Source organism: Spermophilus citellus (genome assembly GCF_964194105.1).
Source record: "Spermophilus citellus genome assembly, chromosome: 7".
In the NCBI taxonomy this organism is placed as follows: domain Eukaryota; kingdom Metazoa; phylum Chordata; class Mammalia; order Rodentia; family Sciuridae; genus Spermophilus; species Spermophilus citellus.
In genome coordinates, this window is record NC_138188.1 from 162,746,002 (window position 1) to 162,961,947 (window position 215,946).

At 54.9% G+C, this 215,946-nt stretch overlaps 4 protein-coding genes across 15 annotated transcripts; 2 read left to right on the forward strand and 2 right to left on the reverse strand.

The window, feature by feature from the left end:
* Positions 1-7,988: 7,988 nt before the first annotated feature.
* Positions 7,989-31,302, reverse strand: TMPRSS3 (transmembrane serine protease 3). Of its 4 annotated transcripts, XM_081302016.1 has the most exons (13): positions 30,932-31,298; positions 29,627-29,771; positions 24,364-24,474; positions 23,439-23,555; positions 22,948-23,071; positions 19,629-19,754; positions 18,234-18,277; positions 17,584-17,749; positions 16,652-16,821; positions 15,056-15,151; positions 11,940-12,082; positions 11,143-11,295; positions 7,989-9,052 (listed from the first exon to the last, which is right to left on the reverse strand). In XM_081302016.1, the coding sequence occupies exons 1-13, from the start codon at positions 30,950-30,952 to the stop codon at positions 9,035-9,037; spliced, it is 1,434 nt and encodes a 477-aa protein (XP_081158142.1). In that variant the 5' UTR covers positions 30,953-31,298; the 3' UTR covers positions 7,989-9,034. The 4 variants fall into 4 exon arrangements, with proteins under 4 accessions (XP_081158142.1, XP_081158143.1, XP_081158145.1 ...); XM_081302017.1 differs by lacking the exon at positions 29,627-29,771 and having other exon boundaries at positions 30,932-31,297; XM_081302018.1 differs by lacking the exon at positions 7,989-9,052 and having other exon boundaries at positions 11,172-11,295; positions 11,940-12,015; positions 30,932-31,302.
* A 5,833-nt stretch (positions 31,303-37,135) lies between these two features.
* On the forward strand, positions 37,136-67,605 carry UBASH3A (ubiquitin associated and SH3 domain containing A). Its single transcript, XM_081301352.1, has 14 exons — positions 37,136-37,249; positions 38,967-39,020; positions 41,485-41,671; positions 42,814-43,012; positions 45,039-45,208; positions 46,738-46,946; positions 53,923-54,049; positions 58,017-58,116; positions 58,969-59,091; positions 60,312-60,404; positions 64,115-64,259; positions 64,768-64,874; positions 65,567-65,676; positions 67,179-67,605. Exons 1-14 carry the CDS (start codon positions 37,137-37,139, stop codon positions 67,323-67,325), a joined length of 1,884 nt encoding a protein of 627 aa, XP_081157478.1. The 5' UTR covers position 37,136; the 3' UTR covers positions 67,326-67,605.
* Positions 67,606-81,206: 13,601 nt separating this feature from the next.
* On the reverse strand, positions 81,207-103,521 carry RSPH1 (radial spoke head component 1). Its single transcript, XM_081300687.1, has 9 exons — positions 103,386-103,521; positions 100,769-100,882; positions 100,566-100,671; positions 95,232-95,322; positions 94,844-94,979; positions 92,171-92,242; positions 86,456-86,615; positions 85,498-85,635; positions 81,207-81,446 (listed from the first exon to the last, which is right to left on the reverse strand). Exons 1-9 carry the CDS (start codon positions 103,437-103,439, stop codon positions 81,394-81,396), a joined length of 924 nt encoding a protein of 307 aa, XP_081156813.1. The 5' UTR covers positions 103,440-103,521; the 3' UTR covers positions 81,207-81,393.
* On the forward strand, positions 103,347-170,227 carry SLC37A1 (solute carrier family 37 member 1; the record flags this gene model as incomplete). 9 transcript variants are annotated; one of them, XM_081300678.1, is made up of 21 exons in its annotated part: positions 118,076-118,480; positions 119,109-119,224; positions 122,615-122,819; positions 128,480-128,561; positions 134,184-134,313; positions 134,920-134,998; positions 138,086-138,221; positions 139,904-139,980; positions 140,791-140,957; positions 144,222-144,259; positions 150,371-150,450; positions 154,133-154,277; positions 156,223-156,313; positions 157,769-157,831; positions 158,282-158,367; positions 159,154-159,202; positions 162,977-163,050; positions 164,185-164,263; positions 167,779-167,876; positions 169,557-169,621; positions 170,041-170,227. In XM_081300678.1, exons 3-21 carry the CDS (start codon positions 122,764-122,766, stop codon positions 170,054-170,056), a joined length of 1,611 nt encoding a protein of 536 aa, XP_081156804.1. In that variant the 5' UTR covers positions 118,076-118,480; positions 119,109-119,224; positions 122,615-122,763. The 9 variants fall into 9 exon arrangements, 8 of the variants coding, with proteins under 8 accessions (XP_081156805.1, XP_081156809.1, XP_081156804.1 ...); XM_081300679.1 differs by lacking the exons at positions 118,076-118,480; positions 119,109-119,224 and adding an exon at positions 103,347-103,486; XM_081300683.1 differs by lacking the exons at positions 118,076-118,480; positions 119,109-119,224 and adding an exon at positions 117,818-118,036.
* Between the last annotated feature and the right edge of the window lie 45,719 nt (positions 170,228-215,946).

A 215,946-nucleotide genomic window follows, 5' to 3' on the forward strand; every position in this document is an offset into this window, starting at 1 on the left:
ACACAGTGTCAATGTGCAGATGAGGCCCGGAGGGAAAGGATACGTGTGACCTGCAGAGGTGACAGGGCCTCACCCCGTCTACCCGTGCCCTCTTATCCTGGCCCCTCCTCCCACTCCTGCCCCTCACCAGCACCAGCCCGCCAGGCCCCTAACCTTGTCCTGACGACCCTGACATCTGGCTAAGGCAGGTTATAAGGCAGCCCCTGGGGCCAGGCACATGGCGGAGAAAGGCACCTGAGCTGCCCAAGGGCCTGGGGTAAGGTGAGGACTAGACCTCAGGTTCCTGATCCCACCCGCATCCAGAGAGTGTGCCCCTCTTCTCAGGCCACCTCGCCACCACAAGACCACCCAGGCCCCTCAGGAAGGCGTGTGTCCTACTGTTGCGGGGCTGCCGTGGCCAGCAGTGGTGCCTCCTGGTACCAGCAGTGTTCAAATGAGCGACCTCATCTGAAAGATGACTTAGGAGGAGGTGAGGTCCTCCGGCAGCATGGTGCCCTCTCCCTTGCATCCTGACACCTTCAGTGTGAGAGGAAGGGGCAGCTTTGAAGTCACCATGGTGGCACCACCCAGCCTAGGCTCCCTGTGTGAAGTCTGACCCCGGCACACAGCAGGCAGCTGAGCCCACCCCCTCACTCTGTGCTGTGATTTGCAGGTGGCCTGCCTCCTGAAGGTCCATGTGCTGGAAGCTTGGCCCCAGTGTGGAACATGGAGGAGGGGGTGCCTCTAAGAGGTGAGGCCTAGCGGGAGAGGATGGGGTGTGCCCTTGGAGGGGTTGGGGTAGTTCTGGTGACAGTGGGGTGTTGTGTGGTAGATTCCTCCCCTCATTGGGCCCTTCTTCACAGGGCCAGTTCCCCTTCCACTTCTCCGCCATGTTGAGACACAGCCAGGGGGTCCTCACCAGCAACAGCACAGGCTGCTGGGACCACAACCGTGAGACAAATGAACCTCTTCCCTTGATGAGCCTCAGGTATCTTTTTAGAGCAACAGAAATGCACCAGGTCAGTGTAAAATATTATATTTTGAGATTCCCACTTTACCCAGGGGATGCCGTAGTCCTTTCCAAGGGCGTCCCTGGTCTTTTTGGTTTTCCCGTGGGCAGAGATGATGAATTGGAGTGAGTTTCTGAGAGCAGACCTCGGGGCACCTGGGCTTCCCTTCCAGTCTGCACTGAGGATGGGGTGACGAGGAGGTACATGGGGCCCAGAGAAAAATGGAGCATTTAGCCTCAAAATTTTTATGACAGGTGCATGGCATTCAAGAAGTTATTCTGTATTTAAAATCCTCAGAAGTATTAGGCCTTATCAAACAACAGAGCCTCACAGTACAAGAAATAGAATGGAAAGGAGAAGGAGCTCAGGACACAGGGACATCCAGGCCCCTCACAGCATCTGGTAGAACTACGGAGCAGGAGGTTGACAAGGGCACCAGAGATCTGAACTACACCACCCATTAAGAGGGCCTGATACATAGGATATGTCACCAGAAATAGCAGAAAGCACATTTTCTAAGTGTCCATGTAAACCCATAAAGATCCAGCATGAGCCAGGTGTGATGGTATGTCAGGAGCAGTGGGTGAATTACGGGTTTGTTTGAACCATCTCAAGACAGAGGTGATGCCCTTCTGAGAACTCCAGGTGGTATCTCGATGATTCAAGACAGCCCACCTGGTGATGCGGCTCAAAAAGGATTCTGAGTCTCGTTTATTGGCTCATTTATTGAATTTATTGGCTCAAATAGCCCTAAAATCAAATGCCAGCTGCCCAGGGGTAGAAGAGATATCTGTGTGCCCAGGGGTGGAAGAGATGGCTGTGTGCCCAAGTAGCCTGAGGCGCCAGCTACCTGGAGAAGGTAGAAATGCCAGGCAAATTTAAGGCCTCATTTAGGCTATTTTCCCACAGCCCTGCTTTTGTTTATCTTGAAGAAGCTTTTCTCACAATAAATCCTTTTGATGTGTTTGCCTATAAAATGAAGCACACGGAGTCTCACTCTTTGTTAGAGATCAGATCACCATCAGGGCTGATCTGCCCACTGGGCTGCTTTTCACCTATATCCGAGTCTTTGTATTTATTTCTTATCTAAGTTAGATAGCCCACCACCTGCATTCCGAGGACTGTTCAATCACTGAGCAGGTTGTGGCGAGATGGTGCACAACTTAATCCCAGCAGTTTGGGAGGCTGAGGCAGGAGAATCACAAGTTCAAAGCCAGACTCAGCAACTTAGCAAGGCCCTAAAGGAACTCAATAAGACCCTGTCTCAAAATAAAACATAAAAAGGGCTGGGGATGTGGTTCAGTGGTAAAGCACCCCTGGGTTCAGTCCCCAGTTAAAAAAAAAAAAAAAAAAAAACAAGATGCACCATACACATGCATCTAAAATAACTGAAATTATAGAGTGGATTTTATGACTACAACAGAATCAGACAGACTCTCTAAACATGTAGAAATTGAGTAATATTCTTCTAAGTAATGCAAGTTTCAATGAAATTTAAAAACACACAGAACTGAGTGAAAATAAAAACATATCAGAATTTGTAGGGCCCAGCTGACGCAGTGTGGAGGTAGAGATTTACAGCATTAGCCTACGTTAGAAATGAGGACAGAGTCAGGCCAGTGGCAGATGCCTGCCATCCCAGAGACTGGGAGGCCCCACAGGAGGATCACTTGATCCCAGGAGTGTGAGGCCAAGAGCGAGAGCCTATCTTAAAGAGAAAACACACACACACACACACACACACACACACACACGAGAGAGAAGAGAGCGAGAGAGAAAGAGAGAGGTCTCAAATCAATAACCTAAGTTCCTACCTTGAAAGGCAAGAAAAAGAAGAACTAAATAAACCCAAAGCAAGGAGAAGGAAATAAATGATAGAGGTAAGAGCAGAAATAGATGAAAATATAGGGGGAACAAGAACAAAAAAATAACTTGTGCTTTGGGAAAATCAGTAACACTGACAAACCTATAGCAAAATTAACAAAGATTTAAAAAGAGAGAACACAGTAACTCATATCAGAATTAAACAGGGTTCTTGGAAAAGAACGTCTACAAACCTAACATCCTGCTTAGGACTGGCCACGTCTGCCCTAGGGCTGGGAGTACGGCCAGGAAGCCAGGTCTCATTCAACATGGGCCTGAAACCAGGCAAAGGGAAGAGAGGAAATGCAGAGATGAGCAGGGAAGAAATGGAGCCCCCCGTGTGCAGATGGGTGATCTGCAGGACAGGTAAGTCCCGGGGAGGACAGGCTGCAGCCTGAGGTAGGGCAGGATTAGTCTGCACCAGGCGCTGGCCTCCACCCAGCCTCTAAAATGAAATAACCCCAGTGAATCTGCAAACACAACAAAAGAATCCCAGAGACTCCTGAGAGAACCAGTAAGGAGCCCAGATACAAGGCCCCACACCAAAGCACCCACACTTCTGTGCACTATCACCGAATACGCAGAATTTAACATCAGAAACACAACTGCCATTTACAGTCACTCAAAAAATGCGCGACACTTAACATGGGCAAGATCCTATGCTGGAAACGCCGAGGTTCTGAGGGAAGAAGCCAGACTTCCTGGAAAATGCAGAGACGCGCCATGTCTGTGCCTGGGAAGGCAGGCCCAGAGTCCGTCCCCTGGCTTGGCCGCAGGGGAGAGCAGCTCCTGGAGAAGCCCAGCCAGGTTTCCTAGAGACACACACAAGCTCACTTCAGAGCGGATATGGAAGACACAGGCCCCAGAATAACCGAGACAGGCTTGAACAAGAAGATCAGTGGGAAGAACCCCACCCAGGACATGCAGGCTCACTGTTTTAGGGACAGTGATTGACAGTGTGGTAGTGGCAGATGGATAGACACACAGATCAACAAACAAAAGAGAGAACTAGGAAACAGACTCACACAAACACACCCGGCTGATTTGGGCAAAGGAGCAAAACCAATTCAGTGGAAGAAGGAAAGCCTTTCACCAAATGGCGCTGAAACACCTGACAAGAAACTCAAATACATCATAGAATCAAAACTGAGATATAATAAAATATAGAACCTTGAGAAAAATAGGCGAAAATCTTTACAGAACATGTAACAACAAACCCCATCGTTATGCACGACTACAAGGCACCAATGTAAAAAATGTGGAAACAAAAACAAACTTTTGAGAACCTAGAACTAAGCAAAGGGTTCTTCAAGTTGGCACTCTGAACACTAGATGTACAAGGAAAACGCCAAGGGAACCACACCAAAGTTCATCCTCCGGCTCTAGGAAAGCCCAGTGGACAGGGACAGAAAGACAGCCTGCAGACTGGGAGAAAATATTCGCAAGCTACACATCTGGCAAAGGATTTGTATCCAGAATATAAAAAGATGCAACAAAATGCAACAGTAGAAAGCAATCCGCTTAAAAAATGGGCAAAGAGCACAGAGATGTTTCACTAAAGAGGATGGCAGCAATCTCATGAAAAGATGTTCGCCACCAGGAAATCCAAATCAGAACCACAAATACATGTCTCTGCACACCTATCGGAGTTGACAGGTCAGGTCCTAACACGCCAAAGCGAGCCTAGTTCAGAGGTTTGTTCTGCAAGAGGTGCATGGCAGCACACCTGCTGGTCCACACGACTGGAATGCACCTACATTTTAACATCATCGACATTAAAATGTTCCAACATCAGCAGCTCCTGCCCCACCCTGCCTGCTGGGCCACTCCAGGCCAGGGGAGCCAGAAGAGGGGCAATTGCAGGTACAGGGACTGCATCCTCTCACCCTTGACCCCCAGCAGAACGAGGGGTCAGCAAGTGGCCGAGGCAGGTGAGGAGGGGACAGGAGGCCCAGCTTGCCTGCACAGCTGGGCCCTATCAGCCAGCTCCTTGTCAAGGCAGGAGGAGGGTGGGGCCTCTGCGTGGCACCCAGATGAAAGGAGAAAATGCCACTGGGAGCCCAGCACGCACCTGACCCCGACCCCAGTGTGAGAGCGGCTCCCAACACCACCCCTGCTTTCCCCTTGTTCCTAGGAAGGAAGCCTCCTGTTGCAGCTTCCCGCCAGCTGGGATAGTATTTTGACCATTCTTTGAACTGGACCTTGGATCACTGTGTTTCTGATTGATCACCCTAATGCAGACCAGAGCCCAGGGGGACCCAGAGATGTGGCAGGGCTCCACCTCCTCACCTCCAGTGTGTTCTGCACTTGTAAGTGGAGAAACCAATTATGTTACTAATTTATGTTGCCTTCGGCCGAGTCTCGCCTGTTTCCAAGAGAGAAGTGTGCCGGCGTGCGAAGCAGCAGCACTTGGACAATCCATGGAGTGGTGGCTTGTTTTGTGGTGGCTATTCATTCATGTCTCCAAGCTCCTGGGCTTCCTATGGGTCCTGGACTCTGGCCTGGTGCCAGGAGCATGGGAGAATGGAACAGCTTCGCTCTCAGTTGAGTCTCAGTGTGGAGTGAGTGACTCATGAGCTAGTGGCCATGCTGCCATGGGAGTGCCAACACATGCACACACACCAACAGGTCTGTGCACACACACACAGGTATCATGAGGAAAGAGAGGGGCCACAAAGTTCAGGGGGAACCCGACCACTCCCCGAAGACCATTCCCCCAAGGAGACAAATGAGGCAGCAAGCTGAAGAATCTGCCTCTGCGTGGTCAGTCGGCTCTGCAGGCCCAGCTCCCCTGAGACCCTGTCACACAGGGAACATTCCAGCCTAGCAGCCGGCCAAGTGAGGCTTTCTGTCACAGGCTGACGGGGACAGTGGCCCATAGGGGACTCTGTCGACTCCATCTAAACGGGCTGATCAGAGTGGATGTTGGAGATCTGCACAACAGAAGCTTTATTCTTTTGGCCCTGGCTGGGCTTCCCATCCCCTGGGCTCAGTCCCTTCCGCCTCCCCGTGGCTGAGGCTGGTCCTCAGAAGTTGCGCCTGCCCATCTGAAGGCCACTGTGCCTGAGGCCGGGATTCTCCATTCTTTGGGGCTTTGGGGCTTTGCCCTGCATCTGTGACTGACACTCCTGCTTCAGTTGAGAACTGGAAGTCACAGTCATCGGGGTGTCCCCAAATCAGACAGGCACCTTCTGTACCAGGAGGAAGGCAAGCATTCAGGTTTTTATGGCCAACTATGATATTTAAATTGTTGACCAAACAAATAAAATTAAATTAAATAAAAAAGCAAATAAACTATTGGCCAATTTTTAACACTCTTTTCCCCAGACTTTTTCCCCCACTCTTTTCTAGAATGTTGTTAGTTCTTCTCCTTCTCCTTTTTTGTGGTTCTGAGCATTTGACCAGATAGTTCTACCACTGAGCTACATTCCCAGCCCTTTTTATTTTATTTTTTTATTATTTATTTATTTATTTATTTATTGAGACAGGGTCTCACTAAGTTGCCCAGGTTGGCCTTGAACTTGCATCCTCCGGCCTCAATCTCCAGAGTCACTGGGACTTCAGGTGAATGCCACCTCGCCTGGCTGTTGTTGGGTCTTCTATAATTCTTGTTAAACGTTAAAGTCATAGGAAATACTATTGAGATTGCTGTTTCTGGTGGCTCTGACCTGGATGGCTATGGGGACATTCACCATCTCAGGACAGGAATGTCCACAGCTGGCCCTCAGGTCCCAGGCAGCCACGGGCAGCCCTCTTGGTCTCTGGTGTATCCTCCAGCCATTTCTCTGGAGATGGCTGCAGGCAAGAGGGCTGTTGCCATGACTGTCCCTCCTGGCCTGGCTCTCAGGCCCCAGAATGGCCTAAGCTGCAGCAGTGGAAGCAAATACCTCCTTGGAGGAGGAGAGTTGGTCAGGACTTGGATTCACTAACATGTCTCAATGGTTCCCAACAGCTGGCACAAGAAACTTCTGCCTCAAAGGCCAAAGTGTCTGACTCCGTCTTGCTTTCTTTCCTGTAGTATGATGAGCTACTCCAAATCCCAGATACACCACTGGCCCTCCATGGGACCCTGGGAGAGTGCTGCACTTCTCACATCATCTCATCCACGGAAGAGAATCATACAGTCCCTCTCTCACTGAACCTTTGTGAAAATAAGGCAGGCAAACATGCAATGTGCACAGAACGGGCTCAGGCCCCAGCACCCGCGGGTTCATTTCCTGTCTGCATTACCCAGTGTCTTTCGTCAGATGCCAGACATCGCCTAACAAAATTAGGCAGCAGTTAGAGAAGACAGAAGCCACAACAGAGTAGAAACTTGTTTCTCCAGCAAGATGGTGCACAGGAAGTCTTTCCCCTTCTCTCTGTGGATATTTGCTGTTTCCAAAGACAGATGGGCAAAAAGACTTAATGTAAAACTGGGCTGGACATTTTCTATTACGGAGTTCCCCTCTTACCCAAGGTTCCTCTTTACAAAGTTTCAATTACACAAACTCAATCATAGTCTGATACTACAAAGTGGCAAATTCCAGAAATAAACAATTAGTAAGTTTTAAATGACAGCCATTCTGAGCAGTGTGATGAAATATCATGCCATTCTGCTTCATCCTGCCCAGGATGTGAGTCATTTCTTTGTGCAGTGTATCCACACTGTATATACCACCCACCTGTTAGTCACTTAGAATCATCTCAACTATAAGATTAGCTGTCATGATAGAGCAGTGTTATGCCCAAGTGACCCTTATTTTACTTAGTCATGGTCCCCAGGTTCAAGAGAAGTGATGCTGGCAGTTTGGGTATGCCAAAGAGAAGCCATGAGGAGCTTCCTTCAAGCAAAGGTAAAATATCAAAAGATATTTTGAAAGAGAGAGGCCACATCCACACCAATTTTTATTAAAGTCTCAGAATTGCTCTATTTTATCATTAGTTATTACTTTTAATCTTTTCCTATGACTAATTTAAACTTTACCATAGATGTGTGTGTATATATAGGGAAAACATGATATGGAGAGAGTTCAGAACTACCCCCGCCTCAGGCATCCGTGAGGGTCTCGCAGTGTTCCCCGAGCACAAGGGCTGTACTGTGTGGGAATCTGTCCATGGCTCTGGTGTGGGTGGGGAGATCCAAATTCAGCCACTGCCAGCCAGTTTGCCCTAGCTCTTGTACTTCATCTGTCCTCAACACACACATGCACACACACACACACACACACACACACACGCACGCACGCACGCTTCCTGGAGCAGCTCCTCCCCAGGCACCTGATCACATCCTGCTCTCTTTTAAACTCACTGGCCTTGTTCACCACTGCCACATGCAAAGCCACTGATTCAGATTCTGACTTAATCTGTGACAAGCACCAGAGGCCAGTGAGACGTACCAAGTGACCCTCCTCTGTTACTATGTGACATGGGACTCAGGGCAGGGGGGCCAGCTGGGAGGGGCAGGTGTGCGGAAGATGAACAGACTCCATGGAGTTGACCTGCGGCCATCTACTCTTCTTGTTTTTAGTGCCCCTGGGTTGGAGCTGGTGGCCCCTTTCTACCCAGGACTTCACCTCTTCTGACTTTGCTTGTGAGTCTTGTACTGTAATATGAGGCCACATGAACCTGCTAAGAAACCTGCTCCAACAGAAAACGCAAACTGCACAACAGGCACAGAAGAGATCAAAGAAGAGGCTCCGGTCTCAGGACTTCCAGCTACACGGGTAGTCGGCACTCAGCCAAGAGTGAGATGCAGGGTTCTCAGGAAGCCAGAGGCCAATGAGGAGCCAAGCACCGGGCTATGAAGACACGGTTCTGGTATCTAGAGGGTCACATGGGAAGAGCTGCATCTACAGGGATGGCTTTCAGGGCCCTGGGTCCCCGTGTGTGGCCAAGTGGCCATGGTGCTCTGCACCACCCTGCACAGAAGAGCCCTGGGCTGGTGGGAAAGGCTGTGCCTGGGGACAGCCTGCTTCTGTGCCTAGTGGGAGGCAATAAGGAGCTTCAAGTTCACTTCAGCCCAAAGCCCCGGGCCGCGGCATTGGAAGAGTGCCAGGAGGACGCCTCCCTTGGGCTCTGCTATTCATGCCTTGAGCAGAACCCTGGAGGCACCTGCTCAGTCCAATGTACCCACACAGGAGTCCAGGGAAGGATGGAGCCGTCTCCCTTGAGAGCGCTGGTGGCAGCATGTCCCCCAGTCTTCAAGTCTGCAGGTCCCTCTAGGAGTGAAAAACAGAGGGTCAGCATCGTCATTGACGAGTGAGGACAAGCTTGGCCTCAAGGGAGCAGGCTGCGGCTGTGTGTGAAACCCGATGCCCAGCCAGGCTGCCCTGCTTCTCCTCACCGCCCAGAGAAGCCCATGCCCTCCCCCTGGAACCTAGGACTTAGCATGGTGTTCCAAAGTTCAGGCTGGAGTCAGAACAGTTGGCTTTGTGACCCAGCAGGCTACAGAAGATGGTGTGACAGCGACCCTGTGACTGACAGGACAGTTTGCCAAACCAGGCCAGTGCTGGAAGGGCCCGTGACAGAACTCAAGCAGGACAGCGAACACCTCCAAGACCACGCAGTGGAGAGGAAGCCACTTCTAAGTCCCTCCTGGATGTCAGAGGAGTGATCCCAAATCAGGTCCACAACCAGGGACATCTCCTGCAGACTCCGTGGTCAGAGGTGGCAGATGACTAAGATGCCCTGCAGAGAGCGTCAAAGGCACCTGCCAGCCACTCCTCAGAGAGCAGGCTGCTTCCTGAGAGTGGTGAGAACTTATTCTAAAGCCTTTCAGGGAGCCAAAGCACATGGACTGGCATTTCTCAGAGGGCCCCGAACACCCTGTGCATACAAATCACCAGGTCCTCACGCCCAGACCCCCAGGCAGACTGCCTGGAGGAGGTCCTGTGGCAACAGCAGCCAGGGAGGGTCTTATGCATCCCAAGTTGGAGATCTGGGGGTTCCACTGTGCAGAGCCGCACTGGGTGACAGTCTGGGATCTGCTTAGACTCATTCTCGCCCCCTTTATAATTCGGAAGCCCGAAGCAGGTTTCCTCCACGTCATGCAAGGAGGGCCATAGTATCTGCCACCCGGGACAAGGCTCCGAAGGCCTCGCCTGCCCTGCGGGGAGACGGCAAGCTGCTCACAGGCCCTTGCCACAGAGCAGAGGTGCTGGGACCAGAACCAGTCGTGGGCCTCCCCTTGAGCCCTGGGAACCAGGCATCTTCTCATTCGAAGCGGAAAAAAAAAATCAAGAGGAAAAACCAGGGGTCCACGCCTGAGGCACACTAGGCGTTTGGCGTCCTCTCTTCCTCGATTATTTCAAATGCGAAAAGCATTTTGAAATGGTCTTTGACCCACAGGGATGGGAAGCAGAGTGGTGGGTACTTGGCTGGAGAAGTGGGGAGGGCTGTTAAAAGGGGACCAGGTTCACTTGGGGATGATGACAATGCTGTGTGACACAGAGGACACACGACATGGTCAATGTAAGGGACACATGGTACTGTTCACTTTCAAATGGCTCATTCTGTGCTGTGGACATTTAACCTGAATTAGGAGTCAGGGAGAGGTCTTCAAAACTGATCCAAAGAGTAATATGAGACTCAGTCTGAGGCCAAGTCAGCAAATATTTGCCAAGTGCCCTGGAGGCCACGGCTTGGCCTCGCCTCCCTGCCTCCCGGCCTGCTCTGGAGGAATGGGGTCACCCCCACCTTCTACCATCACAGCGGGGCCTGTGTTCACTGGAAATTCCCATCCCCTGGTGCCCAGCAAGTCTCAGCGGCCTGGAGACTCAGGGCTCCGCCTGCCTGCCCAGGGCCTGATGAGCCACTTACTGACCAGGGCTCCCCTGCAGGCCCTTCCCACTTCTCTCCCAGGCAGACCCCCCAAGAAGCACAGCCTGGGCCCTGCACACTGGAGATCTCCATTCCATCCTAGCTCCCAGCAAGGGGCAGTCCTGGAGGGAGCGTCCAAGGCCCTCTGTGGCCAATTCCATGGTGTCCATGGTCACTCCACCACCCACCCTCTGTGGGTGCACACGGCACACTTGACTTGGCCCCGCCCCAGAGAGGCTCCTTTGGGACTGCCCTTTGCCCTACTGGGTAAAGCAGTTCCATTCTTCTCGTCCCCGTTGGGGTCCCTCCTCAGTGTGCCAGGACCACACCTACAAATGGCGTCACCCAAGGATTAGCCATGCTAGAGGACTGATGCCCTGAAGCCACCAAATCACCGCTTGCTGAGTCAGTAGCCACTGGCTCATCTGGCTCTCTACAGCACAGCTGGGCCACAGGGGAACCCGTGCGAGCTGCCGGAGCCGGCACCCACCTCCATCTGCTCGTGAATCCAGTCCAGGAAGGAGGTGATGCGGGTGTAAACCCCGGGCTTGTTCACTTCGGCACAGCCAATGCCGAAGCTCGTGGCACCCACCAGCTTCCACAGCCTGCGCTCTTGGCACACCAGGGGCCCCCCACTGTCTCCCTGGATGGCAGGAAGGAGGCAAAAGTCAAGGGGACAGCACAGTCACGGTGCCCTGGCCATGGCACAGGATTCCCCCCTTACAGCCTCACAGGCTCCACAGGAGGATGGCTCTGTGTTCCCCACCAGCCCTTCTAGAACGCACGCTGGCATTCCAAGGGCGTGGGCCCAAGGCCCCACTGGGGCAGGTTCCCTCCAGCTGTGTCTCCCACCAGGTCTCAGATACTGAGCCCATGAGGGTCAAGGGTGGCCAAGGGAGCTCTGGAGGGAAGTCTGCCTGGGCCAGACCCTCAGCGTCCTGTGGTCCACCAGGCAGGATCAGAGTCCTGCCCACTGTGTCTTTTGGGGGCCCGGGTTCACTGGCTCCCACCTGCCTCCCTCTCTATTAGCCCCTCACACACTCAGAACTGGGCTGGGGGAAGGAGGGAGAGGCCCTCCCCAGTCCAGCGGCCTTGCAGACCCAGAGCACTGGGTAAACACCAGCCCCTGCCGCCAGGAAAGGCAAATATCTTAAGCAAATTTCTTCCCCACGCTGTGTAAATTTGCTTTTCGTTCAATCACAGGGCTGGTGGTGGCCCGTTTCACGTGCTGGGTCACTCCTGGACCCTTTCCCGCGCCACGACCCCAGGGCCGTCAGGAGCCCTTACCTGGCAGCTGTCGACACCACCTTTCAGGTAGCCAGCACAGAGCATGGAAGGGGAGATGATGCCTCCGTAGACATCCCTGTGGTTACAGAGCTTGTTGGAAATCAAGGGGACAGCTGCATGGTTCAGGACAGGGGACGCGTCACCTGCTCCAAAGCAAGAAGGGAATGTCCAGGGAGGAGGAGGCCCAGATCAGATGCAGAGGGTGTGTGCTGGGGACTTGGGTGGTGAGGCACGAGGGGCAGGCTGCCCAGCTGCAACGGTGGTCATGGCCAGGGCCTGTGGGTGGCCAGCAGACTCACCTGCTGTGGACATCCCAGGCCTAGAGCCTCACCCCCTCCTGAGTGGGCGGCAAGTCAAGGTCACTAATTTCCCTAAGGAGCCTGGAGTGAAGGAGGACACGGGGCAACTGAGCCAGGGTCCCCCCACCCCAGGGCCTGTCGTGGGCCAGGCTCCCGACACACCAGCCAGTCCAGGTTCCAGGAAGGAAACTGAGATTCATGAAGGACACCTACAGCATCTGGGCAGAGCCCTGCAGTGGTCAGCAGAAAAATGCCCTCCAAGAACATGCCCATCTTAATCCCTGGAGCCTGTGACCAGTCACCACACCTGACAAAAGGGACCTGCAGGTGTGACCCAGGTATGCACCATGCCACCATCTGGATTAGGTGGGTGAACTCAGTGGAGTCACAGGGCTTAACAGACTCAGAGGAGGTGTGGTGACGGAAGCAGAGGTCAGGACCAGGGAGAGGCTGGAGAGCACCGAGCTCCTGGCCCTGCAGCAAGGGCAGAGCCCAGGAGAAGGAGGAGCAGATTGTCCCCGAGCCTCCAGAGGGCGCCAGGCTACCAACACTCTTCAGCCCACTGAGACCAACTCTGGGCTCCTGACCTCCATAATTGTAAGGTGATAAGTTTCTCATTTTAAGCCACTAAGTTGGGGATCGTTTTTTGCAGCAGCCACGGAAGACCAATACCCTGAGGTGCGTCTGCCTGACCACTGAGAGGGGTGGACCCCTCCACGAGAACTTGCCTTTTCACTGTGGAGTCCTTCCTCTCCACCCCTAGCAGACAAGCAGGGGTGTGTGGGTCTGTGCTCCTCAAAACCCACATCTTAATTGACCAAATTACATGGCTATCTTATGTCCATGTACAAATATGAAACAAGAAATCCCACCAGATGTGTAATTATCTACACCAATAAAAGTCCACATCGTAAGTGCACAAGTGAGTGTCACCTGCGTTTTCTGTCGGCCCAGGTCCTCCCCACATCTCACCCTCAGTGGGACTGCCTAGTGCTGCTGTCCGGCTGAGGAGCCATCTCCACCCACCCCACAGAGATTCCATGGGGTCAAGTACTCTTCTCCGGGTACTCCTAATTCTTGAAGATGGCCCTGGCGAAGGGCAGGGTGGGAGGCTGAAGGTGGACCCCACGCCTGGGGCCAGCTGGTTGTGAGAACCTGGGCAAGGGGTGCCCTCCCTTCTGCCTGTGTCCTCACCCACACATGAGCACAGTGATAGCACCCCCTTGGGGCTGCTTGAAGGAGCAGGCAGACACACAGAGCTCTGTGCACACCACTCTGGGTGCAGGAGGAGCTCCCTGCACAGAGCTCTGGTTGGGAGGAGCTTCCTGCACACAGGCGGTGGGGGCAAGCCCCTGGGACAGGGCCTGGCAGGGAGAGGGAGATGCGGGCTTGGTGGGAAACTGAGCAGATGCACCAGGGAGAAGGGGGATCTCCTGCAGCCCCTGCTCTTCCCAGTCCCCTGTGATTCAGTCCTTCTGGTGGGCTGGGTGGTCTTGAGTGAGCGCTCCCAGGAGAGAGTGGGCATGGTTTGCTTTCCCTGCTTGGCTCCACAAAGCAGAGGCTGGTCCTGATGGAGCTGGGAGCCCCTGTGCGGACCATGTTGACAGACGGTTTGACTGAGTGGGTGGGTGGGCTTGAAACCAGTGAGCACTGTAAGGACCTGGAGCCAGGATGGACACCACTGGGGGGTGCTGCTGGGAATGCTGGGTAAGCAAGGCCCAGGGACACCATGGACCTCGTAGGCTCCCGCGTGCCTTCCAGAGGGCGACTCAGCTCACAGCTGTCCAACGGAGAACAGGGAGCTTGCTGCCCTTGGTTGAATTGGGCCACCCCCACATACTACATGCAACCATGAAATCCAACGCTATTTGGAACTCAGTGTTTGCAAATGTAATGAAGGGAAGAATCTCAAGGCGAGATCATCCTGCACTCAGGCAGGCCCTAGACCTAGTGACTGGAGTCCTTACAGGACAAAGGAGAAGGAGATCTGAGGCACAGCAACACGGGAGCACCTCGTGGAGATGGAGACTGAACCTGGAGTGACACATCCATAAGCCAAGGAGCACAGAGGGCGGTGGGTGCCACCAGACCCTCAGGAGACGCCTGGAGCAAATTTCCCTGCAGAGCCTGGGGAGGAAGCAGGCCTGCCCACACCTGACCTCCGACTTCTGGCCTCCAGAAATGTGGGATGTCCCGTTTCTGCAGTTTTAAGCCAGTGGATTGCAGCCATTTGCCACGGCAACCACGGGAAACCAACACCACTCCTCCTAACAAGGAGCAGTTGGTGGAGACCCTGCCGTGACCACACGGGCACCCCACTCTTCTGAAGACAGAGGCTGGGTTTATTCATCTGCTGCTTGCATTGTCTGCATGGCTACTTTTGCTGTTATCAGAGCAATAAGATCCCATCAGGTGGCTCTTTCTACTTGACCTTTGTAAGATGAAATATCACACCTTTCCAAAGTCCCACAGGCACAACTTCTCCACCTGATACCCATCTCTGACTGCTCGGAGTCTCTTCCAGGCCGGCTCCACATGTTAGTTAATGGGTGGGAGGCGGAGGGGCAGCCGGGGGCCCTGATGATGTTCTCCCTGGAGTCTCATTTCTCCCCTGAGAACATCAGCACCTCGTGTAGTCCTCAGACAGGTGGGACCATGTCTCGTGACCCACAGCCACGCAGCAGGGGGAGTGCATGTACCCGTGACTGGGAGCTCTCTGCACCCCACAGGGACATCACGTGGGGACCCTGGAGGAGCCCCTTCCCAGTCCCAAAGTTCTGAGCTCTTCAGCTCAGAATCTGATTCCAGACCACTGACCTCCGTCCTCCGTGGCCCCCCATCCGGACGTCCAGCACACTTTTCCATCAGGAAAGTTCTCCTCAGAGTTGGGCAGACAAACTGGTTGGATCATCTCTGTTTGAAGAGGGGGAAATGGCTCAGGTCAGTGAAGCACCGGTCAGAGGAAACAACTGATCTCTGGGGGGCAACTAGCCCAGAGTAGGGGGCCCACCCCACCCACCACCCAGAGCTCCCAAACTGGACAGCATATGGGCCTAGAGGGGCAGCAGGGCTTTGCTGTGAACAGTAAGTAGTTCAGGCTCCGAGGGCTGAGCAGTGTCTGTTGTTACCACTCCGCTCTGCCTCTGGAGCATGGAAGTAGCCACTGGTGCTGGTCAGCAATGGGGTCATGCTCCAGGACGGTTTTATTTCCCCAAACAGGCAACAGGTGGAGTTGGGCCCCCCTGGTCAAGAGCTCGAGTAGGTACTTTGCTTAGGGAGCACCACATCGTGGGCATTCCTGCCACTCCTGATGTGTCTAGTGGCAGCAAGCTTGCCTGCATGTGAGGCTGTGCCACCCAAGTCCTCCCACAGAGACAGTGCCCAAGTGCCCAGGGCTTGCAAGTGTATCCCAAGATGTGCTTCTCTGGGTGGGACAATAATGGAAAGGCTAAAAAGGAATGAGGAGATGTGTCTCGGTGTGTAGCAAACAATTCCCTTTGACTCTAGGAACATTCCTTTCCCCATGTCCCATAGGCTCAAGAGGGGCACACAGATGCCACTGTGGGCAGACTCGGCTGCTCTGTGCAACTCCTGTTTCAGAGAGGGGAGTCCACCCGCCCTCTGAGCACCCATGGCCTTGGCAAGGGGATTTACTGGGGAGGCTCTAACCCAACACCCTTGAGAGTTCTATCAGGTGTGTCCTTTCCATCATTTTCAAAATGTCCCAGAGGCTGGACTTGACTCAGAGCAATAGGGCCTTTTGGAGCCTGCGGAACTCAGTAACTGGTAGGATGAGAACTCTTTTGAGAATTTCCAGGGAGCTGAGGATGCCTAGTACCTCGCCGCTGGTAAGGAGGTGGCAGGTCCTGCCACACCCACCGGGCAGCTCTGCATCTTAAAGACTGGGATCCTGTTCCTCTCCCTAGAGGCTCCAGGCAGAGGACCTCACACAGCAAGCTCCTGGACAGGCAAGTATGCTCTGTCCCTGCAGAAGGTGACTCTCTTCCACCACCTAGAAGCATCAGTTGCCCTGACCTGAAGAAGCTTTCTGCCACCAGATGGCACCAAACAGTCCACAGAGATTAGAGTAGCACCAGGAAGTCCCTGAAACTAAATCAGCATTGGAAACATGGCCAGGCTACAGATGAAATCTAAAAAAAGCGACAGTCTGCTAAAATTGAAAATTTGTGTAGTCTCCTAACATAATGGCCATATTGTCCAGGACATAAGTGAACATTATTTATGCCAAGAACTGTGAAAAGACAACCAAGTCATGCAGACACACACATAAATCAGACACTGGAATTGTCTGATAATGATTAGGCAGCTTTCATAAAAGTGATTCAACAAGCAATCACAAATTCTCTTGAAACAAATGAAGAGCAATGGAATGACAGAGAAACCCAGACGCACCACTGAAGGTGAGAGGCCCCGCCAGCTTCATCAGAGCAATGTCGTGGCCCAGCCTCTTTGGCTTGTACTTGCTGTGGTAGATGATCTTTTCCACCAAATGGGAGGGCTCTGGACTGTCCAGCAGAGAAACTAGACCCACTTGGATGGTCCATGACTTGGGGAGGTATAGGCTGAAATGAACAGACCCAGAGGAGAAGCACAGGAAAAACCCAATCATGCCACCCATTGATCTCAGTGTCCTGAGGGCCCAGGAGATATGGGAGATGTCGTCAAGCAAGAGATGGCCTAGCACCCTGCTCATTTGTGCCTGGCATCTGACCACGCTCTTATGCCCTGCAGAAATCAGGCCCGCAGCCTGGGTATATCCTAGATAGGCCTCACTCTGCACCACTGAGGATTCTCTGCATTTGAGAACTAGTTTCGGCTTTGCTTACTGCAAGGGACCTATCATCCCACAGCAACCGAAGCAGGAGGTAAAAATAGCAGGAGATTAGTCATTGCGTTGGGAAATCTTTTCTGTGGTTTTCTTGCCCTCTAGACTCCTGAGAGAAACTGCTCTGGGGTACTCGGTGTCCTGCACCCTGTCCCCACCCCGTGCTGCACTGTCTCACGTGGCAGTTAGAACACAGTCTGTGGATGGAATCAGCTATGCGAAGCTCTAGGGTCTTTGTTCAGGGGCTCTCCTCCTGCTGGGCTTCCTCCTCTTTCTACCTTTCCTGCATGAGCTGCAGGTCTGCAACTCTTCAAATGAGCCTGAGTCCCCAGTCCCTCCCAGTCAGTGATGGTGGCTCCTCGGTGGGGAGGACAGGAACCCTCCACCTGGACAAGGCTTCGTGGTGACTGGTCTGTCTGCTCACCACCCAGCTCAGCCCACCCCACCTGACCCAGGACAGGACAGAGGTCAGGGAAGACCAGGAGGCCAGGCCACTCACTCGTAGACACAGTGTGCAGCAGTGACGATCCACAGGGGGGTGATGACGGAGCCCCCACACAAGTGGTACCCCTGGAACTGAAGGCTGACCTGCCAGGGCCACTGTGCCAGCGAGGACACGTTTCCACCCACGATGCGTGGGCTGTATCCTGTTCTCAGACCACAGACTGTGGAGGGAGAGAGCGGGCTGCGGAGATCCACAGGCTTTTCTGGGGCAAACGGAGTCACCACCCAGACTTGCTCCTCCCAACATTGTTGCCACCACCTAGAGCTCACAGAGGTCCTCAGATGAGCACTGCGAGGAGGACCATATCAGACCCCAGCCAGGGGAACTCTGCCTTCTGCCGGGAGCCAGCGGCAGCTCCCCTGGGCCCAGGCAGCCTGTGTGTGCTCAAGGGGGGAGCGGCAGTGAGCCAGGCTCTCAGGATGTACACAGGGACCTAGGCCTGTCCACTGCTAAGAAGTCACCTGGGACTTCTCCACACTTGACAGGTGAGCCTGGCCCTGGCCCCTCCTCCAGGATGGAGGGACAGAGTTCCCACCTGGCACCTGGGAAGGAGGGCTTCAGAGCAGTCGTGGGAGGGGAAGGAGGAGGATGGGACATTGCAAGCCCTGACTCCTGTTTGGTCCTCTGCCATCTGAAGCTCTTACCTGTGCATTTCAAGGTAACTGCGTGACCCGAGGCACAGCCCTCCCTGAAATGGAAAAAAATGGCAGGCTTTGAGATATATGTCTGAGGCATATGAAATGGACATCTTTTTTTTTTATTTTTTTAACTTAGTCTTGATGTAAAAGAAAACCAGGCCATGTGCGGTGGCCCACACTGTAATTCCAGCAACTTAAGAGGCTGAGGCAGGAGGATCACAAGTTCAAGGCCAGCCTCAGCAACTTAGCAAGGCCCAAAGCAATTTAGTGAAATTCTGTCTCAAAATAAAAAATAAACAGGCCTGGGAATATGGCTCAGTGTTTAAGTGCCCCTGGGTTCAGTCTCCAAAATGAAAGAAAGAAACTCTAATTTGCCTTACTCTTGAATTACAATTTTGGTGTATGTTTTAAAGAAAAAGCAAACCAGGGAGCAAGACTGCACACCTCCTCTAACCCTGGAGCATCGTGAAGTGGTCCTCGCGCTACTGTGTCCGAGCCTCGCGTGGCTCTGAGGACACACAGACCATCGGCACATGCCTGGTGTCATTGTGGGTCAATACCCCGTGTTTTCCACACCCTGGCCCTTGGGACACAGAGGGCCCCCAGGGACAGAACTCCTGGCCATCCAGGACTCTTTCAGCCTGGGTCACACACCTTAGACAGGGCTCTGGAGCAGTGAGATGCTCTGGAAGAAATCAGGCCCCACAGGCCCCACACTGGTGGGGACCAGAAATCTGCTTTCTCAATAATGAGGGGAAAGAGGAGCCCAAGACCTTGGCAACTTTTCTGCCTTTAGAGCCCCAGCCTCACCATACAAGAGAAGCTAGCATCACAAGGCTGAGGACACGGGACATGAGGGAGGCCCTAGGTGCTGCTCATTCCAGGGTGGACAGGCCAAAAGCCTGTTTTCAGACAGAGGACACGCAGCCCAGGGGGTGGTCCCAGGTGTCAGGAGGAGAGGGTGGATCAGAACACCCGGCTGCGGCTTCCCCTCACCATCCAACCTGGGACAGCAGGCAACCCCCTCACCTGCAGGTGACCACTTGTTGCCAAGGACACCTGGTTTTCCTTCCCCGTGGGGAAGCATGCAAAGTAGGTGAGGGTGTTGAGGGACTTTGTAAGCAAGTTGCTTTTTTATTTCTTATTTCCTACCATTCTTCCTGTTTCCATTTCCCAAACAGCTGGAGTCCCTGCTGGTGACAGGCACAGCACTGCCTCGGTCACACAGGTCACTCCCTGACTGCATTTCCTTCCTTTCTCTGTTGGGCCATACTCGCTCCTACACTCCGCTGCCGCACCTGCCCAGCCTGACCACCGTGGCCACCCTGCAGACTCACTCCTGGAGCTGAGCCCAGCTTCACAAAGCCAGACGAGGACTCAGCACCAGCGTGGGCCACCTACCTCACGTACACCGAGTGGTGTAGCATGGTCACCTTGTCATCTGGCAAGAGGTGATTGATGGACACAAAGTGCCCCCGGAACTGCTCCTCCAGAGTGTCCACCCGGAGGCTGTCTGAGCTCACGTAGCTGCGAGCACATCAGAGGCACAGACTCAGCAGGTTACAGGGGCTGAATCCTTCCATCCACCAGCTCAGGGTTACAGGGTGGGGCTTCGTTGTGTCCACCCCACACTGTCGGAAACTTCCTTTTGCTGGTAAAATAAACTGCACACACCTTAGAAGGCCCCGCAGACCCGGCCCAGGCCCTGCCCTCCTACCCTGGTCCAGCCACCAGAGGAAGGATGGCTTCCTGACACACCGTGTGGTCCCACCTCTGTCTGAAATGGCCTGTGCTTGGCCAGTCCGGGGGGGGGGGGGGGAGGGACGGGGGCAGAGCCAGGTGTGGCCTTGCCAGGGGACCAACATGGAGCTAGCTGTCTGCTTAGAGCTGGGCTGGGTTCCCTGCAGAGAGGGAGAGCAGGGACTCAGGGGCCCCAGGACCAGGAAAATGGGAGAGACATCAGGAAGCAGGTGTCCAGGCAGGGACAGGAAAGGGGTGAGACAGAGAAGTCAGGCTGAGGGGCTCAGGGCAGAGCAGCTGCCTAGCCCACAAGGCCCAGCACTGCAGGAGGGAGGGAGGGAGGGAGGGGGGAGAGGGAGGGGATGGAGGGAAGAAGTGAAGGAGGGAGGGGGAAGAAAGAAAGGAAGAGGAGAGAGTTCAAGCATCTGAAGAGTCCCAGAGGAAAGTTGGTCTAGGGAATGAGCCAGGTATGGGGCAGGGGCTGCTCGCTCTGCACTCTGCGCACAGCAGCTCAGCCGGCAGGATGTCACACAGAGCAGGGAGTGACATGTCAGGAGGGCACACAGTTCAGTCAAGCCTGATCTGAGGAACACGTCCTGGAGCCTGCGTCCGTGACCTTGGCAGCCCTCCCAGGAGTGCTCAGACCACAGCAAGGGCAGAAGACCCTGGCACCAAGGAGCATGCTGTGGCTGGTCCCAAGAGAACCTGAGTGCACAGGCAGCTTGATGGGCGGGGACCTGTGACCTGCAGAGGGCCTCCAGGTGCCACAACTGGGGCCCACAATGGCTCAAAGCAGCAGCCACAGCATGAGTGTCACAGCAGGCTGCCTGGTGCCAGCCCCCTCCAGGCCTGAAGGCCACTCCAAGAGCCCCCTGGAGCAGGACCATGCTGCCCCTGCTCTCAGGGAGGAAACCAGGCATGGGCGATGGAACCTGAGCTCTCTGTTTGACGGGTCTGTTTATGTCTTTTGTTTATCACAAACATCTGCCATAGGATGTGGTAGAGACGAGGCTCAAAGAAAGGTTTTCAAAGAGAAATAGGAGGAAGCGAGAATGCAAAGTGGGTCTGAGCAATGGAGGTGACAGATGGGCAGGACAGAGAGCAGGGAGCATGGCGTGGGAGACAGGGCTGCAGGGGAGGGAGGGGGCCGGGCTTCTTGGGGGTGGGGGACAGTCCAGGGGGAGGAAGCAGAGGGGGGCTAAAGCAGGAAGAGGCAGGAGCAGGAGCAGAAACCGCCCCAGGAAGCTCTCCAGTGCTGCACGTGGGAGCATGTGTGCGTGCGTGTGTGTGCGTGTGTGCGTGTGTGTGTGTGCATGTGTGTGTGCGTGTGTGTGCGTGTGTGTGTGCATGTGTGTGCATGTGTGTGGGCGTGTGTGTGCGTGCGTGTGTGTGCGTGTGTGTGTGCATGTGTGTGTGCATGTGTCTGTGCCTGTGTGTGCGTGTGTGTGCATGCATGTGTGCGTGTGCGTGTGCGTGCATGTGTGTGTGCGTGCATGTGTGTGCGTGCGTGTGTGTGTGCGTGCGTGTGCGTGCGCGTGTGCGTGTGTGTGTGCGTGTGTGTGCGTGTGTGTGTGTGCGTGTGCGTGTGCGTGCGCGTGTGCGTGTGTGTGTGTGTGCGTGTCTGTGTGTGCGTGCGTGTGCATGTGTGCGTGCATGTGTGTGTGCGTGTGTGCGTGTGCGTGCGTGTCTGTGTGTGCGTGTGCGTGTGCGTGTGTGCGTGTGTGCGTGCATGTGTGCGTGTGTGCGGGTGTATGTGCGTGTGTCTGTGTGTGTGTGCGTGTGTGCGTGTGTGCGTGCGTGTGTGCGTGTGTGCGGGTGTATGTGCATGTGTCTGTGTGTGCGTGTGTGCGTGCGTGCGTGTCTGTGTGTGCGTGTGTGCGTGTGTGCGTGCATGTCTGTGTGTGCGTGTGCGTGTGTGCGTGTGTGCGTGCATGTGTGCGTGTGTGCGGGTGTATGTGCGTGTGTCTGTGTGTGTGTGCGTGTGTGCGTGTGTGCGTGCGTGTGTGCGTGTGTGCGTGTGTGTGCATGTGTGCGTGCGTGTGCGTGCGTGCGTGTGTGTGTGCGTGTGTGTGCCTGTGTGTGCGTGTGCATGTGTGCGTGTCTGTGCGTGTCTGTGTGTGCGTGTGCGTGTGCGTGTGTGCGTGTGCGTGTGTGCACACGCGCGTGCGTGTGGGGTGTGAACTTGTCCCCGCCGGTCTCTGCGCGTAGAGCCCACGTAACTCTCCAAGGCAGCTGTGGGAGCGACTGTAGCAGTGCTCGGGACACACGGGGTGTGAAACCAGGACTCTGTGGAAGGTCAGAGTTGCGAGGCTTGGAGGCCCCGGTTTCCTGAGGTGCAAACAGGGCTGCAGCCCACGCTGACCAGAACTGACCCTGCCCAGTCCCTAAGAGGAGCGGGAACCCAGGAGCTGCCCCTGCACACGGGGAACCCGAGTGAAGGGCAGTGAGGCGAGGCCAGGGCACCACGGAGGGGCAGCAGCCGTGAGGAGTCACAAGGAGGGCGGCCGTGTCGGGCCGAGGTGTGCCCCAGCGCCCCAGCCCCAGACGCAAGCTGACCACGAAGCAGAGGATCCCCTGCCCGTCTTTCTTCTGCCTGTGGCTAAACAGTGTCTCAACCCCTGTAGTTCACACCTCTGGCTTTTTAAGAGATGATGCTGCAGGGCTCTTGGGAAGAACACACAGACATTGAGGTGGCCACCAGGAGCAAGGAGGCCGTGTCCACCTCTGCCCCCCGGCTGTGGAGTGGGAAGCCAGAGCCATCATTTTTCAACTCCAAAGCACTCGTTGCAAGCATCCGGGGTCCTGGCCTGACCCTGAGGACCCCCCACACGGCTTCCTGGGCGACTTCAGCGAGTCACCTGGGCTGTCTGGGCTGCTCTTCTAGAGATGCTGGCTCACAGCTAAGCAGAAGGTGCTCAGCTACCTGCGGTGACCTGCACTCTCGCTGCCTGGCCTGGGGTGGACACGCTCCTGAACTTACCTGGGGAACCCCAGCTGGGCACAGGCGACGTTCGCATAGTGACCTTTCCAGTCGTCGGAGCACATGGTCCTCCACGAAGCAGCTGTGAACACCTGCAGCACCGCGTTCTGACCGCTCACCCGGACTGGCCGTGGGGGAGGAAGGTCTGTGAGCGGCCATGCAGGCTGAGGCCTGGGCAGAGACTGCTCCAAGGCCAGCTCCAGCCCTCCCCCTCCACATCTGGCCTGAGGCTCACCACAGCTGCCGCCCCACAGAGCAGGGGCAGCCTTACTGTCTGCACCGAGGCCTCCTGGAGGCCTGGTCTCTCTGCTCCTGTAGCCTCCCCAGCTCCTCAGCCCTCCCTGGTCTCCCTTCATCTCCAGGGCCTAGTGATAGCTAAATCCCGGCTGAGGACAGGCATGACCGTGACCGAGGGAAGGCCTCAGGTGGGAGGGTCCGAGCTGGTCCTGCCGGCCCCCTCCTGTTCCTGCAGTGAGCAGGCAGCACCTTACCACACCGAAATTCATCCTCCCCATCCCTGCAGTCAGAGACCCCGTCACATCGAGCTGTCAGTTCAATACACTTAAAGGAAGAACGGCATCTGTACTTCCCAGAGCAGTCGAAGTGGACTGAGGAAAGGGAAGAGGGTAGGAATGTTAGCAAGCAGCTCTGTCAGTGCGCCGCACTATCAACTGTCCACCTGCCACGTGGCGCTGACTAGCCCATCAATAATGAAACCTGTCTTGAAATTGCATCCTCCTCTGTGGCCTATTTCTTCCAGACCAGCTTTTGTGCTGAATTCCAGAGGGAGGGGCTGCATCCCACTTGGTCTTATTATGTGGCCTGGCCTTGGAAGCACAACTAAACATGAATTTAGACTCTGGAGGGTTCAAGGTCAAAGAAAACTACATGGCAGTAGGCCAGCTAAGCCGGTAGCCTGACAGAACTGCTGGGCCTCCGGGTTTCCTCTTAACTCTGGGCCGGGAGTGGATGGACTGTGGACCCCACGACCGAGCAGGTGGCATTGTAAACTGGTCTGTGATTCAGTCATTTGAAGGAGAACTGAGAAATTGTTCCCTCCTACATACCCTTTCTCCAACGACCCACTTTCTCAAAAGCCACACGCACCTCTCTGTGAAAGTATCTGGAGAACCTGGTGCGACCTGAATGCCCCCTTTGTCCCTCCCGCCCCCAGGGACACTCCTCCCTGGCCGGCTCCTTGGTGACAAAGCTCTAAGTGTGGCCAACAGCTCCTGCGAGCCCCACAAGGCTTTGCATTCATGCAGATAAACAGAGCCCCCAGTCAGCAAACCAAAGGGACAGCGGCCCCCAGTAGCTAAGGCTGAGGGCAGCAAGACCCTGGAGTGAGGAAGCACATGAAAGTGTAAGTGCTAGAAGGAGCATCCGAGAGCCTGCTGGATAATGGACGGTACTCACTGCCCAGACCAATGGCCAGCGCCAGGATCAACGCAATGATCCCCACGACGATGATCGGAACAAACTTCAAGGGCAGCAGAGACAGGATCTGGGCTGCCACCGCGTCTGTATCTGAAAACCAAGGGGGGCACAGAGCACCCGAGCAACAAATCTCAGAGTTTAGCCACTCATCCCCCCAGTGCAAACGCACCCCCAAGAAGGTGGCTTAATTAGAGAAAGGGCCACATTCTCTAGAAGTTCAGTGCTCCCCGGTCCCAGTCCAGCTAGTCTGTCCATCCTGGACTGAAAGATGGAGTGAGGGTTAAATGGTGGACCAAGAAGGACAGGTTGACCTCTGCACCCCCAGGCCTCTGAATGCCCCCTTATTTGGGTTTTTATGTAGCAGTCAACTCAAGATGCTGCCCAGGGGGTGGGCCTGACCCAATGTGACTGAAGTCCTACGAATGGGCAAGTCAGACACTGAGACAGACACACACAGAGGAGGATGGCAGGGAGGGACACAGGGAGCAGCTAGGGCAGAGGACAGCATGATGTGCCTGGAAGTCAAGGAATGCAGGAGGTTGCCGGAAGTGGCCAGAAGCTGGGAGCGGCAAGGGAGGGCCCCACAGGTTCCCAAGGAGGCACCCTGCTGCTGTCCTGGGTTGGCCCCCAGAAGGGAGACAATGAATTCAGGCTATTTTAAGTCACCCTTGGGTTCCATAGCCCCAGGACACTAGTTCAGAGGGAGAAGGAGCCCCAGGTCCCAAGGATGTGTCTCTGTAGAAGAGGACAATGTGTAAATCCTAGACAGGGTCCTTGAGGCAGACTCCCAGGGAGTCCCCAAGGCAGGACAGGGACACACTTCTCCATGTTCTTGCACAGACACCGACAGCCTCTGTTCTTGATCTCTCTCCAAGGATGTGTGTGGAGCAGGTGGCCTTGGGAAACAGAGGCAGCAGTCCCTCAGGGCAAGGACCCGTTTGCTCACTGCCCAGTTTGATAAATTAAATGTCTTTCCAGAGCAAAGTTCACACAGTTCAGCTTGCAGCCCGTTACAAATATTAGGGTGCCCTTAACTATAGGTCCTCCGGCTGTGACGCAAACCTCCCGCATGCACAGTATACACCTGGCTGCTCCCCAACTCTGGAGCTGAGGGTGGTGACCGGAGCAGCAGGCACAGACTGGATGCTCAAGTCACCCGCTGTGCTGAGTCATGTGTCCCTGTCTCCAACACAGGACTCTCTTGTCTCTGTGGCAGGCCAACCTGTTAGCTCGTGAGAGGGTGAAACTTCAGGCCCTTCACAGGTCTTGCCCACGGAACCAGCAGATTTGGTGGAAAAGTAAATGTAAAGAGCACTGAGATACCCAGAAGTGCCCGCCTCTCGGGGCACCAAGAGTAGTTCCACTGTTGCTCCTCCTACCAGGAAGAGCAGGTCATTTCACACAAATTACCTCATAGCTCTGCTGATGTCATGTTCATTAACAACGCGGAAGGAAGGAACCCCAAAGGGAAGAGAGCCTGTGGAAGATCACGCCCTGCCCGGCGGGGTGGGGGGAGTCTCACACCTCCCCTCTTCTAGTCTTGGAGACGTGGAGTGGGAACTTGCCCAGGGGGGACCTGGACAGACCTCCCTGCCTGCATCGGGAACCACAGCTTCACCCCCAGCAATAGAGTGTGATTAAAAATGGTCAGTATTGTCTCAGGCAGCTGAAGACAGAATTCAAAGACAAAAATGATAAAAAAATAAATAAAATGGGAGGGAAAAGAGGAAGCAGAAGGAAAGGGTCAGAGGGCACAGAGAAGTAGAAGGCAGATAATCATCACCCACTCAGAGACTAGAAATGAACAGCAAGTGCTTTGTCTTTGGCCTGAATGGGCTGAGCAGCTTGTTCGTGGCTGTATCCCCAGTACCTTGAACAGCAGCATTTGATAAATACTCATTAGATGTGTGGATGGATGGATGGATGGATGGATGGATGGGTGGACCATTCACAATAGCCTCAAAAATATATATATACTTGGGAATCAATCTAACAAAGAAGGTGAAAGACCTCTACAATGAAAACTACAGAGGGCTGGGGATGTGGCTCAAGCGGTAGCGCGCTCGCCTGGCATGCGTGCAGCCCGGGTTCGATCCTCAGCACCACATACCAACAAAGATGTTGTGTCCGCCGCCGAGAACTAAAAAATAAATATTAAAAAACTTTTAGAAAAAAGAAAACTACAGAACACTAAAGAAAGAAATTAAAGAAGATCTCCCATGCTCTTGGGTAGGCAGAATTAATATAGTTAAAATGGCCATCCTACCAAAACTGTGTATAGATTTCATGCAATCCCTATTAAAATCCCAATGACATTCTTCATACATCTAGAAAATGCAATCATGAAATTCATTTGGAAAAATAAGAGGCCCAGAATAGGCAAAGCAATTCTCAGCAAGAAAAATAAAGCAGGAGGTATCACAATCCCACAACCTGAACTATACTACAGAGCAATAGTAACAAAAACAGCATGGTATTGACACCAAAACATACACGCAGACCAATGGTACAGAATAAAAGACAGAGACAAACCCACATAAAAATGGTTATCTCATAGTAGACCAAGGCACCAAAAACATACATTGGAAATAAGATAGCTTCTTAAAAACTAGTGCTGGGAAAACTGGAAATCCATAAGTAGCAAAATGAAATTAAACCCTATCTCTCACCCTGAACAAAATCAACTCAAAGTGGATCAAAGACTTAGGCACTAGAACAGAGACCCTGTGCCTAACAGAAGAAAAAGTAGGCCCAAATCTTCACCATGTCGGCTTAAGACCTGACTTCTTTAACAAGACTCCTAAGGTACAAGAAGTAAAATCAAGAATCAATAAATAGAATGGATTCAAGCTAAAAAGCTTCTTCTTAGCAAAGGAAACCATAAGATAGTGAGAGAACCTACAGATTGGGAGAAAATCTTTACCACATACACCTCAGATAGAGCACTAAGCTCCAGAATATATAAAGAACAAAAAAACTTAACACCAAAAAACAGATAATCCAATCAATAAATAGGCCAAGGAACTGAACTTCTTCTCAGAAGATTATATATAATCAATCAACAAATATATGAAAAATGCTCAACATCTCTAGCAATTAGAGAAATGCAAATCAAAACTACTCTTAAGATTCCATCTCACTCCAGTCAGAATGGCAATTATCAAGAATACATGCAATAATAAGTGTTGGTGAGGATGTGGGGAAAAGGCACACCCATACACTGCTGGTGGGACTGAAAATTGATGCAACCACTCTGGAAAGCAGTATGGAGAGTCCTCAAAGAACTTGGAATGGAACCACCATTTGACCCAACTATCTCACTCCTTGGTTCATACCCAAAGGACTTAAAATGAGCACACTACAGTGACTCAGCCACATCGATGTTTATAACAGCTCAGTTCACAATAGCTAAACTATGGAACCAACCCAGGCGACCTACAACAGATGAATGGATAAAGAAAATGTGCTATATACAAAATTAAATATTACTCAGCCTTAAAGAAGAATGAAATTATGGCGTTTGCAGATAAGTGGATGGAACTAGAGAACATCAGGCTAAGTGAAATAAGCTAATCCCCAAAACCAAAAGCTGAATGTTTTCTCTGATAAGCAGATGCTGATCCATAGTGGGGCAGGGGGAGAGGGCAGGGAAGAGTGAAGGAACTTTGGCTTGTGCAGAGGCGAGGGAGGGGAGGGGTGTCAGTGGGGATGGGAAGGACCGTAGAATGAGACAGACATTGCTACCCTACATACCTGTGTCACTACTGGAGTGACTCTGACCATGCACAGCCAGAGGACGGAGAAGATGTGCTCCTTTGTGTACAGTGTGTCAAAATGCATTCTGCTGTCATGTATAACTAATTAGAACAAATTTTTTAAAATTCTAAAAAAAAAGAATGAGTGGGTGGATGGATGGATGGATGAGTGGGTGGGTGGGTGGGTGGGATGAGAGGATGAGTGGATGGATGGATGAGTGGGTGGGTGAGTAGGTGGGTGAAAGGATGAGTGGGTGGTTGGGTGGATGGGTGGGTAGATGGGTAGGTGAATGACATGTTGATAATGGAAACAGTTTTAACATAACATGGGAGGCCAATTCCTTTCATGGTGACACATCTAAGGCTTTGAGCCAGCAGGGGTTTCTCTTTACCCTCATCCCACCCCCAGAAGGAGTCTGCTCCAAATCCACTAATATCTACTGAGACATCCACCATTAAAAGAGTCTGCAGGAACCCCAAGTGTGACCTGCTGTGGTGTGTGTTTAGGTTTAGGAATTGACTCCCAGTGTGGGATCAAGACGGACACCAAGGGGGAGACTGCATCAGCCCCCCTTTGCCGGCAGTTCCTCTGCCTCCAAGGTGCTGTGGGAACTGCGGCAGCCCCACCCCACCCTGTATGTCCTGGGGACAGGACCAGAGTGAAAAGCCAAAAGACTCTCTGTAAGAGGGGTGCAAATGGTCAGTGGGAGAAAACTCCAGCCTCTCTGAGAAGGAGCCCCTGGCTGCTAGCAGCGCCACAGCCTCCACACTGCGCTCAGCAGGGGGCACGGCATGCTGGCCTCCCCGTGCTGAAAGGAGAGAGGTGCCAGAAAGCTGGGGAACTGGTGCCCCAGCACTGCTCCTCCTAGGAATCCATCCAACTGTCATCCTAGACCCACGCAAAGTCTGCCTTAAGACCCTGAGAAGAGCACCATGTACCATATTGGCACCTGGGGACAGCCTGGGCCTCCGACGGGGGGAAACCGGAATGAGAAATGGTAAAAGCCCATGGGAGAACACACAGAGAAACTTCAGTGACACAGAAAAGGGTCGGCCGACTTCCGTCAGGACCAAATGGAGACACTCAAACTTGATGGGCATTTGCCCTGACCTACACTCAGCTCCCTGTCCTGGCTGGAAGGCAGTCAGAGGCAGAAGTTCTCTGCAGGACTGGGGCCACTGCTACTCAGGACTTCCTGGAGGCCCAAGAGGTTTTCTGACCAGGATCTGACCCCTCCAGGATTGACCAGGACAGCTGTGGAGCCCCCGTCTCCAAAAGCCTCCCACCAGAGAGGTAGCACCCGCCTCCAGCAAGTCAGAAAGCAGCTGAAGGAGACAGTCCCTCCTTGTCCCCCTTCCCTCTGGGATCCGGCAGCCCTGGGAAAGGCGGGCAGCCAGCTGTCGGGCATGCGGACGTAAGGAGGGACTCTCGGCCATGGTCGTCATCTTTCTGTGGACACCGCAGGGTCTCACCTGGTTCCACCTACCTGGCACAACAGGACTTATTTTCAGATCATCAAGGCCAAAGAGTGACCGGAAGGAGAAGGGGACCTCGGTGGCCGGTGGGTCGTTTTCCCCCATGGTGACTATCTCAGGGCCTCTGAGGCTTGGCTCCACCTCCACCTCCACCTCCTTTAGCCGAGGAGAACAGAGACATTCATTCCCCACCCGTAGCTCCACTGTCAGAAGTATCTTTGTCACATTTCAAATCTGATCCTGATCAATTCCACATCTGGGTTTTTGTTGTTGTTGTTTATTCTGAACCACAGAGAAGCTATTTTTGCCACCGAGTTGAAAAAAAGAGCAAAAAAACTTGATTCCCGTATGACAGTGGCTTTCCCGTTGCCCGTTTAACCTGCTTGGCATCAATCGAAAGGCTCTTGCGGGGAGATGCCCCTTGGTCATTAGCAGTCCTGTGTTGTGCCTCAGCTGAGAAACTACTTTCAAAGTTGTTCTGACTGTCTTCACCCACCCCCATGAGCAGACCCCTGGGCCCTGTGACACTCCTGCCACAAACAACAGGTTTCCACACTCACATGAGGTCCCGTCCCCAAAGGTACCCAGCACCAGGGATGGGCGCCCGCCACCGTGTTAGCAGCAGCGCGGTGTCCCCAAACACGCCCTTTCCTGGCTCCCACAGAGGTGACCTAGTTAAGGATGACAGAGCCAGGCAGCCAGGAGCTCTGGCCTCGGTCACACCTGGGCAGCCACACCTGCTCTTCTCCAAGAGAACCCTGTGGCAAGGACAGGAGGACTGAGGCCATCTCAGTCACTCCCCAACTCCCGGAGGGACCCCAGGAGCCAGGAAACGGCAGAGCCCTGCAGGTAGATAAATGGCAGGCCCCTCTTCCGGTGTCAGGTGTGGGCTGGCGGGGAACCTGCCCCAGAGCTGAGACCCGGAGGACCCACAGGCTTGCAGACGGGAGCCTTTGGTCTGCCCTCCCTTCCTTCCTCGCTGCCCGTTCTGATGTTGAAATTCCAAAGGGAGCCACCGGCCACGCACAGCGAGCCTGGCTCCACAGGCCTGACACACGCTCAGAGTTGCGGGCCAAACACGGTCATTTCCCTGCATCGCGGGAGCGACTTGGAGGAATATCTTAGAAAATCAACCAGCTCGCGCTCGGCCGAGCCCGGCTTTGCTTCTTGCTGATGCCTCTGCCCATTATCAGCCTGTGGCAGATGAGGCAGTTTATCTTCCTAAAGGGTAAGAATTCATGGAAAAACTCCCTCCGAGGGCAGCGCCTGCAGCAGCCTCCGCCGGGCAGCACCGCCCCTCCCCGGCCCTCACTCACCATTTCTGGAGCCGCCATCATTCAAAGCAGAAATAATTTCCTTTTTCATTATAAAAAGAGGCACAGTGGTGAACAGCCGGCCAAGGGGGAGTCCAGCCAGAGGAGGCTTTCACCAGGTCACTCAGCCTTGTCGCCTTGGTCATCGTGGCCAATGGCACTTCTGCCGTGCCTGTGTAACCCAACCTGGACGTGGCTATCAGGTAGCCCTGGCTGGTGTGGTCAGAGAGGGGAGGGGCGCTGTGAGGGAGCCGCTCCAGGGGCTTTGCACAAGAGGACTCTGCAGGGCACCACTTGCTGGAAAGGCCTCAGGAGCCCTGCCCAGAGCTGCTTGGGCAGCCAGGAGAGGGTCAGGAAGCCCCTGGAGGGGATTCTATCCCTCCGGGCTACTGAGCCTGGTTGGGTCCTGCCGCCCCCCCCCCCCCCATGGACAAAAGACAGGCTGAGCGTGCTCACTGCAGCAAGCTCTGTGTGGCCATGCTGGGCTCTGATCCATAGGGACACTGCGTCCCCAGAGGCTTCTGCATGCAGATGCTCCAGAGGAGAGGACACCCTGTATGGGAGGAGGGGCAAGAGGAGGGCCGTCCAGGTGGAGCGGCAGGGTGGGAGTCCTGCCTTCCCACATTCATTCACACAGACTGGCCATGTCCACCAGGAGCCAGGCGTCTGGAGCAGAGCAGACAGCAGGACACTGAGCCCTCGCTGGTGGCCTTAGATGATGAGAAGAGGAGGGGGAGAGGGTGGCTCAGGACCGGCTCTAGAAAGGAGGTGACAGGACAATGTGAGTCCTGAGGAGCAAGAGGAGAGCTGCTCCTCATGGGGTGACCATCAACTCAGAGCCCAGGGAGAGGACACACTGGAGAGTCCCAGGCCCCCAGAGAGGGCCCCAGGCTGGGAGACAGAGGAGTTGGAGGCCTTGGGCAGCAAAGTTAGCCAGGCCAGCACACAGGCATGGAGGCCGGGACCTCAGAAAGGATTTCAGTTCACTTTCTGTGTGATGGAAGCCACAGGGGACGTGAGCCAGTAGCCAGGTGGACAGGAGGAAAGCACAATGAGGGTGGGCACTCAGGTGGCTGCGGGAGGCTGCTGCAGAATGACTCAAGGCTGTGACTTGGACCAGGGCTGATGGCAAACATGGTGGGAACCGTCAGGGTTGGGCTGGACAGGGAGGTAGAGGTGGCCGGGTTTGCCAAGGGCAATAGCCAAGAGCCATTCTCAGCCAATCAGGGTTTAGCTCAGCCAGTTTTCCGCCTCCCCGTCCCTGCCCACCCCCTGTCAAGGTCTTGGATTCACCGAGGTCCCCCGAGGTCAGGTTCCCTCCTTACCTCTTTCTAACCACTACAGTCCTGGGCAATCATTTGCCCCCGAGACTGGGACAGGAGAGTCTCTAGCTTTGACCTGTGTGCTGCAGGTGAAGTATCTTAGAGGACAGTCTGGAACATTCTCCATTCACAGCCCCATACTTCTGGCACCATGGTGACTGCGACGGGGGCCCCGTAGACACCAATGGAATCAAAAAACAAAGTGGGCAAAGGACACTGAAGAGACACACAGATGACCAACAGCCACCATGAGCGCACCTTAACAGCAGAGCCAGAGCAGGCCAACACTCCCCCCGCTGCCCAGCGTGGGCATGAGGGTGGCTGCCCAGTACCTCCCCAAAAGGTCAGCCATAAACCAGTTCCATCAAGCTCAAAACAGCCCACCAGGAATAGAAGCGGCAGCCGCGGCTGGCCCCCGGCCTCGTGAATCAATGCTCCAGGGGCCTGGGGTGGAGCCCTGAGAGCAGGTGTCCCGGGGAGTCTCCTGGGCACTCGAGGGAAGCGTTGGAACCATTGTGTTCAGCTTGTCACCTCTTCAGTGAGTCAGAGGAGACGCTGTCCAGTGGGTCTTCTCCTTTCTCTGTTGGAGACAGATTTCCTAGTTAAGAAGAAGGGACCGAGCGGGACAGGGCATTTCCCGGCTGGCACAAGTCAGTTATTCTTCTAAGAGTCGACTAGAGGGGCTGGGGGTGTGGCTCAAGTGGTAGTGCCCTCGCCTGGCATGCGTGGGGCACTGGGCTTGATCCTCAGCACCATATAAAAATAAAATAAAGAGGGCTGGGGATGTGGCTCAAGCGGTAGCGCGCTCGCCTGGCATGCGTGCGGCCCCCGTTCGATCCTCAGCACCACATACCAACAAAGATGTTGTGTCCGCCGAGAACTAAAAAATAAATATTAAAAATTCTCTCTCTCTCTCTCTCTCTCTCAAAAAAAATAAATAAAATAAAATAACGATATTGTGTACAACTACAACTAAAAAAATATTTTTTAAAAAAAGAGAAGAGTAGAAACATTTTAACGTTTCTAACATTTCAGGAAGGGTTTATGGTTTTGAAGAGAAAAGCATAGTTGGATAGAGGGTACTTATCAGCCCACGCATCTTTTTCCTCCTCTGAGTAACAAGCTTTGTCTATTTCAACACTTTCAAGATCAAATCATTTGGTTATAGAATTATTCATCTCTCAGGCCCCTCAAAGAGACAGGACAACAGACCTGGAGGACGTTATGCTGGTAACACACCAGACTCACGGTCTCACTTGTGTGGGATCTACAAAAAAAGAAAAGCAAAAGTTTGAATGCATAGAGAAAGGCTGTGATTCCCAGGGCAGCGTGGGGTGAGGGGAGGGAGCTGTGGACCGACAGACCCAGAGCCGCCCTTATGGGAAGGAGGAGCTGGCCAGGAGGAGGGTCCAGCACAGCACCACAGCTACTACCGTCCGACTGCCTGGTCCCACCTTGTGTTGGATGCAGGAAGCTATCCAAAGATTTAGGTGCCGTTGCCACACACACAACAGGAAGGCGACCATATGAGATGCTCATCCGATTCAGTAGAGTAACCATTTCACCGTGTATTTCAAAGCATCGATGCAGCAAGCATCGATGCAGCCAGGGACCTGGCTCCTGGGTGTAGCATGGACTTAGAATGCACCTGGCCCTGGGCTTGATCGCCAGCATCAAAAATAAAACAGAAAAAGAAAAAAAAAAGAATGTTAAAAAGCATATTATAAAAATATAATAAACTCACATTTAAAGGTGAAATGCCAAACCCTTTTCCTCTAAGCTGTGCACTATAATCACCTCTTTTCAGCATCTATGAGGGTCCAAGCCTGTGCAATAAAGCCAAAAATTTTTTTTTAAATGTAAAAAAGAGAAGAAAGGAAGGGAAAGAGGGAGGGAGGAGGGTGCTGGGGAAGGAGGGAAGAAGGAAGAGAGAAGTGTAAGATAAAAAGTCATAAGCACTGATAAGAAAGAAAACTAGACTTACTCTCAGTCTCATTTTGTACATAAAATACATTTAAAATGCTAAAAATAAATTATTAGAAAGAACAAATCCAGAAGGACTTTTGGATATACAGTCCATGTAAAAATAATATAAAGTCAATGGAAACATTGATTTATCAGCCACAAAGAGTATGAGTATGAACATTCTAAAGCGATGAGTGGCATCAAAAGTTCCCAAATACTAAGAATGATCTAGCAAACACCACAAGATCTCCATACAGAAAACTCTGTAACAAAGCTTAAAAAAAAAATTAAAGCCTGGCAACTCTAGGCCAAGAAATTTGACAATTCCATAAAATATTTCTTGAAAAGTAATTTAATAAAATAGAACCACAAAGGAGACTTCTATACGCTTGAAGTAAATTAAAATTTAAAACTTCCCAACAAAGAAAATTTTGGGCCCGATGCCTTCACTGGTAAATCTTTTCAGCACTTCAGAAAGCAATGACACCAAGTTCAGGAGAACTGAGAGGGAGGCGCGTCCCTTGGCCTGACTGTCCCCTGGCCTCACCTTCTTCCCGCTCACCGTGGGGCAGCTGGGTCTGCTGAGCAGAGCCCCCTGTGGACGTGCCCACCTGGTCTGCCTGTCTGGTCGCCAGCTGGGTTTGTCTGGCGCTGTCTGGATTGCTCCCCGTGCACACGAGGTCTTTATGTGGACACACGTTTTTATTCTCCCTGGTAGGACGATCCAGGCAGCATCGGTCAGGTGGTGGACGCACCTTCACCTTTGTAAGAAACAGCCCAAATGCGCTCCCGAGTCGTGGGCACCTCGGGTGTCTCGTCCTCTGGTTTCCACTCTTAATCTATATGTCGCTCTCATCCTCTGACGGCTGACGATGCCCGTTCACGCATCTTCTCTGTCAAATGTGTATTTTGATATTTAGCTATTTTTAAACTGGCTTGTTCTCATTGATATAATGCAACACGTTCCTATGGGTAATATTCAGTGTTTTCTGAACACAAGTCCTACGTCAGGTATGTGTGTGCTGACATTTCCCCCAGTCTGCAGCTTGTCTTTATGGTGTCTTTCAATAAAGCCAAAAATTTTAAAAAATGTAAAAAAGAGAAGAAAGGAAGGGAGGGAGGGAGGGAGAAGGGTGATATAGAAGACAAGAGTAGAAGTTTGCAATTTTGATAAAGTCCCAATCATCACACTTTTTGTTTTAAAGTTTATTTTTTATGTCCTAAGAAAGCTTGGCAAACTCTAGCACACCAAAGTCCTTCTTTTAGAATGTTATGGTGTTAGATTTTACCTCTAAGTCCATCATAAATATGAATGAACTTTGTGTGTGATGCAAAGCCAGGGGCAGGCTCAGCCCATGCCCACGGGCCCTTTCCCAGCACCATTTCCTGAAGGGCTACCCTTTCCCTAATAGGTGACCTTTGATTTTTGTTGAAAATCAGTGGGCCACACAGGTGGGTCTTTCTGCACCCCTCACCGACTAAATTTAGGTGAGACAGCAAGGACCTAAGACAGCCACGACAATATTGAAGGAAAAAAAAAAGTCAGAGAACTTAACCCTGTAGTAATAAAGCAGCATAGAATGAGTTCACATATGGGCCAATGGAAAAAGAGGACCAAAAGAACCATAAACACTCTAATACGTGGCCAGTCACGTGACTCACAGAAATATGTGCTGAGATTCACTGGGCATGTGATGGTCTCACTAATGGGAAAATAACTAAACTTTATCCCAACCTCGTACCGTATAAGTTGCTTCAGACAGATCATAGAGCTAACTACGAATGGTGAAAGTAATGAAGTTCCTGGCACAAAGCCCAGGAGACTACCTTCCTCAATGTGCACAGAAAGAAATTTTGTGAACGGGATGCAGAAGACACTAACTAGAGTTCCCACCAGTGGATAAGCAAAAGCAAACCTCACAATGAGCTAAATGAGCAGAAGATCTGGATAGGAGCTTCCCCAAAGAGAATATTCTAACAGCCAGTAAGACGATGACACGGTGGCCCACACGGGTGTCCTCCAGGGAAACACCGGGACAAGCACGGTGAGAGGCCCACAGCGTTCCGCCAGGATGTGGAAGGTGAAATGGCTAGCGGTGGCAAGGGTGATCTAAGGTGCAGAGCTAGAGGGCAAATCGTCATCAACAGAGACGAGTGACATCATGCTTATCTAACTAGATAGTGCACAGCAATGATGGCAAATTAGGCACATCTGCAAGATTGATGTGGGTCAATCTCTTAAAAACCTGGCAAAGGAAATGTCCATAAAAGAGCATATACTATAGGGTTCCATACACATGAGGCTCAAAAACAGGCCAGTGCTGTGCTAGAGAGCACAGTGGTTCCCTCTGCAGGGGAGGAGGAGATAGACGCCAGGTGGCTAGGCGGGTCAAGGGGGCTTCTGAGGTTCTGGAAAGTTCAGGAACAATTTTTAAAATTAAAGCACAAATTGGTGAATACTAAAAGAACCAGAAAATTTTAGAGCCCGTAGGAACAATAGGTTCAGCATAGTTAAAGGTCTTGTTTGCACCCGTGAAGATTGAGACACAGGTGGCCAAGACCGGTGGGACCCAGGAGAGAACCTGGCCCCTGACTGGCGCTTCCCCGTCCTTCCTCCAGGCTCTCACAAATCCCAGCTCCCAAAAGCTTCCCAGGCACAGATGCACATCCCATGCAGGGCCCTGGAGGGCCTTCCAGACCAAACCCACCGTGGAAGCAGGTAGGGTGTCACGCCTGCAGCCAACACCCGCAGAGAGAAGGCTGAAGACCAACGATCGTGCAAACAGGATATTGGGTTGTGTCAGAAGACCAGAAAGGCTTGAGGTTTTTCTTCACAAGAAAAAGAGAGGCCTCCCCCTCTCCTCTCACTTTATCTGCTCGCAGCAGTGAGCAGGCGCCTCTTGCACCACAGGCAGGAAGAGATGGCAGCGGGAGAGACTCAACTCTATGCTAAGGTCTCCAACAAGCTCAAGGGCCGCAGCATCCCCTCGCTCCTGGACCCCCTCCTGGCCACAGGCGTCCCAGCACACACCGCGTGAGTACTGTGGCTGCGGAACCCCGGAGCCCTGCTCTGGGCTGAGCCCACCCTCTTGCAGCCCCTGACACAGCTCTGGAGGGGCTTGTGGCACTGGCTTCCTGCTGAAGTGGCTGCCCTGCAGCGCAGGTGGTGTCTCAAGACAAGTCATTCTCTGCTTTCTCTACACGAGATGATCTTGACCTTGAAAGACCAACGCTGCTGGCGGGCTCCTGAGGGACCCTGAAGTGTGTGCACATTAGAAGCCATGTGTTGCTATGGCTGCCTCCATTTATGGGGGTTGGGAGGATCTTGGGTCCTCTGTGAGCCTCTAATGCCAGGTTCTGCTGAGAACCATCAGAGAGTTTCCAAACTGCACAGGGAGACCATCCGTCCTCCAGGGAACGTCTCCTGGATGTCAGTAATGAAACGGAATGGCTAAGAAATCACAGAAACAGCATCAGTACTGCCCTGCTACCCAGGGAAGGGTCCACATGTGGACACTTGAACCCTGGAGTCACCCTACTCGGAGGAAAGAAGTGATGCTGATAGTGGCTGCAGCTCTCATAGCGGACCCGTGTCTCCCCTCTGGTCCTCTCCAGATTCTTATTCACAGGGAGAAACTGATCAGAAATATTCTGAGGTAACCTGGGGCTTGGGGAGGGGACAAGCTCTCTTCCATGACAGAGCAACACCCAACACACTGGGGCAATATCTTTGAAGTTAGGCCCCTTTGTCTCCCCCCACATTAGGGCTTTGTAGTCACCATGATGCCTGCGACAAACCAGGGGTCTGTGAAATGGGGGTGGAGCAGGAGGCACCTGCTTGGCCAACATCAGGTAGCTCACACACAGCACCTGCTGCCAGTACTCCCTGTCCAGCTGCGGCTGTCGAGGACACCAACACCCAGAGGGGTAGCTGGCGGCAAGGCCAGGGCTTGAGCCAGCCCTTGATGCCCCTGGTGCCCACACTGTATTTACTGCCCAAGTGTGAACTCACTCTCAAAATCCCTCCTCATTTTAACAATAAACACGTGTCGGAGCTCTTAAGCCAGCTCACCCCAGAGGGGGCTCTGCATCTCTGCATCCCCATCATAGGCTCTGCAGGTGGCCAGGTCCCCGCGGTGTGTACCGGAACAGCAGCAGCCCTGGGCAGCAGTGACCCAGGGTCCTCAGGGAGCCCAGCTGGACCTGAACCACATGCTGAATTACTGCAGTGGCCACATCCATTCTGTTCTGTTCTGTTTGGTCCAGTTCAGCTAAATTCAACTGAACTCATCTCCCTCTGGGGTCGCTGGCTGAACAAGGCACAGGAGGGCAGGGGGAGCTGCGATGGCCTCTGTGCTGCAGGGAGGGGACGGGGGCTGTGGCCAGCCCGCCCAGGCAGCTCAGCAGGAGGTGCCGCCCCAGAAGGAGGGATGTTGGGGTGCGCGGCGTCTGCCAGGGAAGCACGCATCCAAGCCGAGGGCCCAGGCCAGCAACTCCAGCATCCACAGTGTGCGTCAGGAGGGGCAGAGGTCAGGCCCGAGGGCATGGGCCGTGTCGCCCAGGGCTAGAGGTAGGGAGCCCGGAAGGAGAGTCGTGGAGGATCCGAGAAGGTTGGACTGTCAAAAGCCACAGAGACCGGGACCTCAGGAAGACAGGCGCAGGGATGCTGGGGCCGACCACACCTGCTCCTCTGACCCTTTTCCAAAGTGGACAGCGTGGCTCTGAGCGCACCTGTGTTTACTCCTCTATAGGCTAAAAGCCTTGGCGGCCACTGGGAGGAGGACAGCAGAGGAGGCGGCCGAGTGGTGAGTGGGGCCGCATGTACAGAGGGTTTGGCTCAAAATGCCCTGTGGCCAGGGCCCCCTGGGCGGGAAGGGGCTGCTGGGGAAATGCTAAGTGGCCTCCAGTTCACACCCCCAGCATAAGGGCACCGGAGGAGAGCCTCCTTTAAAATAGAGGAAGACCTTCCAACAGAGAGGGTTTCACCTAAAAATGTGGCTTTGGGCAGGGGTCTGCCTCTGGGGCAGAGTGCATGCTGGGCCTGTGTGAGTCCTAGATTCCATCCCCAGCACAAAACCACTTTTTACCTCATCCAAACTTGACCGTCACAGAAAAAAGATCATGAGATTTGTTGAATAAATAGGGAGGAGCCATTTCTGCTGATATAAAAGAGAGATCCCACACTTCGGGCTACCTGGAGGTGGGGGCCATTGACTGGTGTCCGGGAATCCCCCTAAGGTGTGCCACCGTACACCTGGAGGGGAGCCCTGGGCTCCATCAGCTGCTCCACACTCCGAGTGGGCCCCTCGGTGAGCCACCCACAGCCGTGGCCACGGGCCTGTTTTCTGCTCTGGAAACATGGAGGGGGCTCCTTGGTCTCCCCCAGTCTGAATGGGCCCTGATGCCGTGCTCCACCCGAGGTGGGAAACCCCCCCCCCCCGTTCTTGATCTGCAGTCGCCCCAGTGAAAAGCAACAATAAAAGCCAGGTCCCCTCAGCCACAGCACCCACCGCAGCACAGGATGGAGAGACTGACAGTGGGGCCAGCGTTCTCTGGGGAGCGCCCTCCTCCTCCTCCAAAACCCCAGAAGGGGAAAACAGGCAGCACCCCCACAGACAGGGAAACCCCAGAGCCCTCTGGACTGGTCCAACCATAAAGCCAGGGACCAGAGTGGCACTAAACACCCAGCCCACGGCTGGGAGGGGCCGGGTCCATACCTGCCAGTTAGCCCAGGCAATAGATGGGGAGACCCCAGGGAGGAACAGTGGATTCCTGGGGCTCAGCCAGGAATGCACCCGGCCTCTCCCTAGGAATCGGGAAAGAAGAAAGCAAGATTCCATGAAAACAAAGGGTGTCAGGGTGTCAGATGCTGTTGAGGGTCAGGGAAGGGGTCTTGTTCCTGGCTCTGTAGTCAGTAGCTTGGGTGTCTGTCAACACTGGAAATGTGCACAGCTCTCACCAAATTTCACACTAAGCATGGCCCTAGAGACACACCAGGGCCTAGCGAGACAAGCACAGAGGACTTTTTAAAAAGAAAACAACTCAGATGTCCATTTGTATGGAAACGGACGAGTGCAATCTCACACAGTACACAGGGACCATAACACGCTGGCCGTTGGAGCCAGACCGACAGACAGCCAGGGGTGCAGACAGTGAGGGGTGCACTCACTGACATGGCCACCCTGCAAAACCAGGCCTCTGAGGAAAGCCCCAGTTGCACAGTGATTTAAACAATAGCTTAGGATTTATGTAAACACAGCTGTGCTGTCTCTTGGCTTAAATCCCCAGGAGGAAACAAAGCAGAGCCACCATCAGGGTTCACTCCAGAGAGGGAGGGAGGGGAGGGCGAGGCCAGGGGTCGGGGCCCCTCATTCATATATTCACATGAAGGAGAAACTATCTGCAAATAACTGAGGTCTTCCCCAGGATCTGTACACTGCTTTCTACACTAAGACTACGTCACATCACTGCCCTGAGTCACCAGAAATTCTTCAAAGCCATAATTTCCAGGGAATTCACCATAAGCAGATTCCCCATCATTTAGCCACTCTCCCCTGCTTTCCTGTTATAAATCCGTATTTCATGTGGGAATTTTGCCCCATACTTTTTGCTTCTTTCCTGGCACAAATTTAAAGAAGTACAGCTCAAGAGGCAGGCAATCCGAGGCTCTGCTCTCATGGAGAACCGCCGCACAGAGGTCGCGCAGATTCGCCTTGCTGCGTGATTGGCAGGGCTGAGCACTGACTTTCACTCTCCGACAACACTCAGAGAAACGATTCTGTGTTGTTTGCATTTCCATTTTTATGATTCATGACAATGAACTCCTATTTGGGGGTTGTGTGTCATATTTCTTTGTATTTAAAGTAACTCTCAGAACCAGAAGACAGAACAGCCATCTAAATGTGTCTAGTCTTACTTTTTGAGTGTGTGTGTGTGTGTGGCTTTGATTTTCACATTTAATCTGGAGTTTCTGAGAAAATGAAAATGTGTTTTTCCACAAAATTTTAATACCACAGAGATAGATGCTCTGAGGTCATGTGAATGGCAGGCTCTATCTAGTCTTCCTATCAGCTTCACCTTCCCCCTCTGGTGACACGGAGGAGAGCCTGTGACCAGCCAGGCCTGAGCCCACAGGTCCCCTCTGCGTGAGGCCCCTGCTGTGAGCTCCGGCTGCCCCTTACGGGGCACTGTCCCTGCTGTTGCCTGTCCTTGGTGGGGACGGCTCCCCCGTCCCGAAGCTGGGTAAATGTGGCCTGTTCTCTCCTGTAGGCTTCGCTGTCACAGCAATGACCCTTCCCTCGACGACCCCATCCCCCAGGAGTACGCCCTCTTCCTCTGTCCTACGGGGCCCCTGCTGGAGAGGCTACAGGAGTTCTGGAGGGAGAGCAGGCGTCAGTGTGCCAAGAACCGAGCCCACGAGGTCTTCCCCCACGTGACGCTCTGCGACTTCTTCACGGTGAGTTGGCCGGTGCCTTGAACCCCGTGACCGTGGCCGCAATGGCAGCACTCTGGGGACAGGGGACAGGGGCTGGGACACGGCTGCTCTGTTTTAGCGGGTGGTCCTGAACGCAGTGTCCGTGGTTCCGTGTGTGGGGCGCCTGCTCTCCACCCGTCAGGGCCCCGTGCATGTTTCCTGGCTCTTTTCCAATCCTTCTTCCTCTCCCCAGGCAGAAGGAGGTACTGCCCCCACGCCACCCCATCTTTCTATCTGTAAATCTAGTGGCATTTTCGTGTCCTGTTAGGTATGGGCTGCACCTTCCCAGGCTGAGCCCCCCAGGGAAGGCCATGTACCCGGAGACCAGCACAGTGCCCAGGCCATAGTCAGGGCTTCCTAAATATGTGGCAAATGGGCTGAGGACTGGGTGGTTGTCAACAAGCCACCAACGTCAAGCTTTCCCTGGCTCACAGCTCAGCCCTCTGATTTAGAAAAAGATCAAGAGTCATCATCACAGGGTACCAGGGAGGTGAGAGGGACCTGGGGGCTGCTAGAGAGAGAAGGAAGGCTGGGAGGAACAGGGAGGGACAGGCAGCCCCCTCCCCTGGTCACCACTTCCCCAGAGGAAGGGGAGATGGGCCCCTTGTTCCCTGCATGGGTACCTCCTGAAGCGTGCCTCCAAAGCGTCTGCCAGGCATTCTGGTTTGCCGGAGCCGCTGGGGAGTCTGAGGACCCAGAACTAAACTCCAGGGCCAGCCAGCCCCATCCCCTCTGGGTGGGCTGAGCAGTGCCCTCCAACAGACTGCCTCGAAGTTGGCTGGAACCCTCCAGAAACCGACTCACACAACCTGAGAAAACCTGGGGCCGTGGAAAGGTGTTGGCAGGGGGTACAGCAGGGGAAGGGCAGAAGTGACCAGAAACTTCCCGCCTGGCCACCTGAAGGAGATTTCATTCCAAGAAAAGATTTTACCTGAAACACCTTTTTTAAAAACCCATGAGCACGAGGCATGGGCAAACCCACAGGCCAGATGCACAGGGATGCAGGCGGCCTCCCTCACGGCTTTGGACAGAACAGGGTCCCCTGCTGGTTGCAGCAGGATTCTCATTAGGTCGATGCTCCCTGGCAGGAGCTAGGACACGGGTTCCCTGTCTGTCTCCCCCAGTGTGAAGACCAGAAGGTGGAGTGTCTGTACGAAGCTCTGAAGAGAGCCGGGGACAGGACCCTGAGGTCCTTCCCCACCTCGGTCCCACTGGCTCTCCACTCGTCCATCAGCTACCTGGGCTTCTTCATCAACGACGGCCCCGCAGACGTCATCCGGGAATTTGCCATGGCGTTTGCCACGGAAGCATCCGTCTTGGCAGGTAGGAGGCCCGGCCTTGTGCACCGGGACCTGGCTGGTGAGACTCCCGTCAGTGCTGGCCCTTCAGTGCCCTCTCCTGCAGAGGACAGCTGGTCCTTCCTGCCCCCAGGCAGCCTGTCAGCCACTGTTCTCAGACAGGCCCAGGGGCTCCCCTGCTCTCCCTACCCCTAGGTGGGCCTCATCAGCTGCATTGTTACGGGGAGACTAAGGCCACTAAGGGTGAAATGCCTGCCCAACATCACTGACCTGGGTTGAGTAGTGTCCCCTGAAAAGCCATGTCCACCAGAAACCTCAGAATGTGACCTTATCCGTCAAGATGTAATTAATTCAGACACGGTCACCCTGGATCAGGGTGGACTCTCAGCGCCACAACCAAAAGAAGAAGACACCAAGAGATGTACAGAGCAGCCCTGTGACAACAGAGGCAGAGAAGGGCACGATGTGACCAGAGGCCGCAGGAGGCGGGCAGGACCTCCCTGGACCCTTCAGAGGGAGTACAGCCCTGGCAGCTTCTGGACTCCAGAGCTGCCAGAGGATGCATTTCTGTTGCCTTAAGCTGCCAGGGCTGTGGCGACCCCTAACAGCCGCCACAGGAAGCTCACAGAGCTGACCAGTGCTAGTGGCTCTGCCTTGCTCCACACCACCAGGGGACCATGCGGACAGAGCCGGCTGGAGCCTCACGTCCATCTCCTGACCCTGACCAAGCCCTGCCCTGCTCTCCACAGCCACGCTCTCAGCCTAACCCTGAGAGGGCGAGGAGGGGCCTCCCTTGCTGACGAGTGGCCAATTACGGTTCAGGAGTGTCCCTAGTCCTTCTCAGGGCAGTGTGGGAGGCCCACACTGGCCATCCCAGCAAGACACAGCCCCAGACCTGGGCCTCGGAGAGGAAAGACAAGGGCCCATTCATAAACCTCGTGACTCACTCTCGTGTCCTGGTGACAGCAGACTGGGTCTTTCCCAGGCCAGGCTGACTCATGTGGCAAGCCACCCTCCCTGCTGCTGAAAACGGGTCAGAAGAGGAATTTCCCTCCACCCACACTCGCCCGCTCGGCCACTCAGCTCAGCAGCTCGGGCTTAGAGGCCTCGTGCGCTGCTCAGGGAGCACCTGTGGCATGCAGGGCATGTCTGGGCCAGGCCAGGGTTCCCTGGAAGGCTCTGTGTCCTCTTAGGGGAACAACCAACCCTGTCTGATTGTAAGTGACCTTTGTGACAGGTGGCCACCATGTACTCTGGGCCCACAGGAGACTGAGCTGGTGGGCTGGTTTCCCAGCACCGCCCCAGGAGCCAGCTCTGCCCTCCCGTCACTGCTGTCTGTCACTGCTGGAAACTGAGTCAGGACACCACACCTGACCACGGTCATCCTGCCGAAAGGGCAGAGGGGCCTCATCTTGGGCCCACCCAATAGCAAAGTCGGTGCCATCCCCACAGGACACCAACAGCTGCCCCAGAATGTATGACACTTTGTGGCCAAGCTGCCATAGGATACAGGCTGCTCCGGAAGGCGGCCTTGAGGGCAGAGGCCGCCCGGAAAGGCCTGCGGCTCGACCACTCCCTGGGCTTCCTGTGTGGCTAAAGCAAGGAGAATGTGGAGACCCTGATGCTTCCCAGTTCTGCTTATCAAGTTTCTTCCTGAAACTCTTCCATGGAACAAAAAGCCCTTGAACTGCAGCTGTGGCCCCAGAGTCCGCTGAGTCACCTGCACAACAGGAGCCCAGAGCCAGTCCTGAGAGTTGAAACCCTTTGTTTGGTCAATCCGCTTGCCAACCGATGGCCTTGACCCCTTAACCACCTCTCTATACCTCCTCCTCTCCTTCCTTCTTGAAAATCCTACAGGTTTCCAACCCCCTTCCCTACAACGTCACTCAGATGCCAATGAGGGCCTGTCCCCGCCTTGCTGCAGGGGCACCAGCACAGAGATGGAGGGTGGGCAGAGGCGGGAGGTGCTCTGTGTAGAGGCGCTTCCTGGTCTTGGGCACGTGGCGCTGGCTGCTTAGGTAACCGCCTGCCCCGTGTTCCTGATTTCCCAGACTGCTCCGTGAAGGCTTGTACCAAGCAGCTGCATCTGACCCTGGCCCACAAGTTCTACCCCCACCACCAGAGGACGCTGGAGGAGCTGGCTAGAGCCATCCACCCTGGCCACAGCTGCCAGTGGACGGCGGCCCTGTACTCCCGGGACATGCGCTTTGTGCACTACCAGGTGAGACAACTGTGACCCAGGAGTGTGGCTGGACATGACCCTCTCCACAGGAGACAAATGGACCAATGATCTCCTTCCCCACAGCACTCCCCCATGGGGAGCCCTTTCTAGAGTGGGAGAGGACTGCTGATCCTCCTCTGAAACTCTTGCCATTCAGAACCAACCTGTTAAGATGTGAGCTACAAGTGTGCAAAAACATCAAGACAAAATCCTGCTTGCTGACAGTATCTGGAAAGGGCTGTTGTGAAAACGTACGAACGCAGGTTTTGCTTATCAGATCAGTTCATGTAGTGATGGAGTGGAGCCTCATTCCAAGGCTTTCCCCTCTGTGAATTGATTGGTTTGGGAAGAAAGAGTGTGTCATTCCTTCCAGAGCCAGGGAATGAGCGTGATGTTGCTTCCCAGTCCAAACCCTTGTGGGAGTCCACCATGGTCCTGTCCCAGGAGAAGCTGTGAATGACAAGCAAGTGGATGATGAATAGATGGATGATGGATAGATGGATGATGGATGGATGGATAATGGATGAATGGATAATGGATGAGTGGATGGATGATGGATGGATGGATAATGGATGAATGGATGGATGATGGATAGATGGATGATGGATAGATGGATAATGGATGAGTGGATGGATGATGGATGGATGGATAATGGATGAATGGATAATGGATGAGTGGATGGATGATGGATGGATGATAATGGATGAATGGATGGATGATGGATAGATGGATGATGGATAGATGGATGATGGATTGATGGATAATGGATGAGTGTATGGATGATGGATGGATGGATAATGGATGAATGGATGGATGATGGATAGATGGATAATGGATAGATGGATGATGGATGGATGGATAATGGATGAATGGATAATGGATGAATGGATAATGGATGAGTGGATGGATGATGGATGGATGGATGATTGATGGATGATGGATAGATGATGGATGATGGATAGATGGATCATGGATGAGTGGATGGAAGATTGATGGATGGATGATGGATGATGGATGATGGACAGATGGTGATGAATGAGTGGATGGATAATAGATGGATGGATGGTGGATAAATGGATGGATGGATAGATGATAGATGAATGAGTGAATGGATAGATGATGCATGATGGATACATGAATGATGAGTGAGTGGATGGATGATGGGTGATGATAAATGGATGGATGGATAGATGATGGATGATGGATAGATGGATGATGGATGAATGGATGGATGATGGATGGATAGATGGAAGGATAGATGGGTGGATGGAAGGAAGAAGGCAACAAGCAATCAAGCAAGCAAGGCAGAAAAGAAAAATTTTATTTCTAAATCTACCCAAAGAATTCTGTGCTGCTGTATTTTGCGATATTCTATGCTGGATGTCATTAGAGGCCTGGTGGCATCTTGGAGACACAGAACACATCAGGGACCCAGAAAGCAAGATGTGGAATATACCACTCCTCCTAGTGCTGTTGCTTCCCAGTGCAAACCCTGGCGGGAAACACGAAACCACTTCCCTCCTTTCTAGACCCTGAAGGTCCTGTTCCAGTACAAGCCCCAGAACGTGGACGAGCTAATGCTCAGTCCTGGCGACTACATCTTTGTGGACCCCACTCAGCAGGAGGAAGCCAGCGAGGGTTGGGCCATCGGGACCTCCCAGCGGACGGGCTGCCGGGGCTTCCTGCCAGAGAACTACACGGAAAGAGCCTGCGAGTCTGACACTTGGGTCAAACATAGGTGAGTGCTGCCCCTAGCCAGGGCCCAAAGCTCTCTCTGACCAGTCACTACCTGAAACAGGGGACTCAGCAGCAATGTGCTTCCAGAACATTCCATCACTGGAAAAACTGCATTCCTGGTGCTGCACAATTATCCCTGCAGATACAGTGCTATCCTCACAGATTCAGTTTCTGCTGATAGCATTCAGGAAATGTGGGTTACTCCATATTACTTTCCCAAGATAATGATGTCCAAATTGTTGCAAAATACTTCTTGCTTCTTATGAGTGTCAAAATTATACTTAGAGGACTTAAGCTTTGGCTTATTTATTCTTTGCTCAGTGTATAAAACCTGTGATATCATAAGGTGCGTTAGTTGTTTTCTATTTCTCTGCAACAAACTGTCACAAATTTAATGGCTAAAATGAAAGACTTTCATTTCTCAGAGTTTTCACGGGTCTGGATCAGAGTACAGTTTAACTGGGTCCTCTGCTTGGTATCTCATGTGGCTGAAACTGAGGTGTGGCCAGGACCAGGGTCCCATCCAAGTCAGGTGCCCTCCTAAGCTCAATAACTTGTTGGCAGAAGTCACTCCACGAAGCTGGAGGGCTGCTGCAGGCTTGTCCTCCTGCTCAGCTGGACATCTCTTAAGTGCAGTGTCCTTAGCCTCGCCTGTCAAGGCTAAGGATTTTAGAAACAGCAGGTACTGACTTCTTTTTGTTTCTTGGTTCTTCAATTTGTCCCCCTCCTCCCTGTTTTACAACAAAAAAACAAGAAGAAGCCAGGTGATCACTTTAACTCACAAACACCCTCATCTACAGAACCAACCTCATCCCTCATAAGTTCTGAGCCCTGTGGATGATCCCATTGAACTTCTTGCCCTGCCTCATGGGACCCCTCCTCAGGTTCCTGCCCACAGTCCCACTCCTCATAGAGTTCTCCGCCGGGCACCTTTCACAGCCTGCCTCTGCGGGCCCTCCACTCACAGGGACACAGCAGCGGGCAACTCAGATCCTCCCAGCCTCTGCCCTGCTGCCCAGCCCCAAGTTGCCCCCATATTCTAGGTACTTGTTAGGATAGCCCCCCACCCCAGTTCCTGATACCAAACTTAGAAAAAGTTTAATTGGAATAGAAGGACCGTGATTCTATATCATACATAGATTTGCTACAAATACACATGTACACATGTAGGTATACTGCAAATGCATGTATGAGATGCACACTACACCCAGGAGAAAAGATCACAGAGCTGGGAGGGCAAGGCCCATGTGTGACAGCCAGCAGCACCCAGGGTGGGCCAGCAGTGGCAGTCACAGCTGCTCTGTGGAGTGTCTGTGTTTGAGGAAGGATTAAGCCTTTTTAAAATGCCTTCCAACTGAGTAAGTGGGGCACAGGTGGGATAATGGCCCCTCCACCCACTTAAATCCAGCTGGTGAGGGTGCTCACCGCATCTCCTCCCAACAGCTTGAGGGTGAGCATTTGATTGGACAATCGGGAAAGCTGAGTGTGATGCTCAAAATGACTGCCACTGCCCAACTCTCACGAGAGTGTCCCCGGGGACCTACTGCAGCCAGACACATGCTAGACAGGGAATTCTGGGACTTGGCTCAGTGTAGCCATAGTGACACACTGCGAAGCCATGACAAGGTGCTGAGGCCTGAAACCACCCTCCCAGGGGCTTTTCCCTGTCTTCCCCCAGGTGTCAGCTAGGAGAGTGGAGGAACATGCAGAAGAAGAGAGGAGGGGGGAGAAAGGGGGGAGGCCGCCCGCCCTCAAGGCAGGCGCATGTGGGGGCGGAGTCAGGCGGTTTCGAGGAGACTGGTAGAAGACCTAGAGGGGGTGGGCAGGGGAAAGGTCTAGAAAAGCCTTCTGTGTGGTCTGGGGCTTCCTGGCACTTTCAGAACTGAGAGGCTGGGGAAGGGCCTAGGAAAGCACCCAGGTGCCCATCCCCTGCCTCCAGGAGGTCTCCCCGAAGGATTGCACTACTTCATTCTCTTCCTTAATCCGCTCCTAAAACTCCCCACAGCCTCGCCTGGGTTTCCATACCAATGAGGAAACCACGGATTGAGCACAGCTGTGTTCACAGTCGACTCAGTCCACAGCTTTTCAGATCCATGGGAGGCACTTTCCATGGACAAATTTTATCTAGCCTCCACACGCCCAGGGAACTTCTTCTGTACCTCTTCCCACGGAGGTTCATTCCAAGTCAGAGCTATGAAGACTGCCATTCTGCTCGAGAAGCTGTGGGAAGTACTTTAAAGAGAACCTATGCATAACTAATAGGACTCTAAGAAACCTGGGGCTGAGGAGGCCGGGCTCAGCAGGAGAGTACTCACCCTGCACGCGGGAGACCTGCCCTCCAGCCCTAGAGCTAGAAAGAAAGAACAGGGGAGGGAGGCACCCTGAGAGAGCTGGGCTTCGAGTTTTCCGGCCTCCAAGTGGAGGGGACACTCCTTCAACAACCATCACAGCAAACAGTCACAGACACACGCGGACGGGTGGGTGCAGAGAGCACCCTCTGCTAGTGTAGACATCCATGGGTCTGGGGGCCACCTCGAAGCTACAAGATGCTGGTCCATGGGGACCTTAGCGATGACGCAGTACAAACCCCTGCCCCGCATGACAGCCAAGATGACAGACAAGTCAGCAGGCCAGAAATGCCGCAGCATTAAGAAAGTGCTCATCTCCACTCCAACCGACTGGTCCAGTGGGCCACTGACGGAATAGCAGGAGCAGAGATGCTCTCCCCCTCGCAGGCCATCTAGACTCAGGAGCCTTGCCTGCCCTGAGGCCCACAGCCTTCACCACCTGCCCAGGAGAGCTCACTGCCACCCAGGAGCCACCAGGCAATCAGCAATGACCCAGCAAGACTGCAGAAGGTGAGCTCGTGGGTGTCACATTTTTCACATCACAATTGATATATCAGGGACCTGTCACCAATGTAACCAGTCTAGCTTTTATACCTGAGTTTCTCTTAGGAAAAATTACAATGTCAAAAATTGCAATGAAAGGAAAGAGAAGCCAGCTCTGGGCTGGGTGCTCTGGGGTGTCTGACGGGCCTGTCATTCAAGCTCCCCACCCCCACTCAGGGAGCCATGAGACACCTGGCAAATGTAACATGTGACGTGGGCCCTGGTGCCAGAGAACTAGCCGGCTGAATCTTTCTAGAAGGCTGAAAGTCCTTATTAGACTCGTAAGGCTTCTTCAATCAAATACAGGCCTTGGGTGTCTGCACATGTCACAGATGTCTTAAGCTGTGTCTGAAGGCTGTGTCTCGCCTGTGGACAGGTGGACGGTGGTAACTATGTGTGTCAGCCTCAGGACCTATACTGGGCACGCGTGATACAAGCAGCAAGAACTGCAGCTCTCCAGATCCTCCAAGTTTGCGGCCGTGATGCTCACACTTGGCAGCTAATACAGCAGTCATCCTGCACCCGTATGGCCACCCAGCCTTTACACAGGGCCGTCCTGGGGCTCCTTGACTGGCAACCACAAAGTCACACTCTGATGTCCACCCACTGCTTTGGAGAAGGTGAGAAGCTGTGTGCAAGGCCATCATGATGGGGACCACTCCTGACCACAGCGGTTGCCAGCCATCTGGGCAGGAGGATGGGGAGCAGAGAGGCCTGCGTGAGGGTCCAGCTCAGGGGGATCCGTGGAGACCTGCAGCCAAGATGAGAGCATTTCCAACATCCAAGACAGAGGCATCCAAGTGACTTTCCAAAAACCACAGAATGAATTGAGGGCAGGTAGTTCAGACTGAAAAATGCAGTTGTCCTGGGGTGAGTGTTGTCCCCCTAAATTCATCTGTTGGAGTCCTGACCCCCCGGGACCTCAGCTATGACCTCATTTGGAGACAGGGACTTTCCGGAGGTGATAAGTTAAAACAAGGCTGTTCAGGTGGCCCTAATCCAACAGGACTGTGTCCTTAGAAGCAGAAGAGATCAGGACACAGACACAGAAGGACGGCCCCATAAGGACACGGGAAGACTGGAGCTATGGAGTGTAGACACAGCTATTTCCATGTGTAAGTTAACCACTGAGTGACTCGTGAGTTAGAGAAAAACGGAAATGTCACAAAGCTGGGCCCTTCTGTCCCCTCCCATCACCATCACCCACCATCATCTTGAGTGCATTTCATCTGAAAGATGGCAGAGAAGTTCGATTTTGTCTCCAACTGTAAACTTCGCAGATGTCACTTGTAGATAACGAGGCTTCATTGTTGGCATAGTGAGCCGCAAGGGAGTGTGGGTGCCCCGGCCTTGCCCTCAGGAAGAGAACCCTGCCCACATTTCCTGTCTGATATGAGACCTTTTGCAGAGGGAGCTGTCCATGGCTCCAACACAAGGCCTACTCTTGGTCACTGGCCATCAGCTGATGTCTGCTGGTATCTGACAGTATGAGTGCATGGGAACCAGGTCCATCCGTTTGGCCTGGCCTCCTCCCATAGAATGTGTAGATCCAGACAGTGCAAGCCATGGCGACGTGGGCAGGGGAGCAGAACTTGAAGCAAACAAGAAACGTGTGAACTGACTCAAAACACTATGTGGGCAGGGAGCGTTGCAGGGCTGGGTCCTGGGGCCCCACCTGAGTCGTGGTTGAGACGTAGGGCACGTGACGCCTGCCAACTTCAGCCCCAGACAGGTCTCAGCACGGAAGCCTGGTGAGCCATTGCTGGGTTTATGGGGTCTGGGGACCTGAGTGAGTGTGGGGGAAAGTGGACATTTACCCCCAGGCTGAACAAGTCAAGCACATACATTCGTGGCTGAGCAAAGTGGAGGCAGGAACGTGCCAGCTCCTCCCGTCATTTCCAGGTTTAATGAAGTTCAGGCAAAATCGCCATGGGTCACTTTGTGGAACCTCTCTGAGGGAATGGAAAGATTCTGCTAGGAGAATGAACAGGGCAGTTGAGAAGACTTTGAGAACCAGCATCCTGGCTTAGGGGAGGTAAAACACAGAGGAGCAGGACCGACCGAGAGAAGAGCAGAGGAGCACTCCCACTCCCTGGGAGGTTCGCGTCTGAGGAAGGACACCCCAGAAACCAGGAAGCAGTGGGTGCTTCACACTCTCACCCCATCTCACAGTCCACCCCTGGTAGAGTCTGGGATTGTGGAAGGCAGTCGAAGCTCATGTACTTCTGATTCTTGGGCTGGGAGAACTTGGGAAGCCCAGAGGCAGCAGGAGAGGTCCCAACAGACATGTCTCTCACCAGAGTCCACAGCAAACTGGGTTCCGATGCCTGAACCTGGGCTCTCTCCTGTCCCCACGCACTCTGCTCAGTCACTCTGGCCTCTGCTGTGCCCCACGCCCTCCGGGGGAGCAGGGTGCCCCCGCAGGCTCTCTCTCCTCTCCCTGGACCCTGGCCCACACCTGCATGCCCTGCAGTCTCCTCCCTCATCCATTTCCCATGTCACCTGCAGCACCCAGGGGCTCTGTGGGACAGCTACCCCCACCTCCCGCACCTGGCCACCCCTGGTTTATCTTACCCCATGATGCTCATCACCTTCTAATCAACCATGAGCTTTCCTTTTCCCAAAAAAGTGGATCTGATCATGAAAGATCAAAATTGGCTGGATGAGGAAAATGGGGTGAGATTCCGTGATCAACTGACCCAGCAAATTATATTTTATCTTCTTTTTCAATTTATTATATTTTCTAATAATAACGAGGAACAAAACATCCTGAGTCCTTCTGCTGGAATAGGAAGCCAGCGGAGCTGGGGTTGGTGGAAAGCGAGGACACACGTGGGTGGAGGTACTGGTGGAGAAGGGCTTTTCACACCCAGCGCAGCCCTGAGAAGGGCACAGAGGCTCTGTTGGAGAAACGCTCAGCAGCCCCCACACACACAGAGGCTGTGGATTCCTTTTAGAGATCTTTGCATTTGTAAGATGACCTCCCTGGGGAGAGGACTCCTGGGACGTGGGCGCTCTCTCCTGCTCTCTTCTTCCAGCCACTGCCGGTTCCCTGCAGACGCACCTGCTTTGCATTCCACCCTGGCCTGAATGCCAAAGCCAGAGTTCTCACCTCCCCTGGCAGCTGGGGTCCATCCCCAGCCTCTCCAGAGCTCCCCAACGCCTGTCCACCCTAGGGCACTTTTCTTGATTCAATGGACGTGAGTCAACTTCCTCTTCACCTGCGACTTCTCTCTCTATTGAAATGCACCCCCTCTTTCCCATGTTTCCATAGCTCTCAAGGCACCTGCCCACCGTGCATCTGTCCCTGCACCCCAGCCATGCCCATCTGCATACCTGACTGTTTCAGAAGGTGAACCAAAGAGGATGGTGTATCAACCAGAGAAATAGTCTGTGTTCCCCAAAGAAGCAGAAGCAATCAGATGTGAGAGAGAAGGGGAGAGATTTTAAGGAACTGGCTCAAAACTGTGGTCTGGCCAGTCTGAAGTCTGCAGGGCGAGAGGCTCAGGGAGGAGCTGGTGCTGCAGCTCCAGTCCAAAGATGGTCTGTGGGCGGCACTCCCTCTTCCTCAGGGACCCACCCCAGTCTGATTCCTTCCAAGACCTGGCTGGGTGGGGTCCCCCTGCATTACAGAGCTTGTAATTACTTTTCTCAGAGTCTAGTGATTTCGGTTTTAATTTCATTTAGAGAGCACCTTCACAGCAACACTTGAACTGACATTAGAGCCAAGCATGTTGGCATGAGCCTGTCATGCCCACTACCTGGGAGGCTGAGCAGGAAGAGCTCTTGAACCCCAGAGTTCAAAACCAGCCTGGACCACTCAGTAAGACCCCATCTCAAAAATATAAAATAACCTTTGGCCAACATCTGGGCGCCATGTCCTGGCCATGAAATGAACCCGCATGGTGGGGCCAGCAGCCGCAGAACACCCCACCATCAGGTTTGCCCCGTTCTGAGCACTTGGCACGTGCTGCTTCAGTTTGTCCTCACAGTGACCTTGTCTGCCAAGGTGGTCACACTCGAGCACATCCACAGCCAAGCAAGGCCAGGGTGGTGCTTCTGAGGCAACCCGTCTTCTTCCTGCAGGACGTACACCTTTAGTCTGGCCATGGACAGGAACTCCAGGAAGGACGGGGACATCAACGGCAGACTAAGTGGGGACTTCCACCCCTCTCCAGCGCCGAGGGGTGTCAGCAGCGCGCTGGCTCTGCAGGTAAGAGCCCCCCCGCAAAGTCAACTAAGCACAGAACTTTCTATTAACTCATGGCGGATGCGGCTGCTTAGTGATAACTGTGGATCTGTAGGCAGCCTCTTCTGTGGCCCACAGCAGACTGGCAGGTGGACCAGCAAGGTGCCCTCCCACCAGGGCTGAGCTGCTGGGCCACCCGGGTCTGTCCTCCCTGGGGAGGATGGTGTGACCTCTGTGGCTGAGCAGCCTGCCTGCATGTTTCTGTAGGCAGCATCAGCCATGGCCCGAGGACACCAGGCTGGGAGGAGACAGGGACAGAGCATGGCCAGGACACTCAATTCTTGCTCCAATTTTCTCATTCACAAGCCAAGTACCCCCAGAGAAGTCTCCAGCCCTGGAGCCTCGGCTTCCCTTCTTTCCAGGCAGGATTGGGCAAGACAGGAGCCCACGCTATAACGTGGGGGACAGAGTCCGGGGCACATGTGGCCCACCAGGAGTCAGGCTGCACATGTGGGCTCAGGAACAGGCAGCCCCCTCCCAAAGGCAAGTGAGTTTCCCTGTAAGCCCCTGGACGCTGCCTGGGCTCAGGCCATCCGGCTTCCACCTGAAGCTGGTCTTCCTCACCAGGAACCCCCTGGGGAAGCACCTGCAGGGGTCCTGGGGCAGTTACTACATCAGTGGGACGGTCTCTCTGGTCCTACCCGGTGCCACACACAGAATTAGGACCCTTTTCCTGCATCCCCAGCATTTCTGCCCTCATTTTACAAATCTAAAACCAGGGGCTTACAGGAGGAAGGCAGCTTGGTGGGGGCCACAGAGTGTTGACTCACACTGGATGTTGGGGGCCTCACAGAAGTGGGGCGTCGAGGGCCTGCCGTGGCCAGGCCCCAGCAGCCCTAGCAGGCAGCCCAACATCCTTCCTCTAGACCCGCTCAGCACCCCAGAGGCTGCCACTGAGCCAGGGGAGCTCAGCCCAAACAGGAATTGAGCCTAGGACACTGGACACCCGAAGGTGACACAGAGCTGCTTTAGTCAGAGAGAAGGATGGCCCAAGCTGGGCAGCCACTGCCCGGAAGTCAGAGACCTGCTGGTCACTAGTGGACCCCAGCTGCCCAGGCGCCAGGAAACACAGTGCAGGCCAGACATGCCACCCACCCACTGTGGGAGTGGAAGAGCAGGCATGGACGGCCCTCCCAGACCAGGCCCCTCCCAGAGCACAGGAGGGGACCAGAGCACGGCCTGCGTTCCAGTTCACTGGGGCTTTAAATGGAAGGAAGGAGCCCGCGTCTCCCTGCCAGCGGCCCCTCCTCTGCTCTGATTCCACCTCTTCTGTACAGTGAGGAGAGCTGTGGCCTCCGGTGGAACAGGGCACCTGGGGCGGGCTGAATAAGGCCCGCGGGTGAGAGGCCCTGAGCCCGGAACCTGCAGATGCAACCTGAAAGGACACAGGGATCCAGTGAAGGACCTTGGCTTGTCCAGTGGCCCTAATACAGCCACAACTGTCCTCAAGAGGGAAAGCAGACGGAGAGCAGAAAGGCCCACAGAGGGAGAGGCCACGGGAAGAGAGGCAGAGACTGTGCTGCCACAAGCCAGGGGACACTGGAGCCACGGGAGCTGGAGGAGGTGAGGAAGGGCCGGCCCCGGAGTCCTTGAGCTGGACTTCTGGCCTCCAGGATGGTGGGAGCTCACCTGCACTGCTCTGTGCTGCCTGGTTTGTGACGGCTGTGTCTAGAGACAGGGTGCAGCCCTCTCCATCCTCAGACCCAGGGGCTGCTCTGTCCCCTCCCAGGACCTCGCTTGGCTCTGTCATCATGTCCCTAGACAAGGCTCCACGTTTCCAGAGGAGAGCAGCACAGAGGACAGGACCCCGGGCTACCCTTCACGTGGCGCTCCCCACCTGTCATCCTGCTGGCCTTGGCTTCAGGAGTCACCAAGTCCTGTTATGCCCAGAAGCCCCCAGCCCACTGCAGAGGCAGGCACTGTCCCCTCTGCCCTCAGTGGCTCTGTGATGCATCTTCCTGGGTTTGTCCCTCAGCCCCACAGAGACCTGCAGCTCCTGGAGAAGGGGTGCACTGCAGCACTGCCCCAGCATCTGACATGCACCTCCCCAAGACACCAGGTTGTGACAGTGGCACTGACAGCCTGAGTCCTGGGAGCCAGCAGGCAGCACTATGGGTCCTGGGTTGAGGTGGGACATCCCTATCCAGCTTTAGAGCAGAGGCCCCCAGAAGCCTGGGCCTGGCACTGGGTGGCAGTTCTCCAGGGTGACGGCTGACCCTCCGTGCCTCCTCAGAGTCCTGGCTTATATATAATAAGGGCTTTGGCTGCCCACAGCTGTCCTGGAGGCCTCTTGCTGGCCTCCTGCTGGCTCGGTCCTCAGAACTCTGCCCTCTGCCCCACCCCCTGCACCGTCTCCCTTAGAGCAGGTGCTCCTCAAGCTGCGCCCCCACCCCTTCAGTTGTTCACAGCACGGGTAGGAGAAGGGTCATCCCAGCGCCCCTGGTGATAGACCCCCACATGTAGGAGCCCCCTCCAGGGGATAGTGCATCATCACTTGAAGGGCCTCCGGTGACTTCAAGAACAGGTGGGACATATCCCTGCAACTGCAAGGCTTAAGGCCACTCAGAGGGCAGTCTGAGTCAGGGAGGAATGTGCCAGAGAGCAGCTGACCCCAGTACCTGAGACTGCTGGCCACGGCCAAATCCTCTGTCATGCCAAAAAGAAGCAGAATAAAATACAGTCAGCCCTTCATAGCCACAGGTTCTGTACCCACTGATTCAACAAACACGGATTGAGAATATACAGACGAGTTGCATCTTCAGTCAGTCAGTGTTTCATCATTGTGACAAAATCCCCCAAAATAAGCAAGTTAAAAACATGAAAGGTTTATTTGAGCTCCTAGTTTCAGGGCATAGTCACCTGGCCCTGTTGCTTTGGGCCTTTGGCAGCAGAGTGCAACAAGGCATGAGCCCAGGGTGGAGGAGCTGCTCCCCTCATGGCAGCCAGAGAGCAGGGGGAGAGAAAGGGGCTGGCCCACTACCCCTACAAGAATGCCTCGGTGACCTGACTTCCTCCACTAAGCCCCCAAAGTTCCCACCAACTGCCAATAGTGCCACCAGCTGGGGACCAAGCTTTTGAACACAGGGGCCTTTGGGGATCATTCAAGATCCAAACTACAGCACACCTGCACTGGGCAGTACAGACTGTTTTCTGGTCATCATTCCCTAAGTAAAACAGTAAAGCCATTATTCACATAGCACTTCTGTTGCCTCGGGGTCATTATGCAACAGAAAGATGATTGCAGGTACACGGGAGGTGTGTGCAGATACTGTGCCATTTTGTATTGGGGACTGAGTGTCCGTGGATTCTGGTATCCGAAGGGGTCCTGCACTCTCCTCCATGGACCGCAAGGGACAGCCGTGCTGATTTCCCGTAGCACTTTCCCGGAGCAGAGAACACAGCTGCAGGAAGGCAGCGAGGAGGATGGATGGAGGGCTTCTCCCTGGGTGCTCAGGGGCAGAGGACACACCTGAGTCCAGAGGAGTTGTCCGGCTGCCTTTCAATGTGCCAACACAGGGGCAGTCCTGGAGGGCTCCCGGAAGAGGAGGAGTGTCAGCAGAACAGGAGGTGGCAGCCAATAGATGGATGAGAGATAGAAATACGGTAACGATAGATCACAAAATAGTGATAGGGAGAGAGAGATCACCATCTAAGCAGTCTCTGTGGAGGACTGAGGACTTGGAAGAGGCAGGGACGCAGACTTGTTGGGTTATGGGGGGACCAGACCTGTCTCTTCGTCTCCTTCACGAGGCTCTGTGCTCAAGAAGTGAAAAGGTGGGAGGAACTGGGATGTTCCCGGTCCTTGTTCACTGGGAGGGCTCTGGCAAGTGGACAGAACTGGCGACCAGTTCAGGCCAGCCGCCAGGACCTGGAGGGACACTGTCCGACAAGGCTGATTGGTCCCTTGGGTTCCGTTTCCTCCCACCGCCAGGCCGTGATCTCCAGGAGGAGCGTGCTGGTGGTGCGGCACGGGGAGAGAGTGGACCAGATCTTCGGGAAGTCGTGGCTGCAGCAGTGCACCACTGCAGACGGTAGGTCCAGTCCAGGGGGCCTGCAGGCAGGATGACCAATGAGGGCCCCGTCTCACTTCCTTTAGTTGTGCCCTTTAGAGTGGCCATGCCACTGTGGCTGCAGGAATGTGCCAGCACCAGAGAGCTCCGGGGTCACTTGGAGCACACTCATCAATGGTGACACCATCTGCACGGATGATGGAGCATATGGATAGGAGACGGCCCTGGCACTTGTTGGACACGAGTCTGAGCCGGGCGCTGGGCTCCGGCACTAGCTCAGTGGCACTAGCTCAAATCTCACTTCCCCTCTTTACTGAGGAGGAGGTAAGCTGTATGCTTCTCCTCTCGTAGCTGTTACCAGTGGTGCCAGGATTCGCACCCTGACTGACAGATCTTAGAGCTCAAGGTCGAACTCAGAATGTACTACGCAGCCCTGAGTGGGGAGGGTGTCTGGACACACTGACTTTCTAGTCCTGCCCTCAAGTCACTGAGTGGCACCCAGTGCAGATCACCAGAGCCGGGTGCACACTGTCCTGCAAGCTGTAAGATACACTTAACGCTGTGGAGCGGGTCACATGGCACCTAATCAATTAATGCCACATCAGTCGTGGAGACTCTGCTTCTCTCAGGATCTTCACCGGGTGACTCTTCTTGGGGCTTCGGGGAGGGCAGAGAGGGTCACGGTTCCTGGGGCTGCAACCTCAGGGATCTGCAAAGCACGGCAAAGCTGCCTTTGCTCCTCAAGTGGAGTCCGCATCTCAGAGCGAGCGGGAAAAGCCACGGCTGAGGGGGATTTAAATAAGAGCCTTACGGGCAATGCGGCCTCTCGGACACGTCTACTCCGACGTCCCACGTTCTTTCGTTTTGCCTTAGGAAAATACTACAGGCCTGACCTGAACTTCCCCCGCAGTCTGCCTCGACGGAGCAGTGGCATCAAAGACTTTGAAAACGACCCTCCGTTGTCATCCTGTGGAATTTTCCAATCCAGACTAGCAGGTGTGTGTGAGGCCACTGGGAAGGAGCAGCTGATAGTCACACGGTGGCCATCGTAGCTACAGGGACGTGGCCCTTCAGTGTGCAGTGTAATGTCAGTATCAGCTTTTCCCCACTCTGCTGCAGGGAGGCTGGGCACAGAGAGGTGAGGCAACTCACCCAGGGTCACCCCCTAAGGTGCCAAATCCTGGCATGCTCAAGTCCCTTATGTGAAATGGTGTGGTGTTTGCATAGAATCTGTGCACACCTTCCCGTATACTCCAATCCTCTCCAGGTGACACGATGCCTGATACAATGTAAATGCTATGTAAACAGACTCTGTTGTTTAAGGAATAACAAGAAAAACATCTGTACATGTTCTACACGGATGCAATCTTTTTTCCAATATTTTTGATCCACACTTGGTTGGGCCTTTGAATGCAGATGCGACAGGTAAGGGAGGCCAATGCTCTCTATAAACACCCTGTATCTGAGGTACCTGGGGTTCACACTCCACCCGGCACATCTCTTTGGGGCACACAATTCATTCCATAGCAGGCTCCCTGGTGCCACCAGCCTTGGCCCTGTGCAGGGCTTGCCCAGTAGGGACCCCTGCTTTCCCAAGAGTGGGACTTCCCACAGCGCAGGATAGGTGGCTGGTCTAGAGGCTTGTCCCACAGTGAGCCCCGGGGCCTCCAATTTGCTGTTACTACAGAACAGCTTGAAGCACAGCCCACATGTTTGCACCCAGGTGGGCGGGGATGGTTCCTGCCAAGTCTCAAAGCCAGAAATCAGAGGGTGCGCAGGACGGAGCACCCACCGGAGCTCAGGCCCCCATCCAGACTCTGGCTGAAGGCTGATCCTCTCGGTTGTGGGACTGAGGTCCTCTCCTCACGGGCTGTTGACCAGGGACTGCTCTGCTCACACTCCTGGCCGTGGGGCCCCTCTTGCAAGACAGAAATGGAGAATTTCTCACATGCCAAACCCCTCTCACTTCGAACCTCTGACTTCTGTGACTGGCTGGGGGAATCTCTGCTTGTGACGTGCTCACCTGGCTCCGCCAGGTCCCCTGGGTCATCTCCTGGCCACAGGAGCAGGGATTGGTGGTCACAGTCACACCCAGGAAGATCATGCAAGGTGTCCCAGAACCTCCTAGGACCCTGCCTGCCTCAGGCGGAGCCGCCACCTAAGCTGCCTTCCTGGGCTAGAATCCTGAAGGGCGTTTTCCAACGGCTGTCTTCCAGGAGGCGCGCTGATGGACAGTGGCGTCAGACTCACCGCCGTCTTCACCTCCCCAGCCCTCCGCTGTGTGCAGACGGCCAGACACATCCTGGAAGGTCGGTGAGAATCTCAGCAGGCTGTGAATGTGGCTTGACTGTGCTCCAGGGGAGGGGAGGGAGCAGAGGTACCATGGGATGGCAGGCCTGAGCGGCCAGACAAAGCAAAGGCCGAGATGGACCAGCTGCCCCAGGCCAGCCGCTGAGGCACTGCTGCTTCTGCAACCCAGGACGGTGGGCAGCAGGAGCTGGGTGACGAGCACCGGGCCCATCCTGCTGCTCACCCAGGCCCCTTTCTGCCAGGTCGAAGGAAACACCTGGAAAGGGGCCTTCAAAAACCCAGGGATCTGGGAACTGCTGTGGTCCCTTCTAAGCTGCCCACGGGGGCTGTCCTGCGTGCTTCTGGGCAGAGTGTGCCAGGAAGCCTTTGGTGGGCCCTTGTGCAGCTTCTACACAGGAAGAATTTCCTGCCCAGAGATGGCAGCCCATTAGGAGGTTCTGCTCCCCAGTCTGCACCCCGCCTGTTCCTCCTGGGTGGGAGGAGGGATGTGACCTGTTTCCTCAGTCAGGGACTGGTGCGCCAGGACACAGGGGCAGGAGGGAGGCAAGGCACAGACACGGCAGGCGGGCCCCCGTGGGGGAAGGGCTTGCTCCATGTCTCAGAAACACAGGAAGTCAGGTCACCAGGGACAGCAAGCCGGGGGGGGGGGGGGGGGGGGGGAGCGTCAGAAGCTTGCAGAGCTGTCAGGGAGTGGGGCCACACATGGGCTGGGACAGCAGAATGACCGGGGCAGCATAGTTGCGGGCATGAGTTTCCATGGAGCATTGGGTGGGCCCGGGGTCCCCTCCAGCTGGAGCTAACAAAGGCTGGAGTGACAGTGAGGGCAAGGCAGTGAGAGAGTGTGGATCGGGGACAGTGTGTGCAGGGTGATGAGGCTGCGGGGTCCGGGCGGGCTCCAGCAGGGAGACGGGGCTGGGCAGGTGGGTGGAAGGAGAAGGGCAGGGAGCTCACAGGAACCAAGTCCTGGAGGAGCGAGGGAGCAGCAGGAGACTGCGCCTACAGAGTGTCCGAGGCAGGAGCGGTGACTGCGTGTGGATGGTCAGGAGGAGCTGTCGGAAGGATGATGGGTGGACTGGACAGGTGCACCAGCCCCACTCCTGTGCCTTCTCCCCCTCCCGTCCTGTGTGGGCAGCTCTGCAGGGACCATCCCGGTCAAGATGCATGGTCAGAAGTCCCAGCCAGTGGTGCCTGACCACCTTCAGGACCAGCTTGGGCCCCTGGCACCATCCACCCCTTCCCAGACTCTCATGGACTATTTTGTGACCCCGAGAAGCCTCCATCTGCCTCCCACCTGGGAACCCTCCCTGCTCCCTTGTCATCCCACCCCCTAGTGACATTGGACCTTGAGCCCCCACTCGGCGTTTCAGGTGTCTGAGATAGAAATGCGGGTACCTCAGCTGGTACGGGGGTTCCAATGTGACTGCAGGGCGCCTCTCCCTCGGGTTCTCAGCTAATGGTGCTGAGTAGGATAAAAGGACCAAGTCAGCCTTTTACGGCAAACCTGGGCAGCGCCCGGTAGTCCCCAGTGCCTGACTGCCTGGGTGGCCTGATGCACAGCATGGCTGCACCCAGGGTGGGACAGGCCTGCCAAGGCCGCTCGTCCCTCCCCACCAACACATGTGCAGACTCTTGCACACACAGAGCACGCGTGTACACACCACACACGGACACACAGCACACACACACACACAACCCCACACACATGAGCCTCGGCGTCTCCTTCAGCAGCTGAGCATGGACTATAGTACTGGGGGACAGGAAGAAGAGACCAGCTGCTTTTTCAGAGAAATGACCCAACCAGGTGATAAGGGCCCACGGTGGTGGACTCTCCTTGTTTCTCTCACCACCCACCCAGAAGGGAAGGAGAAATGAGCAGTGGCCACTCAGTGCCGCCCTCTGCTGGAGGGACCGGGCAGCAGAAGTACCACCAACGCCAGTTCTTTCAATGCCCGCACAATCGCTTCTAGGCCACATTTGTTGCAGCTTTCAGGTTGGGGTGACTCTTAATGACTATGACGGAATAAAGCAAAACACATAGGAAATAACACATCCCGGGTTGCCTAGGACCAATGTGCTTATTATTGACCCAAAGATGACAGTAAGAGGGAACAAAGCAAGGAACGGGCAGGGTGTGATACAAGGTGACAGCTTGGCCTCAGTTTCCCTCTCTGTCCCTGCTCCAAGCCTCTCACTTCCTCCCATTTATAGAGCCTCATTTGTGGTTGCCTAAGATGCAATTTTCCACCGTCTTTCAAAACTGGTTTAACTTCCACTCTGCAGGCGCACCCGGGAGAGCTGGTGTGAGATGCCCAGGGCCTGTGTCCCGCCAGACGCCCCCGGCCTGGCGCCTGGGCTTTTGTGGCCCACCCTCTCCAGTGGTGACCTGGCCCTCCTCTTCTCTCCCAACCTCTCATCACAGCAACTGCGTATGAACAGAAGCATAAAAACATTCTTTTGTGCAGTCTTCATGGCAAAAAAACGCTGAGCACTTCAAAAATCTTTTCGTAATTTTGTCCATTTTGTCACTTATGTTTCCATATTAGGAGCATATTTATTCCATATTTTGTGGATATTCTTTTGGCTTCTGTTACTTGGGTCTCTGTCATGAACAACAAAAAGTTCTCAAAACTGTCATTGGACAATGGCAATGTCTGTATCTCTAACGTGATCTTTGGCTTCTACTCTAGTCACAGAAGATCCCCATTGTTACGGCTGTTAAAGGACACAGGCTTATAAATCCTGTGTTAGCTCAGAAAACCAGCAAACCCGATCCTCCCCATAAATCCCAAACACGATCCACCTGTTTTCCAGGCAGATCCAAACATGCTCAGCTTTACGTCAGTTCCTCGTCCATGAGTGTCCAGATGGGCCATTAGCCAAAGGTGTCCCACAGCACAGTGGCCCAGGAGGCGTCCTCCACAGGGAGCTGCTGGCCAGGCCCTGGAAGCTCCCAGAGCCTCCTCCTGTGATGTCCTTAACAATGACCAGGGAGGACGCAGGAGCCTTGGTCCAACCCCTTCCTAAAAGTGCCTGGCATGGGAACCCGTCCCGTGAATCTGGACACATTTTGGGACTAGTTTAATCTCCAACACTTGCACTTAATGACACTTTCCCCATTTCAAATAAAAGCAGTAAGTCTTCTATCCCCCCTGCAAAAAGGGACGGCCTTCCTTGACAGATCTTTTAGTCAAGACATAAAGTGTATGGGAAGGTGAGTTGCAAGGAGTCAGAACCTTCCAGAGACAGTTCCTTTCTGTCCTTCACCACTTGCCCAGTCGGGGCCACGTGTCCATCAGGACAGGACCTCATCACTGGCTTTCTCCAGAGGGGCCACATCCTCCTACTGACGGCTGGACCGGCAGAGTCCTCGCTGCACCCTCCTGGCCTCCACCAGAGGGTGAGGCCTGCCATGGTGGCTTAGCTGTAAGTCCTCCTGGGGTCGAGTCGAGCCTGCAGCCTTTGAGGTAGGCTGTCCCTTCCAGACAGAAAGTCCTCACCCCTCTGGTCCCTCTATCGCCTGGCAGCGTGGGTTTCAGAAACAGCACAGCTGAGTTTAATCACAGAACAATGTTTACCAAGAAAAAGAATCACAGCTTTGAAAGGTATTTGTAGATTGGCCTGAAAGCCAGCTCCAGGCGGGGAGAGACCTATCTACTCAGGCCACACTGGACGCTGCCCAAGACAAACACTTGTTCTCTGTTGAATCCAGAACTCAAATTGGAGAAAAAAATGAAGATAAGAGTGGAGCCCGGGATCTTCGAGTGGATGAAATGGGAGGCCAGCAAGGGCTCCCCGGTCTTCATGACCCAGGAAGAGCTGAAGGAGGCGAGCTTCCACGTCGACCCCGACTACAGGTGGGCCTCGCCCAGGCTCTCTGCTCCTCTTTCCCCAGCTCTGAGCACAGCCAGGGCCGGCGGGGATCTGTGGCCCAGGAGCAGGTGGGCACTGGTGGAAAGCAGCTGAGCCTGCCTGCCAAGACTCCTGGTGAGGGCAAGCCAGGGTGATCAGATGGCACCTGAGGGGCCAGGGTAGAGGAATCTGGTCAGACATGGACGGTGGTCTTACCCATGCAGATGCCCAAAGGTCAGGGCCTCGCAGGGGAGGCGTCGGGAGGCGCCTGACCTGAGTCTGATGGAGGGGAACATACCGGTCCTTCCCTCCCAAGCCCAAGAGCTGAGCAGGACCCTGCCGGGCTCAGTAAGAACGCAGCCCTGCCAGTGCCATCTTCTGTTGACTGTAGGCCCCTGAGCCCTGCCAGGCAGGGCCACCAGGAGAGCGTTCTCCTCCCCAGCCGGCCCAGCGCACACCCCCAGTCCCTGCGAAGGAGCCCGCAGGGTAGCCAGACCCTCCTCCTCCTTCCAGGCCTGCCTTTCCCCTCTGCTCCCTCCTGCCTGCTGAGAGCTACGAGGAGTACGTCAACAGGTGTGCCGTGAGCATGCACCAGATCCTCGGCGCCTGCCCTCAGGACGGTGAGTCCTCCGCCTTCCCTGGGAGCAGCCTCGGGGGGCTCCCTCTGCGGTGGAAATGGGCGACTCCCTGATTACTAGCACCCCCACTCCCCCGCTCCCGTCCTCCAGCCCGCAGAGCACCCACCCCCACCGCCACAGTAACGGGGACCTAGACGGGGACCCTGATGCTGGGCCCGGGAGCTGACGGACCCAGGCCAGCACCCATGTCCAAAGAACTCAGGTCAGCTTCTAGGGACCAGGAAGCCAGGGAACTGCCGGGCAGGTGGGTGTGTGGGCCACAGCCCACTCCTCACAGCTGGCTGGGGCACTCACGTCACTGAGGGAGACCCACTCAGCCCGGGAACTCTGGCTGCTCTCCAGACACTTGAGTCCTTACAGTGATAAACTGGCTGATCACTTAAAGCACCCACCTGGTCAGTCCTGGACAGCAGCCACCACCATATCTCACCTGTGGTTGGCTGTCCCAGGCAGCCAACCCCCGGAGGGTGGTGGCTCAGATCACCCCACTCCATCCTGCAGCTGGTGCACAGGTGCTGTGCCTCCAGACCCTCTGCAGAGGGGTGATGCCCACTGTAAAGACGGCACCCAGGGGAGGCGGAAGAGTGAGTGCGGCTGAGCTACGGTCAGCCACGCAGCTACTGGGAGAAGGTGCTCTGCTCCTGCTCTGACGGCGAGATGTCTTTTTTCCACAGCGGGCATCATTCTAATTGTGAGCCATGGCTCTGCGCTGGACTCCTGCACCCGGCCCCTCCTGGGGCTGCCACCCCGAGACTGTGGGGACTTCGCCCAGCTGGTGAGAAAGGTAAGTGCCTGTTCTCAACTGTGTGGGCCACTAAGTCCAGCAGCCAGAAGGCACAGGCTGTCACACTCCCTTCTCTGGGCAACAGGACCCACGTGCCTCTGAGAAGGTGCCACCTCTCCTGAGCAGAGAGCAACCTTGGCTGGGGTGACGGACAGGCCTGTTGTCCTTATCACTGTCACTGTGACTTGAGATCATTGCTGCCAAGAGTGTGAAGAAAAAGAAGCAGGATTTAAAAATTTGGGTTCCTGTTCTAATTCCTCGCCACTCGTAGAAGACACAGCCCCGTAAGGGCTGAGCCGTCTGGAGCGGGAGAGACGACTGTGGGCCCACTGCAGACCCGGGAGGGAGCACTAGGGGACCAGAAGGACCTTCCCCCACCTGTCTCCAGACTCACCAGCTGCAGAACGTCCCTAGAGGTTTTCCTGGGGCATCCTCCAGGGCAGCCCCAGCGCCCCCCCCCCAATGTTGCTCTTGCTCCTGCAGATGTCAGTGTGCCTCCTGCCACCTGCTCTCAGGCCCCCCTCCTCTCCCTGCCCCCTTCCTTCAGCCACACGCTCACACAAGCTCACACAAGCCCCGGCCTGGGCTCCTCTTTGTCCATGTAGCCAACAAGGGTGACAGCACTGCACACCAGACAGTCTCAGAACTGCAAGTTGACACCGTTCCAAAACCCACTTGTCCTTGTGGCCAAAGGTCTTGCCCACTCACAGGACCCTTGGCCAGTCCTGAACTCCCGGGGCTTTCCTATGCTGGCCATCTGGCATCCACCCCAGCACCCCCCAAGATAAGCCAGACTTGCCCAGACTCCTCAGAACTTCATCAAGGGGCTTTGCCAAAGGACGGGCCTTCAAATAAGGGGCAGCTGCAAACGGAACACCCAAGACCTTCCTGTTGTCCACTCAGGACCTTCCTGTGGCCCACCCCACCCCCACCCCTTAAGCCAAAGGAGAGGCTCACTCCTGAGTCCACACCAGCCTCCACTTAGATCCCCCTGCCTCAGGGGATTTTTGCAAAATTTTGTCTGATCCAAGAAGTTCTATATATTAGAAAGAAAGGAAATAAAGAAAAACAAAACATGCCACAACCGTAAAGCCTGTCACAGGGGCCTGTCCACCCAGCACGTTCGTTCCACAAGGAACTGTGCTGGAGCTCCTCTGGCGCTTTTCCCTGAGCCTGAAAACCCCACATGCCCCTTTCTGTGCTGCTGCGGGAAACATCAGCCACTCCCTGGGGGGCCAACCAGGGCTCCCATGGCACTGCGGACATTGGGACCCCACACTTCTCAGGTCCACTGCGTTCCAGGGTGCTCAGCAGCACCTTGACCCCAGGCGTCCCTAGGGGGTCAGTCGGCCCCAGGTGAGGACTGCCCTGGCAGACGCCACACTGGTCTAAGGCAGCGGGGACCTTGGTGGCCCTCCACAGCCCAGGAGTGCCTGTCAAGACCAGCCCAGAACTGGCAGGCTGGTATCAAATGTCAACACGGAGCCCAACCTCTGTTCCAGATCCCCTCCCTGGGAATGTGCTTCTGTGAAGAGAACAAAGCCGAGGGGAAGTGGGAGCTGGCCACGCCGCCCGTGAAGACGCTGACACACGGGGCCAACTCGGCCTTCGACTGGAGGAACTGGATCCCGGGCCACGGAGCCCAGTGAGGCTGTCCACCAGGAAGGGCCTGTGGGCTGCAGACCGTGTGATCCTGCCACCACAGAGGTGCCTGAGCCTCGCCGGAGGTGACTCGCGAAGCACAACATGCACTTATATATTCCAGAATTCTCGCCGCTTGCTTTCACCCTGCCACGGCCATCCGCCATCAGGGCACAGAGCAGCCAGCCAGGTTAGGATGTCACACTACAGCCCACACACCAAGACCTGCCACAGGGCTGTCAGAGCTGCTGGGGTGGAGGGAGGGGGACCAGGCATCCCATGTCCAGGAATTGCAGGCCACACACACACGCACACGCACATGCACACACATGCACGCACATGCACACGCACACGCACACACACGCACACACACGCATACACACATGCACTCACACATGCACACACACACGCACATGCGCACACGCACACGCATGCACACACACACGCACACACGCACATGCACGCACATGCGCACACGCACGCACACGCACACGCACATGCACACGCACATGCACACGCACATGCACACGCACACACACATGCACACGCACATGCACGCGCACACACACGCACACACACGCATACACACATGCACACGCACATGCACACACACACACACACGCACACGCACGCACACACACGCACACACACACACTTTATCTTAGGTGCGCTTCGAGGTCGAGCTCCCACCATTTCCCTTCATCTACTCCCACCACTGTCCATGTGCACGCCAGCTAAAGAGGTCTAAGTGTCAATCAAGCAGGGAACTGTCCGCCTGGTCAAGGTGGGGACTGCCCCTGGGTGCCAGCACCTGCCCTGTCAGTTTTCTGTTGCCGCTGCAACAAATGACCCCGACACAGCGGTGGCTGGAAGCAACACCCACTTTTACCACACACTGATTCTCTTACAGTTCTGGAGGTCAGAACTTCTAGAACGGGTTGGTACCTGGGCTCCCTCGGGGGACTCAGGCGGGTCACATCTCCTGCCTCCTCCAGCGACTGGAGGTGCCTGCACATCCTGGCAAGGGGCCTCCTCCATCTCCAAGGCCAGCAGCACAGCACCCCCCAGTCTCTGCCACCTGGCCTCTGCCTCTGCACCTCCTCCTCCCTCTCACAGGGACCCTGTGATGGCCCTGAGCCTTCCTAACAACCCTGGGCCCCCTCGCATCTCAAGGTCTTTAACCACACGTTTGACCATGGAGGCCACCTGCTCACAGTCCCAGGAATTAGGATGTACGCATCTCCAGGCCCTGTCCTTCCAAGCACATCAGGCTGCTATACGAGGGCCTCAAGTGAGGAGTCGAGGCCCCTCTTCCTGCAGGTCTCTCTTAGTTTCCCGTTTCTCTCGCTCTGATCAAGTGCAGAGAGCGTGGGGCTTTGCAGAGCGGCAGAGCGGGTTCTTTCTCTTGGGGAATCAAGAGGAGGGCCCCAGAAGAGGGCAGCCTTCTCCGTAGTGGCATAAGCCCTATGGTGGCTTTGCCTTTGAAGAAGATGCTCATCAGAGGATGGGGTGTCCCCATCAGTGTCCTCCCACTCCCACACCTGTCCCCCAGCCCATGCACAGGGTCCCTAAACTGCAGGCAACACTCCCACCATGATGACGTCAAAATCAAATCTGTTCTTCTCCAGAGGCCCTTTCATGACTGCTGGGTGATCCGCTCCGGCCCTTTACAGAATGAACAGCCGCGTGGGAAGTGCCGGTGTGCTCCTTCCCCTTCCCCTGCATCACCCAGGCAAGCCAGGAGCAGTAATACAGGGCACTTGGTAAATAAAGATGGCAAATGTCCCCGCAGTCGGAGCACCACACCCTGCACACGGCCTCACTGTCTGGTCAGGCGCTCTCCTGAGGGAACCCTACGCCTGTTGGCCCCGTTTTGTTTTGCTAATGACTTATTTTTTCTGCATCCAAACATAAGGACGTCTGGGGCTGTCACGGCAGCAGAGAGCAAGGCCCAAGTGCAGCCCTCTGTGGTGCACCCAGGTCTACTCTGCAACCCCGCAGGTGCCGGCAGGTCCTGGCAGGAAACAGTGGGCTCCCTGTGAGGGCAGGCAGGGGACCCTCCTGCTAGGAAGCCATCCTGCCCCAGCTCTGGGACAGCTCTCCTCCCTCCAGCAGGGTGTGGAGGACAGCCGCCGTCCCCGGGGGGCTTTCCTGGACCTGCTGCCACACCCACCAGTGGTGACACAGGCACAGAGCACATCAAGTGGGCACAGTAAGCCACAGTCCCAGCACAGGCTGGCCTCTACTGTGTCCCTGAGGCTTAGGGTTCCCGGTCCCTGTCTGGTTCCAGGGATGATCCAGGCGTGGGTGCTGCTGGCCTGGTTTGCCAGGGGAAGGGGACGGCTGGGGTTCCAGCTCTCGGGGTGCAGCGTGCAGGAAACACTTTTCCTTTATCTTCCACATGGTCTAGCCAGACCAAGTTCGGTCATTTTGGCCTTCCAGAAGGAGTGACTTGTGACAAAGCTGAGTCCTGAGCCAGCCTGCGCTGGAGAGGGGCAGAGGTGGCACCTGTGCCGGCTTCACCCTGCAAGTTTCCACCCAAGACCTAATGAGGGGCATGGCAGGGAGGCTCCTTGGCAGGTTTCACTCTATCCTCTTCTTGGGTCAGCCCTCCGTGTTTCTGAGCCTCGTGTGACCCCTGCTGGCACCATCTGGGAATGGACGAGTCACCATGGACACACCAGCCTGTCACCACCCACATTCTCCTTTTGACTCCTGCACCTCCTGCATGGAGGACACCAGCCTGGGCGGGATGGGCACCCCGAGGCTAGGCGGCTGGGACCGGTTCTTAGACACTTGTGGCATCATATGCCCACCCCTTGCCTGGCTCTGGAAAGACGGAAAGTGGGGGAGAAACTGGAGGAGGAGGAGGCAGAGGTGGATGGAGATGGAGGTGGAGGTGGAGCCGGCCTTGGCTGGACAGCAGAGCCAGTGCCTGCTCTCCAGGATGCACTCTGTGACAACAAAGAGCTCAAGGCCAGGCCTGAGGCCACCAATCCAGGCCTGGACCCCCAGCAATTGTTGTCCTGAGAAGAAAAGGCCATTATGCTTTTGCACCAAAGCGAGTCTGATTTTAGAACCAAATTCAAGATGTTTAGGTAGGATTCACGTTGGCCCATGCTATGGCTGTGTCCCCTCCCCAAATTAAAGGACAGACAATTCTGCCAGGATCAGAGGTCAAAGGAAAGGAAAGTGACCGTATGAGCATACAGCTGGAAAGCTGGAGACACCCCAGGGTCCCCACAGTGGCTGGGAGGACCCGGGTCGCCCCCGGGAGCTGCTGAGACCAGTTCAGTTAGGGGCACGTTGTGTCCCCTCAAGACCCCTGAAGGCCAAACCTAGCACTGTGCTTGGCCACAGGGGGTCTAAAGAAGTGATTAAGTTCAAAAGGGTCATCAGGGTGGGCCCACCCCACTGCTGCACTCCTTCTAAGAAGAGTAAATAGGACACAGCACACAGAGAGGGCCCACCCTATGGGGACACTGGAGACAGAGTCTGCAAGGAAGGAGAGAGGGATCAGAAGAAACCAGCCCTGAGGCACCTTGACCTGGCTTTCGGCCTCTAGGACCTGAGACAATACATTCCCTGCCTATGTCCTTGTGTGCAGCCACAGGGAGCTAGCACAGTACATAGAGGACAGGGTTATAAACCCGTGCCCCTGGGGGGCTGAGCTCTACACAGGCAGGTCAGCACAAGGTCAGTGTGAGGTCAGCGCAGGTGTCTAAGGAGCTGTGCCATCCCCTCAGCGTCACACTTGGGAAGGTCCTGTGAGTCCCCTGGGTGATCTGGAGCAGACAGAGGAAAAGTGGGTTCTGTGCAAATACTACGCTGTTGTACACCAGGGTTTGGGGCACCCCAGGACTTCAGTGTCCACAGGGCCTGGACCATCCCCAGAGAATGCTGAGGGTGACTGCCAGGGCCTGGACCAGGATGTGAGCTGGGGCACCTCTGTGGGGCTGTGGGCACCAGGACCAGGGGAGAGGTCACTTGCAGGCTCAGGAAGGGGTCAGATCTGGCCTCGTGGCTGGGTACTGCCATTCAGCTAGAAAACACTGAGGCAAGCCCAGTCTGGCAGCTACTCTGCGACCCAGATGAGTTTCTGAACTCTCCAAATCTGTTTTCTCATCTATGAAATGGACCACTGTTCACACCCTCCCTTAGGACAGCTATTAGGTCAAGGTCAGCCTCCGCAGGCTGGAGCAGCCACCTGTGTGCACTGGAGACTCCTCCACCCTTCATTGGACAGCTGGGACCACCCAGAAGAGCACTCAAGCGAGTCTGGGTTCTCTCCTCCACTGGCCTTAGGAGAGGGATGCAGCTGTCCAGGGGATTCCGACAGAACAACGTACAGTGTTCCGTGAAGAAAGCAAGTGGTGGGACCTGGACTTAAGAAAAATGATCAAGATGGATTTCTTTATGTTCTTGGATGCAAACAATCATATGAAGAGATAAAGGAAGGGCTGGGATATGGCTCCAGGGTCTAGCATGCACAAGGCCCTGGGCTCTATCCCAGCAACATAAATTTTTTAAAAAATGGTAAAACAATAATTTTGTAGTAATCAGAAATTCAGGATATTTTTTAAAAGAAAGAAATTCAAAATATGGCTCCTGAAAAGAGCCGGAGGCCAAATAACAGCTTCTACAGAATGCTTTGCTCTCTTCTCAAATCCTGTCTTTGTTTTTGACGCCCTGAGAGGTAAGAGGAGCCAGTGCCGCCGTCGTGTTGGAGGTGGGATTAGTGCAAGGGGGCAGCGGGGTCCAGCAGCGTCAGGGTGGAGGCCAGGTGGGGAGGGCAGCGGCCGCTATAGAGAAGGAAACTGGAGCTCCCCTGCCTGCCGCGGAGCTGTCTGAACTGGACGAACCGGATGGAAGAAGCATTTCCTGGTGCTGGACAGGCAGGAGGGGAGCAGGTGTCCTGAGCTTACCGCAGTCTCTGAGAAAAGCAGTTTCCAAACCACAGTTAGAGGCCTGGACAGAGCCCCGAGGTCTCATGAATTCAAAGGGACAAAGAGGTCCCAGGGAGCAGGCAGCAGCTAGAAATTGCAGGACAGGGTGCCCAAGAGAAGGGCACTCCCAAGACAGAGGCCAGGAAGGGGCACAGCAGTCCCTGAGCCTCTGGCTGAGACAGACCAGAGAGGTGACCTGCAACAGGCCAGGTGGAGAGTGACACAGGCCTGTGAGGCCCAGAGAGCAGCGGTCCCCAGACCCACGCAGCGAGGGTGGCACCCTCCTCCTGTCTTCGCAGCACGGGAATGACCTGCTCCTCTTTGAGCTACTGGAGCATCGGTGGAGAAGGACACTTACCAGGCCCCACCTTACAGGAGCCAGACGCTCCCGTGGCAGCAGAAGCCAGGTTTCAATCTGTGAGCTCCAGGGGGACATTCCCTGGGCCCCCCAGCCCCTTCCTCTCCAATCGGCCACACCCCTTCACTGTGTGCCTGTCCTACGAACACACACAGACCCTGCCGCAATGTGAGTGACCATGCGGGCTTCTGAATGACCCCCGCCCCTGCCAGAGTCCACTCCAAGCAGAGTGTTGGTTCGTAGCCCCCACTCCGTAATGTGGTCCCAGACAACAACAAAATCACCCCTGAGTGTCATTGCCTTAATATTATTTCAGTAGTCGTTTTATTGTGGTGATAAAACTAATAAAGCCCAGTTATAACACACATCGTGGTGTTGATATATCAAGTAATTTGTCAAAGTTCATAACTTGGTGGCATTTATGTAAAACATTTATATCACATTGTTAAAAGACCATAAAATTCAATAGCTTCAGGGACTCTGTTTTACATGCTCTTAAAATCCAAATCGTAAAGAAATTGTTTTAAAATAAATCTATCTTTTCAGCAGCTGTGTTCCGGGTCACCTGTATGTAAAGTGAATTTGAGTAGGTTTCATCACCTGGGGTCAGTAACCGTCTGTGGGCCTCCTCTGTGGAGATGCACGATCTCAAGCAGTCCCCAGGTCGCTCCCGAGATTCACAGTGATGGCACCATGTCACATGCAGAGAGCACCTGTGGCCAGCTGACCTGCAGAGTTGGTGCCTGGGCCTGGCACCTTGACCCTCCCAGGTCTTGACCTCACGGATCAGTGGAAACACTTGGTCTCTACCAGAATCAGCAACACCCAGAACCTGTGCAAACTCATGCCAGGCCTCACCCCATACCTGCCAATCAGGCCAGCCAGTCCGCTCAGCCCTCAGGGAACCGGCCTGTGGAGGGAGTCATTCCAGATGCAGTGCCCAGAACAGACCTGTGACGGCAACCATCAGGAGTTCATATCAGAATTGCTTGAAGTGACAGGAAGACGATCCTGTGCCTCATAGCTGTACAGTCACCCCTCAGACTCCAAAATCTACACCTGCTCGAATGCCTTATATAAAATAGTATAGTACTATTGTACTATAAGACCCTGTTACTTAGAATGCCAATACCATGTGACGCTATGAAATCAGTAGTTACCGTAGGATCAATAGAGGACCTCAGCAACGTTTCATACAGATACCACCCCCATCCCTAGACAGGCACCACCATGTGCAAACCCTCCTTGGTGAAGGCACAGGGTCATGTGCAGGTGGAGGGCAAGGCCTGGTCGCCATGGCGGGCTCTGGTTATGCAGAGTGCGCGTGGGTGGGTAAGGCTGTGAACATCCATTAAGAGCCAGCGCGGGGATCTTGTGCTGCCGCCACCCCAGGGCTGAGCTGTGAGTGAGGATGAAGGGCTCAGGTGTGCTGGGGGGGCTCCTCATGCCCTTTGGGTCCAGTAACAGCCTTGCTGACTTGGCGGCCACCTGTTCTGCATCCCGGCTACAGCATGACTTGTCTGCGATCCTTCCTCTTCTAACTTCCTGTGGCATCAGGGTTCATGAATACCCACCAGAGATTCTCAGACGAGGTGATCATAGTCATGAATGCAGAAGGCCAGTGGGACAGAAATGGTCATTGTCCCGTGTGGTTGAACCCTTTGAAATCCATCCAAGAGCATTATCTAGGGACAGTTTTCCCTTGTTAGATCATCAGAACCTCCCTCCCTCCCGTGAATGCAGGAGTTATGCTGTAATTTCTGGACCGTGAGGTAGCCTAACCCTGGACTTGGGCTGCCTGAGGGTCTCACTGCCTCTAACGAGTTGGGTGAATGCCTGTGGTATCATCGTTTACCATTTACAATTTGGTCCTTTTAAATGACACACTTACTACACTGTCCATGTGTATAAAATCTTTAGGTGGTAAAAATGGCCTGCCCAGATTTTAAATTTGCGACAAATACAATTTTAAAGAAATGAACTTTTTCAATTCTTAAAAAAAAAGTAGAACCTGTGTGACTAGTTGGCTATCTTCTGAACATCCAGCAGCCGTGAGGGTGGCCCTCCTCTCCTTTGGCCGGGGCAGATGGGTGGATGGCCAACAGTGGGTCTGAGTGTAGGGGGCAGTCTGACCCAGTGCTGGACCCCGCTAGATCTCTCACAAGGGAAGGGGGCCCCTGGGGGAAAAGAGGTGCCAAGAAGATTTGGCGGAAAGGGATGGCAAGCTGAAGACCGGGAGCCAGGGAGCCCCTGCATGCCCCTGTCCCAGGAGGAGACCTCACTTCCTGCTGCCTGTTCTCCTCAGGACCCCACACACTTCTCATGGCCTTCTGTACAGAAGAGAGTTGGCCAGACGTCCTGGGAGGAGAGCCCACACAGGCACAGAGCTGTGGGCTCAGAGGACTGGCAACAGGTGGGGCCACTTGGAACAGGGCGCAGTGGCTGAGGCTGACCTTCTGACTTGGATGTCCTCCCTGGGATCTGGGAGTGGTGGTGTGGGTTAGTAATCTTCCAGGTGGGCTATCTGAAGCCTGAAGAAGAATGGCTCAGAGTTACTGAGGTCGGAACGTCTGAAATCTCTCATGCTGCAGAGGACAGAGCTCAAGGCTCCAGGAAATAGAGATGAATCTGTTCTCTGCACCCAGCTCAGCCACTCTGACACCCACTCCCTGGGAGGCCGAGAGGATGACAAGGAACGTGCTGGTGTTCCTTAAGCAGCTCTGGGAGGCTGACCTGAGCAAGCAGGAGAGGGGACACACACAGAGCATGGGGACGGAGTTCCTCACCCTCACCTGGAACTATGGGTGCCGCAGTCCAGCTGGGCAAAGTAACCGAGAGGTGACAAGCAACTGTGAAGGTTGAAGCAGGAACTGCTTTATTGCGGAACAGCAGAGGTGTATGTATCTCACTGATTTACATAAAGCGTGACTCAATCAGCATCATCCAATCATAGCATTGCTCCCCTACAGATAGATACAGCAATCAGCCAATAAGGAGTCCCCACCATCTTTTTTTTTTTTTTTGAGAGAGAGAGAGAGAGAGAGACAGAGAGAATTTTTTTAATATTTATTTTTTAGTTCTCGGCGGACACAACATCTTTGTTGGTATGTGGTGCTGAGGATCGAACCTGGGCCGCACGCATGCCAGGTGAGCGCGCTACCGCTTGAGCCACATCCCCAGCCCTCCCCACCATCTTGGTGGCTCGGTGGCATTGCCTCACAAGCCACTCCTCCTGGCAAACTGCCAGGCGCCATCTTGACTTAGTCACAGCCTCCAACAATGGGGTCTAGGGGTGGCCTCAAGAATCAGGGACAGAAGATACTGGAATATTCTGACCCATTGTTGCTGGTGGTCACAGGGCCCCTGACATGCCACAGATGCCTACTAAGTGCCGTTTGACCAATTTGGAAGGGAAAAGCCCAAACTGCCAAGAAGAATTTGAAGTCCTGGCTGCCCCGTCCTGAGCCCGAGGTGGCCAGCTCACACAGGACACAGGTCCACACAGGCCGTCCCTGCGGCCCGTGGCTCTGCTGCTCTGAGAGGCCATCCTTTCCCTGCTGGAGCTGGACTGCCAGGAAAGCCTTCACAGCCCTTCCACCTCAGAGTGGGGACGGTGGCCAGGGGACAGTTACAAAAACCAATATGTCAGGAATTCCGCCTCAACCGAAGACGGTAGTCCAGAGCACCCCAAGTAAATGAAGCTCAAACAAAAACCATAATTCAAGGTCTGGTGAGAGGTGGGCCTTGGTCTGTCGTGGTAAATCAACAATCATAAACGTGGGGTAGTTTAGCCACAGGCCGTTTAACAAAAGGTAAGCCGTGCACACTCCACCGCTCAGGCCCCAGGTGAGTGGAGAGCAGACCCAAGCTGGCAGTGGGCTGCGCTGTCCTGTGTTCCTGGCCAGCGTAATTAACCAGTTGCACAGACCGTGATGCGCCATCTTTGGTTTCACGCCTGGCTTACCTGACCTTCACGGCGGTCCATCAAGGGCGTCATTGCTACAGAACGTTTATTTTACTTTTACTTTTCCAAGAGCTCTTCCTCACCCTTTGAACCGAATTGTTCTGCTCTGAAGGCACCGTCGGGCTCCTTTGTTGACTATCATGTACCTTATTATTTACCCTGATTTTGACTTGAGCTGTTCTCCAACATAACACTGACCATTTCCATCAACTCCTGCAGCTTTTCCAAGACTCAACGCTTCCCCTCCTCATCTACTGTACCACAATGTGGGAAATCTGGCGATCGGGAAGAGGGCTTGTCAAGAGCATGGACGTGAGGGGCTGAACACAGCTCGCCTGGCATGTACAGAGAACTGAAAAAAAACCAAAAATGTGCGTTCACCTGACACCCAGGGACAGCAAGATGCTAGTGTTAAACAGGAATAGTCTTTAAAAGGTCGGTTCATTGGCAAATATGGCCAACGCTGCCTGACTGCCACAATCTCACTCCCAACTCTATAAAACAGGATTCACGTCATAAATACTCAGAGGGCTTCCAACCCCAGCCCCAAACCCAGTGCCTGATTCACAGTTGGCCTCCAGGAAATACCCGCTGAATAAATGAACTGCAAATCATGGTAAAGGGCATACAAGAATAAACAAATCATTGCCATGGTTACCAGCACCCTGTAGAGCAGATTCCTGCTCAGAGATGTGAGCCACCTGGAAAATAAGAAGTCTGAAAATAATCAGTAAGGAATAGAGGGCAAAGACAGAAGTTAGATTGAAAGGGAGACACCAGGTGGGTCTCCTAGCCCTGAGAGGAGCTGGAACTGGACACCTGAACAAGACCCCAGTCCTTTATCTAAGGAAGTACATCAAGCTTCCAGTGTGGCCGGGACCTTGTGGTGGCAGGTGACGCCCCTCTCGGCGGCGGCGGTGTTTGATCCTGGGGCTTTGAGCTGAGGCAGGGCCAGCGTGACCTGGGCTTTCTCCAACCAGGAATCTCACCCTGGAGTGCTCAGGGCATGTAGGTAGATGTCACAGCTCGTTGATGTTTACAACTCATACATGTCAATAATCACAACAGAAAAGAAAACTAAAGAGCACTAGGAGATGGTATGCAGAGGAGGCAGGACACGAGGAGGGACTGCCAGCAGCCAGAGGGGAGGGCCCTTGCGGAGGGGAGGGGTGTGAGGCAGGGCGTCAGGGTCAGGGGTCAGGCAGAGCACTCACGGTGGGCAAGGCCCACATAGCCAGGGGAGGAGAAAGGTCAGGTGCCAGTCTGGGGGTCCCCAAGGGCACTGGTCCCCAGGCTGGCAGCAGAGCCCAGCATGCGCTCCTGGAGACCCCACAGCGGGAAGGTGAGCCGAGTGCCAGGGACAGACACAGCCAGAGCCGGAGAGTCTCCAGTCCATGATGGGACTCACCCAAATTAGAGTCCTCAAAATGTCAAAGCTCTGAGTCTCCTCAAGCCACGGTCAAAAACAAACAGGCCACAGGCCAGAGAGACCACCTGCTGACGAAGGGCAGAATGGGCAAAGAACTCTCCATTCAAAAATAAAAGAGAGCCCCAGAAAAACTGGGAAAAGACGTGACCAGACATTTCACAAGGGAAGCTATGCAAATACCAGAGAAGCACAGAATAGAGGCCCACTGCCACTAGTTAAAACGGACGCTTGGGGACAGTTAATGTGAACATGCCTGTGGGTTATGTGGATTAGGAAGATTCTATGAAATCACACTGACATGGAATCTCTTAGTTTGTTAACTCTAGTATGATGGTATTCTTGTTGTCATAAGACACGCACTGAAATACTTAGGCAATGATTGCAAAAAATAGTCTATCTGTAACACACACACAGTACATTCTCTCTGCACACTCCTCTCTCTTCCAGAGAAAATAAAACAAATGGAAATTGACCAAATTACATTACATGCATGTACAAATATGTCACAATGAATCCCACTATTCTGTCTTATTATAATGCACCAATAAAAATTATTAAATAAAAATGAAAATAAACTTACAAAATAAAGCAAACAGGGCCTGATGCAGATAATTTCTATCTGGGTAAGGAGTATATATAGGAGTTTCTCTTACTATTTTTGTAACTTATAAATTTAAAATTACATAAACTACCAAATATTGAAAAAAAAAACACTGAAAAACTGTAATGATGTTTTCTAGGATTAATCTGGCAAAAGGACCAGAAGCCAAGATGAAGAAGCCACCTCTGGCCAAGAGGTGTCCTTCTGGGCACAGCTAGTCCTGGCCTGATACCTTGAGGCCAAGTCCACACTGACATCTCAGAGGAGACCCCAGGGCAATCTGGTCACCATCTGAAGCCCCGCTACTTAGCACCTATCTAAGACGCTGGTGCTTCACGGGAGAGAAGTGCTCTTCTGTGCTGCACAGCCTAATAAATCCAGAAGCAATGGCAGGTTAGGAAAATCTTATTTCTCCAACATGACTGCAGGGCCTGCACTCGGGCCCCAGTCATCACCAGGATCACCTGCTCACCACAGGTCGACCACACAGGCACACCTTCATGACGCCGTGGGTTTAGTTCCAGACCAAAACAAAGAGATCACAGTCAAGCACGTCACCTTGATATCCTTGGTTTTCCAGTGCATATAAAAGTTGTGGTTTTCCTTCCATCAAATAAGCAAGTGTACAATAGCATGGTCCAAAAAAACTATAGACTCTTATTAAAGATTCTTTATTGCTAAAGCACGCTAATAGTCACCTGAGCCTTTCGGGAGTCACATCGTCCTGCTGGTAGAGGGTCTTGCCTCAGTGTTGATGGTGCCCGACTGACGCGGGGGGCAGCTGCAGAAAGCTGGACGGCCTGGAAGTTTCTCAGAACAAGAAGCGGTGAGGTCCACTGCATGCATGGGCTCTTCCTTTCAGGACAGTTTTCCTGTAGCGTGGGAGGCTGGGGACAGCACCGTGCCCACACTAGGACATTGGGAATCCGCTCTTCCAACCCCGCGGGTGCACTATTCTAAATCCTCAACCACATCACCTTGATCACAGCATCCCCCAGAAGTCGGTTCCATCTCAAGACCACACTCTTTGCCCATTCACAAGAAGTGACTTCTCACCTGTGGAAGTGTCACTGTGAGGTGCAGCCATCCAGCCACGACCTCAGGCTCCACTTCTCAGTCTGGGCCTCTTGCCGCGTGCACCGCCTGCACAGTTCCTTCTCCACCGCCGTCCTGAGCCCCCCAAAGTCCCCGTGAGGGTCGGGATGAACTTCTTCCCGTTAGTGTAGGGATCTTGCCCCCCTCCCCTGACCATGAATGTTCTTACCGGCATCCGGAACGGGAACCCTTCCAGGTTTTCAACTGCCCGGATCAGAGGAGGCACCATCAAGGGCACTCACAGCCCTACAGAACACGCTTCTTAAACAAGAAGACAAGGGCTGGGGATGTGGCTCAAGTGGTAGCGCGCTCGCCTGGCATGCGCACGGTGCTGGGTTCGATCCTTAGCACCACATACAAATAAAGATGTTGTGTCCGCCGAAAACAAAAATAAATATTAAAATTCTCTCTCTCTCTCTCTCTCTCTCTCTCTCTCTTTCTCTCTCTCTCTCTCTCTCTCTCTCTCTCTCCCCCCCCCTTTAAAAAAAAAAAAACAAGAAGACGTGAAGTCAGAATGACTCCCAGTCCCCGGTGCAGAGGGGTGCTGGGCCAGCAGGCCTGGACACAACACGGACCCGTGTCCCTCTCCACCAGAGCTCTTGGGGACGAGGTGTTTGGCCAATGAGCAGTGATATTTGAAAGAATCTTTTTTTCTGAGCAGCAGGTCTCAATGGTGGACTTAAAATGTTGACCGTGTTGGAAAAGAGAGGCCTGGCCTGTTGCTCCATTCGCAGAGCATGAGCTGGTGGATCCAGTGCTGTCCCAAGGGCCCTCCATTACAGGTGGTCAGTAAGCACTGGCCTCTACCTACATACACCTGCTACAGTAGCCCCTGAGGAGAGTCAGCCTGTCCTTGGAAGCTTGGAAACCAGGCCCAGACCCCTCTCAGCAGCCTCTTCCAACGCCGGCCTGTCCACACTGAGAGGCATCATTCAGTGCGGCAGATGGACACATCTGTGCCATGTCACCATGCACCCACTATTTCCTAACCCTCTAGGCTGCCTCCAGGGGCGACCTGCTCCCAGCTTCTTCTGCCGAGTCTTCTCAGAACCGGAGAGAGCTGGGCCTGGCTCTGGATCAGCTTTAGGTACTGTCGTCCATCCAGACAGCTGGCCTCCAGGAGGGCAAGTGGCCTGTTTGGCTTCCGCTCCACCTGCATGTGCCCTGGGCTGGCACTGTCATCTCCTGCATTCACACCTGGCTCACTGCTGCAGCAAGCTGCCTTGGGACCTGCTGGCTTGGGACAGGCCTCCCTCACCAGGCTCCATCACCTCCAGCTTTGATGTAAGCTGCTAGTCTTCCTTTCACTTGAATACCCGGACAAGGACATTGCAAGGTCACTTGCTGGCCTTGTTTCAATACTGTTGTGTCTCAGGGACTAGGGAGGCCTGAGGAGGGGAGGGGGTAAGCAGGGCGGTAGGTGGGGTCAGAGCCCACACCACACTTCTCTATGGCTGACCTTCCTTCGACCTTCCTTCCCATATGGGGGCAGTTGGTGGAACCATGGGGCCAAGCCGGAGGAAACAGTTCAAGGAATTGCAGCAGAGACTGCTTCAGAAACAAAAGATGACGGGAAGATTTATTTCAATTGCAAACCAACTTAACAAATGACTAAATAAGAAAGATTGGCCCTAACTGCCCACCCGGCCACCTGCTGCAATCTGGACCTTCCCCCGCTGGATCTCAGTCCTGCAGATCCGATTGTCTGCCTTCTTCTTCTTCAGAGCTCACATTTCCTGAGAAGAAAAGGGAAATCTGAGTATATGGAACAACCACCTGAACAATAAAAGCCACGTCCAAGTCTCCAAGGGGCCCGAGCCAGGGCAGCCCTGCTGGGAGAGCAGGAGTGAGCGCTGCATCCAGGACGGCAGCCCGGCTGGGATCAGAGGCAGCGGGAGCAGCCTTCTGTGGGAGGGCCCCCTGAGCTCACAGTGGGCCTTCTGCAGGCCCCTCCAGGCCCCTGGGCTTGGCCCAAGGACCCCATGGTGGGAGGAGGGTGAGCCCCACGCTCCGCCTGCGTGTGGCTCTGGCTTCATGCTCAGGCTGCTCACCCTGGTGCTCCTCACCCTCCTGCTCCTCACCCTGGTGCTCCTCACCCTCCTGCTCCTCTCCCTGGTGCTCCTCACCCTGGTGCTCCTCACCCTCGTGCTCCCCACCCTCGTGCTCCTCACCCTGATGCTCCTCACCCTGGCGCTCCTCACCCTCGTGCTCCTCACCCTCCTGCTCCTCACCCTCCTGCTCCTCACCCTGGTGCTCCTCACCCTCGTGCTCCTCACCCTGGTGCTCCTCACCCTCGTGCTCCTCACCCTGGTGCTCCTCACCCTCCTGCTCCTCTCCCTGATGCTCCTCACCCTGGTGCTCCTCACCCTCGTGCTCCCCACCCTTGTGCTCCTCACCCTGGTGCTCCTCACCCTGGCGCTCCTCACCCTCCTGCTCCTCACCCTGGTGCTCCTCACCCTCGTGCTCCTCACCCTCATGCTCCTCACCCTCCTGCTCCTCACCCTGGTGCTCCTCACCCTCGTGCTCCTCACCCTGGTGCTCCTCACCCTCGTGCTCCTCACCCTGGTGCTCCTCACCCTCGTGCTCCTCTCCCTGGTGCTCCTCACCCTCGTGCTCCTCACCCTGGTGCTCCTCACCCTCGTGCTCCCCACTCTGGTGCTCCTCACCCTCGTGCTCCTCACCCTCGTGCTCCCCACCCTTGTGCTCCTCACCCTGGTGCTCCTCACCCTGGCGCTCCTCACCCTCCTGCTCCTCACCCTGGTGCTCCCCGCCCTCGAGCTCCTCACCCTCCTGCTCCTCACCCTGGTGCTCCTCACCCTCGTGCTCCTCACCCTGGTGCTCCTCACCCTCGTGCTCCTCACCCTGGTGCTCCTCACCCTCCTGCTCCTCACCCTGGTGCTCCTCACCCTCGTGCTCCTCACCCTGGTGCTCCTCACCCTCGTGCTCCTCACCCTCATGCTCCTCACCCTCCTGCTCCTCACCCTGGTGCTCCTCACCCTCGTGCTCCCCACTCTGGTGCTCCTCACCCTCGTGCTCCTCACCCTCCTGCTCCTCACCCTGGTGCTCCTCACCCTCCTGCTCCTCTCCCTGGTGCTCCTCACCCTGGCGCTCCTCACCCTCGTGCTCCTCACCCTCCTGCTCCTCACCCTCCTGCTCCTCACCCTGGTGCTCCTCACCCTCGTGCTCCTCACCCTGGTGCTCCTCACCCTCGTGCTCCTCACCCTGGTGCTCCTCACCCTCGTGCTCCTCACCCTGGTGCTCCTCACCCTCCTGCTCCTCTCCCTGATGCTCCTCACCCTGGTGCTCCTCACCCTCGTGCTCCCCACCCTTGTGCTCCTCACCCTGGTGCTCCTCACCCTGGCGCTCCTCACCCTCCTGCTCCTCACCCTGGTGCTCCCCGCCCTCGAGCTCCTCACCCTCCTGCTCCTCACCCTGGTGCTCCTCACCCTCGTGCTCCTCACCCTCATGCTCCTCACCCTCCTGCTCCTCACCCTGGTGCTCCTCACCCTCGTGCTCCTCACCCTGGTGCTCCTCACCCTCGTGCTCCTCACCCTGGTGCTCCTCACCCTCGTGCTCCTCTCCCTGGTGCTCCTCACCCTCGTGCTCCTCACCCTGGTGCTCCTCACCCTCGTGCTCCCCACTCTGGTGCTCCTCACCCTCGTGCTCCTCACCCTCGTGCTCCCCACCCTTGTGCTCCTCACCCTGGTGCTCCTCACCCTGGCGCTCCTCACCCTCCTGCTCCTCACCCTGGTGCTCCCCGCCCTCGAGCTCCTCACCCTCCTGCTCCTCACCCTGGTGCTCCTCACCCTCGTGCTCCTCACCCTCATGCTCCTCACCCTCCTGCTCCTCACCCTGGTGCTCCTCACCCTCGTGCTCCTCACCCTCGTGCTCCTCACCCTGGTGCTCCCCACCCTCCTGCTCCTCACCCTCGTGCTCCTCACCCTCGTGCTCCTCACCCTGGTGCTCCTCACCCTCCTGCTCCTCACCCTCCTGCTCCTCACCCTGGTGCTCCCCGCCCTTGAGCTCCTCACCCTCCTGCTCCTCACCCTGGTGCTCCTCACCCTCGTGCTCCTCACCCTCGTGCTCCTCACCCTCCTGCTCCTCACCCTGGTGCTCCTCACCCTCGTGCTCCCCACCCTCGTGCTCCCCACCCTCCTGCTCCCCACCCTCCTGCTCCCCACCCTCCTGCTCCTCACCCTCGTGCTCCCCACCCTCGTGCTCCTCACCCTCATGCTCCTCACCCTGGTGCTCCTCACCCTCGTGCTCCTCTCCCTGGTGCTCCTCACCCTCGTGCTCCTCTCCCTGGTGCTCCTCACCCTCGTGCTCCTCACCCTGGTTATCCTCACCCTGGTGCTCCTCACCCTCGTGCACCTCACCCTCGTGCTCCTCACCCTCGTGCTCCTCACCCAGGTGCTCCTCACCCTCGTGCTCCTCACCCTCGTGCTCCTCACCCTGGTGCTCCTCACCCTCGTACTCCTCACCCTCGTGCTCCTCACCCTCGTGCTCCTCTCCCTGATGCTCCTCACCCTCGTGCTCCTCTCCCTGTTGCTCCTCACCCTCGTGCTCCTCTCCCTGGTGCTCCTCACCCTCGTGCTCCTCACCCTCGTGCTCCTCTCCCTGGTGCTCCTCACCCTCGTGCTCCTCACCCTGGTGCTCCTCACCCTGGTTATCCTCACCCTGGTGCTCCTCACCCTGGTTATCCTCACCCTCGTGCTCCCCACCCTGGTGCTCCCGACCCTGATGCTCCCCACTCTGGTGCTCCTCACCCTGGTGCTCCCCACCCTGGTGCTCCTCACCCTCGTGCTCCTCACCCTGGTCTCCTCTCCCTGGTGCTCCCCACACTCGTGCTCCTCTCCCTGGTGCTCCTCACCCTCGTGCTCCTCACCCTCATGCTCCTCACCCTCCTGCTCCTCACCCTGGTGCTCCTCACCCTCGTGCTCCTCACCCTGGTGCTCCTCACCCTCGTGCTCCTCACCCTGGTGCTCCTCACCCTCGTGCTCCTCTCCCTGGTGCTCCTCTCCCTGGTGCTCCTCACCCTCGTGCTCCTCACCCTGGTGCTCCTCACCCTGGTTATCCTCACCCTGGTGCTCCTCACCCTGGTTATCCTCACCCTCATGCTCCCCACCCTGGTGCTCCCGACCCTGGTGCTCCCCACTCTGGTGCTCCTCACCCTGGTGCTCCCCACCCTGGTGCTCCTCACCCTTGTGCGCCTCACCCTCCTGCTCCTCACCCTGGTGCTCCTCACCCTCCTGCTCCTCACCCTCGTGCTCCTCACCCTCGTGCTCCTCACCCTCGTGCTCCTCACCCAGGTGCTCCTCACCCTCGTGCTCCTCACCCTCGTGCTCCTCACCCTGGTGCTCCTCACCCTCGTGCTCCTCACCCTCGTGCTCCTCTCCCTGGTGCTCCTCACCCTCGTGCTCCTCTCCCTGTTGCTCCTCACCCTCGTGCTCCTCTCCCTGGTGCTCCTCACCCTCATGCTCCTCACCCTCGTGCTCCTCTCCCTGGTGCTCCTCTCCCTGGTGCTCCTCTCCCTGGTGCTCCTCACCCTCCTGCTCCTCACCCTGGTGCTCCTCACCCTCGTGCTCCTCACCCTCAAGCTCCCCACCCTGGTGCTCCTCTCCCTGGTGCTCCCCACAGTCGTGCTCCTCTCCCTCGTGCTCCTCTCCCTGGTGCTCCTCACCCTCGTGCTCCTCACCCAGGTGCTCCTCACCCTCGTGCTCCTCTCCCTGGTGCTCCCCGCCCTAACGTCCCTCTCCCTCGCACCCCCTCACCCATGGCGCCCCTCACCCTGGTCCAGGTCGTAGCCGTACTCCCGGGCCTCCTCCGGGTAGATGTCTTGGTCTTCGCCCAACGGCCTCAACATGTCCATCTCACCCTCATAACCCTCGGGCATATCCTGGGCTTCCTCCTCTGATTCTCCCCGGCCTGTCACAAAGCCAGCACCAGAAGGTGAGGACAGCGGGTAAAGAAGGTGACCAGTGCCCGGGAAGCTCCCTGGCGTGGGCCTCCCTCCTCCTGAGAGCAGCCCTGGCTCTCTTCCAGGGCCCCCCACCCAGCTGCAGCCTGAGCCCGGCCCACACAGCACTCCCAGCCCCACTGCAGCAAATGGCTGGCGATGGCCGCCTCCTTCTGAGGATCTGGATATGAATACTGAGAAAGAGAGACCTCTGTGCCTGGGGGCTCCTGAGCTGGTTGTGCAACCATTCAGTAGAGTCCAGGCGTTAATCCCAGAGGGAAGAGAGTGCTGGCGTGACCCGGCTGCGCCTGAGCGTGTCCCGTAAACTCACTTTCCAGTTATCGGAACCAGTACTTAGCCAGTGCTGATCCAACTGTTCTCTACTGAGCTGGCTCTCGACCCTAGCAAGGGGGGAGTTACCCGATTAGAGCCCCCCTCACTTTCTGTGGCATGTGGACGACACCCTGGGTGACACTGTGGTGGGGGGTGCTGCCTGGATCTTCCTCCAGGAAGGAACTGTCACCAGCACTGTCACCCGGCCAACATGCACACGCCATGCTGCCCCTGACGCCTGGGTCACAGGAACCCGGGCAGCTGAGGCCTGCCCGTTCGTGGGATGCTCCTCCGTCCCCTGGATCCTGTCTTGTCCGCCTCCTCTCCCTGAGGGTGGCTGATCCCAAACGATCACCCTGACAAGGTCCTCACACCACACTGGCCCACGGGCCACCCCCGGGAGCCCACCACACAGGTGAGCAGGGCGCGCGGCTCCCACAGACTGGGGCTCCGCACCTTCAATTCCGACCACCTCTTCCTGGCCCGGCCCCTCAGTGGGGGGCTGCTCCTCAGCGAGGGTCGGTGTCCACAGGGCCAAGTCTGTGATTTTGGTAGCTTTCCACTTGGGGACCATAGTTATTAATGTCTCCTCTTCTTCCTCCTCTTCTCCTCTTTCCTGTTTTAAGTACAAAAATGTAAAATTCACCCACACTTATATAACCTTGGTTTGAAACATTAAAAGCAAAGACCCTCCTCCATGGTCAGACCAATCTCCCGCCACCCCGGCATGAGATGAGAAGGAAGACCAAGCAGTGCTGCTGGCCTCCAGGCCCCGTGAGCTCCCAGGCCCGGCGTCCCAGCTGTTGGCAGGAGCTAGGGGACAGCCCAGGCTGCAAGTCCCCTCCAACCTCAACGCCGGCTCTGATGTGTTTATATAAACAACAGAAAGAACATCAGCATCAGACAAGCCCCAAGAGTGACAAGAGGGGTAAACATGGAAGTCCTAACGTCAACAATTCTGGGCAACAGCATCCCAGGAAAGCGAAACGAGAGATCAGCATCTCTAAACATGGAGCCTTTTGTAACAACATGTAATTCCAACAATTGTTGGCAGCCCACATATGTCAATTTTGACAAGCATATTTGTCTACTTCTCAGTTCTGTAATTATCACAAAATTTCAAAAGGCTGAGCATCTACCCTATAAATGTGGCAGTCTCACTGTCGCACAGATGGTAATACCTGTGGAAAGAGCAACACTCGTCTTCCTCTGAGTTGCTCAGAAATAAATTACTCTACTTGGATTCAAAGTGTCTGAGTTCCCTCACCAGGAAGGGGACACCAGTGCTCCAGGACCGCAGGGCTCAACCTGACCTGCAGCAGAGCCACCCGGAAAGCTCCTTGAAACCCAGACTGCAGATCCACCTGCAGAGTCCATGCATACATTCAGTAGTCTGGGTGGTGGCCTCTAGGCGCATTGACACTGACACTCCTGGTCCAGGGTCCCCACTCTGGGAACCTCCCCAGGGGCAGCGGCCCTCCACGCACCAGCACATCCTCCACCAGGATCCCAAGCTCCTGCCTCCCGCTGCTGGGAGGTCACAGTGGCAACTGCTGCTCATAACTGAGTCCCTCCCAAGGGACAGCCTCCACCAGAAATGCTGCAGAGCCGGGGGCCCCACACCACCGTCCACGGTAGCAGACACCTGCTGCCTGGTCCCTGCTGCCCTTCAGCAAATATTGAAGAACCATCCCAGCTTCAGAGTTCCCCAGGTCACCTGAGAGTTCCTTTCCGCTTCTGCCCAACCTGCTTCCCTCACTCCCTCTCAAAGTACCGACCCCGGAGCACCGATAAAACTTGCACGCACAACCCAGACTCCTGGATTCTGTCTCCTTGGTGTGATGGACTAAATTATTGCCTCCATCCCAAAACAGAAATTTCTGTTGTTTAAGTCAGCCGGCTTGTGGTGTTTTGTTAAAGCAGCAAACTAATACACTCAGGAACCTGGTGCAAGGCATATCGTTTCAGAGGAAGGAATGGAGGGAGGAGGAAGGGAGGGAAGATCACTTAGAAAGAAGCACTAAACACAGGACTTTTGTTAGAAGGGGGGTGGTTATCTAAAGTAGCTAATAACAAAGAAGATCAAAACTTAAAAGCATGTCACTTTCTCCCCACGAAGGCCATAGAGGAGCCATGGACAAGTCTGCACCACAGGCACCAGGGGATGGAGAGAAGTGTGGGGCAGCTCTTGCAGTACTGCAGTCCACCGGAGACCTCCAGCAGTGTGGCCCACAGGCACAAGCCCAGTGCACTGGTCTCTACCACCAAGATCCCCTGGAGGTTTTCTATTCTATGAATTTGTTTTTCAAACTGTGATTCACAGTCTGCTAAACTAATTTAATGACCCAGAGGGGTTTCAACAAAGGTTTTAGATTTGGGGGGCCATTACAGTGTGTAATGGTCAATTTGACTGAATTAAGCGATGCCAAGGATGAATAAGATTATGGATGTGTCCGTGAGGGTGAGTCTAGGAGTGATTGGCATGTGGGACAGCCAACTGAAATGGAGACCCTCCCTAAGCATGGGCAGCACCGCCCAATAGGATGGAGGCTTGAATGGAGTAAAAGGTGGAAGAACAAGGGAGGGCAGCAGATGCAAGCTCCATTCTTCTTGAACGGGTCCTTGATTGCTTCTGTGATCCTCTGAGGATGTAGGACTTTCCCTTCTTCTCTTCCAAAGGGGACTCTTCAGTGATTCTCCAGGAGGCTTAGGTCGCAGACAAGTGGCACCATTGATCCCTCCTGTTCTGGGGCTTCAGCCTCTTGGACTGCGCAGCTACTGGTTCCTCCAGCTCTCCAGCCTGCAGACGGCCACTGTGGACTGTCCAGCTTCTGGTCACGTGAGCCAGCCTAATAAGTCCCCCTGCTATAATCATCCTTCCTGTTGATCTCTCCCGCTAGAGAGCCCTGACCCATACATGGCGACTGCAGCAGGTGCCCGTTCTGCCTTGGCAGCGTGAAGGCAGCGTAGGCAGTGTCCGTGGGCCAGCGGCTGGGTTCTAGGACTAATAAATCTATTTGCAAAAACAAGAGGTAGGCCCCTCTCCTAGGACTGGGCAGAGGGAAATGGCGCAGCTGCTGTAGGAAGCATCCAGCAGCCCCTCAGAAAGCTAAGCAGCAGGACACCATGCTGCCCAGCAGTGCCCCCCAGGTAACACCCCAAGACTAGAAAAGGCACTCGGACGGGGCCTGGTACACCCGTTCACAGCAGCATCTTCACGATCACCACAAGCAGAAGCCGATGACGACCATCGACAGAGCATGGATGAGCCCGTCCTACAAGACAACGAATGTCACTCTGTCACAAAACGGAAGGAGAGTCTGACATTGGCCACAACGCGACTGACCCTGGAGGACAACACTACGTTCTTTGTCAAGTGAATAAGCTGGTCACAGAAGGACAAAGACTGTGTGAGTCCATTTGTATACACTATCTAGAAAGAGCACATTCATGGCACAGAAAGCAGGTTCAGTGCCACTGGGGAAGCGGGAGGGGTGACAGGGTACCATTGCCAGGCGGGCATTTTCCACTGGGGGGGTGGACAAGACTCAGAGTGTGTCCTTAGTGCCACCGAACTGTGCGCTTTGACATGGCCAAATGCAGGCTGAGGCAGAAGGGTCACTGGAGCAGAAGTCGGAGCCAGCCAGGACAACACGGTGACATCCTGTCTCAAAAAACATGGTGAGCTGGGGTGTCACCCAGTGGTAGAGCATTTGCCTACAACATCCAAGGCCTTGGGTTCAAACCCCAGCACCGCAAAAAAATAAAATATAAGCAAGTTTTGTTTTACAGATCTATACAAACACATTACACCCACAATTTTATTTTATTTTATTTCGGTACCAGGAATTGACACCAGGGGAGCTACACCACTGAACTATATCCCCTGGCCTTTTCAAAATTTTTTATTTTAAGACAGGGTCTCACTAAGTTACTTAGGGCCTAACTTGCAGAGGTTGGCCTCAAACTCACAATCCTCCTGCCTCATCCTCCCTGGTCATTGGGATTACCAGTGTCCCAACGCACCTGGCTAAATCCAGGATTTCATTAAAAGGACAGGAGGTGGGCCAGGCTTGTCCCGTGGACTGTGAGCACTTCAGTTGATTTACCAGCTCCTATGCAGGGGACATGGCCCCCTCACTGGGGGAAGAGGACAGCTAGGCTTTCTGTGTCACGGTCCTTGGCACCCAGGGGTGAGCACTGCTTCCTGGTGGTGCTCCCCGAAGAGCAATGGAATGAGGAGCTTGTGTCAATCCCCCTTAGACGTTCTTGACCTTGTTTTTCTCATCACTCTGAAATACGGGCTTCTGACAACTGGTGCCAGGAGGGCCCCCACTTGGCTGTTTCTCCGCACTGCCCCTGGTGGCATACCTGTGGAATCACAGTAGGACTACAGGCTGATTCTTACCAGTGGGGGCAACATGCTAGATTCACAACCAGGTTCTTTTGGGGGACAGGTGGGAGGTGTCCAACCCCGGGCAGCCTAGCAAATGTACCAAATGTGTCACCATCATGTTGAACAATGAGGCTGATGGCTTTTCCGACTGTGTGTCGTGGCCATATTCAAACATAATTGCAGCTTGCTAGAGAAGCACACGGTGGGACAACACGTCCCACTCCCCTCCACTTCTCCCAGATGCAGATGGCTTGTGGAAGCCACCTTGAATTGAGTGGGGCACCTGGGGTCCCTGAAGAGACCGTGCTCAGGGCGGTGAGGCCTCCGTTTTAGCTAACGTCAAGCATCAAGGCCTGTCGATTTCTGGTTAGCCAGGACCTGACCCTGGTTGGTGGCTCCTCTTAGCTGCATCAGAGGGGATCCAAAGCAAAACAGCAGACACACAGCTAAGAGGTCAGGTTTGTGTGAGACCACAGAAGATTCTGGTCACTGAAAGGAGGTGGACAACTACTCTGTAGACCACAGAGGACAGTGGGTTGTTTGGGGGAACTGAGCAGCCATAGCCAGAGACAGGTACAGGAAGGGCAGCATCCCAGGAGAGGAGTCAGGCCAACAGCAGGTGCTCTGGAGACCACACAGTCCCTGGCCACTCAGGGGACAGCTGGGAGGGCCTGAGCATCCACTAGCCATGGCAGGTCAAGGGGCAAAGATGCCTTCAATTTTAGCATCTGAGAGAGTTTAAGGAGAAAAATGAGAAAGTCAGGTTTGAAAATTATCTGAACACTGAACACAAAAACTGGTTCTGAATTCAGTCAGGATTTAAGCTGGGGCCTGCAGAAGGTAAAGGAAGGACATTCCCTACAGATGATGTCAGGCAGGAGCCCTGAGCAGTGCCAAGCAGAGCCCCTCAGTGAGCAAGGGTGACCTGCCTTCATCTCATGAGCACCTTAAAGTGGTGGAGAAGAGTCAGGGCCACACAGTCCCCATGGGTGATGCAAGCCAATCTGAAATGGCTCGGCCACAGCTGAGAGAGACGGCAGCCCACCTGACCCATAGTTTCACTTTCCACGGTTTCAGTTGCCCACAGTCCACCTGGTCTGAAAACATCACATGGAGCATTCAAGAAGTAAACAACTAGTAAGTTTTAAAGTGAACATCGTCCTGAGGAGTGTGATGGAATCTCATGCAGTCCCACCCTGCTGCACCTGGGACCAAATTGTCCCTTTGTCCACGGTGTCCAGCCTGTCTATGCTACCTACCCATCACTCACTCAGTAGCTGTCTAGATGACCCAATTGTCCATCATGGTCTCACAGTGTTCAAGTGACTCTTATTTTTACTTAAAAATGGCCCCAAATCACAGAAATATCCAAATGCTGGCAATTTGGATAGGTTTAAGAAAAACTGCAAAGTGCTTTGTTTAAGGGGAAAAGTTCTCAATAAGAAAAGAAAAAAATAATATGTTAAGGTCACTGAGATCTGTAGTACAACAGGGTATGCATGTGGAGACTGAGGCAACATCCACATGACTGTACACAGACTCATGTCATGCTTGCTGTATGTCATTTCTGGCCTTGCTAACCTCTTGCTTCATAAATAAAACTTCATGGTGACTGTGTACCTCCAGGGAAGAGTTCAGTGCTGAGTCCCACCTGAGCTCACGCAGACCAAGGAGAGCTGGCACAGCGCCCCTCACAAATCACCCTGACCAGCAGGATCCATGTCACTGCCCAGCCCTTCCTCTGAGCGCGCCGACGACAGCCACTCTTCACTCACCGTGTCTGTCAGACGATACTCGCCATGCTGCTCACAGCCGATGTCAAACACGTACTTTCCGGGGCCGACAGGCTACGAGCAAAGAGAACCCCAAAGCACATCACTATCGAGGCATGACACCCAGCACAGAGCCCACCCCACACCACGTCCCCGGGCCAGTCCAGCAGGATTGCCACGTATGTGTCCTGTCTAGTTATTGTGTAAAACTTCAGCCACGTTTTACTAGTTTATAAAAGTTGACCTATTCATACCTACAGTTTGATGAGTCTGACCCACAGGCAAACTCCCGAGAGGGCCGCTGCCCACGTGCTGACACCTCCTCTGTGACCCCATTGCTAGTAGACAGGGTCATTTAAAACACTGTGACACTGCAATGTGACTCCATCCGTGCCCTAGAAAGACCTCCCGCCACAGGGCCAGCCATCAGCCTGGCTGTCCTCCACCTGAGGGAGGGGAACCCCCTGTGCTCGGTGACCACTGCTGACACCTGCTGTGGGGGGACAGGAAGCCGGCTCTGAGATACGTCCTCAGGCACATCTCCAGAAGTGAATTCCCGGACTAAAACATTCATGTATTCTAACCAGAATGAGGCTTGAATAATTTTCATTTCTACAGAGTGAGTCTCCAAGTCCTCAAACCCTTATTCTTCCTAAACATTAACATTTTGTTCTATCTTTATGGTTTTTATGTAATAATTGGAAATCTCATAATTCTAAGTTATACCTTTTAGGTTATTAGCAAAGGTATTTAAGATTTTCATAATTTTTGATTGTATAAATGGGATACCATAATTTCACATAGGTATGTTTTGGGTTATGATCAAATGAGAGTAGTTAACATTTCTATCTCCTCAAACAATCTTTTAAATCTTCGATTAACATGTAATGATCATATGTGTTTATGGGGACTGTTTAAATCATATGGAGGAACGTGCTTTATATATTAAAAGTTGCGCCTATCCTAACCCCCTTTGTCATTCATCCCCTAAATTTTCTTTATACTGTTTTCTATTTATAAAGGATGATTCTTATGAATTTAAGTCTACTAAGCTTTTTTAAATGGATCTGATTACTAAAGCCTCTTCCTCGTTCCTGGGAAGCACCCACCTCTGAAGGCTGAGGGAACCCTGAAACCTTCTTTCCCACATGGCCACCCAGTTGTCCCAGGCCACTTCCTGACGCCACCCCGTCAATCCCTCATCAATTTGAAATGAAGCCACACCCAGCACTTGAGTGCAGTGTCCCCTGGGACCTGCCTTAGACTCTCTGTGCTTCTTTGTATCTCCACCAGCAAGGACATGAATGGGCCATTTTCTGAGAAGCACAAACCAGCACTAATGCTGTGAAAAGTGCTTCAGCTCACCAGTGCCCAGGGAGACGCTCGGGCAGCAGGGGGACCTCTGCCCCGACCATGGCCAGTGCTGGTGAGAAGGTGCGTGCTCCTGCTGCTGGAACTACCGCCTGTGGCCAGTCAGCAGAACCACTGTGGTGTGAAAGCTCAGCACTCCCTCGCCCAGCCTCTGTGCTCTATGGTCCGACCTAGCTAAACCCTCCCAGCAAGGCAGGGCTATCATCCGTCAGTTAAATAGCTCCCTTGCAGTTCTAGGGTCCTGCGACACCTCTATCTACAGAACAGGTGTGTGCAGGTGAGCCCAGGGAGGAGGAGGCCTTTACAGACAAAATTGCTAATAAAAGTAGAAGCAGAGACAACAGCAGATTGGTCATTCCAGCGTCACCTCCCTGGTCAAGGTGAGAGCAGAGGGGCCTTCCTCGCCCGTCAGCCAGAAACGGCTGGGGTTTGACTCCACCCTCCCTTCCCAGGTCCCCGAGTGCCACTTGTGACCTTAAGATCTCCTAACTGGAGGACAAAGCCTGCATTTTTACTCCAGTTTCTCGGCTCAGCCTCATCTAGCTCACTGATTCTTCCAAATCAATGCTTCGGGCACAAATGACGTGCAAAGGACAAGTGGTGGGCTTTCAGAGCCTGAGGGGAACCCACTCCGTCAGCCAAACTCAGTTGACGCCCCGGTGTCAACTCCAGCCCATCCACTTGCTCAGCAAACGCTCTCGTCAGGGAGTTTCTACTCTGGATCTGGTCGAAGCCACCACAATGCCCAGGTGGCAGGTTCTGAGCTCCTCAGGGTTCCTTCACACCCTGTGAGAGCCAGCTCTCTGCGAGCAGAAACGGCCAAACAGGAGGCCTCCAGAGCCAGGCAGGCACTCTGGCCAGCCTGCAACCCCCCGCCCCCCGCCCCCGGCCCTGGGTGGTGGGCTGGCCTGCAGCAGCAGAAAGCAGCTCAGGGTCTTCCTCCCCAGGGCTGCAGCACCACCCCTCCCAGGGGAGACAGAGCCAAAGCATCCACAGACTGAATCCAGGAAATAAAGACCTGATGCCTGACCTACCAGGAAGCAGGGACACATAGAACCAGAGGGTAGGACGTCATGTCATAAAGACACACAGGGCTCTGCCGGAGGATGAGGCGACAGCTACTGAGGCAGAGAAGCAGGCCAGTGCCCCCCCCGCCCCGCCCACCCCTGCCCTCTAGGCGTCAGTGGGCTGGAGACACAGCGGTCCACCCTGTGATTTCAGTATTTTCCATTCAATCCCACTTGCAGGGCTAGGGAAGGGGCGGCTGCCCAGCTCATCATCAGATCTCCCTTCCCACAGACTTACATTTTTGTTCATGAACTTGCCCTGGTACCTGTGGTTCAGGTGAACCAGCTCGGCAGCGCCCTCCTGCTGTCCATTCACCCAGGTGCCGACGTACTTACTGCCCGTGTCTGCATAGAAGTAGGTGCCTTGCCCGTGCCTGGTTAAGACAAGGGCCCAGTGCATCACCTCACCTCCTGAAAGGACTTCCGGGTTCATGGCTGACCGTGAAATCACAAGCCATTTGGGTCCAAACAGAGGAAGCTTGGGTTCCACACCTCCCACAGGCCATTAAGATACACACTTGGAAGTGGACTTTGGTCACGACTTTGCTGACAAACCCTAGCAACTGAACACCTCTGTCACCGTGTTCCTGTTCCAGAATAAGCCCTAAGGCCGAGGGCAGACCAACCTTTGGTGAGCGAACCAGTCCCCGGTGTAGGTGTCATTATTAACGTAGTAGTACACGCCATGGCCGTGCCTCTGGTCGTCTGCCCACTCCCCTGCAAGGAACAACACAAAAGCAGGCCCAGGTGAGAAGCAGGGAATGATGCCCTGAGCCACGGGCTCAGGAAATTCCACAGAAGAGAGTTTGAAACCCAGGGGTGAAGGCCGCAGCCTCCTCTGACTTCCTCTGAGCCCCTCTCCCTGCGCCGCTGGCCTGTGGTGGCCGAGCATTTTGGAGAGCAGCTAAGAGAGAGCTGGGTTGGGTTCCCTAGGCAGGTCTGCTGCAGTGTGTGCCCGTGGGCCACAGTCATCCCCGGCACCTACAGGCAGGGGCCTGGCGAGATCCAGCCAAGCTTGTCTGGCCTGCTGCCGGAGATCCTGATGCCAGGCTCCGTTCTTTGCCCTCGGCATCCAGCGGCAAGTCGGTCAAGCTCAGGGGTCTAGCCTCGGCACTCACCAGCTTCCCTCCTCCACCCACCGAGCCTCCAGGCTCAGAGAGTCCTCTGTGTCCCCTTCCCTGGCCTGCTGGCCTTGCCCACTCACCTCCACACTGGCCTTCCTAATTACCTGAAGACTAGATGGGAAATAAGGAAATTGGCAACGACATCACAGGCTCACGACCCAGCCCTGCAGTGAGGACTAGAGCAAAGAGTGTCGATTAAAGCCTGTGCTGGAAAAGTGAGAAGGCCTACAGCTCCCACGGTCACCTCCCCAGGGCTGGGGGGGTGGCTGGGGGGCTTAGTGTCAGCGTGTGCCTAGCACGCACCAGGCCCTGGGTTCAGTCCCCAGCACTGTGAGAACAGAAAAAGAAAAAACGGACCTATCACCAATAACAAATCATTAAGCTGAACAGAGCTTTCCTAGACTATGAGAACTCAACAGCTAAGTCTGATAAATGTGTTCATCAATGAGAAAAGACGAAATCAGCCTTCTATTATCTCTATAAAAATATTACAAAATTGTTTTCTTATGGAGAGGTATTCAGAAAGTATTAGATAACCATGGTGGGAAAGCTGGTCTTGAAGTGTGTCAGATATTAATTTATAAAAATTACTGGCAGGAAGCCCTGGGTTCGATTCCCAGTACCATAAAAATAATTAAAAACCTCAGTTACCCTTGGACTGTGTTGTGGTGGTATTTTTAAATGTTTGACGTATCCTTATTTCTCATTAGCAGTAGAAATTCACTTCTGTACCAACTTTACATCCTTTTTCTTAAGGTAATGAGGGCCCCCAAACTTGGATAAGCTCCTGGCTGGCAGGAACGGTGGACACACACCCACGTGGAGGTAAGAGCCCAGGGTGTGCCCAGAAGATGCCAGTCACCCACAAGGTGTGTTTCCAGGAAAGACCCGAAGTCTGTCCACAGAAGGCACTGCTACACGTTCTTCAATCCCTTTAGAATTTGTCCAGCAACAACAGTGTCCTGAGCACTTTCTGAAGAACATGTTCTGATGACACTGTCTTGGAGGAGTGTGCACCAACTTGGGGACAGAGGCTGGCCTGTGTGCCATCCATAGAAGGCGGACAGCAGCAGAGCCCACTGCCTGAAAAACAGCTCAGAAAAGGGTGGGCTTACCAAGGCCAGGTTCCCAGATGAGCAACGGGGGGCAGAGTCAAACATTCAAGAAATCCGCGAAACAACACATTAGGTACCTGAGGTAGCCATGAGGACATACAGCATGTGCAGATGTCCCAGAGGAGTGGCCTGCATCATATAGAAGTGCAGAATTGGCTTCTGTGAGCCATTGGGGGCCGGCTCCACGCACCCCTGGGGAAGACACCTCAGCTGGAACAGTTACATCATTTGGTTTCTTCCCAGCAAAAGACTGGGACAAAATGACTACATCTCCCTTCTCTTGAGCACGTGAGCTGGGATCCAGGGTAGCGCCATAAGAAAAATGTACTACATATTTTGCACACATTTTTAAGAAGTTAAAGAGGCCAATTAAATTACAAAAGACACTAAATTTTATGCCAATGGGGTCTGGTGAATACATTTTTTTTAAGTCCTACTCAAAGTCAGAGACTCTGCCCAGGGCAATAAGCCCTGTACAACTGAGCAGGCAGTTTGGAGAAAGGTCACCTGCTGGGGCGTCTCGAGTGGCCATGAGCCAAGGGAACGACATTCAGAAGCTTCATTAATACTACTTTAATTATGCATTTCACTCTTTTCAAAGCCCTCCTTTCACTGACCCTCTACTTCCTCATCATTCTGGATCTGGCAACAGAAGTTTTATAATTTATATTTCTCTTCAGGAGTAGCCCCTACAGTTGGTTGGCTGGTTGGGGTTGGGCCTTCCTCTGGGAGAGCAGGGGGTCAGATGCCAACTCCGCCATTGTCACCAGGGCTCCCAGTCTGGCATTCTGGGGATTAGAGACTATTTAAAAAGAAAGGCTCCCACACGAAGCTCTCCTGTCCTCTGAGATGCTGGTAAGCCAGATCCCAACACTGCAGGCCCAGCCAGACAGAGAAGGAACTAGCATTTACGCAACATCAGCATGCCAGACACAGGCTGGCCTCGTGCACTTGGTATATGCAGAAACCGACATGGCCTGCCGGACACAGAGACTACGTGCATTGCCCAAGTCGCAGTGGAGCCCCAGAGAGAATGGAACTCCGGCACGTCCAGTTCCAATGCCATGACTCTCCTCTGCAAGTCCCCTCTCCTGGAGTCCAGGCTCACTGCTCCTCAGAGCTCCCAGCCAGGCCACCATGAAGCCATCGCAGCGCGTGTCTCTCCAGTTTCACTGTGAAACTGCACTTTCTTTAGTTCTGTGTGACAGGCAACAAGACAGCATGCAGTAGTGACGCCCCTTCCCCTTTCAAGCCTCACAGGTTGAACCGGCCTCATCCCCAAACTCCAAAATGGACAGAGGTGGTCCAAGGGCCTCTCTGACATGTGGTATCCGTCCACCCCCTTCAATCTCATCTCCCACCACCCCCGGGCACCTGCAGCCCAGGAACACCTCCCAGCTCATCTCCTGCAGCTCTGGATCCGTACACCCTCCTCAGCGCCCTCCTCAGACCCGTCTGAGCCGCAGGGAGGCCAGTCCTGGGCCCTTACGCTGCATGGTCCTGAGGCTGAGCACACTGCCCTGTAGGTAGCCATCCTGCTATGGCAGTTAGCCCAAGTACACTTCATGGATCAATCAGTCACAGTTAGACTTGGTGATTAGAAGATCTTTGACTTACTGAGCCCACAATATCATAGCTTCTGACTTGAGATTCCATTACTGTCTTCGTGAAATGAGACACTTATTTAAGCTTTAGTCAGAGAAGAAATCTCTGGACAGTGACTACACCTCATGCCCCTAGGTTATGAGACCATCTGGACCCTTCCATTCTCACCCTGTGTACCTCTTCATCTGACGATTTATCTGTCTCCTTTGGAATAACCTTCACAATAACCCAGTAACAGTAAAGTTTTTCCCTGAATTCTGTGAGCCATTAAATCAAATCACCAAATATGAGGAAGGGGTCACAGGAAGCCATGATTAGCCATTAAAGTGGACAGAAGAGTGGGTCGCCTGGCATCTGAATAGAAAGCAGTCTTGTGGGGCTGCGGGTGACACTAACTCACTCTGGGCAGTCAGTGAAGCATTGGGCGGAACCCCGGGAGCCCAGCTGTCAGCAGAGCTGGAGACGGCTTGGGCTTGGTGTGGAGACCCATGCACTTGGTGTCCTGAGTCATATGCATTTTCCTTTAGTTAGCTAATCTCCATATTAAGAGTTCCTGCAAAGGCTTATTCTGAGTATTTTTTTATTTACTGTTTATGTTGTCTGAATTGTATCAGCATTCACACTAAAATTAAGATTGAGATTGGGCTCATAAGGAATTGGAAAGAATTAAATTAAGCCCTAAAGTGTTTAAAGTTCATTTAAAAAGCAGATGGTGCTCATGCTGGCGCGGGCTTCTAAGATTTAGGAAACAATCCAACACAAACTCCACCTCTAGTGGGGCAGGCACATACCCTCTCCAGCTTGGCTCAGAACCGACAGCATCCCCTTTCTATAATCACCACTTTTCCTTGCTTTATCTAGGACAGGACAGGTATGGTTTGGATAAGTGTCCCCAAAGGCCATGTGTTGAAGGCGTGGCCCCTGGCCTGTGGCACTATTGGGAGGTGGTGGGACCTTTAAGAGTGGGGCCTAGTGGAAGGAAGTTAGGTCACAGCAGCGTGCCCTTGAAGGGGACATTGGCACCCAGTCCCTGCCTGTCTCCCTTCACCTCCTGGCTTCCATGAGGTAAGAGATTTGCTTCACTGATCACTCCACCATGATTCACAGCGTCAGCTGACACTCAAAAGCAATGTGTCCAAATGACCATGGACTAAAACCACGAGCCTGAAGAAAGCCCTCCTCCTTTTCCATGATGGTCTCAGGATTGTGTCGGGGGGACAGAGAGCTACCCACACAGGAGCATGGCTGCACGCGAAGGACACAGCGCCTCAATAAGAAGTGATGCTGTCACCTCGTCATGTCATGGTCTTTGCCAACGGTCACTGGGCAGGGCTCCGTGTGCTCCCATGTGCTAATGTCGTCCTCAGGCTGCAGGCCAGGAGGCCAAGGGAGGAAAGACAAAGACAAATGCAACACCACCTGTCATCGCCACACTCCAAGGTTGGGATCTTTTGGAAATCTGATGGCAATCAGATAACCTTTTCCAGGGGAAGGGACAGAACACAGAATTTTGCATTCAGTTCCCAAAGGTGCACAGCCTACTCCCCACCTGCTCTCTGCCAGCTCTGTGATATGACTATTGCAATCACACTAGAGGATGTGGTGCAGAAGGGCAGCAATGAGGTCCCTAGAAATAAGGTGGCACAGTCATCTGTGACATAATGTCAGCATGTGAGGAATGTTGGCAGACAGGAGCTCCACTTAGCAGTGAGCCCCCTCGCTGAAGGGAACCATGGGGTCTGAAGAAGCCATGTGTCCATCAGAAGAGGGGCTGTAGGGGAGGAAAAACAGCAAGGACTTCAGGGGGCGAATGCTACAGAGCACCTGGAGCCATGGAGCCCTGTGACACCTGTGGCCTGTGCTCCCAGTCCCCAGGTCTCAGAAGGGCATGGGCTGGCAACAGGGAGAGTCAAATTTCCCACTGTAGTTACAAGGTTTCTTGACTGCTGGGCCAACCCTGTGAAAACAGGAACACTATTTGTGTTTACTGACTGATAACATGAAGAACAGTAGGCTTTCTGTATACTACAGTACCCACAGATGAGTTCAAAGATAGAAATAAAAAGGCAAAACTAAGAACCTCTGCAAACCAGAATGTGATTGTGATAACATTTACCTTCATATCTGGACCCATCAGGATATATAAACGTGCCTTGACCATGCTTTTTATTTTTAATATATTCTCCCATGTATCGGGCACCATTTTTAAATTTGTAGATCCCCTGAAATACATCGATTGTATAATTGATATCATTCCTGAATTTCATATTCATTAATAATCAGTAGGGAAAACCACCCGCCTAAGTCACTGATTCTGACCTGGCCATGTCTTTTACCAAATTCATAGTTCCCCTCATAGGTGTCACCATTGGGCAGTCTCGCCTTCCCGTGTCCATGCCGTTCACCTGCCTCATTCCGATCCCCTTCATATTCCTGGGTAAAAGAAATTAAGAGAATTACAGGTAACATTCATTACAGTATGCTAACTACATGCCAAGCATTTTGTACATATTGTGCCCATGAATCCTCCCAAAACTCGGCATACATTCAGTTACTCCATCATGCAGGTGATGCGGGTGACCAAGCCTGCTGTGAAGCAGCACTGGTCCAGGGTCACACAGCTAGGGTATCGGTGCATGTGGGAGCCTCACTTCCCCCAACACGGGGGCTTGCAGTGTGCTGTGCTGATTGACCAGTGTGTGCAGAGTGCTAATGTGCTCTGCTGTTTGTGGGAATATGCTTCTGCAGTAGCACAGGCAGCTGGGGCAGGTCTGCAGCTGCAGACACCTCCCTCTTCACATCACCCAATAATCCAGCACTAAAAAAGCAAATGTCCCAAGAGAAGTCAATCTTCCTTCAAATGGCACCTAGAGTATCTGTAACCTGAAGAGAACTTTGCCCTGCAAGGAAATTCTGACAGCAGGGAGAAGGGTGGGAGGGTGCTGGGAGTACAGGGGGCTTTACCTACTGTGTTCTAACTCAGCAAAGTTTATCTGCTTTTCAAACTCCTTATCACAAGACTAAGAGTCAAACACTCATAGCCTAAGTTGAAATAATTGAGTAGCTGTCTAAAAGTAAATTGGGCTGGAGGCGTAGTGTAGTGGCAGAGTGATTGCCTAGTGTGCATGAGGCTGTGGGTTTGATCTCCAGCACCAAAAGCAAAAGGTGTTGTGTGCCTGTAATCCCAGCAGCTACAGGTGCATAGGTAGGAAGATGCTGGACCCTGTCTCAACAAAAATAAATAAATAAACACAAGCTTGTAATCCCCCTATTTTTCCTATCCTTCATAAAATAAACATTCCATAACACTTACTACATGAGTGGGGAGTGCATATAATGACATGGTGGAAGCAGTATAACTTAGCCTGGGAAGCTGACAGCATCATTTGCAGAACTTAAATATAAACTGTAATATTTATTTAAAAATTAAAAAACAAAAAATCTTTGAAATCATGGAATTGGCTTTTGTCTCGATGTGCTACAAGTACAGACATAGTACAATGAAGACTTCAGAAACAAGCCACCCCCTAATTCTTGACCTTTTCTAGTAGTGCTTAGCCCAGAAATTCTTGCCAAAAATAAAAATTTGTAACCTTATATATTTGTTTCAGGATTAGTCTCAATCAAGACATACAAAGGCCCATCTCCCATCCAAGGCCTCCTACTACACCCAGTACTGAGTTGCTAAGTGGCTCATCAAGAGAAATTCTCTAAGGTGACCCCAAATACAATCTGAACTTCAAAATTATGGACACGGAATGGTTACAAATACAAATCAATAGAGCCATTTGAGGATACAAACTAGAGAGCTTTCTAGACAGGTATTGTAGGTTGGATCTTCCCAGAAGCACACCTTGAATAAGTTACTTTTTTTAAGTGCTTACACCAGAAACCTAAGGCAGAGTAGGGAGAATAGACAGGAGAGAGGAAGCAGCTAAGCAAGAAAGGAATTTCAGGTAAAGTATCAGCCTCAAACTCATTGCACAGAGGACTCTGGAGCCGGGATTTCACTGCAGCTTGTTCTGCCTGTTGCACTAGCTAGTGGGGGTGTGAATCCCAGGCATTGGTTCTTCAAACTGGCCAGGTGGCTCCAGGCATAGAAGTGCTAGCTTTGAGCAGCAAGTCAGGCAGAAGCTGGGACATTGGTGCCCAGAGCTGGCAAAAAAAAAAAAAAAAAAAAAAAAAAAGTGTGAGCAGGCACCAGTAGCATTACAGAAGAGGTGCTAGATTTCTTCGTTGATTCTGGAACTCTTAACTCTGTATTGCACAGACATAGAAGCCAAGGTTCCCAACCTGGCAGCAGAGAGGGGTCTTTACCTGGCTTAGGGAAGAACAATGTGCCCACACAAGCCCAAGCCCAAGTCACTTCAGTGGACCTGTATATCTTACCTCCTCTCTGCCTGCCTAAATGAGAGAATAATCCCAACGACCCTGTTCAGGTCAGAGGAAACAGGAAAGTAAGGGCCTGCGTGGTGATGTCTCTGGCCCCTCCTGAGCGCAGGGCCTCTCAGCACCTCTTGGAGGCTGCCAGGAAGCAGCGTTCCTCCACTCACGTCACCCCTGCGGGGTCAAAGCTCAGTTAAGAGAAATGGCTTATTCAAGGGCGACACCGCAGCTTGGGATGATCGGGTCATCTAAGGACATGCCTCCACTGTGGTTAACACAAGGAGAAGGAAATTCCAAAGCCCCGGGCTGGAAATCTTCGCCTTTAATGGGAGGCGGGATGGGAGTGGGGAGCGCGAGGGGAGGTGGAAACCAGACGTCACGGCGCTTCACCTCTCGCCGTCCGGGACGCAACGCCGCCCGGGAGGCCCGCGAGGTCCTGCCGCCGCCTGGGGCTGCGGCTCGGCGCTGCTGTCGCCCGCCTGGGCTGCGGCGCCCGACCCCGGAGGCCCCCCCACTGCGCACTCGGAAGCCCTTCCTGCCGGAGGCTCACCCCGATGTCGTTCTCTCCCTCCTCCTCCAGCTCCTCGGAGCCCAGGTCCGACATGGCCTCGACTCAGCCCGGATCCCCGCCGCCGCGTCGCTAGCCAGCAGGTACCCGCCACCCTCACTGGCGCGTCCGGCGTCGCCATGGAGACGCGCCCCCCACCCTCCCCAGGCCGGGGAGGGGCGGGGCGAGAGTTGCGGGGAGGAGCCGGGGCAGCCTGCGGGCCACCCTAGCAACGGGAGGGCGCCTCGGCCAATCGCCGCCCACGAGGGGTGGGGCGGTGCCCAGTGGGCCGAGGGGCAGGGCGGGCGCGCCGCAGCCGGGAAACCGCCCTGGCAACGGGAGGGCGCCTCGGCCAATTGCCCCCGCGAAGAGGAAGGGGCGCGGCGGGGGCGTGGCGGAAGGCGCGGGGTGGAGCCTCGAGCGACCCTGGCGTTGTCCTAGCAACGCGGAGGCGCCGGCACCAATCGCTTCGCGGGAAGAGGAAGGGGGCGGATCCTGGGCGAGCCCGGTACCCGGGAGTCTCACCTGGTCTCAGCGTACCTGGCCCGGAATTTAGGCTGCTGTCCTTGACGCCGCAAGGATTCACTTTGGAGCTGGGCCCGCAGGGGGAAGGGCTCCCGGGCACTTTCCAGCTCTCGAGCTACCCCACCTCGAGGCCTCTGTGTCTTCCCGGGATGCCGCCTCCTTCTTCCCTGTCCAAGCTCTTCTGCCCCTTCGGTGTTAGTGGTCCCCAAAGATGTGTGCGCCACGTCTTTTTCTCTGGTTTGTAAACGCCTCCTCCCTTCTAGAGGCCTGTTCTGGCCTCAGCAGCTGCGCCTCCACACTGACATCCACCGGTTGAACACCCCCTCCCCGACCCCGCGATCAGCCCACTCGTGGCCACTCTCAGGTGTCCTGCACCCAGCTCCATTCCCGTCCTCTGGCTGCCGGCACCTCCACTCACACAGCCACCTGATACACTCAGCCGCCAAGGTCCCTGGATCTCCTTCCTCTGCCGTCACCCAGACTCAGGCCTCCCTACTCTCCCACCAAGCCAGTCTCTCTGCCTCCTGTCTCTGGTCTCTTACCAACTTCACACGCCTCCTGTGCCCCAAACCCAAGTACAGACAGTCTCACTCTCAAGCACTCCATCTCTCCAAGTCCCCAACCTCCCCTCCCTGCGCTTGCTGCAGATAAACCAAACAGCATGTTCCCAAAGTACCTCCAACCTCCGGCCTCCAGGCCTGTTTGCCTGTGCCGCACCCTCTCCCTGGAATGCCGCCTGCTCCCCACTCGACCTGGCAGAACTCACATCCATTCTTCACAGGCTAAGGAGCTACTTCCCCAAAGAAGCTCCAGACTCATTATGAGAGGACCCTGAAGGAGGGAGAGGGGAATGGGGCTTGGAGGAGGAATGATCTTCAACCCCATCCATCCATTGTAAAGGTCTGAGAGTGACAAGATTTAAAATTTAAGTGGCAATTTTTAAATAATACTTAATCGGAAGTAAAAATGCTATGTATGCAAGGTATACACAGAATGATTTGATATACGTAACATACACGTGTACTGAATACCACAGATTAGCACATCCATTACCACCCACAGTAACCGTTTGTGTTTAAGTGTGTATAGGGAGCGATGAGGGCATTTAAAATCTGCTCTGTTCTCAAATTTCAAGTAAACAAATGCATCATCATTAAACACAGTCACTATTCTGGACATTAGATACCCGAGCATATTCATTTTATAGCTGAAAGTTTATGCCTTTTGACATCTCCACATTTTCCCCATGCCCCAGCTCCTGGCAACAACCATTCTGTAAGTTTGACTCTTTCTACATTCTAAAATGCTATGGTTTGAATGTCTTCAAAATTCAGGTTTGCCAATGTGACAGTGTGTTGGTCAGATTTCTGTCTCTGTGACACAGTGCCTGAGATAGTCAACTTAATTGACTCAGTTTCAGAGGTTTCAGTACATGGTCAGTTGGCTTGTTGCTTTTGGGCCTGTGGTGGCATAGTACATCATGGCAGGAGTGCATGACAGAGGAAAATGCTCACCTCAGGGCAGCGGGAGAGGAGGGAGAGAGGAAAGGGCCAGGGACTCAATATTTTTTTCAAGGACATTGCAGGCCCTACATCTTAAAGGTTATACAACCTCCCAAAAGCATCAGGCTGGTGACAGATCCTTTAACACAGGGAGGTTGGGAGCAGTCTAAATAGCAGCAGATAGTACTAGGTGGTGATTAGGCCCCAGTGGCCTTTCCTCAGGAGCAGGATTCAGGCCCATACCCAGGAGGCTTCTCACAGAGTCCCGCTGGCTTGCCCCCCTGCCCTTCTGCATCTGTCCCCTTTGTCCCTGTCCATTCATCATGTGAGGACCCAGGAAGAAGGCCCTCACTGGAGGGCGTGGCTTTGAGCTTGGACTTCCTACCTTCAGGACTGGGAAAATACATTTCAGTTCTTTACATGTTTCCCAGCATTTTGTTACAGCAGCACAAAGGCACTAGCACACATAAAAGCGAAATCATTGTCTTTCTGTTTCTGGATTATTTCACTTAACATCATGTCCAACAGCTGAATTCAGGGATTTTTTTTTTTTTTTGTACCAGGGATTGAACTCAGGGGCACTCAACCACTGGGCCACATCCCCAGCCCTATTTTGTATTTTATTTAGAGACAGGGTCTCACTGAGTTGCTTATCACCTTGTTTTTGCTGAGGCTGGCTTTGATCTAGCAATCCTCCTCCCTCAGCCTCCCAAGCAGCTGGGATGACAGGTGTGCACCACCACTCCTGGCAGGATTTTCTTTTTTATGGCTAAATAGTATGCATATAGTCATCTATTGCTGGACCCTTTGGTTGTTTATCTCAGCTATTGTAAACAGGGTTGCAGCTGACATGAAAGCAGACTCACTTTGGCATACTGACTTCAGTTCCTTTGGATATATGCCTGGAAGCGAGATGCTATGTTGCATGAAAGTTCTGGTTCTAATCTTTGGAGGAGCGTCTACATGGCTTTCCATGGTGAATTCGTTGTGGCAGTATGTATCAACGCTGCAATCTATTTTAATTTTTATTCTAAGTGTTTGCTCCCTTCTCACTGCAGCTCCTATTGGTCCTTCAGATGGGATGTGCTGGCCGTGCCTCATGTACTTTAGCCCACATTTATCACAGGCACCCCGCTCTGGCTTCAGTGATAGACGTCCATGTGGTTGTCTGGTTTCCAGAACCTAAGGAGCCAAGCTGCCGTCCTCATCTCCCCCATGGCACTCAGAAGTGCAGAGCAAGTGCTCAGCCACGGCCACAATACCTGTCCACAGGGCCTTTAGATCTCTGCTCAGATAGAAATAAGGAAAGGATCCCAGGTTTGCTTTCTGACTGAGCTACATTCCCAGCTCTTTTTATTAATTAATTTATTTATTTTTATTTTGAGACAGAGTCTCACCAATTTGCTTAGGGCCTCAATAAGTTGCTGAGGCTGGCCTTGAACTTGCCATCCTCCTACCTCAGCCTTCTGAGTTGCAGGGATGACCAGTGTGTGCCACTGTGCCCAGCTGTGTTAATTTTTATGCCAATGTTCATTAGCACTAATGTACTTAAGGGTAAGCAGACACTGAAGTTTCTAGAAATATATGGACATGTGGATTCTTAGATGCAAGTAGGTATATTAGTTGTCTGGAGATCATAGCTCCAATAAAATTGGCAACCAACAAGGAAGAAGTAACCAGGTACCCACACACACACCTCCCTGAGGTATGCAGGTCAACAATAGGATTTTTTTTATTTGCTTTACTTTTTCATGTTGCTGGGATAGAACCCAGGGCTTCTTGCAGACTAGGCGAGTGCTCCCTGCTGAGCTGCTCCCTCAGACCTGACGGAAGGGTATTGAAGCAAATGTCAAGAGAGAGAGATAAATCATTTTTCACACAGGAAGTGGGATTATTCAGTAATGCCACAGCCAGTAGGGCAAACAGTGGTGGAAGTCAGCCAGCATGGAGACAAGATGGCAGAAACTTGGCACATATGGCACACTGGGGGACAACCCAAGCACATACCCATGACACAGTGTCTGGCACAGAAAAAGTGCCCAGCCAACATGTGTTCCAGAATAAATGTTAGACATTATTTTGCAACAGAGCTGCGCTTTATGCAGCCCTTAGAAAAGGCAAAGAAAGGAAAGTATAAAATATTTTTATTCTTCTTGTTTATGATCTTGTTTACTCTCATTCTTCTTCAATCATACTTCGTTTTCCAGGTGCTCTCTTTGGATATCAGTTACTTAACTACATTTGAATATTTATGTGGCTCACACACCAAGGGGTTATATCAGGAAATCCAAAAGAAAATACAAAGCCGTTTGGGGCAAATTCCACATTAATCCCCAAAGTTAAAAAGCAATGACCAAGACTGTGGTGCCTCGTGGCTGAGCTAGTCCTTCATTTTAAAGTGGACATGGAGGCTGAGGTGTGGCTAAGTGGTAGAGTGCTTGCCTAGCATGTCCAGGGCCCTGATCCCAGCACCACAGAACAAACAAATAGAATGGGCATAATGAATAAAGTTGGTTCTCTCTTGATGTTATGGGGCAGACCGCTCTGAAAACACCAAGCCCATTTTGTCCGAATTGGAGAGTCTTTATTTAGCCAGCCTTTATTTAGCTGCTCCCTGCAGGACCCATAACTGTCTCTGCAAGGAACAGCCCAAGCCTGAGCATTTCAGGGTATTTAAAAGCAAAAACTGCGTCCAGGTAGGCATAGCAGCAAGCAGGCAAGCAGGGGTACAGAAGCTGAGCTGAGCCATTAGTGAAACACTGCAGGGGGCACATTGGTATTGCCCACGGGACTTCCACAGTCATAACAGAAGGGAAGTGGGTCAAATGACCCTAGCTGAGTGCAAATTAAAGGATGTTACTAATGTCTAGATAATCAATTTCTGACAGGGTACATTGCCAAGAAAAATGGGAACCAAAAAGAGAACAACTTTACATTGTGTAAGGATTGCCATTTTGTGTTGCCAAACATGTTATGCTAATCAACTATTGGTAGGTTCAGAGGTCGGGTGTTCCCACGGGAGAAGTGTTTCTTATAAGACAGGGTAAAATGGAGTCTGGTCCATATACCTGGCCTACAGCACTACATACAGCACCTACTACATACTGCACCCCCACTTGGTTCTGCAGTGATGGTGCACCTTCCCGGCCTCAGGATGAGTCGGGTCCCCTGAGAAAAGGGCAGGGAGGAGCCGGCAAACTGAGCCACTGTGCACTGTTTTCCCAGAATAAGGCTCACCCTGCCCACTTTACAGGAGGGCCCTGAGGATCGGATAAGACTACTGAGGATCAAAGTGTCCTGGAATTCCTCTAGAGAGTTAGTGTGTTTCTGTAGAAAAGTAATGTGCATGCTTAAGTCTTCTGTCACACGTGATGCATACAAAAGGATACCTGTTCACACACGCTGGTGACGTGGCAAAGTGTACTGTGAACACAGAGACCACTGCCCAGGTGCCTGGGTGGTCAGAGGGATGAAGTCACTTGAGCCCCTACATGCCTGCATCTTTGTCCACATCCCCATGCACCTGTAAAGAAGCCAGCTGAACAGAGCTGGGGTGGGTGACTCGGCCAGTGGGGAGGAACAGCAAGACTGAGTGCAGAGGACCACAGGCTTCCTGGCGTGGCCGGGCACCAGCACCCAGTGCTCAGCTCCCTGCTCCCAGGCCCCCTGTGAGGTATATTTCTTCTTTGAAAATTAGACGGGTAAAGCAGCCTCTCCTATGAGTTAGTTTGTCTTTCCTTGATCATTTTGAGAACGATGCTTATTCTCCATCTGTGGTTAACTGCTGCTAATTATTTATGTCACTTTCTCCAGCTCTCCTCATAGATTCTGCCTCTTTCTGAAATGCAGTTCCCTGTCTCTCTACCTGGTGAGCACGTCCTCACCTTAATACCTGGCCACCTGGAAGCTTCCTGGGCACGCCTTTCCTGGCTGTGTCCAGCTCTGCTGGCCCTGCTTCCGGCTGGGCTCTGTTGTGCTCCCTAAGTTGCCGTGGTCTGTTTCCGGGTCAGCCTCTTTTTACACCTCCAGGTTTAAGGGCTGCACTCCACAGTTAGCCTAAAGCCTGGCCCATAGCAGATGCTCACATCATTCAGAATTACTGAACGCACTCAGGGAAGTGGGAATGCCCGCTTATCCCTCACCATCGTCATGGGCCTTTACTTAGAACATGTCAAAAGTCACCAAAGTTTCTTAGAAGACTAGTGTTTCACTCTAAGGATATACCAGAATCATTTTGACTCAGCATTGCACATAAGAATGAATGAAAAAGTTCAATAGAAATTTGAAGAATGTTACTTAAGGAAATTATATTCCATATTACTTTTAAGAAAACATTATCTCAAGAGTCTTTTCTCTTTATTTCATTCATTCATGTCTCAGGCGACGACCAAAAGCACTTCCGCAGCTGTGTACTGCTGCTCCCCTCCTCCTGGGGCTGCAGCCTACCTGCTTGTTTGAATCATCTTTCTTTCTCCAGGTTTCTTTCTTAGAGACCTAATTGCTAGGACAAGCCTCTAAGCAGTTGTAGACCAAACAGTCGTCGAGAATGCTAAACCAGTCATTTCTCTCTCCCTGTACCAAGAAGAGAGCCGGGATGGTTCTAAACTGGGCTGGTAGTTTTAGGTTTCCTGAGAGCTCACCATCTGAGCTCTGAGCTCCTGTGCTAAAAAGAGAACCTGACTGATATCTTCTCGGGCCACACTGAGCCCCTGGCAACCACATCCGGTAATACAGTAACAAGTTAGTGCTATTTATGACACAAAGGACAAGCTTTCAGTTCAGAGAACATAGAAGAGTTTCCCAAGCAAACACAAATTCAAGTGTAAAAACATGCATTTGTTAAACAAGGTAAGATGATCTCATTTAGAATAATTGTGATTCACCAGGATAATTGTATTCCTTTGATTAGTTCCCTTAATATGTGCAAAATATATATTCCTGAAAATAACAGTTCAAAAAGACATGTTCTTTTTAATCTTAAAGTGCTTAAGTTTTTGTTGGTTTTTTTTTTTATTTAAAACTTGAAAAATTTTCACATTATAGACTTGGGGGGATCTCTACATTATGGGATTTGGGGCCCACTGTAGACTTGTTATCAACACGATTGTGAGTCCCTAGAGAACGGGGACCTATCATATTTGTCTTTGTGACAGGAACAGGGTCTCACAGATGAAGCCCCGAGTGACCCTGCCTTAGAGAAGCTGGGGCACAGAGTTAAGGATTGTTCTCAGTGACGGTCAGGGCTGGAGCTGGGCAGCCGTGGCTGCGAGCAGGAGGGGACCTCTGCCTTGGGTGTGCTGGTGAGAGTGGGTGCTGTGTCCAGGCCTGGTTCAGCATCAGTACCTCTCAACCTAAGGTGGTCTTGCTGTGTGTTCCCATAAGCGCTCCTTCACTCGCCATCGGAAGGATAGCTGTGAAGGAATCGTGGCACATGGCAGGCAGACTTGACTCTACGCCAGCTGACCCAGCCTTACAGGATTAATGCTACAGACTGTGGTGGGGTGTCTCTGACTCTATTTTCAAGGAGAAATGGCAAATCAATAAAAGAAGCTGATAAAAGGGACTTTGTAGTTCCCTCCCTCCCCCAGCTCCAAATTGTGCATTAGATCACATTTTTCTATTAATTTGCTGCACTTTGCAGTTACTAGAGTGTCACAAGCGTTTATAAGTGATTCACAGTTCCCATAGCACCCTTGTGACTGTTGGTTCAATAACAAGTATTTATGGAGAGTCCCTGGTGAGTTGGGCAGGCTCAGGTGGTAAGGACTCGCTGAAGAATGAAACAGGTAAAGACACTGTGAAGCTCACTTCTCCTCCCAGCAAGCCCAGGAGGCCACAGCAGGAAAACTGGTGCTTAGGAGAGTAGGTGACTTTCCCAGGGTCCCAGAATACTAAGTCTGGAGTCTGAATTTGAACCTGCAACTTTAAATTCTAAATCCTGTGCTTTTTTTTTTTTTTTTTTTTTGCTAGATCACTATACACTGGATCATAACTGATATTCAAAAAGATCATCTTTTGTGTGTGTGTGTGTTGCTGAGGCTCAAACCTAAGGCTTTATGTATGCTAGGCTCAAAAAGGTAATCTTAAGTGATATTAAAGAAAATACATTCTATTCAATAAGTTTATCTATTATTGAATTGTAACAGTCTATTTTTAGAAAGGATTTCAGTTGTAAGGATGAAAACTAATGGTTACAGTCATAGGAATTAAAAGTAAGTGGCCCCAAACTTCCCATGACTCATGAGTGCCAAGGTCATCGGCGTAGCCTCACACTAGTGAGTAGGGCAGGGTCAACTGGCTAAGCTCAGAGTCTGGCTTCACCGTCAAAGTCACCCTCTCCCAGACTCCAGGTTGACAGGGAAAAGATGGGCAATCCTGATAGGCTCTCAGGTTTGGGGAGAAGGTCATGAGATGGCGTTCTCCCACCAGGCTGTGTGCCTGCTGTATCAAGTGGAAGTGCCCTCTCCAGAAGTCATCAAATAGGCCCACGTGGCTCCCCAGTTGAACTGAAGAATATGGGCCTTTTTCAAAAACCTCATAAAAGCTGTGTGCAGTGGCACCTGCCTGTAACCCCAGGAACTCGGGAAGCTGAGGCAAGAGGATAGAGTCCAAAGCCAGCCTCAGGAGATTAGCAAGGCACTTAGCAACTCAGCGAGAGCTTGTCTCTAAATAAAATATTTTTAAAAGGGCTGGGGATGTGGCTCAGTGGCTAAGCACCCCTGGGTTCAAACCCCAGTATAAAAATTGTTCAACTCATAAAACTCATAAAAATTGTTCAACTTGGCTAGGCATCCTGGTGCATGCCTGTAATCCCAGCAACTCAGGAGGCTGAGGCAGGAGGATCTCAAGTTCAAAGCCAACCTCAGCAACTTAGTGAAGCCCTGACTTGAAATACAAAATCAAAAGGACTAGGGATCTGGCTCAGTGATTAAAAAAACTGTTCGACATTCTTATTGTGTTCACATGCACTAGTTCAGCTGCAATAATGGCTTCTTAATTGACCAGTCATTTTCTATTTCCATGTCCCTAATCTCATACTACCTATAGGCTAAAACTGAAGAGCATTACAGCAGATAGGTTCAGGCAACAAGTCGTCCTGGCATGGAGTTTGAGCTCAGAGGGATTCTTCACCAAAGGAAGCATTAAGCCCCTGAATGGGATCAATCCTTTGTACACACCCTGCCGGGGGCCTGCCCCGGCGGGGTCCAGGGAGTCCGGAAGGAGGAGTGGCGTCGGCGAAATGATGAGACAGGAGTCGTTCCCTTTGAGCAATCTTCAGAGAGAGAGCTAAAGCAGCTTTTCTCTGGGTCCCCTTTTTATTACAATTTTTCTCATCATTATAGATTCACAATACGTCATTGATTATATAACTTAAAACTTTGCCAAGACATGACATTTCCTTAACCATGATTGAGAGCACACCGATCTACATTCTTCCAGGATATGACCCCCAGCCATACAATCATCAAAGTACAGATTCATCAATAAAACATGTCACCAATTTACATCCTTCAGATTTTCCCAAGATTTACTATTTTTCCCAAGATGTTATTTCCTTATTAACTAATGTCAAACTACGTAACCAGACTCTAAGTCATACTCATGCCTCCTGTGAGAAACATAAGCATGAAAATGCAAAGTCCCAATTACATAAAAAAGGGTCTCATGGTTTCGGTTACCCACCAACCAGTGTGGCTTTGCCAGCATTCATCCTCACTGTGACCCTGTCAAGACAGTGGGAGAGCGGCTTTGCCAACACTTTTTCTCACTGTGACCCTGTCAAGACAGTGAGTGGGGGATCGCCTTCACCAACACCCCACTTCAGTGAGGAGCCAGGTACTTCCAGAAGCCCTGGGGTGCTCTTGTGACACGACTTCACCACACTGCAGAGGAAACACAAGGTAGTCTTCTGGAAGACATTGCCAAAGGGTCTTAGAAACTAGAAAATCTGCCCTACCTATCTTATAAGTAGCTTAGCAAAGCCACCGCTGCAATGTGACTGACTCCTCATTATTTCAGGACACTTGCAACTCTCCTGTCTCTAAAATATGTCCCTAACTTAGGTATTAGTGCTAAAATTCTCCATCTAAACACCCATCAGTTATTTTACATTCGTGTTTATTTTTATTTTTTTTTTAAATACATATGGTTCTAAAACCAAAATCTCAAATATCACAGCAAATATTTGACTTCACCCTTTAACGCCCCTGTCTCATTCTCCAACCACTTTCCACTCTTTTGCCCTTGCTTCTCTTCCCTACACGCTTCTAGATGGCACAGGTACGCTACAGTTTTATGTGTGCTTGTACATGTGCACATCTTGTTTTGGAGGTGAGAGCTGGCTCTCTCACGTCCCCTGACACTTTCCCTGACCCAGTGGGACCATAGATCTATCCCACTTGGGTTGACTGTGTGAATGTTGTTCATGCCATCACCTATCTATGTCCTTCTTATCAACGAGGACAATCCTTTGGAGGGAAATAGCACTTTCACCTGTGAATCAGCTGGGGTGTGAATCAAGAGTACTACCAGGGGTGGTATGGCATGAGGCTAGGGGTGTGGACACTCTCCTGTCTGGGCCATCTGGGACTGGGCAGGCCTGCTTCTCCATACCCAGTCATGTTGCTGGATTGGGAGATAGCTCCTCTGCATATAGCCTCTTGCCAGCTCTGTACCCATGGCCTAGTATGACGCCTGCAATATAGAGCATGCTTCATCACGGGAGGCCTTTCATTCTGTTCACTACCAATAACATCAGTGACTGAATGTGCATCATCTTTATTCAACAATTAGTGTACCACACTGCTAGAACTCTTGCTTCTTGATCTGGGAAGATAAAATGGGTCCCTCTTCTGCACATTAAGTAACCAGGTTCTGATTTTCCTTTCCTTCTCTCCCTAATGGTCTTTAATGCTTCAATGCTCTCTTAGCACAAGGCATTTTTCTCAAGTTCTGAAACCCAGTGTTCTCGGGCTGCCTGCAGGGCGGCTGCTGTTCCCCGTCAGACCCGGCTTGCCATTGGCCTTGTCTTGGCCCTTCTGAGGAGTGTGCTCCTCACCTGCATGGCATGTGCACCATGTTTGGGGGTTAAAATACTGAAGAAAAACTATGGGACTGAAGTCATTATCCAGCCAACCAAGATAGGTGTGATGTGACCCCCCAGGAAGAACAGAGATAGATAAGGGGCATAGCGCTTATTTAAGAAAATTATGACAGAAAACTAACAAAATCTAGAGATGGAAATGTACATTCAGATCCATAAGTACTATAGAACCCCAAATAGACAAAATATCAAGTAACTTCCACCAAGACACATAATCAAATTCTTAAAAGTCAGAGGCAGAGACATTTTTGAAAGCAGCAAAAGAAAAGCAATTTGTTACACACAGGAAAGATTACATACATAAGATTATCAACATATTTCCTAGAAAAAACCTTACAGGCCAGGCCGGGGTAGGACGATATATAATTAAAATTCTGAAGGAGAAAGATCCTGCTGGTCAAGACCATTATCCTCAGCAAGAATGTTCTAGAGAAATGAAGATTTTCCAAGACAAAAGCTGTGGCAGTTTATCACCATGGGACCTATATTTTGTCTCTTTTTTTGTTGTTGTTTGTTCTTCAATATAAAACATTCAATGTTTAAAAAAAAAAACTGTCAGGGCTGAGGTTGTAGCTCAGTGGTAGAGCACTCACCCAGCACAGAGACAAAGAAGGTCATTATAAAATGATAAAGGGATTATTGAATCAAGAGGATATAATTGTAAATATCAAAACACCCAAATTATAAAGCAAATATTAACAGAATTCAAGAGAGAGATAAATAGCAACAAAATAATGGCAAGAGTCTTTCAACACCGGATAGACATCCAGACAGAAGCCAAGGACACAGCACTAGGCCAAGAGAACCTAGCAGACATACAGAACATTCCATCCACCAGCGGCAGAATACATATTCTTTTCCAGTATACAGAGAACATTTTCTACAATAGATCATGTTAGGTTACAAAACAAGTCTTAGCAAATTTAAGATGGAAATCTTACCAAAATATCTTTTCCAACCACGATGGAAATCAATAGTAGAGTAAAAATTGGAAAATAAATACTACACCCTCCATCAACCAATGGGTCAGAGAAGAAATCAAAGGGAAGTTAAAAAAAAAAACCTCTTGAAACAAGTGAACATGAAAACAGCACACCACAACTTCTGGGATACAGCAAAAAGAGTACTCAGAGGGCAATTCATAAAGGAAATCTGGATGGATTACTATCCAGCCTTATGGGGGAGAAAGGGAAATCTTGTCATTGTCTACAAGGTAGATGAATGTGAAGGACATTATGTTAGACACAATAAGTCACCACAGAAAAAACATAAAGACTACAAATCTCACTTCTACAGGAAATCTAAAAACATCAAACTCCTGGGAGCAGAGAGCAGAGTGAGGGTCACCAGGGTCAAGACATGGGGACAATGGAGAGGGAGCAGTCAAGCAGCACAGATTTAATTCAGTGGTTTAACAAACAGCCCAGGGACTGGGTGGTACCCTACTGTACACTTGAAATGTGAGACCTTCAGCATTCTCACCGCAAAAAAAAAAAAAAAAAAAAAAAAAAAAAAAAAAGAAAGAAAGAAAAGAAAAGAAAAGAAAAAGAAAGAAAGAAAAAGAAAAGAACTGTGAAGCCATGGATATATCACATCAGCTGGTTTATGGGATTGTTTCTTAGCTTATGGTGATTGTTTCTTAACAGCAACCTCATGTACACCGTAAATGTATACGGTTTTTATTTGTTAGTTTTACCTCGGAAAAACTTTTAAAAAGCAAAAACTGACGCAATGATGAGGACCTCCCAAGTGGTCTTGAGCTTGTGTAAACCTTTCAAGCATAAAACCCAACATGGTCATGGGGACACTCCCACGTCTTCATTACCAAATATAAAATGTGTTATTTGGAAGTTTTGCACACGCCATCTCCTTTAAATATATTTTATATGCTGCTTACAATCACATAAAAGATTAATATAAAATTTGATGTTTATTAACATTTAATCTTTATTGGATCATAAGGTTAATATTTTCAGCCAATATTCTGCATGGGCCTTCAGTTCCCCTCTGGTTCCAGTGCGCCATGCAACTAGGGTCATTTTTTTCTGAAGGAAGATGTGACAACCTCAGGACAACCTGTCCTGGGTCACATTGCATTCATGTGGTTAGCAATCATGGATGAGTGCCTTCTGACCCAGGAGGGGACGCCAGGCATCTCCCCAGGCCCTTCTAGGGGCAGGAGATAGATTTATGAGAAACTAATGCCAATCCATGAGGTTTGCTCAGTGTTTCGACTGGGTGGAGGAGAAGCTGGCATCAGGAGGGCCAGAGCAGAGACAAGAAAGTGTGAAAAGCACATGCTTTGGGATCTGAAGAGCTTTGAGCAAGACAAGAGTCAGCTGCAGAAGTGGTTTCAGGCCGTCCTGGGTGTGGAATAGCTGGAGGGTTATTAATTAGGTAGACAAGATCACATTTGGCTTTCAGGGGTCTTGCTTTTCGGTGCCTCCCAGTCCTGTGGCCAGCCTCAGGGCTAGCACGGGCCTGCAAGGGAGGCGGGTTTTATACACAGTGACAGAGAAGCCCTGATCAGAGCCAGTGACCTGTGCCAGGAGTGGGGAGATGACTTGAAAGAGACATGAGAGTCAGGTTGTGCTGGTTTGGTGCCCACTAGGAATGGAGTAAGGAAGGAGAACTGGGAGAGAGAGAAAGAGACCTAGCCAAAGGGAAAGAGAAAACTGGAGCCCTGGGCTGCCTTCCTTGTGGGATATTGGCCAAGAGGCCTTCTGAAGCTGGCTCAAGAGCAGCTATAAGCTGGGCACATTTTCTTCCTGAGTGCAGAAGTCTTCTTAAAAGCCTAAATACGCTACCCAACTCTGCAAACAGCAGGGGATAGCACAGCATTCCTCAGACAGAGCAAGTCCTGAGGGTATACTGTGCAGCCTCCTCCAGACAGGCCTCAGGAAACAGCCTCAGGGTGCCTGGGCAGGGCTGGTGCGTCTGGATTTTACAGCCAGGCCTGGGATCAGGTGGCCGGCATCTTCCTGGAAAGTTTGCTTCCCGCCCCAGTTTGCTTTCCCAGGGAGTCTCTGGGCTGGGCTTGGATGCCATCCGTGTTGTACAGGGTTTCCCTAGGACATAATCAGACCCCGTACTCAGCTGTCCAGGGCCCGTTTTGGCCAGAGGCAAGCGCAGTTTGGAGAACAGTCGTTCCGGGATGAAATGGAAGCTTCTGCCAGGGCACCCCACCCATTGCTCTACACGTAGGCTTCTCCGCTGGCTGCAAGTGTCACACTCCCAGGTGTGATCCATGTTAGTTCCACGTAGCCATTTCCGTGTGCCCGCTTTTACTCTGTGGGATGCTAATCTTCATGATCCGATGTGACTTACTGTGTCGCGATAAGACAATAGGAACAAAAGCTAGAAGGCCAAGAAAGACCCTCTTTAGTGCCGGGGCTCTGTGGGAGTCCGGTCCTACCTCGCCGCCGCCGTTGCCTAGAAGCCTAAAAGCGGCCCTAAGGACAAAGGGCCGGCGGTGCTGAGGCCCGCGGAAGCTCGGGTCGGCGGGGGGTAGCCAACCCCAACCCGTAAGTGCCGGTGCGCCCGGCGGCCAGGAGGGCGCGCGGCAGGTGTGGGGACGCGGGACGGCCGCCGGGCAGCGCCACTCCGCGCGGGGCGCCCCCGCCTGCGTCCCCAGGGCGGTCTGGGACCCTGCGCTCTGGGCCGGGGTCCCGGAGGGCGGGAGAGGGAGGAGCCGCGCGAACCCGCCGCGGCCCGGGCCGGCGCCCCGCGGCCGGGGAAAGCGAAAGGGCGCGGGGCCTCTGCGCGCCGCAGGAAGTCGCGAGCAGGAAGCGCCCGCGGCGGGCGGTGCGGGGCGCGGGCCTCCCCGGCGCAGGTGGGAAGCGGCCGCGCGGGAGGCGCTGCGGCCCGACCCTCCCCGGCCGCACCTGCCGGCCGCCGCGCACCTGCGCCCGGGGCCGCGCTTCAGGCCGCGCGCTGCGGGCTCAGCTCTCGCCGCCTTCTTCCTGGAGGTTTGCTTTATTTGGAGGGCGGGGGGCGGGCGGCCTCCAGCTCTTTTCGTTGCGGAAAGTCTTTGAAGTAAGGGATCTAGAAGAGTGTCCCTAGGCGACCATGCCAGGCGTCTGGTGCTGGGTGACGCTGCTATTCCGGGAAAGTGGAGGCAGAGGGCGCGGTCTTGGCCCGGCAGCCAGTCGCTGAAGCCCCTGGCAGGGGTACGCCAAGCTATCCTGCCGGGTCCTTCCCCATCCCCGCCGGGCCGCCGTGACAGCTGGGGGTCTAGGGAGCCGACTGGAGGGGACCCGCGCATTGTCTGACGCGCGATGGGGACGTGGGCGTGCCGGCTGCCTTCACCTCCTCCCGGACCCGGCGATTGTATTGTGTGGGGAGGAGCCGGCCGAAAAGCCCTCGGGTAAGCTTGGAATCAGCACCTGGGCCTTCGGCTTGCTGGTGTGCTGAGCGGCTGTTCCCGGAGCCTCCTGGCCAACCCGAGTGACAGCGACCTTCTGCTTATTATAGAGGGCCGCTGGCCACCAACCTTCAGCCCTGGCGGCCCGCGCCCTGAGCCCAGTTCGGAGGAGGTGCTGTCTGCGGATCTGCATTAGAATTTAGGATCCTGGAAGCCCCTTCCCCCACCCCCAGGTTTCAATGCTAGAGGAGGGATTCCGAAGCCTGCCTTTCCCGGGTCTCCTGAGCTCACTGCCGGGAAGCTGCTGTCTGCGTGTCCTGGAACTTAAATTGTGTCAAGTTGTGAGTTGGTAAATAGACTCGATTTCCCCCACTCTTTCTTTATTCATGGCCTGGTGTTCTCTATGCTACAAAACCTAGGCTCTAAATGTCCTGTCCCAGCACCTGGTCTTGGGGCTGCACTTACAGCCCAAGTGAGGGATGTCTGTAGGCTGCCCACTGGGGTAGAGGCGTCTTGTCGAGTTGACAGAATTCAAATTCCTAGTTGTACTGGAGCCCAGGAAGAGTGATGGTGATCATTTCCTTAAAGCTTGGAGAGTGCTTGCCCTGGAGAGGGAGTTTTGTATTCTGTCTCTTGATTTTTAAAAAAAGAAAATTGCATTAAACTTTTTTTGGGGGATGCCTTGTTCCCCATTCATGTTTGCTCTTGCAATGAGACCCAGTCTTAAAATTTTTCAACTACGTAAATGATCTGAAATATCTGAGACTGTGGAGACTAAGTGTGACCATGTGACCGTGCCCTGGAAAGACCCTTTCAACATTATTCTTGCTATTACTCACTTTCAGCCTCCTCATCTGTCTCAGCAAGAGACCCAGAGGGCAGCCTCTGAGGGGAGGGACTGTGGGGGGCTCTCAGGTGTGTTTTCCCCTCTGCTCATCTATTTTGAGGAGCCTTTGACTAGGCTCTTTTGGAATAAGTCTAAGCCGTGCTCCTTCTGGGTTTTAGTGGAAACAGTGTTGGGACGTTTGCTAAAGTTGCTGTCTTGGACGGTGCAATGAAACTGCAATCAGATCCTTTTCTGGTAAATTCCAGGAAGAGTGATTTTTTAAAACTTTTGATGTATTTAGGCTGTGTGCCAAGACCAGAGTGCCACTCGCAATGTGCTCCCCTGCGGGGGCCCTCTGCAGGGCATGGGCAGGAGGAAGCACAGTGGAGGGAGGAGGCACCTAAGGCAAACAGGGCGACCTGGAATTTGTCCCACAATGTTGAGCCACCCAGGCGTGGTGCCTCCTTTCCTCGTTTTTTTCTCCCTGTGAAGTGAATGCCCTGACTCTTCTTCCAGGTGGCCTTGGGCTCTGTGAGGGCATGTCACCTTCATGACCTCCTTGGTCCTGGAGCCACCCATCCGGGAAACTGGGTTTCAGTGGGTGCTGCACAGCCAGGGCCCTCCAGGTGTCAAATCTCCCCTTGTCTACACCTCTAAGTGAGCTCACTGTGAGAATGTGTAGCATTTTGCTTCCACCCATCTCACAAGGGGAAGAACCCATAACAAGAAATCAAGGAGCTTCATTTTCCTGCCTATTTTTCAGTGCCTTCTGGTTCTCTGTTGTTAAAGACCCTACAGGCAGGGTTGAGGTATATTGCTGAATTGATGCAGTTGACAGTAGCATATTTTCAGACATACATGCATATAGAAGCATTTGGTGGAGGAAGAATTTGACTCTGGCCATCCATTTCCAGGCACTGTACAATTGAAACCAAATCTTTTACTATAAAGTCATCATTATAAAATAGTTTCTCCCAGTCCCAAACAGGGGCGCACTCATTTTGAGCAAAATTTTAGCAAAATATCATTTCAATCTAAAGATTTGAACAAAAGCAGTTTTAAAGATTTGCAGTCATTCATTCAATGTGAAGTGTTTGTTTTGTTTTGAGATGTAGTCTTTCCATGGATGGTTGCTTAGGCTGGCACCGACTCCAGAGTAATGAGGATTACAGGTACGCAACACCCTGCCTGGCTTCAGCATGAATCTGAGTGCTTATTTTGAGGTGGGAAATGGGAGCAGGGCCTTCACCTGCAACCCCCATCTTCTCTTGGGTTCAGCCCAAATCGCCCTGGCTGGTGATAATTGAGCAGGAACTGCATACCACAGGCTCTGTGTCAAAGGCTTCTGGGGATTATCTTTTTGTTTTTATAATGTTGTAGGAGTCATCAGGCCATCAGCCCCATTTTGGGGTGGAGAAGGTAAGAGAGCAGAAAGTTAAAAGACTGGCTGGGTTCGTGCAGCCCCAGGGCAGTGGTGGCAACAGGGAAGGTTTCCTGGTGTGATGAATGATTCATACCTGCTAAGGTCCTTGGCAGCCCTGGGGAAAGGTGCAGCTCTCCTAGGCAGAGCGGAGAGGCCTCACCAATGTCAGGAGGGGAGACAGGGGAGTGGAACTTCTGGATGAATGGTCTGCAAAGAATTTGAATTGCTTTGTAAACTGTGATAAAGAAATCGAAGAATGTGTGATTCTTTGGTTGTCTGCTGTGCTGGGGACTGAGCTATCACTGAGTCATGTCCCCAGCCTAGAATGTGCATTTTTAAAGAATGTTTTTAGTTTTAAATGGACACAATACCTTTATTTTGTTTATCTACTTTTATGTGGTGCTGGGGATTGAACCCAGGGCCTCACACATGCTAAGCAAGTGCTCTACCACTGAGCCCCAGCCCCAGCCCTAGGATGAGCATTTTTTGAAAGCTTGCTCTGGAAAAGGAGAGAGTGAATGTGGGGAACTATCCTGTTTTGAAAGACAGTGTGACAGCCCTATAAGCCTGGAGCTTGGCTTTGCCACAGGAGACCAGGCTTGGTGGCCGGGCCTCTTATCCACTCACGGGCCTCCCCCCATCCCTTCCTGTATTGTTTTCCTTCAGCTCCACCTTCAGAGGGGGACAACTTTCCAGCCTCACTTAATGCAGAGGTAGATATGGGGTGGAGTTCACAACCACCACACTCGTGCGTTTTGATTGAAATTACAAAGCCACAGCTAAGTGATTGATTAGCTCTGCCATTTTGTCCAGCCCACAGTCTTCTCTGTCTCCATGGCTCAAAGGTGGCCTTGTCCACAGTGGATGGAACTGAGAAAGTCTTGTGCCCTGCCATACTCTGAAAATGGGGCACATGATGGAACCTGTGGGTACACACTGGGTTTCTTGTGAACATCGTGGTTGGCCTGCATGGTGTGCTGGCTGAGAGTGCAGGGTTGACCTCCAGCAGAGTTGCAGATGGAGTGAGCACTACAGTTCCTTTTTGTACACCATGAGAGCATCTTGTGAAATTCATTTCCATGGGCTTTGCACAGACTGCCTCCTCGGGTGCTCTATTTCCAGCCAGTAGCCCTCAGCGTGGGGCTTCCTCTTTTTTTTTTTTTTTTTTCCTTTTTTGGTACCGGGGACTGAACTCAGGGGCACCCGACCACTGAGCCACATCCCCAGCCCTGTTTTGTATTTATTTAGAGACAGGGTCTCACTGAGTTGCTTAGGGCCTCATTAAATTGCTAAGGCTGGTTTTGAACTCACGATCCTCCTGTCTCAGCCTCCCAAACCGCTGGGATTACTGGCGTGCCCAGCTTGGGACTTCCTCTTGAACCAAAAGTCCAATTGTAATCCAGACTGGGTAGCACTGCCCTATATCTGTGTGGTCACCCAGGTGCCATTGTCAGAACCCCAGACTTGAATACCTCTTGCTCTCTCCTCAGAGTGCCACCCCCCTTTGGAGAGAAGCAGGGAGGAGACCCAGGACCCCGGGCACCCTGCACCTCTGCTTCCAGGCTGGGTGGGTGAAGACAGGGTCTGCAGCCACGATCTACAGCCTGTTGATGAAGCATCTTCTTCAGGGACACTGTAAATGGCTCGACTCCCTGCCGGCATCCGCTTCATCGTCTCCTTCTCCAGGGATCAGTGGTGAGTCCTGCTGGGTGCATGTGACACGGTGCGTGTGTGGGTGGGAGCCTCCGGTGCTGGGTGACTTTGTCCCATGTTAGAGCATGGGTGACTGGTTTCCTCTTTAGCGGTTAAGTTGCTGCTGGCCATGGAAGCAGTGGCCCAGAGCCCTGAGAGGCATCCTTCGCCTTTGGTACTGGTGTCAACAGATGGCACTGGGCTCTTTGGCAGTCTTCAATGTTTCTTTAACATCTCGGTCCCTATAGAAAATAGCCACTGACAACCAGCAAGACTGTGAAATGGCTATGGGTGGACTGAGCACAGCGACCCTGAGCCCAGAAGGGTGGGCTGGCTGGGGCCGAGCTTTCAGAGAACACAAATCCACACAGCTCCTGGCAGACCGAGTGCCACTCTGTGTTCCAAGAGCATCCCCCTTGCCAGCTCTGAGGCCGCTCCTCACAGTGGCTCCCAGGAAGCAGGTGGCAGGGCGGAGTCGGCTGTTGTCTGTCCTCCAGCCTCCCCTGCCAGCTTCCCCTGCAGATCCATGTCCAGAGGAAGAACCATCAGTCTCCTACCTTTTTACCATGAGTGCTGGGGGCTAACAAGGACAGATGAATGAGAGAGGGGACAGAACCAGTGGAGGAGAGGTTATAGGAAAGTGTGCTCAGAGGGGCATTTAAAATCGGGGGCTTATTATCATCTTACATAAGGGAAGGGGGAGGGGAGGCACAGATGAGAAAACAAATGGTTTTATGGAAAGATAAGTGGGCCACTGAGAGAGCCAGGGCAGGTGGGTGGGCAGGCCTGCTTCCGGTGGGGGAGGCTGCTCTTCTGTGGTGAGTACTGACCTTCCCCGCCGCTCCCTGGGGAGGGCTTGCTACAGTGGAGTTCTTCTGCGTTGGTTTGGGGGACTCTGCTTTTAGCAAAAAAGAGGTTTCAGGAGCTCAACTATCTTCTGCTCAAAATGATGCTCCTCACCACGGCCTGTTCTGGACCTGTTCTCCCGCACCCTCTGCAGTGTCCCAGGCCCTGCTGGCCGGTGGAGCAGCCGCAGACTCTCTCAGGTATGATTTGAAAATACCTGGGGGTCACTTCCCTGGCTGACTTATTTTATATCTACTGGGACTTGAGCCACCATCTTCAAATACTTAGTGTTTAGCTTCTTTGTTTTGTAACTTTGCATTGATGTAATTTCAAACCCCCAGAACTTACATTCTTTGAATTCTAAGTTGCATTCTTACAACATTCTAAGAATGTTACAAAGAACTATAGGACTCATATGGATCCCAGATGTTGCCATTTGGCTTCTTCCCTGTGTGTGCCGGCAGAGGTAGATAGGGTGTCACACACACTGCGTGTTCTAGCCCTCTTAAGAGTTGCAGAGATCAGACCCTTGTTTCTAAATATTTCCATGTCTACTTCCAATGAGCAACATGTTTTCTTGGGCTGGGGTGCAGCTCAAGGCGGGCACTTGCCTAGCTTGTGCAAGGGCGCAAGGCCCTGGGTTCTGTCCCCAGGACTGAAAAAGAAAATAAAAGAAAAAGAAATTCTCTTATATAACCTCAGCATGAAGAGCAAAATTGGGAATTGTAGCAGCTATAAAATAACATTATCTAATTCAGAGTCCACATGAAACACAATATCAAATGTCCAATAATGCCTTTGCTACTTCTCCCCTCGGGCTCCCACCAGGATCACGCCGGTGTTTAGTTGTCCCGTGGGTTTCATCTCCTTTTCTCTGGAACCATCCCTTGGCCTTTTCTCTCTTTGCGACCCAGATGCTCTTGAAGGACTCAGACCATTTATTTTATGGCTCATTCCTCGTTTTGGACGTGTCTGGTGTTTCCTCAGGGTCACACTCAGATGAGGCGTTTGGGGCAGAAATCCCACAGAGGGGAGCAGCTTTCTTGCTGGTGGAGAAGGAGCCCTAAGATGGGGTCAGGAGCTGGAGTGGATGAGGTGATATGGATTGGCACCCGGGCCCAGGGCGGACTCCTGGAGGTGGATGGGTACAGAAGTAGATGGATGTATTCTATGGGGCATGTGGTCTCAAGGACACTCCTGGGGTCCCTGGAGGTGCACCTCTGTCCTGGGTTGGCATGGTTGGGACTTGCTTGCTTGCTAGAAACTTGGGGTTAGCCCAGACATCGCTGTGGTTCTGTTGAAATGCTGTCATCAGGATGGCCGAGAGGGGTGCTGGGTGTGAGGAGCACGGGGTGCATTCACTCTTGGTCATGTTTGCCTCAGTCGAAACATGATCCAAAACAAAGTAAAAAGATTGCCTTTACCTAAAGCCACAGAAGGTCCTCTCTAGAGTCCTGGAGGCCACTGCAAAGTCAGGGTGTCAAGAGGCCCTCCCTGCCCCCTCCAGCTCCCAGCATTCCTGACATGCAGCCAGGTGGGCCACTGCCCCCGTGTGTGGTCACATGGCCCCCTCCCCATCTCCTTTCTTTTGAGGACACCCGCCATCAGATGAGGAGCCCACCCTCATCTGTATGACCTCACCTAAGCTAAGTACATCCTCAGAGACCCTAGCTCTGAATAAGGTGGCATTCCAAGTTGTGAGATGACCTGAGTTTTTGAAGGACACTATTTAGTTCCACAAAGAATGGATAAAAGGAAATAAATAGCATTTCAAACTCTTCATACATTATTTTAAAAACTGAAGATGAAATACTAAATGCAGAAGGGCTTCGGGAGGTCACTGGGACTTCAGTCACATTGTCCTGGTCAGTCTCGTGTGTGCTCCTGAGACTGGCCATGACCAGATGGCATCGGAAGAGCCAGCCTGAGCCTCTGCTGCAGTCACACCTTCTTGAAGGAGAAACCAAACCTCTGGCACTGGTTCCTCCCACTCCCCAAATCCTGCCGAGGACAGGGAGGAGGGACGAATCTGGAAACGGAGGAAGTAGGGCAGCCTGACCAGCCGTGAAGCCAGGGTTTCCTCCCCAGTCTCTAGGGAGTTCCACCTGCCCTGCAGTTGACCCTCCACGGACCCCCGGGGCCGTTCATCATCCAGTGCTTCATTTCTACACCACAGAACCTGGTTTCTGAGGTGGGGTTGCTTCCCCGTGTGGAGAGCTCTGTGTTTAGGGGGCAGGCAGACCCCTCCTGGGGAGCACCTCAGCCTGCATACCACCTGCCTGGTGCCACCTGCAGAAGGATTAGAGAAGCAGGGCAGGAACAGAGCTGGCCCCAGGTCTCATCCCGGACAGCCCTAGAGGCCAAGAACTCAGTGCGTGCTGGGGCTGGGCACTCTCCAGCCATCACCCCATTGAGGGGTAAGGGTGTTATTTCCAGGGTGCAGGGTAGTGGATGGAGGGCCTGAGCCTGCGGCCCACCTGCTGGGTCAAGCAGCCTTGTCAGTCTGTAGCCTGAGTTCAGGGTCAGGCTGCACAGCTCTGAGGTCCAGCGCTCCCACCACGCGCTCCAGGGAGAAGCTGTGCTGCACTGGCTTGCCAGGTGTTGGAGGAACTGAGAACTCTGTGTGTGCTTCTTGCAGAGATTTGAAAGGGGGCGGGGCAGGGACGCCTTGGGGCTCACAGGCCAGCTGTGGGCTGAAGCAGGTCTGGTCTGGTCGCTCCCGTGCCGGAACCTTCCCACGTGGTAGCTGAGGCACACATGGCAGTGCGGCAGTGCGTGTGGAGCGGTTTCAGACAGAGACTCCAGAGACTTCCGTGCTCTGCCCCAGGGGAGGTGGTCAGGCAGGAGGACATAGACCAGGCTTCTGCTGTGCATCCCTGCACTGTAGGCACGGCTCTTGTGCTTTGGGCTTCAGTGTAAACCACGCACTCATTTTTTAGAGTCTACTTTCTTCTCATCTGGTCATTGACGGGCTTGTGGGGGAGATCCTTGAGAAACCGTTGGTGTGTTTCCCTGAGGAAGGGAGAGCTGTGGGGCACTCTCCAGTCGGGAGCCAGTGCCTGGCTAGTCAGTTTGGTTTTCTCCTTTCCCCAAGGTCCCACCAGCCATTTTCCCACCTGACATAGGTCTTCATTATTATTTTTTAATCAGGAAACCCTTATCTGGCTTCTGATTTTTCTGGTAGCCAGAGGGGCAGGTACCCCTCAAATTCTAGGATCCTGAGTGTGATTCACAGAAAGCTTCCCTGGAGGAGCAAGTCACACATTGCAAACACGGTGGGTGGCAGGGATAATGATGCCAGCATCCCCGTGGGCAGGGACATGGGCAGGGATGAGGTCATTGTTGATTCCGATGGTTGCCACACGATTGAAGCCATTGGCCTCTCTGGGCCAGAGGCAGGACAGGTCTCAAGGTGGACAGTGCCAGACACCACAGCAGCAGCTTCCTGGCCGGAGCCCCTTTGCCTCACCTCCTGTCAAATGCTGTTCCTCCCGCCATTCCCTCCCCAGCAAGTCGTTTCCTGGGTGGGTTCCGCCTGTGGACTGGACTCAACCTCCGCCTCTTACTGCACTTCCTTTCCTCCTTCTGTCCCCCACGCTGCCCAGGCCTCCCCTTGCCCCTTGCTCCTGGCCGTGGCTGCGTGCCAGTGTCTTTCTGTCATGGGCCTCCCTCAGAGCTGGCCGGCGCTGCTGCCTCTCCCTCCTGAAGGTCAGTCAAGTGTCCTGTCGGCCTTGCCCATGTGCCTCTGGGGTGCAGAGACTAAACAGCCTTAAAATGAGCATGATCTGAAGTGCCTGGGACAGCAGGCGACACCAAGGCCTTCTAGCTAACTATTTGTTGTAAACTAACTAACCCCACCTTCACGTCTGCTCTGCAAATACTCTGTTCTTCATCTGAGTCCCAAATTTCTCTTTAGTTACAGTTTTTTTTAATTGACAAATGTGGTATTTTGATCTAATAATAAATAGGTATTTGGCCTCTGCCCCTGATCCGTGGCATACAGCTCCAGAATCCTAAAACGATGTCTTCTTGTCTGCTAGTGAGGTGACTGGTGGCTGAGGGCTCCTGATCTTCTCAGGATGGGGACAGGTTGCCAAGGGGACAACTGTGTGATCAGAGGGTTGAAACGTGGATCACAACCCCTGCGGGAGGAGAGAGGCTGAGGTCACTTGATTGCCAGCAGCAGTGATGTAATCGGCCATGACCAACAAAGCCTCCAGGTGCTGCACACAGGGCTGCAGGGTGGTGTGGGCATGGAACCTCGCCCTCTCCTGCCCCTACGCAGCGTCTCTTCCAGCGGCATCCCTTGTAATAGCTTCATGACAAAGGGGCAGAGGCTCGCAAAGTGCTGCAGTGATACCCGAACCTGAGGGGAGGTGGTGGTAACGCGGACTTATGACCAGTTGGTCACAACCTGGGACTTGTTGACCTCTGAAGCTGAGGCCGTCTTCTGCCACGGAGCCCTCGGCCTGTGGGACCCAAGGACCCCTGCAGGCAGGCAGAGTCAGCAGGAGTTGGAGTGCAGTGCAGAAGCCCCCCTTGGTGTCCACTGAGAACCGCTAGATGCAGGGACAGCCCCACGTGTGCTGTCCAGAGTGGCGTGGGGCGGGAGGGTAAGGGTGGGAAAAGCCGGTTTCTCCTCTTATGACATTTAAATGGTTTCAGTTCAGACAAGTGGCCGTGCGGATTTGTTTTAGGTCGTGCTGTTGCGGTGATGCGTGAGCAGGGCCAACGGCTGATTCAGGGCAGGAGGCGTGCAGGGCGGGCTCCCCCAGCCGTCTCACGCCGCCTCCTCCTCCGCCTGTGCTCTGTTCCAGGTACAGGGCCTTCATTTTCGTCCTGACATTTCTGCTGTACGCCAGTTTCCACTTATCCCGAAAGCCCATCAGCATAGTGAAGGTAAGAAACAACCCAGATCACTCTATTTCATATCCTGCCTAAACTCTCCTTGGGGAACCAGCTACTCAGGAAGTTTGAGGGAGGTGAGGCGCACAGTGGGCAGAGAGAAAATAAATGGTCAGAAATAGGTTTTTTGCTGCGGTTTTTGGTTTTTTGCCCCTACATTCCCTTTTCAGAAATTTAGACCTTTAAAATGTTTCTAGGCTTTATAATTTTAGAGTTATTATGCTTGTATAAGTTAGCAGTTCCAGAATTTTCTAGATTATTTAAATATTTACTTATGCAAATTTTCTTTCCAAGTACATCTAATTCTAAGTGGTTTCCCAAATTGCTTCAGCCCTGAGTCTCCCACCGAGGTGGTTCTCTGTGACTCTCCCACCGAGGTGGTTCTCTGTGACTCTCCGACCCTGTGTGAGGGGCGGGCGGGAAGCTGTTGAACAGGTATCCCAGTAGATCTGAGGAAGACCAAAGCAGACATTCCTCCATAATGACCGGTCCCTCCTCCTGCCCACACCGTCTGCAGGCTTGGATGGCCTTTGACTCTTGCTGTAGAAGGAGCCAGGAATCTGCCGTGGCAACAGCCCATGTGCAGCTCAAAGGCCCCTCGCTTACCTTTCCGCAGCTGCAGGCACCAGGTCCAGGATTGTGACCCTGCGACCTTGCAGCCAGCTTCCTCCCCTCCCGCAGGGCCAGGCAGACAGCTGCCCTGCAAGTCCTCTGGGCAGTGGGAGGCAGCACCCAGGCCTCTACTTCTGTGGCAGGTCTGCATCCCTCCCCAGTGCCTTTACCTAGGTGTCAGGTGCTCAGTGACTCAAAACCTTCTCCAACTCCCCCAGACCCTTGGGAGCCGGAGTTTCTGCACTAGTTACTAGTTACTGACTGGGATATTCGCAGACCTGTAAGCACATGGTTTTCAGGAGAGCTAGAGATTAGAAAAGAGGCGACGGCCTTAGTAAAATCTCACGTCAGCAGCAACAGCCCCTGGAAGTGTGAATGCTGCTACTTCTTGTCCTTTTGGTTAGAGAAATTCACAGACAGCTCAAGAAAGTAGCAGATTACAAAAATGGAAGAGACCCCTGCAGAGGGAGTGAGCATGCGGAGCTGGAAGGCCCAGTCATGGGGGCCCTTGTAGGGCTTCGAGATTGACCTGGGAAGATCTGGGTGGATCATGGGGGAGTGACCGCCTCCAGTACCAGATGGAGGGATGCAGCATCACCCTGAGGCCACCCACCTCTCGGGCATGTAAGGCAGGGCTGGCCAGTGGAGGGCCCCAGGGTCAGGAAGTGGCCCTTGGACTCCATCCGATGGCCACCAGCATCCCCGTCTGGCCAGGAAGGGATGTGAGCATGGTTTATGTCCACTCTGCCAGCTCCTGTCAAGGCCCCACCCTGACTCTGGTGTGCAGGAGTGTCCCCTCCTAGGCTCCTAGGGCTTACTGAGGAGGGGTCTTGTGTTAGGCTCTTAGGTCAGTATTTCATAAGAAGCAATAACTGCAGCGGAGGGCCCCCCTGCTGTGACAGGGTGCTCACGTGCTTTGTTCATGGTCCTCACAGCAATCCTGTGAGAATCCTTCCCAGGAAGCCAGGCCTCCCTGCAGGGCTGGGGCTCACTCAGGCAACACTGGTGGCTTCCCTGACTCCGGGTCCCTCTTTAATCACTCTACCTCAGGGTCTCCAGGACATTTAATCACCTCAGTATGGTCAGTGTCTCAGCCAGGTTTTCTTTAACACCCAGAATTTCTGATTTGGCACCACGGGGCTACCTGGGTATGGATTGGCCGTATGCTGAATCTTATGGGCTTCTTTGCCTTTTAAGATGGATAAAAATACACTCCCCACATAACTCGGACTTTACGCTCCTTGTGAAGTTTCACAGGCTTTAGCTCATGTTATAAATAACAGCAGAGAAGCTGGAATCAGTAAGGATTCTGTTGACCCAAGGAACAGTTTGAATAATTATCTAAAGCTTGCATTTCTAGAGTTGTTATGAACAGAACTTACCTGCTTACTTGAAATTGGTCAGCAGGGCTTGTAAATGATAAAGTGATTCATGGTTTATAACTCATTTACAGAATAACATGGCCTCTCAGGCCAGGTTTAGACTTGACTGTAATCACTGCTGATTAAGTTTATTTATCTCTGATTAAAAACTGTGTATATAAAAATGATGACATGAGCAGGGCTTGGACCGTGGTGGTGTCACACACAACCCTTGTCCCTTTTCCTGCTGCTCCACCCGCATCCTGCCTTGTGACTTGAGGCAGGTGTCCACCCAGGCTGCTAGGGAGGTGAGGTCTGCACCCTCCTACCAGCAGAGACCTTTCGGGGACCCTTTTCCCCCAGGCCTGGCAGGGAGCTTCTCAGACAGCTAAGCTGCTGGTCCCTGGACAAAGGCAGAAATGGGGACATTGCTTAGAGTGTGCCCAACCCTCTCCACCGACACAAGAGCTGTGAGAAGAAAACTTTAAAATATTCAGAGTCAGACGGACAGCAGGAGGTCTGAAAAGTCAGAAGCCGCACTATGTCTTTGGGCATAAGCTCTCTCTCTAGCACCCTGAGCTCCCTGGGTCTCCCTGGGTTGACGTTTGAACAGAAGGCAGTCCAAGAGACGTTTCAGCAGGGATTTTTTTAATTGAATAAAATCTTAAAGTTTAAAGGATGTCTAGGAAGTCATCACTAAAGAAAGTGTGGAAAAGATAACATGTTTTGCTGAAATGAAAATGTGAAAAAGCTTAACATGTTTTTAAATATCAGCTGAGTTATTAAGATATTGCATGAAAATAGACAAAATGGTCTACAAAATAGAGAATATGGCGTATTTGAAGGTGATGAGAAAAGTGTAGGTGTTTATGTACCTGGTTTGGGTGTGGGGATGGAAGCCAGGCCCCCGTGCTGGATCTGCACACACTCCCCCCAGCCCCACGCCTGCTCAGCGTAGCTTACTTAGTGTTGGTGTTGGCACAACTGGGTATTCATCTACAGGACAAAAAGTTTCACTCCCTATCTTGATAATAATTATAACTAATCATAATAATAAATGGGTGACTACATATTTAAATGTAATAAATACAAAACAAAAATCCAAGAACAAGACTGCTTGTCTTAGGAGTATGAATTAGGAAACCCAGAGGAACAGTGGACGAAGGGCATGAACAGGCAGTTCACAGGCCCGGAATCCACACTCCAAGAGACGCGTGAACCACATTCAAGTTTGTTAGAATTCACAGATGCAGGTTCAGGTCACAAGATGGCTTTCTGAGCTCAGCGGGCACACTGGGAGCCTTCCCCTGTCGGTGGTGGTGTATGGAAGAACTCCAGTCGTCAGGGTGTTTGGACAGTATTCTGGGAACACCTACTGAAAGCCCCGGTACAGCTGCCTGATCCTGAGCCCTGTCAAGGGCCAGTGACACAGAGAGGTGCTGTCTGTATATGACCCGTCTTTACAGCAGCCCTGGGACTCAGACACTGTCATGCCAGCTCCAGAGCTGGGAGTGCAGCTGCGGTCGCCCAGGGCAGGACAGGCACAGTGGTCCACAGCAGCTGCCTGTCTGCAGACGTAGCCTGTGCCCCTGACCAGATGTCAGGCCATGCTCCTCAGGTGACAGCGCCAGGAAGCTTTTTCTGCTGGTGTGTGAATAAATAGATCACTTCTACTCTGTTGTATTTTCTGGGGGTGGTCCTCCCCAGAACATTACATGATGAAGGAGTATGTGAAGATGTGTACCAAGCGGTGGTCTGCAGAATTCCATTTTCTTGCTTCTGCCTAAGGCTGCATCAGACACCTCAGGTTAGCCCTGCAGACAGTTCCCCCTGGTCCTGGCAGTGTGCCCTTCTGTCCTTTTGTCAGGGAGCTGGACAGGAGAGCCTGCAGGCTGTGGCCAGGTGGGCTTCTCAGCTTCTGTAAGAAGAGGCTGGGAAGAATGGGCATGGACACCCGACTTCTGGAGGAGCAAAGAGCAGTAGGAAATCAGGGGAGGGACAGGGAAAGGAAGGTACAGGAACCCTCAGGTCTCTCCTGATCCTGATCCCTGGGTGCAGCAGGTGGCCCAGGGGGAAGCAGGCAGGTGATAGCATGGATTAGCCGGACGGGGAGGCCGGTACAGCCCGGGAAAGCTGTTTGGAGGTGACGACATTGCATGTGTGAAGCGGAGCTCTGGGCTGGTTTTAGGGCAGTGTTTAAGTGACGGGCAGCCCAGTGGTGATGTCGGAGCATGTTACCCAGAGCAGCCATGTGCATGGACCCTGCCAGGGCTCAGTCACTGGTACCCGGGTAAGCAGGCTGTGGACCTGGTGTCCAGCCTGGCTGGCCATGGCTGGGCAAGGGCTGCCTTTCAGAGGGGACTGCTCCCTCCTGAAGGAGGTGGACAGGACTTCTGGCTGCCACCTACTGGTGACCAGAGTGGCCCCTTGCCCTCTGCGGTGCCCCACGGTGAAGCCAGCTTTCCATGCCATGTCAGCCCCTGCCTCTCAGGCTCCAGCTTACTGAGGTCCCCCTGAGGGACACTTGCCTGACCACAAGAACCCCTCCTTCCTGCCCTTGCTCACACCTGACGGACTGGTTCATCTGAGCTCTTCTTATTAAAGAAGCCACAGGACAGGAGAGAGTGCGGAGGCCACCAGGGAGGGGCCACCTGTGACAGAGCAAGTTGCTTGTTCCTCAGTTTCCCCACAGCCAGGTGGCCCCAGCTGTGACGGTTGTTCTAGGGAATGTGGCAGGAAGCCCCTGCCCACGTCCCCTCTCTGCCTCCTGACCACAACTTGCCTGTCCCCGGGTCTGCAGCCCAAGGGCTGTGCTCAGCCATGGTGCTCACCATCACCATCCCAGTGACTGTTGTGCAAGTGAGCAGCGGCCTGACTGCAGTGGGGGACGCTGAAGCAGGATAGTGAGTGACCTGCTCTCCCTGTCAGTCTTTGGCAAGCTCCCTACCTCGCCCTCCTTGGCCCCAGGGTTGCTGGCTGGTCTTGAGGACCCCATGGTGGACTGGTGGCCTCCTAAGCCAGGCATGATTTTAAAACTGGGGTATGATTTGTCCATAGTAAACTACTCAGGTGTTGGGTGTCTGGCTGACAAACCTTGGCCTGCATCTGGGTGTCCAGCACCCAGGTCAGGGATCCGGCCCCGTCCAGCTCCCTGAAGGCCCCCTGTCCCTGTCTCCTTGACCCCTGTCCCTGTCTCCTTGACCCTCCTCTGGGAACCACAAGTCTCACAGCCAGCCCTGAGCACTCATCTGCCTTTTCTTCACAGAGATGGAATCATACAGAGGGAGCTTCTTAATGTGGCACGGCCTGGGGCGTGTTCTTTCTTGTGGTTGTACAGTTGTCTGCATCCGACAAAACGGACCTGCTGCTTCCCTTGTGGGCAGTGAAGGGAATGGCAGGCCATCCTCAGCCCCGACCCCAAGGACACCCGCCCCTTGGTGGCTGTGTGAATGCTCGTTACTTACACGTGTGTGTAGGAGTGGGACTGCTGGTGAGCCTCCCCACGGCGGCTCCCAAGGCCCTTGCAGACCCCTCCCCAGTGGGCCTCATTTCTGCCTGTGGAGGCAGTTGCCCTAGGACGAGGGACGGCCCAGGCCGAGCCTCTGAGGACACTAGCCCTGCTCTGTGCTGCCTTCCTCCCTAGGGTGAGCTGCATAAGCACTGTGCTGGGGGTGAGGCTGAGCCCAGCTTCAGTGGCCAGAGCAGCAGCGCCGGCCACAGGCCCCCTCGCCAGCTCCCGGACAACGAGACCGACTGCGGCTGGGCCCCGTTTGGTGAGTTGAGCGTCAGCCCACCCATTTGTCCAGGTACCCCTGGGCCTGTGCTGTCACAGCTCTCCGGCCTTGCTGATTTGAATGCTGTTCTCAGGTGTGAGTATGTTTCCATGCCAGCCCTGTCCTGGCAAAGAGCAGTCATCACAGTGTGGCCACCATGTCTGTGGTGACAGCACTTGCCACCCTGATACGGTTCTCCAGTGCTCAGAAAACCTAAAGATCTTTTATATTTTGCATTTGTCCCACTTGGAAGTGAGGGCCTGCAGGGAGAAAGCATAGGACCTGGTGTGGGAGGCTGAGGTCAAGCTAGGGACATTCAAACACCAGGTGACCTGGCACCTGCCCCCCGGGAACAGTGGGGATCGTGTCTGAACCAAAAGGTGCATATTCAGGGATAACTTGAAAATATGACACTGGATTTTTCTTTGCAAAAAAATTGAACAAAATTTGGGCTACCAAGCTTTCTGTGTTCAGAACCAGCCCTCCTACTTCCTGAGCACCCCCGGATTTAGATTTTGAGAACAGTTGTTTTGTATTTTGTAGCACTGCTCCAGAACTAAACTAAGCTATGCTGAGCATTTCCTGTTGATTTTCCAATCTGTGTAGATAAGAACAACTATCAGCAGCTGCTCGGGGCCCTGGACTACTCCTTCCTGTGCACCTATGCTATTGGGATGTACCTGAGGTAGGTCTGCTGGAGTTTCCGGACGCATCCCCGGGCTTCGGGTCCACGTGGTCTGGAAACGTTCCCAGTGCGTGGAAGTACACAGGAGTGGGAGGGACAGGGCCCTGCACACAGTGGCTTCCCTCCTGGTATCTCCCTAAGGCAAGGATGAGTCCAAAGCAAGTGTCCAGCACTGTGTCCACAAGGTGGGACCTCAGAGCCGTGTCCCAGGATTTCCATCAACTGGACAGAGGCGGCCGTCAGCTTTCCTGGACCAGGTGGTTAGAACGTACTGTGAATCCTGCCGTTCCTGGGCTGTGGTCACAGAGCAAGGGACACTGGAGGCCCCGTGGGATGCTTGGCAGAGTGCATCCTCTCAGAGGTTTCCGTGGCTGCCCTCTGTGCACAGACCAAGTGACTCTCTGGTTGGGACAGCTGAGGCAGCTTGTGTGGACACCTCCCTGGGTGCCCAGTGTGGCCCCAAACAGAATCAGAGCCCCAGGGGCAGCACCACATTCAGCTGCAGCTGGAGTGGGGACAGGGCTTGGAGATGAGCCCCTGCTTCACCACCTGGCACAGTGTGGCCTTGGGCAAGTGACCGCACCTTTGGGGGCCTTAGTTTCTCCTTTAAAACTGGGGGAGATCATAGTTCTTGCTTATAATTGGTGAGTACGAAGCTGGTAGACCCCCTGGGGCTCAGAACAGTGCAGGGCCGTGAGGGCCTGGCCCTAGGTAAGGACTAGGTGCCCCGCAGGTACAGGCTGTGGCTGGCTGACCTAAGCTATTCCAGTAGTCCAGCAGGGGCTGTGGGGCACATAGCAGGCACTAAGGTGTTGGAGCCAAGAGGCTGTTGCCCACGGCAGATTTTCAGAGCTCTGAGAACCTCAGGGAAGCCTGTAAACATTTAGCTCCTTCCCTGTGGCCCCCCTAGAGCCTGGGATCAAGACCCAGGCCCTTCCTGGCTCAGCCCTGTGGTGGCCAGTGCCCCGGTGAGCACCTTCGCAGCCCCTGTCTGCGATGTCCCCATGCTCAGTGCTGTAGCGCGCTCTGTTAGGATTCAGAAGCCCAGCATGCAGTGCGGCAGGACAGGGGCCAGCCAGAGGGCAGGGTGGTGTGGCCTTGGGCCTGCTCAGGGCCTGAGCTGGCCAGACACCCTCAGAGGTCAGATGTGTTCATGTTATGAAGACTGCAGTTATGCTGGATTCAAACCATCTGTAGTACTAAAGACCCAAGGCCAGAGTGCTTTTCTTGGTTACTAGAAAGCAGTGTTTAAATCCAACTTTCAACCAGGGGTGAGTCCGAGCCCTAGGGGACATTTAGTAATGTCTGGTGACATTTGTGGTTGTCACAGGAAGGGAAGAAGGTGCTTCTGGCATTTGTGGACAGAGACCAGGGTTGCGGTTATACGTCCTGTAAGACACAGGAGACTCCTCACCCCAGTGCCTCTCGCCCCACAAATCCAAGGTGCTGTCTTCAGAAGCCCTGGCACAAGGGGAAGGTGGTTTTATTGTTGCTTATTTATGGCAAAGATGACTTTTCATCCAATTCCTCAAGGAGGCCATTGAAAGGAAGCTCTCTAGCGTGAGATGCACGCTGCAGTCTCACATCTGAGGCAGGGCGTGCGCTGCCTCCCTGCCAGGCCAGTTAGTGTGACCGCCTGGCACTGTGGCCAGCTCAGCTGACTGTGGAGCCACTACCCAAGGTCTCGGCAGTGGGTGTTTCTTGGTTTGGTATATCCATGTGCAGCATGTCCATGGGCCCAGGTCACTCCTGGCAAGGTCCAGCAGCTGCAGAGTGGGCCTGAACCCCTGAGTGAGTACGTAATAATGTGGAGTGGTGTCCACTCCATCAGACCTGCTCTTTAAAACCTTTCAAGTGGACATCAAATATGGACCCCACATTGGGGAGCAAGACGACAGGCTGCCTCTAAGCCCCAACTGACGGCACCTGCTCTCGGGGCCCTTCTGGGCAGGCTAGCCAGCCTCTCTGGGACATGTTCCTAGCCTCTGAAGGAAGCAAGGTGAAGCACCCCGGGAGCTCCGGAGTGATCTGAGTCTGTGTGTGGTCGGTTCTGCTCAGCCGACACTGACCTGGATGTACTTGGCCTCTTGCTGCCTCTGAGTCAGTGCTGAGAAGGTGGTCCGCGTGGCCTGTGTAGATCTGTGTGCCTGGTCGTCTCGGGAGGAAGAGCTCTCTGATGTTGGGTTCTGGTGATGAAAGGTAATGTTGCGGTTAAGTCCAGGGGCAGGCGGGGTCACCCGGCAGTATTCCTAGAGTGACTATGTGACGTACAGCGGGTCCCTGGCATTTAATGGTTGCATGGGGCTCACATCACCTGTGGTGCCCCTGGCCTTTTACTCACTCAGGTTACACTGTAGCTCCTTAGTGACAGTCCCCGTAAAATCCTAGAGTGTGACATGAGGCAGTGTGAGGCCACAGCCTGTTTGGCACCTGCCCTGGCGTGAACTGAGTCTTGCCACACCGTCCACGGCCATCGTGGCTCTGTGTAGAGTGCCCCTTACGTGCCGGACTCATGCCTGTTGGTCTCATCTGGAAGCTGGCTCTTGTCCCCGAGTCCTGTCGCTGCTTTGGAGGATCAGTGACGTCAACCCTTCCTCTGTGGGGTGAGAAGATGACACAGGTGCAGGTCGCTGTGGCTGGAGGTGGTGGCTGGAGGTGGCACATTCATGGGGGAGGGACTTGCTCTGCGTCACTGTCCCCTTCCACGGTGTCCGTCTGTGGCTCGGCAGTTGGGATTTAAATGAGACTGTTCGTCGAGTGGACATTGTTTGTATTAAAGCGGGACCGACTAGCAGGACCAGTTTTGTTTGTTTGCTGGCAGTGTCACAGGTGAGTGACAGTGTGTGAACTGGTTACTTGACGGTTAGTGACTTTTGCTAGAAACGGGGCGTCTCCCAAGGTCTGCCATGGCCTTTCCGGGTGAGGGAGTGAACGTTCCACAGGGAACAGCAGTGTCCAGGCTTCCTGGGAATCGCTGAGCTTCGAATTCTGGAAGCTCAGGGAGCAGCGCACAGCACCCGGGGGACACAGCGGCATCTGGGCAGGGTGTGTCTAGTTCCTTACGTCACCTCTCCTTCCCCCCCTCAGTGGCATAATAGGGGAGCGCCTGCCCATCAGGTACTACCTGACGTTCGGGATGCTGGCCAGCGGGGCCTTCACCTCCCTGTTTGGGTTGGGATACTTCTACAACATCCACAGTTTCGGATTCTACGTGGTCACGCAGGTAAGGGTCGGGGTTCCGGTGACAGGCCAGGGCAGTTAAAACGAAGCCCTTCAGAGTCACTCTGCCCTAACCTGGGTGAACTTGAGATGCTCTGTCTCATGACATCTGACCACTTGGGAGTTGGGGGACATGGAGTGTGGCAAGCAGAGATGGATGGGCTGACTTTGGGGGCCTTGGCAGCAGGCAGGGGTTTGAGAGGAAAGGCGGGATCCTGCAGGTGTAGGAGAGGGAGGCCTGAAGAGGACCGGAGGCCTGGCTTTGCCCTTCTCTCTGGGCCCCTTCCGGGATCTCTGGACCTCGGGAATCTCTGGCTCCAGCCTCCCCACGGTCCTGTGGTGTTGCCCACTGGGAATAGCGACACCCCTCTGGTTCTCTGATTCTTCTGGGCTTCTCCACGGGGAGTTAGAAAATCATCAAAGCAAACTGTATTTAATTCTGTTTTTCACGATTTTGCCACGATACTTCAAAAGGTTTGGCTGTTTAATTACAAAAGTGATTCATGCTCACACACGGCCGTCCCCAGCATCCGTGGGGAGGGGTCCCAACCCCCTGCAGTTACCAGAACCCACAGCTGCTCAGCTCCCTTCTGTGAAACGGCAGGGGTTTGCTCAGAAGCTGCCCACACCCTCGTGGGCGTCAGTCACCTCCAGATTACCCGCATCCCTCAGACAGGGCACGTGCTCACTCCCACGTCAACAACTGCAGGAGCGCACAACGACAAGCAGAAGGCCCTCATGCTCGTCCAGGCCTGACTGCAGGCTGGCCCTGTGGGTGGTCGCGTCCTCAGAGGCAGAGCCCTTGGGCCACAGTGATACAGAAAGTGGGAAGGAAGGAAACGCAGTTCCCAGAGTCCCCGTGTGTTCAGGGTGAAGGCCGAGCCTGGCCAGGCAGGGCAGCTGCAGGTCCATGGGCGGCACCAGGCTGGACTTGACTCCTGGGGCCTTAGAGGGTGTCCCAGTGTCCAGCACCAGTACCTGCCCCAAGTCCCTTCATGAAACCACGGGGACAGGAGTGCTCCCCAGGCGCTGAGTGCAGTGTGGTCCCTGCAGAGGCTAGCAGCCGTCTCACGGCACAGGGAGGGAAGATGGGCCTTTCTAAGCCTCTTAATGGTACGATTCATAAACAGTTCTATAAAAAGAAGAAGCATTTTCTCTCTTCATAAAATTTTTAGATTGCACAGAGCCTGGGAGGCTCAGCCCTGAGCTGTGAGCGGGAGCTGTTCCTGACAGTGTCCTGCCTGGCGCTTCCTGCTCTTCCCTACTACTCTAACATTTCCACGATGTGCACGTTGGAAGTCTCACCTAAAATATATACATAGCGAGTTTAAACTGAATATATTTTAAACTACATTTATATAGGTATCCTATGTATAGAAACTACGTATATATGCTTTAAATCTTATAACTTAAACATTATAAATATGAAATTTTAACTTTGTGTTTAAGGGCTGCGGTGTAGACAGGTGGTAGAGTGCGTACTTAGCATGCACAAGGCTCTGGGCCCCCTCCCAGCACAAAAAAAATACAACTTTGGCTGCCAAGGCACGTGCACACAGGAAACAAGGTGTTGTCTGCTTTTGCGAGAGGCCCTGCAGTGTCCCAAGACCCGGGGGAAGGGTGCGGCAGCTGGGGAAGCCCACCTGAGGGACCGCACGTGCTCACGCCTCCTCTCACTCCCTGCAGATCCTCAACGGACTGGTGCAGACCACCGGCTGGCCCAGCGTTGTCACCTGCCTCAGCAACTGGTTTGGGAAAGGAAGGTAAGAAAATGCAGCCGTTCCCCACGGGGCCTATGTTTAAAATATGCTGATGGAAACCAGACCACTCGCTTCCCAACTTTCTTTAAAGTAAGATGGTTGGAACCTTGAAGTCCAAGGTGGGGGCTACACCGTCAGTGGGTAGAGCCCCACCTCTGGCTGTGTGGGTGGTTCCAGTGTGTGTCATTTGGACTACACCAGTGGTCACTCTGATGGCCACCCCCTGGATGTAGCCTCACCCAGCCTTCCAGGAGCCGTGGGAAATGCAGAGTCCAGGGACCCATCCAGCTGTTTGGATGCCAAATTTACATTTTAACGTGGCAGTTGGAGAAGTCCTGACCCAGGTCACCCAGTGCATCAGAAACAGGGCTGGGGCCCAACTCTGGTGATTTGACTGCAGCGCAGGGTCACTTGGAGATGTCCACGTGAACGGACAGCACAGCCAGGCTGCAGGTTCGGAAGGGAGGAAGGGAGCTAGCGAGGCACATGCTCCAGGCACCTGGCCTGCGGCATCCCAGCTTTCCTTACCCGATGGCTCCTCCTGAGTCTGGGTTGAGCCTGTGGAGTTAAATCTTGGGCCTTCCAAGAATTTCAGGAAAGGGCCTCTTTCTTCTTTTTAATTGTAGAATAAAGAAGCTCTGAGAGAGAAATGGAGTGTGTCGTTGTGTAGCCTGTGGCAGAATGAAAGTCGGGTTCTCTGGTTGGCCTCTTGGTCCTGCGCCCTGGGGAAGGCTCTTCCTACCCACTCAGGCGCCCTGCACCAGGACCAGCCCAGCTTCTGGGCACAATCACCGTGCTGGCCTTGTGTTGCAGGCGAGGGCTGATCATGGGCGTCTGGAACTCCCACACCTCGGTGGGCAACATTCTGGGCTCCTTGATTGCTGGCTACTGGGTGTCCACGTGCTGGGGTCTGTCCTTCATCGTGCCTGGGGCCATTGTGGCAGCCATGGGGATAGTGTGCTTCCTCTTCCTCATTGAGCGTAAGTATGCCTGGCCCTGGGGGCGGCTCGGAGAGGGTCTCAGCTTCACCTGCCTGGAGGGGCAGGGGCAAGGTGGGTGTGGGCTGCCGCCCAGCTCCCTTCATGCACCTTCACACTGCTGTCCCCTGGCTCATGAGACTTCCTGTTCGTAAACAGGCCTACCCAGTGCCCAGCCCCCTCCTGGTCTTGCTGGATCTCCCACCTTTTCCTGGTTTCTGGGGTGACCATTGTAGAAACCCCTCCTTCTGCCCTCCTGCCCCTGCCTCCTCCCTCAGCCTCAGGCATAGTGTCCAGGACTCTCCTCCTCCTTGGGCTGCCACGGCACTCAGGCCTGGGGGAGGCCAGCCAACGTGGCTGCCCCTGCTCACCCCAGCCTTTCCTCCACAAATGGCGGTGGACCTTGCCAGCTTATTTGCTTTGTGATAAGCTGTATCTAGAACAACGCTATAAAACATGGCATGACCTAAGGCTGGATGTCTTAATTAGCTGGAGTATCTACCGGAAAACCAAGACTTTCCATTCCAGAGTCAATACTAAGCTTTTCATCTAACTGATTTTGAAAGTGATTTTCTAAGTAGAGATCCAGCAGGACGAGGATTTGAACGATCACGCTTGACAGAGATGCCAGCTGTTCTAACCTTGCAAGCTGTTCTGGTAGATGTTTGGCACTTAGCTCTTTGATTGACTTGAAGCAGAATACCAGCATAGAGAGCTCACGTGGCAGGACAGGCCCACTTGACCTCCCCAGGCACGGGGCATAAGTTAGGTTTCTCTGCCTGGGCTGGGCACTCCAGATGCCAGCTCATCTAACAAAAAAAATGCATGTGTCTTCTCTTTACTTCTCACTTTTCGTTGTTGTTGGCAAAGCTAACCTTATTTGTTTGTTTGGTACCAGGGATTGAACTGAGGCTGCTTAACCCATGAACCACATTTTTTTAATTTTTTTATTTAGAGTCAGGGTCTCACTGAGTTGCTTAAGGCCTTGCTAAGTTGCTGAGGCTGGCTTTAAACTTTGTGATCCTCCTGCCTCGGCCTCCTAAGCGCTGGGATTACAGGCGTGCACCACTGTGTCTGGCTCCAAAACTAACCTTTTAATTTTTAAAATAACCACCATCCAACCAAGTTAGGGTTTTGAGGCTCCAGAACCAGGCTTCTATGTAGACAAAAATGGAAAGGAAAATTCAAATGTCGAGTTCATCGGCATGCCCTCTCCCCCACCCGGCCCCACCCATCCTGTGTCAATGCTCAACCACTTCAGCAGGTGTCCGGCTGGCCAGGCAGTGTCCTGTGGCACAGGCAGGCCTTCTGACTTGCTGTCCAGCATGCCAGCGTGTGGCAGCTAACTAACGTCATGCCACTGGCGTTTCAGGAAAGGCTGCTCGTGCCCACGCCCCTCCGAGTTGGCTCTGTCCTCTAGTCCTCAGTGGGGGAAAGGGTCAGTTCTGGGGCAGGAGGAGCTGCGTTGTGGAATGGAGTGTATGCTGATGCCTACGTGCCCCAGGACCTCGGTGGCACCCCAGGCTCAGTCATCCTGGACGGGTGTTGTCCTGCTCAGCAGGGTGCCGAGACAGGAAGCTCTGGTTTGGTCTTGTGTGATTAAACAGGAGTGTCCTTTTCATGAGCCTCCACTCCCGCAGCATGAGGCGGGAGCAGGTCATGCAAGAGGACTGCCCCGCACCCCTCCTGTGACCTGCTGAGCCACCTCACCCACTGTTGCCATGTCTTGGGGCCCTGTTTGCTCCTCCCTCGTCTACGCTGGGGCAGAATCGCTGTCTCCACTGTCCGGGCCTCTGGGCCTGGAGCACAGCACAGGCCTCGCGGGCTCCTGGGGGGTTTGGCTAGACCCACGTGGTGCGCTGGCCCCTCAGAGCTCTGGCCTCCTCTGTTCTCCTCGGCTCTGGGAGGGAAGCGCCCACTGTACTGACAGGCTGTCCTGGGACCCAGGGGAAGGAGGCCATGCTGCAGGGCCCAAGTCCCACTCAGTTTTGCTTCCTCCCCTCTCCACGGTCAATTCCCCCAGTTCCAAGGGGGTTTTCTTGCACATAATCTTGTCTTTTAGTCATCACTAGGAAGTTCTGAAGTTCCGTGAGGTCCATTGAGCGCTCACTGTTCCTGTTCCGCGGGAACCACTCCTCCCCCTGCCCCACCTCGCACCCTCAGGCACTTCCTTGGTCTGCTCCCATCTCCCACCACCCCAGGGCCTCCAGGCTCATCTCACTGCCCCTGCGGCCCCTCGGCCTCCCCTGCTCTGGCCAGGCTGCCTCCAGGGCCTGGCGCAGGCCATAGGCCCCTCCTGGCCTCGCCTTTATCAGCCTCTGGCAGGACGGCTCCCTGGGTGCCTTCCCTGCTGTCCTCTGCTGCTGGGTTTGGCCAGGTCCACCTCTTGTATTAGAATCTGGAGGTGACGTTGCTCCTCTTCTCAGAATGGAGCCTCCGTCTCTGGCACCTCAGAGGTCAGCCCGATGCCTGCCCCGGGCAGTGCTCACACAGCTCTCCTGGAAAGCAGAGCGTTCCAAGGCAGGGCTGAGTGGCCTGCCCAAGGTCCAGCAGCTGCTAAGTGGCAGAGCTGGCATGGCCCCTGCTGGCTTCTCTATGCTAATTTTCTCTGACTTCAGCCATGGACACCTTGGGTCCTTGGGGTATGTTCTTCTGAGTTTCACTTAAATATTTTCCACTTACACAATCTCTTAAAAGACAAAACTCAAGGCCCTGGGTTCCATCTCGGGCACCACAAAAACAAGCGTCAGTTATAAATGCCATCTTCCCCTGCAGACACGATGTGCCTCTGGAAAACGTACCCTCACGCGAGAGCTTAGCTTCTTAAGGCAGTGTTGGTCCAACCTGGGTCCCTGCAGCCAGCACGAGTGTCCACCGCTGAGGCTCAGATTGTGCTTCTGACGGTTGGCCAGCAGAGCGTGAAGAGGCGGGACGCTGGGAGGGGCTGGCCAGGGGCACCTCACCTTCCCAGCTGTGACCTCAGCCGTGTCTTTTCCTTATGGTTGTTGGAGCCCAGGTGGCGCCCGTCCTCCCTCTGAAACGCTCCTGGGAGTCGGGCGTGCGGTGGTGCCCTGGGATGCACAGGGTGGTGAGGGGTTGCAGGGGAGCACGTCCCTGTGGGTGCCTTCGGTGGGAGCGCGGCTGCCATTCCCGTGGAGCAGTGCCGCCCAGCCTCTGGCCCTGCTCGGAGCATGGCCACGGTCCCGCTCTGGTCCATCCTGCGTGTGGGCAGCATCGCTCACATTGTCCTCCTCTCTGCTCTTTCAGATCCGAAGGACATCAGATGCTCCTCCACCCTGTCCATGGTAAGGCTCACTCCAGTTCTTGTCACCTTCTGGACCTCGGTGCTATTGGCCGGTGTCCTCACCCCCGGGCCTGGTTCTCTCTGGACTGGCCGTGGCTGTGCCCATCTGGTGCAGTCTGGATTCCTCACTGGGGGAGCCAGGGGCAGGGGCCTGGGAGAGCTTCTCCAGGAGGGGCCACCTCCTGGCTCTGCCCTGGGGCTGGGGTCCGCGTGAGTGGAGAAGAAGACTCAGGTGAGCTGGTTAGCTCGCCCCTCAGAGGGCTCCGGGACTGCCCAGCACACTGACGTGCTCCTGGTCAGGTCAGTTGCACGTGGCCCTTCACCTCTGCTCGTGTGAAGGCCCTTGTCCTGGTGACCATCGGCCCTGCAGCAGGGCGCACACCCTGCTGCCTCCCTGCCATGTCCGCTGCCCTCTTGAGTCACTGTGTCGCCTTGGGCCAGCCTCTTGGCTCCTGTCTCCTCCCCTGTTTAGCCTGGGGGCGGACTCCTACAGTCCCCCCACCTCCAGCCCCACTCCCATACCACTCCTGGCGCGTCTTATGGTATGAACTGCCATCTTAAAAGAAAGGCCTCTGGCCTTCTGTCCTGCTCCAGGCCAGTCCCCTCCTGTCCTCGGGCCCTCACTGTTCCACTGAACTGGCCACCAAGGTGCCAGCAGCATCTGGTCATGTGGGGTGGGCATTACCTCTCTCACCCAACTTGAGCTGTTTGGCTGGGCTGTCCTCCCTCCATGAGCCACTCTCCTTGGACTTGTCGTGGTCACCTCACCTTGCTGGTTTTCTGGTGGCACACTGACTGGACGGCCTGGGCAGTGTTGTGGCCCCTCTGCAGAGCCCGCTCCTTAGCCTGCTCGGCCCTCGTGTACCTTTGCTGCAGGAGAGCCTCACACGCTGCTCCAAGCAGTCGTTGCGTTGACACCATCGTCCCTGAGCTCCATGGTCATTGATCTCACTGTCCACTTGAGCTTCCCATGGAACCCTCTGGTTGTCCCCTCAGACCTAGCACGACCAGAGTAGATCTCTCGATTTAGCCCCATAAACTCACTCATCTTGGCATTGCCCATCTTGGCCCAGGGCCCCTGGCCACCCACGGACAGACACTTGCATTCACCCAGCCCCTCTGGCCTCCACGCCACCTGTGCCAATCCTGTCGGTTCTGCTCTTAGCATGGGTTTGGGGGGCGGGTACGGACACGCTCTTGTCACCTCCACCTGCCTGGCCCTCCATGCTCCTCCTCAGAGTCCTCTGTGCTTCAGATCACTCCTCACACTCCCCCTGCCAAGACCTCTCCAGGCACAAGGCAGCACATGTCCTGGCCTGGCCTGGTGGCTCTCAGTGGACATTTCACTGGGCAGGACGTCCTTTTCACCTGTCTGCTCTGTCCTGTTCTGCCGCAGTCCTGGCCTCGTGCAGGAGAGGGCGCCAGGGCTCCCCTCCCGCCCATTGCCTAATAGACTGGTAGGGCTTCGCCCACAGTTCATTTGAAACAAAGGGTTCTGGTGTTTTACTGAACGAACAAACAAAAAAAATAAGAAAGTGAATTTGAGAGCCACTGTCTTCTGGAAGATGGAACGCAGTAGGGCTTTTGAAACTGTAGTCACCAGAAGACGTTCCTGAAGCCGCCTTCCTGCCGTGGCCTCTGGGGGGCGCACGCGGGCTCCCCTCCACCTAGCCGGGCCTTTCCCACAGTAGTGTCTGGGCCTGGGGATGGGAAACGTGGACAGGCAGGGCAGGGGCTTGGGGAAGGGCCTGTCTTCCCCGGAGCCAGCCCCTAGGAGTCCGCAGAGCGGGCCTGGGCCCCGGGAGGTTCTTCTCCCGCGGTGTGCGTGCACCGGGGCTGCCACCTCTGCTTTATTTTGCTCTTCGAATCTTCTCTGAGCAGTTCACTGAGCTCGCATGGAGCCCAGGTGCCCGCAGGGCCTGGGACAGCCTGGTCCTAGGGCCTGGCTCCTCTTCCTCTTCCCCTCCCTGTCCCTGGGGCTGCTCATTGGGTCATGGAGAAGTTGGCGTGATTCTGGGGACATGGCATCAGCTTCTGCAGACGGCCAGCACTCCCTCTTCTAAGAACATGTCCCACTGAGTGCCCTGTCTTGCCACACAGTCCTGACACGGCCTCAGCAAGGAGGGAGGCAGCCTGGCCCACCCAGTGTGCTGTTCCTCTGTGTGGCGGGAGGTAGGTAGGAAGCAGGCCACCAGGAAGACCTTTGAGCTGACTGGCTCTGAGGGAGCTGTGTTCTGAGGTGTTATTTCATGATAGGGTCCTTAATTTTTCTAATATTTTAAAGTTTTTGTTATGGAAATTTAAAAACCTAAAAATGTTAAAATAATTATAGGATGGACTTTAGGATTTCCAAAACAGTCTGGAAAAAGAACAAAGTTGGAAGAACAAGCGCCCTGCTTTCAGTGCTCCCTGCAGAGCTGCCGGAACTGAGCAGCAGTGTCAGCACGGGGCAGACACACAGTGAGTGGGACTGAGAAGCCAGAGAGGACCTCCTCCTGATGGACAGTCGATGTGACAGGAGCACTGGGCGTGCAGCGGGTGAGGGTCATCACAACACAGGCGCTGGGACAGAGGCACCCACCATAAGTGCACCAGGGACCTAAATAGGAGCTAAACCCTTGGCAGAAAACAAGGAGTGCGTCTTCACGACTTCAGGCCAAGCCTCCTCTGAGCAGTTCACTGAGCTCGCCTGGAGCCCAGTCGCCCTCACCCTCTCCGCGGGCCACCTCCTGGTGTGCCCTCGGCTGTGACGCCAAGAGTGCAGGGGTGTACCTGTCCCATTTCTGTTGTGAATAACACAATACTTGGCCGGGTGAGTGTTAAGAAAGAGGTTATTAGTGCCCTTGGCTCTGGGGTGCAAAGTCGAGGGCTGCCTCTGGCAGCAGCCTTCCTGCTGGTAGATCCCGCAGCACCAGGCAGGGCGAGGGTCAGCCTACCTGTGTAGGAGTCTTCGGGAAGCCATCAGGATTCAGTTGTGGGGCTCCGCCCGATGGCCTCATCTCGCCCCAGTCACCCCTCCTGGGCCCCTCCTCCAAACAGCACAGTTAGGTCCAGGTTCCACACTCAGATACCTCGCAGTGGAGCTGGACTTCAACAGGCAGCGCCTAAGGGGCACACCCAAGCCACGCACAGAATTAAAACTTGCATCATTCCAAGGGAACCACCCAGAAAGTGAAAGCACAGCTCCACAGAACGGGGAGGGAAATATTTCCAAATCATGTCTGATAAGGGACTGTACCTGCATATATAAAGAGCTGTTAAAAACCAGGAATCGAACGACAAGCCAGTTAGCCAGGAACGGGGGTGCACACCTCTAGTCCCAGCAATTTGGGGGCTGCAGCCAGAGGGTAGCAAGTTCAAAGCCAGCCTCAGCAACTTAGCAAAGCCCTATCTCAAAAGATTAAAAGGGCTGGGGCTGGGGCTTAGTGGTAAAGTACCTCTGGGTTCAATCCTAGTACCAAAAAAAAAAAAAAAAGACAACCAAGTTAAAAAGTGGCCCAAGGATCCAAACAGACATTTCTCCTAGGAAGGTACACAAGTGGTCCGTGAACACACGAATAGCTGCTCAGCATCACCAGCCATCAGGAAAATGTGCTCAGAACCACGGAGGTGCATCCACACCCCACAGGATGGCTGGGATCAGCGCAGACAAAACGTGTCCCTGAGGTGGGAGCTCACTGCAGTGCAGGTGTGAATGGCCTCGCGCGGGGACCAGCCCTGCGGTTCCTTGAAGAGTCAGGTGTAGGCTTGCGTGTGGCAGCAATGCCACTCCCCAGAATCTCGCCAGGGAGAGAGCACGTGTCCTCCATAAAGCTGGCTCACGAAGGTTACTGGCATGATGTGTAGTAGCCACACCATGGTCGCAGCTGCAGTGTGCCGGCTGGTCGGCAGCTGGATAGAGCACAGGGTGCAGGGCAGCTGGAGCTGAGCACCCAACACACTCCACGGTGAACCCCCCAGCCCCGTGCACGTCCCAGTGCCATGCCACTCAGCAGCGCCCAGCCCCCGTGTGAAATGCACAGAAGAGCCAACTCGAGGAACAGAGAGCAGATGGGTGGGCGTAGGGCGGCAGGGCCTGGGGACAGGAGGGTCTGCTCCTGAAGGCGACAAATCTGTTGTGAGATGGGCGTGGTGGAGCTGCACCCTCCAGTTGAGCTTGAGGGATGCCCTCACCGCACCGCCTCCTGGTGCTGCTGTGGGGTTTAAGGCCCAGGTGCTCTCTGTTACCACACCTGTCAGCGCTCAGACCCCCCGGCTGTGGCACGCGGGGTTCTGTGTGGTGCTTAAACAGGTCCAAGCATGGCCTGTCCGCCCCTGGGCCAGCATGTCCCTGGAGCCTCTCATTGACAGGTGGCTGTGTTTATTTTTCATTTGTTGTTTTCCTCCGTTGAGTGACTTCTGTTGAGGAAAGCGTGTTTGTCCTGTGGAGTTACCCACGTCAGGGGCTTCATGGCCACTTCTCCGGGTGCTTCTAGCTCCTCTGTCCCCATGTCCTGCAAACTGTAGCCCTGGTCCAGCCCAGAACTGAATTTCCCAGCCAGTTTTCCTTTCAACTGAATCACAAGAACTGTGAATTAGAGGCTGGGGGTTTTCCTGTCTGCCTCAAGTCGGAGGATGCTAATGAAGGAGATGTGTCTCTGCCTCGGCCTCCTGCTGCTGAGGAGCTGTTGGGATTGGTCCTTCCGGCTCATCCTGCTCTCTGTGTTATTTAGGTTTATGGCATCTGTTAGGGACCCCAATCTAGGGCCCGTGTTAGGGCTTTGACAGATTTAATGCTGTTATCTCCAAGCAAAAGGGAAACGCACAGCCTTCTACCGAAACCAGGCAGAGAGGTACTTCTGTCTTGCCTCACCAAGTCGAGAGGTAGCCAGCCGCCCAGGGTGAGCCGAGGGACCTAGGCTCCTGCCGCTGCTGTACCCCTGGGCATGGGTTTCAGGCCAAGATGGTGTACCCCGAGCAGTCCTGACTGTGCCTGGCACAAAGTGGGGGCTTAATAACTGTTGAGTGAATGAGTGGGTGGTCAGTCCAGATGGGGGCTGGAATCCAGCTGTGTCATCTGTGTCCTAGCCAGTGGGAGGAGGGCAGGCCCCTTCCCTTCCCGGACACTTCCTCAACGCTCCTCACTGCTGCACCTAGCTGTCCCCTGGAGCTGCAGAGGGGCTGTGGGAAGGGCTTTGCCTTGAGCCCGTGTCCCTGACTGAAAGGCCTGGGCTTTGTCCAGGGGGAAGAGGACATACATGCATGCTGGCTTTGAGAGCAGGCCAGCCTCTGCCTCTGACTGGCCTGGTGAGGGGACACACCAGGTCCTTGCCTGACCTGGGCATTTCCCTTGCAGGCACTAAGCCCAGGCTTCCTCAGAAGGGCTATCGCTACGTTTCAGATGGGGGTCAGCAGAGCCCTGCATGCGGCATGGGTCCGGTGGTCCCCCCTGACAGTGACAGCAGCTCCAGCCAGCTTGTCTCTGGACCCCTGGGACGCTGCCTGGCCCCCATAGCAAGTCTCCTGGGTGGCATCCAGGGCTGGCAGCTTCCTTCCCTCGAGCTGACCCAGAGCCAGAGCCAGAGGTCGAGGTGCCAGGGCCTCTTTGTCTTAGTGATCGTTACGATTCAGACAGTGTGAATCACATCCCTCTGAGTGGAGAACAATCCCTCAGCATTAAGGAAGTTCATTCAGAGTCTGGCTGAACAGGAACGATAAAACCTCACCAGGAGAGGTTGGGACACCACTTAGGCACTGCTCAAGGTCACCAGGGGCTTCTGCCCACAGCCCCTGGGTGCAGGTGGGCACAGCCTGGTGTCAGCAGGAAGCTGTCTCCTTCGCTCCTGAGCCTGGGGAACCCCGGAGCCCCCACGTGGCCCTCATCGGGTGTCCCTCCCTCACCCCTGCGTCTCCGTCTGTTCTTTAAGAAAGGAGTTTATTTCCACCTGCTGTGGCCCAAGACTCTGGAGGTGAAATTGAACTACTCTTCAGCCCATTGTTTTATTTGAACTATTTCTTGTATTTTCTCTTTGTCATGTTTTTGTGGGGACAGGAAGTATCTTTGCCACAGTAAAGGTAGCTGAATTTCTGGCTGTTGATTGAATAATTGCTCTAACTACATTTTTCCTCCCAGCACTCCAAAGGCTACGAGAGCACAGTGGACAGATTCAGACTCCACAAGCCAGCCCTGCACGGCGAGAAGAGCCGGCCTCTGGTGAGTCGCGCAGCACGGGCTGCAGGCCCTAAGGTCCTTCGAGCCACAGGGCCGCCCATTCCCCTGGGTGTGCCACCAGCTTCCAGGGTCTTTACAACTTGGACCTCGGAGTTTCACCAGTAAAGCTTGGGCTTGCCCGCTTGGCCTTCTTTGGCTCTTAAGCTAAACCTATTTTATGTTTTAAATCAAATGTGAAAGTGTTTCACTTGTTCAACAGCTGTTTCCAGCATTCTGTGTCCCCAGCACTGTTCCCTGCTGGTAGGAGGGGAGGTGGGGACAGATGGGAAGTGAGCAGAGGTGGGGCTGCGTGCCGGAGTGCCCGGAGCAGCGAGCTCTCTGTTCCCAGGGGCTGCCCTCAACAGGTGGCATGGTGCAGGGTGCAGAGCAGGAGCCCACAGGTCCTGCACCTCAAGGGGTCGGCAGGGAGCATGCAGGGGTGGATGTGAGCTGCACCCCAGACCCAAGAGTAGGTGGGGGAGAGAGGAAGAGCATGCCCAGGTGCCCTGCCCTCCCGCCTTGCAGATGGGGCACAGAGCTGCTGAGCTGCTGCTCTTCTGTGGCACTGGGAGGCTCCTGCCAGCACCCGGGCCTTTACCCTCCCTTCTCCTTCAGGATTCTTCCAGAAGCCCCTCATCCCTGTGACTTAACTGACTGTACTGAGCATCCAGGGCCAGTTCAGACCTGGTTTTAATCCTAGAAATAAGCTATTTTCTTTATCAAATTGCTTAAAGGCTAAATATATCAACATACTTTTTTCTTTATTTTCTGGGGAAATTTATTTGTGGTGGTTGAAACATTAATAGAGGGAAGCTAATATCTAGTGCTTTGTATTCCTTGGATCTTAGGGAGTGTGGGCACTGGCTAATGCAATCAAAAATGCTTTAGTCTGTATTCACTGCTGAGTTGACAGTGTTTAAAAATCACATCTTAATGTCCACCTGGATGCAGCTCCTGATGTTCCTACAGATTGATTGACCACCCCCTCTGAATCCGGACCACAGGCCCTTGTCCTGATGTCCTCATCTGAAACTAGCCTTGCTCTGAGTATAGCTTCCCTCTTTCCTTTTCTGTCCCTTCTATAAAAGCCTATTCGCTAACATGCCACCAAAGTGCCAGTTACGTATTTAGAAGCCCAGCAGGTCATTTCAGGCCAAAGGAGATAGGAACAGGGCCAGACGGTTGCTGGCAGCTTGCTGGGCATCCACTCTCAGCAGGCCCCTGCCCCTGCCCCTTGCCCTTGGGTTAGGGTCAGGAAGCAGTGTCCCATCAGCATGGCAGGACACCCTGGCTGTTCTCTTGCCCAGAGTGACCCGCGGGGCTCCGACTTCCCACATAGCGCTGTGGCCTGTCGGTGCCGGGCACATCTTTAATGGCTAAATGAAGCCTCAGGCCAGGGAAGTGAATGCAAGAAGGAGCCAGAGCTCTGGTGTCGCGTGGGCAAGCAGCAAGCCCTCCTCTGGTCCTCCTGGGGTTGGTGGTCAGTTGCTTGGGATGGTCCTAACGTGCCATCCCTGAGGCCACTGTCCTCCCTAGCCTCTCTGATTGGCTGGGGCTCAGAGTAAAAGACCCGGGGTGGGCGTGTTCACACTGTGTCATTCCATCTGCACCTTTGGGACAGATGCGTCCCAAGCTGTCCCCTGGTGGCCTTCCTGCAGCAGGGTGCAGACAGCCTGGGGCCCTCTTGCGCATGCCCCTCGTGTGTGCCTGAGCGTTGATCTGACCGTGTGTCTGTTTTCCTGTCCCCTCCTCTCTTGCACCCGCCCTGCTGGAGTGGGACCCACTGGGTTTTCACAGCAGAGGGCCTTGGCTCCTCGAAAGGGTGAATCCCGAGAGGGAAGTGCTGTGGTCCCAGCAGCCCCTGCGCCCAGCAGGCTCCACAGGCCCTGCATGATCGGAACCTGCCTGAGTAGGGGTCAAGAGTAGGGTCTCTTTGGCCCTGTGTCTTCTTTTCCATCTCCTCCACACTACAAGGGACTGTTTGGGTGACAGGGAAACTCAAAAAGGGTCCAGGGGATGTGGGCGCAGTTCTCCACCTGCACAGAGCTGGGCTCCTCTCTGCTGCAGGAGCTCAGGGCCTGGGTCTGTGGCTCTAAGCCAGCCCAGCAGGTGGCGCCCTGGAGCATCCTAGGAGTCCTGGAAAGGGCAGTGGGGTGGCCAGGCATCTGGGGCTGCTCTGTGGCCCCGGGGCTGGTGTGTGGCTAGTTCTTGAGTCCAGAGCGTCCCTTTCCCGGCTAAGCAGGCCCTTTGCCCTTTCATGTTCTCTCTGTGTGGCTGCACTTCATCTACTGGCTCACCAACGCCCTGTTTAGAAAGGCCAGTGGTGTCCTGCGGTTCTTAATCTAGACCCGGGGACCAACCAGCCTGGGCTGCCCCCAAGACTGCTGCAGCAGGGCAGTGCCAGCCTGGCCTCGGGGCTCTTGGGTGCCCAGGAAAGTCCTGTGTGTAGCACGGCGGGTGATTGCGTCTCCAAGCATCGCTCCTGAGAGGGAGTCAACTCCCAAACTCAAAATGCAGCTCCCTGACTTCCTCCACCTTATGAGTCGGTGTTGGGAAGCTGCAGGGCTTCACCCCTGGGCTTCACCGCCGCATGGAGGCATCAGACTGTCCAGGTCAGTGTGATGATGCCAGTCACCCAGCTCTGGATGTGAGTCCTGGTCAGGGCTCCTAGCCTCTGGGACCACACAGGTCCCGGGCACCTGAGGCCACCCACATGGGAATGCAGCTGCTGCAGCCGCCCCACCACCACCCCCTGCCACCTTTTCCCTAATTTCTGTGTCTCCCTAAGGGAACTCTTAAGTACCAGGGGTAGGTGTGAAGTGCGCCACCATTTTCATTTCTTGTTCTTTTTGAGGATTTTTACTGTATTTAGAATCTGGCTTCCATAGGTCACAGGGAGATAAATACAATAAAACCTCTTTGATGTTGCAGAAGCGTCTCTTGTTCAGTGCTTTACCTTCCAGTGCAGCCATGAAGAGAATCTCCAGATCAGCCTCGTTCTGACTTCAGACTCCTCCCTGACATGGGGGTCCTCTTCTACACTTTAACAAGTGCATACTTTGTCCCTTAGGAATGCTCAGAGTATGATAACCACAAAATATCAGAATTGGTTTATGAATTTTAAAATAATACTGCTTCTGTCCATTGTGAACTCCTTTAAAAATTCAGGATTGTATAAAGAATTTCTTACCTACATTTCCTTCAGGGACAGCCCTTGTTTAGATTTTAACTTTTTTCTGTCTAGACAAAGATCCTGTAGTTAAGTACCTACTCCAGCAGGATACAAGCATTCTTTGAGATCATAATGAAAGTGTTATTATTTAATGTGTCTGAAGTATTTCCCTATGTTGTTAAACATCTTCTAACCTTCTTTAACAACTGCAAAGTGTGCCGTTGATGAGGACAAACTGTATTGACCAACATTTCTCTGCGGTTGTGCAACATTTATTTTATCCTATAAACATTTTTTCACTTTTCGCATTTTTCTCAGATGGCTAGAATGTCTAGATCAAAGGATTCTGTGTTTCACAGTGTTTCATAAAAACATGATCGTAAAGTGGTGGCCGTGGTGGGACGGTCATCAGGTCCCCGAGGTGGTGCCAGATGGCATCACTGAGTGCTTAGGGCGCTGTCTCCCTGCAGCCAGACCTGCCAGCTGATGACACCTGTGCTTTTTCTCTAACGGACCCTCACCCAGGACCCAGAGATGCAGTGCCTACTACTGGCTGACGGGAAGAGTTCCATCTGCCCAAGCCACGTCGTTGTCCTGCCAGGGGACAGCAGGAACAGCATGACCGCCATCAGCTTCACGGGGGCCTTGAGAATCCCGGTAAGTACGTGCCGGGATGCTGGCTGAGAAGGCGGGTGGCAGGTGGGGATGGCTGCAGGAGTGCTTAGTTACGTGCTACTATTTCCATTTGTTGAAATCAGCTATGCCACTCAGAAAGTCAGGGATTTCCCAGACGAGTGAGACTCCCGGTCTTCACTTGGACAACAGATTCTGGCTGCCCCTGAGGCCCCCTCTCTCCCCCTGGCCCCAGCCAGTTCAGGGCTCTGACCTTCCTCCCGAGGGCCTCAGTGTGACCCGGGGAGGGACCTCACCGATGCCTGGTCCATGGCGCCAGGCGGCTCCAGCTCCGCCTTGCCCCCCTCTAAAGTGCCTCAGCAGCACGAGCCGTGCCGGCCCTGGGTGCCGCAGGAGGATGTGGAGTCGGGGTGTGGAGGCCGAGGAGAGGCAGAGAGTGCCTGAGAGAGGAGCCGTCAGGCCTCAGTGTCTGGACATGGTCCTGGTCTACAGATTTCCTTGGGTTGGCCCTGGGGCGGCTGTCCGTGGTGGCAGTGTGCCTGCGTGGGGGGACTCCAGGACAAGGCTGTGCAAGCAGGTGGAGGGGGGGCGCAGTGGCGACAGCTCTTGGTGTCGTCTCATTTCTCCTGTTCGGTTCACGGGCTCGCTCAGCCGTGAGGACGGGGAAGGCAGCGTCCCTCCCAGGGCAGGAGGCCACGCAGGCCAAGGCCAAGAGCAGAAGCAGGGGACACGGCAGCACCCGCCCCAGGGCCGCGTTGCCAAAGCCCGGCCGGCCCTCACGATGCAGCCAGAGCATGTGGCCCCACTCAGAGGGACAGGGAGGAGCCGGGGATGGGAACGGTGTGACCCAGAACTGAAAATAAGTCAAGAGAGTTAAAGGACAAGAACTGCGGCTTCAGGACAGAGGGTGCCACCAGCCCCCAGGAAACTGGGTCCGCAGCAGTGAACCTGGGGCGGCCTCTAGCCAGCGGGAACACCGGGGCTCAGGCCTGGCCACCTGATCCTGGGAAGGCCTCTGCCGGCAGCCCGTGGAGATGGGACCTTACGTGAAATCAGTTTTAAGATTGTGTTAGTAACAGCCGGAAGGTTCTCGGTGCCTGACTGTGTGCCACCCCTAACACTGATGCCCTACACGGGAGCCGGCCCAGCCCTCGGCCACTGCTGCCCAGCTCTGGGGCCCTGCCACCCTTGAGCCTCCTCTTCCCACCTGCAGTGATCTGAGGACCAAGGGAGATGGTTCAGTTATAACACTGAGCAGCGCGCCAGGCACGGGATCGGGACGCAGGGGACACTGTGTCCTCACAGAGGACATGCCCTCACACAGCGTGCCCAAGGAGCCACCCCGCTGGCTAGAGGGGTGGAGGGGTGGAGTGGTGATGGGTGACGGTGTGCGCAGACATCATGGCAGTCAGCACCAAAGCATCTTTGGGATTCTCACGTGTTCCAAGTGGGATCTGGAGTCACTGTGTCACAGGTGCCACCACTGTGTCACGGGCCCCCAGAACCCACCCAACTCCAAGCCTCGGTGCCCTTGCCGCTGCCCTGCGTCTTCCACAGCATCCACGGTTTGTGCTGTGACCAGCAGATGCCGTAGCCTGGAGCCAGGGGGGCTGTCCAGTGTGTCCTGGCTGCCGTCATTCACAGTGACTTCAGGGAAGACGCAGCCATTAAATGCTCAAAAGCAGATGGATGGCCCAGGCTGTGCCCCGTGAGACTCCTGTACTCCTGAGTGCGCCAGGCGGTGTGGAATGCATACAGCAGGGTGCAGTCCATCCACCCCACTCTGCCGTGAAGACGGCCCTCCCCTTGACAGGCAGCTGGGCTCCCTCAGCACTTGTGGCCCTGCGGGGTGGGTGGCCCTCTCCCAGGAGGCCCCGGGTTTCCCAGGTGTGGAGTGGCTCTTCCTCGGTTGCCTGTGGCAGTCCTGCTCTGAGTCTGCCTGTGGGCTCACCAGCTCGCTCTCTTGCAGGGTGTGATAGAGTTCTCTCTCTGCTTGCTCTTTGCCAAGCTGGTCAGCTACACTTTCCTCTTTTGGCTCCCGCTGTACATCACCAGCGTGGGTGAGTATGCAGTCCATTCCAGGCACTGACAGCTTTGAACCCCGCGAACTGGTGCCTGGAGCATGGCCGTGCACCGTGACCCCAGGGCCAACGTGGCGACAGGCAGCCCAGCCGGAGGGAATTTGGAGATCAAGTTCTGTTGTCCTACTAATAACCTTCCTGGGGCTTAAAGGGTTGAGTGTTCTGTTCTCCTAATTCCATGGGGTGCTTCCTATTCTGGGCAGCCTGCATTTAAATCTGGGCCACGTTGGACTTTGGAGCCAGTGGGCCACGAGGGATCCAGATAATAAGCCCTTAATAGTCTGGCCTGGAAATTGCCTCTGGGAGGTGCATTCTGATTCGAGGGCAGACTGACCGTGTTGTGTCTCTGGAGTCCAGCAGTGGCTGAAGCTGTGGGTTATGACAGAACCTCCCCGGAGTACCACTCGCGCCCCATGTAGACAGCAGGATGACAAGGGGGCCTCAGCAGCCCAGGAGAGGGCCTGTGGAGGAGGTGGAGCCCTGTGGACAGGGTGGGGTGTCTCTGCAGCACCCCACGCCCCCGTCCCAGAGGGCCTGGGGAAGAAGGAGGAGAAGCCACTAGGGGAGAGGCAGTCTTGGAGGAGCTGGGGTGGGGAGCTTGAGAATGTGGGAGGGTTGGAGGGAGCAGAGCAGGTGCAGGTGGTGTCCGAGGGTAGAGGTTGGAGAGCCTGAGGTTCTGGAGCCAGTAGATGTGAGGGGAGCTCAGGGTCAGGGAGGATCTGTCCATGGCACTCCTAGAAGGACCAGCCTGCAGGGTGGCGGACAGAGGGTGGGTGCAGGCTCCAAGGAGCTCCCTGAGGCTCCCCCCTGACAACCCCCCTCGTTCCAACAGGAGCACAGCACAGGCCAAAGGGCAGGCCCTTGACAGGAGGCCATGCACTTTCTTTCTCCTTATTCCCAGGTGACAGCACAGGGTGACACTTTTAAGACTCAGATCTCACACTGCTGGCCTGGCCAGTTTGAGTGACTGATAAAAGCTGAGTTCCCTGCACGTGACAGCAGGACTTGCCCATGCTGCCCAGCCTCCTTGAGCACAGAGCTGTGGGGTCTAGAGGAGACCCTGAGGCCTCTGTCTTGCTTTGGGGCCCGGAAGGCCTGGTCCCTGCCGTGTACCGGGCGTGCATTGCAACACTCCTGTTGGGCCCGAGGCACAGGCCAGCTTCCCAGGCTCTCCTGTCCTGAGTCAATGGCCCTTTGTGCCCCCCTGCACTGCCAACTGGGGGCAGGTGGTCACAAGGCTGGACCGGCCACTCTGGGCTTGGGCTGGCCACTCTGAGCTTGGGCCAGGAGTTTCGTCAGCCGCTGTATGGCTTTTTTGTTCTTTTTAAATGGAGGTAAATTGCTCCTTGGTAAATTGCTCCTTGACGTAAGTGGCACTTGGGGGCAGATTCCCATGGGGTTGCTCTGGAGCTCACAGTCCACTCATTTTAACAGACCACTTCGATGCCAAGAAAGCCGGCGAGCTCTCCACCTTGTTCGACGTGGGCGGGATCTTCGGTGAGTTCGTCGCCAGCTGTTCTCTCTGGGAGTATTTAGCCTTGCTGTTCACACCCATGAGTTAGTTTGCTGCTGGGAGGGATCTATGGACCCGAGGGAGCTCAGCCATCACTCGGGGGGACCTCCATCTTCCAGGCCCTGCCTCTGTCCTTCAACAAGCTGCCCTCAGAAATGACAGCCCCAGGCACGTGACGAGAGGCAGTATTTGTACCCTAGCAAGTGAAGGGGCTTCCTGGTTGGCCTAAAAACCTCAACCCGGACCCCAGGGTTCCTCCAGGGCTCCATAGAACCATACCAGGCGAGGCCTGTAGGGGCACGGACCCCTGAAGGCCACCTGTGGCCGAGGAGCACAGAGCCAGGAGGAGACCGTTCTGGCTCCCTCCATTCCCTTCCCTCCGGAGCAGCCCAGGCCTGGGTGTTGGCCCCTAAGCCCGTCCCTGTCTGTGGCAGGTGGGATTCTGGCGGGTGTCATCTCCGACCGGCTGGAGAAGCGGGCCTCCACCTGCGGCCTGATGCTGCTGCTCGCGGCCCCCACGGTAAGGCCCTCGCTTCCCTCCCGCGAGCCTCCCCGTGGCGGCACAGCGCTCCCCTCTTGCCAAGGTCTCCTACTGACTGCTGTCTTGGGGTCCCTCCCCCTCCCGCCCTTGCTGTCCCTCTCCCAAGACAAGCTTCCTCCAGCCCTGGAGGACCCAGGGCCTTCCCAAACCCCAGGCTTGGTGGCCCCATCACACGGGTCTCATTCTGCTCCTTAGGTCCTTAGTTGCTCATGACCTTGAGCAGGTGACCTCTCTCTGTGCCTCAGTTTCCTCATCTGAAAACCAGGGTGACGATGGCACTGCCTCTCTGACTAAGGATCCAGTGAAGTGCTGGCCTGTCATTGCTGTCATTGCTGTCTCCTGATGTCTTAGAGGCCACTCTGTCACCACCTTGCGGTCTAGCCGTTTGTCCACCTGCCTTTCCACTGTCTCCCAAATAAGGCCTAGTTCTCAGTCAACCTGGGGCCATCCCTGGGTGCAGCTGCTCAGGTGGGCAACCCAAGTCAGCAGTTAAGACCTTCCATCCGGGAGCTCAGAGGAAGCTGCCCAGTGTGGCCATCAGCACCAGCTCCGAGCCCACCCTGCAGGTGACCCCGGGACCCCAGAGCCTGGTCCAGAGCCCACACACCTGGGGTGGGCTGGCGCCCCCCCCAGGCGCTGTCTTCAGGCGGGGGCGTGGCCGTGATTCTGGGGACCTCACTCTTGGGGTGCTGGCTTAGGACACAGGGACCTGAGTGCCCTGCGGCGCTCCCAGTAAGCCCCATTTCCCGTCCCCTCCCCGTCCAGCTCTACGTCTTCTCCTCCGTCAGCAAGATGGGCCTGGAGGCCACCGTAGGTGAGTGAGCCCTTGCTGCTCTTCTTTCCTCCACATGCATCTTTGACCCCACAACTCGGGGGTCAGACCCAGGAGCTTTGGGCTGGTGTAACTGGAGCACATGGTGTGGCTAATAGGCCTGCGTCCCCATGGGGTGAGACCCGGGACTCCTGCCCCCAGGGTGGTAGGCCTGGCGTCGACAGGTGTGAGTGGTGGGGAGAGCTCAAGGCAGCAGTGGGACGGAGCCAGCCTGTGAGGGTCAGCAGTGGGACGGAGCCAGCCTGTGAGGGTCAGCAGTGGGACCGAGCCACCTGTGAGGGTCAGCAGTGGGACGGAGCCAGCCTGTGAGGGTCAGCAGTGGGACGGAGCCAGCCTGTGAGGGTCAGCAGTGGGACCGAGCCAGCCTGTGAGGGGCAGCAGTGGGACGGAGCCAGCCTGTGAGGGTCAGCAGTGGGACCCAGCCAGCCTGTGAGGGGCAGCAGTGGGACGGAGCCAGCCTGTGAGGGTCAGCAGTGGGACCGAGCCAGCCTGTGAGGGTCAGCAGTGGGACGGAGCCACCTGTGAGGGTCAGCAGTGGGACGGAGCCACCTGTGAGGGTCAGCAGTGGGACGGAGCCACCTGTGAGGGTCAGCAGTGGGACGGAGCCAGCCTGTGAGGGTCAGCAGTGGGACGGAGCCAGCCTGTGAGGGTCAGCAGTGGGACGGAGCCAGCCTGTGAGGGTCAGCAGTGGGACGGAGCCAGCCTGTGAGGGTCAGCAGTGGGACGGAGCCAGCCTGTGAGGGTCAGCAGTGGGACGGAGCCAGCCTGTGAGGGTCAGCAGTGGGACGGAGCCAGCCTGTGAGGGTCAGCAGTGGGACGGAGCCACCTGTGAGGGTCAGCAGTGGGACGGAGCCAGCCTGTGAGGGTCAGCAGTGGGACGGAGCCAGCCTGTGAGGGTCAGCAGTGGGACCGAGCCAGCCTGTGAGGGTCAGCAGTGGGACCGAGCCAGCCTGTGAGGGTCAGCAGTGGGACCGAGCCAGCCTGTGAGGGTCAGCAGTGGGACCGAGCCAGCCTGTGAGGGGCAGCAGTGGGACCGAGCCAGCCTGTGAGGGGCAGCAGTGGGACCGAGCCAGCCTGTGAGGGGCAGCAGTGGGACGGAGCCACCTGTGAGGGTCAGCAGTGGGACGGAGCCACCTGTGAGGGTCAGCAGTGGGACGGAGCCAGCCTGTGAGGGTCAGCAGTGGGACGGAGCCAGCCTGTGAGGGTCAGCAGTGGGACCGAGCCAGCCTGTGAGGGTCAGCAGTGGGACCGAGCCAGCCTGTGAGGGTCAGCAGTGGGACCGAGCCAGCCTGTGAGGGTCAGCAGTGGGACCGAGCCAGCCTGTGAGGGGCAGCAGTGGGACCGAGCCAGCCTGTGAGGGGCAGCAGTGGGACCGAGCCAGCCTGTGAGGGGCAGCAGTGGGACGGAGCCACCTGTGAGGGTCAGCAGTGGGACGGAGCCACCTGTGAGGGTCAGCAGTGGGACGGAGCCACCTGTGAGGGTCAGCAGTGGGACCGAGCCACCTGTGAGGGTCAGCAGTGGGACGGAGCCAGCCTGTGAGGGTCAGCAGTGGGACGGAGCCACCTGTGAGGGTCAGCACTGGGACGGAGCCACCTGTGAGGGGCAGCAGTGGGACGGAGCCACCTGTGAGGGGCAGCAGTGGGACGGAGCCAGCCTGTGAGGGTCAGCAGTGGGACCGAGCCACCTGTGAGGGTCAGCAGTGGGACCGAGCCACCTGTGAGGGTCAGCAGTGGGACGGAGCCAGCCTGTGAGGGTCAGCAGTGGGACCGAGCCACCTGTGAGGGTCAGCAGTGGGACGGAGCCACCTGTGAGGGTCAGCAGTGGGACGGAGCCACCTGTGAGGGTCAGCAGTGGGACGGAGCCACCTGTGAGGGTCAGCAGTGGGACGGAGCCAGCCTGTGAGGGTCAGCAGTGGGACCGAGCCAGCCTGTGAGGGTCAGCAGTGGGACCGAGCCAGCCTGTGAGGGTCAGCAGTGGGACGGAGCCAGCCTGTGAGGGTCAGCAGTGGGACCGAGCCACCTGTGAGGGTCAGCAGTGGGACGGAGCCACCTGTGAGGGTCAGCAGTGGGACGGAGCCAGCCTGTGAGGGTCAGCAGTGGGACGGAGCCAGCCTGTGAGGGTCAGCAGTGGGACGGAGCCAGCCTGTGAGGGGCAGCAGTGGGACGGAGCCAGCCTGTGAGGGTCAGCAGTGGGACCGAGCCACCTGTGAGGGTCAGCAGTGGGACCGAGCCACCTGTGAGGGTCAGCAGTGGGACCGAGCCAGCCTGTGAGGGTCAGCAGTGGGACCGAGCCAGCCTGTGAGGGTCAGCAGTGGGACGGAGCCAGCCTGTGAGGGTCAGCAGTGGGACCGAGCCAGCCTGTGAGGGTCAGCAGTGGGACCGAGCCAGCCTGTGAGGGTCAGCAGTGGGACGGAGCCAGCCTGTGAGGGTCAGCAGTGGGACCGAGCCAGCCTGTGAGGGTCAGCAGTGGGACCGAGCCAGCCTGTGAGGGTCAGCAGTGGGACCGAGCCAGCCTGTGAGGGTCAGCAGTGGGACCGAGCCAGCCTGTGAGGGGCAGCAGTGGGACGGAGCCAGCCTGTGAGGGTCAGCAGTGGGACGGAGCCAGCCTGTGAGGGTCAGCAGTGGGACGGAGCCAGCCTGTGAGGGTCAGCAGTGGGACGGAGCCAGCCTGTGAGGGTCAGCAGTGGGACGGAGCCAGCCTGTGAGGGTCAGCAGTGGGACCGAGCCAGCCTGTGAGGGTCAGCAGTGGGACCGAGCCAGCCTGTGAGGGTCAGCAGTGGGACGGAGCCAGCCTGTGAGGGTCAGCAGTGGGACCGAGCCACCTGTAAGGGTCAGCAGTGGGACCGAGCCAGCCTGTGAGGGTCAGCAGTGGGACCGAGCCAGCCTGTGAGGGTCAGCAGTGGGACGGAGCCAGCCTGTGAGGGTCAGCAGTGGGACGGAGCCAGCCTGTGAGGGTCAGCAGTGGGACGGAGCCAGCCTGTGAGGGTCAGCAGTGGGACCGAGCCAGCCTGTGAGGGTCAGCAGTGGGACCGAGCCAGCCTGTGAGGGTCAGCCTGGGGACAGGGCAGGGCAGGCCCTTCCACTAGCCTTCCAGCTGGCCTCTCGGCCCCCACCCAGAGCAGCAGCATGAAGTCAGAGGACCGTTGGACTTCCTGCCAGCAGCACCCGCAAGTTATTCCCTGGCCCTTGGGAGACGTGCTGACAAGTCTGCAGTGGGGCTGGGGGGACGCGGGGTGTGTGCAACCCCCTTCAGAGTCACCCAGAAAGCAGTCACCCAGAATGCCTGCTCTCCTGTGCGCCAGAGCCTGGCTTGGGAACGTGGGCCTGTGGCAGTTCAGGACAGACCTTGTGGCTCGTGGAGTGGCACATAGGTCTGGCGAGTGCACAGCCTTGTGGTGAGAGGACACCCTACAGCCAAAGCTGTCCTGGGTGCAGCCTCGCCTGGCACAGACCCCGCGTGGCCTGGGCTCAGCCTCCAGGGCCTCACTCCTCACACTGCCAGCAGCTGCTGCCCACGGAGAGTGGGACCCCAAGCCCGAGGTCCCCTGAAGAGGAGCCCAGATCTTTGGGGACTTAGCAGATGTACCTCTGGGCAAGGGCAGAGGGGGCCATTCAGCTGCAGGCCTGGAGGCACCCCGGACCACACAGCCCCTCCCCACCCTCTGACACTCGAGGAATGCGTCCCGCAGGTCACTGGGCTGGGCTGGCTCTGCCCAGGGACTCCATTCTCCTCTGAGTCCCCCTCTGCTTCCCACAGCCATGCTGCTCCTCAGCGGGGCCCTGGTCAGCGGGCCCTACGCACTCATCACCACCGCCGTCTCCGCCGACCTGGTGAGTGGCCCTGCACCCCCTCCACAGAGGACAACGCTCTGCACCAGAGCAGGGGTCGATTGCCACCTGTGTGCGGGTGTGCTGCCTGTGCGCTACAGAGTCCCTGCTGCTGGCCCTCTGCCACCCTCTCTCCCTGGGTCCTGGGCAGGTGGCCCAAGAGATCCCCCATTTGGAGCCATGAAAAGCCCCATGAGCTTTTTGCTCCCCAGAGAAGTGGAGGGGCCTGTCCCGATGAGTCAGCAGAGAGAGCAGCGCAGCGGACAGGGAGGCCTGGGCTTTGTCCTCTTCACCCTGTCAGTGTCCCCCCAGGGCCAGCCTGCTCTGGCCACCTTTGTGTTGAGTGTGTTGCCAAAGCTGCCCATATGAAGCCTGTTCTGTTCTTGGATGTGCATAGCCTGCAGGCTCACATCTGTGGGTGTGGAAGATTCTGGAAGGATCCACACCAGATCTCGAGCACTGGTCACCCACGCAGGACAGTGGCCGAGGAGAGACCTGGACTGCTTTTCTTAGACCAAAACAGCGGGTGCCTGGCCGCGGGTGCTTTCCGTCCTCCACTGGGTGCATGTCCCCTCGGTTCCCTTGTGCTTTCCTAGGTGCTGTTCATGTCCGTGGCACGGGGCTCCTGAGCCCTGCTCTTCCTTACTGTCCCCCACGTGTGCTACATGTGGAGCTGTCAAAAGCCAGAGCTCCTGCCCGACGCCCCATGGGCCTCGCTGGGTCCCAGCTTGGGTCTCCTGACTGTCCTGGTCCCCTCCTCCTGGCCCTCTGCATTGTCACGTTGACTTTAGGCACTGCAGTGACGTCTGGCATGTGTCACAGAACAGCCCTGGCTGTGGGGAGTCTGGGTGTCACAATGATGCTCACGCTAGAGTGGCACGGGGTGGGGGTGTCCCACGTAGCCACGTGGGGCCTCGTGAAGAGGAGGGCCATGATAGCTGATTAGAAGAGCGCCCTGGGGGTCCGGGAGTCGGAACCGTGGCCGGTATTTCCAGGACTCCTGACCTGGTTGGCTTCCCAGGGTTGGCGCAGCCGGGAGCATGGGTGTGTGTGTGTGGTTGGCAGGCCCTGGAGTGCATTCTGCATGTGACTGGGCCGAGGCAACTGGAGCCTCACGTTCCTTTTCCCCTCTTCTAGGGCACTCACAAGAGTCTGAAAGGGAACGCGCACGCCCTGTCCACCGTGACGGCCATCATCGACGGCACCGGGTCTGTAGGTACGCAGCAAGGCCACCCAGAGCCCGTCTTACCTGACAGGTGTCCAGGGTTCCCAGGGCCAATGTCAGGACTGACTGGTTCCTAAAATCTGAGCAGCCCAGGGTGTAAAAAGGGGAGATACAAATCGTGCAGTAAAACACTTTTTTCTTGATTCTCTTCAAATGAGGGACAGCAGGAGTGGCTAGTGAAGGGAGGCGATGCCTCCTCTGTGAGCCGAGGTGCCCTGTCCCCTCCAACACCCTCTGGGCTGGGCAGGAGAATGAGTCTTGTTCTGAACCCCTTTTGCCACAAGGGAGGAAGGTGAAGCCCGCCGGGCTACTCCCTGGCCTGGCTCGTCTGCAGTCACCTCCTTGGAGCTGCCACGCCCACCTTAGCTTGGTTGCCCTTAGTCGGAGGTCTGATGGGGTCTGACTGCAGCCTTGCCAGCCCCTTGGGCCACGCTGCCTGCTGGAGCACAGGAGGCCTGGGAAACGGTCACCATGGAGACAGCACGCGCCAGTCCTCCACTGCGTCTCAGTCATTGTCTCTGCCCATGTGCGCCACCCAAGAGACAAAGGCAAAGAAAGACCGAGGGAGACAGGGAGCCTCGGCAGGCACCCGGCGTGTCCATTAGGCGTGGGCGTCCAGGAGCGCGCGTGGGTGAGGTCATGGCCAAGCTCGCTGGTTGCAATGGGCACCTTCTCACAGTCCAAGGCCAGGACTCCAGTGGCCCAAGTCCACGTGCTTCATCCCAGTGGGCCCAGGGTGCCATGTCCACACCTTTCACACAGAGCAACTGAGTTCGCCCTGCGTTTTCCACTTGATTCTTATCAAAGCCAAGCATAAGGGGACCCGCAGCCCCACCCTCCTGCCCCAGCCTCTGTCCTCCTACAGAGGAAGGTGGACTTGATCCTGAGCCTGCCGCCTGTCCCCAGGCAGCTCGGTGCTCTCCCCTCCTCCAGCCAGGAGATCACCACCCTCAGCACGTGGGCTGTGTCCCTCCCTGGCCACACCTGCCCTGCCTCCACAGGTTCCTTCCCAGGTGTCCCTCCTCCACGCCACGGCCTTCAGTCCACTGGTACTGTCCTTCCACGTAGCCACGCGAGGCCCCAGGGCCGCCTGCCACACCACATGGCCTCCTTGGTCCACGAGCCCCTTTCTCCTCGGCCCTAGATCCCATTTACTCCGCCGTGGTGGGAATGTCTCCTGGTAGCTTCCTGAGTTCTCAGGAGGCAAATGCTGAAAAGTGACAAGTCCCTGGGGTCAGGACTCTGCTCTCACCGGGTGCAGCTCCGTGTCTCCCAGCTCCACGGTGGTTGGGAAGTCTGCTGTCACTCCTCCCCAGTCCCCGCGCCTGGCCTTCTCCTGGATCCTCGGAGCACTCCCCTCCCCCTCCCTGTAGCCCTCCCCCCACACTGTGGCGCCTGGGGCCCCTCATGCTGTGGACACAGGCCCTTCGTTTAGGGCACTGAGCTCGTGGTTCTCTGATAAGTTTCCTGCCGTCTCTGGGTTTGTGTCTTGTTCTTCCTGGAGAACAGGAATCCGCTGCTGCCTCCCGGGTCCTTCTGTTCTTTCTTTCTGTTTCCTTCCTGCTCCCCTGCTCTCTTCTCCTTTCCCAGATGTCTTCTCAGTCGATTCTCCAGACTTCACGTTGGACTTCCTGCTTTGCATGTCCTGTATTTAGTGCTCATTAATGTTTTCTGTTTCTTGAGTGTGTGAGTGTGTGTGTGTGTGCGTGTGCGTGCGTGTGCATGCTACTGAACCGTGAACTTGCTGATAACAAACTGCTTTTCATCACAAAGGGCCAGTTTCATGGGTCAGCTTGGTTTTCTCCTAGCTCTCCGAGGGCTTATACCCCAGCCTTCCTTTCCTACAGCGTCTTCCTGTTTGCTCGCTCTGTGTTGGAATGTCCCCAGGGGCAGGGAGAACCTTGGCCTCCGCATCCCCACATTTAAGAGTGAGCCTGCCTCTCACCTGGAGTCCTGCCCTGGAGGGTGTCCACTGCGGTGTCCAGAGGCCTGGGTCCCACTGGACTCTGGAGGAGCCAGTGCTTGGTGGGAGTGGGTGTCAGAGTGCCCCGACCCCGGCTCGTGATTGGGTGCCTCCCTGCCCTGTGTGGAGCCTGGTGTCCCCAGAGGTCAGCTGCCACTCTTCTGCAGCTGGTGTGTCTGGTCAGGGAGGGCGAGGAGAGGCTGCAGTGCCGTGTCAGTGGGCAGTGAAGGGGCAGAGTGACCTGTGGTCAGCAGGGGGCATGGGACTGTGTATGAAAGGCTCCCATAATGCCCCCTTCCCTCCTGCGGCTCCTCACCTGCCCTGTGTTCTTGCTGTTCCTGGCTCTGGGGCGAATCCCAGGTCGTCTCCCACTCTGGACCTTGGTCTGCCGACAGTGGTGCCTACTCTTTGTGGATTTAATCTTAAAAGTTCAGCTAAGGGCCACCCTGCTGTTTGGGAGGTGAGAAGACCCACTGGCACGAGCAGTGCCGTGTTTACCTGGTGGATCTTCTGAGACTTGGCCACAGAGCACACAGTTGCCTCTCAGGTCGTAAAGCAGCGTGTGAAACTGAACCAGTGTCCCGAGGCCTGAAACGAGGGCCACCCATCCAGAGCCCAGTCTCAGTTGACAGCTAGAGAAAACCCTTCTTCTTCCCACCACAAGTGCCCCAACTCCAGCCGCGAGGGACACACCAAGCGCTGCTTGACCATCGCGCATAGAAACCTGGGCACTTTGGAGGATGCCCTTTTCTTTCGCAGTTTTTAAATGTTATTTGGCATAATTTTGTACTTGGAGGAAACTTATAAAAATAGGAGTTCACAGAATTGCAGTGTGTTAGCTTTGCCCCCAGCTTCTCTTGTGTCCACACACCCAGGTGCAGGACACACACTCTCACGCACACAGGGGCATGGCTTTCTCAGGGTGAAGCGCAGACAGTTCCCTGATGCCACCTCAGTGCGGTGATCAGAACCAGGAAGTCAACGTTGACCGATGGTTGGTTCCTACAAATCTTATTCAAATTTACCAGTAATATTTTTATAGCATAAAAATATCTAACACTGCGTGTTGGATTCAGATTTCTTTACATAAATAATAATAATGGAAAGGTTGGATCAAAAGAATGGACCTTTCAGGCTGGACGCAGTGGCCTAAAATGATCCCAGCACCTCGGGAGGCAGAGGCAGGAGGATCGCGAGTTCAAAGCCAGCCTCAGCAAAAGGGAGGCACTCAGCAACTCAGTGAGACCCTGTCTCTAAATAAAATACAAAATAGGGCTGGGATGGGGCTCAGTGGTCGAGTGCCCCCGAGTTTAGTCCCCGGTACCCCCCCCAAAAAAGAATGGACATTAAAATATCAACATCTATCCTTACAATGGTTCCCGAGGAAGGTGGGCCAGCTCCCCCCATGCTGAGACCGTGCGCCTCCTCACTGTGGCCGGTGAGTGGCTGCTGGGCATCCTCCTTGTGTCCCCAGGGCGCAGGGTACCAGGTGGCCCCAGGCACAGTCTTCCGGTGCCTCCATGTTCATGTCTGCCTCTTCCAGGAGCAGCCCTGGGCCCGCTGCTGGCAGGGCTCATCTCGCCCTCGGGATGGAGCAACGTGTTCTACATGCTGATGTTCGCCGACGCCTGTGCCTTACTGGTGAGTCATCCTCTCTGTGACCCGGGCGGCTTCAGTGAGCTCCCTGTGCTTGTTGGCCAGACACTGGTGGGATTTTCTGTGGATTCCTACAAACCTGGGGGGCATAGGGGTTATTCTGTCGTCACTAAATACACGTGGTCCAGGTTCCTGATCTGGGTAAAGAACTATCAGAATCGGAAATAGGTGAGTCTTCTGCTCTGTAGTTCCAGGCAGGACAGTGTGAAATCCCAGAGCATGGTGCCCTGTGGCTTTGGATTCTGCCCCAGCCTGTGTGTGATGGTGCAGGTTACTGAACCTCTCTGGGCTACAGCTTCCACATATTAAATGGGCATGATCAGGCCTGTTGGAACTAAAGTGGACTGTGCCCTAGGACCATGTAGTGCTATGCTAGCCAGCTGTCTGTCACTATCACAACACGCCGATTTTCAACTTAGAGAAGAGGTCTCTCTGACTCACGGCGTTGGAAGTGTCAGTCTGTGACTGGCTGGCCTGTTGCCTTGGGCCTGGGTCCAGGCAGCACATCATGGGGGGAGCCCAGGGTAGAGCAGACTGCTCACGCATGGCCAGGATCAAAACAGAAGGAGGAGGGCCCCGAGGTCCTCTGTCCCCTTCAAGGCATACCCAAGGACCTAAGGACTAACAAGGCTCCACCTCCCAGCACCACCAAGTTGGGACCCAGCCCTGGACGCGTGGGCCTGTGGGGACACTCCTGTTCTTCCAGCTGTAACCCCCGGACTCCGACCTGAACCCCGACATCTAAGAAAACAGGGTGTCTGCCCTCAGGGTGCTGGCCCAAGGCGTGGTGGGGCTTACGAGCCCTCAGAACTCTCTTCCCGCGTCCCCACCACCCTGGCCACTCCGGACTCCCCTCCCGCGTCCCCACCACCCAGGCCACCCAGGACTCCCCTCCCGCGTCCCCACCACCCAGGACTCCCCTCCTCTCTGGTCTGAGGGCACCTCTGCTCTCTGAGAACAGGGGCCACCAGAAGCAGGACTCCTCTCAGGAACCCGCTTCTGTGTCCAGGACACTCCAGTTTTGTGGATTGTGTCAGTCAGGGAAGGGGACTAAATCACACTCAAACAAGAAGGACACTTGGACACCTGGGCACCCTTCGTCTGGGTCTGTAAAGTGACTTGGAGCCCTTGGAGCTCACGGAGGACGGGAGGCTGAGCTGAAGGGCCGAGGAGGCAGCTGCCCTTGGTGGAGGCCTGCTGGGGCCACCAGGCTGAGGCCACCAGGCTGAGGCCATCAGGCTGAGGCCACTGTGGGCTCTAAGACAAGCTCCTGGTGCTGGCATCCCCTGAGAGTCACCAGCCCGGTCACCTCAACAGCTCGAGTCACCCCAGTGCCCACGACTGCAGGTGCCCGTCTCACTGTGGGTTCCCAATTTGGGCATCGATGATTGGCTAGTTGTTTTAAACCTGAGGTGAACAGGAGTGCGTCCCAATTTCCCAGAGGACGTAGGAGACACAGGACAAGCCTGGGCCAGGTGTGCTGGCCGGCCTGGCCACCACCCTGAAGAGAAGTGTGTCCTGGGCAGGTGCTGGTGGGTGCTGTGCAGGAAGAGCCCAAGCCAGGGGGCCTCAGTGAGCGAGGGCCTGGGAGGCCCCAGGTCATGCCCACTGGCCGCTCGTGTCCCCGGGCAGTGACAGGTGGTCTGGTCTTTGTTTTGGGTGCAGTTCCTGATCCGCCTCATACACAAGGAGCTGAGCTGCCCGGGGCCCACAGCAGGGGGCCAAGCTCCGTAAGTCCATCATCCCCCCCGCCCCCCCGCCATGAAGGTAGCCGGTGTCCTGTCCGTCTGCCCCCTGATCAGACAGGGAAGGGCTTGCCACTGTCCCTGCGAGGCACATGGCTTTGCTCATGTTCTCTTCTGTGAGGAGTGTGGCTGTGCCATGTGACAGTGGCTCTCCTGCATGTCGAGGAGACGGTGGGGAGCGTCCTCCTTAGTCACCCCAATGTTTTCTACTGCAGTCCCCAGCCTCAGGCTGGCCTCGCCCTCGCCCCACCCCTGCCCCTGCCCCCGAGGGAGCTGCTCAGGCCCCCTCCAGCTGGCTCCCTGCAGCCACCTGCCCCTGGGGACCGAGGGGCTCCTGCGAGGGTTGGTGTGCTCTGTGGGACCCCCCGTGCAGGGACCCCCGTTGGTCCACCCTTTTCTTTCAGGCTGAAGGAACACTGACCCCGGAGTCCCGTGGAGGAAGGGCTGAGCCCGTCCTTCACAAACTGTGGAGACAAAGCTGAAGAAGGATCCTGTCCTGAGTGGCTCGCCCTGGCCTTTGGCACACGCTCCTGGAAAAGGCCCAAGGGCCGACTTGAGAATTCCCGGTTCTAGTCACACAGACGTGGCGCTCAGGAACGCTGTCCGACTGCCTTAGCCGAGCCCATGGATGGACAGCTCTGCCCGCCCCAGCCCCACAGATGTGCGTCCGTCTAGTCCCTTGAATACAGTATGTGACAGCCCCGTGGCACTGACCCACAGCACCTGGGCAGCCCCGTCCCTCTCAGGTACCCAGCAGCAGGTGTTAAAGTGTACGAGCCCCATGCTGCAGGAGATCCCGCCACCACGTGCCGCGGGTCCCGGAGGACTTGAATGTGTAGGGAAAGGCCGGGCACGGGACCTCAAGGACACGTCAGCCAGCCCAGAGCCCGCCTCTGCCTGGCATTAGAACCAAGGCAGAACCAAGACCCCTACTACCCAACCGGCTTCTCCATCCCTTCCCAGACTCGGTCCCCACCTGGACACTGATGCAGGAAGTGGACAGGGATGGCCATACGCTGCCTAAGGAACCAGCCCCAGGGCACTGTGACCCCTGCCCAGCTCCAGGCGTCCTGCTGGTGTCTGCAGCCACGCACTGCTGGTCCCCTGTGATGTCCAGGGCCGTGGCAGAGGCCTGGGAAGGGGCCTGGCTGTGGGCACCAAGAGCCACGGACGTCTCTGAGCCACTTGACTCGGTCATATGCACAAACACGGGAGCAGTTTCTAGATCCATAGCAACAGAGGAGATATTTATTTAAAATGTGTAATGTGTTATCTGAGGTTAAAGGAATACAAATAGCATTTTGTTATTTATTAAGACAAACTAGTGGCTCTCTGGACATTTGTTTTCTGGGTTGGCTATAGCAACGTTCTTGGCTGCCTTTTGAAATAAAATGGGTTTTTAAAAAAAATTCAAGCAGAATACTCAGGGAATGTTGATGATTTCTGCCCGTGTTTCCATTACACTAAAAGAAAACTTCCAATAGCCTGTGTGTTTGCATTTTCTCGGGGGTCAGACACGTTCCACGGTTGTGCAGGTCGGCAGGAAGCTGGGACTGTCCCCTCCAGGAGAGGGCCCTCTTGCTGCCAGGGCCAGCAGACCTGCGCCTCTGGGTGCTCTGTGAGCCTGGCGTTCCTCCCTGACTGTGCCAAGGCGTAGGGCTGGGTGGGTGATGCTCTGGCTTCTAGGCGGAGCGGATTCAAGCTTTCAGACCTCAGGAGCTGGGCGTCTGCGCTCACAGGTGTGTGCTGCTCTCTGAGGTGTGCTGTGTTTTCAAGGTCAGTTCTTGGGCCCCCTCCGTGGCAGCAGGCCAAGGACTCAAGAGCCCCTACCTGAGCTCTGTGAGCCTAGCAGGGGACACAGGCCTGTCCTGCCAGCCCACAGCCCTCACTGGCTGGCTGTGCTTTTTAATAAGTCATTAACACGTTTGTGAAATCTGCTACTGAAAGCAAGGTTTCCATAGACTGGCTAGGCCACAGGTGCCCTGCTCAGGTGCCCAGCCTCTGGTTCTCTCTCTCCTCAGCCTGCCACATGCTGAAGGCACTGCTTGTCCTTCCCACCCTCACTGCCCACCCCAATAGTGGCCTGCCCTCTGCCCCTGCAAGACACCACACCTCCGTCCTTCCAGGTGTCCAGTGTGGGTATTAATTTGGATAAAGAAAAGAGCGACTAGACGTAGAAATGTGTCGATGGGTAGCACAGAGAAAGTTTTCCAAACTGTTAAGGTTCGGCTGTGAGGTGCCCCTCCGAGCTCCGGTGCTGATGTTTGCTGGTGGACAGGCTGTCCCGCAAGAGCTGGAGCCCATCAGGTGTGAAGGAACCTGGCCTGGTGTGAAGCCCGGACCCACCTTGCCCCACGAGAGCTGTTCTCCTCAGCCAGAGCACTGACGCCCCCACGGTGGCCTGAAACCTTGGAAACCCTGAGTCCAGAGGGGCTTTTCCTCCCCTACGTCCTTCCAGTCGGGCATTTCGGTCACAGTGACAGAAAGCCGAGTCACACCCAAGCTGTCTCCCAGAATGGCCTGAGCCCTCCCCAGTCAGGCGAGGGGGGGTCCCCAGCAGACCCTCCCCAGCTGAGGCCCTCTGTTCAGCCACAGGAAGACTTGAGGGGCAGGGGTGTGTCCCCCAGCTCTGTGACCAGAGCGTTGGGTGAAGACCTCACCCGAGCCCCTCAGCAGCTCCCCACTCCTAAAGCTTCCTGGTGAGCCCTGAGGGGAGGCCATTGAAGTGGTGTCCTATAAAACCGCCTGCCTCCCTGCCTCCCTGCCTCCCTGCCTGGGCTGGGCGGGGAGCTCATCCCACCTCGGTGGCCCTGCTCGGCCACCGCCACGGGGCATGCGCGGCGTCCCTAGGACTCCAGTCCAGCTAGCACACAATGCCCTGCCCGCACTGGGGCTGGACAGCGGGGACCCTCCAGCCCCAGGGGAAACCATTGGGAAGCTCCTTAAGAGGAGGCCTGAAGGCTCCCGGGTGCCAGGCACCTGTGGGCTTTTGTCCTGGCTTGTCCCCAGGATGTCAGGGGAGACCGGCCCTCCAGCCAGCAGCTTTAAATCCAATCTAAGTAGCTTCAAAAAATGAACTGGACAACTCAAGCCCTAATTGCTTCTTGTTGGATTCACAGACAGAGCACCAGCTGTCTGCGACCTCAGCCGCAGAGCCCGGGGGGTGCCCTGCAGCCCGTGCCACAGCCAGCTGGAGGAGGGGAGCGGGAGCCCGCATGGGGGCCGGAGGAGCTGCGTGCCTGTGGCCAGGGTTGCCAGGATGGGCAGGGTGACAGCTGCAGGCCGGGGGCTTGGACACTGTGTCCCCTGGGCAGCCTGACCTCTGGGCGCCCTAGACCATGCCAGGCTGGGGTACAGCTGGCTGAGCCAGCAGGCTTCTCTCTCCTGCCACCCAGGTCAGGGGAAGAGGTGGGGTCCCTTGCTCAAAAAGACAGGAAAAGTGCTGTCAAGGCACTGAAGTACACAACTGCCCGTCCGTCCACTCTTGTCTTTCTCCCCCTCTTGTGTTCTATTTGCCAATCAATCTCTCCATCCCTGGGGCCTCGGAACTCCAAAACATAGCCATCATGTCAGGTGCCCAGCTCTGTCCCAAGACAGAGGTCCTGTGCAACTGGACACCCCACCCCTAGGCCACCTCCCTTCCTGCAGCTGCTGCTCAGGGTGCCCTGGGCACCTGGTGGGGCTGGCACAGCAGCCCAGGCTGGGTCAGCACCACCAGGCCCCACCGAGACACCCAGCTTAGTGTGCTGAGCCCTGACCTCTCCCTGCCCTCACTCAGGCCTCCTGGGTCAAGGGTGACCATGGCACACAGACCTCTGCCAATAAGGCCAACCTGTTTCCTCCCTGGGGGGGCCAAGGGTCAGGAGGGCAGCAGTCCCCTCCAGAGGAGGCAGTGGCACACGCAATGCAGGAGCCCAGGTCGCAGGCCCCGGCGACAGTGCCACCAGCCTGGACTGTCCTCTAACCACAGGCACGAAGAGCAAGGTTCAGAAGCCAACAGGCACCTGCTGAGCACCCAACCCCAGGCCCCCGGGCACAGCCACAGGGCTGCACCACCACTGGAGAGAAGGCCATCCTGCCCAGAAGGCTGCTCCATCAGAACTGAACCAGGACCCTCACACATCAGATAGAGCTCTAATCTCTAGAGTATACAAAGAACTCAAAAAGTTAAACAACAGAAAAGCAAATAACCCAATCAACAAATGGGCCAAGGACCTGAACAGACACTTCTCAGAGGAGGACATACAGTCAATCAACAAATACATGAAAAAATGCTCACCATCTCTAGCAATCAGAGAAATGCAAATTAAAACCACCCAAAGATACCATCTCACTCCAGTAAGATTGGCAGCCACTATGAAGTCAAACAACAATAAGTGCTGGCAAGGATTCGGGGGAAAAGGGTACACTCATACATTGCTGGTGGGACTGCAAATTGGTGCAGCCAATTTGGAAAGCAGTATGGAGATTCCTTGGAAAGCTGGGAATGGAACCACCATTTGACCCAGCTATTCCCCTTCTCAGACTATACCCAAAAGACCTAAAAAGAGCATACTACAGGGACACAGCCACATCAATGTTTATAGCAGCACAATTCACAATAGCTAGACTCTGGAATCAATCTGGATGCCTTTCAATAGATGAATGGATTAAAAAAATGTAGCTTATACACAATGGAATATTACTCAGCTCTAAAAAATAACAAGATCATGACATTTGCAAAGAAATGGATGGCATTAGAGCAGATTATGCTAAGTGAAGTTAGCCAGTCCCTAAAAAACAAATGCCGAATGTCTTCTCTGATATAAGGGGGGTGACTCAAAATGGGATAGGGAGGAAGAGCATGAGAAGAAGACTACCACTAAACAGGGAAGAGAGGTGGGAGGGAAAAAGAGGGAGAAGGGGAGATGCATGGAAGATGGAAGGAGAACCTCATTGTTATACAGAATACAAGTTTGATGTTGTGATGAGAAAAAGAAAAAAAAGTGTGTCACATTAGATTAGAGAGAAAGGATGGGAGAGGAGGGGAGGAGTAGGGGGGATAGGAAGGGCAGCAGAATAGAATAGAAATATGATTGATGTATGTGCATTCCATACGTGTATTATATGTCAAAATACACTCTGCTGTCATGTGTGGCTAAAAAAAACAAAAATAAATCGTATGGTGGAAAAAAAAAAAGAAAGAACTGAACCAGGACCTAAAGGCCAGCCCGAGATCCTGGGGCCAGCGTCCCCAAGCCCTGCTATTGAGAAGAGGGTCCTCAGGCTCCCCAGCCCCCAGCGTGGGATTCTAGAGCCCAGGGGACGCACGGCTGCTTCTGTTCACACGCAGTCCTGGCCACAGGGATGTGCGGAGGAGCCGGTCCTCACCACTAGCACGTCTAAAAGGAAACGTGGCTTCAGATGTCTTGTCATCGTGGGAAGGAACCAACTCCGGAGCCTCTGGGGCCTCCCAGAAAACCAGTCTCAGCCAGCGGTCCCCACATGTCCAGCAAGACAGTTGCTGAGCTGTCTGTCCCAGAAGCCCCCAGGCCATGGAGTAAGGGGGACCGGGTTAGGGCCGGCTGTGACCTCTCCTTCCGGTCCCACCAGCCTTCGCTGCGGCTTTCTCCTCTCAGTCCCCTTCCACGTCCACTGGCTGTTGGCAGCAAAGCCTAGGCTCCTACAGTGTGTCCCTACTTGCCCAGGGGTCAGGGTCAGCCCTGCCTTCCAGGGCAGGGCCATGCCGGCTTGGGTTCTGCAGGGCTGGGCCCCTCGGCAGGCTGCTGGGGGGCGTTTGCAGTCATCTCTGGTAAGGAGGAGACCCTCCCCTCGGCTGGGCCTTGGCCGCCCTCGGAGCTCCGGGGATCTCAGCACCTGCAGATGGCACAAGCTGAAGAGCTGGCCACAGTGGGGACATCCTGTTGAGACCAGCCAACCGTCCTTCCTGTCCTTCCTGTCCTTCCTGTCCTTCCCACGAGTCCACTGGCGGAGAAACCCCTCCCTTTAACCATGCCACGGTGCAGGGTGGGAAGGTGACTGCCGCCCACCCAGAGGACCTGACGCTGCAGTTAGCAACCATCGGGACCTCAGCCCATTGGCCAGCGCCCGGGGGAGAGGAGGACGGAGCTGGAGGACGGCTCACTCACACCCTCCATCCATACATTTGTGTTCCGCTTCCCCTTCCGTTCCCAGGCCGCCGCGCACTTGACCTGACGTCCTTTCCTCTCTCTGCTCGGATTTTACTTATTGAGGATCTTCGGACAGTGCCAAGCGGCTCCCAGTCGCGGACGGCTGCGGCACCTTCCTATGTGCACAGCGCGGTGGTTTTTGCCTGGTTCACACTCTGCACAACCGCGGTCTCCTGTGGCTCAGGGTCCCAGTGTCCATTGTCAGTTGTGTTTGTCCAGCAACCTCAAGGGACCTCAGAGGGCAGGTGAGAAGCAGGCAGCTTGCTTGGAAGGGCGAGAGCCATGGTGTTTACCCACAACCGGGCTAGAGCCAGTGCTGCTCGCTGTCTACCTAGTTGCTGAGAACCCAGCCTCTGGAGCCCTCCTGGCCCACCTGTTCAGTTTACTCCTATCTCACTGAATGGCACACCCGGGAGCCCCCCTGCAGGTAAGAGGCAGTATCACCAGCCCCCCGGAGCAGGGCCAGGGCCCCCACCCTTAAAGGAAGCCCCACCCTCCCAAGGTTTCCACCTACCTGGCCTGGCAGGTGCCTCACCGTGTCACGGCCACCTGGGCTCGTCCTCTCTGCTGCTCCTGGCTGCCCAGCTCCTGACTGGGCAGTCTCCTGGGTTCGTCAGAGCACCCTGGAGTCCTGTTCCTGCTGTGCTGGCTGGTTCCTGTGTCAACTGGCCGGGCAGTAGCACCAGCTATCCCGCTGAACACTGGCCCAGGGTAGCCGTGGTGGTGTTCTGTGGATAGCTCACATCTAAAAAGGACTTGACTCAAACAGTGGTCCTCAATAACCCTCCCGAGGCTGGGTTCTCAGCAGCCAGGTAGACAGCAAGCAGCACTGGCTCTAGTCTTGTGGGCCCCAGCTGTGACCTGATTGTGGCTAAACATGGCCCTCGCCCTTCCAAGCAAGCCTCCTGCTTCTCACGTGCCCACTGAGGTCCCTTGTGGGCCCCGTCCGTACCAGGGAAGGCCTGAGAGCAGCACTGAGGTCCCCTGAGGAAGAAGGAACCCACCAGCCCGCAGCCCTGCTCCTGCCGGTCCTCCTAGCCAGCCTTCTGCCTGCCCACCCAGCGGGTCCAGGCCCTCCATGCTCCCAAGGCGGGCTGCAGTCCACTCCCAGCTCAGCTCCCCCGGGGACCCTCCTGGAACAGTGCATGGCTCCTGTGGGGCCTGTCTGAGTTTTACAGTCAGAAGGAGTCACCGTTACTTTAACGCCAAGATAACACTGGGAGGAAGGGGGGCTGCCTCCAGGGACAGTTGTATTTGGTCACATTTCTCACAAGGTGATGTGAGGCCACCTCTGTGTTGAGCCAGTATTCTGCCATACCCTAGTGACATTGAATGTCCCCAACCCTAGAAGTTCTACTTCCACAACCCGCTGCACTGAAGCCCAGCCCCATGAAGACACCTCTCAGGTCCTGGTCTTACCCAAGGCAGAGATGGAGCCGCAGTGTAGGGTGGCCACTGTCCACTCCACACACGCTGCCAGGCTCTGGATAGGTACAGTGATGAACAGGCAGAGCCAGCTCCACCACGCGGGGTTACTGCTAGGCAGGCGGGGGGCGGTGTTCACACGGCAAGGGGACAAATGCTCGGTGTCATGTCCATGATGGTGAATTCTAGAAAGACAGCGTCAGGGGGCCAGAAGGGGGTGTGGTTTCATACTAGCCATCGTCCTGAGGAAGGGGTAGTTGAATGGAGAATTCAGCGGGAAGATGGGAAAACCAGGCAAAGAGCTGGGGAGGCCCAGATCAGACCCCAGGTGAGCTCAAGGACAGCAGGAAGTTGAGGGGCACCGGTGCAGAGGGACGCAGATCCCACCAGGACTGGGGGTTCCTGACCAGTAGGGCTGGAGGGACAAGGGACAGGAGAGTTGAGGCAGGGCCAGGAGTGGTGCCCCTGAGGTCCCAGCTGAAGCTGAGGCTGGTGAAGGGGTGGACGACAGGGTGGAAATCGAGGCCCCACAGAGTGTGTGACCCACGGGGACTGGGGACTCTGACCACTCTAGAAGGACAGGAGCCCCGAGGGGCTGGAGATGGTGGGGACACTGGCCATGACCAGCTCAGGGGTCTGACGGTGGTGGGGAGAGGGGGGAGAGTGAAGTGGAAAACTGTCGAACAGGAGGAAACGGAAAGGCAGAATGGAAGGGCCCGAAGGAGAGTGGGCCTCAGCCTCAACAGGTAAGGACCAGGCCCAGAGGGCACCGTGGAGACCAGATCCCAGGTTGGCCGCGTCTGTGCTCTTTCCAAATGACAGCCTCGCCTGTTTGGCTGACCCTCCCTGATGGCCAGGGGCCCTGGACATGGCGCTTCCAAAAGTTTCTTCTGGCCACCAGGACAATTGAACCAGTCCCTCATGTCCTCTAAGATGAAGCATGCTGTCCACACTCCAAGACCACGGCCTTGGCTGCAGACCCAGCATGGACAGTGGTTGGTGCCACAGTCTCTGACCACATATGTCAGTCAGGGCCCCTCATGGCTGGGGACCAGTGGCTCAGGGGGCTGTGAGCTATTCCTGCCTGGGCATCTGAAAGCAGAGTCTGGGGCGGTCATGGTTGCTCAGAACACCGACTCCCTGCTGCCCATGGGGGCCTCCAGCCGGGGCCCTCGATGCCCTCATGCAGAGTGTGCTCCGGCTGCCCTGGAGGACAGCGCCCCAGAGCCACCAGGGCCAGCAGCCCCCCCCCAGCAGACCTGCCTGGAGCTGCCACCATTCTGCATGCCACAGGGTCTGCAGCTCCCCTCCTCTCATGTTCCACATGCCCAGAAAGCCAGAGGGAGGGCAGGAGGCCAAGAGGAGGGACGGAAGAAAACCAGAGCACGCACTGGCCACCGCAGCCTCTGAGCCTCATCACACCCCCCTTTAATCAGAAAGGGGGAACCACGCTCAGAGAGTTAACACGGCCAGCCCCCTCAGTGGCGTGGCCCAGCCAGGGTCAGTTCATGGACTTGGTCAGGACCCAGCTCTGAAGCTACCTCTCAGTCCCTTCCCTTTCCTGAGCTGACTCCACGGAGGCCCACGGGGACTCTCTCCCCTGCAGCATCAGGAGCCTCCTGGGTTCAACTCTCCTGTCTGCACAGAATCAGACCAGGTCGCCCCGGCTCCGCACCCTGGCCCTCCTCTCGGCCACCAGCCATCTGCTTTTCCTCCTCAGCCCTTGGACCCGTTTAAAGTCTCATTTTCATTTTATCACATTTCACACTTTTAAGGACACTGGGGTCACACCCTGGCACCCCAAGAACTTCACTGCCTGGCCCTGCCGCCCGCCCTTATCTGTTGGATCCCAGTAAGGATCGGAGGCACTTCCCTCTGCGCAGGTGAAGGAGCTGGAGCCCAGGGAGGCCAAGTGTCTCCACGGCACGTCCTGCCGGGATCAGGGCTATCCACCCCTGGTGACACAGCACTGCATGGTGGCCCTGCCAATGGGGGAGAAGGGAGGCACCCTGGGTCTGGGCCGCCCGCCTGCAGGTGGTCACACTCGGGCTGTGGACTAGATGTCATGGGAACGAGCCGCACACTCCAGGTGTCCTGCCTCAGCAGCAGGACTTCAAAATCCATCTCCTGGTGTTGAAAGGGAGGAGAGAGGAGTAAGAGGCTGAAGTGGCACCGACTTTATTTTTAGGAACTGCACCATGACATGAAAAAATGCATGTCTGCAGAGCCCCCAGTGGGGAAGAGCAATCCCGCCTCCAAACTGCGGGAAGCCAAGGCAGCCGCCAAGTGCCAGTGACTCAGAGGAACCCGGGGGTGGGATTTGATGGGGAGCAGGAGCTACGAGGGGACTTTCAATGCAGTGACAAGTTCGCTGCTCATACGAGTGGCACCCTCTGGAAGATCCGCCCTCTCCAGAGCTTTCCAAATCATTTGCAAAGCAGTAGAGGGACAGTGAGGGCCAGGGTGGCCAGACCACACAGGGCAGAGCCCGCCCTGCACTGGGGCGGGTAGAGGGTGGTGGACAGGACTTGCAGGTGTTGACCAGGCTAGGCCAAGGCCACTGCAGCCCTGTGCTGAGCTACAGCACGACAGGAACGCAGGCTGTCTCCTCCCCGAGCACCCTGCACGCCTCTGTGCAGGCTCAGGCCCAGCCCTGGTGGTGTGTCCAGCAGGCCTGCTTCCCTGGACTCCTCTCAGAGCCCCTGCCTCCAGGCCTCTGCAGTCCCCATCTCTGTTTTCTGCCCAGTACTTCCAACTCTCAGCTTCCTGAGCTCCTGCCACAACTCTGCTTCCAGCCCCCCGTCTTATTGGCCAACGTGGGAGTGAGTGGGAGTGACCCGTGTCCCTTGGGGCTGGACAGGGTACATCACGGCAGAGCCCTGGCCGTGGAGCATGCCACGGGAGGTGGAGCCCCAGCTGCCTACCAGTGATCTGCGTGGCAGGAGGGCGATGAGGAAGCTGTCACCAAAGGTGGCAGTTCCTGCCCATTAGGGAGGCGGCCCATTTAGAGCAGGGGTCACCCACGAGCCCTGGGGAGGCAGATCGCACTCCCAGGGAAACCTGGCTCCAGGGATGAGGGTGGAGGCTGGGTCTTAGAGCGTGTGTCTGTCGGACTCGTGGGAAAAGTGATGGAGAACAGTCGCCTGGTCAGCGAGTAGGGACCAAGGGGTGACACATGGAGGGACTTCTCAAACACAGGCAGCGATGTGATGAAATGCACAACACCCAGGCCTTCTCAGAATGCAATGAAGGCCTGGCCTCGTGGCCATTTCCACAATATCCCAGTGGGTCAAGATGGCCCCCGTGAGCCGTGCCGGGGCCAGGAGACCGAGGGCAGCCTCCCCTGCCAGCTCCACTGGCCGCAGAGGCCTGCCATTCCGGCTCACTAACAGGAGTGGCATTCAGGGGGACCCTGTCCATGGTGCTGTGAGCCTGGAAGAGAACAGTGTGTCCTCAGAAGCTCTGCGCAGTCGCTGTGAACCGGGTCACTAAACAGGCTCCTGCGACTCCCTGAGCCCCTGCTCTCGAGGGCTCTGTGAATCCGCACGTGACCTCGGTGGTGAGCGCCACACTTCAAGCTGCTGGGTCACCCACAGGAACCGCTTCTCCAACGTGTGTTTTCTCTGCAGGGCACAGCGTCACCTTCTCAGGACCCTGGCTGCACATGGGCTGTTTGAACGGCAAAATGTGGGGAAATGCAGCACCAAGTGCGTATCTGGTGACCGCCCTCCACCCTGCCCTCCAGGCTGGCTGAGCTGGTAGCGTCCCCCCCCTCCACCATTTCATGTGAAATGGGGACAGGGGACAAACTGTGCTCCCCAGCAGGACTGGATCCCCAGTCCTACTGCAGACCACAGGGCATCAGCTGTGTGCGGAGAGCTTGCACAGGATGAGGGGGCTTCCTGGGAGGGAGGGAAGGAAGCTGCCAGACGCTCACCCTGGGCAGCTGCATGGACACACAGAGCCGCTCCGCCTCTGCTTCCCGCCCTGGGAACATGGCAGCTCCCTCAGGCAGGTCCTGGGAAACAGGCTCTGGATGGCGTCTGGCAGGCAGGATGTTTATCAGGACGTCCCCTGGGGGTCACAGCCACAGAAGGCGGCAGCAGAGGCCCACAGCTGTGGGCTCCTGAGAGATCAGAAGTCGGCAAGCAGCCCGCCCAGGCCCGTCCGTGCCACCTCCATGGTGGGAGCATCACTGCTAGACAGTCCTTGTGGCTCCTGACCCCTCTGTGCACCCCTCCCACGCCGCCACCACACCTCTGTGCCCGTTGTCACTCTCAGCCTGGTCACTCAGTGTCCTGTGACATCACTGCAGTCGCCTCTCTCTCCGATGTGACAGTGGTGGACCCCACGTTCTGCCCTCTGGGAGGCGTCCCCTGTCGCTCTCCTTCAAGGGCAGCCTGTGGGGCTGTGCACGGCGCTCAGGCTGGAGGGCCCCACAGAGGGAGGGGCCCAGCCGTAAGCCGGGGAGTGTTTCCCTTGGTCAGTGGGGGGTGGCGGGGGCACCGGGTAACCTACAGCTTGCCCTCAGCTCCTCTTCCATGTCCACTCCACCACCACAGATGACTGCGAGTCCCCAACCTGGGGTCAGGTGGGTGCAGCTCTCTAGGAGCAGGTGCACGCTGGGCAGCCCCATCAGTCCCCAAGCCCACGGGGCATTAGCCACATGGTTGCAAAGGCAGGAATTCTCCACAGCAGCTGGGCAGCATTCCACAACCAGCGGCCTGCGCCGTGACTCTGACCCAGGGCTTGCTGTAAACACAGAGCACTTCTCCCGCCTCTGAGGAGTCTGTGGGGTGGCATGGCCAAGTCACAGGGCTGCTCGCATGGACCATGTCGGAAGGTGCAAGATGCAATAATTGGAGCCTTACTCTGGCTGGGAGCTCCCGGATGCTCATGGACGCCCAAGAGTTTCATCGGTATTGTACTTCTCTGAATCTTCTGAGAATGTATCTCTCACTTGCTGGTGCTCAGGTATCTTACCAAGATATCCTTCTTGTTGGCCACTTCTTGCTTGTCACTAATTAGCATGATGTCATTACTGTAGTGAACCAATGCTATGTTCCTTGGCATGTCTTTATTGTCCATAAAGCTTTGGGCCACCTTAGTCAGCTTTCTATTACTATAACAAGTTACCTGAGATGATCAGCTTCTAAAGAGGAAAGGTTTGTGGCACAAGCCACCTATCTTTTTTATAATTCCAGTTACTAGGGAGGCTGGGGCGGATGGATTGCAAGTTCAAGGCCAGCCTGGATAATTTAGTCAGATCCTCCCTGTCTCAAAATGGAAATAAAACAAGAACTAGGGATGTAGCTCAGTGGTAGACCACCCTGGCTCAACTCCCCATTTTTATTTTGTCTCAAAGTTCTGGAGACCTCAGGTCAGCTGTCCACCGCCTTAGCCTCTGGCAAAGAGCGCACCAGGGCAGAGGAAATGCTCGAGGCACAGCCACAGGAAGCAAAACAGGGGAACAGACCAGACTCCCCCAGTCCCTCCAGGGAACCCCCACCATCTGACCTCCCCAAGGCCATACCTCTTAAGGTTCCCATCGGGGACCAGCCTTCAAGGCATGGCCTCTGAGGACGCTTCTCCAGGCTTAGCAGGAGGCAGGAGTTAACGTGGCCCTGAGCAAAGCCGGCTTCTCCCATCCTCACCCCGCGACAGTGGGCTCTTCCCACGGCTCCTTCCTCACTGGGGACAGCACAAACCTACGCTGTCACTCTGCCACGGCCAGGAGCCCCCACTGGCAGGTAGAGCTGTGCTCCTGGCTTGGCGAGCTGAGGTCTGCTCTGGTGCCCCGGGTCCCCTGATGTCTGCAGCAGCCAGACTGGAAAACTAATGGCGCTCTGCTAGAGACCACCCCACGTCCCTGCAGGTCCCTCAAGCAGAACTGATTCCCACCACCCCCCAGGGATGCAGAACCGATCCCCCCCCCAGGGATGCAGAACTGATTCCCCCCCCCACCAGGGATACAGAATTGATTCCCACTCCCCCCAGGGATACAGAACTGATTCCCACCCACCCCCCCAGGAATGCAGAACTGATCCCCCCCAGGGATGCAGAACTGATTCCCCCCCCACCAGGGATACAGAATTGATTCCCACTCCCCCCAGTGATACAGAACTGATTCCCACCCACCCCCCCAGGAATGCAGAACTGATCCCCCCCAGGGATGCAGAACTGATTCCCACCCACCCCACCAGGGATGCAGAACTGATTCCCAACCACCCCAGGGATGCAGAACTAATTCCCACCCCCCTCCCAGGGATGCAGAACTGATTCCCATCCACCCCCCACCAGGGATACAGAATTGATTCCCCCCCCCCAGGGATGCAGAACTAATTCCACCCACCCCACCAGGGATGCAGAACTGATTCCCACCCACCCCACCAGGAATGCAGAACTGATTCCCACCCACCCCAGGGATGCAGAACTAATTCCCACCCACCCCAGGGATGCAGAACTGATTCCCACCCACCCCACCAGGGATGCAGAACTATTCCCCCCACCCCACCAGGGATGCAGAACTATTCCCACCACCCCCCCCATCCAGGGATGCAGAACTAATTCCCACCCCCCTCCCAGGGATGCAGAACTGATTCCCATCCACCCCCCACCAGGGATACAGAATTGATTCCCCCCCCCAGGGATGCAGAACTAATTCCACCCACCCCACCAGGGATGCAGAACTGATTCCCACCCACCCCACCAGGAATGCAGAACTGATTCCCACCCACCCCAGGGATGCAGAACTAATTCCCACCCACCCCAGGGATGCAGAACTGATTCCCACCCACCCCACCAGGGATGCAGAACTATTCCCCCCACCCCACCAGGGATGCAGAACTATTCCCACCACCCCCCCCATCCAGGGATGCAGAACCGATTCCCACCCCCCCATTCAGGGATGCAGAACCAATTCCCCCCCCCCAAGGGATGTTGCTGTCTGGCCATGGGCGGGCGGGCAGGAGCCTCCCCACTGCCTTCCTCTCTGGGGAGGCTCTTTTTTTTTTTTTTTAAGAGAGAGTGAGAGAGGAGAGAGAGAGAGGGAGAGAGAGAGAGAGAGAGAGAGAGAGAGAGAGAGAGGAGAGAGAGAGAGAGAGAGAGAATTTTTAATATTTATTTTTTAGTTCTCGGCAGACACAACATCTTTGTTGGTATGTGGTGCTGAGGATCGAACCCGGGCCGCACGCATGCCAGGTGAGCGCGCTACCGCTTGAGCCACATCCCCAGCCCAACTGGGGAGGCTCTTACCTCACAGGCCAGGGACCCCAAAGGAGCCTGTGCTAACCTCAGGTTTGCCTGTCCGCACTGTCACTTGGGAACTGGGCTGTGAGCACCAGGGAGGAGCAGGCCCAGGCCGTGGCCCACTGTGCACTGTCACCACCAAGACGCTGCTCCTCCCTGGCCGCCCGCGCCTCTTCAACAGGGGCCCTCGCGCGGCTTTGGCCTTTGGCACCGATGTCAACTCCAGCCCTGTTCTGCTGTCCTTTCATGCCTGGAGTGTCCCCTCCCACTGTGCACAACACCATGGTGGTCTCCCTGGGGAAGGGACAGGAAGGTGTTTCTAGTTTCACTGGACATGTGCCATGAGGTCCTTCTCCAAGGACTTAGACTCTGCGGTCAACAAGGCCAGGCAGAAAACTGGCTGCCACCTGACCCTGGCAAGGCCAAGACTCCCCCTTGTCCAGCACAGCTTGGTCAGATGGTCAGAGAGGACCCTTGCTGTCCACAAGTGTCTCTGCCTCTAGGTCTGCTGTGTTCTATGAGCCATTGTCACCAGAGGAAGGCACGTCCCGGGAGCCTTTGTCAGACCCTGCAGGGCAGCCCTTGGCTACTCTTCTGACCTTCCTGCTCACCCTGGTGACGGCACCCGTTCGCCTTCTGACAGCTAAGCGCTGACACCTAGGGTCTCAGTCTGTTCAGGCTGCTTCGACCCAGTAGATGAGACGTTGATAGCTGGGTGTGGTGTCACACGCTCTAGTCCCAACTACTCAGGAGGCTGAAGCAGGAGGATCTGCTGAGGCCAGAGTTTGAGGGCAGCCTGGGCCACATAGCAGACCCCATCTCAAACAGAATAAAATGCAGGCATATATATCTCGTGGATCTGGAGGCTAGAAGTCCAAGATCAAGCAGACTCAGTGTTCTGAGGGCCCACTTTCTGACTCAGATGGCACCTTTTTAGAGTGTCCTTGTGTGGTGGAAGGGACAAGAGGTGACTTTTGGGTCTCTTCTAAGGGCACTAAGTATTCGTGAGGAGTCCACCCCATGACCCAGTTACCTCCTAAATACCCCTAAAATCACCACCTTGAGGGTGGGATTTCAACATGTGAATTTGGGGACATGAGCATTCCAACCACAGCATCTGGTCTCTTATTTTGGTGGCCTTTTATCTCCATCACTATCAGTAATCCTGGTTCAAGTGGCATCTCTCTGCAGTGACCCTGCAGAGGAGGTCACACTGACCTGACGAGGCTGGACCCGTCACACAGCGTTCCTGGTCTTGGGTCAGGGGGAGACAGCCAGGACTTCCCGTGGAATGCAAGTGAGCATCTGGTGGGCCTGGGGACGGTCACAGGACACCTCTCCAGCAAGCCACTCCCTGGGCATCAGGGAAAATGACTTCTTCTGCCACCTGCCATGCCAATCCTGCTCAGGAAGGACAGGATTCTGGGAGTCCCTGACCAAAGGGACTGGGGGTGCCATGGAGAAGGGGTTGTTGGTGAAACATGTCACCGTCTGCTCCTGAGGCTTCTGCCGGGCGGCGAGCTGCAGCTTGTGCTAACTGGGCTTCCTGTGTGTGCCGTGTCCACCACAGGGTGTGAAGGCTCTTCCCCAGCACTGGGACCCCGGCGCAGGGCCCAGCGTGACCCAGAGGGTGAGAGCTCTGACCCACGTCAGTCATTTGGGCTCAGCTCTTTGTCACAGGGCCACAGTTTTCCGTCCTTTTTCCTTTAATCACAAGGACATGTTGACATTTTTTCATGCTTCCCCCCTCATCTGGTGAGAGGATTTAACCATTTCTTGACTAGCTGTAAGCATATTCACATCTTACTTCTTATTGTGCTCTTTTGGGAAGTTATTTTTCTAGGAATATCTCAATTTCCTCCAAAATGTCTAATTCACTGGCATGAAGTTGTTCATGGAGCCTCTTAGAACCACTGGAATGTAGTGGGGTGTCCTCTTTACTGACCATGCTTGTTCTCCCCTCTGTGCCTGCTCCCTCCTTCCCTCTCTCCCTCTCTCTTCCCTCTCTCTTCCCTCTCTCTCTATCCCTCTCCCCCTCCCTCTTCCCCCTCCCTCTTTCTATCCCTCTCTCCCCTCTCCCTCTCTCCCCCATTTCTCCCTCTCTCTCCCTCCTCCTCCCCCTCCCTCTCTCCCCTCTCCCTCTCTTCCTCTCCCCCTCCCTCTCTCCCTCCTCTTCCCCCTCCCTCCCTCCCCTCCCTCCCTCTCACTCACTCCCCCTGCCCCTCGGTTCCTCCCCCTCTCCCTCTCTCCCCCATTTCTCCCTCTCTCTCCCTCCTCCTCCCCCTCCCTGCCTTCCTCTCTCCCTCCTCCTCCCCCTCCCTACCTTCCTCTCTCCCTCCTCCTCCCCCTCCCTGCCTTCCTCTCTCCCTCCTTCTCCCCCTCCCTGCCTTCCTCTCTCCCTCCTCCTCCCCCTCCCTCTCTCCCCTCTCCCTCTCTCCCTCTCCCCCTCCCTCTCTCCCTCCCTTCCCTCTCTCCCTCCTCTTCCCCCTCCCTCCCTCCCCTCCCTCCCTCTCACTCACTCCCCCTGCCCCTCTGTTCCTCCCCCCCTCCCTCCCTCCCTCTCTCCTCTTCCCCAGGGCTGAGGATCCAGCCCTGGGCCTGATGGGTCAAGCGGGCACCCTACCACTGAGCTGAATCTGGCCCACTCTTTTTTCTTGGTCAAAGTTACTAGTTTTGTCGACTTTATTGGTCTTTTCAAGGTATAACTTTTGTTTTTGTTGATTTTTCTATTATGTATTTGTTTTCTATTTTAAAAAATTCTGTTCTTCTCTTGGCCCTTTAAATTTTGTGTTTTTTTTTTTTATTTTTCTAATTTCTTAAGATAAATGCTTAACCATTGAGCTCAATCTCCCTTCTTTTCTAGTTTACACACTTAAATTATGAATTTCTCTTTAAGCATTATATAACTGTTTCTCAACATTCTTATATGCAATATTCTTATATCTTTCAGATCAGAGTAATTTTTTTTAAAAAAAATTATTGACATTTCTCCCAACTTATGAGCCTCTAGAAGTAGTAAATTCCAAACATGGGAATTTCCTATTTTCCTTTGGTCATTGTCTACTAGCTTAATTGTAATACAGTTAGAGAACTTACTCTGTATGATTTTAGTCTTAGAAATTTGTTGAGAATTGCTTTCTGGTCCATTTTGATAAAATGTTTCAAATGCACTTGGAAAGGATCTGTATGTAGCAGCTGTTTGGTCTCCTGTTGGTACCTACGTGCTCCTGAGGTCAAGTCTGTTGGTGTGTTAGAACACTGATGTTCTCATCTGTGTTACCTAAATGCTCATGTAAGGTGTGCCTGTGAACCTGTCCTGTTATCAGACACGACACACTGAGAATCATCAACTAGCTCTGGCAAATCAAAATATCCCTTTCCGACTCTATAAATGTACGTCTCTGATGACTTTATCCCCTACTTCTTCAGTCCTTTCTTTGCCTTCGACTCTGAATCTCTGAAATTCCTCTAGGAATTCCAAGTCTGGGAACTGGTTCCAGTGTCAGGGTTGCGTCAGGGGCCGCAGGGATGGGGGATGGGGTTGGAGAGAAAGGAGCTGCCCTGGGCTGCGGGGCTGTTTGCCATCATGGAAGTTTATAAACCAATAAACCAAGTATCTGTAACCCTGGAATTCTCCACAGTTGTAATTTTAAGATTTGTGTCTCAAGTAAATCAGTATTTTAAATACTCTATGTTTGTGTTTGCTGCTTCCCCTGCCCCCCATTCTTTAAATTTTCAGTCTAAAACTAAATTTGTCAGGTTTTCATTCCTGGCAAGCTTCAGTTACCTTTATTTTACTTGAGCAGATGATTTCATTGCATTCAACTACTATTAAAAACAAAGAAATTTCTGTGTTAGATTTCATTACTGTAACAAACACCTGAGATAATCAACTTATAAAGAGAAAAGGTTTCTTTGGGCCCATGGTTTTGGGGTTTCTGTCACGGCCAGTCTGCCCTGTGGTTTTGGAGGCCTGTGGTGAAGCAGCACAAGGAGGTGGGAGAAGCACCCAGCAGACGAACCTGCTCACCTCATGGCCAGGAATGAGACAGAGGAAGAAACCAGGGTCCCAGGAGCCCTCTGAGGACCACCACCTAAATCTTCCCAGCAGGCCCTGCCTCCTGGAAGCTCCAGTGCCTCCTGGAAGCTCCAGTGCCTCCTGGAAGCTCCAGTGCCTCCTGGAAGCTCCAGTGCCTCCCGGGAGCTCCAGCCTCCACCACATGGGCCTTTAGGGGACAGTCCAGATCCAAGCACTTTCCTGGTTTTCTCTCTCTCCACATAGAAGCCAAGGGTGACCTGAGTGCTGAACAGATCTTTCCCTTAGCAGAGCCTGGTCCTGGCCACCATGCACAGTCAAGGTGGCTTTGCCTGCTTGACAGATGGCTCACAGCTGCTCCTCAGGGCCGCTGGCCCAAGTGCAGCACAGGCTTCAAGGGCTCTGGCATGATCTCCGCATGCAGCCTCCCTCCCGCGGCCTACAGGCATTGTCTGATCAAGGTGTCAGTGAAAGCCACACTCTCCGGGGCTATTTTTGGACACCCAAACTTTGATAGACCTTTTTTCCCCAAAATAGCTTCTCTGGGCTTTATAGGGATGAAATGACATTGATATTTGTGAACCTCTGTGGATTTGAATGGTTGTTTCCTGTTTTTTTGTTTGTTTGTTTGTTTTTGGTGTCTAAACACAGCAACTCTACAAGGAGCCCTGGTGAGAGGGTGTCGTGTGGGGACACAGCTGTCCAGGCAGAGCCCAGATCTGAGCCCCCAGGCTGGCCAGGACAGAACTGCCACCAACTTCGCTTGGTGTCTAGCCCAGTGGGTGTGACCTGGAGGGTCACTGGTGAATCATGTTCCATGGGAAAAGCCTGTCTCAACCCCGCCCCACTCCTGTGGGTCCAGAACCCAAGCCCTGAGGGACTTACAATGAGGTGGACTTCAGACCTGGCCCCAGACAAATGTCAGATTTTTCTGTGACCTTTATGAAGAATGTGGCAGCCAGGCAGCTTCCGGTGGCTTCTGCTTCCCAGCACCCCAGGCCATTGGTACGTGCTGGAGTCTCCCAGGGCTGGCGGTGAGTCTCCACCTTCCACCCAAGCCCAGGGTAAGACACGGTGTTCCCTGCTCCCTGGACACCTGGATGAGGCCTTGCAGCCCGTGGTCAGGTGTTAAAGAACAAGGTGACCAGAAGGCCACGGGCGCCTGTCACTGCACACAGCATCAGTCGGGGGAGGGGATGTCCACAGCAGCCATGTCCTGATGGGCAACAGCACTGGACAGACCCTGCCGTGGGTGACCCACGGGCTCCCAGCTGCTGAGACCTGGGCCCACCCCCTTCTCAGCGGCTCCTCCAGGCTCTGAGCGTGGTATTCAGCGGGCGTTAGTTTCTGGTGTTTTGAAATAAGAGCCCAGGCCATCTCACCTGGACCTCTGAGTGTAGCCCTGACGGGTACCCGACTGGCACACAGGGCACCCCAACCCCAGAGCGGCAGGTGCCGCATGTGTCCTCTGGGCCATACAGGTGACTCCTTGAGGGCAGAGGCCCTGACGGCTCATGCTGCTCACACAGTGTTGTTGACCTGGGTGGACAGCTCTGCTGGCCTCTGGTCTTCAGACCCTCCCAGGACCACAGTGAGCAGTCTACACTGCAGGCACAGACTCCCTTGGGTGCACCCCACGAAGTTCTTATAGCTGCTCTCTTCACAGGGATGACCTTGCCCAACTCCCGGGGGTACGTGAGCACCCCCCAGTGGCCTTGTGCACCCACCGAGCCTTCCAAACAGGAAGCATGGCTGACTCCTGGGAAGAGAGGCCCCCACTTGTCCCCAGGGCCCTCAGGGCACTGTTCGTTCTCTTGGGGCCACGCTCAGCTCTGACCTGTCGTCTCGGTGGGGCAGGCTGTGGTGGGAATGTCTACCATGCCTGTGACCGGCAGAGCAGAAACGCAGGACGGCTTCCATCTTGGCCCAGAGTAGCCCTCAGGTGGAGGTGGGCTGGGCCATGGCTCCGGCAGGGCCCCCGTCTGAGCTGACCAGAGGCAGCCCACTCCCTGGAATCGCAGCCAGGGCACCCAGCTGAGCCCTTCCTTCTTCCTGGTACCTTCCTGTTCTGCACGATGCAAATGAAAAATCCGGGGTTCCTCCTTGCTTCAAAATATCCGTGAGCTCTGGCTCTGGTACAGAAAATCAGCAGAAAGAATGAATTTCAGGAGTAAACCTGAACTCCAGCTCCAGGGGCACTTTTTTCTACCTGGAGGAGACACAACCCAAGCAGAAACCCAAGCCTTCTTCTTTTGTGTTAATATTCTAATAAAATGCAATTAAAAGCTAAAAAAATAGGAAAACCACCTCCCATCGAAACACAAAGACGTTCAGGGACCTGGTTGCCCCTGGCACCGTGCCCAGCACGTGTGTTGGGCTTCAGCTCCACTGTGAGTGGTCAGCACCTCACTGGGGACCTGTCATGAATAAGCGATGGCCGACAGCCTTCTGCAAAGCCCGTCAACCCCCCCATCCACAGCGTGTCCCAGAGGGCTGCTGGGAGCCCAGACGAGCCCACCTGTTCTCAGCACCCAAGGCCGCTGACTGGGCGGCCCGTGGTAGACGTCTACCTCCACCTCACCTGGGAGCACACGCCCTCACCTGACCGTCCCGTCGAGGCCCGCACACTTCCCACCACAGCCTTCTCCCATGGTCCTTCTGAAATCACTGCCACTTCGCCAGAACACAGAGGGGTGGACACGGGGGCAGAAGGACACTCCCATTCCTGTCCTGACGCCTCAGGAGTGTGATGCCCACGGGTGAGCTTCACCCTTCCCTGGCAGGGTCTGGGCAAATCCTCCCAGTCCCAGTGCCTGCCGCTCACCATCTCGGTCCCTCACCTAGAACTAGAACTGTTATCCCCAACCGGTCTCCACTCGAGCTTGTGACATCCATGAGGGCAAGCCATGGCGACTCAACCTGGGTCTAAGGCCCCACTCAGCACCCAGCTCGTGTGACCCTCGAGATCTTACTGATGAGAGAGGAGAGTGGACATGGGGCTGTGGCCTGTCTGTCCCTGTCCTTCCTGTTGTGGTTTAGATGTGAGGTGACCATGAGACTGTGCAAGAAGACTCCAAGCTAAAGTGATTGGATCAAGAGTGTGACTGGATCCACGCGTTAATCCCCTGATAGGGACTAAGGGGTGGCAGCTGCAGGCAGGTGGGCTGTGGCTGGAGGAGGCGGTCCCTGGGCTGTGCCTTTGAGGTTTATACTTTGTCCCTGGTGAGCAGAGCTCTCTGTGCTTCCTGGTGCCGTGTCCTGAGCTGCTGTCCTCCCCCACGCCCTTCTGCCATGATGGTCTGCTCACCTGGGGCCAGAGCCAGGGTGTCGGCCGACCATGGATGAACCTCTCAAACCACGAGCCAAAATAAGTTTTCCTCCTCCAATTGTTCTCACAGGCCTCTTGGTCACAGAGACGGAAGAGCTGACCAACAGACTCCCCAAGGCACGCAGGGCAGTCCAAGGGTCGAGGTCGAGCCATCGTCACTCACCTGCCACCGTGAACTGGAAGAGCTGGCTGCACCCTGCTGTCTTCTTCCTGCCCGCTGACCGACTCAGAGTGGGATGGGTCACCACCACACTGCAGAGGCCCCGGTGTCTTCCTCTGGTCACCATGTGGGGCAGGAGGGGTCCTTTAGCGTCCAGTGACAGGTGCCCCTTGTACAGCGTGGAGCCAGTGTCTCGGCACAGATAATATTGAATTCTCAATATTGGCATCACACTGGGTGCCCTGGAGACCACGGAGATGAGGAAGACAGTCCCAGCCCTCCAGGAGGGGCCAGTCCTTGGGGGACGAGCCCCACCTTGGACTGCTGAGTCACCCTCCGCCCTTTGGCTTCTCTTCCTGCCCAAGCGGGGCTCCACGTGTGGGGTCTCGCAACGCTGCCTCTTCTATAACGATTGAGTTTCCAATCGCTAACTTCCATTCTGGGACAGCTGTGGGTCCCTGCTTCCCTGATCTGCATGCGGCTCGGCACAGGCTAACTTAGGGACCCCTGGATAAAGGACTGTACGGAAGCGGAGCTGGCGAAGCTGTCCAGATGGGACCTCCCGGTCAGTGTTCCCTGACCCCGGACCCCCGTATGGCAGCCTCCCTCCCTCCAAGTGAGCATCAGCAGCCTGGATGATCCTGATGGAGAGGCAAACAGAGCAGGGTCCCCGAGCTTGCTGAGGAGGCTGGGACCCCCATGGCTACAAGGCTCCACTGGGCAGCAGCCCTGCCCCTCCCTGCCACTGCATTCCTGGACCCAGCGGGTTCTGAGCCTGCAGCCATGAGCAGGTGCAGTGTGGCTCCAAGAGCACGCGTCCTTCTGGAGGTACAGACCCCAGCCCACCCTACAGGGCCTGTCTCCTCCAGTCAAGCATGATGAGCCTGGCATCAGCATGGGGGGTGCCAGGAGTTGAACCCTGGGCACTTAACCATTGAGCCCCGTCCCAGCCCTCTTCATGCTCTATTCAGAGACAGGTCTCGCTGAGCTGCTCAGGGCCTTGCTGAGTTGCTGGTATCAGCATTTTTAAGGCTCCCTGGCAGATGCCCAGGGGGACCCAGGGTTTAGAAAGCCACGTTCCACTGGAAGAACCCGTCTAAAGGGAGGGCATGAGCCGGCGTGGTGGCACACACCTGTAATACCAGTGGCTCAGGAGGCTGAGGCAGGAGGATCACGAGTTCAAAGTCAGCCTCAGCAAAAGTGAGGTGCTAAGCAACTCAGTGAGACCCTGTCTCTAAATAAAACACAAAATAGGGCTGGGATGGGGCTCAGTGACCAACTGCCCCTGAGTTCAATCCCTGGTGCCAAAAATTAAATAGATAGATAGATAGAGTAAAAGGAGGGCATGGAGACCTAAAGTGTCCTTGTCCTGGGTTCCCAGGTCTGGAGAACTGGTCTAAAAACATCTTTGCTCAAATTAAAATCTTGAGTGTTTTCTGAAATTTTTAAACCAATTTAGCCAAGAAGAAGCTATTTTTTCCTCAAAACAACATAATAAAGTTGCTGTTTTCTATGTCCACTAACTTATAAGGTGGAATTTGCATAAAGCAGATGCTCCAGTTGCCAGTCCCCTGGACGTGTGTGGAGGGGAGGTGCCCTCTCCTCCGCAGGCAGCTCCCGCCGTCCAGGGATGGAAGGAGGCCTGCCCAGGTGGCCTGAGGAACAGGAATGGAGCCCAGCAGCCCGAGGCCCCGCAGCCCCTCCAAGCTCTGGTCCAGGGACCCTCCTGCCAAGTCTCCAGGCCAGCACAGCCTTGGGCATGAAGCAAAGACGCTGATGTGGCCTCGGTAGAGAGGCTTTCCAAGTGCGGAGAACGTCAGCTTTCCTTGGACTGAACCCTGTCCCCCAAATTCACCTCCAGAGTGGCGGTTGTATTATGAGAAAGGAAGCAACTAAGGTTAAGTGAGGTCAGAACGTGAAGCCCCCATGCTGGCATTAGTGCCGTTTAGGAAGAGATGGGGAAATCTCTCTTTCCCTCTTGCCATCAGGGTAGCCTCATAAGCCAGGAAGGGGACCCTCTCCAGGAACCGAATCAGCAGCCCCTTCACCTTACACTTCCAGACTCCAGAACAGCGAGAAATAAATGCCCGCTGTTGAAGCCACTGGGGTGGTACCTGTTATGGCAGCGAGCTAACACACACCCTGTCAGCCGTCTCCCACGACTTCCCGGTGAAGCTGAATCCTCAGGCAGGTGGCTGTGACTTTCACAGGTCTGGCCCCGCCCACATTTCTGGCATCACGACTCCCACCCACTTTCAAAACCCAGTGCTCCTGCCACAGTGGCCCAACCACGGCTGCTCATAGATGGGCAGACAGGAGCGGCGAGACGGAGCGGAGGGTGGAGGACCTGCCCAGTCCTGGTCAATTCCAGGAGGGGCCAAGAGTCAGACCACAGCCTCCTCCAGGATAACCTGCTACTGCCCTCCCCGGGTGACGGGTGCCACAGAAGTGCATCCTATGAGCCAGGAAGCCGCACAGGACGCGGTGTGGGCTTCACTGCCCTGCTAGAGCTGCCCCCTGCACTCGGGAGCCTCTGGACTCTTCAGTCCTCTGCTCGTTTCTGTTTGAACTCAGCCATGCCACCCACCGGCGGAGGGCACGCTGCTCCAGGCTGCAGGGCGGCAGTGAACCGCAGCCCCATTCCTGCCCTCTGAGAACCGGAGTCTCATGGGCAGTGCGGTCTCAGAGGAGGTGCAGGAGGACAGGAGAGAGGGACCATCTCCCGGAAGATGTCCTTTCTGCCTTCCCAAGGCTCTATTGAAAGCCATTCCTAGACTTCGGTTTTGTGTTTATATTCGGGGGCTCTGGAGCATGGCTCTGCCCAGCTGCTCCTGAGAGATGACAAGCCAATGTTTTCCATCTTATTTCCAGGCTCCCTGAGATGACAACGGAGCCGTAGAAGTCTCTGTGAAACCAGAGTCGCTCAGGAGAGGAGGCACAGGGAGGATTCAGTGGACGGGGGCTGGATCGGGAGGTCACCCACTGCAGTGGCCTGGCTGGCTGATCCACAAGGGCCCTTGCAGGGTCTGCATGCTGCAGGACACAGAGTCTGGGCTTCCTGGCATCACTTGACAGGTGTGGGCAGGTGGGGCTGACATGCAGACACCATCACAGCCAGAGTGCGCCTGGCTTTCCCTCTAAACAGGCTTGGGCCGGTGGCACTGCCAGGGCTGAGCTCCCCCAGTGCTGGGGTCTAGGCCAGGCTTGGGGGCCACCCCTTCAGGCCTGTTCCCAGGAGAAGTGAGGTTGGTGTGGGAGGGAAGGCTTGCCTGAGGCCACGGGGCTGGTTCCGTGGGCAGAACATAGCTCTGTGCCCACGCCATGCCCACGCCATGCCCACGCCAGGCCCATGCTGTGCTTTATATTTTCCAGTAGAGTTTTAGGCTTTCTCATCTAACTCCATCATTCCTGATCCATTTGGGCCATGTCTACCACCTGCAGCACGATGTGTTCTCCGTTAGTTGGTCATTTTCTATACTATTTTCTCCTTTCTTGCTTTGCTTAAGGTTTTGGGGCCTTTCTATGGCTATTTCCCCGCACTTTAGAAGTGGTAACCAATGAGTCAGGACAAAACAGGGGGAGGTCCAGCATTCATTCACGTGCCTCTTAGTGGCTGTAAGAGAGAGGGAAGAGAGGTGTGCCCTTCAGACGGGAACATCGAGGCAGGGGCGGGGGCAAAGGGCTTCAGCATGGGGGGGTTGAGGCCAAAGCCAGGAGGGGCTCACTGCTGCCTCCACTCCTGGGTGCTGTGGAAACTTTCACCCCGACAGTGTCTTGAACAGCACGGCGGGTCCAACGGGGCCTTTGTGGAGTCTCAGGGGCACCCACGCTCCTAAGAGGGGACGGAAGGATCCGTCACAGAAAGCTTGAGCTCTGGGCAGCTGGAGACAAGATAGGACTTGGAGAATGGGCATTTTGTTAGGAAACCACCCTCCCACCTCTACAGAGCTCCATATGTGTACGTGTCCGTCAAAGGTGATTCACCGGCACCTCGTCCAGCGTAGGTGCTCATCACGAGGCTCTGTGATGGGACTATGCCATTGTAGGTGCTCATCTCGAGGCTCTGTGATGGGACTATGCCATTGTAGGTGGTCATCTCGAGGCTCTGTGCCCCCAGGTGGCTGGGGACCATACCATTGTTTTCTTGGCTGCTGTGATAGTCAGCTTTTCACTGCTACAACCAAAGACGGGACAATAACAACTCAGAAGAAGAAAAGTTTATTTCATGGTTCAGTCCACGGTCGGCCAGCTCCACTGCTCAGGCCTGCGGTGAGGTAGGACATCACGGTGGAAGGGCGTGGGGAGGAGAGCTGCTCACCTCCTGGTGGCTGGGAAGAGGAGCTAGAGGAAGGGACCAGGGACAAGACACAGTCCCCAGAGCACAGGCTGCTGACCTGTGTCCTCCAGACAGCCGCACCCCACCTGCCTACAGTTCCCACCACCTCCCAGTTGTCCACTCAAATTATGAAGCTGTGACCCCATCACTTCCCCAGACCCCAGCCTCCAGGCTTGCTGCCCTGGGGACCAAGGCTTCCAAACACGGACCTGTGGGGGACAGTCCAGAGCCGACCATGCACTACCCCTGTGGGTCGTCTGCTTGTGAACGCTTCACTGATATTTCGAATTTTGAATGGAAATGTTAAGGAATCAAATCCATCATCTTACTAATTTTGAGTTAAGGAATTCATGAATATTTGGAGTTTCACAGATCCATAATTTGGTCCATTATAATAAAAGTCCTACCTGGTTTTTTCAACTAATTGAAACTTGAGTAATTGATTTAAACTTGAGTTGTCACATAAAAGTGTCACTATATTTATTTCCAGAATTGATATGTTTAAAAGAACTTGAGAATCACAATGTTTACAGGTTAATTTTTCAGAGAATTTGATTATTGGGAAGCTTTGGCTTGTTGATCAAATAACTGGAGAACTCACCAATAAAATCACTATGCTTAATGTGTATGTCCAGTTTAAAATATTGGGAGGCACTCGACACTAACTTACACTCACCCAGGGCCTACTAACTCACGTCTCTCAAGCTTAATTAAAATGTAAGGAGGAACTAGTGCTCAAAGGCTCAACTGGGATAAAATGAAGATGACTTTTCACAATCACAGCACATTTCTGAGTTACGTCTTCTAGTGCCACCCTTGAGCGTGCCAAAACCCTCACCCGTACCTCAAGGGGGGCCCGAAGGGGGCCAGTGTCAGGGACACTCCTGGACGGTGGCTGTGTCACCAGAGCCGTCCTTCTCCAAGCCCCTGCAGCAGCACGGGGGCCACACAGCTGAGTCTCTGCCCTGCTGCGGCCTCCTCAATCCCACCCTCTCCCAGGAGGTCCCTGGGCGCCAGGGCGTGGGGCTGCGTCAGGTCTGCGCCCAGGTGAGCTAAGCCCCTCACCCCTGCTGCACCTGCCGTCCTTCGGCTTGTCTCCGGTTTCTCAGGGCACTGGTGGAGCCTTGGGTGCGGTGGCTTGTCGGGGGCCCACTGAGTCCCAAGGGAATCAGGTGCGCAACTGTGCCCACCTGTGCCCAACTGTGCCTGTTTTCACACCCCTGGGGCCTTGGCCGTGGTGGGACCCTAATGCAGTTTCCTGCTTCTGTGTTGGGAAGACTCTACCAGACGCCCTGCTCCAACGAAGGCACAGCTGTAACACACCCATGCTCAGAGAGGGCCGGTTCCACCTCCAACCCAAACTCCAGCTGTGGACAGCCACCGTGGCAGAGGCTCTCAGGTGGCCCTTCCTCCTCCCTCCTCCCTCTGGACCCCCAGCCTGACATCTGGGGGCCAAACGTGCACTATAACCCCCCTGGCAATGCTGTACCCACCTGACCTGTGTGGGGCCTGGGGGAAGGGGAAAAGGTGCCCTCCGTGCTCCTCGAGATGCAACCCTGGGCCTCACATGTTGGGCACCTGTGCACACGGAGCTGCTCCCCAACCCGACAAGTTTTTACACAGAATCCTTCAGCGGAGCTTCAAATAGTCCAAAGACAGCAAGCAGACAGCTGGAAAGGAGACGTATTAAAACTCACCCCACTATTGATTTTTTTAAATTATATCAAAAACAATTAATTTTAATTTTACTTTAACATAATTGAAATTATTGAAGATCATCAATTCTTTAAGAGAAATGGTCAAACATGAAAATTCTCTCAGTTAAAAACATGAGAAAGTCAGGTGTGGTGGTGCACACCTGGAATCCCAGTGACGCAGGAGGCTGAGGCAGGAGGATCACAAAAGATAAGACACCGAGGACCCAGATCAGAGAAAGGGTCTTTGCGGATGGTAGGCAGGGATCTGAATCTAATGTTCTAAATCCAGTGACAATGTCCATGTAAGGAAAGAGAAGGGGTAAGACGGGGAGGGAAGGCACATGCCCCAGGCCAGGCAGCCAGAGAGGAGCACCGGAGCGGCAGCAGCCACTGGAAGCCACCGAGAGGCGTGGACTTGTTTGCTATTAAGGATCTGGGCATTCAATGTGACTTTCAGAATATTGCCACCTTACATGGCCCAGTGACAAGCACGGCCTGGGTGAAGAAGACTGGCTGGCCTCCACAGGGTGGTCATCCTTGACCCTGACCCTGAAACTCCTCCCACACTCCTGGTGGACCTGCATAGAATAAAAGTGGCGGCCCTCTGTGCCGTCCACAGGACCAGCCCACAGTCCTCCTCCAGCCCCACTGTGGTGGTGAGCCTCAGGTGGCCACTTGGCCTGAGTGCACACAAGTAGCTGGTAAGGGGCTGTTCCTGGGCGTGTCTTCAAGTGTGTTCCAGAAGAAATTGGCACAAAGTGTCCGGCCTTCCAACTCTCTGAGGGCGCAGACAGGATGAAAAGGCAGAGGAAAGGGGAATCTCCGCCCCTTCCTCTCCTCCCCTGGGGCTCGGGCTGCAGGGCTTGGAGCAGATGCCACTCTGCACACCTCCCCTGACATCAGACCTTCAGCAGAGCCCCCTGGGTTCTCAGCCCCCAGCCAGCCGTGGGCTCCAGCCTCCATCCCCTCCACAGACCCTGCATATGTGGGGACCACGCAGCCTGCTGTTCTGTCTCTGGGAGCCCCGCGGCCCCTCAGGGCCACCCGCCCTCTGTTTGTGTTCTCTCCACATCTGGCAGTGGCTAGCCCTCACCATCCCACCTTCAGCCAGCTTCGCTGCTTCCATGTGCAGCAGACACAGGAACTCCAGGCACCCTGGCCTCTGGAGGGTTCCCCTGGTCATTCCTGGCCACCTGCTGGGTTGTGAGGCCTTGACCACGTTCCCCACACTGTGAAGACCTCTGCTAGCCAGGCCTCCTGCTTCTTCCTCTAGGACCTGGTCTCAGGACACCCCTGTGGCCACAGGTATGGCTGGGGCAGCTGGGGAAGGGTCCCCAAGTTCCATTAGAGTCTGGGCTCCCTGCCCTCAGCTCCCAGTGCCCTCCAGACTCTCAGGCCTGCCCTCTGCTGGCCACCAGTCCCTCACAGTGGGATCTCAGGTGGACTTCCTTTGCTGTGAATGGGGTTTCTCTTTCTCCTCCTCTCTTCCTCTCTTTCCCTTCTCTCTTCTTCTCTCTCCCTCTCTCTCCACCTTCCCCTTCTCTCTTCCTCCCCTTCTCTCTTCCTCTCTCTTCTTCTTTCTCTCCCTCTCCCTCCCTCTCCCTCTCTCTCCCCATCTCCTGCTCTCTCCCTCTCCTGCTCTCTCTCCCTCCTTCTCTCTCTCCCTCCTTCTCTCTCTCTCCCCCTCCCTCTCCCTCTCTCCCTCCCTCCTTCTCTCTCTCCCCCATCTCCCTCTCACTCTCCCTCCTTTCTTCCCCCCTTTACCTCTCTCTCTCCCTCTCCCTCTCACTCTCCCTCTCCCTCTCCCTCTCTCTCCTTCTCCCTCTCCCTCCCTCTCTCCCTCTCTCTGTCTCCCTCTCTCTCCCTCTTGCTCTTCCTCCCTCCCTCTCTCCCTCTCCCTCTCGCTCTCTCTCTCCTTCTTCCTCTCGCTCTCTCTCTCCTTCTCCTCCTCCCTCTCCCTCTCCCTCTCTCCCTCCCTCCCCTACCCCTCTCTCTCTCCCTCTCCTTCTCCCTCCCTCCCCTTAAAAGGTGTTTGCTTTGGGTCTAGCAAGACCCTCAGATCTCCTGCTGAGGATCTGTCTTCAGGGCCACTCTTTGTACCAACTGCCTCCATTGGCCAGGACCCCACAGGGAACAAGTCGGGTCTAGGATGCTTTGGGTGGTGTTTGGAAAAGACTTTCGGTGAGCGGAGGGCACCGTGGAGCCCAGGGATGCCAGGAGCCTGCAGTTGGTCACACTGCCGCTGCTGCCACAGTGGCCAAGGGGTCAGAGTGATGGAGGTCACAGCACCAGGAGCCACCAGTCACATGCACAAGGCTGCCTTAGTCAAGGGAGACCCGCAGCCAGAGGCAGCCTCCGGGGGAGCACCTGACCCCCCTGCCACCCTCTGAGCTCTGCCAGGGGTCCCCATTGGCCAAGTCCAGCCCACGCCAGGAAAAGGGAGCAATTGACCCATCGGGACAGGTCAGTCCCAAGGCAGGTGAGGAAGAGAGCAGAGGGCCTGTGGCACTAGGCCCTGGGCATGGGCTGTGGTCCTGTGGCCTTTAGAGTCCAGCCCAGTGACCAGGCCTCTGCCGTGCTCTGCCCCTGCCCAAGGCTGGCTCTTAGGACAGACCAGATGCCACCCCCATAGCCTCCACCAGCCTCACCCAGGCAGGAACCGCATGCCCCCAACAGCTGGAATAGGACCTTTCACAAAACCACGCTCAAGGCCCGAGCGTCCCCTGTCTGTGGTTGAGAGTGCAAACACCTCCTTTAAAAAATTGTCCATCCATCATGTTGGTCCCTCCAGCTGCATGTGTCCACCAGAGTACACAGCCACCACGCACCCATGAGCCACCACCCTGCGACCCGCCACCTGAGACTCGTGCACCCTCCTGTCCCTTCTGCACACCTCATTCCCCTCAGGCCTGTGCCCCATGACGGGAGCCATCTCTGACTCCTCCGGCTTCTCTCAGCGGGAGACAGAGACAGGTGCCCTCCTGCAGGTCAGCACAGGCCGCCTCGAAGGGCAAAGGGACTGAGTGGCCGGTAGTCAGGGAAGAACAGGAGGCTGAGGCTTGGTGCCTACTCCCTGGGACGCAGAGGTGACAGTGATTCCACGGCCCGGTCTGCAGAGCCTCAGTCGGTGGAAAGGGTTAGACACATGCTCCAGGGTGACAGCTCCTCAAGCTACACAAAGCAGTCATTGATTCATGCTCTGAGATACTACTGCCCCAGCAGGTGCACTGTGTGACAATTCACCACACACTGCCAACACCAGAACGTGGCCGAAGAGGGTTTCCAAAAACGCCTTGAGGGGGTTTTCGAAGAGGTCTGCCTTTTCCAATTCGATGCCATTTCCCGTGTTGCTGCCTGTGTGTTGTGGTTTTTGTTTGTGTGTTTGTTTGTTAAAGCTGGAAATGAATGGGAGACCAGAGGTCAAGCCAGCCTGGCTAGGGGACAGATGGCATTTGTTGGAAGCCTGGGTTGGTATTTTATACCACACACCGTGCACACGTCACATCAACCCCATGCGCCTGGTACAGGATCCTTAGAATAATCTCCCCTTATGGCATCATCAAGATTGTAGAAGAGAGGATTGTGAATGTTCTTACACAAAGAAAGGACAAACAGGAGACACTGGGTCAACGCGTACACGAGGTGGCCTTGTACTGAAACAGCACACCTGTGCCCCAGAAAGGTGGACAGTTGCCATCTGTCAATACAACACAAGATGGCAAAGCAAGGAAAAGGCACACTCCCAACAGGGAGGACGGGGGGTGGGACTGAGATAATCAGCTGCAGCAACAGATTCATGTGCATTTCTCACCAAAGGACTCGTCAGTGGGATTTGTACAACCGAAGGGCAGGCGCGTGCACACACACACACACACACACACACACACACACACACACACAGGGAGAGCTGGCTCCGAGGGCTCACGCCTCCTCCCAGGACCATCACAGCACTCAGCCCTGCTCCGCCACGTGAGATCTGATGAGAAGCGACGTCTCTCAGCTGGGAAGGAGCACATGACCATGGGCCATGAGCTGTTCTGGTCACGTGCAGAGAGATGCAGGGCATCGTGACGGTTTCCTGTCCCCTCCAGGGAGAGGAAAAAGGACAGCTCCTGTGCCACAGACACCTGAGGTCAGGGCCAGGCTGCACGGGCTTCCTGTGTTTCCTGCTGCTCCGTGTCGGGCCACTTCTAAGCCAGGTGCTCAGGCTGGGTCTGCAGAGCCACAGTGCAGGCAGAGGGAGGAGGTCGGGGCAGCCTGCGGCCAAGCCCCTGGCCTGGTCCCAGCCCAGGGACGGTGAACAGGGAGGGCAGGTGCCTCTATGCGGGAGCTTCCTGCAGGAGCCGGGCCCGGCCAGCACGAGGCGGGCAGTTTCACCAGGTGGGCTCAGAGGCTCTGCCCAGCAGCTCAGTCTGGCTTGAGGACTCTTCAGAGTTAGGTCCCCTTGGACAAGGGGCAGGACAAGGGCTAGCTCTCTACATTTGCTTGGAAGAGCCCCCAGCTGGGCCACTAGTGCAGACGAACGGTGCTTCGTCGGAAGTAGCTTCGGGTCCTCCTGCAGCACGTGGAGTCTGTGCCTTTCATACCATTTCCAGGTTTAAGGATTTCTCTGTGTGGCCCGAGGGTCACTTCCAGCATTGTCATATCCAGTCAGCGGCATCACAGCCTGCTGACCGAGGCAACCCTCGCCTCCTGAAAACCTCTTCCTCGCGTCCAGGGCTTGCAGCAGTGGTCAGCCCGGCCTGCACGGTGGCAGAGCCTCTTACCCAGCGTGCTGCAGAGAGGGGGCTCAATTGCCCATGAATTCTGCAGTGGACAGTAAACTCAGAAACTGCTGGGACTCAGCGTCCAGGTCAGGGATCCTGAGCAGCCCCCAGTGGTAGCCCTGGAGCTGGAAACCACTGATGAGCCACCCCACTCTGCTCCTCCCTCATCTCCACCTGGTGGGAGGGTCTGCCTCTCCAAACATTACTACAAATGGATACTGGACCTGAATAAGTAGGATATGGAGGGTGGAGGCTGGAATTGCCGGGTGGTGATGGATTGGAGTTGAAGATACTGAGATAAAGTCACATCTGACTCATGACACATGCAGAGAAGTAGTTGTGTGTAACTATCATGTCAGTGTAAGCACATACTGCCTGGCTGTCGGCTGAGAGGGCCTAGAAGCGCCCCGGTAGCAACAAGCACACCCAGTTCCCAGATACTGGTTTCTAATGCCCAACCCAGTGCTGTGGAGGAACGGCTGATCCCAGGATCAGGAAAGGAAATATACACGATTTTGTTAGTCAGTTTTCTGTAACTGTGACAAAAATACCAGAGAAAACCAACTTAGGGGAGAAAATGTTTATTGTGGTTCATGGTGTCAGAGGTGTCGGCCCATGATCATTCTGCTCCCTTGATTCTTAGCCTGTGGTGAGGTAGAGAGAGCGCCATGGTGGGGAGCACGCGGCAAAGCAAAGTGGCTCTCTTCACGGCAGCCAGGAAGCAGAGGGAAAAAGCAAGAAGTCACAGACAAAGCAGAGACTTCAAAGGCTGGCTCCCAGCGACCTACTTCCCCAACGAGGCCCCACATCTTGATAGTGCCCCAGGCTGGCAGCCAAACCTTCAAAACACACACACACACACACACACACACACACACACTTACACACACAGAAAGAAGAAAAATAAAATCCCAAACACAAACCACGTTGATGGTGCATGTCAAGGAGGCTCAGGAGCCACTGAAGGAGCTGAAGAGAGGAACAACTTGAGCAATAAAATAAAGTGGCATTGCATTACAACCCAAGTATAAAGCACATCCCCACGAGCCCTTGCTGATATGAATAAATGGCTGAATGGACCAACAGGAGGAGAAAAGACAATTTCCCATGCAGAAGAATTCCAAGAAGTTTATGTAGGCACTCTGCCCTCAGGCGGTGGGGGGTAAGTCCCAGCCCTTCCACGTGGGCTGAGTATAGTCACTTCCTCCCAGAAAGGACAGGCGGCTGAGGAAATGAAGATGCCAGGAAGCCACCCTCACACGGACCAGAGCAAACCCTAAACCCAGCAGGGATCCAAGACTCCACCCTCCACACCCTGCAGAGGAAGGCCTCGAGCCACAGGGGGCCACGCGGAGACCCCCCCCCCCAGAGGCAGGAAGTTTGCAGTGGAGAAACCTGCCAAACAGACCTCCACCAGGTGACCAAGGTCAAGGTCAGCAGTGATGAGTCCTGTGGACAGGCCACTGTGTGCCTTTGATACCAGGTGATGGCCATGGCCCTTTATCCCCCTCCTCCCCCAAACCCACGGCCCCATCTACTCATGAGAAAAAACACCAGGCCACTCCAGCTAACCCACGTCTTGCCACGTAGCCCCAGGGACTTCTCACACTGCCAAGGTCCCCAAAGATGGCAGTCCTAAGAAGCTGTCAGCCTGAGGAGCCTCCAGGGACAAGAGGACGAGGATGCCACATGGGGTCCTGGCCACAAAAGGACAAGGGAACCCAGAGAGGTCTGAAGGGAGCCTGGACTCCAGTGGCTGCTGTGTCACAGAGTAGCCACTGTCATAAGACGTCGATGACAGGGAAGCTGGATCAATGTGCGTGGGAACTCTGCGCTCTGTCTCAGTAATTAGGTCTAAAACAGTTCCAAAGGAGAAGTCTTTAAAATATATATATATGAGAGATCTGCGGCTGGTGGATATTCTTGTCAGGATGTGAGCTAACCTGCCAGTGAGCCCCAGCCGTGCTGCTGCCCTGGGTGGGCCCCTTGCCCTCTCGAGTTCTAGGCAGTCCTCTTCATAGGTTGCCAGGCTGCGAGGAGGTGAGTTCTGGGCAAAGGGCCGACCCTGATGGTGACCACACAGGGAAAGCCCTGGGTCAGGAAGGGGAGACGGACAGAAGGACATAGGTGGGGCCCCTGGTTCACTTTCATCGAAAGCCACATCAGCCCCCCCACTTTTGATAATAAGTCCAGACGTTGCCTGTGTCCCCACCACAGCATCAAGGGGCTCCCCGGAGCGGAGGTCCTCCACTTGAGCCTGGACACACCTGACACACTGGTTTCCACAGTGCTTTGCCGGTGCTGCTTTAACCCCAGGGCCTCAAAAAGACAAGCAAGTAAACAGGTGGACGACGGTTGGCGCTTGCCCTGGAAACCTCCCGGTTAGATCCCAGCCTATTTTATTCCACCGCAAAGCAGCAGCCACACATCCTGGCCCTTCCCAAGGACCAGGGGCCCTAAAATGACCACTGAAAGTTTTGCTGATGAGCGATGAGATCTACTCCTGCCAGGCAGGTGCGAGGAGGGACAGTAGATTTACATCAAACAACAGTGGCCACGTGCCCCAGGGTGCTTCAGAGCCAGTTACCAAGCTTCCCCTGTATAATGTCAGGGAAGGGTGGACGCTCAGTCACCAGGGAGACGGTCTTTGGAAAGTGCCAGTTCTGGGCATGCACAGGACCCATGCTTGCCTTGGCCGTGGGCCTGCGGGCCCTGCTGGACGGTAGGGAAGGCGGCTAGCTCTGGGCCTCAGACAGTCCTCATTAAGGACCAAAGTGCCAGGCATGGCCTCTGACAGCTGATGGCACCCATGGAACCGGCTGGAGAAAGGGATCGCCTGAAGTGGGAGCGGAACTGCCTTTGGCTGGCTCTAGAGGGGCCTCTTCAGCAGCCCCTAAACCTACGCTCCCCAGGGGGGCCGTGAGCACCATGGCAACGGTATGGTGTGCAGGAAGCAGGCCTGGGGCTGCTCCCACAGTAGCCGTGGAAAGGAGAGGCCAGGCAGAGGAGGAGGGGGAGGAGGAGGAGGAAGGGCAGGATAACCCCCCCTCCAGAGGCCCATGGCCATTCCACAGAGAGGAACCGGAGGCCCAGTGTTGCCCTGCAGGCGAGAGCTGGACTCAGACCCCAGGCCGCCCCTAAGCCAGCTCAGGTCACGCCCACCTAGGACACAGCCTGAACACTGAGGGCCAGTCCACTCTGCCTCCTTCCAGCCTCCGCCTGGCCAGGTGCCCTCTGCCTCGACCTTCCCTGGGGGCTCCTTCTCCTTCGCTTGATTCACGTCCTCTCAACACACAGGCACCAGCCCCATCACAGCATCAAGGGGCCGCCCCAGGGATTCTCTGTCCCTTTTCTCTGCTCTGTTTGTCCCTTTATAGCTTTTGTCTCTGCTAGGGCATCATACCAGACATCCATCGTCTGTTTATTATCCATCTTCTCACCAGAATATAAGTCCCAGGTGGGTGTTTGTTGTCTGTCTCCTCACCAGAATACAAACCCCAGGTTGGCAGAACTCTGCCTGCTGTGTGTAGTGAGGGAGCGCTCTGCAGGCCCCTCTGCTGGAGACGGTCACGCTGTACATATGTGCAGGGTGGGGCACAGGCTAGCTTCGCCTCCCTCAATATGTTCCAAGCCCCACAGTAGGGGCCCTAAACTGTGGATAGTACCAAACCCTATATGTGCTGTTTTTTAATATTTATACACACCTATGACAAAGTTTAGTTTTCAGATTGGGCACAGGAAGAGGTTAACATCAATAAGCAATTATAAAATGAAACTAATTATAACAATGCATCATAATAAAAGTTATTTAAAACTTATGAATTGTCTGTTTCTAGAATTTTCCATATAATGTTTCACAGAAAGCAAGACCGCTGGTGAGCTGACCGCTGCTCTCTGCTCTCACCTTCCTCCCCTGTTGCCCCCAGGCTCCGCCCACCCAGGGTCTCTGGACCTGCTCCAGCAGGTTCCCCACAGCCTACCAGACCTGCCACGCCCTCTGGGCTGGCCATGGGGCTGTGGACACAGCTGTCTGAGCTCCGGCTCCCCTGGTCCTGTGACTCCTTTCCTCTGCCCCCTCCCAGCCAGCAGAAGCTTCCTGGCCTCCTCAGCAGTCTCCTCTGCTCGCAACTGCCCTTCCTCAAAGGTGGAGGTGAGAGGGGCCTCGGGGGTCAGGCACAGGGCTGCTGCCAGAGTCTCCTACACCCCCAAACAGAGAAGGGAAGGGCCCACAGGTGAAGTCCACAGGCGCAGGGCTTGCTCAGGAGGGAGGATCCTGGTGGGCTGGGATAGCAGCCTTTCTGAGCCACACCAGGGTGTCACCGCAGGAGGGACCCTTCTGGGCCTGCCAAGACCCTGCCCCCTAAAGCTCAAGGCTCTGGGGAAGGCGCCAGGAGATCACAGAGGCCCCCACTACACGTGGCTCTCAACCCAAATTCTTTAAATGAGCAAATAGCATCAATGACTCAATGGTAGGAAGGAAAGACAAGAGAGGAGTGATTTTCTGTTGTGAAGACCCAGCTTTCCTAGCATTCTGTAATTTGCAAAACACAATCTTACACACAAAGTGGGCAGGGGCACTTACATTTGCTTATTTTTGTGGGAAGTGATAGAAGTGGGTGGACAGGAGCCCTGCACTCTCCCTACTGGGAGGGGCCAGAGGCTCTACCCTTTGACCCACATAAACCCCTGGGGCGTGGGACACTGGAGGACCAGGGCCCCCTCAGGATGCTTCCTGCTTATGTAGACAGGCGGAGCTTCAGAAATCACAAGAGGTGCGGCCAGAGCTTCTTTGACTATAATATATACAAGCCCCAGCCCCTAAAACTGCATTTGGGATATTTTTAAAGCATTCCAAGGCACTTCAGAGTCACCCAAAATAAACAGGACACAACCCTCCTCTTTAAGACGCTTGCAATTAAGTTGGAGTGACAGGATCTACAGATCTGTGCTGTTGCAGAACAGTGGTGGACGAGTCTGCACAGGAATTCGGATTCCATGCCCTATTTATGGAAACCATCTCCAGTCTGCAGCCCACCCCACTCGTGATGGCCGGCTCCAGAGTCCAGCCAAGCAAGGGGCCACTGGATTTTTGGATTGGCCTCAACACCAACCTGGAGTCCGGGAGCTGCTCCTGGGGTAACCTTGGGGGCTGGATGCAGGGGCTGCTGGGAGCAGAGCAGCAGAGGCCCCATTTTCCAGGACCAGCCAGAGGCCAATCACAAGGACACGAGCCTGAAAGGTTGGTCTCTGGGAGGAAGTTGTTTCCCACAGAGAACCTTCCAGATTACAGGAAGGAGGAACCTTCCAGTTACAGGAAGGAGGGCCCCTTGGCAAGCTGAGGCTGCCTGGGGCAGGTCTGAGAGCCCTCTGCCAGTTACGGCACCCGGAGAAACCAAACCCTCCTGCTCAGCCCACCTGGACTCCTCTGGGCCTTCCTCCAGTTCTCAGCAGGTGGTTCTCCCCCAGCAGGGGCTGCTTCTGCCCTTCCTCATCAGATCATAGGCTGACAGTCCAAAGAGAGCTGGGGTCACTTTGCAGTCATGGATCTTGAATGCCCTTAGTCCATCAAAGCTGATAATCAGACTCAGATGTGGAGTCCGTGGCCTGGCCTGGGACTGACAGGAGTCAGGACTTGATGTTTGACAGCCATGGCCTGAATGGGCACAGGAGCCCGAGGACCAGATGAGGAGGAGACAGGTCAGCTCTCCATGGAAAGATGGCAGAGGGTTTGTTTTATGTAGAGCTGAGTGAGGGCAGCTGAGTACCCAGGCCTTGAGGGTGTGCCAGCACACAAGGGCAGACTGGCCCAGACCACGCTGCTGCCATAGCCCTCCACAAGGTTGACTTTCCAGCTAGCCATTTCCCAGCTCAGTGACAACCAGGTGGCACAGTGGCCACAGAGCCCAGAGGCCATGCCCTCATGTGTGCATCTTGGCCACAGTGTATCTGGGTCCAGCTCTGGTGGGCACAGGGAACCAGAGGACACCCTGGAGAAAGAGGTCCCCCACATCAGCTTGAGGAGCACCTAGCCCCCAGAAAAGTCCTTCTAGCCACCGGCGCGAGGGTTCATAGCAGCAGGGAGCACTGTTTCTGTGCTACCAAAGTCAAGGTCAAAGACTTCACAAGAGGGATGACCTCTGCACAGACAGCGGCTCCTAGACCACGTGGAGCCGTTCAGGACCCAACACCGTCCGGCCTCCCACCCGCCTGTGTGGGCTCCTTGCAGAGGCCCCTGGACCCCCTCAGCCCCTGCCCTGGATGAGTTCCTACCTCAGGGGACACACAAGGCTGGTTGCTCCTCCTGCTGGGCACAGTGGCACTCCTGTTGCTCCACTCCCCTCACCCACTCTCCCTGGGCTGGGGGACCCTCACGCGGCTCCATTTCCCCACCACTCAGAAAGCTCTGGGCCAGCGCCGTCACCCGCTTCGGTTAAGTGAAGAATCTGAGTCTTGGAGAGAAATACCCACGTCCAGGGCCACTCCGTGAGGGTCACAGAGGCATGCCAGGGGCCTGGGGACTTGGGGAGGAACTACTTGCCCCCCCACTCCAGGGATGCAAGGATTTGGGGGAGGCCTGACTGTGTAGGGGACACGTCAATGAATCTTAGAGAAGAAGGTGACCAAAGGGAAGAGAGAGGAGGACAATCCCTAGAATGAAATGATGTGCCAAGTCAGGGGTGGGACCTCAAAGTGGGGGAGGGGCGAGGCGAGGACCAGATAGAGGTCGGGAGAGCCACCTGGGGAGGGAACGTCCAGGTGAGCCTGGGTCAGCTTTTCATTACTGGGACAAATATCAGAGAAAAACAACTCAGAGGGGGAAAGACTTATTTTGGCTTATGGTGCCAGGACCAGAAGTACCCTTCCAGGGGTGCTTGCCCGGTGGCCTGCTTCCTCCAACCCCACCTGCTGCGGCTCCCACCTCCTCTCAGTGTCCATTCAGCCCTCCACGGGTCTGAGCCCTCAGGACCCAGGCGCTTCCCCAGCCCACCCTCTGGACACTGCACTGGGACCAGCCTTCCTCACACAGCCTTTAGGCATGTCCCAGACCCCAATCCTAACAGCCACCCAGGAGTGGTGGGAAGACCAGGCCCTGGTGGGGACAAGTCCCTCAAGGGCCAAGCAGGAACATGACAGGGTTGGGACCCCAGAGGCAGTACCCTGGGGAAGTCAGGAGGGACAGATGAGGGAACCAAACACCCACAGGGATGCCCTGAAATAACTGAAGGAGATAGGAAAGAAGGACCTGACCCGGCCAGCTCCCCACAAAGGCCCATCCTGTCCACTAGCAGAGTGTGACCAGCTGAGGGCCACCCACAGCACAGCCTCACCCACACCACCAGAGCCAAGTGAAGAGGGCATCACCCAAGCCCTGGGCCTACCACTTTGTGGGTGCAGATCCTCTTTCTTCTGATCACTTATAAGAAAGCAGAATGGTTTTCAGACTGGGGCCGGAGGATCATGAGTTCAAAGCCAGCCTCGACAGCTTCACGGGGCCTTAAGCAACTTAGGGAGACCCTAAGCAACTTAGCAAGACCCTGCCTCAAAATAAAACATAAAAAAAGGGCTGGGGATGTGACTCTATGGTTAAGTGCCCCTGAACCAAAAAGGAAGACAAGAAGGAAGGGAGGGAGGAAGGGAGGGAGGAACAGAAGAAGGGAGGGAAGGAGGAAGAAACGAAGAAAGGGAGGGAGGGAGGGAGAAAGGAAGAAAGGGAGGGAGGGTGGGAGGGGGAGGGAGGGAGGAAGGAAGGAAGAAAGGGAGGGAGGGAGGTAAGAAGGGAGGGAGGGAGGAAGTGAGGGAGGGAGGGAGGAAGGAAGAAAGGGAGGGAGGAAGGAAGGGAGGGAGGGAGGAAGAGAGGAGGAAAGGGAGGGAGGGAGGAAGGAAGAAAGGGAGGGAGGTAAGAAGGGAGGGAGGGAGGAAGTGAGGTAGGGAGGGAGGAAGGAAGGAAGAAAGGGAGGGAGGGAGGGAGGAAGGAAGAAAGGGAAGGAGGGAGGGAGGAAGGAAGGGAGAAAGGGAGGGAGGGAGGAAGGGAGGGAGGGAGGAAGGAAGAAAGGGAAGGAGGGAGGGAGGAAGGAAGGGAGAAAGGGAGGGAGGGAGGAAGGGAGGGAGGGAGGAAGGAAGAAAGGGAGGGAGGAAGGAAGGGAGGGAGGGAGGGAGGAAGAAAGGGAGGGAGGGAGGGAGGAAGAAAGGGAGGGAGGGAGGGAGGAAGGGAGGGAGGGAGGGAGGAAGAAAGGGAGGGAGGAAGGAAGGGAGGGAGGGAGGAAGCAAGAAAGAGAGGGAGGGAGGGAGGAAGAAAGGGAGGGAGGGAGGGAGGAAGGGAGGGAGGAAGAAAGGGAGGGAGGGAGGAAGGAAGGGAGGGAGGGAGGGAGGAAGGGAGGGAGGGAGGGAGGAAGAAAGGGAGGGAGGAAGGAAGGGAGGGAGGGAGGAAGCAAGAAAGAGAGGGAGGGAGGGAGGAAGGAAGGGAGGGAGGGAGGAAGCAAGAAAGAGAGGGAGGGAGGGAGGAAGGAAGGGAGGGAGGGAGGAAGGGAGGGAGGGAGGAATGGGGGAAGGGAGGGAGGAAGCAAGAAAGGGAGGGAGGGAGGGAGGAAGGGGGAAGGGAGGGAGGGAGGGAGGGAGGAAGAAAGGGAGGGAGGGCGGAAGGGAGGGAGGGGGAAGGAAGGGAGGGAGGAAGGAAGAAAAAAAGGAAGGGGGGAGGGAGGGAAGGAGGAGGGAGGGAGGAAGAAAAAAAGGAAGGGGGAGGGAGGGAAGGAGGAGGGAGGGAGGAAGAAAGGGAGGGAGGGAGGGGGAAGGAAGGGAGGGAAGGAAGGGAGGGAAGGAGGGAGGGAATCACTTTGAAATAGCTCCATCCGGGCTATTTTATATCACCTAACACTTCACCTGTTCTTGATTTTATGGCAAAAATAATCTCATAGCTCTAGACAAAATCTTTGAAGATTAGAGAAAAAAATAAAAAAGAAAGAAGGAAACCCCTTCCTCTCTAAACACAACCCTCTCGTCTTCCCCTTCCCATCTTGAAGCTGTCCTGCTCTCTTCTAGTTTTGCAAGGCTTCCTCTGGTGTGCAGACCCCACAGGGCAGGGCCTGCTCTGTCCAGGTACGTCACCAGTGTCATGTCCCCAAGAAGTGGGCCAGGCAGGAACAGGCCAGCGCGCCCATCTCTCATGGCCGTGCAAGCTCCCCAGGGCCTCCACGTGCTGGGCAGGGTTGCCGTCCTTTACACCCCTCCAGAAAACGTGCCTGTTTCATTAGCCAGATGCAGTTTTTGAAAATTTAGGTCATTTCTTTTTTCTAGTTTTTTATTATAAATGCGTCTCCTATCTGAGCTGATGAGAGATCAGAACACCACAGGAAAAGTGGATCAGTCTCAATTACTTAAACACGCAAGGCCACCTCGTGATGTGTCATGAATAAGGTCAGGAGAGAAGCCGCCAACTTGGAGAAAACATTTGTAGAATATATAGTAGCCCTTTCTACATCAGGAGCCAATAAAAATCAATAATAAACCAAGTTTGAAGAAGAATAAAGTGCAGAGCATATGAATCAACTGGAGAAACACAAACGGCCCACAAACTCGAGACACGTCTCACCTATAAACAGAGAACCAAAATCAAATCAAGGTTTTTGCCCTCATGCAGGTGGAAAAGGTAAGCAGGATTAAGAGCATATTATTTTGTGGAAGTGTTGACGGCCGTGGGAAATCAATAAATTGGTTTAGCCATTTTGGAGGGTAATTAGCAAATAGAAAATTTAAATGTGCTTTTGCCCAGCACACAAAAGCATAAAAAGTGCACTTTAACCCACAAAGCTCACTTCCAAGGCCAGTGCTAAAGAATAATGATACAACCACCGCAGGATACGTACTGGGTGTTTGCCGTTAGTGGCAGCAATGTACAGGGAATGCAGTTGTCCAGCATGTGGGGGGAGGGCTGCCGAGACAGTCCAGGTGTCAGGGACCACAGCCAGCCACAGAGGCAGAGGCGAGTCCGTCTCTACCCAGATGGGACTTTGCCTTTTCTTCGACATTGTTTGAAACATTTACAACGGGTAATAATTTTGTAATTACCGAAGTCATAAAGAGAAACAGGTTGAGAGTGTAGATCAAACATGACTAAGCCTGCCTCCCCCTGCACACGGCTGTTTGGGGAAGATGGGCAAAGAGCACACCTTCTCTGATTCTTGGTGCTGCCTGTGGCATTCCAGTTCCTCTCCTGGCTGCAGAGCCAGCCAACTCCTCCAAGAGCTGAACCTCCCCTTTCAGGAGGTAATGTGCCTCCCATGACCGTTTTAATCTGCTCCTTTTAATCCTGTTCTGCAGTGCGCCAGTGTCCTGGGGCTCCAGTCCCCTTTCCCCAGGCTCCGCACAGTATGTGCTCAACACAGCTCATTTGAAAATTTGGCTTCTGTCTCCTCTCCAACCCCTGGTACAGAAGGGCCGTGTAGGAAGCAGTTGGATTCTTCTCGGAGTACTCATGAAAAATACTGGTTAGCCTTCAGGAGAACAGGCAGAGAGTTGCCCACTGTATCCTGGGTCAGCAGCAGCCCTCCAACACTTTGCTGAAGCCCACCCAGACCAGGCCAGCTGCTGGGAGCAGACTCCAGGAGTCCTGGCCAGCTGGGCCCGTCCACACTGCCTGGATACCACCCTCTGCCTGCCCCACCGCCCACTGGAGCTGCAGGACGCCTTTCTTCCCTCCCACTGGAGGACAGTGGGCTATGTGGGGTCCAGGAAGCAGCAGCCAGCACCTCAGGCGCGTTTCAACCCTTCTCTTCAGCTCAGCTCCTCCATCTTCTCCTGTGCTCTGATGACTCAACGTGAAATTCCTCTTTGATTGATCACTTTGGCAATTACGAAGTGAGCTCTGCATAAAGGAATGAGTCTGCGTGCATGCTGAAAGGTGCCTGAAGAAACAGCAATCCAGGCAGAGGGTGGGGATGGAGGCTGCCCCTGCCCCCAACACTGTTGTTCCCTGTGACAGGCAGGCAGGAGCTGGTGCTGAGGCCACTGTTGGAAGCGTCCATCCCTCTAACACCCCTTATGGCACTTAAGTTCAGACACCAAGTTCCCCAAGGCCCAGGGCCCCAGCTAAGGAGGCAGATGAGCAGGGCCATGGATGCACCCCAGACTCCTGTCACCTGGCCATGGCAGGAGGTGTCATTCATTTTTACCTTGACTCATATGGTTGCATTCCCAGGCATGAAACACAGGTTGGGACACGGGAGCCCCTAGGCTGATGTGGGGGGCATGAGGGAGGCCAGCTTGTGGACATTCATCCACAGAGGCCACCCAGAAGAAAGGCCAAACGGTGGTCTCCCAGAGGGACAGAAGTAATGTCTGACAGCAATCCAGTGGGGACGAAGACCTGAGCAACCCCAACCTGGCTCAAACGCCACCCTTTCCACCACCTGCCACGGTGCATTCTGTGGGTCAACTTGACCCGGCTACAAGATGCCCAAAGAGCCAGCACCACATTATTCTAGGAGTGAGGGAGTTTCTAGGTGAGATTGACGTGAATGGTGGGCTGAGGAGGGCAGATGGTCCTCCTCTGTGTGAGTGGACCTCATCAGATCCACTGAGGGCCTCCAGAGAACAAAAAGGTAGGAGAGGAACTGCCCCCGCACCCTGCCTGCATGTGCGGGGACCCTGGTATCCTGCCTATGGGCTGGGGCTCACACCCTCGGCTTCCGTGGTCCTCAGGGCTTCAGACCTGGACTAGACGAAACAATCAGAGGTCCTGGGCCTCCAGCTGGCAGATGGCACACCTTACACCTTCTTGGTCCCAGAATCCCATGGGCCAAAGCCTCATGATGCAGATACAATAGTCCCGGACTTCAACAGTTCAACTCAAGGACTCTCCACCTTCACCATGGTGCCAAAGCCATACGCTTTCCATAGAAAATGCCTGCAGGGTTTCAAACTTGCATCTTCCCAGTCTTGGAAACATACACAGTAGGATTCTTTCTCAAAGAGGCCGGCTGTGGTGACCACAGCCCCAGGACCATGAGGGAAACGGCTGGCACTCCACGGTTTGCTGTGTCACTGAGCTATGGTGTGTGGTAGGTTAGGTGGAGTCAGTGCATTTCTGACTTAGGATAATTTATGATACACTTATCAGACCATAACCCTACCATACAATATATATGTCTTCTACTCTGCTATTGCTCTGAAGAACCCTGACACCCCACCATGGTGCAAACCAGGTCCTTGCCCAGTCCAGTGCACCCTCCACAGCAGCCAGGTGGTCCTGGGGAAGCATGGTTCGGGTGTACACCTCCTGCATGGCACGCATCAGACACAGAGCAGACTGAGATCACTTGTGTGGCCCATGGGTCTGCCTCCCTGCCACCTCTCAGACACCCAGCCCCCGCACCCCAGCCCTGATGGCTCTCTGAGCAAGGGCACTAGCAGGGTATTGCTCCCTTGGGTCCCTGTGGGCTCCTCATTCCTGAGGTTCACCAGGTCCTTCCTTCCACACGTGACCTTATGCCTGGCCCTTCCCCTCGCTTCCAGCTCCCCACAGGGAACATTTTATAGCACTTCCCCACGACTCTTCTTGTGCTACAATCACCCTACACACCACATCTTGTATTGACATATCGATGTCACCTCATCTCTCTGCTCCCCTAAAATCCCACCCCTGCAGGACTGGGGTTTCAGCTTATTTGCTAGTTTCCATATCCCCAGTGCTCAGAACATCACAACCCACAGCGATGGAGTTCTTGGTAAGTGGCACACCTCAGCTTCACAGGGAATCGGGGGCAGTGGGCTGCTCCTCTGTGGGGTGACTCGTTGAACATCTCTGTCCAGCAGTTGAGTTTGTCTTCAGAGATAAACTCTGCCATGGTGCCCCAACACGCCCAGGCACAGAGCCACTGGCCAGCCACCCATGGAATCACATCAGGTCTGGACACTCACCTCTGCTCTACAAGGAACAGAGGACTTGTCCTGATAATAGACAGTGTGGAGAACTAGGAGATGTTGAGTGGGGGGCACCACCCCAGGCAGCCCAGGCAGCCCCAACAGGCTCAGAACCCTAACAAGAGTCCAGCCAGCCAAGGTGCCAACCTTGATTTTTGGAGACACAAGATCACAATGTGAGATAGGAATACAAATGTAACCACCCAGCAGGGTCAACCCCCCCCCCCCA

Bases quoted from the DNA above. Each gene is read 5' to 3' on its own strand.
- TMPRSS3 (XM_081302016.1), bottom strand. From the start codon at position 30,952: ATGATGGCGGCTCCAGAAATG. The intron at 24,475-29,626 runs GTAGGTGGAACC...CTTGGTTTTCAG, and splicing joins AATAAGTCCTGTTGTGCCAG to ATACAGACGCGGTGGCAGCC. The intron at 15,152-16,651 runs GTGCGTCTGGGT...CTCTTCAAACAG, and splicing joins GGGGCCTCTCACCTTCAGTG to AGATGATCCAACCAGTTTGT.
- UBASH3A (XM_081301352.1), top strand. From the start codon at position 37,137: ATGGCAGCGGGAGAGACTCAACTCTATGCTAAGGTCTCCAACAAGCTC. The intron at 46,947-53,922 runs GTGAGTGCTGCC...TTCTTCCTGCAG, and splicing joins GACACTTGGGTCAAACATAG to GACGTACACCTTTAGTCTGG. The intron at 60,405-64,114 runs GTCGGTGAGAAT...TGTTGAATCCAG, and splicing joins GGCCAGACACATCCTGGAAG to AACTCAAATTGGAGAAAAAA.
- RSPH1 (XM_081300687.1), bottom strand. From the start codon at position 103,439: ATGTCGGACCTGGGCTCCGAGGAGCTGGAGGAGGAGGGAGAGAACGAC. The intron at 95,323-100,565 runs GTAAATGTTATC...TGTTCCTTGCAG, and splicing joins TGATGGGTCCAGATATGAAG to GGGAGTGGGCAGACGACCAG. The intron at 81,447-85,497 runs GTGAGGGGCGCC...TTTTCTTCTCAG, and splicing joins CGGCTACGACCTGGACCAGG to GAAATGTGAGCTCTGAAGAA.